The following is a 221,991-nucleotide window of genomic DNA, read 5'->3' as shown; positions in this document are numbered from 1 at the left end:
GTCAATCAAAAAGATTCAGCAAATAAAACAAGAGTGGGAAGTGGCAGAAAAAAGAAAAATAACTAAGTGCTACTGATAAAAGCTTGTATCATAGAAATGTGTGAACTGGAATGCTTAGTTCTTGTTGCAGTTTGTCAGATGCTAGGTGAGTAGCCAAAAGGTTAGAGTGCTTCCAGCAGCAAATCAGGAGAAATATGGAAGGGTAGATGAGTGGGAAAATACTGTTTATAGGGGCGCCTGGGTGGCTCAGTGGGTTAAGCCGCTGCCTTCGGCTCAGGTCATGATCTCAGGGTCCTGGGATCGAGTCCCGCATCGGGCTCTCTGCTCAGCGGGGAGCCTGCTTCCTCCTCTCTCTCTCTCTGCCTGCCTCTCTGCCTACTTGTGATCTCTCTCTGTCAAATAAATAAATAAAATCTTAAAAAAAAAATACTGTTTATAAATAGGTAACATAAACAGAATGTTTATTGGTGGTGTTTTGCATAATTTTTTAAATTTGATGTTTTTCAAATTATAATAGATGCCTGTTATAGCAAGTGAAACAATGCAATGCAAAGATGTATTAAAGGCAAAGCCTCCCCCCATTCTACCTGTCTGAGGTAATCAATAGTGTGTACACCTTTGTAAAAAACATATGCAGGTGGGGCGCGAGTCCTGCGTCGGGCTCTCTGCTAGGCAGGGAGCCTACTCCTTCTTCTCTCTACTTGTGATCTCTGTCAAATAAATAACATTTAAAAAAAAAAAACCATATGCATACTCATACAGATTCTGTATGTCTGTTTACACATACATTTTCCTCCCCCAAATTAATTAATATGTAGAAGGGTGTCTCTGGAATTGAGGGGCTAGTGTCTTTCTTTCTTTTTTTTTAAACTCCACTTGTACTTACTCCTTTCTTCCATTTTTTTCATGTTCTCTGACCACACACATGGAGGAGAAGAAGGCACTGAGTTCTTTACAAAAACAGCATCACTTCTTACACTTATGCATTTTTTTCTTCTCCACTCAATATCTTGTATGGAGCTGCCTTTTTTTTTTTTTTTTTTTAAAGTGAACTCTGCTCCCATTGTGAGGCTTTGACTCACAGCCCCAACATCAAGAGTCCCACGCTCTACCAACTGAGCCAACTAGGTGCACCCTGTATAAACAGCCTTCTGTTAACTGATATAGATGTAATTAACTTATTTATCACTTTGTATTCCTTGCCCTTTTTTAAAAAATTGGTTTTTTTCCTCGTTCTAATTTGTCAGAGTTTCGTGTGATAGACCTTAACTCATTACAAGCTTTTTTTAACTGTTTTTGTCCATTGACTTTTATTAATGGTATCTTTTTTTTTTTTTAAAGATTTTATTTATTTTTCAGAGAGAAAGAGAGGGAGAGAGAGCGAGCACAGGCAGAGTGGCAGGCAGAGGCAGAGGGAGAAGCAGGCTCCCCGCCAAGCAAGGAGCCGGATGTGGGACTCGATCCCAGGACGCTGGGATCATGACCTGAGCCGAAGGCAGCCGCTTAACCAACTGAGCCACTCAGGCGTCCCTATTAATGGTATCTTTGGCCCTACATAAAAGACTTTTATTTTTAAGGTTTTATTTATTTATTTAAAAGATTTTATTGGGGCGCCTGGGTGGTTCAGTGGGTTAAAGCCTCTGCCTTTGGCCCAGGTCATGATCCCAGGGTTCTGGGATTGAGCCCCACATCCGGCACTCTGCTCAGCAGGGAGCCTTCTTCCAACCCCCTACCCCCCCCCCCCACCTCGGCCTGCCTCTCTGCCTACTTGTGATCTCTGTCAAATAAATAAATAAAAATCTTTTTAAAAAAAGATTTTATTTTATTTATGACGGAGAGAGATAGCAAGAGAGGGAGCACAAGCACAGGGGAGCTGGAGAGGGAGAAGTAGGCTCCCAGTTGAGCAGGGAGCCTGATGCAGGGCGATCCCAGGACCCTGGGATCATGACCTGAGCCTAAGGCAGACGCTTAATGACTGACCCACCAGGCACCCCAGATTTTATTATCAGAGAGAGCACAAGTGAGAGAGAGAGAGAGCACACACAAGCAAGGAGAGCAGCAGGCAGAGGAAGAAGCAGGCTCTCCACTGAGCTAGGAGCCCGATGTGGACTGGATCCCAGGACCCTTGGCATCATGACCTGAGCCAAAGGCTAACGTTTAACTGACTGAGCCACCCAGGCATTACCATAGAAGACTTTTATGCAGTCAAATTGTTTATCTTTCCTTTAAAAGTATCTTGATGGAGTCATTCATTCTTCACATTTTTATGTAAATGTTTTTCTTTTATAGTGCTTTCATTTTCTGTCTTGGTTTAGGTATCTCCTCCATTCCTTGACTGTAGATCTAATCTCCCAAATGTTCTAAAATTTTTAATGTTTTGACAATTACATTTAAATCCTAAATGTATCTGGTATTAAGTTTTGTATATGATATGAAGTCGGGGTCCAAATATTTAAAAACACCTGTTCTTTTATTTTTTAAGTAATCTTTATGCTTAACGTGGGGCAAATTTACAATCCCAAGATCAAGAGTCACCTGGTCTACCAACTGAAACAGCCAGGCATCCCAACACTTGTAGCTTTTAATTTTAGGATTAGACATTACTTATTTTGTAAAAATCCAAATACATAACCCAAATCAGCAACTCTGAGAAGTATGTACCTGGCAGTTCTAAGTGAACTCAAGGATGAAACTGTGGAATTAGTAGCCCTGCTACAATGACTGATGTGTGTATAATGTGTATGATGGGAGTACTGAGCAAAGGAGGCAGTGTGACAGCTGCTAAACAGTGGAGCTCCATAAACCAGCAAAATTCATGGAAAAAAGGTATGTTCTCAGAATATAAGCAAAACCAAACTATAGGGAGTAAGGTAGCATGCTTTTTTGCAAATAATCATTCCTGATTAATCTATTAGAACTCATCATAGCGGTTGTATCAGTGTACTAGGGTTGCTATAACAAAATACCACAGACTGGGTGGCACAAACAACAGAAATTTATTTTCTCACAATTCCGGGGGCTATAAGTGTGAGATCAAGGTGTCAACAGAGCTGGTTTCTTCTGAGGCATTCCCATTGGCTTGTTGCAGATAGCTGTTGTCTCCCTATATCTTCGCTCCGTCTTCCTTCTGTGTGTGTTTGTGTGTGTGTCTGTGTCCTAATTTCTTCTTTTTAAGGACACCACTCATTGGATTAAGGCCAACCCATGACCTTATTTTAACTTAATTACATCGTTAAAGACTATCTACAAATACAGTCACATTCTGAAGTACAGGGGTGGGGGTTAGGACTTCAACATATGAATGCAGGAAGGCAGACTGCAGTGGAGACACAATTCAGCTTGTAAGGGGGATTAATAATGCAGTGAATATGATTTTATTTTGAAAAAGCTTTGACAAGATTTTTACACTGAAGACTCTATTTAAATAAGTAACTAAGGAATTGTGATTACCAGTTTGTTAAATTAACGAAGAAATGAACAGATCGATACAAGGTAAAGAAATTCAGAGGTAAGAAACAATGAGTAGAATTATAAAGACACTTTTCTAGAAGACTATACGGATTGGTGTTAAGACAAATCTTACATATTTAGAAAAGACAGAAGGGAGTACAACATAAAATATCCATACTGATAGCTATATCTGACTTCCTCTAGATAATGAAAAAACAGAGTTAAGAGGTGATATCAGGTGGTATATGAAAGTATTTTTAAGTGGATTTCATGTGGATAAGTACAACCTATTATATTTATAGGTCAGTGATTTTAAATGGGGGTGGAGGATAGCAGGAAAGAATGCCTTCCAGAGATAAGCATATCAAAACTGGGGGGTGAAGACAGTGCTTTTTCAAATTATACTTTCTGAAACTTCGATTTTGTCACCCCCTCCACTCTACATTGATAATCACTACTACAATGATCCACTGATTAAAAATGTCCACATATGATAAATGATTCAAATTACACTTATATGATTATGGTCCCAAAGCTACCTAATATTACCTAAGAAAGGGACCCTAGAAACATGTCAACCATGTCCAAAAGACCTTCACCCAATATGCTGGTTGTGACCAGAGAGGCTATATAATGGTAGGTGACCTGAACATTAACACTGGACCAGACACAAAGCATCATAAAATCATCTACAACTTCCCTTTGAAAAAGCATCACAGAACTCTGAAGCCCAACCCCCTTCAATCAAGAACCAGTGATTATAACCTCCTCATTTTATATATAGGAAACTAAGATCCAGAGAAGTTCAAAACTGTTTAAAGACTCTGAGATAGTTATTGGTGGATCTAAGCACAAGTCTAATACTCTTAACGAGTTCAGAAACCATTAATTCCTAGTTCTAGTGTTCAGGGTTTTTATCCAATATGCAGTTGTGGTCACTACAACTTTTACAAAAAAAATGTAAGAAAGCTAAAATAGTATCTAAAGAGAAACAAATGAGATAAAAGGATTAATGTTACATTTTATTATTCATTTAGAAACAGAAAAAAAGAAAATAAAGGTAGCAAAGATGGAACCAAGAATGTGGCTAGCACACAAAATATACAACATGAAGTCCTAAACATTTGCTGGAAGTGGACTACAAATTAGGCTTTAAGTGGCCTAGCAGTGATATGAAGAGAAAAATACAGTCTGTTGAATATTTAGTGTCTTTAAGGTAAAACCAAATAGCAATTTAGGAAAAGCACAGCTGGGTCCAGAGGAAATTTCTCCCATGCATACTTAAATTGAACATTATGAATTATAATGAACAACCTTTATAGTATATCCACAGCAGTTAAATTTCATAGGGATTTTCCTAGATTGCTAAAGTACAATCCAGAGAAAGCAATTTTGCAGAGGCCATAAAATGCCAGCTTTGTACAGGGAAAATCTGGCTTAATCCAAGGAACAGAATTAATAAACACATGTATACAGGGTGTTCCAGACTCTTTTCGGTCTGTAAAGAGAGATCAGATATAACTGAAGAATAATGAAAATGAAGACTTTGAAGGCCTCCTGGCTGCATCAGTCAGAAGAGCGTGTGATTTGTGATCTCAGGGTTGGAAGTTTGAACCCCCCATTGGGTGTAGAAATTACTTATATACATAAATAAAAAAAAATTTTAATGGTTTTGAGAAGTTTAAGAAAAATGAAAAGAAGTCAGTAAACGCCAGAAATACATACAAATTTAAGGTCCAGATGATTTACCTTTTCCTTTAGGAAAAGGTTCTCAAAATACATCTAACCTTAAATCTGAAGGTTGACGTCATGCCTGTTAATCCCTTGGTTTGTTCATCAGAATGTGAATCCTAGGTTATCTAAGAAAATGATCAGTTTAAGAATCTTGTCTTTTGAAGAGGTTTTGTCTTGGAAAAAAAAATTCAATAGCTATCCCAATCAGCTCTAGAAGACATTTAACCCACATTTGTTTCAGTTCCTATTCCTCACATTAGGCTATTAAATTCACTTCTGAATTTTTTAAAAATTAGATTTGTTACAGACAGGCTTTGAGCCCCCAGGTTTTATGTTTTAACTGCATATTTAGGGGTTAAAATGCCAGCTTATGGGGCACCTGGGTGGCTCAGTGGGTTAAAGCCTCTGCCTTTGGCTCAGGTTGCCATCCTAGGGTTCTGGGATGGAGCCCCACATCGGGCTCTCTGCTCAGCGGGGAGCCTGCCTACCCCTCCCCCCCACCCCTACCCCTCACGCCTGCCTCTGCCTACTTGTCATCTCTGGCAAATAAATATTTTTTTTTAAATGCCAGCTTATGAGACCTTTGAAAAACATTCATACTGCTTCCAACAAGTCTATAAATAGCACCTTAAGGTCCCATGAAGTGTTAATATTGCTCAAGAAAGGAAATATGGTAGGGGTGCCTGAGTGGCTTGGTTGGTTAAGCATCCAACTCCTTATTTTAGCTCAGATCATGAATTCAGGGTCGAGAGACTGAGCCCCATGTCAGGCTCTGTGCTGGGCATGGAGCCTGCTTAAGATTCTGTCTCCTTGGGGTGCCTGGGTGGTTCAGTGGATTAAGCCTCTGCCTTCAGCTCAGGTCATGATCTCAGGGTTCTGGGATAGAGCCCTGCATCAGGCTCCCTGCTCAGCAGGGAGCCTGCTTCCCCCATCTCTCTGCCTACTTCTGATCTCTCTCTCTGTCAAATACATAAATAAAATCTTAAAAAAAAAAAAAAAAAAGATTCTGTCTCCTTGTGCCCCTCCCCTCTCTACTAAATAATGAAAGGAAATATGGCAGAGGGAAGGAACAGGAAAAGTAGAATAAGCCTCTGGCTGAAAGCTTCAGGGTATGAGCATTGAAGAAATGAAGCAAAGGAAAAGGTCGACACTCTGATACGAGATGTTGAATTGAGAGGTGGGTTGTATTAGAGGGTGGGAGGGGTCAGGAATTGTGGCTGCCAATAACAGCATGCTCAAAATTTGAAGTCTGGTCCAACAAGTATAATAGAATGGTAAGAGGCTACAGATTGAAAACAAACCAGATCATCAAAGTGGTCATAATGATATGGCAGTGGAAGAAATCCTCAGGTTCCCAGATAGGCTCAAATCTACAGTAGAGGGGCTCAAGCAAGGCTGGGATAGACCAGGTAGGACTCCAGGTTACAGTCAAAATCCTTGAAAATCATGGACTCCGATGGACTGGGCTGAGTAGCTTGCGCCTTCATGACAAAGTTCGCTGGCTGCTTCTGTAGGAGCTCTGGGTCAAAGGCCACACCCCGAAAGAAAGGGTGGACCTGGAAGTGATGCAAGTAACGCAGACGCTGGAGGGGATTCTGGCATAAGAGCTGAAGGCAAATAGAGCATGAAGGGTGAGGAACTGGGATGGGAAGGGGGCTAAACAGAAAAGCTGGAAAAGGAGAAGTTCATCAAGCTGTGGAGGGCAGGAAGAAGAATCCTAAAGAAGATTTGAAAGAGACAGAAACAGGCTGATTTCCGGGCAAAGGTAGGAAGAAAGGCACTGTATTGGTAAGAGAGTAGCACTGGCTCGCTCTCTCAGAAGTGACCTGTTATGGATGGGGAGGATAGATGAAGGATGAAAAACTCAGAACTGGAATTTAAAGTGCAGGTTAGAAGGCGAATGGTGAGGTGGTACTTTGATGAAGTTGGAGCACATGCCCACCCTGGCCAGATTATTAGAGGAAAGGGGAAGTATCACTTCAGTGATAGGGATAGAAGGAAAATAGTGTTCACCCTTACCTCATGGAGCAGGAGTGAGAGCCCCTGGTTAAGAGAAGCTGGGATCTCAGAACCATAGTGGGTCACACTTGCCAGCATGGCCACATGATCTCTCTCTGCAGCCACTGGGAACTGAGTTGGGCAGGGCGGGGGTGGGGGGGTGGGGAGCACAGTATCATTGGTTGGTGAGGAGTGAGGCAAGATTTCCTAAGGTCTTTTTCCCATTACAGGGCAAAGCTCCTCTCTTTGCTCAAAATCCCTACCATTCTCTCACCTTCCCAGTTGCCAGAGAGAAAAGCAAGACACCCAGGGACCACCAATCAGCAGCGTGGTTGTAAGGCCCTCCACTCAGGACCTCTGGTGCTAGATTTGAAAGACAGTTGTCATTGACATCAATCAGCTAGACTCCTGCCAACGCTTACCCCACCGGCTTTAGCCCCTCTCTCACCCATGTACTGAAGAGTGCCACAGATAGTATAGGCTTGGGTTCCCTGGGGCAGGCGGCGGGACAGACCAAAGTCTGTCAGTTTCAGATGGCCTATGAAAGATAAGGCAACAGCACCACTCTGGTCCTCCCCTCATCAGCCACGACTTATTCCCAAACTGAGGGTCCTCTCAATCTGGGGCTAGGAAAAGAAAAGGACTTACCTCGTTCATCCAGAAGGATATTCTCCATCTGAAAAATCACAGGTGAGAAGTTATTAGTCATCCTCTTCCTTTTTCTTTCTTTTTATCCTCTTCCTTTCAACCCTCTTCTAACACGTATAGGTCCCAGCTGAGAAAAAGGCCCTATTCAGTATTCAGGCCTATACATTGATGGCCCTTGCCCAAATCCTTAGCACTCCTGAAGGCCCCAAGGTCAGCTCTTCTCAGCTCCCTCCCCCGCTGCCTTCTTAGATCTGCTGGAACTTCTGAGGCCCCACTTCAGACAAAGAAAAAAGCACTTAACTCTACCTTCACATCCCGATGGATGATGCCCAAATCATGGAGATAGCCTGCAGATGACAGCAAGTTTGGGGTGTGGTAAAGCTCTCCTGTAGTTCCCATCCCATTCCTATCCCTGTTCTTTGACCTCCAGAGTTAATATCAGATCTCTTCTCTGTCCCTCCCTCTCAATTCTTCCCTCATTTCCATTACCATTCTTGTTTCACTTACACAGCACCAGAACCAGTTCAGCAGCAAAGAGGCGGATGGAAGCCTCAGCAAAGCAGCCAACAGAGGACCACAGGGAGTACAGATCTGTACTGCAGTAGCTGCACACTGCAAAGTACCAGAAGTCTAGGCAATGTTTGGGGTTACTGTGCATGGGCTCAAGGCATTTTAGGCCTCTTGCCCAAACGGATGCCACCTGTTGTTCCCTCTCTTGGGAGAGAAAAGTGCTCTGAGAAGGGAAACAGAGCAAAGGGAGAACAGGCCAAAGGAATAGGTACTCTCAGGTGGGGAGTACAATAAAAGGGTTCTTGGGAATGAGAGGCCCATCACTCACTAATGAAGAGGTGCCGTTTTCCCTGCCAGCTGTCCCCCAAACAGTGTACAAAAGGATGGTTGATCTGTCGCTAGGAATGAAGAAAAAGGAAGTTAGGGAGGTAGAATGTCACTGAGAATCAAGGCAGCCAAGAAGTCAGGATTTATCTAGTTCTGCAGAAAAGGAGCTGCTGCCCCACCTCTCAGTTCAGGTGAACTAAGTTTCCTGCCTGGTAATTCCAAAACCAGCATGATACTGAGGAACACATTATGACATGCTGAAGAGATTTCCATGGAAGGGTCTAGAATTAATTGCTGATAACTATTTTTCCCAGGATCTACTTTGGTTGAAGCAGAGGGAGTGGGCAGAACCAGGAAGAGCAGGACAATTGGGACAGGAAAGGTACTTTGTCCACCTGTGGTTTACTTCTTCCTAGGATCCATTCCTGGGCTCTGTGCATACCTGGATACTAACCTCCTCTTTGCACTGCCTCAGGATGTCCCTCTGTAGGACCTTTACCTTGGGCACCACCTATAAAAGGAGAGGAGTGGTGACTCCAACAGGTTGTTTATGCCTACCAAACCTTTCTGAAACCAAGATTGGAGGCAGGGACTAGAGAATGATGTGGAAGAGTATCTAGGTCCCTACCTTCACTGCAAATACTGCTTTCTGGCCACAGTCTAGCACCTTGAGGACTGTTCCGAAGGAGCCTTTAGCCACAAGGCCTAAAATCTGTACAGAGAAATGGAGAATAGCACAATTGAAACTCTGGCCATCTTAGATGTCTCCCCAAGACTGAAACCCCTTCCAGGGACTGACCTACCTTCAGCTGGTGATGCCCCCTGAGGGGCCTAATGGGAAATTCCGGCAGAAAAAGGTTGACGAACTGAGGTACTGGCCACTCAGACAGAGGCTTCTCTGTTAGCAACCGGGCCGGTTCCAAGGACTCCTGGTGTAGGTATTGATGCCCCCGTAGTCCCCACAGCTCTTCCACACCTGACCTGGTAGTCCCCACACCTGACCAGAGGCTCTTCCAGCCTCGGACCCAGGGACCCCGGATGCTGTCACCCTGCTGAGAACCAAGGGAGCCACTCTAAACCTCTGCCCTTGAGGCATTACAAGTTCTTCCCATCTTAGAAGACATACCCTCAAATCACAACCTTAGGGATCCATTTTTGAGCACCAGGCAAAATTGTCATTGCCATTACCATTGCTTTGGGCCAAGGCCTAAATTTCCTGGACATGATTTAAATCCTCTAGGAAACTAGTATTTGGATATTTTTCCCCTTGAGGCATCAAGAGATTCAGCCTGTGGCTGACTAGCCTGCTAGTCCCCCTCCACAGTGGGCATCACTAACATTCTCCTCAGTTCCCTCCTAATTCAGTTCCCGGGCCTTAAGCCCATGCCCCCTTTACCTCCCCCTAAACAGGCTACCAGAGCCCCACAGCCTACCTTATGAGAAGTAGCCACCGGGGCATGTTGCCCCTGCCGACAGCTCACTGTTCCCATCCAAAGCCTCTGCCTCCTCTCCTCCTGCTAAATCTGCTGTCCTAGTTACATAAGCAACCCCTGCCCCTGATGCTACATTACACATGAGCCCCGCCTCTTCTCTGCTATTCATGACTGGAGATGCAAGTTGATGCAGCCAAACCCCACTCTTATCCCCAAATTCTATCCACCCCCAACCCCGGTTATGAATAGGCTGAGCCAGCACTAAAATGTGTAGGGACCTATTAGAAGGCCAGTGTCAAAGCAGAGCTGGGACGTATCTGTGATACAGTCTCACAGAGGAGAGAAGAGGTCATCCCCATTAAAGTGGTAGCTAGAGGATATGTCTTAGGTTGATGGGGAGGAAGAGACACAGGTTGAAACCCATGCATTTAACACACCAAAAAGAAAAAAAATCAAATTCAAAATATATATTTTTTTCTCTTTAAGTCGTTTTCTTACCATTCTCCAGGGTATACCCCAAGGGGACACATGGCCAGCCCTGGCATCTATTGCCATCTTCCCAAGTGAACTTGGCACAGATTGAGAAGGGGCTGATCTCCCCCCAGAACCCTAATACCTCTCATACAAGGCAGTGGAATGAGGAACAGGAGATCGACTCCTCCCCTCAACTTTCTAACACAGAGGGAGAGCAATTACACTTAGAAATATATATGTATATATTTATATATAGGTCTATAAAAATTTATCACACTTGATCAGAACTGTCCCTCCCACCCTTTCAGTTGGCCCCAGTGGAACCAGATCCTAGTCCTGGGCCCATTCCCTGGGTCATACTCTCTTGATGCCTCTCTGGCCCTTGGCTTGCTGATCAGTGTGAGGTAGAACTCAGCGTTATTATCCACTGTATTCTGCAGGGAAAAGGCCAGCTGCTGTAAGAGCAGTGCCTCTCTCCACAGTACCCTGTGGGCTCCTGACCTCCCACAAATCCTGATGGGTAAAGGGAAGCACCTCCCACCCCACAAGTCCCTGGGGCCCAAGCCAGAGTCAGATCCTGTACTGCAGCCACTCTTGGATGCTGGATCACTTGCGCCTCCCAAAGATGGACTTCTTGCCAGGGTTCTTGTTGCCCACACTTAAACCGATGAGGAGCCGGGCTTTCTCCTCCTCTTCCTGCTGTTGCATGTTGAGGTCTGATTTAGTTTCTAGCTTTCCCCGGACCTCAGACCCTGTTGCAGGCTTCAGCCTTAGCTTCTCTTTGATTACCTGATAGGTTAGAGAGGAGTAAAAAGGAAGGTAAATATTAGGGGTACAAGCAGAATAAATCAATGTGAACAAGTCAATAAAGATTTATTAAGCTTACATGAAGGCACAGCGGGGCAATTCAAATTATAAAATAATCTCTGCTTTTAAGAAGCTTACAGTCTAATTAGAACCCACTCTGAACCTCAAGTTGTGTCAGCCCTCAGTTTCCTAAAAATCAACTGTTAAGATATACAAAATACTCAGTAACCATCTAATTTAATCATCTGACCAAAGTCACAGAGTTGGTAGGGATAGAAGTTGCTCACTTCATTCAGCTGCCCATCCCCAAAGGCTGCTTGTCCTACATATGTCCTACAATGAAATGCACCTGAGCACAGGATCTGTTTGCCAGCCCCTGCTAACCAAACCTCCACAAACTCTGCCAGCATACCTGGGCAACCAGGGCTTTGCGGCTGTCCCGCTTGACAGCCATGGCAAAGTCAAGCCATGTCCAGGTGTTGTTGTGGTACTCCAGACAGGGCAGCACCAGGTTAAGGTCACCCCAATCCACACTGTTCTTCTCACCCTGCAAGAGAAGGTGAGGGAGGGGACAGAGAAAAGAAGAATCAAAAGACATATCAGCTGCCCTTTTTAGTTCAAGCCATACCTGAGTCCGAGCCCAGTGTTTTCCTACAGCAGCAGTTTAGCTACTGATTTCCCTTTACCTCATCCTGTAATGGTACTGACTCCCACAGACCAGCTTCACAAACTAGACGGTGGTGCCTAACTTTACTCTCTGATCTTATCTGGTTCCATTCCCACCCTGTTCTAGAAAGTACTGGGGAGAAGCAGACCTTGTAGCTGACGCACAGAGGAACCTGTGGAATCTTTATGTAGATGAACGAGTTGTTCATGGCAGCTCGCTCTTTCATCTTGTCAATATCATCCACAGGGTGCTAGGAAAGGCAGGAAAGGAATGTGAGTCCCTGAAACCATCGGAAGAAACTTAGGACCCCAAACATCTCCATCTCCTTTCATCCCTGGAAAAGAATGAAGAAATCCCTAGTGGGGCCAAACAGAGAACCCCAGGACTTTCCCATCTCTCCATCATTAGGGGCATGTATGGTACCTCAGGTACTTTCCGAAATGACCTCCTGACGCCAGAACTCCGATTTAAGCCTTGTGCCACACCCTTCCCAGCGCCCAGTGGTGCCGCATCATCTGTTGCAATCAGCTGCCGAGGCTTCACCACTGGTATCCCTACGAGAAAGCAAGCAAACCAGCTGCTATCCTCTTTCTGAAGCTTTAGCTATCTCTGGGGCCACTACCCCAGTCTTCTGGAGCTCCACCATAAAAGTTCTCACCAGTAGTCACCAGTTTGGACTTATCTTCTTCATCTCCAACCTCATCATCTTCCACACTTCGGCCAGGAAAGAAAAAGCCCATTATTCTATGGAAGAACTGGTGTGTCAGCTGGATGGTGAGAGGCACCACATTTACCTAAAGAGGAAAAAGGCTGAAGAAGCAATTAAGCTCAGACATCATCCCTCAGTTTTACCTACCCCTAATGTAGCACAGTAACACACAGATAGCTTTTGAGTGCCCTTTGTTTCTGTATCCCCAAAGGACTGTATACTAACCTCAAAATGTTCCTTAACAGAAATACCCCCAACAGGGGGCCGGACTTTGCTGAAGAGGCGAAGGGCCAGCTGTCGCCCAGACTGGCAGGAGCTCTGGGGCCGCAGGACTACCTACAGGATAATGAGTAACAAATCAATCCACAAGTCTGTTCAAACTACGAGAAAAAGCAATGGTCTTGCTAAGCTGGGCAAGCTTTCAACCTCTCAGATCACCACACTACCTCCCACCCTGGATTTATGTGAAAGGGCCCTTACACATACCCTGTGTTAGGGAGCACCTGGGTGGCTCAGTTAAGCATCTGACTCTTGATTTCCACTCAGGTCATGATCTCAGGGTCATGAGATCTAGCCCTGTGTCGGGCTCTGCACTGAGCACAAAGTCTGTATGGGATTCTCTCTTTTTCCTCTCCCTCTGCCCCTCTTCTCTCTCTCTTTCAAATAAATAAAATCTTACAAATGCCCTTTGTTAGGAAGCATGAGAATGGGGGAGGAATGGGGAAATAAGACTTGCCTTATAGATCGCATTGGGGAGGAGGTTGTTCATAGTGAACCAGCCCAACTCCAGAAGATGTTCTGCTGTGTCATCAGACTTATTCACCTATAAAAAGATTTCCCACCACCCCCCCGACCCAATATACTATAATTAGCCTTTCTCAGGAGCTTGCCAGAGAATGGCTACATATCCTATTTTTAGGTTCTCCAAATGTCTAATCCCAACCTTTGGCATCCCTTTCAATTTCATACAATCAATTCACCCTTACATCCAGTGTTTCTCATGGGCACTACTGGCGAGGGCACTGTTGGCAAGGACGCTAAGTGCCAATAGCACTTCCCAGTCACTGTGATATTTTAAAAATGGTCTTACATATTTCCAAACTCCCAGGGGGAAAAGGGTGTGGAATAATGAATCATGTTCTCTCCTCCATGCCATTAGTTACTTATTGCTGGAGAGCTGAATGTCCATATAGATTTAACAATGCTATTCCAAGCTGGACTTGGAAAATGACTTCCCTCTGGGCCATATTTCTAGGGATACTCTTATTCAGTGAAAGAAGCATTTGATGAAGCTCATCTATATCTGTGTAATTTCGAAGTACAAACAATTGTGTCTGAGGAGAACTATGCTCATGTCTCTACCATCAGTAACATCATCAGTAATCATATAATAATTAGCCTGTGTCTCTTTCTATAAGACTCCTGAGACAGGTCAATGCCTCTCAACACAGTTTGCCTTTGTATAGTTGATACCTTGCTGTAGAGGAACCGCTGCAGCTCCAGTTCAGCAATTCCTAGCTGTCCGTCTTCCTCTGTCAAGCGCCATCGTGCCTGAGCAAAGTAGAACTCAGTGCGACGGACAACACTCACATCTTCTTGTTGCTTTCGCAACTCCATCTTATTGGCCTGTTGCAACTGGAAGTCCTTAAAACACCTGCAGATGGACAGGAGGGCCAGAGCCAATAAGGGTAACAGCATTTGGGTTAGGGTGGGGTGGAATGTTCTAGAATGATGCAGGAGGTAAACCCAGAGATGGACCTATTTTGGAACAGGTACTCCCTAAATTTTTTCCACTGGATTCACTGCTCCTCACACCTGGAGCCTGGGAGCTAAAGCCCATCTTTAAGTTCCACAGCTGCTGCTGCTTTTTTTTTGTTTTTTTAAGTAATCTCTACATCCAATCTGGGGCTTAAACTCATGATCCCGACATCAAGAGTCGCATGCTCTACTGACTGAGCCAGCCAGGCATCCCCCGCAGCTAATAAAATATTCTCTGCCCAGGGATGTCTGGGTGGCTCAGTCGGTTGAGCCACTGCCTTCAGCTCAGGTCATGATCCCAGGGTCCTGCGATCGAGTCCCACATTGGGTTCCTCACTTGGCGGGGAGCCTGCTTCTCTCTCCGCCTCTGCCTGCTACTCTACTTGCTTGTGTGCACACTCACTCTCTCTCTCTGACAAATAAATAAATAAATAAATAAATAAATAAAATCTTTAAAAAAAAAAAAGTCTATGCCCACTCATAAACCCCTATGATTGTATCTGCAATTGTGCTCCTTACTGATCAACTTCAAGACATTTTATTGTCAGTTCATCTGCACATAGCAAGGCCACAAAAGTGATCTTTCCAAACCATTTGGTTTTCTTCTTTCCTAAGAGGTACTCTAATGAAGAGTCAAAGGAGGGGGTCTCTTATTCTCAGTCTTTTGGCCAAGTCCAGCCAGGTTCATTCAGGAAGTACCCAAATCTATATCAGCCTTCAATGATGTGCACGAGACCCAAAGACTATCATTAACATGGGCAAGGAAGGGGCACTTGGGTGGCTCAGTGGGTTGAGGCCTCTGCCTTTGGCTCGGGTCATGATCTCAGGGTCCTGGGATCAAGCCACGTGTTGGGCTCTCTGCTTGGCAGGGAGCCTGCTTCCCCCCTCTCTCTGCCTGCCTCTCTGCCTGCTTGTGATTTCTGTCTCTCAAATAAATAAATAAAATCTTTAAAAAAAAAGAAAAAAAACATGGGCAAGGAAGAGAGATCAACCCTAGCTGGGGCACCGGAAAGAGGCAGAGAAAGAATGCTGTGGCACCTGATGAGGATATTAAGTTCTTCGCTTTCCAGCTGTAGACTGGCCTTCTCCTGGTTTAGCTGTAACTGAAGCTTTTGGTTCAGGTCAAGCAGGTTCTCATTCTTGCTGTCATCCTGCAAAGACTAGGGATCCAGGGCAGGAGAAACTGAGAGGAGATCTCCCTTGTCCTAGAAGAACACCCTCTCCTTAGACTGCCCCGGTAACTACCTTCATGATAGAATATATCTGCTTTTCCAGCTGCCGTATCTGTGCCACATGCTGCCGCACAGCCTCCTGCAAATGTAGTATGCTACTGCGCTGTTCCTCAGGATTGCTAGAGATCTCGAGCTGAAACCTGACCCGCTGCTTCTTCTCACTATGTTCCTGAAGCAGTGGAAAAGGAAATGAATAAGATTTCTTAACAGTTGTCTTGCAGTAAAGTGAAACAGAAAAAGTGACAAGGAATATGGATCTCTTCTAGAAAGCTTACCTGTATCTGTCAGCGTTAGTAGCAAGTGTAAGGGGCAGGCCCATGCAGAAGTAGTAAAGATTTCACAGTAAGCCAGTCCCACAGGGTAGGAATGGAGGTGATAGTGGGGACTAGTTATTGATTTCAGAGGTATCAAAGTGACTGAGTAGAGAACTGACCAAGAAACAATCAAGTAAACAAGCTCTACAGTCTCCGGACCCAAGACCCTTCCTGGGTAAGTGAAATTTCAACGGCTACTACTGATTAACAGAGGATGTACCAATCACAAGGCCCTTTTTCAGTCTGAATCATGGCTTTTCTTACTGGACCCCAAATAAAGCACAAGGTCTATGGGTTCCTATGAGGCTAACTGGCATTCTATAAAGGCTCATGCTCACCTTCCGCTTAGGTTCTACGTGGAGCAGCAGGTTGTTGACAATGTCCAGGATCATGGCATACTGAGCCGGGTTGGTGGAGATTTCCAGCTCATGATGAATAAGGGTAAAGGTATCCACAGCCCCTACGTAATTATTAGCAGCTAAGTAAGAAACTCAACGTTCTCTCTAAATACCTACCCCATCTTTAAACCCATACTTGAAACCTCTCCTGTTAACCCCATAGAAACAGCTTAGTGAGATGCTCATGGGTAGAAATATGTTTGCTTATTTTGGAATCAAACAATTCCCATTCATCCCAGTTCCCTCCAAGAGCACACTTCAGCCTCTTACAGCAGACCTTACATAATGCAGAACAAAGTAATGTCCAGTGCACAGTGGGACTTCTAATAACACTACTGACTCAGAACCATGAAGGAAGCAACTACTTTCACAAGTATCCTAGTCCCCTTCTAAAAGTCTTTCAAGCCCTGAATACCTTCCTGTTTCTTTAGGAGATCTTCCTTTTCCTGGTTCTCATGGACCTCAGGTGGTTTAATCTGAGTTGCCAGCTCAGGATCAATGTCATGGCTGTAACTGATATAGTACATTCGGCAGCTACAGCGTGAAATGATCCGCTGGACTTGCTGGGCTTGTTGCGCTTCAGCTGGCTGGTTCCAATCTGGGAAGAGGTGGGAAAGAGATAAAAGACATTCTCAAAAAAGGTACTGTAAGAGCTAGGAGTAATGTCTCTGGCTACGTGTGATATCTAGGGAATTCTATAGACACTTGCTTTCAACCTAGCCTAACACAAAATGGTCCTACCCCAGCATATGTTAATCTTGAGAGTATGTATGAAAATGCGCCTCTCTTCCTAACCACATGATGGGGAATAAGAGAGAGCTGACCTGTGGTGGTGGTAACCATGCCTCCTACTGCCTGCCCGCTCTCCATCAGCTCCTGCACAGAATCCAGACTACGCTGCCGGTGCTCCTCGATATTCTTTACCTGAAGACAGAGATACAGGTATATTTAACTCCTGGCCAACTGGGTCACAGACCTCTAAGATGCAAGAAGTTATACTTACTATTCAGACTTCCACTGCCTAGAATAGCCTAAGGATCTCCCATGGTATAAGACATACGTGACTTCCTCCTGGCCCAAACCACTCAAATTCCCCAAAGCCAAATGATTTACATGCACATTTGCCAAACCTGCAGGCCTGAGGCCAGAAAAGCAAGCTAGGTTAAAATTAAATCCTGTCCTACCTCACACCCATTAGGATAGCGACTATCAAAAAAAAAAAAAAAAAAAAGAGAGAGAGAGAGAGAGAATATACCAAATGCTGGCAAGGGTGTGCTGAAATTGGATTCCTTGTGCACTGCTGGGGATGTGTCAAATGGTATAATGGTACTGTGGCAAATACTACATCAAGCACAATTCCTCAAAAAGTTAAGAACAGAATTACTATATGATCCAGCAATTCTACTTCTGGATATATACACGAAAGAACTGAAAGCAGGGTCTTGAAGAGATTTGTATATGTTCATATGGCATTATTCACAATAGCTAAAATACGGAAGAAACCCAAATATCCATTGGTAGAAGAATGGATAAGCAATATGTGGTGTATACACACACACACACACACACACACACACAACACACACACACACAGTGGAATTCAGTCTTAAAAAGGAAGATGCTGGGGCACCTGGGTGCTCAGTTGGTTAAGTGTCCGACACTTGATTTTGGCTCAGGTCATAATCTCAGGATTGTGAGATCAAGCCCCACACTGGGCTCTGCATTGTGCACAGAGCCTGCTTAAGATTCTCTGTCCTTCCCCCTACCTGCCTCTCTCTCTCTGTTTCCCACTTCCTTTCTCCCTCTCTTAAAAAAAAAAAAAAGGAAGACGCTACAACACATATAAACCTTGAAGAGATTCTAGAAAGTGAAATTAAGTCAGTTACAACAAAAAGTCAAGTGCTATATGATTTCATTTATATGAGATACTTAAGAATAGTCAAAACTAGGGGTGCCTGGGTAGCTCAGTGGGTTAAAGCTTCTGGCTTCGGCTCAGGTCATGGTCCCAGGGTCCTGGGATTGAGCCCCACATGGGGCTCTCTGCTCGGCGGGGAGTCTGCTTCCCTTCCTTTCTCTCTGCCTGCCTCTCTGCTTACTTGTGATCTCTGTCCGTGAAATGAACAAATAAAATCTTAAAAAAAAAAAAAAGAATATTCAAAACTAGGGGCGCCTCGGTGGCTCAGTGGGTTAAGCCTGTCTTCAGCTCAGGTCATGATCCCAGGGTCCTGGAATTGAGCCCTGCATCTGGCTCTCTGCTCAGCAGGGAGCCTGATTCCCCCTCTGTCTCTGCCTGCCTCTCTGCCTACTTGTGATCACTGTCTGTCAAATAAATAAATAAAAACTTAAAAAAAAAAAAAAAAAAGAAGAGTCAAAACTAGATGCTTAGGTGGCTCAGTCATTAAGTGTCTGCCTTCAGCTCGGGTCATGATCCCAGCGAACAGGGATCAAGGACCCCTGAGCAGGGAGCCTGCTTCTCCCTCTTCCACTCCCCCTGCTGGTGTTCCCTCTCTCACTGTCTATATCAAATAAAATCTTAAAAAAACAAAACCAAAAATGAATAGTCAAAATTATAGAGACAGAAAGTACAATAGTGATTGTTTTTTTTGTTTTTTTGTTTTTTTTAAAGATTTTATTCATTTTTTCAGAGACAGAGGGAGAGAGCGCGAGCGAGCACAGGCAGACAGAGAGGCAGGCAGAGGCAGAGGGAGAAGCAGGCTCCCTGCCGAGCAAGGAGCCCGATGTGGGACTCGATCCCAGGACCCTGGGATCATGACCTGAGCCGAAGGCAGCTGCTTAACCAACTGAGCCACCCAGGCGTCCCACAATAGTGATTGTTAAGGACTGAAAAGGGGGAGGTGGGGAGTTTTTGTTTAATGGGTACAATTTCAGTTTTACAAGATGAGGAGTCATGGAGATGGATAGTAGTGATGGTTGAATAACATCATGAATATATTTAATACCACCAAACTTTACACTTAAAAATGGTTAAAACAATAAATTTTGTATGTATTTTACCAAGATTAAGAAAACAGGAAAAAATTCAAATCATGTTAAGCACAACAAATTTGATCAAAACCAATGACTTTCCCACCCACTTTGATATTCATGTGTTTGTATTCTTGCTGTTTTCTGTCTTCAGATGATCACTCTGACACTTGCTATGGGGTAAGAGGAATGAATTCTTTTTTTTTTTTTTTAAGATTTTATTTATTTATTTGACGGACAGAGATCACAAGTAAGCAGAGAAGTAGGCAGGCAGAGAGAGAGGAGGAGGAAGCAGGCTCTCTGCTGAGCTAAGTCTCTGCTAAGCTTAAGTCAAAATGAGTAACAGAATGAGTGATATGGATAGACCATAAGCAAATCTGCCAAGCCACAAAAAATTCATATAGGAAAGGCAAGATGAAAGTCCTCTGCCAACTCCGTAAAGGACACCATAAGCAAAACAAACAGGCAACCTACTGAATGGAAGAAGATATTTGCAAATGATACATAAGGAACTCCTACAACTCAACACCAAAAAAACATTAATCCAATTTAAAAATGGGCAGAGGACCTGAGTAGATGTTTTTCCAAAAAAGACATACAGATGTCTAACAGAAACACGGAAAGATGTTCAATATCACTGATCATCAGGGTAATGCAAATCAAAACCACTTCACACCAAAATAGCTAATATCAGGGTTTCTGGGTGGATCAGTCGGTTCAACGATCGACTCTTGGTTTCAGCTCAGGTCATGATTTCAGGGCTTCAGCTTGGCACTCAGCATGGAGTCTGCTCCAGATTCTCTCTCCCTCTCTCTCTCTCCCTCTGTCCCCTCCCCCTAAACACCCATGCACAACAAGCACACTTTTTCCCTCTCTCAAATAAATAAATTTTTTTTTAAAAAAGATAAAAAAAAAAAAGATTTTATTTATTTATTTGAGAGAGATCACAAGGAGGCAGAGAAGCAGGCAGAGAAAGAGGAGGAAGCAGGCTCCCCGCCAAGCAGAAAGCCCAGGACCCTGGGATCATGACCTGAGCCTAAGGCAGAGGCCTTAACCAACCCACTGAGCCACCCAGGCGCCCCAAATAAATAAAATCTAAAAAAAAAAAAAACCCATCCACAAAGTCCCTCCCATCTAAGCCAAATACACATTCTATTCTAATGCTAATACCATAGCCTGACAGGGAATAAAGGGTTCACAAGCAAAAGAAGGCATGCCTGAAAGCAGCAGAGGCCCAGAAAATGCTAGAGAGATCTTACATAGCTCATCTTGCCCACGTCTGCCTGAGTAGTTAGAATCTTCTGTGCCTACCTCCTGCGACTACTGGTAAAGAGCACGGTTTGTTTGAACCACAGCTGTAATATGATACATTACATGACCTCTCATATTATCAACAACCTGACCCTTCCTTGGCTTGACATCTGATTAAATGATTATCTTGTATGTAATTACATCTGAGGTTGCTAGATTTGAGCCCGAAGATTGTTGGAGTAAGAAGCACCAGGCAGGGAAGAGGGATTAGCTTTTTCCCCATTGAGTATAATGGCAAATGAAGTTACCACACTGGTGCTTAACAGATGCAGCTGGATGCATAAGCCGTTTGGGTGTACCATGCCCAGCACAACGTGACCACTTCACACCTGTGCAAGAATACTGGGTAGGTGGGGCGCCTGGGTGGCTCAGTTGGTTGGACGACTGCCTTCAGCTCAGGTCATGATCCTGGAGTCCCAGGATCGAGTCCCACATCGGGCTCCCAGCAACATGGGGAGTCTGCTTCTCCCTCTGACCTTCTCGCTCATGCTCTCTCTCACTGTCTTTCTCTCAAATAAATAAATAAAATCTTTAAAAAAAAAAAAAAAGAATACTGGCTAGGTACATCTTACCTTACAAACTAAGATCTCTCAATAATTCTGATATTATATACTAGAAATTATAATGCAAATTGTTTTACTAAGCTGAAAAGAAAACCTACAGCCTAGTCCCTGCCAACTGTTCATAATTTCACCATCTAAGAAAACATTACCTTGACACATACACCACCCCGACCTAACAACTTTTTAAAAATGATAGGATTATTTTCCCTCTAAATGAAAGCTTTGTTTTTCAAAGCACTGTCTCACTGATCCTTTCAATAATCTTGTGAGAATGAAGTATTAACTCAATTGTATAAATAACAATGACTCGCTCAAGGGCTGATGGCTACTATAATAGCAAAGGTGGCATTAGAATTCACACAACCTGACTACTAGACAAGCAATCTTTCTATTCAATCTTACTACTTTGCTGAAACAACCAATCAACCATCTTCATAAGAGAAATAAGAGAAAGGGCAGATAGAGAACTTATCTCAAGTTCTCAAACTTACTGCCTATTTTCTTGGCTGCCCACTGGTTTTGTGCTTTATTAGAAGGGGTCAGCAATCTTCTCAAAAGTAAAAAAGTTCTTGGGGTGCCTAGGTGGCTCAGAGGGTTAAGCCTCTGCCTTCAGCTCAGGTCATGGTCTCAGGGTCCTGGGATTGAGCCCCACATCAGGCTCTCTGTTCAGCAGGGAGCATGCTTTCCCTCCCTGCCTGCCTCTCTACCTACTTGTGATCTCTCTGTCAAATAAATAAATAAAATCTTAAAAAAAAAAGAGAGAAGTAAAAAAGTTCCAATCTACTTCATTCTGGTGCTAGGAAATGAGAATTTCCTTTGCAATGAAAAAGAATAGCAAGAGATTAAAAAAAAAAAAAGCACTATGTGCTCACAGACCATAAAATCAGAGACTACCTACAATTCCTACATTCAAGGTGTTACCAGCTTCATTATTCTACTAAGCTGGAGCAATAGGTACTAGCAGGAATCTTGCAAACAGTCTTCTGGAAGGAGCCAAATATGGAAAAGTGGGACTATAATGGGCCTTCCCAGTGCCACTAACTAACCTCTAACCAGAGCTGTCGGCCATCCTGCTCAGTGGGGCTGCTTTCAGTGGTGGCGAAGTACTGCATGCCATCCAGTAAGCAAGTCCAGGACGTCTTTTGCTTCAACGTGTCCCCATACCAGGCTGGATGATGTTGGCACTGCAGCAGCTGAGCTTTGGCAGCTGATACAATGACACAGCCTTCTGTCTCCGCTCCACGAAGAACCATCTATACCACAGACAGAAGCAGAATTACAGCACAAGGGCCACCAGGGAAGGTGAGAAGGTTAATGAAAGGATTGCACCTATGACTACAGCTGGGCCTAATCCTGGCTTACTGAGTGAATGCTATGGTTTTAGACATGAAAGTTGGATTATCCTCGATACCTGCTGGAAGGAATATTTTTTTGGAACTCTGTCTGCCCGTTCTTATTTGGTGGTGGGAGAAGATGAACGCATACTATGTTCTAGCCCAAGGCTGAGGTGCTCTGGTAAAGACAAGTTACCTGGCAGTTAACCAGCTCAATAAGGCAGTTTCGGTTATATATGTCATCCGTCTGGCAGGCAGCAATGCCACACAACTGGTCACTCACACCTGACTCCTCTTCTGTGAACACTACAAACCTATCTGTCTCTTCAATCAGCTTCTGCAACATGTAGGCACCTGCAGGGAAACAGCAAGTGTGAAAAAGTCATAATCTCAAAGGATAGGGCCCAAATGATCTTCCTTCAATTTCTCTACAACACATTCTCCTATCTGCAACTTATCCACTCCACCTCTTCATCCTTGAGGGCAAAATAAGGGTTGTCATTTCATTTTCCCTTCAATTTAACAAAAGTAATAGATTCCCAAAAGAAACTTAGAAATACTATGTAAGTGGCAGCATTTTTTCTCCTAGGTATATCAAACTCTGAATTATTCTAGGATCTTTTTTTTCTCATTTTGTTACTTGTATTTTTTACTTCGTATTATCTTAAACGTTTTTTGACCACTCCTTTCCCCATGAAACCACTCCCTTGCCATTAGTGCCACTGTGTTCTCATACTTCTACTGCTTCCTCTGATTATGCCTCTAAATCCTTTTCTCCCAAGTTTTAGAAAATAACTATCTCCTAAGGTCCATCCTTGGCATGTTCCCCTCTTCCTCTTTTCTTCTAATGAGTTTGTCTAACAGTGTGTTATGGTTAATAGCAGCCTCCAGAATCAGACTAGTCTGCCTATATTTAAGATCCTATCTCTGCCAGTTTCTTGATTGTGACCTTTGGCAGCTTGCTTTAACCTGGGCCTCAGTTTCCATGTCTGTAAAATAAGAGTAAGTGTCTCATAAGGTTGTTGAGGGAATTTAATGCAACAACATATAGAAGTATTTTGCAGAGTACCTGCCACACAGTAGGTAACTATTATTACCTCCTTGGCCTTACCTCTTAGCTCATGCTGAAACTCCCAAAATCGTCATCTCTAGTACTAAGCTTTTAGATCTCATCTCCAGCTGTTAGACATTACCTAGATGTGTTCCTTGCATTGCACATTTCATAGACACATTAACATTTCTATCTATCTCCCCATCTCCATTCTCATTGCCTCTACTATTACATGTTTTGAGATGCCACAATAGTTTCCTTATTGGTCCCTCCACCTCCAGTTTTCCCCGAGTCCTTCTCCACAGCACCCCAAGATTTATCTTCCTAAAAATTAAGTCTAATGATGACACATCCCTATTCAAAAGCCTTCAGTAGTTCACCACTGTCTGCTAAGGACCAAAAACTCCTTAGCCTTGTATGGAAGACTTTTGATGGTCTACGTACAGCCTTCCTTTCCGGGATCTTCCCTCACCCATCTTAGCTACTCTCTATGACAACTGAAACAGACTCTTTGCTCTCCTTTGAACGTATTGAGCTTTACCAATTCTACTCCTATCAGGATACGCCCTCTGCCTTGAATGCCCTTTCTCCCCATTTCCACAAGTTCAAACTATAATAAGGCTTCGAAGTCCAGCTTAAATATTATTTCATCAATAAATCTTTCCCTGATTGCACTCCCTTCTTCACTCTAGTCAAGAACTCCCATATACTTTCACTTCTCACTTGTGACATGATCACTTTTCACCTTGTTCTAAACTCACCATGAACTTGCATTCCTCTGTACTTATTCCTTCTCCCTAAAATGCCCTCTCCTTTCTCCTTGCCTGTTGAACTCTTACTCATCTTTCTTTTTTTTTTTAAAGAGTTTATTTATTTATTTGACAGATCACAAGTAGGCAGAGAGGCAGACAGGCGTCGGAAGTAGGCTCTCTGCTGAGCAGGGAGCCCGACGCAGAGCTCAATCCCAGGACCCTGGGATCATGACCTGAGCTGAAGGCAGAGGCTTTAACCCACTGAGCCACCCAGGGGCCCCTCTTACTCATCTTTTAAGACCCATCTCAACGATCTTTTCTGGGAAGCCTTTCTAGACTTCCCAATGCTGATTTAAATACTTTCTCCTTGTACATTCTTACAAAGCATTTTCATAATGAAATAATAATTTACATGCCTACCTACTAGTTTCTGAGCTTTCCCTCACCTTTATATCGCTAATGTCTAGGGTTATGTCTGGTGCATTATAAATCGTCTATAAGCTAAAAAGAATCTATGAATGAATGAGTGGTTGAGTGAATGAACAAATAATCTTAGTTAGCTCATCCAGAGATGATAAACTACTTGCTGTAGCAAGTAGAAGGTCTTTCATTTTATATTTCTCATGAACCCATCACAGTGCTTTGTGCCTGTTAAGTATTCAGTATTTGCTGACTGAACAAATTAATTCATCAAACCACAAAACAATTCTTTAATCCTTTCTTTCCCTTACTCATACTGTTTTGACCCATCACTCCTTCATGATCCTCTTCTCTTGGTCACAGAATCACAACCTTTAAATGCCCTTATATCATTGCTATGTAAGACTAAGGTAGACTGGGTCACCTCCAGAGCTGTCGGATGAGCGTCTGCCTTCAGCTCAGGTCATGATTCCAGGGTCCCGGGACTGAGTCCCGCTTCAGGCTCCCTGCCCAGCAGGGAACATACTTCTCCCTCCCCCTTTGCCCCTCCCCTCAGCTACTGCACTTCTCTCTGTCAAATAAATAAATAAAATCTTTAAAAAAAAAAGAGAGAGGGGTGCCTGGATGGCTCAGTGGGTTAAAGCCTCTGCCTTCGGCTCAGGTCATGATCCCAGGGTCCTGGGATCAAGCCCCGAGTTGGGCTCTCTGCTCAGCAGGGAGCCTGCTTCCCCCTCTCTCTGCCTGCCTCTCTCCCACTCGTGATCTCTGTCTGTTAAATAAATAAATAAATCTTAAAAAAAAAAAGAGAGAGAGAGAGAGAGGGACTAAGGCGGCCTAATATGGAGAATCAATAGTTTTCATCTCTACACCTAGATGGAACCATCCACAATTTAGTCCTTCCCAATTCCTGTCCAATCCCATGGACATATTCTAACCCTAACCCAATGAAGTCTCATCTGCCCCAGCTTACCTCCTGATGACCCCTTCTCAGGCTGTCCACTAAAGCTGGGAGTGTTGACGGGAGGTGGGGCTGGGGCACTGGTCAGAACACTCTGCTTTGGCTTTTTAGCTGGCATCTGGGGTTCAATCTTTAACCCCTTCAGGGCCTCAGTAGAGAGGTTACGTTTGAGTACTGCCGCCTTTTTATAGCCATCATATAAACCAAAGGCAATGTCCCGATTTGTGGTTGTCCACGAAGCCCGTAAATCTACCAAGTGCAGCTGGTGTGTGTGAAAGGCAGGATCCCCAACCCGAGTAGAGAGCTCCTAAGAAACAAGAACCACAAGATAGCACGGAAATTCCCACAATTTCTCCCGTACCACAGATATAGAGATAAGAAAACAAACTTGTTGAATAAGCAATCTATTTGGGTGCCTGGCTCAGTTGGTTAAGCATCTGCTTTCGGCTCAGGTCATGAGCCCAAGGTCCTGGGATCAAGTCCCACGTCAGGGGTCGGGGAGGCCCTGCTTGGTGGAAGTCTACCTCTCCCTCTGCTCCTCTCCCTACTCATGCTCTCACTCATTCTCTCTCATATAAATAAATAAAATCTTTAACAAAAAAAAATTTCTCTCTCTCTCTTTCTGCCCCCCACCACCTAAAAAAAAAAAAAACAAATCTGTTCTAGGAGAGATAAAACAACCCTAGAAAAAGAAAAACTAAATGGTCTTAATGTGTGCATTAGACTACACTCAGACTATATCCACTATATTTATATGGTTCAGAAAATGTCAACATATAGTCACCTAACTGTCTCAGTTGGTAGAGCATGTGACTCTTGATCTCAGGGTTGTGAATTCAAGCCCCAGCTTGGGCATGGAGCCTACTTAATTAAAAACGAGAATAAAAAAAATTTCAACATAAAATCTTTCCTTAATTAGGGGGCAAAAAATCCCACCAAATAAGGTCCTAGGAAAAAAGTTTTACTGTTTCCTGAAGGGCAAGAGACTATCTTTAGAAGGAGAGGGAGAAAAGGAATTTTCAAAAAGAGGGACACTGATACAGTTGATAGTGAATTCATTATGTAATAATGATATATATGCTTGGAATGTAGTTAGAAACATTACCTGGACCTTTGCCTGAAACCCACTGCCATGGACTGAATTGTTGCCCTAACCAAACTTCATATGTTGAGACCATAATCCCCAGTATGATAATATTTGGAGATGTGGCCTTTAGGAGGTAATTAGATTTAAATGTCATGAGGGTAGGGCTTTATGATGGGATCAGTGAGCCCTTATAAGAAGAGACACCAGGGACACCCGGGTGGCTCAGTTGGTTAAGCAGCTGCCTTTAGCTCAGGTCATGATCCCAGCGTCCTGGGATCGAGTCCCACATCAGGCTCCTTGCTTTGCAGGGAAACTGCTTCTCCCTCTGCCTCTGCCTGCCACTTTGTCTGCCTGTGCTCGCTCTCACTCCAAATCTAAAAAAAAGAGACACCAAAGAGGATGCTCCCTTTCTCTTTTCCTGCCTTGTGAGAACACAGCAAAGGCAACTGTCTACAAGCCAGGAAAGAGCCCTCACCAGAATCTGACTATGCTTGGCACCCTGATCTTAGACCTCTAGCCCCCAAAACTGTGAGAAATATATTTTTGTTGCTTAAGCCACACAGTCTTTGGTATTTTGTTATGGCCGCCCAAACAAACCAAGACACATACTGATACAAATAAGGTTGTAAAGAGACTGAGTCAAGCGGTACCTCTTCAGCTGTGCGATTGCTGTGCCGCTGGTAGGTGAGGGAGGACAGGCTCAGTAGGTGGGTCTTTGTCACCAAAGGATCAAGGCAGTGATCAGCATTCTCTTCAGTGGGCGAAGCCATCAGGTGAACAGTCACCTGACTTAGGTCACTAACCATCTGGGTCACACTCCAGTCAGAGATGAGGCGCCGCATCACTGTGCCCGCTGAGACAAGGAGCCATACAGAGCCCATGCAGACCGACAGAGAAGGCAGCGTGGGACAGAAAGCAGGAAGAGGAACGAGAAGGGCGAAGAGGGCAAGGACTACGAGAAAGGAAGGCAGTCTTTGAACCTACCTTGAGGTATAAGCCGCTGAGTTCCCCTAGTGAAGACATGGCCCTGACTGCACTCAATCTGGATGCCCCGTTGCTGGGCAAATGAGGCCCAATAATGCACCTGACAAGCAGAGAGCATAATGCTGAACAAAGAATGGTATCCGAGAGATGATGAAGATAAGGAAAAATGAGAAAACTAGGGAAGGGGAACAGAACTGAAGATATCAGAGCCTGACCTGCAGCTGGGGAAAAAGCGCAGTATAGGAAAGCTGCTTGTAGTGCTGGCCAAGTTTCTTCTTGCTTGGTTTCAGGTTATTGAAGAGCTTTCCCCGACAGATAGGCCTTGTGACACTAGTCCAAGTTGCCCAAAAGTTTTGCATCCAGCGCAGGGTACTACTATATAACAGAATCCTGGGCTGGGATATTGCTGTAAAAGACAAGATAGATATCTCCTACCTGTGATTAAAACAGAGATGAACCTAAATCCATCCCTAGCTTCAGCTTTTAGAAGTTTAAAAACCCAAGTAGCTTTCAGCCCCAAATCAATATCCCCAATACCCTTTCCTTTTAAAGATCTAAGCTTTGGGGGCGCCTGGGTGGCACAGATGGTTAGGCCTCTGCCTTCAGCTCAAGTCATGATCTCCAAGTCCTGGGATAGAGCCCCACATCTGAATCCCTGCTCAGTGGGGAGTCTGCTTCTCCCTCTCTCTCTACTTGTACTCTCTCTCTCCCAAATAAATAAAATCTTAAAAAAAAAAAAAAATATCTAAGCTTTGTCTCCACAACCCTTTCTCAAAAAAAGGTCCTAATCCAAATCCTCCCTTGCTTTCCCTATCCCCGCCCCAAAGGGTCAAGTCCTTTGTGTTTAAGCCCATCCTCCCAACTCTTCCTCCCACTGCCCCAGACCCAAGCCTCACTCCCACTGTGCCGGGTCAGATCCATCTTGATGGAGAGATTGAGGTTCTCGGAGCGGAATGCCCGGTAGGAGTCATGGAGTTGGCCCAAGGGCACCTCAGGCAGAAACTCTGGGGCCCGCAGAGTGACACTGTGGTGATCATGGGGGTTCCCATGGCATAGCCACTGCAGGTCCAGTGTCATGCAGAGGTCAGGCAGGTGAAGGAAGCAGCAGTCATCATACCTGTCTCACAACAGAGTCCCAGCTCTCAGTGCCCTGATCACTTGGAACTCCCTGGCTCTTCCCCTCTCCCACCAACCTGAATCCCTCGCCCTGTTGAGGCCCCACCCATCACTCCACTCACTTAGAAGCTGTTCTCACGTTGACATCCAAGTCACCCTTGAACACAAATTGACCAGGTTTCCAATGAAAAGACAGGTGGTTCCACTCCCAGTGCATATTTTCTGTTGTGTTGTATGGGTCCTGTAACCACCCCCAACAACTTGGTGAGATCTGGATAAGAGTATCTCCCAATCTCCCAAATAAGTATCGTTGGGTCTCCCCCCACCATGTGCTATACAAGCCCAAATCATAGCATCCTAGTAAGAAAACAACTCCGGAAGCCCTCACCTCAGTAGCCAGTTGGTGCAGATTTGCCTGTTCAATGTCCATGTGCCAGTCCCCATGGAACAGAAGACGGCTCTTGTCCCACCAGGGCAAGGGTGGGCTGGGGTCAGCTGAGGGCTTGGTCAAGAGGTCTACAGACTGGCTAATCAGTGTCCAGGCTGGATCCCAGCACGGGCCCCATACCACTGTGTACTGAAAGATTTCCGCTGGGATAGAGGAGCAAAGGGTACAGCTTATTAAGCTACTTCTTTCTTCACTCCAGAGGGCCTCAGCTCATCTCCCATCCCAGCCATCACAACATCCCTCAGCCACACCAACTGCCCTCCTCTACTCACAGTGGAAGTCGTGGTAGAACTTGAGTGGGGGCATGTTCCTCTCTACTGCCACATTACCCCATGGAAGCCCCAAGTGCAAGATTTGACGCCGCCGGGAGCAAGGCTGACCACTCTGCTCGGTGCCCACAAGTCGACCCATCAGCCGCCAGTCACGTATCTCAAACAGGTACCGGGGATAATCTCTTATCCGAACTGTTATTACAGGGAGGATATACGCTGGCTATTCAGAGGACTGTCTCAACATTCTTGAGCATTTTCTCCCCTGCCACTACTTTTACCCATCTATTTAACAAGGTCAACTGAGAGAACAAGAGCTGGCAATTGGCAGGAAAGCTGGAAAACAGCGTGCAGACACGAGCAGATGGTGAGTAGAATAACACCGAGATCCAAGAGGCACACTAACCCTGAAGATGACTGTGTTAGTTGTCCTTCGTGTTAGCCAAGCAGTTTCAGGGTGAAATTCAGGAACCAAGAAATGAAGAGGAGCCCACCCATCCCACTCCACCCATCCAAAAACCACCACAGTTCCCAATATAACTGAGTTCCTCTTCAGTCACTCAGAGCTTTCTGGAGCTCTGAGGGCGAACACTACACTCTATTTACAAATGAAGAAGTGTTACTTACCCAAGAATGTCTTAACACTGCACTTGAGCATACGACACCACTGAATGACAAGATCTATCCCCTCAGCAGGGAAAGGGCTGCCTGGATCAAGCTCTTGAACTTGCTCTATCACACGCTCAGGCCCATGGAAGGAGGCATCTGCCAGAGCTACCAGCTCTAGACCTGACAGGCTCCAAGTGAGCAGAGCCCGGCGCATAGGTGTGTTGCCATAGAGACGACGGGAGCGCTGAATGTAGATTTCAATGTTTTTATGTTCCAAAGAGGCGTAGAGCTCCTCAATTTTACGGGCTGGCAGTAACTCCCCATGTTGCTTCCGAAGGGCAGCCACCTTGGCATCCAGCAACTGCAGCCTTTTGGCGCTCTCCTTACTTTCATCCTTCATTAGTTCATAGTTATCACGAAGTTTCACCTCAAAAACGTCATCCAGGAAAACCCATGAGAAGTGATGAACCTTCAAGAGTAGATCAGGTGGGAGTGGGGCAGGGCTTGGAGAAGCCGGAGCATGAGTTCCTCCATGCAGCCCCTTCAGCCATTTCTGTACACCCACAGCCTCATCCAGAGTTCGAGAGAAATCATACTGATAAGGAAACTCCACTGAGACTGAGCCCAGGGAGAGAAGCCACACACGGTTCCGGAGGGTCTGCAGCACGGGGAAAGGATTCCGGTGGAGGATCATCTCTTCCAGTTCAGGCAGCAGCTGTACCTCCACCTCCTTGAAGTTGAAGATGCTATTGCCATCAAAGCCAGCAGCTAGCTCTGGGCAGTAAGCCTGCAGCGAACCCCCATGCCGGCTCAGCGACACACTCTCCGCAGCCAGGGTAATGAACTTGTCCTCAGCTACAAAAGCTGTCAGCTTAGCTGTGCTCACCTCTAGTGTCAGGTTTAGTAGCCGCTTTGGGGGAGACGGCTCAGGGAGGAGGCCTTCTGGTTCAGATGCAGTCTCTGGGATCTCTAGTGTAAGGAGTGGCACAGACTCAGGAAACAGAGTGGCTCTCAGCAGGTCTCGGCAATGCAGGGTAGCCAGGACATGCTGGTATAGGTACATGTGATCTGGAGGGCTCCAAAGTAAGGTAAGCCCTGTACCACACTGAACCTTCAGGGAGCAAGAGAAAAGGATCTGTCAATTACAAGATCCCAAAATATAAGAGATGGCTGAGATTATTATTATACATGCACACATGGGTCCAGAACCATCTCCACTCAGGACCATTTCTTGAGCAACTGCATCAATTACACCCTTGCCTTGTTCTCCTTAGCATGAATATATGGAGCTAACAGTTCTTACTTGCACACTCTTGAGTTCCCAACTGGATTCTAGACTGTTGATTCTTCAGTAACTACCACAGAATATGCAGTATATATAGCACATACTTAATAAGTCATTTGACTTTTTGTTTCTGTGAGTTATCTTTCTATAATAGCCATACTCTATATAATAACCATATTTTTAAAGATTTTATTTATTTATTTGACAGAGATCACAAGTAGGCGGGGGGGGGGGGGGGGGGAGGCAGGTTCCCTGCCAAGCAGAGACCCTGATGCAGGGCTCGATCCCAGGACCCTGAGATCATGACCTGAGCTGAAGGCAGAGGCTCAACCCACTGAGCCACCCAGGCACCCCAGTAATAACCATTTTAATAATCACTTTGAAAGTTTTTTTTTAATGTTTAAATTTTTTAATAAACATATAATGTATTATTAGTCTAATAATAATGTATTATCAGACCTGTAGCCCCAGGGGTATAGGTCTGTGAATCGCCAGGTTTACACACTTCACAGCACTCACCATAGCTCATAGCCTCCCCAATGTCCATACACTTTGAAAGTTTCATGCAGGGCACCTGGGTACCTCAGTCAGTTAAGCATCTGCTTTTGGCTCGGGTCATGATCCCAGAGTCCTGGGATTGAATCCCACACTGAACTCCCTGCCCAGCAGGGAGTCTACTTCTCCCTCTGCCCCTCACCCCGTTCGTGCTCTCTGTCCCACTCTTTACCTTAAGTAAGTAAATAAAATCTTTGAAAAAAAAAAAAGGGGTGCCTGGGTGGCTCAGTGGGTTAAAGCCTCTGCTTTCGGCTCAGGTCATGATCCCGGGGGTCCTGGGGTCGAGCCCCACATCAGGCTCTCTGCTCAGCGGGGAGCCTGCTTCCTCCTCTCTCTACCTACCTCTCCGCCTACTTCTGATCTGTCAAATAAATAAATAAAATCTTTAAAAAAAAAAAGAAAAAAAAAAAGGGAAAAAAACTGTTTCATGCAATGATTGCATCTTGACTTAATTTTTTTTTTTTTTTTTAAAGATTTTATTTATTGGGGCACCGGGATGGCTCAGTGGGTTAAAGCCTCTGCCTTTGGCTCAGGTCATGATCCCAGGGTCCTGGGATCGAGCCCCGCATCGGGCTCTCTGTGCAGCAGGGAGCCTGCTTCCTCCTCTCTTTCTGCCTGCCTCTCTGCCTACTTGTGATCTCCGCCTGTCAAATAAATAAACAAAATCTTTAAAAAAAATTTAAAAAATTTAAAAATTAAAAAAAAATTTTTTTTAAAGATTTGGGGCGCCTGGGTGGCTCGGTGGGTTGGGCCGCTGCCTTCGGCTCGGGTCATGATCTCGGGGTCCTGGGATCGAGTCCCGCGTCGGGCTCTCTGCTCAGTGGGGAGCCTGCTTCCTCCTCTCTCTCTATCTGCCTGCCTGTCTGCCTACTTGTGATCTCTGTCTGTCAAATTAAATAAATAAAATCTTAAAAAAAAAAAAAAGATTAAAAAAAAAAAAGATTTTATTTATTGGGGTGCCTGGTGGCTCAGTGGGTTAAGCCTCTGCCTTCAGCTCAGGTCATGGTCCCAGGGTCCTGGGATCCAGCCCTGCATTGGACTCTCTGCTCAGCAGGGAGCCTGCTTCCCCCTCTCTCTCTCTGCCTGCCTCTCTGCCCACTTGTAATCTCTGTCAAATAAATAAATAAAATTAAAAAAAAAAAAAAGATTTTATTTATTCATTTTAGGGGGAGAGGGTATGTGTGCGAATGGGGAGGGGCAGAGGGAGAGGGAGAAAGTATCTGAAGATTTCACACTGAGCACAGAGCCTGACATGGGGCTCGACCTCACAACCACGAGATCACAACCTGAGCAGAATCCAAGAATCAGACACTCAACCAACAGAGCCATCCAGGTGCCACTTAATTTAATTCTTAAAAAATATAAAAAAGACTGACCACACAAGTCAATATAGCAAATGACTTATATGTGAAAGTATGCTTCAAAGAAAGGAGTCCTTGTAAGTTTGAAAAACTTAGTCCATTCTGAATAGTTAAGCAGAGAAAATTTAAATTCCAGAACAGAAAAATGCCTTTGAATTCCAGCCTTGAAAAGGCAACTTCTTCCAAAGGAAGCTGAAGTCTGACAGTTGGAAAGATACCCCCACTCCCTTCCTAAGAGGGTTCCATATTCACCTGATACCCTGAGGAGAAAGATCTTGGAAAGCCTCTTAGAACTTGCCACTGCCTCCATCTTCCGATCCCTTTCGACCTTTTATTTTTTAGAAAACTCTATTTTTAGGTAATCTCTAAACCCAACATGGGGTTCGAACTTACAACCCCAACATCAAGAGTCATACGCTCCACCCACTGAGCCAGCCAGGTGCCCCTCCCTTCCAGCCTTTTAATAAGCTGAGGGCTTCAGTGAAATAACACATCATGATCTTTAAAAAAACAAAACAAAAAAACAAAAACAAAGCAAAAAAAACCTCTTATTTTTCAGAGATATGCACTGAAATATTACAGTTGAAATTATATGTCCTGGTATATTATATTATATTATATTATACATTATATTATATATTATATTAATTATATGTCCTGGTATATTATTTTGACGCTTCAAAATAATCCAGGAGCGGGCGGCAGGGTGACTGGTGGGTACAGAGCTGAAACAAGTTGGTCCTAAGTGGTAATTACTGAAGCTGGGTATGGATACATACAAGTTCATATATTCTCTCTAGTTCTGTGTGTATTTTATGTTCCATAATAAAGAGTTAAAAATGTACAGAACAAGCCAGGACAAAAAGGATAATGCAAGATGTCATATTTCTCACAGATGAATTTCACAACAGACTCAAAAGACTGGGAAGGGCGCCTGCGTGGCACAGTGGGTTAAGCCTCTGCCTTCGGCTCAGGTCATGGTCTCAGGGTCCTGGGATTGAGACCCACATCAGGCTCTCTGTTCAAAGGGGAACCTGCTTCCCCCTCTTCTCTCTGCCTGCCTCTCTGCCTATTTGTGATCTCTGTCAAATAAATAAATAAAATATTTTTAAAAAAAAAGAAAAAAGACTGGGAAATGCTCTTCAGCCTAGAGAAAAACCAACCTGACTCCACCTCCCCAGAGAAGCATTACCTCCAGAGAGCGGATGCTGCTGTGATAGGTGATGGAGAGCATGGAGAGGCTGAGCACAGGAGTGGGGATGTCAGGAGCCTTGCAGCAGGGCTGCATCTTCTCTGTGACTGACTTCACCAGGGCCAGCACAAGTCCCTGGACACCTACAGTGGAGGTTTCAGCGCTTCCCAGGACGGTCAGCGTGTCTAGTCGGATCTCTGAAGCACCTAACATCCAGAAACCACGTTAGCATTGGTTCACAGCTCTCGAATGGCAACTTCAGCCTTCACTCTCCTTTCTTACTCATTCTCTTCATTCTAGTTTTCTTTATTCCCTATACCTCCCTAAGTTCATTCCTCATATTTTAGGGCAATTTTTCCTCTCCTATCTTGCTCTACCTAAATCTGGTAGCAAAGCCAAAGAAGCTCCCTAACTCCTACAAAGTGCCCAGAGATGTATTACTCTCTAGAACCAAACACATAAGGAAATAAAAAACTACACAAGTCTCAATTTCTTGATCAACTATCAAAGCTTTTTTTTAAAAATAAATCTGTCTTAATACTTAATACCTTCTATCAGCTTGTAAGAAGTAAAAAGAAACCCAAGTTATGTAAGACCTTCCAGCATCTCATGCCTTTAATTTAGAAAAAGTCCAAATAATCACCTTCATTAAATGAGAAGGAGCAGACTGAACCGGTATAATCTGCTTAGGTTACAAACTACCCAGTTAACTATAGACTCCCTGTCCCACTTACCAACCAGGGCAGAAAGGGTGAACAAGTTCATGTCCTCCACCTTCAAGTCCACCTTCCACAATAATGACACAGATTCCCCAAATGAAGATTCTCTAGAGGCAGCTGACTTCCCAGATTGTGTGTCCATCAAGGATAAAATGCGAGAGAGACACTGGGAACAGGTATCTGATGCTTCTACCTGCAGTCCACGGATGGTACAATCAAGAAACAGGGTATCTGACTGGGTGCTAGACAGGCCCAAAGGCTGGTTATAGCTACCCTAGAAAAGAAGAGAGAGCGAGCCCCATGAGGAGCATACAGAACACACAGTTCTATAACACCCTGATGACTCATCTTCTGCCAAAAAGGTGCTCCATGCTCTAAAGCATGGCAGGGAAAGGAAACTGTATGGGCCGCTGTTCACCAAAGTACCCCACCTACCTGTAGTGTGAAGGAGTCCAGGACAAGTGCCTCACCCCAAACATGCATATTGGGTGGGTGGGGTGCCCGCTGAATGTGGGAGTCACTGCCCACCCGCCAGCAGAGATGGTCCACAGTTAACACACCCCGCTGATGGATACTCTGTGGCCTCAGGTGCTGGTAATCTGAACAAAGAAGGTAGGAGAGAGTTCTATGGAGCCACTGTAGCCATCAATTAGGCCTAGCTTCACGAATGGACCGATTCTTGTTCCTTTTCTATCCCAGAGTCTTACCTAGAGAGATGGAATTGAATCCCAAGGCAAAGGGTGGTGTATCACCAAGCTGAACGGAAATGTTGACATTGGAGATGGAGGTGCTAAAGATGATGGGAGCCAGGATTTGGGGGAAGGTTCTGCATAGAGACAAGACAAGATTGTTTGATAAACAAAGAACTGGAGCTTCCTATTATGGAACAGATAACTGAAACTCTCAAAAGTCAGGGTGAGTTTTGTTGTGATTCTCAGGATGGAATGCAACTAGAAAATAAAAGACCAAACTCCTAAATTTGTTATTCCTAATGGCAAACTGTGGGGATGCAAGAAAGATTATTAGGCTGAACCATATGAGACTGCCATTTCAGAGAACAAATATAACTGTAAATATAAACATCAGTATATCACATGATTCAACCTAATACAACCAAGGAGCACTGCTTCCTAGCCATCTTTTTTTTAATTTATTTTTTTATTTTATTTATTAATTTATTTTAATTTATTATTTATTTGTTTATTTATTTTATTATTTTTTAAATTAAATTTACTTTATTTTTATTTTTTAAAGATTTTATTTATTTGACAGAGAAAGATCACAAGTAGGCAGAGAGGCAGGCAGAGAGAGAGAGAGAGAAGCAGGCTCCCCACTAAGCAAAGAGCCCGATATGGGGCTCAATCCCAGGACCCTGAGATTATGACCCGAGCCGAACGCAGAGGCTTAACCCACTGAGCCACCCAGGCGCCCCTATCTTTCTTTTTTTTTTTTTTTAAGATTTTGTTTATTTATTTGACAGAGACCACAAGTAGTCAGAGAGGCAGGCGGGGGTTGGGGGGAGGAAGCAGGCTCCCTGCTGAGCAGAAAGCCTGATGTGGGGCTCAATCCAGGACCCTGAGATCATGACCTGAGTCAAAGGCAGAGGCTTAAACCACTGAGCCACCCAGGTACCCCAAGTCATCTTATTTTTAAAGATTTTATTTATTTGTCGGAAAAGGAGAGAGAGATGGCGCGTGCACAAGCAGGCAGAGCAGCAGGCAGAGGGAGAAGCAAGTTCCCCACTGAGCAGGGAGCCCGATGTAGAACTTGATCGAAGGACTCTGAGATTATGAGCAGATTATGAGCAAAAGGCACTTAACCAACTGAGCCACCCAGGTGGCCCCTGCTTCCAGGCCATTAACCTTAAGTTCTCTATACAACACAATGCAGAGAGAGATGACACTGCTGACAGGATGTACCACCTTATAATCTAAAGCAGACAAACTGAAAAAAAAATAAAAATAAAAATAAAGCAGACAAACTGTGGATCATTTAAATTCAGTACAATTGTTTATTTTATATAACACGGCACTGTGCTGGGCACTGAAGAAATAAAAACAAAAAGGACTTCATCCTACTGTCAAAGAATCTAGTTTAATGGGGAAAATATATAAAATAGAAGTGCTATTGGGGCACCTGGGTGGCTCAGTAAGTTAGGCATCCAACTCTTGATTTCAGCCCAGGTCTTGGTTTCAGGGTGGTGGAATCAAGCCCCTCCCTCTTCTTCTGCCCCTCCCCCCACAGCTCCCATGCTTGCTCTCTCTCTCAAAAAAAATAAAAATAAATAAAATAGAAATGGTATTGAACTCATCAAAATACATATTTAACACAATATACCACTTTAGATCAAAAGAACCTGAAAATCCACCTGATAAGATGGTGGCTAAAAAAAGATTACACCTACCTTTTCTTTCTTTGCTTAAAAACAGATGAACTAGACTCTTGGGTCTCCAGGGCCAGCATGTGCAGCCAGTGAGAGAATTCCTGGTGCCGGTAATGAATAATACAAGTATTCAAAACCAGGGAGGCTGAGAGGTCAATCGTGGTCACCTGGAAATAACACCAGAACTATTGGCTTGGGTTTTATCTCAGTAGCTCACAAGGTAATGATACAGGGAGAGAGCACAGAAAGGAAGGATTCTTGGTCCCACAGTCATCACACCTGCACATTAGCCTTGAGGGAGCTGAGACAGACGATGCGCTGGCGACTCTGGGACAGCAACAAACCATCTGTGAGGGCAAAGAGCGATCAGAGAAGAACAGTGGGAAAACAAAAGGCAAAACTAGGAAACAGAGACAGACAAGCAGATGAATAGACTATCACCAAAACTCGTGAGTTGGGGTTATTTTCTCTCAGTATATTCCCTCCTCCCCATCCCCAGCTACATTGATATTAAATTAAGAAGGCCAACTGGGGCAAGGGGAAAGAGAGGGTCTAGTCCTTTGGGTATTGACGGCCCCCCCACCAGGAACCTTTCAGTATGAGTTCAGTGCTCATCTGTGCCATATCAGAGTTTGCTGTGAAGCTTCGAAGAGGCAGCTGATCCTCATCACGGTGGTACAGGAAATGCAGCAGCTTCAGCGTCCAATTCAGGTGCCTAGAGCAGAGCCAGACTTTGACTCAAAAATACATGGAATGTCATTCTTACTCCCTTTCCCCCCACAGACAAGCTCAGTGCAGTGGAGCTACTAGGCAGGTTACTGAGACCCCAGCATAGAGCTCGAACCATCTCTCTCCACACTGTGTCAGCAGAGATCTCACCTCTTTTGACTATTCATGGACAGCACCACACTTGTGATCTCCATTTTCACCTTGACCTGATCTGGCAGCTGCTGGAGGAGGTACAGGCCAGGCAGACCTGGCTCAGCCAAGTTCTCTGTCACTTCTGAAAACATGAATGAATAACACAAGAGCCATCAATCCTGGGGCACCTGGGTGGCTCAGTGGGTTAAAGCCTCTGCCTTCGGCTCAGGTCATGATCCCAGGGTCCTGGATCAAGCCCTGCATCAGGCTCTCTGCTCTGCGGGGAGCCTGCTTCCTCTCTCTTTCTGCCTGCCTCTCTGCCTGCTTGTGATCTCTGTCTGTCAAATAAATAAATAAAATCTTAAAAAAAAAAAAAAAAAGAGAGAGAGAGAGAGAGACTATGGACTCTGAAAAACAATCTGAGGGTTTTGAAGGGGCCGGGGGGTGGGAGGTCGGGGTACCAGGTGGTGGGTATTATAGAGGGCACGGATTGCATGGAGCACTGGGTGTGGTGCAAAAAACAATGAATACTGTTACGCTGAAAAAAATAAATAAATGAATAACAAAAAAAGGTAATAAAACAACCCTCAATTAAAAAAAAAAAGAATATGGACTTTGGGACAAAATAACTTATACTGCATTTTTACTACTGACTAGCTCTATGACCTCAGTCAAGTCACCTATTTGGTCTTCTTGCTTCAGTTTCCTCATTTGTGAAATGCTGAGAATTTAGAGAGACAATACAAAAAACTCATACTACAAGTCTAATTTTTATAATTACCCACTAAATGTTAGTTCTTTCACCCACAAGTAAATGCCCTATCTTCTTTAGCTATCCTCAGTGTCAAAAGTCATGCTGAATAACAAAGCACACCTAATGAGTAGTGAGACCACTGTTTTTACATAATTCCAGAATAATAAGAGAAGAGCACACCCAAGAAGCTAACTGACCAGGGCTTTACCTGAACAAGGAACAGATGTGGGTGCCAGGCTTGGGCCCTGGCGTAGCAGCTGACTATGAAAAAGGCCCTCATGCAGTTCAGCATGGAGTGTCCACATATCCACAGTGATCGCCTTCAGTTGCCGACTGCTGATGCCCACCTCTAGACACAGCTTTAGGGCCAGTGAGAGCTCCGCTAGGCAGGTGTCCTCCTGTAGGGAGGATAAGCTGCTAAGGTGTTAAGATGTAGGGAATCAGGGAGTTTTGGGTCAAAATGCAGTGGTCTAGAACACCACCTTGAGAGAACTCCCCATAAGAACACAGAACCTAGAATGTAAGCTCCTTCATATCCCACGCCCAGAAGGAAACAAGGCATCTAAACGACCATGGCATACTCACCAACTGGCCACTCTTAAGAACTTTGCTGTTGATCTGATTTAGGCTCACCTCACATTTCAGCCTGGGAAAGGAAAAAAATTAAGAGCACTCGGCCCCTTTCTCACCACTTAACTTCAGTCAAGCTTTACTGGCTAAACGGAACAAGGCAAAGAAAAATGCCTAACCTTAACCTCTCCTCAAATTGTTATAGAATGAGAACTTGACACCTTTATAAAACCCAGACATCCAGCCATGTGGACACTGTAAGGCAAGAATGGGACTACCAGATCTTCTTTCACCCACTGGTTACCTTTTCCCATCACTATCCAAAAGAAAGCTGCTTCCTCTGATCTGAATGTGCCACAAAGACTCAGAAGTAGCCACCTTGAGAACCATGATGTTTATAGACTCTACATGAATGGAGAAGAGCTAGAAAGAAGCAGCAAAGAATAATCATTAGTACCAAGGCACTGCCTTTCCTTTCCAGTAGAGAAAGAATAAGAGGCAGCTCTTGGTATTATATTCCCAAAATAGCAGAAAAATTCACCCATCACTCTACAGCCAGCTATCCCTACTACAGTCCAAGAAACTGGGAAAAGAATCTCACCTGACAGAAGACCTTCAGTAAGGATGGACTGAAGGACAGTTCCTTTTGATGCACCCCAGTGCTCTGGGAAAATGGGGCAAATAGGCCAGAAACCTTCTGTAGGTCCGTTCTGATACGCACTTCTCCAAAGCACAATGCCACATAGCGTCTGCCCAGAAGAGAGATCCCACTGCCATCAGGTCCAGCCCTTTATGGCAGTCTTCTCCCCTCCCCAATATTCACTCTCCAATCCTCCCTAAAAATGCAGCTCAAATCATGGAGAATAGCCTCATAGCAGTTATCAATATCTGTCTCACAAAATAATAGCCTCCAGGCTAACCAGGAGACATCAGCAAAACCCCAGCCCCCTCCTTGGGCTGTGAGGCCCCTGTAGAATGTCAGTCTGCAAACTCCAATCCCAAAATATTCCCCAAGGGAAGAGAGAGGATATAGGGTACTCACGGCATATCATGGCTAAGGAGTTTGCTGGAAATCCACAGGCTATCAATTTCCTAAAACAGTGTGGAAAACAGCTTTGTACACTAGCTGCTAGTTAAGCCATGAGCAGCTTGACAGCCAGGAAATTTTCTAAGAAGAGGAGGAAGTCCTATAGCCCTTCCACTAAATATTCTCCACTCCATTTCCACCAACTTCTCTCCTCAGCACTATATCCTGCTCCTCACAATGACACTGGTTGAACTTGCTCAGTATTTCTCTTTTATGGACATGTTACTATTTCTCCTCTTAAATTAGAACAGTAAGTGCTTATTTCCTGTTATCTTTTCTCTGTTCTCAGTTCTGTATCTTTCTTATTGTACCCTGAACACTCTGTGCCTTATAAGCATTTTTAACTCAACAACTTGCATCAATCCCAGTGCTTCCAAACTCTAAAATCATCTTGGCAAAGAAGTGACAAGGCTGGGCTAACTAGGAAAGCTACCCAGGATTTTAGAGAAAAAAAAAAAAAAAAGAAATAGTTAAAATTTAGCTGAATCCACCCCACACACACCCAGGGAGTTCCCCAAGACTCACCACTGTTTGCTGGTGTTGCTGAAACTTAAGGCTGACATTCTGGATCCAAAAAAAGGAGCCAATCTTTAGTTCCGCCTGCAGCTTCCGCTGACACCACTTGGTGGCCAACCGGACCACAAACCACCTGCAGAAAAATCCCTGTGAGTTCCCAGGACCATCTTCCAATTTTGGCTTCCCTCACCCCTTCCTGGTCCTAGAAGGCCTTGCAAAAAGGTCATGTACTAAAGCTGGATCTTCTGGGCAACTCTCCGGTCTCTGTACTTTGTCAGGTACACTCGGCCGCAAAGATCAAAACCCTAGCCCTGGAGTGTCCCCTCCATCCAAATGAAATCAGACAAACTACAGTCCACCTCCTAAATTGGGGACAAAGAAAGCAATCTTTCCAATCCTTAGGAACCCCAGATGAAGGAGGAAGAAGCCCGACGGGGAGTCGAAATACAGGCAGCCGTGTCAGATGTGTCATCACACACTACCCCCACGGGGTCTCTGTCTCCGCCCCCCAGACAGGTGTCAGCGAGAAGGCACCGTGGGGTCACACCCGGCCGGCTCAAATGCCGCTCTTCCCTGGGCAGCCAGACCTGTTCCGTCTCCTAGGGCGAGGCTGCAGGTGCCCTCTGCGCTCGGTGACGGGGACACTCAGGGGCAAATGGAGGCCACCAGGCCGGGCCCCCTTCTCCCCCCCGCTCCCGACACACACACACACACACACACACACACCTATTCGGTACACACACACACACACACACACACACACACCCCTATTCAGTTCCCAGCCTCAGCATCCCCTCAGGCCTCGCCCGGTCCCTCAGTGTCCCCTACTCCCAGTTTCTCGGTGCCAGCTCGGGCCGCACGCCCCCGCTCAAGCCCGCCGCGCGCGCCCTCCGCGGCTCCCCTCAGGCCCTCCCCCTCCGCCGCCAGCGCAGCTTCTCCTCCAGCCCGCTTCCCCTCCCCGCCCGGCCCCGCGCGCCTTTCCAGCGCGTGCCCCCTCCTCAGTCTCTCTTCCTTCCCCAGCCTCCACCCGCTGTAGCCGGGATCCTCTCACCGGCCTAAGAAGAGGGCGCTGAGGGCAACCAACAGCAAGGCCAACAGCGCGGAGAAGAACAGGGGCATTCCGGCCCCTGCCCGGCCTGGCTCCGGCCCCCGCCCTGCCGGGGCCCCCCCCACGCCGGCTCCGCTCTGCGCCGCCGCGGGCCGACCAGCCGCACGCGCAGGAAAAGCGCTGGACTGGGAAGCGTTGGCGCGCGTGCACCCCGCCCCCCACAGCCCGCCAGCCAGCCAGCCAGCTGTCTCCCTGCCCCACTCCTCCCCGCGCCAGCAAGCCGGCAGGGCCGACAGGCTGCCTGCGCGAAGTACGGGCGTGGCTCCAAAGGAGCCAGGGCGCACGAAGGGGTAGGGGGCGGACCTCGCGCCGACTGACACTCATGCCCCGCCCCTGACCCACCCTTCCGCACCCGGAAATGGGGAGCCTGAGGCTTGCAGGAGACCCGAGTCTGAGCCCGTCCCCGGCTGGCAACAGACCGGGCTGTCTCATTTTCATGGCAGACTTCCACTTTCAAAGCACTTTCCCAGGGTGGTTAGAGTCCGCTTTACCACTTCGGGTCCGAACTGAGGGTACGGCGGAAGTTAGGCCCCTAGGTCACACGGAGTAGCTGTCCTATCTTACTCAAGAGCCTTATCTGAGAATCACTGAGGAAACCAAGAACTAAAAGACAACAGTCGAAATTCATTCCAGCCACAGAGGAATGAGTTGTTCATTCATGTTACTGATTGAATACTGTTCTAGTCAGTAGGTACTGACCTACTGTGTGAGAAACGCAATTTTCTGGACCCTTCACTGGACAAGTTTTCAGTCTCTACTGTGTAAAGCACAATTTGGGCACTGAGCTGAGGGGATATGACAGAAATAGAGAATATTGTTCTTACTGCTCAACAAATAGTTTATTTTGGAGGCAAACATATTTGCAAGAAATAGATAATTCAGGATCAACTTTATTTTGCCTGTGTCAGTCTCTGTGAAATGAGGAAACTGGACAAAGATCCCTTCAAACTCTGATACAGTGATGCTAATACAATACAAGCTAAAATAAGTTCTGAGGATTTCAACATTACTTCATATCCCTTTACTCTTACATCCCAATCTCCATAAATGTCCTTCAAGATTTTACTTGGAAACTCCTTTCCACTCCTTCAGAAAAGGACCATTTCAATTTTCACATTGGGTTACCCACAGTTTTTACCCCTTCAACTGGTTTCCTTATCTAGTCCTCTTGTCAGTCATTTCACATCCCCCCAAAGACTCCACCATTTGTTTCAAATTCACACTTATCTCTCAAGCATTATAATCTGCAGCCTCTTAGCAAGGTAGGTTCTGTCTGTGAACCCTCAGGGAAGGCCCAGCTACTCAGTGAAAACTCTGTTCAATCCAAGTTGGGAGTACCTTGCAACATACCTCTCTATTCATTTTCATCTTGTCCAATATGTTCCCTTTACCCAGCTGATTCCTATCCCTTCCTTTCTACTTTCTCCCCAGACTATTTCCAGCCTACTCCCAGTATCACAATAACCTGAAATGTTGATTTTATCGTTTGTCTACTTCTGGAAATCTCAAATGATCAATGCAACTGAAGTGGGAAGAGGGGAGAGACTGGAGATGAAGCTCAACTAGTTCACGGTCTCGATGTACTGAAACAAGTCCTTGTGAAAGAGACCAAGCCTCTTAATGTCATGGGCTAAACCTGGCATAGACCCATTATGCCCAAATGTTTAACCTTAAGTCCGTAAAGGAAAGGACGGGGGAACAATTGTTTCTAAAAATAAAAGGCCTGCTAGTCACTGAAATTCCAGCAGAGAGAAGACACCTCTGTTCACCACTACCATGCTCAAAAGACCTAGGAGCAAACTTTCTGGAACTGACCAGCAGACAGAAAGGAAGAAATAGGGTAAGCATAGGACAAAAGTATTCTAACCCCTCTTTCAGAAAAAGCTATCCCTACATTTATCCATAAAAGAGCAATTATTATCCAAGAGTGAATATAACTATACTGTAGAGAAAGAATGTGAGCCAGACACAGTTGGATTCCTATCCTTATTTACTAGCTTTAAGTTACTTACTCAAGGACAATTTAAGCACTTTAGTAAGTAAGGCAGTTATTCAGCCTTCATGTTCTGCATTGGTAATACCGTAATACTTACACTAGATGTATGAAGATTAAAGGAGGTAAGAGCTATCATACAGTATCTAGTATTTAGCAGACAGTGAATATTAGTTTTTTTTTTTTTTTCCTCAACTGCAGTTAACACATCCAGAGTAAAACATTTCACTATTTTTTAAGCTGAATTCCTTGAGGGTCTTCAGCCATAATTAAAAATCTAGTAAAAGAGGTGCTAGGAGAAAAGTGAAAATAGAGAAAAAGTTTGGATGCAAGTAAGGCTCTTAAAAGGGCCCACACCAAAGGCTCCCAGCATCTCTAGAGTGATAGCAGTGACATGTGTCAGACTCAAGGATCAATCAGATTATGAAACAGCACACCTAATAAAGGACAACACTGGTGACTAATAATGAAATTCTTTATCATTTTGGAGAAAGAAAGTAGGAGAAAAGTCACACATCAATAATCCATGATCCCAAGATTCTGATGAGTAAAAATTTCCCAACTAGGAGGGGTATCTCCCTCAGTTTCTGTTTTATCGATATTAATAAAAATATCTACTCCTTCACCAGCAAGTCCTGTACTCAAAAAGAACTGACCCAGAGTCTGGGAGAACAACAAATTCAAGTGTGAAGGGTTGAAGCTTCCAAACACAGCCACTGTTTTCTGTCATGCATCTTCATCTCAGTGGTGACATGGCCAAGGCCCAGGGAACCTGGGGCAGGGATCCCCGGGTGGAGCAGCAACAGAAGTCATGAACACTCTGTGGAGACACTGGCTCACAGCTTCCAGACTCATAGCTCTGCATGATGAGCTTCTGCCTTTAACAACTCACTGGGTTTCATGAAGATGCCTTCCATGGCTTTCCAGTAGTTGTTCTGGCTTGGCTGGGCCATGCCATGTACCTCCTTTTGCCCACTAATGGGTCGGCCATATTGTTCTCCTGTGACAGACAGCAGAACTTCAGTGGAAGAATGCTTGAACCGCACCTCACCATCCCTCACCCAGTAGGGCCCGTTACAGAGCACCGTCCAGTCATCTAGATAATCGCCTTCACCTTCCTCACCAAAAGCACTCACTTCCTGAAAGACATAAATGGTAGCAACATTAGCATAACTGACACATAGGCTTAGAAGGGAAAAAGAAGCAATGCAAAGAAAAATAAGGCTACTGAAAAGTAAAAAATAAAAGGCTTTCCAGTGCTATTTAAAAATAAACTGTGGGGGGGCGCCTGGGTGGCTCAGTGGGTTAAGCCGCTGCCTTCGGCTCAGGTCATGATCTCAGGGTCCTGGGATCGAGTCCCGCATCGGGCTCTCTGCTCAGCAGGGAGCCTGCTTCCTCCTCTCTCTCTGCCTGCCTCTCTGCCTACTTGTGTTCTCTGTCAAATAAATAAATAAAATCTTTAAAAAAAAAAAAACTGTGGGAGGGGCACCTGCGTGTCTCAGTCATTAAGCTGCTGCCTTCCGCTCAGGTCACGATCCCAGCGTCCTGGGATCAAGCCCTGCATTGGGCTCCCTGCTCAGTGGGGGATCTGCTTCTCCCTCTCCAGCTCCCCCTACTTGTGTTCCCTCTCTCCGCTCTCTCTCTGTCAAATAAATAAATTAATTAAATAAATCTTAAAAAAAAAAAACACCCACGGGGAAAAGTTTTTTAATAAAACTTTCAAAAATAAATGGTGAAAAAAGATTTAAAAAAAGATAAAAAGACACAAAGGACATGAAATCAGTTGCCCTAGGATTATGTTCCAAACACTTACTTTGCAAGTAATCCTGTATTTGCCTTACCCTTGTTATTTGACTTTAAATATTCCTGCCTCATTCCCTTAACTACATTTTAAGTGACATGGTGAGCCACAAAAATAGAAAGCGGGGGATGGGCTCTCGAGACTGGCAGACCTTGAATCTCCACTCCATTCCATTCCTTCCTGTGCAACTCCTTCATTTCCTCCTCTAAAAACTCATGGCAGTATCACCTTACAAAATAATTGTGAGAACTAAATAAAATAAATAACAGAGTTCCTTTCTCTTCTACTCCCACTCCCCTTAAGAACAAATACTCACAGAGTTTCCATTGCAATAAAAAATTAATGGGACACCAGGATGGCTCAGTTGATTTAACTGTCTGCCTTTGGCTCAGGTCATGATCCCAGGGTCCTGGGATCAATTTCTGTGTCAGGCTCCTTGCTCAGTGGGAAGTCTGCTTCTCCTTCTCCCTCTGCCTGCCACTGACCCTGCTGGTGTTCTCACTCTGACAGATAAATTGAAAAAAAAAAACTTAAAAAAAAAAAGGTAGAGGGGACCTGGGTGACTCAGTGGGTTAAAGCCTCTGCCTTCAGCTCAGGTCATGATCCCAGAATCCTAGGATCGAGCACCGCATTGGGCTCTCTGCTTGGCGGGGAGCCTGCTTCCCTTCCTCTCTCTCTGCCTGCCTCTCTGCCTACTTGTGATCTCTGTCTGCCAAATAAATAAATAAATAAATCTTTTTTTTTTCTTTTTTAAGATTTTATTTATTTATTTGACAGAGAGAGATCACAAGTAGGCAGGGAGGCAGGCATAGAGAGAGAGGAAGGGAAGCAGGCTCCCTGCCGAGCAGAGAGCCCGATGCGGGACTCGATCCCAGGACCCTGAGATCATGACCCGAGCCGAAGGCAGTGGCCTAACCCACTGAGCCACCCAGGTGCCCCCTTTTTTTTTTTTTTAAAGGGTAGAAAGTCATTTAAAAAAAGTTACTGATTATTTCAGAAATATATAAATTCATCCTAAGCTATACAATTTCAGATGATTAAACCAGTCATTTGGAAATAGTCTGTAAGACAAAAGGCAAAAGGAAATGTACATAATTAACAATTCTACTATACTTATATTTTTTAAGATTTTATTTATTTGTCAGAGAGAGAAAGTACACACAAGCAGGCAGAGGCAGGCAGAGAGAGGAGGAAGCAGGCTCCCTGCTGAGCAGAGAGCCCGATGTGGGACTCGATCCCAAGACCCCAGGATCATGACCTGAGCCGATGGCAGCGGCTTAACCAACTGAGCCACCCAGGCATCCGTATTTTTTTTTTTTTTTTAAGATTTTATTTACTTGTCAGAGAGAGAGAATGAGCGCACAAGCAGGCAGAGTGGCAGGCGGAGGTGGAGAGAGAAGCAGGCCAAGCAAGGAGCCCCATGTGGAACTTGATCCCAGGACCCCGGGATCATGACCTGAGCCGAAGGCAGCGGCTTAAACAACTTAGCCACCCAGGCGTCCCTACTTGTATTGTTGTGAGTGCAACTTTTTGTTGATCATCTGTTTGTTTGTTGCTATGGACTTTTTTTTTTTTAAGTAGGCTCTATGCCCAGCATGGAGCCTAACAGGGGACTGAACTCATGACCCTGAGATCAAGGCCTGAGCTGAGATCAAGAGTCAGACAACTGGGGCACCTGAATGGCTATTGGTTAAGCGTCTGACTTGGTGGGCACCTGGGTAGTCAGTTAAGCATCTGCCTTCGGCTCAGGCCATGATCCCAGGGTCCTGTGACTGACCCCCATGGCAGGCTCCTTGCTCAGCAGGGAGCCTCCTTCTCCCTCTCCCTCTGCAGGTTGCTCCTCCTACTTGTGCACTCTGTCAAATAAATAAATAAAATATTTTTTAAAAAGCGTCTGGTTTCGGCTTGGGTCTTGATCTTGGGATGCTGGTATCAAACCCTGCATCAGGCTCCACGCTCAGCAGGGAGTCTGCTTCTCTCTCTTCCTCTGCCCCACAGCATGCTGTCTCTCTCTCTCAAATAAATTTCTTAAAAGGGGGGGGGGCACCTGGGTGTCTCAGTGGGTTAAGATCTCTCTGTCAAATAAATAAATATATAAAATCTTAAAAAAAAAAAAACACCCACAAAGTCATTTAACCAACCAAGCCACCCAGGCACCCCACAATTCTACCATATTTGTATATGGAACTGAACAAGTAAATGGATGACAGTGGTGGGAACCAGGTATCTGTGTGGAAATTTACAAATAAGTAAAGGGAGGAGAATAGTATGGTCTAAATGGTAATGGATTTATAGTTGGAGACATCAATAGGAACTCACATTTAACATAATCAAGATATATTTTTACATAAAAATATTTATAGATAGGCCTACATATATACACGTTTCTTTGTTCTGTCAGGTGAGAAGGCCTAAAAGAGACAATACCCCAGTAGCAACAAGCTCACGTAAGGGCTAAGATCATGGTTTCTAATATCATTCTTCAATAAAAGGAAACAGAACTCCTTGGAGAAATAGCTGATTCTAGGACTAGGGCAAGAAATATACAAGATGGGGCACCTGGGTGGCTCAGTTGTTAAGCGTCTGCCTTCAGCTCAGGTCATGATGCCAGGGTCCTGGGATCAAGACCCACATTGCTCCTTGCTCAGCCAGGAGCCTCCTTCTCTCTCTGCCTGCCACTCCCCCTGCTTGTGTCCTCTCTACCTGACAAATAAATAAATATCTTACCAAAAAAAAAAAAAAAGAAAGAAATATACAAGACGAGTCTAGGGTATCTTCAAGTACCAAAAAGAAAAGGAAAGGTTAAAACACACACATACACAAAAATGGGAGTATGTCAAATGGACATAGGAGACAAGTAAAAAAGTTCCCAATGGCCAATGTTGAAACAATCTGAGCAACAAAATAAAGGCAGTGGTATGTGATTATAACTCAAAGTATAAAATATTCATGAGTCCATACTGATACAAATGATTGCATATATAAGTACAGAAGAGACAATATACCCATGCAGAAGAATTCCAAGTAACTTTTTTATCTACTTTATCTAAAGGAAGGGGAGCATAACTCCCCATTCCTTAAGTATGGGCTGTGCATAGTGACATCCTTCCAAAAGTACAATACAGAAAGGAGTGGGGTGGAGAGATGAAAAGAATAACTTTTAAGGAGAAACATCACAAACACTATTTCAACAGTCATAAATCATGTAGATAGTGTGTACCTGTGACACGATGTGATAAAAATGGCACTTTACCCCTGTGGCCATCCTCCTAAAAATCTTTCTAAGCCTGATCTAACCATAACAAAAAGACCAGACAAATCCCAATAGAAGAGCACCTTATCGTATACTTGACCAGCATTCCTCAAAACTGTCAAGGTAATCAAAAACAAGAATTTGGAAAAAAAAAAAAAAAAGAAGAAGAAAACAAAAACAAAGAACAAAAAACCAAGAATTTGAAAAACTGCCACACCTCAGAGGAGCCTGAGGAGACATGACAACTAAATGTAATGGGTATCCTGGATGGGCAACTGGAACAGAAAAAGTATAGTACTTAACACTAAAGGTATCAAAATAAACTAGGACTTTAGTTGATAACAATGTATCTTTAACTGCTTTATAAACTATAGGAAATTTACCATACTAATATAAGATGCTAACAGGAAAAACTATAGTTTGAACTCATTAATGAGTTCATATCTCCCAAAAGCTCAAGGCTTTAAAAAAAATGGCACATGGGCGCCTGGGTGGCTCAGTGGGTTAAGCCGCTGCCTTCGGCTCAGGTCATGATCTCAGGGTCCTGGGATCGAGTCCCGCATCGGGTTCTCTGCTCCGCGGGGAGCCTGCTTCCTCCTCTCTCTCTCTCTGCCTGCCTCTCTGCCTACTTGTGATCTCTCTGTGTCAAATGAATAAATAAAATCTTTAAAAAAAAAAAAAAATGGCACAATACCAGGGTGTCTGGCTGGCTCATGTGGAGCATGCAACTCTTGATCTTGGGGCAGTGAGTTCAAGACCCACACTGGGCACAGAGCTTACTTTAAAAAATAGTTAAAAAATAGGGGTGCCTGGGTGGCTCAGTGGGTTAAAGCCTCTGCCTTCGGCTCAGGTCATGATCTCAGAGTCCTGGGATCAAGCCCCGCGTCAGGCTCTCTGCTCGGCGGGGAGCCTGCTTCCCCCCTCCTCTCTCTCTGCCTGCCTCTCTGCCTACTTGTGATCTATAGCTGTCAAAAAAATAAATAAAATCTTTAAAATAAATAAATAAATAAATAAATAAAAATTAAGGGCCCCTGGGTGGCTCAGTAGGTTAAGCCTCTGCCTTACAGCTCAGGTCATGGTCTCAGGGTTCTGGGATCAAGGCCCACATCAGGCTCTCTGCTCAGAAGGGAGACTGCTTCCTCCTCTCTCTCTGCCTACTTGTGATCTCTCTCTGTCAGATAAATAAATAAAATCTTTTTTTAAAAAATAAATAAAAATTAAAATTAAAAAGTGGCATAATACTTAATCCATTTTCCTAATGTGATTGGTTAGCTGAACTCATTTAAAATAATTTTTATTCAAACTTTGGAAACAGTTGTTTTTTTTTTATGTGAATATAGTTGACACACAATTGTTTTATCAGTTTCAGGTGTACAACATAGTCATTCAAGAAGTCTATACATTATGCTACACTCACCATAAGCGTGTAGCTACCACTGGTCACCATACAATGCTTTTACAGTATCACAGATTATATTCTCTATGCTGTACCTTTTATCCCTATGATATCCCTTCCAGTCATTCCGTAACTGGAAGCCTGTTATCTTCCACTCCCTTTACCCATTCTGCCCATCTCTGCACCCCCTTCCTCTCTGACAACCATCAGTTTGTTCTCCACATTTATAGGTCTGATTCTGCTTTTTGTTTGTTCATTTGTTTTCTGAGATTCCACATATAAAAGAAATCACATGGTATTTGTCTTTCTCCTATTTATTTTATTTAGCCTAATACCCTTTAGGTCCATCCATATTGTTACAAATGACAAGATCTCATTTTTTTTAATGGCTGAGTAATATTCTACTGTGTATATACGTATATACCGTATCTTCATCACCCATGCATCCACTGACGTATGCTTGGTTTGCTTCCGTATCTCAGGTTTTGTAAATAATGCTACAATAAACATAGGGGCGCACATTTCTTTCCAAATCAGTGTTTTCATTTTCTTTAGTTAAACATACAATAACAGAATTACTGAATTATATGACATTTCTATTTTTAATTTTTTTAGGAACCTCCATACTGTTTTCTAAAGTGGCTACACCAATCTATTTTTTCTTTTTTTAAGATTTTATTTATTTATTTGACAGAGAGAGAGCACAAGTAGACAGAGAGACAGGCAGAGAGAGAGAGAGGAAAGCAGGCTCTCCACTCAGCAGAGAGCCCGATGCGGGACTCGATCCCAGGACCCTGAGATCATGACCTGAGCCGAAGGCAGCAGCTTAACCCACTGAGCCACCCAGGCGCCCCAGTGGCTACACCAATCTAAATTCCCACCAACAGTGTATAAGGGTTCCATTTTCTCCACATCCTCACTAATACTTGTTATTTCTTGTTTTTTGATTATACCCATTCTGTCAGGTATAAGGTGATACCTTACTATGGTTTTAATTCGCATTTCCCTGATGGTAAATGACGTTGAGCTCTTTTCATGTGTCAACACTGGGTTTCTTTGCTGCAGAATTTATCAAGATGACTTATGATATGCCATTATATACCTATTCTGTTCTTTTCTCATTTCTTGATTTCATCTAGATGTAAAGTCTCTATTTTGACCAGAAATAATTTCCTTCATACTTATGAGACAAAGCCAATTCTCCATGCCTGCACAAAAAAGAACACCTACTCCCAGGAAAGAAAGGGCTAAGGACCAAGATATTAGACAATGCAACAAATGCACAGGGCACCAGTGATCCACAGGATGCCACCTCACCTGGTTTCCAGAAAGAGGTGAGGTGAAGTGGTGACTATGGAGGTTTCGGCCAGTGTTGACATGTGTTAGCCGGATGGGTTGGCCACATTTGATGGGGGTTCCCCTCTCACACACTGTAGCAGTCTTCCCCCGTATCCTCCAGTAACTATTGCTGTCGTCCACAGAGGTTACACCTGTCACTGACTGCTGCCCACTACCTGTAGTCCAAAAAGAAAAAGAGAGAGAAAATGCGTTCAACCTAATCCCTCTTTCCTAAGGCCAATAATGAGCCCTGTATTATAAAATAGGTTTGGAAGAGTGGAGAGGAAACCCTATGCTTGTTATTTCTTTGTCTATAATATTTAAAAAATACATGAGAAATACTAAATATATTTATACAGTATTATTGTTTGATAAATTATACTTATATGTAAAATATAAGAAAACTCTAACAATTTGCATCAAAGGGCACTATTTAGTGAATGAACTTATGTTCATTTTTGAAACACAAGTATGATGTACCTATATACAATAACCTGAATAGCCCCTAGTATATGTCACATGATTGAAACATGTTTAATATTTTTAAATGTTTACTATGTATTACAATCAAAACTTTTGTCACATTTCACAATAAAAAGGAGACCAGATTTTGCTGTGAACTTTAAGCAATCACTGCAGCTCCCCAGTGCCCTGTGAGTGATCAATCAAGGTGTTATAAAAGTAATCATAAGTCCCCTAAATCTGGTTAATACTGCCTAACGAGATAAAATTCTGGTTAAAAGGTACCAGACTAAACACACACCTGCAGGCTTAAAAAGAAAAAAGAAAATATATAAATAATAATTGCTAGCCAGCTATGTGTACTGAGCGCTTTCTAAATGTCAGATACCAATCCAAACCCTTTGCCTGAATATTCTTATTTGATACATGCATATACCCTAAGGTAAATTTTATTATCATCCCCAATATACACTGGAGTCTCAGAAAGGCTGAATAGTACACCCCAGGCCACACAGCACCAAGACACAGTGTTGGGGTTTGAACTTAGATGGCCCAACTCTAGAACTCACTCTTTTTTTTTTTTTTTTAAAGATTTTATTTATTTGACAGAGAGATCACAAGTAGGCAGAGAGGCAGGCAGATAGAGATGGGGAAGCAGGCTCCCTGCCAAGCAGAGAACCCAACATGGGGCTCGATCCCAGGACCCTGAGATCAAGACCTGAGCTGAAGGCAGAGGCTTAATTAACCCTCTGAGCCACCCAGGTGCCCCTAGAACTCACTTTTAACCACTCTACCATATGGTCTCCCAAGAAACTTTATTTTGTCAAGTTACATCAGAGACCACAATCTCACATAAATTCCCAGAATATTCTCTTTCCTATGCCTATTCCTGTTATCAGGCCTTTCTCCCACATTCTGATTTAGTAGAGCCAAACTAGGAATCTAGATTAAATTAAAAAGTGGGGAGCTGGACACATAGCAAGTGTTCACTGAATGGCTGCTAGGATTATAAAACATCCCAACAATGACAACTCAGTCCTTTCCTAGTCTAACTAGTCAGATACATTTTGAGAATCATGAACCACAGACTAGCCCCCACCCTCTCTTAACTGATAGCATCATCATTTAATATAGAAATCTAGCAATCATCTTAGATGCATCTCACATCTCACTAACTGAACTTTTTTCTCTCTCTCTCTCTCTCTCTTTTTTTTTTTTTTGGTTAGTTCTGGTTTTCCTGTAACTTGGTGACTGGCTCACTATTTTATCTCCTGTATCTAGATCACTATTAGGGATGTAATAACAGTTTATTATAGCTATACTGAATGAATGAACCCACAAATAATTACTAAATTATAAATGAACCCAAACCAAGCATTTTTAATATCCTATGTTAAAAAGCCCTCTTAACGATTTCCTCTCCAATTCCAATTAGTGCTTTAAATTCTTTACAAGAAGGGTAAAGTTTGAATAAAAAGAGGCCAAAGGAAAATGGTTGAAGAGCAAGTGTAAGATGCAAAACAGCTAGAACAGAAAGATACAGTCAAAAAGTGAGGTCTTGGAATTCAAGACTTCAGAGATACAGCACTTACTGTAATTTTCTACATGTTTGTCTCTCCCGCACTGAATAGTGCCAGCCTGGAGTAGCTGGACAGATTTGGTTCGAACCCCGTCTCTGTCATTCACTAGCTGCAAGGCTCTGAGCATGCGACTTATCTGAGTTTGTTTCCTCATCTGTAAAATGAGGATAACAATCGTCTCTACCTCGTAGGAATGTTGTAAGTCCAAAAAGGTGTTATGTGTAATACGCCCGATACGCAGCTCACCGGACAGAAGATGATATTTTGTCCAGTTCTCCGATTCTCCGCTTCTAGACCTCAGGAACCTCCCCCGGAATCCCCTAACCTTCCCAGACCACACCCCTCAAATTTTCTCTTGGCCCCGCCCCCTCCAGAGCCTACCAGCCCCTCCCAACCCACCTAAACCGGGTGGCAGTACCTGACCCATAGCGCACGTCGTGTGAGTGCAGTCTCACGTTGTGGCGCGTATTGAGTAGCTTCACCACCGAGCCGCATGTAACGACAGCCAGATTGGACGCTCCCACAGCACTCCACAAACCCCCCAACAACAGCAGCGACACCACAACCATCCTAGCTGAAGCGCAGAGCCCCTAATCTTCGAAGAAAATTCGGCCCCTCCCCGGAACCGGAAGCTGCCGGCGGAACCACAGAGAGGAGGAAATGAGAAAGACCTAATTTACTCTTTATGGTTCCTTTGGCTAGAGCGGCCCGAGGAAGCCGTGCGTCCGGACGCTTCCGATCCCCAAGTTCTGTTCCCAAGTTTCTGTGACACTTACCTTCCTGAGCCGTTTCGGCCAGTTTTCGCGCCCTACTAAACGAAGCCCCGAGAGCCAGGTGGGAGAAGAGTGAAAGAAATGATCCGCCCACTCCCGGTGACAGGGAGCCGGACGTGACGTAGCACGTTGACGCAGCAGCGGCGGCGGTGGCGGCGGCGGAGGGGCCGTGCGGTGGGTCCGTACTATCTTTTCCCAGTCTCGGTTCGACGACTCCATTTTCCTCGGTGGGGGCTTAGCGCACCGGAGTAGCAGCGGGCTTCAGGCAGGTAAAGTTCGAGCTGGAAAGCGTGTTCCTCGAAAGGGTCAGGTGAGGAACAAGGCTCCTAGGGCCTGGTCCCGTAAGGGAAGAGTTACTGGGGAGCGGTATGCGGGAAGAAGGGGGCCCCCCCGGCCTTCCCTACTCTACGAGGGAAAAGGGGAAGAAAACCGGAGTAGTTTCCTAGAGTCTCAGAGCTTTTCCCAGCCCTATGCTACCCGGAGCCCGTGAATTGTATCAACAGGCTTCCTGGGATTCCGTGCTTCTCTCGAGAGCTTGTGAAAATTGGGCCACGCCAAAGGATTTGGGAATGGAAGGGACTTGGGGCATCTGAGTCAGGATCAGGTGATCGAATTTTTTGTTCTGGCGATGTTAAACCTACGGATCTTTCAGGAGTTAGGCCATTGGGCTAGAGGGCGATGCTAAACACCTTCTTTTTCCGTATTGTAGAAAATAAAATTAGAACTTTTTATAGATGGTTGCAACCATCAACCGCCTACTGCAAATATCCGAATGGGCTACTGAGTCAAAACTTGATTTTCTTCCAGTTTCTGCCTTTCTCTCCAGGCAGTCCCTTGAACCAGCTGGAGCAGTTCGTTTCTCTTGGTTGTTTCAAGAAGTGATACTTATTATTATTATTATTTTTTTAAGAGGAGGCTAAGCTCTCTGAAAATGCATCCGTGGAAATTCACTGTAATATCAGAAGTAGCAAGGGAGTATTGAGTTAACACCGCTATTAATGAGCATGGAGAATGTAAACAGTTTTGAATTTGATTAATTCCTTCTAGGGGGAAAAAAAGACTTAACTTGCAGTGTTTATTTGGAAGGTACCGATTCTAAAGTCTTCAGTATATTGATTTCAAAAGTATGATTGCTCCTTCATCACCTGATTTTAGAGCCCCTTTCCATCACTTGAGTCCCTTCAGCCAATACAAATACATTCTTCTTTAGTTGGCTTGTATGGCTACTAAATTAGATTAGCATAGTTACTCCCTAAAAGGTTTAAACCTTATTAAGAGATTATTCACGTCTAGAAGTGGTGCAGTCTAGAGAGGCTGTCAGGTTTCACAGTCAGTAGACCTTCATAAGAATGGAAGCCCATGTAATATACTGGAAACCGTCTTTGGAGGCAAGTAAATTTGCCCGTGCTCGTATGTTCTTGGTCTCAATAAATGGCATTGTGGTCAGGATTTTTTGTAAAATCCTTAGATTCTTCCTCTCCATTATTCTCTGGTAAAATCAATCACCCAATCCTACCTCTCCATAAAAATCTCTTCCCAGGGCTCCTGGGTGGCTCAGTGGGTTAAAGCCTCTGCCTTCGGCTCAGGTCATGATCCCAGGGTCCTGGGGTCGAGCCCCACATTGGGCTTTCTGCTGAGCAGGGAGCCTGCTTCCTCCTCTCTCTGCCTGCTTCTCTGCCTACTTGTGATCTCAGTCTGTCAAATAAGTAATAAATAAAATCTTAAAAAAAAAATCTCTCCCCATCACATACAAATTACGTTCTGGAATCCCCCTCATCCCCCTCCAGCTATCATCCTTATTTTTTTAATTCTCTCATAGCCAGATTTCTATCTGTGTCAACTTTCTTGAATTTTATTCATTTTTCTGGCTCTACTAGTCTGGTTTCTCTTCTGACCATTTGGTTGAAGGTCTCTGGTTGAGGTTACTAATGATTTCTTTATTGCCAAATCTCATGGATACTTTGTTTTTACTTTCCTCAATCCCTGGAATATGCAACACAGTTTACTTCTGTCTTGACACTCAGTCTTCTCTTGGGGTGGGGGTGGCTCAGCCTGTTAAGCGTCTGCTTTTGGTTCAGGTCATGATCCCACAGTCCTAAGATAGAGCCACCGTCAGGCTTCCTGGTCAGTGGTGTGTCTTGCTTCTCTCTCTCTCCCTTCCATTGCTTGTGCTTGCTCACTCTCAAATAAATGAAATCTTTTTTAAAAAACAAGAAACTCTTCTCTTGGTTTCATTGACACTTAACTCCTGGATCATCTCCATTTTTCTGGCTGCTCCTTCTCAGTGTCCTTTGCTAGCCACTTTTGCTCTCTGCCTGGTGTGTAAATGTTGAATTTCCTTCAGAGTTTAATCTTGGGCTCTCTGCATACGTCCTTTAGATGATCCAGTCTCACGGCTTAAATTACCATCTGAAAAGTGGCAACTGTTCAAAAGTTCAGCTCTTTAGTCCTACCTCCTCTGTGTTCCAGAGTCATATACAGAATGCCTATTTAATAGTTCCATTTGGATGTTTCTTAGACATCCCAAACCTAACATAATAAAAAGAACATTTTAGTTTTCCCATAATTCCAAACGTGATCTCCCCTGTTTCACTAAGAAGTACTCTCATCGACATGGTAACTGAAGCCAGACCTCTGAGAATCATCTTGGATTCTCTTCCCTTACTACCCTCCTACCCAAGGCTTTTGGTAAGTCCTGTCATTTCTTCCAAAATATATTTCAAATCTGTCTTCTGTTCTCATCTCTGCTTCTACCACCCTATTCCAAACCACCATCATCTTTTGCCTGGGCTCCAAGAAGAGTATCCTCAGTTTTCCCTGTTTCAATCCAGGTCTCCCTGCTTAAAGCACCCCAGTGGTTTTCCATGGCTTTCAGAGCCCTACTTGAGCAGGCCCCTCCTCCTTCTCCCATTCTACTGCCTTCATCATTCTCTAGTCACACTGGCCTTAGGACATTGCCTACCATATGCCAAGTTCTTGCCTACCTTTTCTACCAGGAACCTCTTCTACCTATTGTTGACATCTCAGGCTAAACTCACTCTCTCAGAGATGAGAGTATTTACTTCCTTTCTGGTACTTAGAGCAATGTTTATTTTGTTTCTTTTCTATACCAGAATATAGCTATCCTAGGAACAAGGACTCTTTTTTTTTTTTTTTTTTTAATATACCTGACATGTAGTAGGCACTCCTCAAATAAATCTTTGTTGAATTAGCAAGTACACTAAGTCAATTCAGTTTAAGTCCGTTCGGTTTAAAACCCTACAGGGGTTTTCCCAGCACCTTTTAGAGTCCACAGTCTTTAACTTACTCTATCAAGATTCTTATGACTTCACTCCAACTCATTATGAACCCTGCTCCCTCTCTAGTCAAACTGGCCCTCATTGGCCCTGCCACTGGCCTTGGGCCTTGTGCTGGAAATACTCTCCTCCAATACCACCACCACTCGTATGACCACCAGAGAAGCCAGCTCCTCCCCTTAGCTAATTCCTCCACAGTTTTACAGTCTTTATTCAAAGTCACTTTCTCAAAACCAGATTGGAATCCACTCTTATGGGCTCCCATGGTACCTTGGTCACCAGTTCTTTCAGTTATCCCTGTACTCCTAGATCATGGGTCAACAAATTAAAGCTCCTTGGCCAAATTAAGCAACTCCCATTCATTTACATATCATCAGTGTAAGATTTTGTGCTGCAGTGGCAGATCTGGCCCTCTGTGGTTAGGAATATGTTCCCCAGTGTGTGTGGCACAAGACTCAGTAACTTACTCCCACCCTCTCTTGCAGGGATTCTGATTCTGGTTACATATTTCAGTTGTTTCTGCTCCTCTTTTGTCCTTATTCTGCAAGTAAATGTGGAAAGAGAAGAGATTACTTGTATTTTTAAATTACTTATGCTAGTCATCATTAACAAATAATGCTTTCTATGCTCTGTTATTGAAAAGATCCTAAGAGGGGCACTTAGGTGGCTCAGTCGTTAAGCATCTACCTTTAGCTCAGGTCATGATGTCAGGGTCCTGGGATCAAGCCCCTCATTGGGCTCCCCGGTCAGGGAGGAGTCGGCTTCTCCCTCTCCCCCAGACTCTCCCTTCTGGCTTGTGCTTTCTCTCACTCAAATAAATAAATAAAACCCTTAAAAAAAAAAAAAAAAAGAAAAGTTCATAATATTATTTCCTATAAACGTGGTGTGCACATTAAAGTGATGATAGGTAGAGTTAATGTTTTCTGTTTTTTGTGTGTGTGCGGTTTTGTTTTGTTTCGTTTTGTTTTAATTTTACTTATTTATTTGGTAGTCAGAGAAGGAGGCAGAGAGAGAGGAAGGGAAGCAGGCTCCCTGTTGAGCAGAGAGCCCGATGTGGGGCTCAATCCCAGGACCCTGGGATCATGACCTGAGCCGAAGGCAGAGGCTTAACCCACTGGGCCACCCAGACCCGTTTTGTTTTGTTTTTTTAAGTAATCTCTGCACCCAACATGGGCTTGAATTTACAACCCTGAGATCAGTGCATGCTCTACTGACTGAGCCAGCCAGAAACCTCTTACTTTTTCTTTATTTTAACATCTTGATTTGGTTTGATTAGGATTTTTCTTCAAGAGTTCTGAATTTAAAAGAACTTTTCTTAAGTGGATTCTGAATACTTCATTTACTAAACTTCCAGGTTTTTGAATTCCAAATTGGATAGTCCCTTGTGAACACTTCTGAAATAGTCCTGGGCTTTTGTTCAATTTAAAATACCGAACGTTTTAGAGTTGAAACTCCATAGCAGACTTGTGGAGCTGTTCCCCATACCACTAGGCCCTTTTAGGCCTAAACCTTTGCTCATGTTGCTTTTTCCAGATTATCCTCTTAACTCCTCTCAACTCAGGCATCAGCTTTTCTGAGGCATTCTCTGACATCTCTCTCTCTTCATATCACTTCCATAGTCCTGGTATATAACTATAATACAATGTTCATTATGCTTTGTCATAAGTGCATGTACAAATTTTTTGACATAGATTGAATTCAACCAAGGTAAAAAAGCATATTTTACTCATTTATATATACCCAAGTCCCAGCACAGAGCTTAATCCTGTGTCTGTGTGTGTCTGTGTACACACACATGTGTATGTATGTATTTAAAAATAAATGTTCACTGAAGCTGGCAGAGGGAATTAACAGCCATCTTTTTTGCTCTGGTCTCCTTTAAATTGCCTCCTACATCATCTTGTTGAAAAGGAGGGACTGCCGAGGGCCTCCCTGTGGCAATCTGATCCCAGCTCCATTCCTCTTCCAGAGAATGTCATGGTAACGGCCAGCCTCTCCCTTTGAGCCACATCTTGTACTGCAGCTGTGCTTCTGCCTGGAGAAACTTCTCTTTGCTACCCCATGCCCTTTCTAGACCTATTTCAGTAGCAGATTTAACTTAACCGTCTGAATGTGGGGAAAATTCAAGAGCCTAAGTTCTAAATAAAAAATCTGAATTCTGCTGGGCTCATCTCAGATCTCATACGTTAATAGTAATCATACGCTAATAATGAGTGTTTTTGTTCGAGAATAGTTGCTGCTTGCCAACCTCAGCCTGCAGTGCTGCGGCACCCTCCACACATTTAGCTCCTGCGAGTTGCAGCAAGTCAGGCTTGCTTCTGGTACACCTCTTTAACTGAAAGTCTTGGCACTGAGCTAGACTGGAAGCATTCCCCCCACTAGAGCACAGCATGTACTTTATTGCTAACCTAGGGAATGGGTGGAAAGCTGCGCGTAGCACAGAGCACCAGCTGCCCCCCAGAGGGAAAAAGCTGTTGTTTTTGTCAGGTAGGCTGTCTGTTTCTCTCTGGTGAGTAGACAGAAGGGCATCTGGTCTGCAGGAGCTGGGATTTAATATGAAGATGTTGAGGCCTTTTAAGACTGAATTTGTGGGTCTGATAGCCTAATTAAAGCAAGCCATGTGGGGGGGGGGTACTGTACCCAAATCTATTTTTAATGGCTTAGTTCAGGGCTGGGGGCAGGGGCTTGATGTGAGGATTCAAATTAGAGCACCAGATTTAATTAGCAGTTTTACATACTCACTTTCTACAGTACTCAAAGTAAACTACCTTAAGGACATAGGTCTTGGGGGAAAAAAGAATATTGGTCTAAGCACAAGACTTGTATCACCACCCTGTGGGTGTATAGCTGTATAGCATAGCAACTCTCAAATGTGTTGATCTTAGGACCCTTTTATAATCTGAAAAATAATTTCAGATTGCAAAGACATCGTGTTTATGTGAGTTGTATCTGTTGATATTTATGAGATTTTTGTATTTTGATGTTTATGAGATAAGAAATTACAATTGGGTATATTAATTCATTTTGAAATAACAATAAAGTATCGCCAAAAAAGTAATTATTTTACAGTATATGGGTATATTAAATTAACGTATTATGTGCACCTTAAACTTATACAGTGTTTTATGCCTATTATATGTTAATAATATAACTGGGGAAAAAATAAGCTCACTACATTTTAACATAAATGATACTTTTATTAAAAAACAATTATAATCTTCAAAACAAAAGTAGTGAGAAGAGTGACATTGTTTTAAAGACTTTATTTATTTGAGAGAGAGAACATGTACACGGTGTGGGGAATGAGGGGAGCAGAGGAAGAGGGACAGGCAGACTCCACCCAGTGCAGGGCTCCATCCCATACTCTAAGATCACCACCTGAGCTGAATCCAAGAGTCGGATGCTTACCTGACTGAGCCACCCAGGTGCCCCCCCCAATCTTTTTAATGTCTCCCTTCATAGAATACAGCTGGGTTTCATATCTGCTTCTGCATTCAGTGTTGTGATACTATTTGTCATATTACCTCTGGAAAACTCCACTGTACACTCATGAGAGAAGGGAGGAGATGGTTTCCTGACCACACTTGAACTAGGCCTGCTGACATACTAGAAACAGCTGTGCAGCTGTGACTTCGGAGTCTGACACAATTTAACTCAGATCTCAGCTCTTACTGAGATATTTGTAGCAACTTGAACAAGTGACTTCCTCTGTGAATCTTTCATCTCCTTTGTTGAATGGAGAGAGTGCACTCTAACTCCTAGGACAGTGTAGGGGTTAATAGATGTCCTTAAGTGTCTGGGACTTGGTAGGTGTGTGATTACTGTTCCTCTGGGCACTCTTGTTTTTTCAATTGCTTAAAGGAAAAGCCTATATTAGTTTGCTTGAGTTTTGTATGAGTGTTGTGGGTTGGGTGGTTTCTAATTCTCTTCCTGTGCCTGCTTTCTGCATGTAATGCATAAAATTGTTCCGTGGTCCTTATTTGTTTTCATATCTCTCTCCCTCTACCAGAAATAATCCTGCTTCTCCTCAAATCCCCAGGTCTGAGCAGAACGTATGTACACGTCTACGTACACGGCAGGCATTCAGTAAAGCTTGAATGGCATCTGAAACCTCAGCCTGAAATTGAACATAAGACCATGTCATTGCCCCTCCCTTTCCACCAGAACTCGGTACCTTCAGTTTTGTTTCTTTGAGTTCAGTCAATCTTAAATTAATTGCTTGTGATATCACTTGATATCAGTAAGGGTAATTTCCAGAAAAATTAGAGCCATAGCACCTAAGGCTCTTTCTAGAGCTCAGACCATTTCAGGTAACTTAGCCAACCTCCTATTTTCTCCCATCCCACTGCCATCTTTACCTGGAAATGTGGCAACAATATGAAAACACAAGTAATTTATTTAACAGATATTTAGCTGTTCCTATTTTGTGCAGAGCACTAGAAGGATATAAGTTACTTGGTACAGAATCACAAAGTGCCTTCTGATGCCTCTCGTTTGGCCATTTATGTTTTCATAGTTTTTAGTACTCCTTCATTTAGATATGGTCTTTAATATCCTGAAGCTTGTGATCTTAGGTGTGGAGAATGGGCACATACACGATGGACCATAATTCAGGACAAGGTGAGGAATGATGCTGAGTTTATCAGCAGCCAGCTTCAGGATTCCAGAATAGGATCTTGATATTATGATGTGTGTGATGTGTGCTGTGTTTTAAGTTTTATTTTTTTTTTAAGATTTTATTTATTTATTTGACAGAGATCAGAAGTAGGCAGCGAGGCAGGTGGTGGGGCGGGGGGGGGGGGGAGGCTCCTTGCTGAGCAGAGACCCCCCCCAGGATCATGACCCGAGCCGAAGGCAGGGGCTTTAACCCACTGAACCACCAAGGTGCCCCTGGTTTTTTTAAAGTCCTACAAGATACGGGGCACCTGGGTAGCATGGTCGTTTAAGCGTCCTACTCTTGGTTTTGGCTCAGGCCCTGATCTCAGGGTCGTGAGACTCAGCTATGCATTGGGCTCCATGTTCAGTGCAGAGTCCGCTTGAGATTCTCCTCCCTCTCTCTCTTTCTCAAATAAATAAATCTAATAAAGTCCTACAAGGCCCAGGTAACTCCATGTTATGGTTCTGCCATTTCCAGGCTCTGGGTGAGTCTGAAAGCGGGGAGGTAGAAGACAGAGTTGGGACTGGTTGGTACAAAATTACAGAATGCTAAGAAAAATTGGGCCCAAGATTCAAATTCAGACTCAGTTAACATTGATTGAAACCATAAATTTGGTTCTTTCCCCTGTGTCATCTAATAGTCTCAACTGCTCTACAAGGTAGGTAGTGCTATTCCTGTTTTTCAGAAGTAGTTGATAATCCAGACAAATTTCAGTAATTCGCTTAGTTTATATATCTGGTAGATGACGGGACCAGGTTTTGATCTGTACTCTTAAGCTCAGCAATCTTTGCATTTAACTATGTTGCCTTTATTTTGTAAGCTGTGGAGGTGACTTTCAAAATGTTTTTTGGCTAGGGAAGTAAATGGTAAAAATAGAGTTATGGTTCTCATGTTTTTAAAGAGACCCCCCTTCTCCATTCACATACTCCCAATCAGTAGTCACACACATGGCTCAAGTTCATGAAATGTCATTTAATCTGTGGAAAAGAATTGTCCTTTTCACTCTGTCAGCAGCCAAATGTAGTATAAATGAAGTATTTGTCATTTAGATGGCACTTGCTTAAGAAATACCCAAATTTCTTATGAGCAAGTCATATAATCTCGCTGCTACCATATCCCTACCTATATAACCACTCCTACACTAATTTCTTTCCTCATTCACCCATTCCTGCCCCCAAATGATAAGTGAGATAAAATTCTTTGTTATACAGTTGACCCTTGAAGAACGTGGGAGTTAGGGGCACTGGCCTCCCCGACCATTAAAAATCTGCATATAACTTTTGACTCCCCGAAAACTTTACCAATAGCCTACTGTGGACTGAGATAACATAACATGATAACCTAAATAGTCAATGAATACATTTTGGACGTCATATGTATTATATACCTATATATATATTACTATATATGCTTAAAGTGAACTAGAGAAAAGAAAATGTTAAGAAAAGCACATTGAGGGGCGCCTGGGTGGCTCAGTGGGTTAAGCCTTTGTCTTCGGTTCAGGTCATGATCTCAGGGTCCTGGGATCGAGCCCCGCGTTGGGCTCTCTGCTCAGCAGGGAGCCTGCTTCCCTCTCTTTCTCTCTGCCTGTCTCTCTGCCTACTTGTGATCACTCTCTCTCTCTGTCAAATAAATAAATAAAATCTTAAAGAAAAAAAAATCACATGGAGGAGAAAATGCATTTACAGTAGTCTGTATTTATTGAAAAAAAATCTGTAAGTGGATCCATGCAGCTTAAACTCCTGCTGTTCAAGAGTCAACTATGTATGAAGAAGTCCAGGGTAATCAGTTATCTTCTTTTTTTAATCAATCATCTTTTTAAAGGAACATCTGAGAGTGGTAACAATGGGAGGGGTGGAAAATGGATGCGATGGAGCCATCTGATTCTTACTGTCTCCTCCCTCGGTGGGAATGATGGAGGAGGCAGAGTTGTGGCATGTGACTAAACGGCTATTGGTGGAAAGGCTTAAGGGTACTCTGTAAAGTCATGTGTCTCATTTTTAAATTTTTTTATCCCCATCTTCCTTTCTTCCCTAGTCATCTTTGGGCAGGCCGTGAGAAGCTGCAGCCATGTCTGATTTTGTGGAAAGCGAGGCTGAGGAGTCGGAGGAAGAGTACAATGATGAAGGCGAAGTGGTGCCCCGAGTCACCAAGAAATTTGTGGAAGAGGAGGATGACGGTGAGGAGGCCCCAGCCTCAAGCTTCTCCCCACTATTGCTAAGCTTTGGATAGTTGGAATCTTGCTGATGAGAGGCTCAGGCTGAGCACAGAAGTTATCACACATGAGGTACCAGCTTGAGAATTTTCAGTAATTTATAGAAAATACTTAGTGAGCATCTGTCTGCTGTATGCCAGGCACTGTGCCTAGAACTAGAAATATAAAGACCCTGCTGTCTTGGAGTTTACATTAGTGGGTGGGGACAGACAGTAAACCAACGAATAAATATATATGTAATGTTTTCCTCTTTTAGAGACCTAGCAGTGTTGGTATTTTTGTGCCCAGTTTCCTATTTCTCTGGCCAAACGCAACCATTAGGATCCTCAGCAGAGTAGAACCATGAAATGGTTTTAAAGACAGAAAGGTAAATGTAAGTTTTATCAAAAGAATTAGGGATAAAAGAAGTAATATAGCTGCCAAATTTATAAACTAAGAGGAAAACAAAGATTATTGGCGGCTCTAAATCTAGTGTGAATTTTGAAGAGCCCAGCTAATTAGGAAGATCATCTTTGCGTAAATACAGATGGTGAACATAGAAAGGAGATCATCCTTTTCCAGATACTGCTGCTATATGTCACTGGCCATGTTTTACATCTTTAAATGAGGCTGAAAAGTTAGCATGGCACCCATATCATTAGCTTTAGAGCAGAGAGAATCACAGTCCAGCAGGTGGCCCCGCCCCACTCCAGCCCATTACCCAAACTCCATACCTCAAACATGCATGTTTTCCAGATGAGGAGGAGGAGGAGGAGAACCTAGATGATCAGGATGAGCAAGGCAATCTGAAAGGCTTTATCAATGATGATGACGATGAAGATGAAGGGGAGGAGGATGAGGGTAGTGACTCTGGTGATTCAGAAGATGATGTTGGCCACAAGAAGAGAAAACGCAGTGAGTAGTCTCTCCTCAGTCAAGCGAGGCTGGGGTGGAAGTTGCAGTGGAGAAGGGGACCTCTCTGTCGCCATGGGTAACACTTTGTTTTCTCCAGCATCTTTTGATGACCGCCTGGAGGATGATGATTTTGACCTCATTGAGGAGAATTTGGGTGTCAAAGTCAAAAGAGGAGTAAGTCTCACTCTTTATCTCTGTCCCTGGGGAATGAAGGAAAGAAAAATCCTTGAAATTCCGTGATTTCAGGGGGGATGAGGCACTCCAGAATGCTTTGGGAAGCATTAGGGAAGAGAAAGTTGCTCCGAGTCCTTGTGCCGTGGAGACCAGCTTTGCATCCCCGAACTGGATGCCTGTTGGAGACAGGCTTGTCAGAGTTTCAGGGGTGGGCTTGGTGCTCAAAGAGCATCACTTAACATGTTCTTTGCCATCTCCCCTGGTCAGCGCAACCATGGTGGGAAAATGGGAGTGAGACTAGAAAGCAAGCATCCTTAATGCCCGTCCCCTCAGACCCTGATGAGAAAGGTTTTCCCACCCCTAGCAAAAATACCGACGTGTCAAAAAAATGTCAGATGATGAGGATGATGACGAGGAGGAATATGGCAAAGAAGAACATGAAAAAGAGGCAATTGCGGAGGAAATCTTCCAGGATGGGGAAGGGGAAGAAGGGCAGGAAGCCGTGGAGGCCCCCATGGCTCCTCCAGAGGAGGAGGAGGAAGATGATGAAGAATCAGGTATGTGGCATCAGGCAGGGAAGCCTGGGATTGCCTAGCTCCTACAAGCAGGGTGGGAAACCATCCTGTAACTAAAGGCCCCCAGCATCTGACAGAAAGAAGTTCATTTTTAGGAGTCTCTCTACTCTTCTCCCTGGCCACTCACGTGATAGGAAATAAAGCCATTCAGTCCTAGCTCATGCCCTGCCTCTGAGCACTAATCCCTTCCTTCCCTGCCCAGACATTGATGACTTCATTGTGGATGATGATGGACAGCCTCTGAAAAAACCTAAGTGGCGGAAAAAGCTTCCCGGATACACAGATGCGTGAGTGGGGTCTGCTACAGGGTGGCGATAAGGGCATCTGAGTAGACGCAGTCAGGAAGGAGGAGGTCAGATGTTTCTGCCAAAAATGGAACATCCCAGCTCTGAACCGTTTTTGCTTCCCTGCCTCAGATAAGCTTTCCTGGTCAGGAATGTCAGACTGCTCCTAGAAGCCCTGAGAGCTCTCTGCATTGTGGGGCCATTGTGGGCTCAGGGCGGAGTCACCTGTGTGTACGCCTCCGTCCAGCCTCCCTCTGCACCTGCGGCTTTATGTTTACTCATCTGTATATCAGCCTTCTAAGTATAATTTTGTTGACAAAAGCTTTTGCTCTGAGGGAATACTGTGTTGCCTTAGCAGAAGATGGCCCTGCTGAGCAGAATATGGACCTGTGTTGTTGTGCCCTATTGCTCTTTGATCCCTGACATGGGCACATTACCAGCCATGGGCTTTTTATCTTCCATATATAATAATTTTCCCAGAAATATCCCCCAATTAAGCCTTTATTCCACAGTAAATACGCTTTTTTAATTTACCTTTTTCTTAATCTTTGTTTCCTTTGGGGCAAGTAAAGGATCTATGCATGGGGTGCATCTCTCTCCTCTCACCAGAACCTGGCCCAGCAGCCTCTTGCTGTCACCCACAGGGCCCTGCAGGAAGCCCAGGAGATTTTTGGTGTGGACTTTGACTATGACGAGTTTGAGAAATACAATGAGTACGATGAAGAACTGGAGGAAGAGTATGAGTACGAGGATGATGAGGCTGAGGGTGAGATCCGCGTGCGCCCCAAGAAGACCACCAAGAAACGTGTGAGCCGCAGGAGCATCTTCGAGATGTACGAGCCCAGCGAACTAGAAAGCAGCCACCTCACAGATCAGGACAATGAAATCCGGGCCACAGACCTGCCTGAGAGGTTCCAGGTAAGAAAGCACCAGCTTGGGGCGCCTGGGTGGCTCAGTGGGTTAAAGCCTCTGCCTTCGGCTCAGGTCATGATCTCAGGGTCCTGGGATCAAGCCCCGCATCGGGCTCTCTGCTCAGCAGGGATTCTGCTTCCTCCTCTCTCTGCCTGCCTCTCTGCCTACTTTTGATCTCTGTCAAATAAATAAATAAAATCTTTAAAAAAAAAAGAAAGGACCAGCTTTGCACACTTGCGTGGCTTAAGTTGTTTAGTCTCTGCCTTCAGCTCAGATCATGATCCCAGAATCTTGGGATCCTGTCCCGCCTCAGGCTCCCTGCTCGGTGGGAAGCCTACTTCTCCCTCTCCCACTCCCCCTGCTTGTGTTCCCTTGCTGTCTCTCTCCCTCTCTCTCTCTGTTGAATAAATAATAAAATCTTTTAAAAAAGAAAGCAAGCAAGCACCAGCTTCTGTCCTTCTGCCAGTCTGTCATCACCTGCCTTGTGCCTCCTTCCTCCAAAAGTTGTAGCAGAGAAACAGTCTAGCAACAATCTGATACTGGATGGTATGTTGGAAATTGGCTTTGAACCCCATCTGACCAGGGGGTGCAGGGAGTCCAGCTCTTAGAGAAGGCGCTTGTGCTTCTGGTTCTTAAAATGGCACGCTTCCTTTAGCAGATACACAAGGCGTTTACTTCGTGCCAGGACAACCCTCTTCCAGGGTGCCGGAAATGTTTGTCTGTGGAGCTAACGTTTCTGTCCTGGAGTGGTATATGTGTTTCCCACAGGAATACAGGATAAAATCGGCCTCACTGTTGTCTTCTCCCCCACAGCTCCGCTCCATCCCAGTTAAGGGGGCTGAAGATGATGAACTAGAAGAAGAAGCTGACTGGATATACAGGAATGCCTTTGCCACACCAACCATTTCTCTGCAGGTATCCAAAAAAAAGATCCTTAGGTTTGACATGAACTGGGGGCCACTTTATCAAGGTGAAGATCTGCTCCAGACATCTGTGTGCTTAGTACAGGATAGTATGAGTGTGTGTTATGCGTATGAGAGATTTTTCTAGATTTCATCTGATAAGGTTATCCTTTGACATGAAGCAGTTTCACACATGGTAAGACAAAACAAATGAAAGCATTGTTGATGTTTCTGTTTTCTTCTGGCCCTAGGAAAGCTGTGATTACCTAGACCGAGGGCAGCCAAGCAGCAGCTTCAGTCGAAAAGGACCCAGCACAATTCAGAAGATTAAAGAAGCCCTAGGCTTCATGCGAAACCAACACTTTGAGGTAGCGGCTCAAGCTCTCTGACGGCCCACTGGTTAGAAATTGAGCTGTGGGGGTGCCTGGGTGGCTCAGTTGAGTGTCTAGCTCTTGATTTTGGCTCAGGTCCTGATCTTGGGATCTTAGGATTGAGCTCCACATCAGGCTCTGTGTTGGGCATGGAACCTGCTTTAGATTGTCTCCATGCCCCTCTGCCCACCCGGCACCCCACCCCACCCTGCTGTGCACATGCTTGTGTGCGCACTCTCAAAAAAAAAAAAAAAAAAAGGGGGGGCGCCTGGGTGGCTCAGTGGGTTAAAGCCTCTGCCTTCGGCTCAGGTCATGATCCCAGGGTCCTGGGATCGAGCCCCACATCGGGCTCTCTGCTCTGTGGGGAGCCTGCTTCCCCCTATCTGCCTGCCTCTCTGCCTACTTGTGATCTCTCTCTCCATCAAATAAATAAATAAAATGTTTAAAAAAGGGGGGGGGCGCCTGGGTGGCTCAGTTGTTAAGATCTGCCTTCGGCTCAGGTTGTGTGGGATCAAGCCCCGCATCAGGCTCCCTGCTTAGCGGGGAGCTTGCGTCTTCCTCTCCCACTCCCCCTGCTTGTGTTCCCTCTCTTGCTGTATCTCTCTGTCAAATAAATAAATAAAAATCTTTAAAAAAAGGAAGAAATTCACCTAGGGATTGAGGGAAAAGGGAGCTACCTGTCAGATGGGAACCCCCTTCTCCTGTCCTCAGATGTGGTCCCTTGGCTCAAGAGTGTGAGAACCAAAGGAGACTCTGGTGGTGATCAGGAAAATGATGTTACCTGTCTCCAACATCATTTTCCCCTGCTGGGGAGAGCAGAGGCCCTTGATGAGCCAGTGAGGGAGGTCAAACTTCTGACTGAAATTTTCTAGCCCTATTTACCCCTCTGTCAAATGAGCTCCTTACAGATCTTTCCACTCTGGTTGACTGCAGTCTCCATACTACTCTAGGTGCCTTTTATTGCTTTCTACCGTAAAGAATATGTGGAGCCTGAGTTGCATATCAATGACCTATGGAGGGTGTGGCAGTGGGATGAAAAGGTAAGATGGATCTATGGCCCCTAAGAGGCTGAGGTATGGATTGGGAACCACTACTGCCAGAACCTGAGCTGCTTATACATACCAGGTGGCAGCCCAAACCTCCCCAGCCTATCAAGCTCTCCCTCCAGGGGCTCCGGGTAAGAAACAGTCAGCCTCAGGTCTCCGAAGCCAAACACCAGCACTTACTCCTGCCCTCTCTCGTCCTAGTGGACCCAACTAAGGATCCGCAAAGAGAACCTAACACGGCTGTTTGAGAAGATGCAGGCTTACCAGTATGAGCAGATTTCCGCTGACCCTGACAAACCCCTTGCTGATGGCATCCGGGCTCTGGATACCACCGACATGGAGAGGTGATGTGTGCAGGGTTTATTCCATTCAGGGAGACCACAGGCAGGTGCCCAGGGAGCAGTGTAAGCTACTAAGTCCTCAGCGCAGGGTCCGTCCTTTAAAAATCTGATTTGGGGGCACCTGGGTGGCTCAGTGGGTTAAGCCGCTGCCTTCGGCTCAGGTCATGATCTCAGAGTCCTGGGATCGAGTCCCGCATCGGGCTCTCTGCTCAGCAGAGAGCCTGCTTCCCTCTCTCTCTCTCTGCCTGCCTCTCCATCTACTTGTGATTTCTGTCAAATAAATAAATAAAAATCTTTAAAAAAAAAAAATTTAAAAAATTTAAAAAAAAATAAAAAAAAATAAAAATCTGATTTGTCACCACATCAGAAGTGATTTTTCTGGCAGGCAAATTCATCTTAGTGATCTATGTTGGTTCTAAAAGGTTAAAAGGATAATACAGTCACGTTTGCTGATCAGAGAATTCCTTGCATGTAAAGTTATATGGGAAACCAAATTACAACCAGAAAGGAGTTTGAACAGCTTGCAGTCAGTGTGGCGTGTGGGAGGGGAGCAGATGACTTTAGTGGCCAGTGTCTTGAAGCTGGAGGGTAGGGGGGGCAGACTTCTCAAGGACTCTGAACTTTGCTAGAGACATGATACTTCACAGCTTCATCTCCATTTGTAACAACTGCCAACCATCCCTTCTTGTCCTTTTGGCTAAGATCAAGTGTTGTAACAACCGCCAACCACCATTCGATGTATTGCTTCTCTAAGATATCTTGGTTGCAAGTAAGTCATGGTCTGGTGGTGGTGTATAGTTCTAATAATTGAAGAGTACAGGCACCCATCCCAGTTGGGATCTTGCCTCCATGGGAACTGGACCTCTTGCAGCAGTACTGACTGGGTTTATACTTTTACTCAGTGACAATTAAGGTCTTGTGTCCCTTTCCTCCAGGCTTAAGGATGTGCAGTCAATGGATGAACTGAAAGATGTCTACAACCATTTCTTGCTTTATTATGGCCGTGATATCCCCAAGATGCAGAATGCCGCCAAGGCCAGCCGCAAGAAGCTGAAGCGTGTACGGGAAGAGGGAGATGAGGAAGGCGAGTGCTGGAAAAGAAAACCCAGGCGGCTTAATGGCCACACCGTCCCCTGGGACGGCCCGGGCTGAGTGCCCTTTGGGGCTTCTCTCTACATGTGTCAGATCCTCGGGAGTGACTGGAAACTGGAACACTAACACACGGTTTCTTCCCAGGTGAGGGTGAAGAGGCAGAAGATGAGGAGCAGAGGGGCCCAGAGCTCAAGCAGGCCTCCCGCCGAGACATGTACACCATCTGCCAGAGTGCTGGGCTAGGTAAAAGCCAGCTGCTTTGTGTCCTGGGTCTTGTAGCCATGAGCAAGGGAAGTTTCCTGGTAGTTACTGGTGGGCAGGAAGAGGACTTAACAGACATCTGAGCAAATCACCAGTCCAGTTCTGACCACAGGCCCCCAGCACCCACACCCACTTCACAGTAATGGTCCGGCCTTTCCCGAACTTTCTGAAGGAATGGGAAGTGCATACAGTCAGAGGGGCAGGGTCCTTCCTATCTTTCAGATGTTCTTTTACTATAAATTCTACCTTAGTTCTGAGTGCAAGAGTCAGAGAAAATTCCTGTTTCATAACAGCTTGTCAGGTGTTTAAAGGCCATTTTACTATTCCTTGTAAAATTCCTGGTCCTGCTTTTTTGTGACCCTCTTAAAGTCTAGTGCCCAGAGTTGCTACTCTGGACCCAGAGCAAAGAGATTTGTCAGCCTAGCTATTGTTTTACCCTTCACCCTCCTGTATGCTTTAGATGGTCTGGCCAAAAAGTTCGGGCTTACTCCTGAGCAGTTCGGGGAAAACCTCCGGGACAGCTACCAGCGGCATGAGACAGAGCAGTTCCCTGCAGAGCCTTTGGAGTTGGCCAAGGATTACGTTTGCAGGTAGGCATGCAACAAGTAGCTGGCAGGAGGAAGGGCCTGAGGGCCAGACACTGTCATCCTGCAGCTGCCACGTTTTCCCCACAGCCAGTTCCCTACGCCAGAAGCTGTGCTAGAAGGTGCCCGCTACATGGTAGCCCTGCAGATTGCCCGAGAGCCCCTCGTCCGACAGGTGCTGAGGCAGACCTTCCAGGAGAGAGCCAAACTCAATATAACCCCCACCAAGAAAGGTAGAAAGGTGAGCTGGGTGCAGGGTTTTGATCTGACACGCAGCCCAGCTCTGTGTTCGACTGAACTGAGTTTCTTGCTTTCGTGCGCAGCTGAGCCATCTGCTCAAGCCAGCCTGTCAGTAGGCTGATGATTCCTCTTGGTGTCTACAGGATGTGGATGAGGCCCACTACGCTTATTCCTTCAAGTACTTAAAGAACAAGCCTGTTAAGGAACTGAGAGATGACCAGTTCCTCAAGATATGCTTGGCTGAAGACGAGGGGCTGCTCACCATTGACATCAGCATAGACATGAAGGGGGTAGAAGGGTAAGCAGAGCCCTGGGGGAGGGGGCTCATTGGGGGAGGGCTTGATGAGGGAGGGGTTCCCTCAGGAATGTGAACTGCAGTTTCAGAGTTGAGCGAGTCATTGTCCCTGGCTCACTCAACGTTTATGGACACTGGAGTATCCCCTTTCCTTCCTCCCCAACACTGCCGTGTTGTCTCTCCTCAGCTACGGCAATGACCAGACATATTTCGAAGAGATCAAACAGTTTTACTACCGAGATGAGTTCAGCCACCAGGTGCAGGAGTGGAACCGGCAGCGTACCATGGCCATCGAACGGGCTTTGCAGCAGTTCCTCTATGTACAGATGGCCAAAGAGCTCAAGAACAAGTTGCTGGCAGAAGCCAAAGAATATGTCATAAAGGTGAAGACAGAAACTCGGCGGTCCTTTGTCCTGTGATTTCTCCAAACTAGAGCTGAGAATTCAGGAACCCCTTAACAGTAGTCTTCTAGCTAATAGAGAAACACTGGGGGCAGGGGGAGGTAATCACGGGGAGCACATACAAGGCCAGGGGTCACTCCAAGACCTCCCCATTTGAAGAGCCTCTTGACTCGCCACCCCCAATCCAAACATTCTTTGTTTTTATTACTGTTCTCCGTATACTCCCCTGTGTCCAGAAGCAACGTATGCCTTCGCACCATAAGCCTGTGAAGGATTAGAAGTATGTGCGCATATCAGTACAACCTTTGCACATGCGCACCCACATCTGTGTCCTTCGCACACTCTGTGAGCCTCTCGGCCATAGTGTCTGGTGTGTCTCCTCAGGCCTGTAGTCGGAAACTCTACAACTGGTTGAGGGTCGCACCCTACCGGCCAGATCAGCAGGTAGAGGAAGATGATGACTTTATGGATGAGAACCAAGGGAAGGGCATCCGCGTTCTAGGCATCGCTTTCTCCTCTGCCAGGTGACTGCCCGTTCGTGCCTGCCCAGCCTCACCCCTTCCCTATCTTCTTAATCCCATTCTTCTCTAGCTGTATTCTTTTATTTCTGACTGTTGCACTGTTCTTTCCTGGTCTGGTTGGCAGAGATCACCCTGTGTTCTGCGCTTTGGTCAACGGCGAAGGAGAAGTGACAGACTTCCTTCGGCTGCCCCATTTTACCAAACGGCGAACTGCATGGAGAGAGGAGGAACGAGAAAAGAAGGCAAGTGGCTGGGATGGGGTAACCAAGTGTACATTTTAAGTGCATTTACAATTCCATGGGGATGTGTGTTCATGGTCTATATAACGTCTATGCAAGACCCTGATTACCTCTACCGGTTTGCTAAACCCTGGAGTCTTGGGAGAAGCCTCACTTCCATAAGCAGTAGATGGCACTCAAGTCCTGATGCAGAATTTACTTCTGGCTGGAGGCCAAGTCCTCGGCCTTGTGTGCTTCTGGGAGCTGCCATTATGGCTTCTGTTCTTACCAGCATCTGGGTCATCCTGTTCCAGGAGCTGAAAGCCAGTGAGGCATTAAGCCAACCTTTTCCCAGCTTTAGCCTTTCAGTGTCTTTTTTCCAAGGAAAGGGGAATTCGAATTCATCTCACGTATATGTTTCTGATTTTTTTTTTAACCTAACGGTATCTTTTCATTTTGCCGAGAGCGCTACATTCTAAAATAATTTTTAACAACCTTTTTTTTTATTATTATTTATTTGAGAGAGCAAGAGAAAATAGAGCATGAGTATGGGGAAGAGGGAGGGAGAGCCTAGTTCTCGAGCAGGAGCCCATCGTGGGGCTCAATCCTAGGATCCTGGGATCATGACCTGAGCATAAGGCAGACGCTTAACCGACTGACCCACCCAGGTGCCCCATTAACAGCCTTTTTTTTTTTTAATTTATTTATTTGACAGACAGCAATCACAAGTAGGCAGAGAGGCAGGCAGAGAGAGAGAGAGGAGGAAGCAGGCTTCCCGCTGAGCAGGGAACCTGATGCAGGGCTCGATCTTAGGACCCAGGGATCATGACCTGAGCCGAAGGCAGGGGTTTTAACCCACTGAGCCACCCAGGCACCCCTAACAACCTTTTTTTTTTTAAAGAAAACAGTGAAATGAGTTTAGAATAATCCTGCCAACCAAACAGTGGTTTATGTTAGTAAAAACCAAGTATGTTTGGATCAGTCAGGGGAGCATGGGACTTTTGCTCTCAGGGTTGTGAGTTGAAGCCCCATGTTGAGTGTAGAGGTTACTAAAAAGGAAGAAAAGGAAGACAAATGTGTTTGATCACAACCAAGTATGAGCCAGAGGTATAGTAATTTTAGGAAACATTAATGCATATATGATATTGAATCCAGAGACCTTAGTCTCCTTGATTTGTGTTCCACTTAGACAGTCTAACTTGGAGCTTACTGTTCTTTGGTCTTATGAGGTCTTGGTATTACTTAGGGAGGGAAAGCTGTTAAAAATCTCCCGATCTTCGGAGCCATTTAGTTCTAATTTTATTTCAATCCAGGCTCAAGATATTGAAACCCTAAAGAAATTTCTTCTGAACAAAAAACCTCATGTGGTTACAGTCGCAGGAGAAAACAGGTAGGGGCACCAGGGGATCAGACTAGACCTCACTTAAATTCACTCGTCCTTTCTTATCGAATCTGGCATATGCCTCTGTAGACCATTGGTAAATTTCCCATCCCCAAGGAGTATCTCTTTGTCTTCAGAGTTCTTTCCTTCCCCAACCTGCCCCCATCCCAGCCCTGAGTCTGTCCGTCCTTGATAAACTATTCAGAAAGAGCCCTGACCTAACACCCCTCCTCCCTCCAGGGACGCCCAGATGTTGATTGAAGATGTGAAGCGCATTGTGCATGAACTGGACCAGGGCCAACAGCTGTCCTCTATTGGGGTGGAGCTGGTTGATAATGAGTTGGCCATTCTCTATATGAACAGCAAGAAATCAGAGGTAATGCTGGAGCCCCGTTCTTGGGAGCTGCACACGTAAGAGCTGTGAATCCCAGGGAAATTTAATAGGGAAACGAAAGTGATCAAGGGCACAGGACTGCGCTTACTCAATTACCCTTGTGGGGGTGCTTCATTTCACCAGTAATGGCTCAGATAGGGAGCACTGCAGATAAAATTGGCCCCTGAGGGGACAAGAAAGTGACTTGAGGCCAGAACACTTTGTGATTCCTTTTGCTGTTGAGAGCTGAGAGAACTTAATCGTCCTGCTGGTCCTCATTTGACTCTAGGCAGAGTTCCGGGATTACCCTCCAGTGCTGAGACAGGCTGTCTCCCTGGCCCGGCGCATCCAGGACCCTCTGATTGAATTTGCCCAGGTGTGCAGCTCTGATGAAGACATCCTGTGTCTCAAGTTTCATCCCTTGCAGGTGAGTAGGGTTTGACAGGCAAGCCTGAGCAGGCAAAATGGTACAAGAACCTTACCCCTGCCTGTTCTGTGTTTGCAGGAGCACGTGGTGAAAGAGGAGCTGCTCAACGCCTTGTACTGTGAATTTATCAACCGAGTCAATGAGGTTGGGGTCGATGTCAACCGTGCCATCGCCCACCCATACAGCCAGGCCTTAATCCAATATGTCTGTGGCCTGGGACCTCGAAAAGGGACACATCTCCTCAAGGTAGGATGGGGTTGAATTAGAAAATAAGAAAAGTTCCCATTTCATTGAGCCTTCACACTCTGCCAGCATGATTTGACAAAAGACCAAAGTCAGAGGAGTCAAGGGATTTGTCCAGAGTCATCCAGCTAGTGAGAGTCCAAGTCAGACTTGAGACCACAGCTATGCTCTTCACTACTATACTGTGGGAAAGATAGCCATAAACCAAGATTTAAAACAGATGGAAGAAAGTGAGAAGAGTATCCAGCCTCTGGATAGTGGTTCATTCCAGTGGGAAAAAAAGGGATTTCATTCGGAGGCTAAAGAGGGTGGTATGCAGGGAGCTTTAGAAATTTTGGTAATATTTTTTTTTTTTTCTTAAGATGAGTGGTGGGCACTTGGATATATGTTTTATCATTAACTTTTTTTTTTTTTAAGATTTTATTTATTTATTTGTCATAGAGAGAGAAGCGAGAGCAAGCACAGGCAGACAGAGTGGCAGGCAGAGGCAGAGGAAGAAGCAGGCTCCCTGCCAAGCAAGGAGCCCGATGTGGGACTCGATCCCAGGATGCCGGGATCATGACTTGAGCCTAAGGCAGCCGCTCAACCAACTGAGCCACCCAGGCATCCCTATCATTAACTTTTTTAAATTATTACTAATTTTGATAAGTGATCTCTATGCCCAGTGTGGGACTCGAATTCACAACCTCGAGATCAGGAATTGCATGCTCTTCCAACTGAGCCAGCCAGGCACCCCATTTTATCATTAACTTTTAAGCTATATATTAGTTATGTATTATTTTTGGCAGGTGTGACATCATTTACTAAAATAATTTCTTTTAAATGGACAGTATGGCATAGTGCTCAGATACTGAGGGATAGGGACGGAGTTCCCATCATGGAGGGTTTCCCAGAAACCTGAAAGGAGGCGGGGAGGGTGGGGCCTGCCTGCTGCTCTGGCTCATTCCACATCTCTCCCCTAGATCCTGAAGCAAAACAACACCAGGCTTGAGAGCCGGACCCAGCTGGTCACCATGTGCCACATGGGTCCCAAAGTCTTCATGAATTGTGCTGGCTTCCTCAAGATCGACACGGCCTCCCTGGGGGACAGGTGATACCCTCTGCCTGGGTGGGCCAGGAGGAATTCCCTTGGGCTTTGCTTTGGGGATTCAGGGAACTAGGGCTGTCAAAGGGCCCGAGGTATTTGAATTAAGAAATATTTTAAAGCAAAGGTGAGGAAGCTTTATTAAGTCAAGAGCCTCTGACCTATGGAAAAGATCGGTTCAATTATGTGAAGCTTTTTTTGTGTGAGAAAAACATAAAAAGAACCAACTTATTTTATAAATTAAGGACAGGAAACACAATACTTTGTTCAGTAAACACAACATGTTCTGTTATGATCTGCCATGGCTAGATGAGGGTGGGAATAGCAGGGGCAATGGAAAAGGAGTGTGGGGGTATGATGAAATAAGGAAGGGGGAGAGAGATTCTGTATGTTTTGAGATGATGTTATTGAGAGAAAGTTCTATTCACTTGGACTTTGGACTTCACTATTGACCTCTTCCTCTCCAGAAGTTATCAACTCAGTCTTTGGAGGATCTTTTCCACGGGCACATAGCTCCTCATTCAGTAATGGAAATCAGTGGGGAAATAGGCTTCAAGTTCTAAAACTTCATTTTCCACCCAGCTTTGCTGTAACACTCCACGAATAACATAGGTCCATGTGAGTGCACGGGCAAGACCAGCCTGGGAAGGCTTTATGGGGGAAAATAGCTGCCAGCAAATTGTCAGAAGTCTTTTTCCCCCTTCTTGTTTTATCTTGTTATAACACTTATTTAAGTTCATGATATAAAATTCAATGTATAGCAGTATTATGCAGAAAGTGGAAGTCCCCCATAATCCCACCCCCCAGAGATAACTACCATAACAATTTGGTGTATACTACAACGTTCCTAAATTTTATTTTTGCTATGCATTTACTAACTACCCATTTACTACAAAAATGGGATCATATGGTTCATAGTGTTTTGCAGTGCATTTTTCACGTATCAGTATATCGTGGCCATCTTTCCATGTCAGCACACATAGATCTACCTCATTATTTTTAATGGCTGTATAGTATTCCATTGTATGGAGGTACCCTAATTTATTTAACCAGTTCCCCATTGGTGGACATTTGGGTTGTTACTAGAAGCTTCTCGTTCTATATCCTGGCTCCTTTTCTGCCTTTCCTTCAGCACTGACTCATACATTGAAGTTCTTGATGGTTCCCGAGTCCACCCTGAGACCTATGAGTGGGCCAGGAAGATGGCAGTGGACGCTCTGGAATATGATGAATCAGCTGAGGACGCCAACCCTGCAGGAGCCCTCGAAGAGATATTGGAAAACCCAGAGCGACTCAAGGACCTGGACCTAGATGCCTTTGCAGAAGAACTGGAGAGGCAGGTGGGTGACAGCATAGAGGCCCGGTGCAGAAATCATTCCAAGTCCCCTGGTTGGGAGGAGACTCAGGCAGCAAGTCCCCAGGAAACCCCTTGATACTATGGACATGGGAGACTCCATCCTCTCTTCACCTTACCCTAGCAGGCTCTACCGGGATTTTCAAGGAAGTGTTCAGTCTGCTTATTAAGGAGCAAGGAAGTCTCAGACTCCTATAGCCATTATCAGTGGTTCGGGGCAGTTGTCAAGTTTCCTTCTAGGCCTTCGCGCCTCCTCTCCAATAGCACAGCTTTGCATGTGTCTGTTTCACACATTGGGGTTCTCTGAAGCGTTTTAGAGAAAACTTGAAAACTTCTTGTCATAAGTGTTAAAAGAGAACAAGAGAAGAGAAGCCCTTACAGAGGCCAGCTGGCCTATTCCTTTCTTTGAAAGCCCCTGTGGCTCCAGTTAGGGAATGGTTGCAAGGTTCTTCCTGATGGGCTTCTTCCACAGGGCTATGGTGACAAACACATCACCTTGTATGACATCCGGGCGGAGCTGAGCTGCCGGTATAAGGACCTCCGGACAGCCTACCGCTCTCCCAACACAGAGGAAATCTTCAATATGTTAACCAAAGAAACACCAGAGACCTTCTACATTGGTAAATTCTGGGCCTGGTTTTCAGCTGGAGAAGGATGTATAAGGGTGGGGGATGTGTTCACTGTGTACATTCAAACCAAGCCATGATTCCTACAGAATGAGGCAGGTCTGCAGGGAGAAAAGACCAGGGGGGCCTGTAAGAAGATTATAACTAGGGGCACCTGGGTGACTCAGTGGGTTAAAGCCTCTGCCTTTGGCTCAGGTCATGATCCTAGGGTCCTGGGATCGAGCCCCACATTGGGCTCTCTGCTTGCTCAGCGGAGAGCCTGCTTCCCCCTCTCTCTCTGCCTGCCTCTCTGCCTACTTGTGATCTCTGTCAAATAATTATAAATAAAATCTTAAAAAATAATAAGAAGATTATAAAGCCCTGGGCTTGGGGCGCCTGGGTGGCTCAGTGGGTTAAAGCCTCTGCCTTCGGCTCAGGTCATGATCCCAGGGTCCTGGGATCAAGCCCCGCATCGGGCTCTCTACTCAGCGGGGAGCCTGCTTCCTCCTCTCTCTCTGCCTGCCTCTCTGCCTCCTTGTGATTTCTGTCTGTCAAATAAATAAATAAATATTTTTTTTTAATAAAATAAAATAAAGCCTTGGGCTAGAAGTCAAAACTGAGTCCAGGGTCAAACTGTGCCTTTAACCTGCTACTGCAGGATCTTGAGGGAGTCACTCGTGGGGGCTTCATGTTACCTCATCAACAAATCAGGGGAGGATTTCCCTTCTCAAGGATGTGAGGGAAATCTGTGGAAATGCTGTAAGACCGAATTCTATCACTACATGTCAGTGGGAAGGAATCACCCCTCCAGTTCTTTTAGCCTGTTCCCCATTCTCTTCTTCCCTTCCCTGTCCACCTCGCCCTTTCTGCAGGAAAGCTTATCATCTGCAATGTCACCGGCATTGCCCACAGGCGTCCCCAGGGTGAGAGCTATGACCAGGCAATCCGCAACGATGAGACAGGGCTCTGGCAGTGTCCCTTCTGTCAGCAAGACAATTTCCCCGAACTCAGTGAGGTACGTGCTGCCATGCTAGCGTGGTCACTGGACGTCTTGATTGAATGTTCTCTGTGCCCTAGGGAGGAGTTGAGAATTGGGGTGTTTTACGTGGTGCTTTTACCAAATACACAAGAGGGGGAAGAGGGCTAGAACACATACATGTCTAACGTGAAGTCCCTAGGTATGCAGGTCAGAAATCTGTATGCTTCCTGCATACAGGAAGCTCAGCCTGCTCAGCCTTTAACCCGAGTTTTCTGTTCTCTGGGGATCTAACTAACTCAACCAGATTGAAGATACGAAGATGAGCATTTCTTACAGGGGAGGCACAGTGTCCCCATACATGCTAATTAGAAGGTATCTCTGGGCTCTTTTAAATTTTCCCGTTTTCCACACACATTTTAATTTGTTGTACTTTCTTCTAAACATTATCTCCCTTTCTGATGGTCAGAAGTTAACTAAAGGCATCCTGAACGTTTTTTCTGAGTCTTCAGATGTTATCAGGCAGTCTATGAAAGAGTTGATTTCTGAACTTGACCTAATAAAAGAAGCTGTGGGATTTGCCTGGGTTTTAAGAAAGCCAAGGGGCACCTGGGTCACTGAAATGGGTGGTTCTGTGGAGACGGACATGTATATTTCTTGTGTCGGAACAAGGTGGGAGAAGGGACTTCAGTTGTGGCTAGAGGGACGTACACATTTCGATTAACATGAAGGATTGCTCTGATGGCTGGTGGTGCCAGTCACTGAGATCACTTATGAGTCAAGGAACATTAGGGATGTTCAGAATCTGTGTTGGTGGGTGGCTGAGTCATTGTGTTTTCAGACCACTTTGCCAGGTATTACGGCAGATAAATTGCAGTGCCCGGCAGCTCTTTTTTGAACATGTGATCTCCAGAATCTTAATGACCAAGTTCCTCTCCTGATGTACTTTTCAGGTCTGGAACCACTTTGACAGCGGTTCGTGCCCTGGCCAGGCCATTGGTGTCAAAACACGGCTAGACAATGGTGTCACCGGCTTCATCCCCACCAAATTCCTCAGTGACAAAGTGGTAAAGCGGCCAGAGGAGCGAGTGAAGGTAGATAAACGACCAGGCTAAGGCATCTAGTAGGGCTTTCAGCCACCCAAACTGGGTGATCCGGAACTTTGGGCTGTGCCCCCCAGAAGTGAAGCTCTGTTCCCACTGGCTGCCGGTAGGGAGAGGCCATCAGGACGATTTGTAACTAGTTGAAAGAAGCCAGGGTGAGAAGCATGTGAATGAGAAGCAGCTTTTGTTCACTGTCTTTGTGAGATCTCACTGGGTTGCCAGCCCTTCAGAGAGGGCTCTCTCTTCCTGTGTGGGAAGCTGTGCTTGAGTCTGCAGGCAGGAAGCAGGGCCCAGCGTTCCCTGCTGTGAAACAGAAAGGCTACGCTCTCTTTCTGTTCTAGTATTCTCTTGCCAGCTGCCATTTATTATGCACCCACTAGATACCAGCACTTGACATTTACATACGTTGTCTTTAATCTCATGTGAGGGGGAAGGAAAATAGGACCTTTCTGGGGTGAGAAATTGGAGTGTCTTTTCCAGGATCACCCAGTTAGTTGGTGACACGGCTGGTACCAGATCTGCCAAATTCTCTGGTTCTGAGTGTCACAAACACCCAAGAAGTGTGGAGATAGGGAGGTTGGGGAAAGATCTTCCTGAAAAATGGAAGCTCGGGAGATTTTCAAAAGGAGAGCCCTGCCGTGTGATTGGCTTGTGCTGCTGTTTAGAAAGACACAAGTCAGGGAAAGAACAGAAAGCTCTTACTTTGCCTCCCCTCCAGAAAGGGCAGCCAGGCTTTGATGGCACCCTGGGAGCAGTAATTAAGTAACTTTATGGGAGAAGGGACTAGCCAGGGGCAGGGTAGTCACAGTAAGCCCTAGTTGCTTTTCCTGCCTAGAGCGATAGGCATCTGTGCAGGACATGGCCTGTAGTCTGTAGACCAGACTCAGCACTGAACTCCTGATCAGTTGTTTGCTAGCCGGCTCGCTTTGGGCAAGTCACTCTCCCATCCTTCTTCCTGGACTGTGGTTTTCTCACATGTAAAATGGGGCATCGGGCTAGATCATCTTTGTCCCTTCCAGCTCAAATGTTCTGTGGATCTAGGTGGGAATGACTGTTCACTGCCGCATCATGAAGATTGACATTGAGAAGTTCAGCGCCGACCTTACCTGCCGAACCTCAGACCTCATGGACAGGAACAACGAATGGAAACTGCCCAAAGACACCTACTATGACTTTGACGCCGAAGCAGCAGACCACAAGCAGGAGGAGGATATGAAACGGAAGCAGCAGCGGACCAGTGAGTGTGGCCACCACCACACCTGTACAGCCCAAGTCTTGGCAGCCCTCCCTCTTCAGGATGCACTTGCTGATGGCTGTTCCCTGGTGGGAGTGAGTGCTCAGCTCTGAGGTCTGAGGCCCATAGACCTCAAGGTGGCAGGGCTGGAAGCCAGGGTCTTCTGGGGTCACACATTCTTTGCTAGCACTGTGACATTTAAAGGCTCGTTCTCTGAGCACCTCAGGAACCCAGGTGCACACATCCTTCACATCAGAGAATTCAGGTCCGGAGAGGGTGAAAGAGTCTCAGAATTTGACAGCGGGTCAGAAATGAAGCCACGATTTGTCCTGTTGTTGTGGGCTCCCAGTCCTCTTCACCTGATCTGTACTTCTTTTCCTGTCCTCCTCAGCATACATCAAGCGAGTGATCGCACACCCATCTTTCCATAATATAAACTTCAAGCAAGCAGAAAAGATGATGGAGACCATGGACCAGGGTGATGTGATCATCCGCCCGAGTAGCAAGGGTGAAAATCACCTGACCGTGACCTGGAAGGTCAGCGACGGCATCTACCAACACGTGGATGTCCGGGAAGAAGGCAAGGAAAATGCCTTCAGCCTGGGAGCCACCCTGTGGATCAATAGTGAGGTGAGAGCTGGCTGCCACACACTTCCCATCCCCTCTCCTGCTTCCAGAAACAAGGCATTTCTGGCTACTTTGAGCTGACGTTAGTGACTTATATGCGTTATGTGTATTTTAGCTACACAGAGTGACAGAACAGGAGGTTGATTGTGAGATGAGTCATTTGATAACAATTTTTGTGTATTTCGTTTCCTTTTCTGTGTCCTCTAAATTTTAAAATAGACTACCCGGAGAGCACCAGCAGAGGAAGAGGAGAAAATACACACACAGAAACATATAATTGTGTACACACCCGCACACACAAGTACACATGTGTTTCTCTTTTTTGGTTTCAGTAGAGAAAAATTGTATGAAGCTCCCTGTTGTTCCCAAGCAGCAGGGGAGAATCAGGGTTACGGTTTAAAAAATTTTGTGCCTGTAAGCTGATCAATCTGGGCACAACTCAAATAGCTGGGTAAAAGGAGGGGACTTTCCAGCATAGTGAGGCCACAGCAGGCTGGGAAGGCCACGTCCTCCCTTGGGTTCCTCAGTTGAAGGGCCAGGAGTCCCAGCTCACCGTGACACGTGGGGCCTTTCCCGTTTCCCCACAGGAATTTGAAGACTTGGATGAGATTGTTGCTCGCTATGTCCAGCCCATGGCATCCTTTGCCCGCGACCTCCTGAACCACAAGTATTATCAGGACTGCAGTGGTGGTGACCGTAAGGTGAGCCCAGGGCTCTTCAAGGCATGACCTCTCCCAGTCACTTCAAGATGTCTAGTTTCCTTTCAGTGCAGGGGATGTGTGCCTCGTGTGTGCACCAGACACCGTGTGCCGAGCGTGCTGCTATCCCAACCTCTCCCCCTCATTCTACCCCCAGAAATTAGAGGAGCTGCTCATCAAAACTAAGAAGGAGAAGCCCACCTTCATCCCTTATTTCATCTGTGCCTGCAAGGAACTGCCCGGCAAGTTCCTCCTGGGATACCAGCCCCGGGGTAAACCCAGGTGAGCACTGGTGCCAAGAAGGTACTGCCACCAGGGTCTGCAGAAAGGCCAGCAGGGGAGTTAGAGACCTCTGGATTGGTCCTCTCTCTGGTTCTGCTTGACTGTCTTTTCCCTCTTACCTGTTTAGACCAGCAGTGGAAGTTGGAGTTGGGGAAAGAGGGTGATGATTTAGAGGTAAAAGAGCAAAGATTTGGTAAGAAAGATACCTTCCTTAACTCTGTAAGAGAAAGTTTCCTTCACCTGTTCTCTCCCCTACGGAGTGATGGAAATTACCAGCCTCTCTCCACCTGACTGACAAAGATGGGGGCCAGGACATGGGTCTCTCCTTTTTCTTTCCTGCTTTGCCCTGGCCAGGGTGGTCATCTCATGGTGGCTCACGGTTGCTGTAGTGTGCTAGATGACTTCAGCCTGCATTGCAGGGGTGGGTCAGAAGAGCTTCTCTTTCTCCCACTGACCCCCCTCTGCTCCCTTCCGTGTGTGACTAAGCTGACCTTCCTACGTATTCCTTTGGGTCCCTCTGGAGCTCACGCTGAATCAAAGTCCCTTTTGGGGTTGGGGGGGAGGGCTCTGCTTTCTTTTTGTCTGTTACCCAGACTAATCATTCTACCATCCTTCTCTATGCCCCCATCCTCTCTTCGCCCCTTGGCCAAGGCCAGTGCGTGCATTTCTGCTTTTGTCCTTCTACTGCCTGCACATGCTAGACAGTGTAGACTATAGGTGAGGGCTCAGTGGCTTGGTGACAAGAAGCTCTAGACTCCAGACCCTACACCGTCTTGGGCACATATGGAATACTGCTGTTGTTTCTGGGAAGCCATTTCTGATTCACCATCATGCTTCCAGAGGATGGCAGCCAGAGCTCTTGGCTGGACACCTCCCATGAGGAACGGTTGAACAAAGGAGGGAGCTTTAAACAAGGGAGTAGAAGCACCGTGAAAACCTTCCATGGGAAGGTGTGCAGATTCCTTCTGTCGCCAAACTAAGAACACTTGTTTGTCATCACATTTAGGAAGCAGAGTTCAACTTCGGTATAAATAAGGACATGGTGGTAGTTGTCTTTATCTGTTGGTCATTGACAGTTATCCTTAATTGAACAGAGCTCTCTTTCAGGCATTGTGCTGAGTGCATCTCATGCCTTGTCTCATTTATTCCCCACACTCAGTTGTAAAGGTTTAAGTGTTGTTACTCTCATTTTCAAATGAAGCTGAGATTTGGGGTTAGTAACTTCATATAAGGTCATCTAGGCATCGAGTGACCGAGGCAAAGCTAGAGCTAGAACTGGTCTGAGCCCAGAGCCCATCCTCCTGCACTCCTACCACTGCCAAGTGTTGAGTAAGGTCAGACTCCCCACCTGAACAGGGGTGCTTCCAGATTCCAGTTCTCAGGGAATTGTTTTTGCTGCCCTGGGAAGCCCCTCTGGCCCTGACACCGGGACCTCAGTCATACCCTCATTTGCAGGTGCTGCCATCATCCTACAGCCCAGGGTGGTGGCCCAGCCCACAGCAGGCCTTCCTCTGGTAGTCTGTACCTAGCATACTAGGGGCTGCTGATGCCTGGCCTTGACCTGCTTACCTCCTCAGAGTGTGGCCTCCTTTGATGGAGTCGGTGCTCTTTCATCTCTCCTTTCCCCCCAGCACCTAGTTTGGCTCTTTCAAGTGGTAGAGATCTTCTCTGGGTGCTCGCTCAGGGCTGACCCCAAGTGGTGTCTGACATGTGTTTCCTTCCAAAATCCCAGGATAGAATATGTAACAGTGACTCCCGAAGGATTCCGGTACCGGGGCCAAATCTTCCCTACTGTGAATGGACTTTTCAGATGGTTTAAGGATCACTACCAGGATCCTGTACCGGGTGAGTTCTGCACTGAGCTCTGTAGTGTGCTTAGAGGGACAGGTAGGCCCTGAATCAGAATGCTCACTTGCCCCCTGCGGAAGGGACAAGGCCTGAGCTGTCACCACAACTGTCTCATGCCTGCTTCAGCCTCCTGGCATCAAGGATGTCCTCCATCTACTTTGCCAGTGCAGCTTCTCTTCTCTCTACCCACCTCAGACCTCCTCCAGCCCTCTATGTTGTGAAACCAGAAATAGGTTCCTGGAGGGACATAACTAACTTCGGCCATTTCCTGTAGGCATCACCCCCAGTAGCAGCAGCAGGACCCGGACACCTGCTTCTATCAATGCCACCCCAGCCAACATCAACCTTGCAGGTAAGGAGCTTAACCCTGGGACTAGGACCTGGAGGGATGGGACCAGAAGGACTTTGACTGATAACGTGCCCATCTCCCACCTCTGTGTGCTTACAGATCTGACGCGAGCTGTGAATGCCTTGCCCCAGAACATGACCTCCCAGATGTTCAGTGCCATTGCAGCCGTGACAGGCCAAGGACAGAACCCTAATGCCACCCCAGCCCAGTGGGCCTCCAGCCAGTATGGCTATGGCGGCAGTGGAGGGGGCAGCAGCGCTTACCATGTACGTGGCTTGGGGACAAGGCTCCCTGCAGGGGGTGGAGAAGACAGAAAGGGGACGTCATCCGTTCCCGTGTCTATAGACTGGCCTCTGGCAGTGACCACCATGGGGGGCTTCATACATACAGATGGGGTCAGCACAGCCTTAGGAACTGTCTCCAACCCACAGTCCTTTTCCTTGGGCCCACTTGAGGGTAAAGGGAGTGAGGTCTGATTTTTCCACAGTCCTTTGGGATCTTTGGAACTCTTAGGCAGCCAGGAGTGGTGGGCCCCATTGCGCCTGGTGCCATCTGCTGCTTGGGACTACACACTGCCCAAGAGATGGTTGGTTAGCTGGAAAGCTCTTGGCCAAGCCCCAGCTTTCAGTTTGTCAGAAGTTCATAGCAAGGCCAAATAGGCCCCAGTCTCATCGCCATTTAATGGTTCTCCTTTGTCCAGGTATTCCCAACGCCAGCCCAGCAGCCAGTGGCCACACCACTAATGACCCCCAGCTACTCCTACACAACCCCCAGCCAGCCCATCACCACACCACAGTACCACCAGCTCCAGGCCAGCACCACCCCACAGTCTGCCCAGGCCCAGCCCCAGCCTTCTTCCAGCTCTCGGCAACGGCAGCAGCAGCCAAAGTAAGTGTGTGGTCGGTGGCATGGAGCAGGATCCTGGGGCGGGCATCGTCAAGAGGCCAGCAGGCCCGGCATAGGCAGGTACCTTGGGCCTTGTGAGAGCTGTGACCCAGGTGATAGCCCGGGATGACGCTGGGAGCAGACAGAAGAGGGTGATGTGGCAGCTGGCCATGGCTACTGCCAAAAATAGGTGGTCCATTTCTATAAGAATGGAAAAGGGAAGGCTTTCTTCTAGTGATCTCCGGGAGAGTCCTGATCTCAGATGCCCCTTTTTCCCGCTCCCAGGTCCAACAGCCATGCCGCCATCGACTGGGGGAAGATGGCAGAGCAGTGGCTACAGGAGAAGGAAGCCGAGAGGCGGAAACAGAAGCAGCGGCTGACACCTCGACCCTCTCCCAGCCCCATGATCGAAAGCACCCCCATGTCCATTGCCGGCGATGCCACCCCGCTCCTGGATGAGATGGATCGGTAGGGGGTCTGCCCCTAGGACTCTGGTTACCTCTGAGGCTGGGAGAGGCCCAGCTGCCCACTGCCTCACTCCCTGCCCCTCCTTTACTGTCCATAAAGTGGCGTGAATTGACATTCTCATTGGTGGTCAGCCTGGATGGGTGACAAGCTGGATGGCCTCACGAATTTGAGCTCAGTGCACGCTAGGCAGCAGTGCCCCACTCCAGGCCCTCACTGACCACCTGTCCCGGGACCAGGCTGGGAGGGGAGTGTGGTGGGGAGGAAGAAGAGGAAGACGAGAATGAGAGTGGAACAGTTTTGTATTCTACTCCCTACAAGCCATTTTGAGCTTCTGCCCTCATCTGACTCTGGGCTGTGACCCTGGGGCACCAAGCTCAGCACATGAGTCTCCCCCAGCTCTCGCAGGGAGAGGAATGCTATTTATTCAGTTTGGGGCAGGAGGGAGAGGAGGAAAAGTATTTCTGACCGTGATGCCGACAGCCTGGGTGGCTAGCAGAGCAGAATTGCAGGGAATGTGGGGGAGCAGTGCTAACCTGCCCCGCCCCCGCCTGGCCGCCTTCACCCACCTGCTGCTGTCTCCGCTTCCTGCCTGTCATTTGAATAAACAGTGTTTCTACAGAGCACTTGGCAAAGTCTCTCTCTCCAACATTCCGGCGCTTGAAGGATGGCTTTCAGAGCAGTGTGTGGAGCTCTGGGGGCTCCCCGTAACTCCTCCAAGGCCATCAGAGAGACTGACTCAGAACAGCAAGCAGCATCTGTATCTGACTACCTGGGATCACATCCCTGCGCCGCTTCCCCAACCCTGGGCCTGTGCCATCTTCTCTGTAAAGTGGAGTGATTGCTACCTGCCTTGTCAGGGCAGCTACCAGCACTGAGAGGATGTGTGAGTGCTCAGCCCAGGGCCTCGGACCTTGTGGCCCTAGGACCCAGTAGCTGCTGTTACTACACTGGCAGGCAGCCACTCCATCTACTGGGTCCACAAGCCACCTCTGGCATAGTGAAGAAGGGCCGAGAGTAAGTTTCAGTTTCTCGAGCCCCTCTACCTCCTCCCTCTACACTCTTTTTGCCAGCTGGGCCTCGGTCTGTGATAGTACAGTACCTCTACACAGACACGTCAGCCGAGGATGGGCCCCGTGCTTGTCTGCTCCCACACCCGCCCTGGAAAAGGGAGTGCCGGCCTGTTGCAGGGGAGGCCAGTCCCCCTCTTACCAGCTTGGTCCAACCAGCGTCTGGCCCTTGCCCTTTCCCCCAACCCCACTGCCTCTTTGTGTTCTAGACTCCTGGTATTCCATGTTTCTTAAGAAGGGCCTTGTCTCACAGCTTTGCAAGTTGGTGCTGAGAAAGTGAGCCTTTACCCCCTCCTTTTCCTCTGCTTGGGGCTCAGCAGAGAACTCAGAAAAGGTCATTACTGCCCAAACTTAATGAGTCTCCCATCTCGACTTTATCCCATCGTTCAAGATCTCTTTGGCTGTTGGCAAGAGCTGGGAGGGAAAGGCTGGTCTTCTGCCAGGAACTCAGTTCCATACCCTTCAGCACAAAGGTCTGGAAGGGCCTAGCAGGAGCAGGGACACACCAGCCTGGAAGATGATGTTCCCTTTGGTGCCACCAGCACGTGTCTTCCTAAGGGCCACTTAGAGGAGGGAAAGGCCAGGCACAGTGGCACAGAGTGGATTAAAAGGTTCAGTTTATTAGGGGTATCGCTGCAGATAGCACTGCCTGTCCGCCGAGCAGATTTCACACAGACCGATCTCCCAGGAGATGGGCAGCCTTCTTCCCACCCCACCCTGATGTGCTCCTCTCCTGCCCCGAGCCTACAATGTTACAGATAAACAGGCTGCATGGCCTCCCACCTACGTTCCCACGGATTCCCTCCTGAAAGACACATTACCCTTCAAATACCCCTGCAGCCCCCCCTTAGCTCCAGCTACGCGCAGAGCCCCCCTCCTTGCCCCGACCGGGGATGGGTTGGAGGGAGAGAGAACAGCCGCAGGGGATCAGCTACAGGCTTGATCGCATTTATTCTTCACACTGGACGCCCTGGCCTCAACTGAGATTGGGGTTGGATCCTGGGGGAGATTTCCTCTTGACCTTCTTGACTGGTGAGGTCTTCGCCCCAGCTTTCTTAGTCTGGACCGTGTTCTTTTCTCTCTTCCTGGGTGAGGAAGACTCCACGATATCGTCACTGGAGGGCTCCTCCCGCCGGGGGTCATTGTAACTGTCCTCACTCTCCAGGTCTTCCCGGCTGTCTGGGCTGGACTCTGACATCCTGGTCAGCTCTCTGGGGCTTATTGATCGGTTCAAGTCCGGAGGTGAAGATTCCGATTTAACCGGGCTTTTCTTCTTCATCAACTTGCCCTTCTTGACTTTTTTCTTCGGCTTTGGCTTCTCATCCAGCTCCTCTTCCTTGTCTTTCTCCTTTTCTTTTTTCTTCTTTACCTTCTTGATCACCTTGTTGCCCTGGGACTTCCCTGTGGGGCTCTCGGAGCGCCAGATAGTGATGGGAGCTGCCGAGTCCGGGGTAGTTGTGACAGTGCCCAGGCCTGTGTCAGCGGGGGCGGTGGTGGCAGGCCCCACCTGGGTGGGAATGGGAGGCTTGCTTTCTTCCTCCTCCTCCTCCTCCTCCTCTTCATTCAAGTCATCTGCCACATAGTCATGGTGGATGGGATGGTGGATCACTGCCACAGAGACAGGCCTATAGCTTTTGCACCTGGGAGGGAAGGGGACAGGAGGAGAGAAGATTGACAGAGAGTGGGGGGCCCATGCCCCTTCGTGCCGCCCGTCAGCCTGCCGGCACTCACCAGCCATACCAGAACCGCTCCACACACTCCTCCTCTGGGATGAGCTCAAAGCAAGGGGACTGGATGATGTTGAAACATGTTGGACCCTCATCTCGGGAGCAGGTTGGGCCCACATCTCGGGAGTTGTCGCTATTTGTCTTCTCTGAGCAGTCCTTCAGCCTGCCACACAGAGGACTCAGCCTGGCTCCCATGCCTCTGTGACTCCCCCGGGGACCCAGAGCCAGAAGCCTGAGGGACAGCTGGCTTCTTCCCGGCTCAGCCCAGACTGCCGAAAGACCTCCTCCCTGTGGCTCCAGAGCGGAGCCAGGTTTACAAAGCTGCGGTGAGGCTAGCCGGTGCTGGGTCAAAGCTGAGGGGCAAACCACAGGGCAATGGTGGGCCTAGCTGCACCCAGGAGTCTCCCCTGGGCTGGGGGTCTCCCAAGGAGGAGGACCCTTACCTAGACTCGCAGTCGCAGTGGCTGATGGAGTGCAGGTGCAGGTTGTGGTGGCCATAGTCCGAGGGGAAGGGGTGGATGACATGCCCAGTGCACTGTTTGTGTTTCCAGCAGCACCTGTCCAGGTCTTTGAATTCACCTGAGGGGGTGGTGGGGTCTGGGTCACACAGGGGTGGTGACAGCAGCACACCCCCACTGCCTCCCCTCGGACCCTGCCAAAGGCTCCAGTCCACCAATGGCTCTCCCTCAAGCCGCTAGCTAAAAGGTGAGCCTATGAAGTGACTCCACGTGCCCAAGGTCTCATGTACCAGGACAGAGACAACAAGGCACCTTCTTGCAGGTCCCCCCTTGAACTCCAGCTCCTCCCACGCGTGCAGGAAGATGTGAGCTGGCCCTGATGAGTTCCCGCCTGGTACGGGGTGCTATGGCTAGCTTACTCCCCTCCCCCCAGACAGGCCAGGAGGACTGAGCCTTTATCTAGCCTCTGTGAAGGTGGAACTGGGACAGGACCTCTCACTGGCCACCCCTAGGGAGGTAACCCAGGCTGGGGGTGTGTCAGTCCAAGTGGCCTTAAAAGTACTTGAGAGATGAGGGGACAGCAGCTTGGTATGAGCTTTGTCTCATTTTCCTCCTCCCTTTCCTTCTCTCCCCCAGGCTGTGAGGGCCCCAGGTCCCACACATACCCCTGACCCACTTGGAGGCTTTCTTTTTTGCTTCTCCCATGACCCCTTTCTACCCCGGGAATAAGGCACGTGAGGCTGGACCTCAGGTCACCAACACCTCTACCTTCTTCAGCACTGCTGAACTGGGAGCAAGGGGCAGCAGAGTGGCATATCAGACAGGCCTGAGTCCAAGTCTCGGCTCTGTCACTAGCTGGGCATCCCAGAGCACGTGACTTCTCTGAGACTTCGTTTCCTTATCCGTAAAATGGGGATGGCAGTAATATGTATTTTGCAGGATTGTCGAGAGGACTCAGTTCATATATGTCAAAGAAATCCATGCCCCATAAGATGCACGGCTGAAGACAGGAGTAATTGTGGACTTGGGGAATGGGGTATGGGCCCTCCCAGCCTGGCAGGAGTAGGGGGTGTGTGGGGGGAACTCGTTCAGGACCAAACACTTCTCTCCCTCCTGCCTGCCACCGGCGTCTGTTCTCTCAAGTGAGATGGATGGGGAACCCCGGGGCCCAGAGATTCCCTGGACCCACCTTCAGAGGAGAAGGTAGATGCATCAGTGCTAGAAGGCACACCAGCCAGCAGATGTCCTCTCTCCCAGCCCGGTAACCTGTTTACATCTGAGAGAGCACAGAGTGGCAGCAGCTGCAGCCCCCTCCCCACGCCCTTCATGCCTCAGCCATTCCCTGACAAGCTCCACCTGCCCCCGGGGGGATGTGGAAATTTCAAAAAAACCCAACAGTGCCTGTTCTCAAGGTGAGGAGAGGGACACAGACGGTGAACAGTTCAAGGCAGCTGCATGACACAGACCCTGATGGGAAGGGAGGTGGTGGGAAGAAGGCCTGTGGAAGCAGAGAACAAGAGCGCCAGTGTTGCGGGGCTCTTGAGAGAGACTTCCTGGAAGAAGCATGGCAGGAGTGGAGTCCCGAGTAATGAACAGGAATGAGCCAGAGCCGAGGTAAGGAGGGACAATTCCAGGAATTCCCAGGGTGTAAGGAGACTGGTCAGACAGTCCCTCCCTGGGTTGAGACCCCACCACCATCAACGACCACAGGATTGCCTTCCTGCAATGAGCTTTCCCCTTTGGGGCATCAGAGCTGAGTCCTGTCCCTTGAGCTGATTGCCAGGTCCTGGTCATCTCCTTCTATTTTCCACAGCTTAGTAAAGTACTCAAAATGTATGGAAGGAATGAATAAATGAAAATTCTAGCACCTTCTGGAGCTTCCCACCCTGGTGCTGTTCCTCTGAGCTCATCGCACCAGCATTACCCCAGGCCCCTCCCACCCACATGCTCTCTCCTCCAATTTGGGGAAGTATCCCTCCGCTGTCCTCCTGCCCAAAGCTCCTGGATTCTAGGTCCCAGCCAGAAATGTTTACCCCCTCCCTCTTCACTGTTGTGGTTTTTCTTCTACAGGCAATGAATATCTTTAAACAAAACACTCTATAAACCCTGTTTCTCCCTCTAAACAAAACACTCTACAAACCCCGTTCCTCCCTCTAACACTGCATATCCTTTTCAATCCGTATCATTCACTCCTTCCTCTAACAGACATACTAGCTTCAGGAGGCACCTGTGAGGGAGGCCCAGTCCCTATCTTCAGTGAGCTCAGAGTCCACCTCTCTTCCATGTCAGCCACGTACAACATGGCAGCTACTGGACCCTTCTTTCAAAAGAGCCCAGGCAGCGATTTCCTTTTTATTTTTTTTTTTTTAAGACTTTAATTATTTTTTTTTAAGTAATCTCTATGTCCAAAGTGGGGCTCAAACTCACAAGCCCAAGACTGAATCCCATGCTCTACCAACTGAGCCAGCCAGGCGCTCCCCCGCCAACAATCTCCTAATAATTTAACCCAGTGGCCTTCTTTTTGTCTCATGTCACCCAGCACTCTTGGCCATTCAATCTCTTTTCTCCTGCAAACTGTTCTGCTGACTCCCATGACAGACCTCTCTCCTCTCACCTGCCTTCCTTCTCTGACTAGCTGTTTCATTCTTTCCTGACTTCTTTGCAGTTTCCTTTTCCTCTGCTGTCCCCCTAAAATTGGAGAAGACCAGGATTCTGTGTTTGGCCTCCTTCTCAAAGACTCTACAGCCTTCTCTTGGATAATGTCATCTACTTACATGGTTTCAACATCCACCAAAAAAAAAAAAAAAAGACATAAATCAGGGTCTCCAATCCAGACAGCTTTCCTGAGCACGTAGTTAATATCCTCTTGGACTTCCCCAATACATCTTAGACCAGTATGTCCCATACAAGCCTTTCATCTTCTCCTTACCCCCAATAAACTGTCTCCTCTTATCTCTTCCATTTCAGAGAGGAACAGACACCCCATCTAGAAATCTAGGGATTGTTCTTTCTTTTACCTCTACATCAACTTGATGACCAAGTCTTGCCATGCCTACGTGTCCCCCACATCTGCCTCTATCTTGGTTCAGACTTCCATTATCCCTAAGACCGCTGCAGGAGCCTCCTGGCTGGCCTCCTTGCCTTCTGTTTCACTACTCCCATTCAGTCTTCACAGTGCAGTCAAACTGAATTTTCTAGAATACCAACTCAAACACCATGTTCCTCCTGTTCAATAGCCATCCATTGCCTTCAGGATGAAGTGAAACTCCTTATCATGACATAACTGACCCCCCCCCCCAGGACCCAGGTCCTGGTTCCTTCCTCAGTTATAAGTTTCTCCCACCCATTCATCCTTCCTCCCACCACTCCCTTCTACATTCCTTCTCTCCTGCCTCTCCCTCCCCAGAAATACCTGTTCATTTGGAAAGGACAATGCTATTCACCCAAGTAGAATTGGTCACACATGTCTTGTGCCCCTTTACCCTGCCATGGCATTTCATGTACTTACTCTATGGCAGCATGAGACAAGACCCATATTTGATCTGCCTCTGTATCTGCAAGTCCTGGGACATGAAAAGTGCCCAGCAAATGTTGGTGGACTGAATGACTACATGAGTAGAATAAAATTAATCCCCTATTGGAACCACAAAGAAACTACAGCATTGGAAATTCTGCCCAGGGTTCAAAGCTGGGGATTTTTCTAGAGAAAGAGAATCGACCCAGGATGAGCATCTCCCCAACATTAGGCACTGTACTGGGCTTTTAAAATATGCCTTTGATTCAAAATCCTCACCACAATCCATTCTATCAATGTGGACTCAGAGACTCAGGATAAAAAACCTGTCTAAAGACACAAGTTAATAGATGGTAGGGGTAGGAGTTAACCTAATCTTCTTGGCCTTGTATGACCTGGGCTCCTTCAGCCCTGTCTACATGGGGTTCCTATCCAAAGCCCACCCTGCTAGCTGTCACTTCCCTACGGCACCTGCTTTTCAGCTCCGACACAGCCAATTCTTCATCCTCTGGTTTGACTCAGTCCTGACTTCACCACCTCCCAGATCCAGCCTGAAGCCCAAGGGTGAGGATTCAAACTCTGCTTTATCTGACTCCAATGTTCTTGCTTTCTCCAGAGTCATGGTGAAGGCGGCTTGTAGACAGAGTCCACCAAGAAGCCCTAACAGTCATAACTCTGTTTGCCAAGGGGTGGGGTTTAGTAACTCTCCTCAGATACGAGGAAGGCAACCTGCTCTCTAGTTTCACAGACAGGAGAGCTCCTACTGGAGCAGCAGTCCAGCGCTCCGTCAGCAGAAGTAACTGTGGCAGGCACAGAGCGAACTTCATAATGAAATGAGGAGAGTGATAGCTTGAAAGGAAGAGGGTAGCTTGTGGTCTTTTTCTTGGGAGGGGCATTCAACCAGGCGCGGGGGCCTAACTCAAAACTCACAGGTAAGGCTCATTGATACAGAATCCTCCCAGTCCTGAAGGCCGAGGAGCTCCCCCCGCCCTTGTGGCGCAGGTGTCAGGGTTCCAGGTCGGACACCCAAGCACTGAATGGGGGAGGAAGGGAGGGGAAAGGGAGAAAGGAGGGGAAGCAGGAAGAAGGAGGGAGCTAGACAGTGCTGTGTGCACGCATCTCCGGGGAAATGCCCCTCTGGCCCCGCCCACATCTGGTGGTGATTGTGATGTCACGCGAGGAACCTCCAGACTCCTTCCTCCCCTCAGACTAAATGGAACCCCTCATCCCAGCCTGGCGACTGGGTGGGTGCTGGAGCAGGTGCTCCAGCCAGGATCCGCATTTCTTAGGCGGCATCCGGGCCTCCGGAGGCAGCACCGCAACGCCTTCCATCCCTACAAACTAGGGGTTGGGTTGGTAGCTCTGGCTCCTGCCGGACTCTCCAGGGCCTCAGGACCCCAGTCCTCAATCATTGGTCCACGGCTCGGCGTGAGCCCGCCCCCAGGCCCTAACTCCGCCCCAGCCCAGCCCCTGGCCCCGCCTCCTTCGCCAGCTCTTCCCAGTTCTAAACCCTCCTTGGTGCCACGCCCCCAGGCTGAAACCCACCCCCAAACTCCTGCCCCGCCCCTCTTTACCAGTGCTGCTCTCATCCCAGATGCTGGCATTGTCCTCAGTCTTTTCCTTAGTCCACCTTTCAATCCTCAGTGTCGTCCTGACCCACATCGCTCTCAGCCCAGTTCTCGTCTCTATAAGACTCTTCCTCGCAGAAGTCCAATCCTGAACCTCAGCTTGGTCGAGCCAGCCGTAAACCCCAATCTCAGGTTCGCCCCAATCCAGCCTTAACTCCGCCTCATGCTTGCCCAATCCCCCCCTCTACCCTCCCCTGGCTCTGTGTTGTCTTAGCCCAAATCTAAGCTTCAGCCGCGCTCTTCATCCGGGGCCTTGCAGCTCCTTCCAAGACCCTCTTTGTCCCACCTTTTAGCCTTCGTACCACCTCTTTCTCTCAGGCCTAAACCTTAGCTCGGCCGCTCAGGCCCAGCCCTCAATCCCATCCCTAGTTCCTCTCCAGATCTACTCCCAGCTCTTAGTCCTACCCCCAGACCTTAGCCCCGCCCCACCCCCCCACCCCCGTTCTTAGCCCCGCCCCAGGCATTCTCTCAACCTCAAGCTTCCGCCGCAATCCAGCCCCTCCCAAGCGGTCGGAATCCAGCCGCGCGCGGCCCTGGAGCCCCGCCCGCCTCCCCGCAGCCAACCCGCCTTCTCCTGGCTCCTTCTCGCTCTGGAGTAAGGCTGTTTTCGGCTCGCTCGCGTTCGTTCTTTTTTTTTTTTTCTTCTTCTTCTTCTTTTTTTCTTTTGCGTTTTCTCTTTCTTCCCTCACGCTCCTCCACAGGAGCACAAGGCCCAGTTCTAAAGATGAGGACTTGCTGTCGGCTCCCAAACCCTCGTGGCGCCCATCCTCAGGGCCCCCTCCCCACCGCGTTCCCTCCTGCACCCGCGCCCCCCCGCAACAGTTCCCGGAGACAACACTGCCCAATAAAGATGTCAACATAGAGCCAAGATCTCAGGTTATTCTTACCCCAAACAGTTATTAAAATAATTAAGTATTTCGAGGGGCGCCTTGGTGGCTCAGTCGTTAAGCATCTGCCTTCGGCTCGGGTCATGATCCCAGGTCATGATCCCAGGGATGGAGCCCCGCCTTCCGGCTTCCTGCACTACCGGAAGCCCCCTTCTCCCTCTCCCATTCCCCCTGCTTGTATTCCCTCTCTCAAATAAGTAAAAGCTTTTTTTTTTTTTTTAAGATTTTATTTATTTGACAGAGAAATCATAAGTAGGCAGAGAGGCAGGCAGAGATAGAGAGGGAAGCAGGCTCCCTGCTGAACAGAGAGCCCCATAAGGGGCTCGATCGCAGGACGGAGCCACCCAGGCGCCCCTAAGTAAAATCTTCTAAAAAAGTAATAAGGGGGTGCCTGGGTGGCTCAGTGGGTTAAGCTGCTGCCTTCAGCTCAGGTCATGATCTCAGGGTCCTGGGATCGAGTCCCGCATGGGGCTCTCTGCTCAGCAGGGAGCCTGCTTCCCTCTCTCTCTCTCTGCTTGCCTCTCCATCTACTTGTGATTTCTGTCAAATAAATAAATAAAATCTTTAAAAAAAAAAGTAATAAGGTTTTTGAGCTCTTCCTATGTATGGTAGTGCTTTAATCTTACTTCACTTTGGCAACCGCATGTGTCTCCATAGGCTTGCTGTGAGGGGAAGCAGGGCCGGCTGCATTCATAGTAACCTACTACACACACCCCTGACACCCTTAGATACAGCATATACATGGCACAGGCATCGATCACACCCGTTGCCTACATAAAAAATCTACTCCTCACACATGGACTGATGCAATATGCACACAGGCACATGCTCCTCACAGGTATCACCCAGAAAACCGAACCATACCCCTGATCCCCACCCCAACCACCACCCCTGCAGCACAAACATTCCACAACAGCTCTGCGCACGTGCATGCGCGCGCGCACACACACACACACACACACTCTGAGTTACAGGCTCTGTACAAGAGGAGGAGTGAAGCGCACAGTCCTGTGAGGGAAGAGATATGGAAAAAACAATCCCAGAGAGTGTGAAAGTGTTAGAGCCGTACCACCCACACTCCACACCTTATTCCGCTCCAATTCTCTTGGCACCAGGCTCTTAAGCTAGGATATGCCTCAACAGATGGAAAAAGGGGAGAGGATGGTGTTTAAACTGTTTTCTCCAGTCATCCAGGGTCTCTCCTGCTGCTGCCGCTCTATCTGCGTGATCCCAGCCTTCACCTTCCTCCAAACCCAGGAATCTGAGCAGATAGGGTCACTAGCCAGACTCCCCTTTCCACCTTAGCTCTTGACAGCTCGAGGAAGAGAGCTGAAGAAGGGAGAACCCAGTGGGGAGGAGTATGCAGAAAAGCCAAACCTTTCAGGACAGAGTAGCTGGGTGAGAATGGTACCAAGCATGGAATGGACAGAGCACTCGCTGACTAGGAGCCCAGATCTGTGTTCTAATCTTGGCCCTCCATGGCCTCTCAGGATGACACTGAGGCTACATGTGTCCCACCACTGTTGGGCCAAATGTCTGAGATACTCCCAGCCCATCTGACTCTGGGTCAGATGTCAACAGAGAGCAGGTTCCTCGCCACTCTTCCCTCCAATTAGTTATAGTAGATGAGGTTTTTAAGCTCTTGCCATGTATGTTGGTGCTTTACCTTATTTCATCCATGAAACCTCATCAGTATTTTTTTTTAAAGATTTTATTTATTTATTTCACAGACAGAGGTCACAAGTAGGCAGAGAGGCAGGCAGAAAGAGAGGAAGGGAAGCAGGATCGCCGCCGAGCAGAGCACCCGATGTGGAGCTCGATCCCAGGACCCTGGGATCATGACCCGAGCCGAAGGCAGAGGCTCTACCCAATGAGCCACCCAGCACCCTCCTCATCAGTATTATTAGCCTGAGGAAACAGGCACAGAGGATAAGTGATTTGCTCGGGAGTCTGAGAGCTCTTTCCTTTGGTTCCTTAGCCCCAACTGTATCCTTCTACTTGGTGCCTATTCACAAATTTTTACCATTGGATAACTGTTTTCTTTTTTTTTTATCCCCTTCCTGCCTTCCCTTTAAGAAATACTTCTCTTTGGAGTGCCTGGGTGGCTCAGTTGGTTGAGCATCCGACTCTTGATATTAGCTCAGGTCATGATCTCAGGGTTCCAGAATAGAGCCCCAGCTGGGCTCCCTGCTCAGTGAGGAGTCTGCTTCTCCCTCTCCCTCTGTCCCTCTAACTGCTTGTTAGTTCTCCCTCTGTCCCTCTAACTGCTTGTTAGTGTGTACTCACTCTCCCTCTCTAAATTAAATGGATAAATCTTAGGGACACCTGGGTGGCTCAGTTGGTTAAGCAGCTGCCTTCGGCTCAGGTCATGATCCCAGCATCCTGGGATCGAGTCCCACATCGGGCTCCTTGCTCAGCAGGGAGCCTGCTTCTCCCTCTGCCTCTGCCTGCCATTCTGTCTACCTCTGCTCGCTCTGCCCCCCCCCCGATAAATAAATAAAATCTTTAAAAAATAAATAAATAAATGGATAAATCTTAAAAAAATAAATAAATAGGGGCACCTGTGTGGTTCAGTTGATTAAGCCTTCAGCTCAGGTCATGATCCCTGGGTCCTGGGATCAAGCCTGGCCTCCAGCTCCCTGCTCAGCAGGAAGCCTGCTCAAGGAACCTGCTTCTCTCTTTCCCTCTGCCCATCCTCCCCCCCCAACTCGCGTTCTCTCTCACTCGCTCTGCGTTCTCTCTCAAATGGAGTAAATAATCCTAAAAAAAAAAAAGAAGAGAAAAAAGAAAAATAAATAAATAAATAAATACTCTGAGAACACAGTGAGAAGTGATTGAAGATGACAGTGAGAACTCAGATGAAGGACCTCCTGACTCAGAGCATGTCTTTTTTTTTTTGAAAAGGAAACAAAGTATGCTGTTTTTCTCTCTCCTTTTTTTTTTCTTTCTTATTTTAAGTAAGCTCTAGGCCTAACATGGAACGTGGAGTTTGAACTCACGACCCTGAGATCAACAGTCACAGGCTCTACCAAGTAAGCCGGCCAGGTGCCCCTATGCTGTTTGTTTGTTTTAATCAGGTTTTAAAATATAAAAAGACACTACTCATAAATTTATGCTTATATCACTAATAATGTTAGCTAGATATTAGCACATCTTTTTCTTTTTAAGATTTTATTTATTTATTTGCCAGAGGGAGAGAGTGAGAGAGCAAGCAAGCACAAGCAGGGGGAGCAACAGGCAGAGGGAGAAGCAGGCTTCCCACCAACTAAGGTGGCCGGAAGTGGTACTCGATCCCAGGACCCTGGGAATCACGACCTGAGCTGAAGGCAGACGCTGAACCAACTGAGCCACCCAGGCATTCCTACATAGCACATCTTCTGAGTAAGAGACAAACCCACACTGCCCTGGGCCTCTGGTCAACCCAAAGAGCATCCAAAACTCAATCACTTTTTACTGTGTTCCCCTCGGTGAAGTATTTTTTTAAAGAGAAGGCGAGAAGGGAGTGAAAGAAATAAAACAATTATCCAGTGGTAGAAATTTAGGAATAAACACCAAGTAGGGGGACACAGAGATGAGGAACCAAAGAAAAGCGCTCTCAAAGCCAACCACTGCGAGTGGGACAGCCAGAATCCAGCAGGAAGCTTGAGTCCCAGGATAGCCATCCAGTCCTGCCCGTTCCACATCCCTCATCCCCAACAAAGGACTCCAGTCCCCAAACTGCTAAAAACAGAGATTTTAATGCATAAGGCACAGTGTGAGGCTGGGATCATTAAGCATCCTCCTACTCCAAAGGATCCAGCAGGCTAAGCAAAAGCAGCAGGGATTACCTCCCCACTGCTGGGCACCCTGGAGAGCCCCCGGAAGAGGAGGACATCTAGTCTTTGGCATGGTGCCCAGGGCAGGGAGCAACTAGCATGGTCCCTGTTACCCCTCCATGGGTACTGCCATCAAGAGGCAGCTCTTTGGTCTGGAAAAACAATCAGTGCAAATGTCCAGGGTTGAGCTCTAGGGGAGTCAGGGTGGCACAGTGCCCCAGGGCTGGGCAGGTGCTGGACAGTCCCCTTACCGCTCATGGGCAACACGTTGGTTTCTTCTTGCTGGCAGTTAGGTAGAGGTTGCTGTCATCACTGTGGATGCCTTCAAGAAGGGCGGGAAATATATGAAGCGGGGATCAGAGGTCCCCCACGCTCTCTGACACCTCCCAGCCAGGCAGGCAGGCACTCACGGACAACATCCCCAATGCGCCGGGCCCCTGATTTCTCTAGCTCAGCCAGCACGTTGGCCTCAAAGGTCAGCGCTGCCACACGGAAGAAGAATTCCCGGACATTTTCACCTGACACATGGAGCAGATGGGCATTCAAAGGCCATTCCAGGGCTTGGGTCCCTGGGTACGGCTCAAGGGACAGGAGGGAGAGGCCAGGTAGACAGGAGCACCACAGCAGAAGACCCAAAGCCTCTGACTCACCAGTGAGAGATGAGACCGCCCAGTACTCAGCCTTCATCTCTTGGGCCACCTTGAGTGCGTCTTTCTCCATCAGCACATACTGAGCGGGAGTCTAAGTGAAGGTCGGAGTCAGATGGCAAGGGGGTCCCCTCCCCGAGTTGGTAGCCGCCCCTTCCCCAGGACACACTCACACTCAAGTCCTTCTTGGAACCCACAAGGAAGAGCAGCACACTGGACGGGTCGTTCTCCTTGAGGGCATCAGCTAGCCACTGTCTGCCACAGAGGATAGACAACCAAGGACGGGTGAGCTGGAAAGGCTCCTCCTGCTGACACTCACAGGCTCACCACCTTCTCTCTGGTCCTTGATGCATTCTTCTCCTTCCCTACTAATGCCCCTGACCACCCCTCTTTTCTGTGCCCTCTCTTCCCGAGGCCCCCAGTATAGTTCCACATCCCCACATACTTGGTATGTTCCAAGGAGGCCACATCATTCAGGTTGAAGACAATGATGATGGCTGGAAAAGTGGCAAAAACAACAGACATTACTAGCTCATTTCCCCAACCACTCAGCCCTAGCTTAGACACCAGGACCCCCCACCTGCCCCACTTCTCCGAGACCCTTACCTTGAGCTCCTCGGTAATAGGTTGATGCAATGCACTTGAACCTCTCCTGTCCAGCAGTATCCCAGCTGGGAGGAAGGAGGGGGGTACAACACAGGTATATGGGAAGGGGGCGTGAGATGGGGTTCAGGGGCTGAGGGAAAGAATGGCTGGAATGTATAGAGGTAGCACTCACAGCTGCAGACTGAAGGGGATGCCCAACACCTCAAATCGTTCCATCTCAAAGTCCACTCCAATGGTGGCCTTGTAATTCTTATCAAAAGTGTCTTTGCAGAACCTGAGGGAGCATGGGACGCTCTGGCCCTGAGCCCAGCCCATGTGGCTAGGTCTGGCCGAACCCTGCCCAGCCCAGCCCAATCCAGATCAACGAGAGCACCTTCTTACCTGTTGATGAGACAAGTCTTCCCCACTGACAGGTCCCCCACCACAATGACTTTGGAGATCTTAAATCTGCAGGGCACAAAACCCCTTTTGTGTCCTCCTCCAGCAGGAGGAGTGAGCACTAACTCTTCCAACCTAGGGTGTCTCAATGTTCCCTACTAAGTGCATAAAGGTAGCTGCACCAAGGCTGAGGTTACCATGGGCAGGAGGCCTCCCAGGCGGCTTGCCTGGACACATACGCTTGCAGAAGAGTGTTTTGTGCTTCAGCATCAGAAAGCCATGAATGTGAATCCCAGTTCTTCCATTGACCAGCTGTGTGACTTGGGACAAGTTACTTAGCTTCCCCGAGCCTCAGTTTCAACACTTGTTAGGTGGAGATTTAGTATATATTCTATAGGGTTGTTGTGAAGGTTATAATGAGATTAATGTCCTATATTCTGAGATAAATGTCCTATATATCCTCCCCTTCATTCCCCCACATACATTTTAACATCTCTGAAATCAGGATACATCTTTTTTCTTAAGTGCCCCCCCTTTTTAAAGATTTTATTGGGGTGTCTGGGTGCCTCAGTCGTTAAGCCTCTGCCTTTGGCCCAGGTCATGATACCAGGGCCCTGGGATCCAGCACGGCATCAGGCTCCCTGCTTGGGGTGAGCCTGCTTTTCTCTCTCCTTCTGCCTGCAGCTCCCCCGCTGTGCTCTGTCTATATATATCAAATAAACAAATAAAGATTTTACTTATTTATTTGACACAGAGAAAGAGAGAGAGAGCAGGGGTTCGATGTGGGGCTCAATCCCAGGACCCCGGGATCATAACCTGAACCAAAGGCTGTCACTTAACCCACTGTACCATCCAGGCACCCCATGAAATCAGATTATGTTAGGTAAAACAAATAGGTAAAATAAAAAACGGATGGTGTTCTTCATTTAATAAAAGATAATTATAGTAACCAACACACTGCCTGGCACACAGTAAATGCTCAATTACTGACCCGCCCACAAATTTTATCAGGATTACCTTCTTTTACCCATAATGGGACACATCCCTACAGGCACAGCCCTCTGTCCTGGGGCTCAAATGTATGGTATGTGGGAAGCTGACCTGGGAACCACCCTCTCCTGTTGGACACCTTCTTTGTGTGAAGAAGTGAAGAGCCACCTCTCTACCCCACCCCATTTTATAGGATTCATCACATCCTTGCTGGGAAGAAAAGGGAGAACACATTGGTATAAAAAAGGGGGAATTACCATACAGCTGGTAGAGGCTGAAATGGAGCCCCCCCCCCGGGAGGAGGGGGGGTGCTTGTGTACCCTAGCTTTGACTGAGACTTCCTTTCTTTGTTAAGGATGTCTAACTCACCCCACGGTGCCTGTCCGGTGCTCCTGGCAGGCGCAGATGACGCGGGGGTGGAAGTCTTTGCGCACGTGCAAAGCGGCCTCCTTCCTCAGGCACTGAGAGGGTTAGAAGAGAACGGGACTCACCCACTCCTGGCCCATGTCCCGCAGCCAAGCTGCCCTGGGCGGGGGTAGGGGACCACCCAGAAGCAGCAGACCTCGCTGGGCCGCAGGGCTGGGCCCAGGCCTCTAACTGAACTGGTGCCGCCTCCTCCCCGCCCACACCCCATCGCAGCCAGAAGCCCGACGTGGCCCTGCCGCCTACCTGGGGCAGCTCCGCCAGGACGCGGTCCCTCCGCACCGGAGCCAGAATGTTCATCTCGCCTGCGACTTTGCGGGGAGCCCCGAGAAGGCGCGGGGACCTGATCCGCCCCAGCGACCCGGGCCCGTGGAGACCCGACAATCACCCGCGACCGGGGTGTCCCGACTATAACTCTGGGCCACGGGGAGCCTACGGGAGCCCGCGGCCTCGGGGACGCTACGACCACGGCGGGCCACGGGGATGAGACGATCATCCGGGGCCGGGGCGAACCCACAATCACCCGGGCCCGGGGCGTCCCGACGACGACTCGGGGGCGGGGTGACTCCGCCGCCGCCAAATGGGGGCGGGAAGTCCCGTCGGGGGGGGGCCGGGCCCGCGTAGACCCCACAATAACTCGGGGCCGGATGGTTCCTACAATGACTCGGGGCCGCGATGACCCGACGACACCTCGGGGTTGAGGCTGCCCTACCATAACAGCTGCCAGGGGGCGCGAAGCAGCCCCGCCGCACGGGGTCAGTGTGGGCAGGGATGGCGCTGCAAGGCCTGCGGACTGCTGGAGGAGGGGGCCGGGGCCCAGTCCGCCGCAGGACCCAGCGTCCCACTCCGCTCTCCCTCCGCTAGCGCTGTAACATGATCCCCGGAAATTCCTGGAGAAGGGCCGCCCCCTGCCCCTCTCCCGGCAGCTCCCGGCCTTGCAGCCTGTCCCAGCCTCCCCCTCCTCTCCTCTCCTCTCCTCTCCTCTCCACCGCGCTGCCCCAGCTCTGGGTACCCTGCCAGACCGCTCAAGGGCATCAGGACCGCCTCCAACCAGGCTGGAACCCGCCCAGATCGAAGTCCCCCAGGTCGCTCTCCGCTGCGCCTCTGGGCCGGGCTCCGGCTCCAAGGGGACCCTTACCAGGTCAAATTGGTGACGGAGAATCGGTGATTGCTACGCAGTATCTGGCTGGGCCAAGAACGGCGGGGAGGGGAAAGGAGGAGAGAAGGGGCCCAAGGAGAGGCGGCGCTTCCCTCAACTCCAGGCCCAGGACGTGACTCATAAGAGTCTGCCCCCGCTCGCCTTTCTGCCCGGGATAGGGGTGGGGTGGGGGGAAGCAGACAGGGATTCCAGGGTCGGAATGGGATGCACACCGAAGAAAGAGACGTCCAAATTCTGGGGTGTTTTCCTTCAAGTCTCCCGTGTAGACTGAGGGGTGGGAGGCCAAAGACCAACCTGCCTCCCTCGTCTAAAGAAGGGTTAAGTGGACATGAAACTTCGCCCTTTGGGTAGGTCGCCGCATTGGTACCCGTGTTCTGTCTGATCCCATTGGAATCAAGGACAATTTTTCCATTTCGCAGTTCTGCAGGGTAGAGGAGGAGTGTAGTATACAATGATTCTCACCGTCAAAGGGGAGATCTGGTTCTAAAGAGGGAAGGAGGAAAACAGGGCAGGGTGGAGGTGGGACAGAAACAGACCCGCAGAGAAGCAACCCTAAGCTTTATTAAAACTTGTTCTGTGTCGGGAACTGAATCTGAGGATGCAGATATGACTGGAGCAGGGAAAGGAAGACTAATTAAAGGGAGTAGACTGAATGAAATTCGCAAGAACTAGGGAGCCCTAGAGAAATCTGTACCCCGGGTGTTTGGAATATTGGTAGTTTCAAGTGCGGTCAAACACACGAAATCTGTCACAGGTAAAGAAGAGTAGAATTTGTTAGAGGGACTTGGGCCAGACAGATTCTTAAAGTTCTTTTTGAGAGAGAGAGAGCGCGCGCGCGCAAGCGGGGCGAGAGGCAGAAGGAGAGGGAAAAGCAGGCTTCCCGCTGAGGAGGTAGCCGGATGCTGGGCTCTCTCCAAGGACCCGGAGATTATGATCTGACCGGAAAACAGCCGCTTAACTGACTGAGCCACCTAGGCGCCCCTGGCCCACACAATTTCTGCTCCAACATTCTAGAACTTTGCTTCACCCTACCCGAGTCAACCTAATTATACACCGTCCTGTTTTCAGTGTTACTATCTCCTGGACCTACAGTACTCTTTCCTCAAGATGGGAAAGCGCTCAGGATCAGACAATGGCTACACCATCCATATCCAACAGCCGCAACAAATAAACACGTGTCTACAAAATAACTACAACCCCCAAGAAGCTTTACACTGTTTTGAGGGAAGAGGTGGCGCATGCTTAATCACTCTCCCGAGGAAATTAAATTTAACTACCATTCCCAGAGGGCGCCGCGCTACAGATTATCCAATCAGCTTTAAGTAAAAAGCATCGCGAGTCTTCGGTGAGACTCTGCTCTATAAGCCCCTGGAAACGAGCGTTGGAAATCCCTTTTACGAAGATGGCGCCGAAAGCTAAGAAGGAAGGTTTGTGCTGGAGCTGGGGGGTGACTGCGGGTAGCTGGCGTGAGAGCCCCTCAGAGTGAACGGACCGGGAGGACAATGGCTGAGCTAAGCCTTGCGGTGTCTGCTCCGGAGCCGCTTCTGGGATTCTGGCACGCTGCGGTGCGCGTGGGCCCAGCCGCATGGGCTGAGCTTCTGTAAGGAGGTTGGGGAGGCAAGCCCGGCCGGCACCACCTCTCGGGGCTGCCGGACTGTTGGCTTTGGGGAACAACACGCATCCACAGGACGGAGCTCCACGTCTCCAGACCTGTAAAGAATTAAGTCCTCAACTTAGTTTCCTCTTTTTTTTTTTTTCTTCCGCGTTAGAGCTATATAGGTAGGTAAAACCACTAACACCTATCTTGTCAGATATCAACCTTTCGATCATTGCTAGTTCCCTTTTTTCTTCGTCGTATTTCTGGAATTACTCTTAAGTTCGCCCCAGTATCGTGCATATGATGGAAAAATTGTAACCTGAGACTTGTGATGTCTTCAAAGGAACCACTGATGCACGTGTGGCCTGGAGCGCCCGCTAGGGCTTTTGAGTACGGAAGTGACTGGTTTCTGAATCCTGTGCCCTCGTTTTCCTTCTTTCTCTCAGCCCCTGCCCCTCCCAAAGCCGAAGCCAAAGCAAAGGCTTTGAAAGCCAAGAAAGCGGTGCTGAAAGGCGTCCACAGTCACAAAAAAAAGAAGATCCGCACATCACCTACGTTCCGACGACCCAAGACTCTGCGTCTCCGAAGGCAACCTAAATACCCTCGAAAGAGCGCCCCCAGGAGAAACAAGTCAGTACTGCCCTTTCCCTTGGAAAGATGATGGGTAGCTGTTTGTAATTTGGAAATTTACCAAACCTACAGCACAGCTTCGGGAATACATGTTAGTAGGTAGTGTGTGTCTCTAAGGGGAGTGTGAAGAGATTGTTAATGCCTGATTTAAGAACAAGATGAGACGTTTTTACAGTATTGACGGGAACAGTTTAAAACAGCTCAGTGATTATTAAGGTTAATTGTTGCTTTATATATGGTCAGCGTTTTAAATTCTGCTTTCTTTGAGTATACAGTGGGACTTTGATTTTTTATTTTTTTGAGTTACAGGTTTAGTTGTTCATTGCACCTATTCCTGTAGGGAATAACCCTTGAGGGTGACAGTGTGGGGTGATTCTAGGTTGATAAGGACACTGTTAAAAAATCTGTATTGGAAAGAGAAGACCTGCAACAGGTCTTCTCATTTACTCTTAAGTCTTTACACTCAAAAGACGGGGAAATGGGCAGAAAGGTTTAAGGTCTTGAGTGTATTGGTGCCACACTACTAATGATAAAACTGAGCTTAGGGGGCCACAGATTGGAACAGTAGTAATAACTCACCTCCCAGTGCTGCTTTTTTTTCTTTCTTTACTTTTCTTTTCTTTTCTTTTTCTTTCTTTTTTTTTTTTTTTTAAGAGTTTTGTTTATTTGACAGAGATCACAAGTGGGCAGAAAGACAGGCAGAAAGAGAGGGGGAGGCAGGCTCCCGGCCGAGGAGAGAGCCCGAGGCGGGGCTCGATCCCAGGACCCCGAGATCACGACCCAAGCCGAAGGCAGAGGCCCAACCCACGGAGCCACCTAGGCGCCCCTTCTTTTCTTTTTTTAAAAGATTTTATTCATTCATTTGACAGAGATCACAAGTAGGCAGACAGGCAGGCAGCCGGGGGGGAGCAGACTCCCCGCTGAGCAGAGAGCCTGACACGGGGCTTGATAGATCCCAGGACCCTGAGACCACGACCTGAGCCAGAGGCAGAGGTTTAATCCACTGAGCCACCCAGGTGCCCCTTGCCTGGGAGGGGGCGTCTAGATGGCTCAGTGGGTTAAAGCCTCTGCGTTCGGCTCAGGTCATGATCCCAGGGTCCTGGGATCGAGCCCCACGTCAGGCTCTCTGCTCAGTGGGGAGCCGGGCTCCTTCTCTCTCTCTGCCTACTTGTGATCTCTATCTGTCAAATAAATAAATTTAAAAAAAAAACCTTAAAAAAATGTTGAAGTCAAAGAATGAAGGGGGTTTGGAACTCAGAGATGATTCTTAGAGTGAAGGATGACAGTCCTTCAAGTGGGGGCACCCTTTGCCCAGTTGGTTCAACTCCGGTCATGATCTCCAGAGACCTAGGATCAAGCCCCACATCAGTCTCCCTGCTTCTCCCTCTGCCCCTCACCTTGCTCTTGTGTGCGTTCTCTCTAACAAAAAAGTTTTTTAAAGTCTTTGAAGGGGAAGAAAGTGCACAAGTTTCTGCCCCCAGGTCCCTAAGTTTCAGGGTGCAGATGATGACACTGTTTAGCGACCAAAGTCTGACAGAAATGATTGCTACTTCATGGTCTGATGCACCTGGGTTCTTCTGGGGTTGGGCTCTAAAAGAGGGCCTATCCTTCCCTTTGACCCAGGCCAGCTGACACCATTTTGCTTCTTCCCAAGGCTTGACCACTATGCCATCATCAAGTTCCCCCTGACTACTGAGTCAGCCATGAAGAAAATAGAAGACAACAACACACTTGTGTTCATTGTGGATGTCAAGGCCAACAAGCACCAGATCAAACAGGCTGTGAAGAAGCTCTATGACATTGATGTAGCCAAGGTCAACACCTTAATCAGGTGAGTAGGATTTCAGGAGCCAGGAAACGTGCATGGAGTCAGAAGTAGGTTTCACAGCTTGCAAGCCTTAAGAAATGAGCATCTTCTGCTGTAATTCTAGTCTTTTGTATCTAATATGGGCTTTTGAGGACACATTAGCTCTCCTGCCTCTAGGACTTAATGTATAGTGTTGGTGTTTTCTTGATCCCTACACTTCTAGACAGAGGCAGGCCCTAGAGTAAGATGCAATTTATGTCAGTCTTAGTCTTAAGATGTTCTGTGATATTCCCCCAGAAAGGGGAAGTGGGTTCATTTGTGGTTTGGTGGCATCCCTAGCCTGTGCAAATGATGGAAAAGTCACCATTTGGGAAAGAATGACATGAACAAAGGAACCACTGATATGCTAGAAAGACTAGGGGGGAAAGGGAGGGCTTAGGGGCAGTGATGGTGGGAGGAATTAAGACTTCCTTTATCCTAGGCCTGATGGAGAGAAGAAGGCATATGTTCGGCTGGCCCCTGACTATGATGCTTTGGATGTTGCCAACAAAGTAAGCTACCTGTGCTATCAACTCACCCATCACCTGGGTCCAAGTGAGGTGTCTGTTAGTGACCAAAACCTGACTTTGGCTGCTTAACTCACTGTACTCCTATCCTGAATGGGCCCTACCCTCACCTCATTTTGGTTTTTAACCGTGACATTCTAGCTTAATCTTCACATTTCAACTCCCAGTAACAAAGCTTCTCTTTTGTTTTTCAGATTGGGATCATCTAAACTGAGTCCAGCTGGCTAAATCTAAATACAGTTTTTTCATGATACATGTTTGTCTGTTGATTTGTTGGCTGGGCTTTGGGGAGGCCATACTGGGGTTACACACACTTAATTAACAGGGCAAGACTTTGGTCTACTTACCCTGTTGGAACACTCTGCCTTAGTACCTCACCACACTTGTTAATCCTGGCAGTGGGAGCTCAGGTATTTGTGACCCAGATTGGGTTTTGGACAATGAAAATTTGTTGTCTTAACCCCGTGATGATGGCAAACAAGAATCTCTCCTTTTGTCTGGAAGGGGCTTTGTAGGAAACCGGTATAAGAATTCTCATTAGCATCCATTTCAGGGCAGTGTGGACTGGCTGGCTTCTACAGCACCTGTCCCTGCACCCAACTACCATGTCCAACCGGTCTGTCTGCTTCCCTCACCCCTTGCCCAAGAAAGGACAAGGACTTCAGAGGAGTGCTTTCATTAGCATTTTCAATAGTAGGTGCAGAGCCTGTCCTCAGAGGATGCCCCAGACTTGGGGCTAATTCTCTTATATGGTGAGGCTGTTCTTGGCTGTGTTTGCTCTTCTTGCCACAAGTTGCAGTCCTCTCACTCTGTCAAAAACTTGTCTTTGTGTTGCTGGCTGGGGACACGTCCAGGGCAGAAGTCTGAGCGGAGGAGGCGGGAAAAGTAGATGAGGATCATGATGTCCAGCATGAGCAGGTTACCCAGCAGAAAGGTGCCCAGAGTCCTCTGGCCCAAATAACGCAGGAAGAAGTGGGTGAGGTAGGCCTGAGGGGCCAGGCGGAAGAGAAAGTACATGACCAAGTTGACATACTTGTTGACCCGGTACAGGAGGAGGTGCTGGGCATTGTTGATCTTCATCATCATGCGGATGGTGAGGAATATGTTGCTGACCTCCACCAGCAATGTTAGGACACCCCCACCAACAAAACTGTTCCAGAAGATGCCTGCAAAGAAGGCACCCAGGGCCTAGAATGCAAGGGAGATAATGTGTTAGGGGACCCAAATACCATGGCTTTCCTGAAAGTTGGTGGGCATATCAAGGCTACCAGATTAATGGTTGGGAAATCCATTCTTACTGACTTCATCCTGGGTTATAGTCCATGGTAGATTCAACATGATTAAATCTTGATCCCTGCCCACAGATTCTGGCTCTGAGTAGGGTTTCTAATTTGTTAAAGGTGGTAATAGGTAAGACCATGGATTACTGGCCTCAAAAGTGAATTCAAGGGCACGGATACTGCCAGCCTTCAGTGTCCTGACATTGGTTGGAGATGAGGTTAAGAAAGATGGTCTTTACCTCCCAGGTTCAGAAAAGGCTGAGACCAGGTTGCAAGCACCAGGCCTACACCCCAACCCTTGCCTCTCATTTACCATAACGTGATGAACGAGGTATTCCCAAGAAGCTCGTGTCTGACGACTAATCACGATGTCCACCGTGTCGTGGATGAAATACCCTAGCGGGTCATATGGAAAAAAGTCATAAAAGGAACTGAACAAAAAGCTCCCTGTCCCCACCCCTACTTAGTATTTTCTGGGCAAGACCTACCTGCAGAGAAACAAGCGAGCAGATAGCCAGAAAGCGACCATGCCGTCTCAATCTCCACCAGCATCTCGGGGGTCTGCCATAGACTGGGAGGGAAGAAGGCAGGCTCTCAACATCTCCGCATCCCCAAGGACCCTCTACTCCCCCATTACCCCTCCCAGTCCCCGAGGGATCCGGGCTCGCGCTATTGGCTTTGTGGGAAGTGGAGAGGCTTGGCTGAAACCCAGGTGTCTCCCGGTTCCCAGATGAGCTTTCCCCCTCCCCTGGGACCTCTGCCGCTCCTAGTTGGAGAGCTTTCTGAAGAGGGAATCAGGTGAGACTGCACGGCCTGAGCCTGCCAGAGGGTGATGCGGAGAGTAACGTGGGATCCCCCAACCACCCACCCTCACTCCCCCAGTCCTTCACTCACCACAGCACTGCCCAGACCCCGGACACAATGGAGTGGGCGAAGGAGACCAGCAGGTTGTGCCAGCGCCAGGTGCGCAGGGGGTCGGCGCGCACGTGCTCCGGCAGGGGCAGGCGGCTGAGCGCGCGCCGGAGGGCCCGGAAGGTCAGCGTGGCGCCCAGGAGCAGCGGCAGGGCGGGGTGCAGCAGTGGGGGCATGCTGGCCCTCCCTGCAGTCAGTCTGTCTGCCCCCTACGCTGCCTCGTCCGACTGCTCCGCGAACCGGGCTCCTCTCCGGCCAGTGCAAGCCAGCCGCCAGCCTCGCACAGTTTTCGCGGAGCCCTCTAGGCCCCTAGCTCCTCCAGTCCCCTCCCCGCCGGCCTCTGCCCCCGCCCCCAGCCTCCCCCGCCCCCGCCCCGCCCCCGCCCCGCCCCGCCCCGGCCGCCTGCCCCCGCCCCTCCGGCGCCGCCGCGGCACCGAGGGCCAGAGCCCCATTTCCCGGGGGCCTCGGGGCCCCGCCTCGCTTCCGCGGACTTCGGGCGAAAAAGGGGCTGTCCTGGGGGGCGGCGACGCCGCGGCACCCCTCGCTGGCGCCTCCCGACGGCCGACAGAGTCCCGCCTCGGTTGCTTGGCCTCATTAACCTGCGTCCCCACTTTTCCCGGGGCTACCGGCTCCCCCGCCTCGGCGGGTACTGAGAGAACTCTCTCTCCGCCCTCAACTCCTTTCTGGGCAGAGCGGGGCGGGGCCCGTCACACACCCGCGTCCTTTAAGCCCTGGTCCTGGGGAGGGGTCCGAGCCGAGCCTCGATAATGGTCTCCGCCTATATTGTTATTTTCACCGGATCTTTAGCTTCTTTGGGCCAGAGACGGACATGTTTATCAGCATCTGTGGCGCCCCGCATCGACTCAGTGTCTAGGAGGGGTCGACTAATCCATCACCCTTCTTCCCAGCCCGCTCTTGGGTTCCTGAGGTCCAGCGGCTGTCACAGTCCTCCCTTAGACAATCCCGGCTCTTCTCCTGGCTCCGTGGAGGCTGGCACGAGGAAGACCGGGCTGCCGGGGTGACCCTTATTCTTCAGGACAGTGGGCTGGAGCAGTTGCAGCTCGTGGTCACGAGGTGTCAGCCTATCCCTACCTTGGCGCGGGATCCCCTTCCCGCCTCCAGGCAAGCGAGGTGCAAACAGAGGAAAGGCTGAAAACGAGTGCTGGGGGAGGGGGTGGTAAGTAGGAAGGGACGGGGGGTTGGGAAGAGATTCTGCGAGCGGGAGGGAAAGCTAGAAGCCTTAGGCGCCGGAGACCCAGGGACCAAGAGGTTTGGGTGTTTGCTCTGCCTCCCTTGCTGGCTCCAATGTTACATATTAACGCCTCTGGGTCAACCACAGCCCGACTGGTTTCTAGGTGAGGGCACGAGTGTCCCGGGTTGTGCGGCTTTTCCCCTCTGCACTTCCCTTTGCTCCCAGGACAGCTTTGTTTATCAGCCAACAGCAGCCTGAGCCAGCCACACCGAGGGCCCCTCGTAGGGCCCCTCTCGTGGTCTTTCCAGGTGGACAGGTTTGAGTCTCTTTTGAGGGGTGGGGCGGGACAGAACATAAACACTCCTTTCCTCACATTCCTCACTCACTCAGAAACAGGGACGCTGACTCTTAGCTAATCACCATCCTCTTGCTCCTTAGCTTTTATGGAGCTCGAACAGAGCAGGAGGCACAGGGAGACAACAGGAATTATACTCACTTCCGGCCAAGACCTTAGACAATCATACTAACCAGCCCCTTACGTTTAGGCAGAAGCCTTGATCCCACACCGGTCAAACAGCTCTCCCTCCTCTCTCTGATGCTTTCACATAGTGGTCTACATCCCTCCCATCTTCCCCACAAAGCGATTCTCCTTACAGTTGAGCCTCGAAGGCGGATTACCGGCGGCAAAGTTGCGGGGGAGGGAGGGGTGTGATGAGAGTGCTGACGCGGGCGATGCTCACTTGTTGGGACAGCCTGGAGTCTCCTTCTCCCTAGGTGTATCAGTGTGCAAGGCTCGGGGTTTCCCCGGTCCCTCCCTAGGCAAACACGAAACTAACCCTGATCCCTGCCCCACAAACCGAGAATGCTGACGCTCTTCGTAGTTTTGGTAGTTTATCATTTGCGTGCCAATGAGAATCCGCTCTCTCCTGAAATAGTGTCACTAGTGAGCAAAGAGGTGGGCTGAGATGGGCGCCCGGGTGACTCGGTTAAGCGTCTGCCTTCCACTCAGGACACGATCTCAGGGTCCTGTGATGGAGCCCCGCGTGGGGCTCCCCGCTCAGCGGGAAATGTGCTTTTCCCTCTACCTCTGCCTTCCTCTGCCCGCTCCTGCTCTCCCTGTCTCAAATAAATACAATCTTAAAGAAAAAGAAGTGGGTTAGGGAGATTGGTCCTCGCTTTCCATCCTCACTGGTTGTGAAGAGCAGCCCTCGGGTCTAAAGCTTTGTGAGGGCCAGATGCGAACACGTGTGTAGGGAATGGCTTGTACCGTCCTAGCTGCCAAGCGCGCCAAGAAATGCCATAAAACCCCATTTCTGGGATTCTGAAAAAGGAACTGTGGGAGTGAGCTGCAAGGACGTGCAAACGGCACTAGACAAATGCAAAGCCGAAACTCACACCGATTTCCCTTGCTCCGCCCCGCAATTATCTTACAGTGTCGGGGGTGCGGCCACAGGGTGGGCGGGTCCGCGCACGCGCCGCGTCTGGGTGGGGGGTGGGTTCCGGAAATGTGACTCTGAGAAACGAGATGGAGAAGTACGAGCGGATCCGAGTGGTGGGGAGAGGTGCCTTCGGGTGAGCCAGGGATCTGGGAAAGGAATTGGTCGGGGAGAGGGAAAATGAACCCCAACTCTGACGGCGAATTCGCTGCCCGGTTAGCCCCGCCCCGAGGCGTGAGCGCCCGCTTGGAAAGCCCCGCCCAGGCTTCCGGTCCCGGTCCTAGTTGGGAGACTCCGCCTCTAACGAGGTCACGCCCCCCACCTCCCCTCGAGCCCCGGCGGGCAAGCCTCTGCGCCGCTGCAGAGTTCTGTTCTTTGATACCTGACTCAGCCATTCAACAAATATTGAGCGCTTAGCTATACCCATCAGGCTCTCGGCGCCGAGTGTACAGTAAAGTCCAAAATAGGCGTGTTTTTTTTTCCCTCTCGGGGCTTGTAGACTGTAGTAAAATAATACAATAAACAAGATCCTAAAGCAATTGTTAACAAGCTGCGAACGTGGCATACACCACGACTACTTATTTGGGGTGGTGAAGGAAAATTTCTCTCTTTTTTTTTTTTTTTTTTTTTTAAAGATTTTATTTATTTATTTGACAGACAGAGATCACGAGTAGGCAGAGAGGCAGGCAGAGAGAGAGAGAGAGGAGGAAGCAGGCTCCCTGCTGAGCAGAGAGCCCGATGCGGGACTCGATCCGAGGACCCTGAGATCATGACCTGAGCCGAAGGCAGCGGCTTAACCCACTGAGCCACCCAGGCACCCGGAAAATTTCTCTTTGAGAGGTGAATTGTAAAGCCAAGACTTGAGGGATGAAAACCAGTAATCCGAAGGTGAAGGCAGAGCTTTTCAGGCAGAGGAAGCAGCATATCCTCACGCGGGAAGGACTTCAGAGTATTCAAGGAACTGAGAAAGACTGGTGAAGTTGGAATGTAGTGGGCAAAGTAAAGGATGGTATATATATATATAGAGAGAGAGAGAATGGTATAAAATGTGATTGTCACAGAGGACAGCTGATGGCCTAATAGGCAGAGGTAAAGAGGTTGGGGTTATTCGAAGTGTAAAAGGGAAGGGGTTTAAGCAGAATGAATGGTCTTGATATGATTTGCATTTTTATTTTTTTTTATTTGTTTTAAAGATTTTATTTATTTGAGAGAGAGTGTGTGTGTGAGATAGAGAGAGAGAAGCAGGGGGCAGGGGAAGAGGGAGAGGGAGAAGCAGACTCCCTGCTGAGCAGGGAGCCCGATATGGCGCTCATTCCAGGGTCCTGGGATCATGACCTGAGCAGAAGGCAGCTGCTTAACCCACTGCGCCACCCAGGTGCCCCTGATTTGCATTTTTAAAATGTCATTCTGGCTGCAAGTCAGAAATGGATGAGTTCATATTATTTTAGAAGTGGAAACAGGAAAGATTTTGGTGTGATTTTCAGGTGTCTTTTTTTTTTTAATTCCTTTTTTTTTTTTAAGATTTTATTTATTTGACAGAGAGAGAGAGAGATCACAAGTAGGCAGAGAGGCAGGCAGAAAAAGAGGGAAGCAGGCTCCCTGCTGAGCAGAGAGCCTGATGCAGAGCTGGATCCCAGGACCCTGAGATCATGACCTGAGCCCAAGGCAGAGGCTTCACCCTTTGAGCCACCCAGGAACCCCCTTTTTTTTTTAAGATTTTTATTTATGGGGGCGCCTGGGTGGGTCAGTGGGTTAAGTCTCTGCCTTCGGCTCAGGTCATGATCTCAGGGTCTTAGGAGCCAGCCCTGCATCTCTCTCTCTGCTCAGTGGGGAGCCTGCTTCCCTGTCTTTATCTCTGCCTACCTCTCTCTTGTGATCTCTGTCTGTTAAATAAATAAATAAAATCTTAAAAAAAAAAAAGATTTTATTTGACAGAGATACTTCAAGAGAGGTAACACAAGCAGGGGGAGTGGGAGAGGGAGAAGCTTCCCACGGAGCAGGGAGACTGAGGCAGGACAGGATCCCAAGACTCTGGGATCACGACTGAGCAGAGTATTAACTACTGAACCACCCAGACACCCCCAGGTGTCTGACTTGAATGGTTTTATCAGTTACTGAGATGGAAGAGGCTGAGGAAGAAAAGGTTTGGGGGCAGAAATCAAAAGTTTTATTTTGAATTTGTTAAAATTTAAGATGCAGGATGCATGGGTGGCTCAGGATGCATAAGTGTCTGCCTTCACCTCAGGTTATGATCCCAGGGTCCTGGGCTCAAGTGCTGCATCAGGTGCCTTGCTCACTGGGGGGAGCCTGCTTCTCCCTCTGCCTGCCACTCCCCCTCCTTGTACTGGTCACTCCTGCATGCTCTGTCTCTCTGACAAATAAAATCTTTTAGGGGCACCTGGGTGGCTCAGTGGGTTAAGCCGCTGCCTTCAGCTCAGGTCATGATCTCGGGGTCCCGGGATCAAGTCCCGCATCAGGCTCTCTGCTCAGCAGGGAGCCTGCTTCCTCCTCTCTCTCTCTGCCTGCCTCTCTGCCTACTTGTGATCTCTCTCTGTCAAATAAATAAATAAGTTCTTTAAAAAAAATTAAATAAAATCTTAAAAAAAATTAGAATGTTTGCAAGTCACTCTGGTAGAAATGCAAAGCAGGTAGTTGGATTTGTTAGTCTGGGGCTCAGAGGAGAGGTTTGAGATGGAAATATAAATTTGATACTCTTAAATGATCCTCTTATAGTCCATTCATTCAGCAGATACTTATTGACCCCCTACTGTGTGCTAAATGCTGGGTTGTGCTCTGGGGATATAGTTGTGAAGGAGACTAGGAACACTGCTTTTATGGCCACTGACCAGAGTTGGAAGAAAATAATAGTATGAACAGCTTCCACTCATGCTCTCAACAACCCAGGGAAATTGATTCTGGTTTCCAGATGAAAATGTCATATAATCCCAAACCAGGTAAGTAATACAAGGAGGAGCCAGGATTTGAACCCAGGCAGTTAACTCTGAAGTCTGTGCGCACTAAGGATGATCAAGACTAACTTCACTGTGCCTGTGCTGAAACCAAGCCTCAGGTTAAATGACTTGCCCCAGGTCCACACACAGCGTTTGTGGCCAGTTATCCCTGTTCTTGAACTTGTCCTATGCATTTTAGATGACCTCTTAGTCTCCATGCCTGTTTCCCCTCTCCTAAGGAGCATCCAGCGACCAGGTCTGCCCTGCCTGACGTGTGGCTGGAAGCTCAGCTGGGACCCACCCCTGTGCTCTGTGTCCCCAGGATTGTGCACCTGTGCCTGCGCAAGGCTGACCAGAAGCTGGTGATCATTAAGCAGATCCCAGTGGAGCAAATGACCAAAGAAGAGCGGCAGGCAGCCCAAAATGAGTGCCAGGTCCTCAAGCTGCTCAACCACCCCAATGTCATCGAGTACTATGAGAACTTCCTGGAGGACAAGGCACTCATGATTGCCATGGAGTATGCACCAGGTGGGCCAGCCTCCTCACACTGGCCTGGCTCCAAGGGCCCCTCTCTTCTGGGACAAGCAGACCCAGATCAGCCAGCTTCCATCCTCAGACTGGGTTTGATGGCAGTTCACAGGTATAGGGTTGTGACACCAGGTGTGCAAGGCTGGCAGACCCTTGCCCTGTCTGCGCTGTTGGTTTCTTTCTTTTTTTTTTTTTTCCGCTGTTGATTTCTTAACAGGAGAGTGCCAGGCACGGGAAAAGACTAGACCTTAGCTAGTTCCTTCCTGCTTCAGGTGGCACGCTGGCCGAGTTTATCCAGAAGCGCTGTAATTCCCTGCTGGAGGAAGAGACCATCCTACACTTCTTTGTGCAGATCCTGCTCGCACTGCACCACGTGCACACCCATCTCATCCTGCACCGGGACCTCAAGACTCAAAACATCCTTCTGGACAAACACCGCATGGTTGTCAAGATTGGGGACTTCGGCATCTCCAAGATCCTTAGTAGCAAGAGCAAGGCCTACACGGTGCCTGGGCACAGAGGGGACTTCATGGGTGCTGGAGGGGTTTTGAGGACCAAGGCTCACTCTGCGTCCCAACCCCCTCCCTTCCCAAGACCTTGGCCCCCTGCCCCCCCGCCCCGGGCTGGTTGGTCCTGCAGGAGGAAGCAGTCTCCAGTGGGCCTTGGACAGAGCCTTCCCTCCCCTAAGCTGTAATAAGATCTGCTTCCCTCTTGCAGGTGGTGGGCACCCCGTGCTACATCTCCCCTGAACTGTGTGAGGGCAAGCCTTACAACCAGAAGAGTGACATCTGGGCCCTGGGCTGTGTCCTCTATGAACTGGCCAGCCTCAAGAGGGCCTTTGAAGCTGCGGTGAGTTATACCCCCAGAGAGACAAGTGAGAAGTATCTATGTCTATCTCCCTGCCCTAGAAGTCCTTGGCTCCAGCCACTTCTGTGTTCCTTCCCTTGTGGTGGAGTTGTTTCCCTCCTCAGACTGGGAAATTACCCCATGGCTGGGCTGTGGCTTCCCTCAGGCTTGGGTCCCCCGTTAAACTGAGGACTCCTGAGAGCAGGGCTCTCCCACCAGATTAGAGACTCCCCCCAACCCCCGCTGCTTCCACCAAGGGCAAGACCTGACCTGAGTTCTCCCAACCAACCACCTAGGGTTTCTGAGGACATAGCTGCAGCTCCCCTATCAGGTGTTCCTATCCCTGGGAGTCCCCTCGTCAGACTGCAGGTTCGCGGTGCAAGGCTTTGACCCTCCGGTTAGACCTGGAGGCAGGAGGTGCTGCCACCCAAGAGCCTGGGACAGGCTCTGGCCAACCTTACCCTTGGTGCTTCCACAGAACCTGCCAGCACTGGTCCTGAAGATCATGAGTGGCACCTTTGCACCAATCTCTGACCGGTACAGCCCTGAGCTGCGCCAGCTTGTCCTCAGTCTGCTCAGCCTGGAGCCCTCACAGCGTCCACCGCTCAGCCACATTATGGCGCAGCCCCTCTGCATCCGCGCCCTCCTCAACCTTCACACTGATCTGGGCAGTGTCCGCATGAGGAGGCCTGTGTGGGGAGTGGGGCGGGGGGGGGGGGCTGTAGCTCTGGGAAGCGGGTGTGTGTGTGTGTGTGTGTGTGTGTGTGTGAAAGAGAGAGAGAGACACCCAGTGAGAGCAGCACAATAAGCCTGGGCAGGTCCTCCGTTCTTGCATGTGTGGTGTGTTGGGGGGTGGGGGGTGGGGGGTGGGAGGGCAGGTGCCAGGAACGGTCCGTGTCCTGAAGCCCCCATTTGACCCACAGGGCAGAGAAGTCCCTGGTCCCTGGGCCACCCATGGCCCCGGGCTGCAGCCCAGGAAGCAGGACCACCGGCTCCCGCTGCAGGGGTAAGTCAGAGCCGACCTCCGGTGCCTCCCCGATGCCAAGCCATTCCCACCAGTTTAATAGACCTGACATGGTGTCCCGCAGGCATACCCCGGGGACCCCCCCGGCCGGCCATTCCGCCACCACTGTCGTCCGTGTACACGTGGGGTGGCGGGCTGAGCACCCCGCTGCGGCTGCCGATGCTCAACACAGAAGTGGTCCAGGTGGCGGCCGGACGCACGCAGAAGGCGGGTGTCACGCGCTCTGGGCGCCTTATCTTGTGGGAGGTGAGCAGGCTGTTGGGTGGGGGGAGCCTGGGGTCCAGTGAGGGGGGGTAAGTCCTGAGGGGCCACTCAGGCCCCACCCATGCCATCCACAGGCCCCGCCCCTAGGCGCGGGAGGGGGCGCCCTCTTGCCTGGGGCCGTGGAGCAGCGGCAGCCCCAGTTCGTCTCCCGTTTCCTGGAGGGCCAGTCGGGCGTGACTATCAAGCATGTGGCCTGTGGGGACCTCTTCACAGCCTGCCTGACCGGTGAGTCCAGCAGGGGACTATCCTGGGGCATTCCACAGATTCTGAGAAGGCCCCCCCAGAGCAGCTCCCCTCACTGGTTGTCATTTGCGCACTCATTAATGCTCTACTAGGTATCTTGCATCAGGTGCTTTATTATTATTATTATTATTTAGATTTTATTTATTTATTTGACAGAGATCACAAGTAGGCAGAGAGGCAGGCAGAGAAAGAGAGGAGGAAGCAAGCTCCCCTGCTGAGCAGAGAGCCTGATGTGGGGCTCTATCCCAGGACCCTAGGATCATGACCTATGCCGAAGGCAGAGGCTTTAACCCACTGAGCCACCCAGGTGCCCCGCTTTATTATTTTTTTAAGGTGTATTTGTTATTTTGAGAGAGAGAGGTGCTTTACTTACACAGTCTCCTTTACCCTTCACAACAGGCCTGGCGAGGTAGTTACTGTAGATTATCTTCATTTGAGGGAGGCTGAGTGATAGACTTGGAAAGCTCAGATCTACAGCTCAGAGGCTGTCTCTTGTCCAAACTCAACCAAAGAGATACCCTGCCTGTCCTTTTCTACCTTCTGCCCCATTCTTCCAGCCTTTGCTTCCAACTTCTTTCTCTTCCAACCCATGGACTGGCCTCTCTGGAAAAACAGCCCAACCTCTCTCCCTTCTTTTTCCTCACCACCCCTCTCTGCAGACCGAGGTATCATCATGACCTTTGGCAGTGGCAGCAATGGGTGTCTAGGCCATGGCAGCCTCAATGACCTCAGCCAGGTGGGTGCTGCAGGTACTTGGGGGAGGAGGAAGTGGGGTGGTGGCAAGGAGTGCACATCTGACAGCTGACACCCGAGTTGGGGGCCGGGAATCCCCAGCAGCCACCGGTCCCTCTAGCTCCTGGGCTGCACCTGTTCTGAGCAACACCAGGGGAAGTACAGAAAGACCAGGCTTCCCCAGTGGTGGCAGTGCATGTGTGTGTGTGCATGTGTGTATGTGTGTGTGTGTGTGTGTTAAAGACACAGCTGTCTGGTGAGAATTTGCAGCCTCCAACTTCTTCATCCCTCCATGGGATGCTGAGGCCAGGCAGCAGTCCAGGCCCCTTGCCTACTATCTCTTTCTTCCTCTCTCTCTCTCTCTCTAGCCCACCATTGTGGAGGCCCTGCTGGGCTATGAGATGGTGCAGGTGGCCTGTGGAGCGTCCCACGTGCTGGCCCTGTCCACTGAGCGAGAACTCTTTGCCTGGGGCCGCGGAGACGGTGGTAAGCTTTCCTCCCTGTTCAAGCTTCTAGGTTCCATCTCACAGCACCCTGACTGGGACTTGAAGAGGACTTCATACCCACCTCCCAACCCTGGCCTCTTCTCCCTCTTTTCTCTTAAGCCGATTCCATTCATTTCTTCATTCACCAAAACTTTACTGCCCATCTAGTACAAGCCCCTCCTGTGCTGGGTGCAGAGACAAGATGAGGAGGAATACCTTCCTTCAGGGTAGTGAGAGATCTCTTTCATCCGGCGGCCCTCTCTGGGTCAGATGTCATGCTGGGCATTGGAAACTAGAGAGGACTTACATGGAGTTTCTGTCCTCCTGGCCTAGTGTGGGGAGGGATGACATCTCCCTACAATAAAGGACAGACAACATCAGGGCTCCCCACAAGGTCCAGAGATGTGGGAACTCAAGGAATGACACGGGACATCCCTGGAGGAGACAGAGTTAGCATCTGAACAGGGCATTAAGGGGGAGTAGGATTTTGACCACAGGGCTTAGCTATTTCTGGCAGAGGGCACAGCCTTAACTCACGCCGCTACCGCCTCTCCATGGCTGGTCCGCATCCTGGCATCACCAACACTAAAATCCAAACTAGCCCCATCCTTGTTTCTCCTTGTAGGCCGGCTGGGACTGGGTACCAGGGAGTCCCACAGCTGCCCCCAGCAGGTGTCCATGCCCCCAGGACAGGAAGCCCAGCGGGTTATATGTGGCATTGACTCTTCCATGATCCTCACTGTCCCAGGCCGAGCCCTGGCCTGTGGGAGTAACAGGTAAATGGGTCCAGTGGGATGACTAGACTGCCCTCCCCCTCCCTGGCTGCTAATGCTCTGTCCGTCATTGCCTACCTTCCACCCAGGGTCCAAGCTGAGGGTGGGGCTGAGCACACTGCTGGGTTCAACCCAGGGTGGGAACTGTCCTCTGGGAACCAGCCCTAGCACACATTGGTGGGGTCAGGAGGGTCTGTGCAAACCACCAGTCGGACTTGGCTTCTGGTTTTACCTTCAGGTTCAACAAGTTGGGCCTGGACCCCCTCTCCCTGGGGGAGGAGACTGCCCCCCACCAGCAGGTAGAGGAGGCCCTGAGCTTCATACCACTAGGCTCTGCACCCCTCAACCAGGAGCCCCTGCTCAGTGTGGACCTGGGCACTGCTCACTCAGCTGCCGTGACTGGTGAGTAGGACCCAGGCCCAGGAGGCCATGGGTGGACTCCCCCGTCTCCTCAGGATCTCAGCTGAGACAGCCCCTATCCTCTCCTCTTTCCTCCCCTACAGCCTCTGGTGACTGCTACACTTTTGGCAGCAATCAGCACGGGCAGTTGGGTACCCATGCCCGCCGGGTCAGCAGGGCACCTTGTCAAGTCCAAGGCCTGCAGAACATCAAGATAGCAATGGTGGCCTGCGGGGATGCCTTCACTGTAGCCATTGGGACAGGTGATTGATCCGTGGGCACTGTGGGGCAGATGGGGTGCTGGCAGGCCCGTGGGCAGTGGGGATGGGGGTGGTATCCCACTCAGGGCTGTTGAACCTCCTCTTGGGGCTAGATGGAGGGAGGGTAGCTGCTTACTAAGCTGTGTCCTCCTCTTCCGGTCCTTGGGATTCTCTTTGGCAGAAGGTGAAGTGTACTCTTGGGGGAAAGGGGCCCGAGGTCGACTAGGAAGACGGGATGAGGATGCTGGACTCCCTCGGCCAGTGCAGCTGCAGGAGACACATCCCTACACAGTGACATCTGTGTCCTGTTGCCATGGAAACACTCTCCTGGCTGTCCGTCGTGAGTTGTTACCTTTTCCTGCCTCACCTCCACAAAGTTTAATCCAGTGGTGGGGGCCCTGCCCACCCTCCTATCCCCCCATGGTCACAGCCCAAAGCACTAAGAGCATGTTAAGCCTCCAGATAAATGAAAGCAGAAGCTGTTGGGTAAGACAGCTGCCTGCCTGGCGAAGGCAAGGGAGTCTATTTCTTGGGCCTCACTTTAAGGACTATTCCCAGTGCTTCCCAGGGCCCAAAGGCATTCTTTCTGCTACCCCCAGTCCAGTTTAGTTTGAACCTCTGTTTCTGGCCGGTCAAGGTCCAGAGTCCAGGGCACAGTGTGTGTGGGAGTGGGAGAGAAGGTGGGTATCCCTTGCTGGAGGCACTGCCCTCTGGGTGTCTGCAGGGGTTTCTCATTTGTACCTCCAGCGGTTACAGATGAGCCCATCCCACCGTGAGGCATCTAGATACACTGCTGGACCACCCCAATATTGCTGCTCATCGGAACATGCTTGAAAACTCCAGACACTTGCAGAGGACTGTCCCCACCAGCACTGGAGTGTCCTCAGTGCCGGAGAAGAACCAGCGGAACAGCCACTCTCCTTTGGCCCTGGATCCGGAAACCCCAACCACCCCATTCCCCCAACATCTTTTTTCTCTTCCCACCCCTTTTAAGTTGGTATCCCCAGGGTCCAGCCTGGCTAGGGTCGGAAACCAGACCCAACCTTCCCAAGCAGGGTGGTCTCCAGCGTCTTGGCAGGAAAAAGCTGGAGGCAGCTGTGGCTCCACCCAGACCCTGCCCTTTACCCCCAGCATAATTAGAGAATAAGTCGCTGGTGCCCCCTGGGAGAGCAGCTCAGTGCTTTGGAGCAGGGCAAGCCCCGTCCTGCCTGGACTGGCCATTCTGGCTGCCTGGCTTCTGCATTGCTCGGAGATCTGGAGGCACAGAACTTCTGAGTGGACTGGGAGTGTATCTGCAAGGGCACCAAAGTGTCCACTGCAGAATGGGGTCCCTGCCGAAGGTTGCCCCTCCACCCACGCCATTCCCCCAAAGCAGGTTGGGAGAAAGAGTAACTGGCTGGGCCAGACCAGTTTTCCAGATGACTGGGAAATAGCGCCAATAAAAACATCAACTGCCTGCCCCGAATGTGATCTCTTCGGGTATGGGGGTGGAGACCCGACACCCCAGGGCTGGGCAAGGCCGAGGTCCAGGGAGGAATGTGGGCGCAGCCTGAGGCTGGGGCCGAGGTTCCTCTGGCCCAGCGCCCAGCTAGGCTTCCCTGCGCCAGCCGAGCTCCCCAGATCTGGTTGCCAGGCTTCGGCTGCCTAGCACCTGCAAGCTGGAGTCCCGGGCCCCGGGGCGACACGTGGCCCCCCGAGACCGAGGTGTTGACGCCGGAGAAGCGAACCTTTGTGGTGCGGCCCAGCGTGACCGCCGGGGCCCTGCGCCCCATCCAGCGTCAAGAGACCCCCCAGCCCCGGGGAGAAGCGGAGCAGCCACGACCGCTCTTCCGAAAGGGAGAGAGGAGGAGCCCGCGCTCGGCGGAGGGCGCCTGGCGGGCGGTCCTCCGATCCCGAAGTCGCTAGCCCGCGAGGTGGGTGGGAGCCGGGTGCGGAGGGCGCTAGGACCCCGCGGGCGCGGCTCCACCCCCTCTTCCGGCGGGCGGGCTCGCGGGCTCGGGGGCTGGGCGCAGGCCGCGGCCGCCAGTCGGCGCCGCCCGGAGCCGGGAGCGCGGCCGGAGCGAGGCGCGGGCTGTGGGGCCGCCCCGTGCCCGGCCCCGCTCGCCCGTGCCCGCTGCCCACCCGCCATGCCCGGGTTCGACTACAAGTTCCTTGAGAAGCCCAAGCGGCGGCTGCTGTGCCCACTGTGCGGGAAGCCCATGCGCGAGCCGGTGCAGGTTTCTACCTGCGGCCACCGCTTCTGCGACACCTGCCTGCAGGAGTTCCTCAGGTGCGGGCCGGGGGTGGGGAGCGGGGAACGGCCGTGGCCGTGGCGAGGGGGGACGGAGCGTGGGGAGGGGCCCAGGCGGGAGGCACGCCGGGCCTTTGTCTGCGCCGCGGCTCTCTGACCTCAGGGGCGCCCACCGTGACGTCACGGGGCGGCGGTGACGTCAGGCCCCGAGGGAGGACCCCACGCAGTAATGCGAAGGTTTCTGGGGCCCTTCGGAAGCATTCCGTGCCTGCCGGCGGGGTAGAGGTGGGAGAAAACGCCCTTCCTGACCCGTGGCAGGCCCTCCCCCTCACCTGAAAGCTGGAGCGGCCGCATCCTTGAACTTTGAATCCGCAGGGGAAGAGGAGGACAGAACCCTCGGTCCCGCACAGGGCCTTAAGCCTCTCGGGTTTCCGCCCATCTAACCTCCTGAGCTAAGAGCAATCCGAGAGCGGCAGCTATTGTTCTCCCATTTCACAGATGGTGAAACAAGAGATTCAAAGAAAGGCTGCGACTTGCCCACGGTCACACAGTTCCTTAAAGGTTTAAGTGGGATTAAGCCCGGGCTGCTTTTGGTCGCACAATAGAGGGAGAACTGTGACGCTACAGATCGCCCCTGAAGCCGTGGAACCGTTCGGGTGTCCCTCCTCGTCCCTGGGGATCTTGAGTACCGAGGGTGGTCTGTAAATCGTGAGGGAGGGCCGTGCATCCTGGGTGTAACTGAACTAGGGATCCAGGTGGCCCCTTGGCTCTGGGGCGTCTGTTGAGTTCTGGGCGCTCTGCCGTGTCGGGAATCTAAACTCCTTTGCTGGGAACTGTTCAGGCCCGGGTGTGGGGAGGCGAGATGAGGGAGCCCCCACTCCTGGGGAAAGTCGTGCCCCGGGAGCACAGGGGACAGCTGGGTCAGCCACTGCCGCCTGTCTGCTGAGGCGAGTTAGGGGCGCAGACAGCATTTCTGGGGTTCCTGCCTTCAGTGCACCCCGCTCCCTCTCTTAGCCCTCCGCAGCCCCTCGCTGGCGGAAATCTCAGCAGGCCCTTTGTTTTCAGTTCCCCCCAGTCTGGGCCGGCTCCTGCCCTCACATATGCTCCTGCGAGAGCTGCGGTGCTGCCTGCCCCCCTCCTCCTTTTCCTTCACCCTCCTCCCACCTCCCTGCAGTGTACACACATACTCCCCTACAGACACACAGTCCCATTGTCTTCTGCGGTGCCCTTCCCCGGCCCTCTGGTTTCCAGATGAGGCCAGCTTAGCCCCTGCCTCCACCCCCAGCCAACCCACCCTTACAGCCTCCGAGGGAGCAGGGGAGGGGGCTGTCAGGCCATTTCCCTCCACCACCTCCTCTGCCCCTTTCTCCAGCTTCTGCCCCTCCCCCTCCCGGAAATCCCCTCTTCCTCTCCCACAGCCCCCTCCCCCCATCCTGTTTTCTCCCCTGGGCCTGGGCCTCCACTGCACAGCCTGGAGCTGTCTGGGCCCCTCTCCTTCCCCTTCCCCAGCTCTTGAGCTGTGCAGCTGAGGCCCCCGAAGGACAGAAGTGGTTGAACAGGCTCTGTCCCTCACCACCACCCCCTACCCTACCAGGGTGTCCATAACCCTGGCGGAACCTTTGTCCTGGCTGGGCCCCAAGCTGCTGCTAATCTGCCTGAAGACTGGGGACTTGCCTCAGTCCCCTCCCTGTCTCCCAGACCACTAAATCAGCACATTCCTGAAGCAGCCCAACAGACCCTTCCCCCTATTGCCCACCCCTCTTTCCCCATTCCTGCCTGGGCTATTGCTCAGGTTGGTCCAGGAGCGCTGGCTGCCTTGTGGGCATGGGTGCACCTCTTCAGTACCTGGACATGTATTGTTCTTGGCATTGGTGGCATAACCAGTGGTGGTGATGGGGTCGGGGGAGGTGGGTGCTAGAGATCTTTAAAGCACCCGGGGCCTGAACTCCCCAGGTCCTACAGAGTAGCATCATGGACAGGCTGCCATGTGGCTTCCTCTTCCGCCTTGGTTTCTTGGTTTCTGCCTCCCACCTGCTTGACTCAGATCTGACGGGAATGCCATGCCTGAGGGCCTTGGGTCCTACTGGGTGAGCCTGTGCCCTGCCTAGGCCACGCCAGATGTGTGTGACTGGCCCTAGCCAGGGTCAGCAAGGTCATGTTGGTGGAAGCAGGTGTGCCAGCAGGTTTCTTGGTGCTGACCTCCCGGTGGGGATTAGTGCAAGGTGAAGTAGTGAAAGGAAGCTTTCAGAGGTTGCCTTTAGGTGACCAGAGTCTTGGCCGAGCTTGCCTGGAGGTTTTTTTTGCCCCAGCCCCTTGTGTGTGTACAGCGTAGTAGAACCTGTCTGAACTGTCCGAAGATGTCCAGGTGCTGCTTTACTTTGGGTCTCAGTTCTTCCATCTGCAAAATGGGGGGCACGCAGCCCCTTCCCATAGGCAGCTGGTTAGGACTGGTTAGGAGTGTAAACATTGCCTGAGGGTGAGACTCTCCTCTTTGCTTTAGAAGACACACCCTCACTGGAGGAGGAAAGGGACCTTTCCAGAAGGTCCAGAAACTGACCTTTGCCCTGGGTTCTGGGACAAGAATCCTAAGGGGGGCTGGGGTGCCCTGCCACTTAATTTCAGCCCATCGCTGCCCACCTCCCCACCTCCCCCTTCCCCGCATCGGTACCCCCAGCCAGTGAAAACTAACGGGTGGAGGGCAGGTGTCCTGTTGCTTTTCCAGTCCAGCTGCCCTCCTGGGTGAGGGGGGGAGGGATACCAGCTGCCACCTGTTGGCCAAATGCTCTCAGAGGCAGCTGTCTGCCTCCAGTGGGCCCAGAACCCCTCTCCTCAGGACAAGAGCTGGGATCTGGGGTCTTGGCTGAGAGGTCTGATGAGGGAGGGAGGGTACCCTGGTTGAGGGGGTGGGGCCTGGGTTCTTCCTTCCCGGAGCTGGAGCCTGACCCTATCCCCTCCCCCTTCACAGTGAAGGCGTCTTCAAATGCCCTGAGGACCAGCTTCCTTTGGACTATGCCAAGGTGAGCCTACAGTGCCAGGCGGGGGCCCAGGTTACAGGGTTTTGCCCTTGGTGGAGGTTGGAGCTGTTGGCAGCCAGTTGGCTCAGGGCCAGTGTCAACCCAGTACTGTGGAATCTTGTGCCCCCATGAAGGTGGCCTCTTCCCCTCCCACCAGGCCAGTTTGCAAATGAGGCCAGTGTTTGCCCTGGAGGGCAGGCACAATGCCCAGCCTGTGGGGGTGCACAGAGCCGCTCTGTGCCCGAAGGGAGTGCTCCCCTCCCCTTTGGGTGGCAAGCCAGACCCGTGGCTGACGGCCAGGACCCCTCTACCAGGAGGAAGGAAGCAGAGGATGTGGGGGCTGCCTGGAACTGAGCAGGCCGATTGGTTGCCCCTCTGGAGGGAGTGTCATGTACAGGCACGCTGGGGACCCTGGTGTCCAGCTTTGGAGCAGACACCACCTGTGCCTTTTATCGCTGGGCACAGAGGGGACTATAGATCAAGAGAGCGTGTTCCTGAAGCTCAGGTAGAGCTAGCCTGGCTGGGGTAGGGTGGGGTGGTGGTGACTGGGGACTGGAGCAGCCTCTGACCCTGGCCGGTTCCTCCCCATCCACCCAGATCTACCCAGACCCCGAGCTGGAGGTGCAGGTGTTGGGCCTGGCCATCCGCTGTATCCACAGTGAGGAGGGCTGCCGCTGGAGTGGGCCGCTGCGGCACCTGCAGGTGAGTCCCCGGCGGGGAGGGAGGGATGAGTCCTTTCCCGGCGGGCGCTCACCGTCTCCTTTCCCACCAGAGCCACCTGAATGCATGCAGCTTCAACGTCATCCCCTGCCCCAACCGCTGCCCCACGAAGCTGAGCCGCCGGGACCTGCCTGCCCATTTGCAGCACGACTGCCCCAAGCGGCGCCTCAAGTGCGAGTTCTGTGGCTGCGACTTCAGTGGGGAGGCCTTTGAGGTAAGCAGGGGCGGGGGGCCTAGCTGAGGGGTGTAGTTGAGCCGGGCACCCTTAACTTGGCCCCCCGGGGCATCTCCGCAGAGCCACGAAGGCGTGTGCCCTCAGGAGAGCGTGTACTGTGAGAACAAGTGCGGTGCCCGTATGATGCGGCGTCTGCTGGCCCAGCACGCTGCCTCCGAGTGCCCCAAGCGCACCCAGCCTTGCACCTACTGCACCAAGGAGTTTGTCTTCGACACTATCCAGGTGACGCCCTTTCTAGGTGGCAGGTGTGAGGGGTGGGAGCGGGGAGTCAGGCTGCTGACCTCTATCCTTCTCCTTCTGCGGCCCTAGAGCCACCAGTACCAGTGTCCGCGCTTGCCCGTGCCCTGCCCCAACCAGTGCGGCGTGGGCTCGGTGGCACGGGAGGACCTGCCTGGCCACCTGAAGGAGAGTTGCAGCACGGCGCTGGTGCTGTGTCCGTTCAAGGACTCCGGTTGCAAGCACAGGGTGAGCTATTCCCCACCACCACCACCACCACCCCTCGGCTTTCCTGCCAGCCCCCTTCTTGGCCCTCCATGGCCCCTGCTGTGCTGCTCGGAAGACTTTGGTCCTTCCCTGTGCCAGCCACTGCCGGGCTCCTAAGTGTCCTCTGTCATTCCCGTTTAGAGTTGGGGCCCTGTCCCCGGCCCCCTCTCTCTCCAGGGCCAGTGCCTACTAAGAACTGTCCTCCCTTCCTACCCCTTCTGCACCACCCCCCTGCGGCCCTGGGCTTTGCCCACAGTGCCCTAAGTTGGCGATGGCCCGACACGTGGAGGAGAGCGTGAAGCCGCACCTTGCCATGATGTGCGCCCTGGTGAGCCGGCAGCGGCAGGAGCTGCAGGAACTGCGGCGGGAGCTGGAGGAGCTGTCAGTGGGCAGTGACGGCGTGCTCATCTGGAAGATCGGCAGCTACGGACGGCGGCTTCAGGAAGCCAAAGCTAAGCCCAACCTCGAGTGCTTCAGCCCAGCCTTCTACACGCACAAGTATGGCTACAAGCTGCAGGTGTCTGCGTTCCTCAATGGCAATGGCAGCGGTGAGGGCACACACCTCTCGCTCTACATCCGCGTGCTGCCAGGTGCCTTTGACAATCTTCTCGAGTGGCCGTTTGCCCGCCGTGTCACCTTCTCCCTGCTGGATCAGAGTGACCCTGGGCTGGCCAAGCCACAGCACGTCACTGAGACCTTTCACCCCGACCCAAACTGGAAGAATTTCCAAAAACCGGGCACTTGGCGGGGCTCCCTGGATGAGAGCTCTCTGGGCTTTGGTTATCCCAAGTTCATCTCCCACCAGGATATCCGTAAGCGAAACTATGTGCGGGATGACGCCGTGTTCATCCGTGCCTCTGTTGAATTGCCCCGAAAGATCCTCAGCTGAGTACAGACGGGGCTCCCCGAGAAAGGGAGGGGGGATTGTGACCTCAGTCAGGAACTGGCTGAACCCAGAGAGGGGGCCGGACCCCCTTTCAGCCTCTTCTGCTGCCTAGGTTCTATTCCCTTGCTCCCCCTCCCGCCTTCCATTCCACCCTCAGGTGCCTCCTATTGGTGCTTCAGCCCTGGCCCCTGGAGGGGAGCCAGTCTTGGGGTCATCAAGGGCTTGGAAACAAGAGATCCCAGGGTCTTTCTCCTCTCCTGGGCAGGGAAGAAAGACATGCCTTGGTGCCGGTCACACTCTACCCGGGACTGAGGTGCCTGCTGGTGCTATGTCCCAAGAGCCATAGTCAGGGGGTGGGAGGTGGGAGAGGGAGGGGTAGTTAAAAGAATCTGTCTTGAGATCTGATTTCTCTTCCCCTTTCCCCAGCTGTGCCTCCCCTGGTTATTTATTACTTAGTGCTAGGGGGGCACGGCAGGGGAGCCCTGGTTTTTAATAAATCCTGAATTGTATTTATTAACTTGGTTCCAGCCTGACTTATCTGGGATGGTCAGGGCCCTGGAAGGCTGGCCCGACTGTGAAGGCACCGAGCCAAAGTCGGGCTGCTGCTCGCCTCTCTGCCCTGTTGGGTCGCCCTCTGGTGGACGACAGGAGAGCTGCATCGGGCTTTAGGAAAGCAGTTGCCTGCCGCTGCCCGTCTGGTGGGTAAATGGGGGAAGTGCAGGCTCTGGACTTTTTTTTTTTCTTGCTTTCTTCCTTTCTTTCTTTCTTTTTTTTTTTTTTAAGACTGGAGTCCCTGATCCATAACTCCACCAGACTAGTGTTTCTGCCCTAGATAGGTCTTTCTTGGTCTAATGACAGTAGCTATCATGTGGCAGACACTGCGAAGCGCTTTACATGCATGGCTTTAATACAGTAGGCAAATGAAGTCGCCTTTATCACCATCGTAAAAGAAGCCATCTCAGCCAGCTGTAGTGAAGACTTGGTAAGACTGCTTGTTTCCAGCACTAAGAATGTGCTGGACAGAATGGTCATCCAGTTCCAAAGCCCATCCCATACCCAGGGCCTAAGCAGAGCCAAGGGTCTTTTGGTTTTCTCATCCGTATTTGTTTACTCTCCATACAGGCCTCAGTGAGTGCGATTATCCACATCTGGCTGATGAAATAGGCACAGAGGCGTGAACTGACTCTCATTGCTCTTTCAGCTGGTTTGGGACAGGGCCTGGATTCTGTTTGAAGCTCTAGCAATCCCTGGTAGAATATCTCCCTCCAGTTTTGGCAGTAGGGTTGGTTTGGATCCTTCCTGTGCTTGCTTTTTGCCAAGTTGCTCAGCTACATGGGGCATCGTTAGTCTTATGGTAAGACAGGAGTACTCCTGTTCCCCTAGACTTGTAAACTGTACGATTCATCAGCATCGAGTCCCTTACTCTACTGTCTTGGCCCCGGGAAGAGGACCGGTGTGTGGCAGCTATTACCTAGTAGGGGAAGGTTCAAGGCTGGAGTTTTTGCCTTCACTCTCCCACATACAGGCCTGGGTGAAGAGAGCCCTTGTTAGGTGACAGGACGGTCTGAAATGCCAGCCTGGGGAACGAGCCACCAGCTTACCCTTCAAAGGGCCAAATTCAATGACCTAGGAGGAGATGGGGTCCTGCCTGCCTTGCTGAGAAAGGAAAGACCACCTCTTCCCCAAATAAATCATCTCCGTACAGTGACATCTGGAAGCTGGGAGGGAAAAGCATGGGCTCTAGCATCGGCTCTGTGGCTCCTCCCTTAGGTAGGAAGTGGAACCTCCCATCCAGCCTCGGTCTTCCCTTGGGCTCCCTCTGCTGGCAGCGCTGCCGTTGCGCATTCATAGGGGAAGGTTGAAGGGAGCCTTCTAGAGTTGTGTAACAGTGGGTGTCACAGTCAGCGCCAGACCCCAGATCTCCTCATCCCAGTGCAGTCGCAGGCAGGGAGAATTGCTTTGTGAAACTCCGGCCAGGTTATGCACCAGAAAGTAAGCTGGACTCTGCAAGCACCTGCCCAAAGAGGCCAGACATAACTGGGCTCCCCTTGGTCCACTCTAGCAGTGTGACTTCAGGCTCACTGCAAATATGTGACCCAAGTAGAAGGCGGCCGGCTTTCACAGGGATGTCATGGAGTAAAGGAGGCAAAGCGCCTTCTCTGAAGGGCACCACAGAGACTGGCATGCTCAGAAAGGGACCAGACTTGCACAACTCCATCAGTATTCCTAGAGGCCGCTTCCCGTGTTACAGATTACTGCACCTATTACCTCCACCAGTCAGAGGCCCTAAGAACTTCCAAAGTGTTGGAGGTAGGGGTGCCTGGATGGCTTGGTGGGTTAAGATTTCTGCCTTTGGTTCAGGCCATGATCCCAGGTCTCTGGGATCGAGCCTCACCTTGGGCTCCCTGCTCAGTAGGAGTCGGCTTCTCCCTCCCTTTCTCAAATAAAATCTTTTAAAACAAAAAACAAAGGAGGGCAGGGGGAGGGGTTTAGTCTTCAGTTGGCTCATGAGCAAACCAGATCCCTTTTTCAATGGTCCTCTAAGTACAAGTGACTGCACACTCAGCCGGCAGGGCAGGACAGAGCTGCAAACCACCTCGACCAGGGGGAGGCCTGGCACTGGCTGTGGGCCACCTCCTCAGGCTTCTGAGGGATAGACACTATATGGCTCCCCTCAAAAATGAGAACTGGCTTCCCTTCTGGAAGTCAGACATGTCAGAAACCATTGCAAGAAAAATGACCTCAAACATTCACAGCATTCAACGAATAGGACAAGATCAGAAGGTGAGTTTTTCCTTTTTACTGGTTTATAATAATCTTAAAAACCCCATCACACCCATAAACCACCACAGGTGAGAAGATGAGGGAGATGGAGAATGAGTGCTACAGTATGTGGACAGCGTAGGGAATCAGGTATTCCCTAGGGGCAGTGTGGGATGGAGGCAGGGAGCGTGGATAGGAGGCCCTGGCTTGGACCCTTATTGCTGGTTGGGGTTGGCTGGCAGAGGGGGAGGGGGCTCAGGGTGAACTAGGAAACATCTCACACCAAAGGAAAGGGTAGTTGGGGGGGGGTCACAGTACATTTTCCATGCAGACCAGGGGTGGGAGTGAGAGTTCAGAGAGTTGCACCCCTACACAGGAAGAGATGTGAGGGTTTGAGGTTTGATTTAAAGCCCCCAAATTGGTGTCTGGTCCAATTTCCTAAGATGGCAGCTCACCTTTTGGGGAAGAGGCATTGGAAAAAATTACAGCAAAAATACCTGGTTTGGAGATCAAGCAAGGGTAAGGGGAGACAGTGGTGTTCTTTAAATGTAATTCCGAAAAGCAAGAACCAGAAGGGGGCCCTGGGTGAGACAGTGGCCAACGCCTTGGGGGGCTGGCCCTGAACCAGAAGCTGCAGGCACCGCCCCCCACCCCCACAACACAAGGGCTCAGGGACAGGGAGGTACCAGTGTTCACAGACGGCAGGGAAATCAGAATAATAAATTAGGACTTCATGTTGCTATCATTTGGCATAACACAATCAGGCATTTTTTTTCTTTTTTTTCTTTTTAAATATAAGGCAACTTGCCAACACATAATTTAAAAACTGGTCTTCAGTCACATTGCTTCAGATCACTAGAGAATTTCTGGCTAAAGAACAGTGGATAGTATAGTAAACAAAACCCCAAATCTTAAATAACATCATCAGCTCACATTCCCCAGAGACAGGAAAGGTAAGGGCTTATTTGGTTAAAACAAAACAAAACAAAACAAAACAAAAAAAGAGCCCAACTACGTATCTTTAACAAAAAGGTGCAAGAAATTACGAAACATTCTAAATTTGAAGTTATAGAAAAGTCTTAAATTTCTAGCCAACTATTTGCCACTTGGGGATGAGACACGCTGAGCATGGGGTGAAGGATGGGCATGTGAAGGGCGGGCAAGGGCAGGAGGGGCTGTTTCCCACAGAGGTCCGCCTCCAGCTGTTAGAACCATGCTCATTTGGTAAAGGAAGAATTCAAAGAGCTTAAGGCTTTGTGTTTTGTTTTTTTTTTCTTTCTTTCTTTCTTCACTAAACTGAGGGGCTGCAAAAGGAGGTGAGGGTGAATGTACCTGTGGGGCCGCTCACACGCTACTCAAACCCACACTACATTCACACAGAAACAGGACATTTAAAACTTACAGTGTAGAGCAATATTCTTAGCCAGTGTAAAGAGAACCAAATGCATTGTAACTTTTTTTTTGGGGGGGGGGGATGTTTTTAATTCTGAACTCCAATGTGATCACCCTTTACCTACTTAGTTCCTCAACATCCTGTTTTGTTTTGCTTGGTTTCTGGAGGGGCATGGGGGATGGGAGCAACAGGTGATTAAGGAGAAAAGACAGTGAGAAAGGGATTTTGGCTGCACTGAATGGTCACTACCACCTTACTACCTTTCTCTAGCACTGGAAAGGGGGGTGTGGTCAGGAACTAAGATACCAGCACAAAGATCTTCCCATGCCTCAAGGCTAATAAGGCGGCCAAGTGCCTCCAGGGTGCCCTTGAGGAGTGTAGCAAGGACAAGTGCAGTGGCTCTGGAATCAACACAGGTGTACAACGAAGCCCTGAGGAATGGAGAGGGGTGAGAGGAGGTGAAGACTGGGTCAGTTTTGACTGAAGATCTTTGGGTGAATAAGGAATTAGCTTCCAGAGCACTTGGGAAGTCTGGCTTCTTAGTCCCAAAGACAGAGACAGACAGGGAGTGGCCAAGCTGAAGGGGCTGCACACCACAGCCACCTCCCCCAGGCCCCTTCCCCTTCCCACACCTCAGTCCTAAGGAAAACAGGCAGAGGTGCAAGAAAGGATAGGAGGTGCCTGGTAGGAAATGGCCAAGGCAAGGGATGAGAGGCAAGCAGAGAGAAAAGCCTGGAGCTGGGGTCAGGTCCTCACATAAACCCAGAAGTTGCTAGGGGTGGTGGAGGGGAGGATGAGGGCACAGGGGATCCCCTGCTGTCCTCAATTAGAGCCCACCAAATTCCCTTTCTTAGACATCTAAGAATGATCACACTGGAGCAGCGAAATTTTGAAACTATCCAATTACTCAAAAGTCTACACCTAGGAGGGTGCTGTAGGATGTGTAGTTTGTGGAGGGCACCAGGGCTCCCTATCTATACCCAGGGTGCTGAAGATGAAGATTTCGACTATCTGCGGGATCAGGGGCTCGGGTGCCAGGGGCTCGGTGGGCCTTGCTCAGCATGGCCAGGCTCTGTTCTCGAAAGCAGGCCTGTTGGAAATCCCCGCTTAGGTAATCCACCGTTTGCATCAAGCTGTTCTGGCTTGCCACCGGCCCACCCCCGGTCCCTGCTCGGTAGTGGGCCCCAGCAGCAGCCGTCCCACAGTCGAGGGGTGCACCCGTGGGCTGCCCACCATGGAACGGCATGGCGAGGTCCTGAGACCCCGAGCTGTCGCTATTGGGGGTGGGCAGAATGTTGTTCCACAGGGGCTGGAAGTAGTGACCATTTGGGTAGGCCAGTGGGGCTGCCAGGCCGTTGACGGGTGGGGATGGGGTTGGCTTCTCCAGGGCTGGCTTCAGATGGAAGGACTGTGCCAGGCAGAGTTCCTGCGGGTAGGCAGGGGCCTTGCCCACAAAGCCAGGCCCTGCCAACTCGCGTCCTGCTGCATGCTTGCCTGTCAGGCCAGGGGCCGGCGTCCCACCAGCCTCACTGCACATCTGCTGTAGGTGGGCCAGCTGGTGCTGGTTCCAGGCGACTGGCTTGAGGTCGCTAGGGTAGCCAGTGGGGGCTCGAGAGACGCCCGTGGGCAGGTTGACAGGGCCTGCGGCAGGCAGCGCGGCCGAGGCCGCATGGGTGTGCTCCATGGGATTGACCACACATGAAGGCATTGGCGTGGGGACGCTGTGGGTGGACACCCGGGTGCTTGCATTGATGAGCAGACTGCGACTAATGGGGCTGGGGTTGGCGATCTGGCCCTCACACACTGAGGTAGTGCTGATGCCCGCCCTCGTCTGGCAAAACTGGTTGATCTGGTGCACGATGCTGCTCAGGTCCGGGGGCTGGCTGTGCTGCAGGGTGGCCGCCATTGAAAGGGGGATAGTTGAGGTAGACACGGTCACATTCGGGGGGGCATCTGAGTCTGGCATCTTCCGACCTCCATGCAGCAAGGGATTGGGGGGGTGCTGGAGACCCTGGTGAGACAGGGCAGGAGGGTGGACCAGGCCCTGGGTCTGGGCCATGGGCTGAGGGTGGCCCAGGCCCTGAGGCTGCTGGAGGCTCTGAGGGTGGGACAGCGCCTGGGCTGGCGGGATACCCTGAGGGTGCTGCAGCGTCTGGGGAGGGGCATGGGCCAGGGTCTGTGCGTGCTGCAGGGCCTGCTGGCGGGCCAGAGCCTGGGCCTGGGGGTGGGCTAAAGTGCTGGGTGCCACAGTAGCATAGGGCGCCACTGGGGGGTTCATGATGGCCTCAGGGAGCAATCGGGCTCGGGTGCCGTCAAAGTCCTTGAGTATGCTTTTGGCTGGCACTTTGACAATGGCAAGCAGGCCTGCCTTGGTGGCGGCCTGAGTCGGGTAGGGGCTGTAGCGCTGGGCTGATGTGTCGAGGCCGTTCACAGTACGACGAACGTGTTTCCGCTGGGGAACCTTCACACTGTTGGGGAAGATTTTTATAGTCAGTGGGTTGTTTGCGACCTTCTTAGCATACGCGTCCAATTCGGCTGGGGTAGGATAGTGAGCAGCTCTCATTTTCTGTGTAGTGTCCCCTAGAGAGAGAGAAGGGTAAGGAGAGCAAAGAAGGAGAGGGAGCTCATCAGTGCCAAGCCAACCAGCCCTTCTAGATTCCCCTTCTGAGGGTGCAGGGTAGAGCAGGGGATAAGGAAGTCGTCCCTGGTCTTCTCTTCATCTTAGACCCAGTCTCACCGAGCCCCACAGGCACAAGCACTGCTAACATTTAGTCACTACTTATAACTGTAACTGGTCAGGCCTTGTGCTAAGTGACAGGCTTTCTCAATGAATCCTCGCTCCAGCTTTAGAAGGCAGCTACTATTAGGATTCTCATTTATAAATGAGGCCACCAAAGATCAGAACAGCAGAGCAACTTTTAAAGTCTCGGATTTTGGAGAGCCAGAACCTGGCCAATTGTCATGAAGGTTACTGATGGTTGTTCCCCTACATGGAACTCTAAGTTCCTACCAGCTTACACTGGCCTTGGGGGTGAAGGTTCTGCACGGAGCTGCATGTCAGAGCCCTCTGTGGCCACTCAGTCCTTTCCCCAAGACACCGTCGTAAAGAGGGCGCCCGCAGTGACGCCTCTTCAGGCTGCGGTGGTCTGGGAGGCAGCAGCTTTCCCTTGTGCCCCGGCAGCTGGGGCGCCATACCCACTGGGTGGGCACCCTGGCACAGCAAACAGGATGCTTTTTTCCTCAGGAGCAGAGGAATACGCTTGCCAGCATCCCTCCCCTAGCCTTATGTCACAAGTTCAGTTTTGTTTACAGCTCACTCTCTGCCTGATTGGGTGAGGATCAAAAGCCTTTATTTATTTCCTTGTGTGTGTGTGAGGGGGTGACAATAATGACAGGGCAGCAGGGAGGGAGCTGAGAAGAAAGGATTCAGAGAATCTTTAAGTCCCCCGAGCCAAAAATAGTCTGTATTCCACCCTTGTCAGCTGTCACTTTCCAAAATGAAAGAGGAAAAACCTGCCTTCCTTTGGAGGCTGCGGAAATACCCACTCAATGTGCCTCATTAACGTTAACAGTCTCTTTGTTCCCATCTCCAGCGGCCACCCATCGGGGGCTCCAGCGGATGTCAGACTTCCAGTCAAAAAGGAAAAGGTTCTGAGAACAAGGGCCCCGTAAGGATGCCAGGGTCCAGCAAAAGGTCTCAGCCCTCTACTCCCTCTCTGAGGTAGGGTCTCTCCTAAGTGTACATAGAAGGTGCTTAATAAAGGTTTGCTGAGCGAGTAAGCCCACAGACTGCCCAAGCAGAAGGAAGGGGCTTGGCGGGGAGCCTTGGCTCAGCTGGCGAACGCCCACCCTATTTCCTCCCCTTACAGGAGGCAGCCAAGACAGAGCAAGGACTAAGCTGACTGAATGCGCAGCTTGTGGCCTCAGCTGCCTTGGCCCTAGGAGACCCCATTCAGTCACATCACTGGGCATCAACTGAAAGGGAAGTGGCTCAAGGAGTGGGCTAGAGGGAAGAGGGCACAGCTGCCTTCCTTTGGTGGCATTGCTGGTTAGCCTGGCAGCAACTGCTTAGAAAATGCTGCTTTTAGAGGCAAGAAAAGAGAGCTCAAGTCCATAAGGCGCAGAGAGATTTAGTCCCACGCTCATCAAGGTAGAACTGAGCACAAGAGTACAGAAAGAGCTGTGCTCTCAGGGGCACAGTGCCACGATATAGTAGGCACTCCCACATGTTTGAGGTCTGCTTTATTAACCGCATACAGAATGGATGCTCTATCCATAAACAAAATGTTTGTAAGATGACTGACTTGGAGAGAGTCTTAAAAGAATGAATGTAAAAGAGATAGCTGAGTCCAGAAAGGAGAGGGAGGCCGAGGCCCAGAAACCTTCTCGAAGTAACACTAGCTGGGGAGCAGAATCAGAGCCCCGAGAGGAGAGTCTGAGTTCTGCTGCTTCTTACAAGCCACTGACCCTCAGGGGGCTTCGGTTTCCATAAAGTGGGGCCATTTTCTGACCCTTGCTACATTCTCCTAGATAAGAAAATTCCAGAAAATCTGGGATTACTCAAGACACCAGAATTCCATTAGAAACTGACCAGATCAGCCACTGTACTTAGGTGCTGACTGGTCAAAACCACGTGACTCTCCTAGCCCCGTGCCTGACCCAGAGCAGATGTGCAGAAGACTCAGTAAGTATCAGCAGTATAGGTTCTATTCTGACGGAACGACTTGGGCTCAGCTGAGGGCCAGCAGTCTAAAGCTGCCGGGGTTTAGTTCAGACAGGTAATACAGGTTGGCTCCTGGGCTTTCCTCCATGTTGGTGGGCTTCCCTTCTTGAGGGCCAGGGAAGAGAGAGTGGTACAGGGGCTTGCTGACTGATAAAAGTTCCTATGTTCCAAGTTAGTACCAAGTTTCAGAGTGTTTTTTTTTTTCCCCTAGCAGAGGCAGAAGGCAGCTTGGCTTGATTCAGGAGTATGGAATGGGACACGGATACCGATTAGTTCTCTTTGTCCTGCTTCTGCTGATGTTGACAGTGGTGATGAGGACAGTCAAATAAAGGAATCAGAATCACAAGAAGGGGGAAGGGTGGACACAGGCTGTAGTTATCTTTGTTAAGGACTCTCCAGGATGAGAGGAGTATACTGGATAAAAAAGAGGCTACATTCTTGGAATCTAGCACCATCCATCTCATGTACCAGACTTAAGTTCAGCCCTTGAAAGAAAAAAAACCCAAGTTTTCTCAACACTTTATCTCAGTCCCATGCAGTCATCCCAGAAGCTTGCTTTCTTCTCTAACATCTTCCCCTAAGTGTACAGCTGACACAGATACCACAGCTTTGTAAGCAACTTATTTTAATTTTTTTTAAAAAGCTATGTGCCCAACGTGACACTCAAACTCACAACCCTGAGATCAAGAGTTGTATGCTCCACAGACTGGGCCAACCAGGCTTCCCTGTAAAGCAACTTATTTAAATATGTGATACTAAGGGTGTTATTAATTGGGACATAAGGCAGTGCACAGGACAGGGAATCTGTGCTTAGAATCTAGATTCAAATACTGGCTTTATTATCTACTATTCAGGGTCTCAGTTATTCTTCATTTATAAACAAGGATGATACCTGCTGTCATACCTCACAGAATTTTTTTTAAAGAATTTCATTTTACTTTGGAGTGAGAGAACGAGCGAATGTGAGCACACACGTGTGCTCAAGTGGGGAGAGGGGGATAAGGAGAGGGGAGTCCCAAGAAGACTCCATGCTGAGTGCAGAGCCTGGTGTGAGCTTTGATCTCACGACCCTGAGATCATGACCTAAGCCAAAACCAAGTCTGACATTCAATCAACTGAGCTACCCAGAGGTACCCCTGTACCTCACAGAATTACTAGGATCAAGAGATTCAGTGAATAGGAAAAAGCTCTGTGAATAGGAACCATGACTATCAAAAGTTATTCAAGGATAGCACGTTTGGTTGAGTTTGTACAGATAGAAAAAGTAACCTGATGGAGAAAGCCCACACAGGACTTGAGTCTGGGACTCAAATGTAGCAGAAAGCAGTGTTGTCTATTCCAGGCACTGCAAGAGGTGGGGGCAGGTGGTGAAGGCCGATATCTCCCTGAATCCCAGCTTTCCACAGGGGCCTCCCTGTTTATCGTTCCATTTTGAAGGTCAGAAGACACAAGTACCATATGCAGCCGGAAATTCTATCAATAGATGGAGAGGCACAGGCAGTGTTTCAAACACTGGGTTTGGAGTCTGACCCAAGAGGGAGTTCTAGGGCGCCTGGGTGGCTCAGTGGGTTAAGCCTCTGCCTTCGGCTCAGGTCATGATCTCAGGGTCCTGGGATCAAGTCCCGCATCAGCTCTCTGCTCAGCAGGGAGCCTGCTTCCTCCTCTCTCTCTCTGCCTGCCTCTCTGCCTACTTGTGATCTCTCTCTGTCAAATAAATAAATAAAATCTTTAAAAAAAAAAAAAAGAGGGAGTTCTAATGTAGTCACTCAACATTAATGTGACACTGGCGAGAGGTACTCTAGGTCTCCTCCTCAAAAGAACAATGAGTTTCTCATATGGGATTATTGAGGAGCGAATAAGAATATGCATAAGTACACTCAAAATCGTGCCTGGCACATAGTAAGCAATCAACAAATATTAGCTAATATTTCTGAGATTTCTACAGCTTATCCAGTTTCTGGGCCAATTCACCATTTCCAGTCCCTTCCACTAGGGGGCAGACACGCATAGAAAAGTAGTAAAACTGGGTAATTTGAGGTTGGTATCAAACCCTGATACTCTTTAACGAAGGAGGTCAGAGCTGTTGACTAAAACATGATTTGAGGGGGGCCTAGGTATCTCAGTCAGTTAAGTGTCTGCCTTCGGCTCAGGTCATGATCCCAGGGTCCTGGGATCAAGCCCCACATCCGGCTCCCACTCAGTCAGGAGCCTGTTTCTCCCCTTCCCTCTACTGCTGCCCTTGCTTGTGTTTTCCTGCTCTCTGTCAAATAAATAAATAAAATCTAAACGAATTAATGAATGAATGACCTTTGGTCATTTCAGCCACTCACCTAGACATATTTACTGAGCCACCACGATATACCTGACGGTGAGCTGGGGAAGAGCAGAGGCTTGCAGTTAATGGGGGGGGGGGGGTAAGTTCAAAAACACATTTTCTAAGGAACTGGGAAAAGATGGGTCAGAGAAAATTTTTCTAAATAAAGTTCTCAAACAGCTGAGAACTCGCAAAACAAGTTAACATCATGGAATATACAATCTAGAAAAAGCTCTAGGAGGGTATCCAGCTAACCCAAACTGTGGTCCTCTATCAAGCCCAGGACCCACCAAGGCCAAGGCGTTCCTTAATCCAGACTGCCCCAAGGCAAATGCCACATCTAGGGTGGGAAATGCATTACATCCTCTTACAAAGAAAGGGGAGAGGAGGAAATGCTGGTGTTAGAAGGGATCAATCCTGTGATTCTGTACCCATAGTGGGGTAAGCCTGGGGAAAGTGATTAGCCAGGTGACTTCGAGTGCTGGCCAAGATACCACATACCCCACACCTCCAGACCCCTGCTACATCTCTCCTGCCTGAGCTCTTACAATATAAAGCACAATAATCAATAAACATCTGTATTCTATCCCTGCCCCACCAGACACTGAATTTTGTGTTTCTAACAACTCGTAAAACCCTCCCGAGGATGAGGGGCAGAGAAAGGGTGAAAAGCAGAGTCACAAAACTGGTTAAGCTCTCTACAACTGAGAGGTCCTCTGAGAAGGACCCTGGTGCTGGTTCCCAAAGGAGAGTTTATGCTCCATCTCACCTTCAGTGTTCCATGTTAACAGCTGTAAGTGACATGGCAGAATATCTTTTCATATACATTTTGGGAGAGGTGAGAAGAAAGCACATAAGCTTAAAACACCATCAGGTTTTCTTCTCTGCAAAGGCTTAGATATAATTAAGGACAGCAACCAAGTGAGACAAAGGGATTCTAAAACACTATTCTCCTCAAACAGACAGACAAGCCGGAGACCAGGGAAGGTTATCTCAATTCTTGAACAGAATTTGAAAACAGTGGTTAGCAGAGGCTACCTTTCTTTTGGACAGAAAAGGAGTGGAAATCCAAAGTCAGCACCCAAGATAAAGCTACATGCTTGATACCCCATCTCTGGGTAAAGCTGTTTGAGTATATGAAGGAACCTAGAAGAAAGTCAGTGAGCTGCTCTGTCATGCTTCCAAGTATACTTCCTTCTCCAGATGTGTCCCTGGAACCCCAGAACCAGTCAAAATGCAGTTAGCATGCACATTTCAGTGGCCAAGGAGCATGTACAACTCTATCACCTGACAATCATCATTTATTAAGAGAAAGACTAAGGGAAAAGCTGGTACAGCATAATATAGCTTGCCTATGGAGTCAGGCAGCTGCAGAAGGAAAACTTAACTTTCAGCTTTGTCATTCCACAAGCTGGATTCACTGGGCAAATTCCAGAACTAGCCAGGCTCTGAGCCTTACTCTCCTTCAAAGAAAGGAAGTCAAGAGGCTAGAGCATTTTTTTTTTTTTAAGATATCTATTTCTTTGAGAGAGAGACAGCAAGAGAGGGAACACAAGTAGGGGAAGTGGGAGAGGGAGAAGCAGACTCCCCGTTGAGCAGGGAGCCTGATGGGGGGCTTGATCCCAGGACTCTGGGATCATGACCTGGGCCAAAGGCAGATGCTTAACGACTGAGCCACCCAGGCACCCCCCTTTTTAACTTCTGAAGATGATCTCATACAGCAGGTGGAAGCAAACTATAGCCTGTGGGCCAAAATACAACTGCTTTGTTTGTGTAAAAAGTTTTAGAAGAACACAGCCACACTCATTCGTTTACATGATGTCTATAGCTACCTTTACCCTACGACAGCACCTCTGAGTACATCCAAGAGGGACCATATGGCCCACAAAACCTAAAATACTTGTTATCTGGCCCTTCACAGAAGAAATTTGCCAGCCCCTGTCATAAAGGATTTGGGTAAGGTGCTGAAGCGCCTTTTATATTAAAGGGTTAGCCTAGATGCCTCAATGATTTCCCCTTTTGCTCTGAAAAAAAAAAGGTCTATCCCAAATATAGAGCAATATTTATACCTGAAGACACTGTACATGGTAATGAGCTAGGAACAGAATCTTTTCCTTGCACATCGTTGTAGTGCAGGGAAAGAAGCCGGGAATCTGGGGCTCCTGGCTGGCTCAGTCAAGAGCATGTGACTCTTGACCTCGGGGTTGGGAGTTCAAGGCCCAGATTGGGCGAAGAACTTACTTTAAAAGAAAAGAAAAGAAGGAAAGGAAGGAAGGAAGAAAAGAAAGAAAAGAGGAAAAAAGACAGGATTCTAATAGTTCTCAAAAGTTCAATCTTGTGGGCAAGTTTATTAGCAAGAATATACCCAGAGAGGGGCGCCTGGGTGGCTCAGTGGGTTAAGCCGCTGCCTTCGGCTCAGGTTGTGATCTCAGAGTCCTGGGATCGAGTCCCGCATCGGGCTCTCTGCTCAGCAGGGAGCCTGCTTCCCTCTCTCTCTCTCTGCCAGCCTCTCTGCCTACCTGTGATCTCTGTCTGTCAAATAAAATAAAATAAAATCTTTAAAAAAAAAAAAAAAAAAAAAGAATATACCCAGAGAGACTGATAAAACTAGCTCCCTGTCCCTTCTGGAGGTGAAAGCTTCTTGACTTGTGAACTGAGGTCACTGGTTCAGCAGAAAGCAAAGCCAAAGGGAATGGTAGAGAATGCTCAGAGAGTCCAAAACAACAGAAAAGGGTAAAGAGTATGTTTCAGAGATACAGTAAATAATCAAGAGTGTGAGTTTTCATTCAATTCCTCATGGGGGTTCAAACTGAAACACCTTTCTGAAGGGGGACATATATATCCTGTAAAACTCTGCATAGCTTTGTTGCTCAACAGATAGCTACAGCAACAACAACAGATAGCTACAGATGACACACACTGAGGAATTCTAGTATTTAAGAGGATCTCTCTGATCAAAGAAGCGTCCACACTGCTAACAAGTTTGGCTGCTGCCTTCCTGCTGTCTTTGTTGAAGAGTATCTTGGAGGTACCAAAGTTCACGGTCAACATACCCCTGATGTGCCTCTGTTATTATCCAAATGTAGAGACAAAATAAGGGCCACATCCTTCTCTGGGATCCAGATTACTTACATTTCTGAAGTCCAGTGTTCATCTGCGTGTGAGAAAGAAGCGGAAAGGACAGGTCACCTGGCCCTGGCAGACAGGCTAGCATGGCAGACTGGCATCAACACAACATGGGGCAGTCACTCACACTGCAATGAACGAAAAAACAAGATCATAGAATACAAGGCAACTCACTCAAGGAAGATACCAGGCCCACCTTTAGATAGATAAGCAATTTAATTAGCAGCATGTTGGCTGAAAATACATCTATGTTTTTATCTGCAGCAACAATTTGCTCTCAACTATTACTATGGCTAAAACAATGTTTCAGTCAGCATGGACGCACTGGGGGGGGGGGATAAAAACTGGAAATACCTATCTACACAAATGACTGGAAAATACGGTGCGTCTATCAAGTCTTTAATGTTCACCAGCTGTGGATGCACTTCTGGCATGCACATTTCCTACAGAGAGCCTCTCCCTACTACTTTTGGGCAGGCCCACGGGACTGCCAGAGACATGGCATGCCAGCTCTCATCTGTGCCCCAGCTAAGGCAGGACCAGAAAGGCTAGGGCAGATTCTAACTGAGGTGAACGGAAAAATTATTTCTCCCTGAAAATAGAACAGGGTTCCTGAAGAGAGCTGGCCTTCATAGGTCCCGGCTCAGTCTATTTACAGAACTGACCAGGGCAGGGGCAGTCAGACATTTCTAGAAGCAGTACAGTATATGAGCTGCAAAGGCACCCAAAGTCCAACTTGCAATGGCAGTAATCTGAGCTCACTTTTAGAAGAAGGGGCAAAGCTCCCTAGGAGATACAACTGAGCACTGTTAAAGCAAATTCTGTTTTTAAGTTTCTGGGGATTTACCTTTCCTGTTGCCTATCACACAATTAGACCCCTCTGGCCCCTAGGGGTGAAAAAAAAATTGCATTGTTCCCAGAATAAATCAAGGTGATTATAGGCTGCCAGCAGCCCTCTCTAGGCCAGTAATCCTGACATTATGTCAAGATGGCACAGTTTCCTCAGTAATGTCTACCAACAAGACCTGCCCAATAAAGCCGACCAGATGTGGCCTCTGTAGGGAATAAGCTCCCTGTGTACCAAAGACCAGGCTCTTCTCAAACAAGTATAATGTACTAAAATAAAATACACGGAACTCCTTTTCCTTGCTGCAAAACCCAGGAATCCAGGTGGCACGTTAAGGCTTTAATCCCAACAAAAGAGGAGTGGGGAAAGAGCTCAAGTGTTAAACAAACACCACAAATCCTCTTTCTTCCTCTTTGAGGGCCCTCTCAGGTATGTAAAACTACCTTGTCACCATGAGCATCAGAGAGCTCTAGCTTGCAAGGCAGGTAGCTGAAAAGACACTTTGTAAAAAGAGGCTGCTCAAACTGTCTAAGATAGCAACTGCAGAAAGAAAATGCCTCAATGAGAATCGAGCTGCCTCAGAGTTCTGGCACAGATTCCGCCTTTTCAGGTCTCCGGTGGGCGGGATAACAGAATGTACACAGGGCACCGATTGCAGTGCCTCAAGAAATAAAAAGGCTTCTGTTGGGGTCAAATAACTGAAGTACTGCTTACAATTCCTTCCCTTGTGAAGGCTGTTCTTTATTTAATAACCTCTCCCCTATGGCCCTAATATAGGAGAGGGCAAAATCCAAGGAAAAGAAGGGAATTAGCAAATACTGGAGCCTAAGATTGTGAAATGGCTGTATGAGAGGCATTAGTGAGGTTTTCTTAATTAGGTCTCCCAACCTTTCTTGGAGATAGGTAATAATTCCACTTGCCATAGCATCATCTCTAGCCTGGATTACTACAATAGCCTTCTAAATGGTTTCTCTGTTCCTCCCTCGTCCCTATCACCCAGTCTGCTTTTTACACAGCAGCCAGAGTAATTTACTTTTTTAATTAGAAATCATATCAACTCAAAAATCTCCAATGAGGGCGCCTGGGTGGCTCAGTGGGTTAAGCCGCTGCCTTCGGCTCAGGTCATGATCTCAGGGTCCTGGGATCGAGCCCCGCATCGGGCTCTCTGCTCAGCAGGGAGCCTGCTTCCCTCTCTCTCTCTGCCTGCCTCTCCATCTACTTGTGATTTCTCTCTGTCAAATAAATAAATAAAATCTTAAAAAAAAAAAAAAAATCTCCAATGATCACCATCTCACTCTGAATACAAAATCCTAACAGGTCCACAAGGCCTACCACAATCTGTTATTACTACTTCTCTGACCTCATCTTCTAACCCCACCTCTTGCTGACTCTACTTTCAGCCACAATGGTCTCCTTGCAGCCCCTCCAACGAGCCAAGTACATTTCGCTTCCCCGCTTGTACTTCATCCAGATGGTGGAGATGCTGTGATATGGAGGTTCAGATAACACACTCACTAGAGGCTGTCTTGCAGACCAAGTACCCCTGTACTTCTGAGAAGGCACCAAACTATGCAAGTTCACAGGAATCTCTGATAGACCTATTAAATCTTGATGCCTACAACCAGAAAGAGATGAGTGTGGGGGGCTGTGGATCGTCCAAGTTGACCATAACATACTGCCCCTCAAAACCACAACTCTGGATTTCAACAGAAGAGACAATTAAACCAGCTAACTGTGGCAAAGACACAATAATGGATTTATTAATAGCAAACAAAGGAGTAAAAATAATAGATGAATTCTGTCAAGACGCCAGAAAGTCAGGGCACCTGGCTGGCTCAGTCAGTGGAGCATGAAGCTCTTGATCTCAGGGCTGTGTTCAGGCCCCATGCTGGGTGTAGAGCTTACTTAAAAATAAAGAGGAAAAGGACTGCAGAAAGTTAGCTTTTAGTCTGGACAGGAGGGGGTGAATGAGGAAGAAAGATACCACAGCTTGGGGCCCTCCATGATGATGTCCCCAACAAGAAGCACCCAGCAAGTTTGGAAAACTCCTCGTCAAGGTTGCTAAGAGTACAGCCTCCATTTTGTGACCCTTTCTTTAAAGACTTCAGGGATCTGCCAACCTTTCCAAAAGACTGCCCTCTGTATTTAAGGAAGACTTCAAGCCCCTTGACCAGTTTCAACTTTAGTTAAGAATTAGATTCTGCTAGAGCAGAGAAGGCAGGGAATATGGCAAGGTCACAAGGGTTGTGATGAAACAGGAAGGAAGCAACTTCCTTCCAGGACCCATTCTAGCAGCAGGGATACACAATATAAAGTACTCCTCTGGAGGCCTGGTAGCAGAGCACAGGCCTTTATTTAAAAACTTCAAACCAGGGGTTCCTGGGGGGCTCAGCTGGTTAAACATCTGCCTTCTGCTCGGGTCATGATCCCAAGGTCCTGGGGCTTGATCAAGCCCCACATCAGGCTCCCTGCTCAGCGGGGTGCCTGCTTCTCCCTCTCCCTTTGCCATTTCCCCACTTGTGCTCTCTGGCTCTGTCAATAAACAAATAAAATAAAACAAAAATAAAAACTTCAAACCAGGGGCACCCGGGTGGCTCAGTAGTTAAAGCATCCAATTCTTGATTTTGGCTCAGGTCATGATCTCAGGATCCTGGGATCCAGCCCCGTGTTGCACTCAACGCTTAGTGGGGGAGTCTGCTGGGGATTTTCTCTCTCTCTCCCTCTGGCCCTCCCTCCACTCACACTCTCGCAGTCTCTCTCTAAAAATAAATAAATGAATCTTAAAAAAAAAAAAAAAACCCCACGTGCCTGGGTGGCTCAGTCATTAAGCATTTGCCTTCGGATCAGGACATGATCCTAAGGTCCAAGGATCAAGCTCGGCATGGGGCTCACTGCTGGGCAGGAGGCCTGCTTCTCCCACTCCCTCTGCCTGTATTCCCTCTCTAGCTGTGTCTCTGTCAAATAAATACATAAAATCTTAAAAAAAAAAAAAAAAAGGACAAAAAAAAAAATTCAAACCACCCACACATTCTGATTATCACCTAACTTTTTCTAAAAAGCAAATTTCAATATAATTTTAGTTGTTACTTCCAGAAGCACAAGTAGGGACAGAAATCAACACTAGCACTACCTTCTCAAGGGACCTCAAGATTCCAGGCTTGACTTCCAAACAGAATTAAGTAGTAATCCAGAGCTCAGCCCAAGTGAGCTCTCAGGCCAGCTTTCCTGCTGCTAGTTGGTATGCTCCCTAAGCAGGGGGACTGTAATATCCCAGTAAACCCAGAACGAAGGTGTTCAAACTCTCCTGGGGCATTAGCACCAGTGTGAGCATTTACCAGACGACCTCTAATTAAGGAACAAAACCCTTGTGCCCACTGGGAAAATTCAAAAATACTTCCATCTGCTCCCCCTATCCCTACCCTCTACCATCCCTGTCAGAAGACTGCCAGAGGTTATATTAGAGTTGTGATGTCACACACAGTTTTCCTGAATGGCGTCTGATAAAGAAAGGACTATCTCTACCTTGGGAGTATCTCTGTGGCGGTTAGAAAACCTCAGTCATTGTTTGTGCTGCTTGTCCCTGCTCATTCCTAAGACCACTGAAAAGTAGAGAAGAGAGAGGAGAGGAGATGGAGTGCTGGGAAAAGGATTTATTTTTGCTCAGGGCTCTGGGGCAAGGTGAAGTGGTCTAGAGCCATCACTTCCATTCCAGTTTCACCACCCACAATCTACTGCCTCCCACTACACTTCTTTGCCATTTTCTCTCCCACTTTCCCTTCTCTGACTGCAACCCCCCACCTTCAAAAAGAACACCCCCTCAAAAAAGAGGTTAACTAGCCAACTTTCTGATTCATGCTGTGGTTCAAAAATTTTAGTTTGTTACTTGTGGTCTTTAATTAAAAGCTGAAATTGACACCAGCGCCATCTCTGCGATTATAGGGTACAGAAACATTATGCTCCTCATTTGCCTTCAGTTTATAAAATACAACAACAGTGAAAATCCTGCGGACATGCATCTTAAGAGAATAAGATTACTACCACAAAACTGCATTAATTTAAGAGTCTTCAGTATCTGTGATTAAAGCTTTCTCATCTGTGAGTTAAAGGCTTATTTAAAAAGACTATTTTTTGATAACAGGGAATTTTTTTTTTTTTTTTTAAGGCAGAGAGGCAGGCAGAGAGAGAGGAGGAAGAAGGCTCCCCACTGAGCAGAGAACCCAATGCGGGGCTCGATCCCAGGACCCTGAGATCATGACCTGAGCCGAAGGCAGAGGCTTTAACCCACTGAGCCACCCAGGCGCCCCAATAACAGGGAAAAATTTTTATCCTACTACTTGCTCCCCATTCCTTTCTTTACTTGTGGGGTCCAAGAAATTAGGTTAAAAGCTAAGGGAAACACCAAAATATTGCTCTGGGGAAAATAAACAGGACGAAAGACAGTAAAAATTACGTGTTTATCCAATCAGACTCTGCAAAGTCAGTCACCTGCATGGTCTGTTACAATAAAATCATCTATTCAATGGGTAATTCTGTCAGTCCAGGTTTCACTGTAAACTTCCAATTAAATCAAACTTTTCACTAATTACCCAACCTGAATAAAGTTCAGCCACTGCTCAAAGGCATCTTTCTTTTCCATCTTTAACCTATAAGGGGAGCTAAAAGTCACTTGGAATTGTGACCCCACAATTCTAGGGAGGCAGGGAAGAGAACAAATGTTCACTCCAGGCTTACTAGTTTTTTTTAAGATTTTATTTGTTTGAGACAGAGAGAGAGCGAGCAGGACGGGGAGGGGTGAAGGGAAAGAGAGAAGCAGACTCCCTTGGTCAGCAGGGAGCCTGATGTGGGGCTCAATCCCAGGACCCTGGGATCATGACCTGACCCAAAGGCAGACACTTAACCAACTGAGCCACCCAGGGCCCCTACATTTTTTTCAAGTAATCTCAATGACCAACGTGGGGCTCAATCTCATGACCCGAGACCAAGAGTGGCATGCTCCACAGGCTGAGTCAGCTAGGTGCCCAGGGCTTACTTTTTTTTTTTTTTTTTTTTTTTAAATTTTTTTTTTTTTTATTAAAGATTTTATTTATTTTTCAGAGACAGAGGGAGAGAGCGCGAGCGAGCACAGGCAGACAGAGAGGCAGGCAGAGGCAGAGGGAGAAGCAGGCTCCCTGCCGAGCAAGGAGCCCGATGTGGGACTCGATCCCAGGACCCTGAGATCATGACCTGAGCTGAAGGCAGCTGCTTAACCAACTGAGCCACCCAGGCGTCCCAGGGCTTACTTTTTTGAAAGCCCAGAACCACCCCTACTGCAAACCATGCCTACTCTGGGTTTGGAAACATTACTTCTCTCCTAAATGCCCTTCAGAACCTATGACAACAGGTACTCTTTCTGTCCGGTCCCACCTCACCCTAATGCCTAGCACTCTCTCTTCTTCAGCTAGGATGCTCCTTCCTGGATCCTGTAATTATTTAACTCATCTATGACCCAGTGCTTTCTCTTGAATGTGTTACTCTGGTACCAGGAAGTATGCTCCCCAGACATTTTAACTTTTCAACCTGAGTGTGACTGAGTGTCCCTAGACCAGAGCCTGTCTTTTATTTTATTCTTCTAAGTTACAGATTCAGGAATAAGATTATCACAAAATAGACACTGAATAAGTATCAATGGCTCACATTCCTGAAGAAAATAGCATATACTTTAATCTCAGGATCCGGAAATTATCTGAATTTACATCCTTGAGACACGGATAACAGAAGCATCAGCAAGTGCTTGTGCTTGTGCTTGTGCGTGGGGCAGGTACCTTCGCCCTGTGAGAGCACCAAGGAGATAAAAAAATGCTTGGGCAGCTCTCTCCGGCTCTGGCTGCTGTAGTGAGAGGAGCTGCCGCCAGGTCCACCCACCAGCAATGAATGTTCTTGCACAACTACTCCAGCTTCCTGATCAAAAGGAACAAGAAGACATACAGCACAGAACCCAGTAACTTGAAGGCTTACGACTTCTTCCACTACCGATTCACTGCAAGGCTGTGAGTATGGAGCTGGCAGCCAATGGCAAAGGTTAGCAGTGGACAGGAAGCCGAGATCCAGCCGGCGAAAACCTTCCATCTCCTACAAGGGACCACCACGAACAAGAATGCCCCTCCGCCTGCAGCACCAGGCACATGATCCACAAGAACAAGTACTGCCCAGACCTGTGCATGGTTGCCATTCAACAGATCCAGTGCTATCCCATGCAGCCAGAAGCCTGTGATGGTGAAGAGGAATCAGCCCGCCCCTACCAAGAGCTCCTGAGCACCTGCCCCCCACCTCCAAAGCAATAAAGATGACACACAGACACAGACACACACACAGACACACAGACACACAGACACACAGACACACACACCAGGGTACCTGGGTGGCTCAGTTGGTTAAGCACCTGAATTTGGCTCTGGTCATGACCCCAGGGTCCTGGGACTGATCACCCTGTGAGGCTCAGGAGGGAGTCGGCTTCGCCCTCTCCCCCAGTCCCAACCCACTCGTGCTCTCTCTCTCACAAATAAATACAATCTTTCTTAAAAAAAAAAAGGAGGGGCGCCTGGATGGCTCTGTGGGTTAAAGCCTCTAACTTAGGCTCAGGTCATGATCCCAGAGTCCTGGGATCGAGCCCCACATCGGGCTCTCTGCTCAGCAGGGAGCCTGCTTCCCTTCCTCTCCCTCTGCCTGCTTGTGATCTCTTTCAAATAAATAAATAAATAAATGAATAAATAAATAAATAAGAAAGCCCCAGGTACTACTTTTTATTTACACTGTATTGGAAGGTACCATTTGATATCTGTACTTTAATCTCCATTAAGTAGAAATCAGTTTTCCTAAAAATGTGAAAATGCAGGCTGTGTTCTTTGTAGGCAGCTAAATCAGAACCTGCGATTTTTCATCATGGTATGGAATAAGGCCTGAGTTTCCAAAGGCCTATCAGGACTGGATCTCTGTAACTTAAGATGAACCATCTTAGAAACAAAGACTGACCTGTGCATTTAACCCCATTCATAACTGCAAGCAGAGCTGTCAGACTGGGTAGAATTTTGCTCACAAGTACCTGGACTATGCCCAGCAGGACAAGAAGAAAAAGAAACCAGAAGAAATTGCTTCCTTGTAGTAAGACACAAATACTGGATCATTACCTTTCACAATTTTCTGTGGAAACTTGTTCTGAATCAGAAAGTTTTAAATTATTACTCAGACTGGGCGCCTGGGTGGCTCAGTGGGTTAAGCTGCTGCCTTCAGCTCAGGTCATGATCCCAGGGTCTTGGGATCGAGTCCCGCATCGGGCTCTCTGCTCAGCAGGGAGCCTGCTTCCATCTCTCTGTCTCTCTCTCTCTACCTGCCTCTCCATCTACTTGTGATCTCTCTCTATCAAATAAATAAATAAAATCTTTAAAAAATAAAAAAATAAATAAATAAATTATTACTCAGATAAAATATAAATCAACAAATGTTACAATTTGTGGCAATTTTTAATCTTCAAAACCCTGAGTCCCACAGAAGTCCAGGAAAAACTCCGCAGTGACAGGCAAGTACTTATCTCACACCCACATGGGGGAAATGGAGGCAACAGACCAAAACTATTTTTTAAAAGGGGAATCTGTTAAAAAGATATCAAAGTTGGGTACAATTTTAAGTCTGAGGGTGTCTAAAAAGACCTTTAATAGGCCCTGAACACAAAACAAGGCAGACCACAGATGGTATTCATTCTGATAAAAATAGAAAAGGCAGTTCCCCAGTTAGCTTGTGTAAACTTATATAGCCCACAGCTACAACACAGAAAAAGAATTTTAAGAATTTAGCAGGCTGTTAAACAATTCTGGCAAGCATATGTTTAGAGAACAGCTAAACAAGTTGCTTATTCATGCCCTTTCTCCTCCCCTCAACTGCACAAGGTACAACAGAGGCCCAATTTCTTTAGTGACTCCCTTGCATCAGAAACACCTCACCAGACAGTAGGCCCTCTAACCCAGTCTAGAGTCTGACTTTGAAGTCTGAAGGGTGACAGAAATTGAAGAGGTTTAAGGGCAGTCACGTAGCTGCCCCCATTCTGGGTATACATTTCCAGGGTGTTATTCTGAAGTAAGCTGAGGTAAAAGCGTTAGGACCATGTGTGCTTATGTTTTCTTGACCCTGGTACAGATGTGTCTTTCTTTTCTGAGTCTAATGTGTCTCATGAAAGTTCACTGCTGCATTTAAAAATTTCAAAAGACTGGGGCGCCTGGGTGGCTCAGTGGGCTAAGCCACTGCCTTCGGCTCAGGTCATGATCTCAGAGTCCTGGGATCGAGTCCCGCATCGGGCTCTCTGCTCAGCAGGGAGCCTGCTTCCCTCTCTCTCTCTCTCTCTCTACCTGCCTCTCCATCTACTTGTGATTTCTGTCAAATAAATAAAAAAAATCTTTAAAAAAAAAAATTTCAAAAGACTATTTACAGATCAGTATTTTTGCCATGCAATAAGTAACACTGATTTGCACTGGATAAGACGGTAGTTTATCAAAACTGTAGAGAATAGCTTAAATGAAATTTTGAACAAGCGTTGAAGAGCTATGAATGGAAGGAGTGAAAAAGGATTCACAGCAACATCTGAATCCATGTAAGGGGAGTGAAGACATGGCTCCCACCAAAGTTGTATGGAGAAATATAAGCAACTACTATATGTATGAAGAAATAGTGCAACTATCTAATAATTAAAGAAATATAAATTAAGTGGAATGAGATTTTATTTTTTCCTTAAAAAATGACAAACATTTTTGAAAAAAATCTAAAACATATAGAGTCAGGGATATAGCGAAGAATCACTGAAGTAGGATTTTTATTTTTTTAAATTAGCATCTAATATATTATTTGTTTCAGGGGTACAGGTCTGTGATTCATCAGTCTTACATAGAGCTCACCACAACACATACCCTCCCCAATGTCCATCACCCAGCCACTCCCTCTCTCAACCTCCTCCCCGCCATCAACCTTCAGTTTGTTTCCTAAGATTGAGTCTAAAGTGAGATGTTTAAATTAATACATTCTTTCTGGAAATAAGCACAAACAGTTTTTGGTTTTTGTTTTTTTAAAGATCTTATTTGAGAGAGAGAGAGAGAAAAGGGAGGAAGGGCAGAATATTAGAGAATCTTTTTTTTTTTTTCTTTAAGATTTATTTGACAGACAGAGATCACAAGTAGGCAGAGATGCAGGCAGAGGGAGAGGAGAAGCAGGCTCTCCATGGAGCAAAAAGCCCAATGTGGGGGCTTGATCCTAGGACCCTGAGATCATGACCTGAGTTGAAGGCATAGACTTTACCCCACTGAGTCACCCAGGTACCCCAGTGATAGAGGATCTTAAGCAGACTCTGATGCAGGACTTGATCCCACAACTCTGTGATCAAGACCTGAAACCAAGATGTTCAACCAACTGTGCCACCCAGGAGCCCCTGCGTGGACAGTTTTTTAAATACTCATATTTTTCAACATAGTTATTGCACTTCTAAAATCTAATTTAAGGAACAATCAATGAGAGATGCAAACAAAGATTTATATATGACTCTCTTCATTCACTTCAGTGTTGTTCAAAGTTGTATAGAAACTAGAAACAATCTAAATGTCCCAAAGCAAGGAAACAGTTATATAAATTATGGGATATTCATCTAATAAAGTTAGCGTGAGCCTCTCAATTTTTTTTTTAAGATTTTATTTATTTAATTGACAGAGATCAGAAGTAGGCAGAAAGGCAGGCAGAGAAGGTTGTGGGGGGGGGGAAGCAGGCTCCCTGCTGAGCAGAGAGCCCGATGCGGGGCTTGAACCCAGGACCCTGAGATCATGCCCTCAGCCAAAGGCAGAGGTTTTAACCCACTGAGCAATCCAGGCGCCCCAAGCCTCTCAATTTTTAATTGTTAAAGAGCAGCTAAAAATGAAGGAAAATGTTTATGATATAAATGCTAGGTGAGAAACGTATATACAATAGACAGATATGGTATAAGTTGTAAAATTTATTTTATACACACACACACACAAATTATAAAGCCATTTGTATTTGACCATTATATACTATACCATTATACACAATAATGCACAAAGTGCATTATAGTACTTCATAGCACTTTGTGGGGATAAATGCTCATTCCTGGCCCATATTCTTTTTTTTTTTTTTTTTTTTTTTTAAAGATTTTATTCATCCATCAGAGAGAGAGACGGGGAGAGAGCGAGCACAGGCAGACAGAATGGCAGGCAGAGGCAGAGGGAGAAGCAGGCTCCCTGCCGAGCAAGGAGCCCGATGTGGGACTCGATCCCAGGACGCTGGGATCATGACCTGAGCCGAAGGCAGCTGCTTAACCAACTGAGCCACCCAGGCGTCCCCCATATTCTTTTTTTAAAAAATATTTTGTTTGTCAGAGAGAGAGCACAAAAAGGGGGAGCGGCAGGCAGAGGGAGAAGCAGATTCCCTGCTAAGCAAAGAGCCCGATGTGGGACTTGATGTGATCCCAAGACCCTGGGATAATGACCTGAGCCAAAGGCAGATGCTTAACTGACTGAGCCACCCAGTCATCCCTAGGATAAGATCCTAATTAGCTTTCACTTCCTGAATGTAAAGTCAAGAGAGGCAGTTAAGTAACTTAGGAAGAAAGTGAGTGGCAAAGGCAAGCCATTTTCTGGTTAAGTTTTTATAAGTGTAAAATTCACATGCAGATAAATGTCAACCACCATTCAAATCACCTCCAAGAAACCTGGATTAACAAAGTGGCACTATGGCGCCTGGGTAGCTCAGTGGGTTAGGCCGCTGCCTTCCGCTCGGGTCATGATCCCAGGATCCTGGGACTGAGTCCCACATCAGGCTCCCTGCTCAGCAGAAGTCTGCTTCTCCCTCTCCCTCTGCCTGCTTCTGCATTCTCTCTCTCTGTCAAATAAATAAATAAAATCCTTAAAATATAATAATAATAAATGTTGGCTATTATCACTTTCCTAATCTATTAAAATTCAGATCACTTTTTGCCAACTGAACCAAACCATCACCTCACATTTTATAGTTCTTTATATGCAGAAGCATGTTCATACAAATGATTTCACTTGAAATTTAGAACAATCTCTTAATTGAGATGAAACAAGTATCATTCCTCTTCTATAAATTAGGAAACCCAGGCTCAGAAAGATTTAAATTACCTGTCCAGTGATATGCAGCTGCAACAGTGGACCTCATATTAAATTGTCTTAACTCCTAGACTTGTGGCTCATTCCATTAGACAAGTATTTTCTAATCTGCAGACTGTGACCAGCCTTTTAAAAAAAAGTGAGCAAAAAAATTCACAAAGTCAGAATGCTTATTGTTTAATGATTCTGACTTCAAATATCTCGTTTATATATTTTTCAGTGGGATGCAGTCCCTATTGTGGGCTTAGACAAAAATGTTTGAAAAACTGCACTATACCATAGCTGGCCCTCAATCAATATTTATTGACCATCTATCACAGCCCTCTTCTTACACTATTACATACAACAAAAACATACAATTCTAAGCCATGGTTTTGTTTTTTAAGTGTGAATGTTATTACTGACTTTCCTATGGATCTGGGGACTTGCCTGTCCCAGATCAGTACTCTGCACTGGAACTTTATTATCCTTTGGCTAGCCTGACACTTTCTAATCAGCCCTCCGTGAAAATTCTTTCAAGCTGACCTATAAAGCCAGTAACTATAACCAAGGTAAGAATGCACTGGGAAAGTATCTACATAAAGACAAAAGCAAACTTCATGTTCGAGTTGTCAAACTTTTTTTCAGGCAAAAATTGTATCAATTTACACTGCGGAAACTACATCTAAGGATGTTAAATAATGAATGAACACCATTCCTCATTCTCAAACAATCCTGGGGCAGAAAACTCTACCACATATCTCCTCAGGCTCTTCCCTGAACTCTAACTCTGAACCTATTCTCAATTCATACCTTTTCTAAGTTAGTTGCCATTTGGACACTTGTACTATGACAGCTTTTGGAAGCTGAGCATCATAGAGCTCAGGTCTCTGACAGAAAACATCCCTGTCAGGTCTCTGACAGAAAACATCCCTCTGCTCTCTCAGTTTTAAATTTGGGCCAGGGTGGAGGGAGGGTGGGCTCATACTTTCCCATGCCTCACATTTACTATATCCACCCTGTATTCATTTGGTCTATTACTTTCTCAGAACTTGTTCTCTGAACACAATGCCTTGAGTTTATGTGCCTTATATATCTAGTGAAGTTTCAGAAAGGCTAACAAATTCCCTGCAGATGGGGAATGAAGCTTTACTTTTAGTTAACACACTGCCCTCTCTATCCTCTAGTCTGCTGCCATCCAAGGTTAGTTTGGCAGTAGGCAGATTTTAAGGTAAGAGGACAAGGCATAACTGCTATTTTAATATATTCTGTTTACTGAGCCCCTCCTTTTTCCTCTGCCAGTGGAAGCAGAGGACCATGAGGAATCCTGATGTGTAACAATTTGGGGTGAGGGCTTCTGTAGCCTTAGCAACATTCCAAGATCTGACTTTGCCATTTCACTGAGATCACTATAACCTGAAGTTTTATGGCTCATACCCCACATACCTGAGGAATTACCAGGATTCTGAAGCTACAGGGTCTCTGAAAGTGCGATAGGCCTCCAGCCTCAAAACCACCGAGGAACTGAAAGCCCACTGAGGAAGAGGAGCACCCCCTCCCTCTACGTCCTACAAATTGTTGCAACTAGCTAATGAAATTTGGAATACTGGTTCAATCTATAGAAAGAAGAGAGAACAGACAGTCCCTACTAGAAGAGTACTTTTATAGCTAGAGTAAACATCCACTAAAATAAAATTCTGAACCGAGCTTCAGGAGGCATCCTCATTTCAGGAATTACTTTGTAAACAAAACAAAAACTAAAGAAGTAGTCCTTTAAACCTCTCAAAGATTCAAAGTACCCAACTCACTCACTGACCAGAATTCTTTTGCTCCTTCCTACAGCCCTGAAAAATTCCATAATCATTCTGCACTGTTGTTGTTTTTTAAAGATTTTTTAATTTATTTGTCAGAGAGAGAGAGAGAGAGAGAGAGAAAGAGAGCCCAAACAGGGGGAGCGGCAGGCAGAGAGAGAAACAGGCTCCCCACTGAGCAAGGAGCCCAATGCGGGACTCATCCTGGGACCTGGGGATCCAGATCTGAGCTGAAGGCAGATGATTAACCAACTGAACCACCCAGGCGCCCCACAGCACGGTTTTTTTTTTTTTCTTTAATCAGTGTATGACTAGTTCTAACTGGTCAACCGTGTGTCTTATACCACATAGTAAACCCCACCCAAACAAAGAATTTAACTCAAGATTACCTTAGCACCAAATCAATCAGAAAAAGAATATATAAATACATGTTTTATCCTACAGATGTCCAAATGATGTGCTTTCCTTTACCTCAAAGACACCTCAAAGAAATGACTAACACTACCCAAATTAACATATTCTGGACAGCAGTCAACAACAAAAGTTCATAACTCTTCTATTCCCAGTACACTGCCTCCTTCACCCAGCATGCCCATTCCCTGTCCTAATTTCTCCTCTGTAAACTACTCTCTCCAGGGCCTCCCTCACCAACTAAGCATCCTTACCAGCCTTCACCCAGCTCCCTGTTAAATCACTTCAACTAGACTGGAAATAAAAGGTACCCAAGCAGAGTGAGGATGGCAGCCACAAAGTGGTGGGGGGCTTGTTATGGGAAGCCAGAAACCAACCGCTATGAGAGCATCCCCGGAGGGAAGCAATGATGACTCCACCATCCAAGAGCAATGAGCCCCACTAAAGTCCAAAGAGATCTTGATTTCTGGATACCTGATTTCCAAAGTCATCTACTAACAGGAACAAAAGCTCTATGGAGAAATAGCTGAGGCAGAGAAATGAGTCTGGAACATCTTATTGTGCAGGAAAGGAAGGAAGTGTTTAAAGACTAATGGTGACATGTCAAAGAACAGAGAAGCTATGAAATACTCAAATGGTGGGACGCCTGGGTGGCTCAGTTGGTTAAGCAGCTGCCTTCGGCTCTGGTCATGATCCCAGCATCCTGGGATCGAGTCCCACATCGGGCTCCTTGCTCAGCAGGGAGCCTGCTTCTCCCTCTGCCTCTGCCTGCCATTCTGTCTGCCTGTGCTCGCTCTCTCCCCCTCTCTCTCTCTGATAAGTAAATAAAATTAAAAAAAAAAAAAAAAAAGAAATACTCAAATGGTGACAGAAACCCCTAAAAGAGAAGTTTGCACAGTAGGAACTGGAAAGAACAATAAACTTCATGAGTAAAGGAGGTATGTCCTAGTAACAGAAGAATTAAAACCTTCTGCTTTCTACTACTATTCATTAAGATGTTAGTTTGGGTAGTATCTTTACGACTAAATATATAGGTATATAATTTTTTTCCTGATATACTGACAAATTCAGGGATAATCTGAACAACAAAAAAACAGGGGCGCTGGGTGGCTCAGTCAGATAATACACCAACCCTTCATTTTGGTCCGGGTCATGATCTCAGGGTTGCGGGATCAAGCCCCACATCAGGCTCCGCGCTCATTGTGGAGTCAGCTTGTCCCCCTCCCTCTGCTCCTCCCTCTGTTCATGTTCTCTCAAATAAATAAATAAAATCCTTAAAAAACAACAACAGGGATACCTGGGTGGCTCAGTGGGTTAAAGCCTCTGTTTTCAGCTCAGGTCATGATCCCAGCGTCATGGGACTGAGCCCCGCATCGGGATCTCTGCTCAGCAGGGAGCCTGCTTCTTCCTCTCTCTGCCTACTTGTGACCTCTGTCAAATAAATAAACTCTAAAACAACAACAACAACCAAAAAAAAACTAAAAAAAAAAAAAAACAAAACCAACAACAAGCAAATGATGATAACAGATTAGGCTACTGAATAAAATAAAAAATCCATAATTATAAAGAAGTTGAATCACAGGGCATCTGGGTGGCTCAATCGATTAAGCATTTGCCTTCAGCTCAGGTTATGATCCCAGAATCCTGGGATCCAGCCCCGATTCAGGATCCCAGGGCTCTGTGGGGAGCCTGCTTCTTCCCCCCTACCTCCTCTGCTTGTGCTCTCTCTTGCTATGTCTCTCTCTAAAATAATTTTTAAACAATCTTTAAGTGTTATATACCTGAAAAAATCTACTAGTGTTATATACCTGAAACTACTGTAATTTTGTGTGTCAACTATACTCAAATTAGAAAAAATTTTTTAATAGAAAATCATGAGTCCATACTAATGTAAATATATAAATAAACTGAAAAGATGGAGAGGAACAAGATATTTGCATAGTCTCAAAGTATCTCCCTCCAGGGGGCATCTGGCTGACTCAGCTGGCAGAGCATGGGATTCTTGATCTCAAGGTCATGAGATCAAGCCTTTATTTAAATAAATAAGTAAGTGTAATGTTGATTCTGAACTGGATCCTTGCGCACGTTGGGCATGGAGCCTACTTTAAAAAAAAAAAAAAAAGAAAAAGGTATTTCCTTCTAAAATGCTTACTAATTAATAAGGGAAAAAGAGTAACTTTACACTAGAAATGCCTAGCAGGCACCACCTTAATCAAGTCATTGAACATTACCAGAAATAGGGCACAAAAAATTCTGCACTTCTTAAAATTATGAAGAACATAGCATCAATATTGCAATATTCCTGCTGAAGATATATAACCTCAATTAAACAAGAGGAACCACCAGACAAATCTAAATTGAGGGACTTTATACAAAATAACTCTCAGTAGCATTAAGGTCATGAAAGTCAAAAGCCTGAAGAACTGTTCCAGATTGAAGGAGATCAAGAACATGTAACAAATAAATGCAATGTGTGGGGCGCCTGGTTGGCTAAACTGGTAGAGCACATGACTACAGAACTCCAGAACTTGGTGCTTTCTGAATTCAAGTCCCATGCTGGGGGTAGAGTTTATTTAAATAAACAAACAACAACAAATAAACCCACTTTAAATAAAATTGTAATGTTGATTCTGAATTGGATCCTTGCTGCAATGAAAGACATTACTGGTACAACTAGTAACATCTGACAGGAGTCTGAGAATTATATGACAGCAATATATCAATGTTAGCTTCCTGATTTTGATGGTTAAATTGTGATAATGCTGGTGAGTGTCCTTGTTTATAGAAGATAAACACTAAAGTATTCTGAGATGAAGAAGCAATCAGGTCAAACGACTTAAGGAAGAAAAATATCCTTTGTATTGTACTTGCAACTTTTCTGTAATTTTGAGCTTGTTTCCAGGCATTTTATTTTATTTTTATTTATTTCTTTAAGATTTCTTATTTATTTATTTGACACAGAGAGAAAGATCACAAGTAGGCAGAGGCAGGCAGAGAGGGGGAACCAGGCTCCCTGCTGAGCAGAGAGCCCAATGCAAGACTCGATCCCAGGACCCTGCGATCATGATCTGAGCCGAAGGCAGAGGCTTAACCCACTGAGCCACCCAGGCGCCCCTTTATTTTATTTTTAAAGTTACTTGAGAGAGAGAGAGAGAGAGAACACAAGCAGTGGGGAAGTCCAAGGGGAGAGGGAGAAGCAGGTTCCCCGCTGAGCAAGGAGCCCGATGTGGGGCTCAATCCCAGGACCCTGGGACCATAACCTGAGCCGAAGGCAGCCCCTTAATCAACTGAGCCACTCAAATGCCACTGACATTTTATTTGAAAAACAAAAGAAGGTGCCTGGGTGGCTCAGTGGGTTAAAGCCTCTGCTTTCAGCTCAGGTCATGATCCCTCTACTTTCACTTCCAAAAATTAACAAAAATAAAAAAATAAAAGAGGCAGCAGCACTGAAGTCTGCAAAGGGCACAGGGGCTGGAGATTACAAAGAAGAGTTGGAGAGAATGGTCTGTTAGTAACCATACTGTTTTATCTTAATGCAGGTAACTTACCTCTACATTGGTAAGTACTGACATTTGGGGTTCTTGCCATCTGGAATAGGTTTCCCGTAACTTTCTGCCTCATCAACTTCCAATTTCTTTTCAACACTTACCTGAATAATATTTTCTCCAGTGCCTATCCTTCAAATTCTCTCCCAACCTCCACTCTGTTCTGGCAATGCTTCCACTGTGTGGCGTTCAACGCAACTCTTACTTAAAGATAGAGAATTCAACTTTTGGAAAGGTTCCAAAAGAAATGTCTATTCTGAAATGGCCCTATTAATAACCCTCCTTTTTCAGGCCTGACATTCACTAGCATTTCCATCAAGTTCATGTGTTTTGCAAGGCCTTTCCTTCTAAGCACACATCCTGAACCTCATCAAAAGTGCCATGAAAACCCCTTTACTCTAAAGGAAATCCTTATTGTATCTTACAGAGTGGGGAAGAGTATCAAAACTCTTTTCTCCCACTACATAAAAAGTTTCAAATGACATTATAAACTTTATCTCCAGACTTCCTGAAAAGTACCCACTATAACTAGCTTCTCCACTTTCACACCAACAGCAGCTGGCAGGCAGAGAGTCTCGGTTATTCTATAGCAGAAAGGTTTTCAGTAACAATCAATGAAGAGCTTTGAAGTTGTGTAAGGATGATGTTTATCACTCACCCTTTCCTCTTCTTTCTTTTTAGTGTGATCAGGGAAGCTTTGGGGAAGAAATAACTGTATTATGGCCTTTCTCCAAGCAGCCATGAACTTTTTTCCTTTACTTCACACAAACACTAAGAAAAGCAAGCTCTTAAAATGCATTGCCATTCTCCCTGGCCACTTTCAACAAAAAAAATTTTTTTTTTAAGATTTTATTTATTTATTTGACAGAGATCACAAGTAGGCAGAGAGGCAGGCAGAGAGAGGAGGGAAGCAGGCTCCCCGATGAGCAGAGAGCCTGATGTGGGGCTCGATCACAAGACCCTGGGATCATGTTCTGAGCTGAAGGCAGAGGCTTAACCCACTGAGCCAGCCAGGCGCCCCTCAACAAATTTTTTATGCAGCCACATCCATGAAGTATCTAAGGAGACCAGTGAGCCCCTGGGAAGAAACCCTAGCAACAAAGGACATTAGGGTGAGCAAGGACATCCGAGATGAAAGAAACAGCAAATCACCTGAATATCTAGGAACAGTCCCAGTTTGGAATTAACTTTAGTTTTCTGCATGTTAAGGAGATAAGACTTTGCTCATAAGACCACTTACTTTTCAGGGTTACCATCAAACAATAATGAAGGGAAAGTCTAAAAAAAATAGCAAAGAGACTTTGTCATCTTCAGAGAAAAACAAACTATTCCTTCTGTCTCTCTCTCTCTCTCCACCTGGCAAGGATGTTTCCAAAGGTATTATGCAACTTTCTATTAGAAACAGCTAAAATTAAAAAAATTTTTTAAGGAGGCACCTTTTGAGCTCACTGAGTAGACATCAAGAGCAAAGCTCATGCTCCCAAATAAAAAAAAAATTAGGGACAAGAAATTATCACTGAAGTTAAATGGTGGCAGACATGTCCAAGGAATATTGCAAGGGTTCAATTCCTTTATGAATCTTATGACAGATGAATGTATGGAGATGGCAACTCGTGAGCAACAGAATATCGGAATGGTGGTAATAGAACGAAATAACACCATAATGTTAGAAAAGCCTTAGAAAGAGCATAAACAACGGTGTTCAGGGCGCCTGGGTGGCTCAGTCAGTTGAGTGGCTGCCTTCACTTGAGTCACGATCCCAGGGTCCTGGGATCTAGTCCTGCATTGGGTTCCTTGCACAGCAGGGAGCCTGCTTCTCCCTCCCCATGCTTGTGCTCCATCAAGTAAATAAATAAAATCTTCAAAAAACACTGGGCGCCTGGATGGCTCAGTGGGTTAAAGTCTCTGCCTCTGGCTCAGGTCATGATCCCAGGGTCTTGGGATCCAGCTAAGCATGGGGCTCTCTGCTCAGCAGGGAGCCTGCTTTCCTCTCTCTCTCTGCCTGCCTCTCTGCCTACTTGTGATCTCTGTCAAATAAATAAATAAAATCTTAAAAAAAAAAAAGTTAATAAAAACAAAACAAAAAACTACAGGTATGTTCACCAGAAGAAATAAATTGCTTCCACATGTGCCCTCTCCTTAGCACCTCTTTTATTACAGTACAAAAATCAGGTCATGCGCATTTTCATATTGGACTATTTTGTTAAATAAACTTTTGTAATAGTCAAAAAACCTCTATTAAAATAACATACCAAAATTCCTGTATGGTAACAAAATGTATCCTTAGTGTGCCGATTTTAAAAGTGGCTCAAAACAGGTGTGCCTGGGGGTGCCTGAGCGGCTTAGTTGACTGGGCCTCTGCCTTCGGCTCAAGTCATGATCTCGGGGTCCTGGAATAGAGCCTCACATCAGGCTCTCTGCTCAGTGGAGAGCCTGCTTCCCCCTCTCTCTCTGCGTCTCTTCCTGCTTGTTGTGATCTCTCTCTCTCTGTCAAATAAATAAATAACTCTTAAAACAAAACAAACAAACAAAAAAACCAGGGGTGCTGAGTAGCACAGGTGGTTAAGCATCTGATTTCGGCTCAGGTCATGCATGATCTCACAGTCCTGGGACTGAGCCCCATGTCGGGCTCCCCACTCAGTGAGGAATCTGCTTAGCCCTCTGTCCCTCCCCGTCTTCAAGTTTCCTCTCTCTCTCTCAAATAAATAATAAATAAATAAATAAGTGCCCCAAATAGGGGTACCTAGGTGGTTCAGTCAGTTAAGCAGGTGATCTTAATTTCAGCTAAGGCCACGATCTTAAGGAGGTTGCAGGACTGACCCATGTCAGGCTCCACACTTAGCATAGGGTCTGCTGGAGATTCTCACTCTCTCTCTCTCTGCCCCTCCCCCGACTTGTGCTCACCTCTTTCTCTAATAAATGAATCTTTAGGGGCACCTGGGTGCCTCAGTGGGTTGAAGCCTCTGCCTTCAGCTCGGGTCACGATCCCAGGGTCCTGGAATAGAGCCCTGCATCGCAGAGAGCCTGCTTCTCCCCCTCCCCTCTTTCTGCCTGCCTCTCTGACTACTTGTGATCTCTGTCAAATAAATAAATAAAATCTTTAAATAAATAAATATTTTTATAAAAGTGCCCCAAGCAAAGTTTACTTTTGCACTTCAAAGAATTTCATATGCAACCAGAAGACTAGACTGCACCTTGCCAAACTATTACAATCTTAACAATAAGCACATATAGCTGTGAATGACATTCAATTCCATCTCTGTCTATTCTCTAAGCAGCAATGAACTCAAGGGTATGATTTCAGAATATAAGAAGCCATTAAGGCTGCTTTTAATAGATTCTTCTAAAATATGATCCTATACAGCTCTTCCAAAGAAGGACAATACATTTTAATTGTGAGATGAATTTTTACAATGCTTTGATCTCCCGTCTAAAAGAGGTCTGGAAAAAGAAATAGCTACAGTGGAGGGAGGGAGTAAAATGTGTCATTCTAGTTATTAAAATCCATCAAGTTCATACTTCAGCCTTGGGATAACTGCAGCCAAAAAACTGACTTGCAAGTAATTATCACCACTATCTGCAATAAAAGTTAATTGGACATAATTGAACTAACACCCTAATCGGAGGGAAGCTGCAACTGGCACACAGCCCACTCCTCCTGCTTCTTCAATCTGCAAATGAAACTGCTAATGATAATTTGTGGACAAACAAGAAATTGGTCTCATGGTTTCCCCACTGCAAATCACTCAGCAATTCCAGCTAATGCCCAGCATGTTGAGCCAGGAGAAAAATCATAAACCAGTGCTTCCTTTGATAAAGATGAGTTTTAACAATAACCAAGTCCATTTAGGCTGAGAGTTGCTGAGAATTGGTACATTTCCCCTAACTACCCTAAGTAAGGCATATGGCCTGATCTACTAGACCCTAGTACTATGTCTTAGATGTGCCCTTTGACACTAACATGTAATACTAAGAAGAAATGTTATACAAGGCCAGGAGCTACTATTATGCTAATAATCTGTCTCTTTTACAGGAATCCTGTGTAATCTCATATTTTAGACAGGCGAATGGCATTGTTGTTCTGTCCCAACAGCAAAGACTAAATCACTTTTGAATAGACTTTGGAGCTGATAGATTCCTGCTGCTTAACTCTTTTGCCTTCAATTCTGGATAAGAGCTGCAACCTTTCCCCTGAAATTTAGTACCAGACTCTCTGTTTTTCAATTGTGTCACAGTCCAAGGGACTAAGACTCCCCTTAGAGTATTGTGGAGCCTTAGGAAACCATTCTTTTTTTTTTTTTTTTTAAAGATCACAGGTAGGCAGAGAAATAGGCAGAGGAGGGGGGGAAGCAGGCTCCCTGCTGAGCAGAGAGCCTGATGCAGGGCTCCATCCCAGGACTCTGAGATCATGACCCAAGCTGAAGGTAGAGGCTTAACCCAATGAGCTACTCAGGTGCCCCAACCATTCTGTTTTATAAAAAGGGGGAAATTGTGGTCTTTTTTTTTTTTTTAAATCAACAGTGACTTATAAAGTGGGATGACCCTGCTGAGGTGACAGAAAATAAGAGAAAAGCAGGCACAAAGTGCTCATCTCTGCTAATTTTTTTCTCTGCTTCTTCTTCTTCTTTTTTTTTTTTTTAAAGATTTTATTTATTTATTTGACAGAGAGAGATCACAAGTAGGCAGAGAGGCAGGCAGAGAGAGAGAGGAGGAAGCAGGCTCCCTGCCGAGCAGAAAGCCCGATGCGGGACTCAATCCCAGGACCCTGAGATCATGACCTGAGCTGAAGGCAGCGACTTAACCCACTGAGCCACCCAGGCGCCCCTCTCTGTGCCCCTACTCTGCTTATTTTTCTTATTTTATTTGGGCTCTATTCTAGCAAGGAGATGACTAGAAATTTTTTTTTTTTTTAAGATTTTATTTATTTATTTGACAGGCAGAGACCACAAGCAGGCGGAGAGGCAGGCAGAGAGAGAGGAGGAAGCAGGCTCCCTGCTGAGCAGAGAGCCCGATGCAGGACTCGATCCCAGGACCCTGGGATCATGACCTGAGCAGAAGGCAGAGAGGCTTTAACCCACTGAGCCACCCAGGTGCCCCGAGGTGACTAGAAATTAATGCAATCAGAACCTTTTGCAAAGCAGTAGCTGGACAACCTGTTCATTTGGTACATTTTTCATTAAAAGTTATTTTGGAAGGTTGGGAGTTCACTTTCTGCAGTCATTCCATTTCTGATGGAAATACAGGAAAGTCTAGGAATAACTCAGCCAAGATGCAATAAACAGAGAGGGATCTAGAAACTGTAATATGAATAGTAAATGGAAAAAGAGAACATTTAGTACGAACATCCTTCACTCATTCAATCCCTGAGCAAATGTGATGCAGTAGGCACTGTGGTAATACTATGTATTAGGAATACAAATATGGTAGACAAAATCCCTGGTAAGAAACATGATTACTGTGGTGAAAGTATCACAGTATAGGGGCGCCTGGGTGCCTCAGTGGGTTAAATCCTCTGCCTTCGGCTCAGGTCATGATCCCAGAGACCTGGAACTGAGGCCCGTATCAGGCTCCCAGCTCAGCAGGGAGCCTGCTTCTCCTTCTGCCTCTACGGCTCCCCCTAATTGTGCTCTCTCACTCTCTCTAACAAATAAATAAATAAAATCTTTTAAAAAAAATGTGGGTGAAACTGTTTGAAAATCAAAATAACGAAACAAATACTTCCAAGGAACAGTGAGAAAGAAGGGAGAACAATAACATGGGTCATTGAAAGACAAGCAAGAATTTGCTGGATTGAGAAGGGTAAGCTACTCTAGGCAGAGAAAACTAACATAATGAAAGGCATGCACAACTATGCCAGAAAACTAACATAACTAAATGCATCTTTGGGAAACCACAAATGGTATGGTATAAAGAAGTGGGTGTTAGATGTATATGCCAAACTTGGATATGAGCCTGATGTGCCAAGTTATGAAGAGCCTTGTATTTCATACTAGAGGGACAGAACACCAGATTAAGAATAAAGGTGGGGGGGGTGCCTGGGTGGCTCAGTGGGTTAAGCCACTGCCTTCGGCTCAGGTCATGATCTCAGGGTCCTGGGATCAAGTCCTGCATCGGGCTCTCTGCTCAGCCTGCTTCCTCCTCTCTCTCTCTCTGTCTGCCTCTCTGCCTACTTGTGATCTCTCTCTGTCAAATAAATAAATAAAATCTTAAAAAAAAAAAAAGAATAAAGGTGGGTTGCACAGTTAAGCAGCCAGACTCCTGGTTTTGGCTCAGGTCATGATCTCAGGGTCCTAGGACTGAGCCCTGTGTTGGGCTCCACATGCAGCATGGAGTCTGCTTGAGGTTCTCTCTCATCCCTCTACCTATCATACTGTCACTCTCTCTCAAAAAAAAAAAAAATAATAATAATAATAAAATCTTTAAAAAAGAAAAAAAAGAATAAAGCTGGGTTGGAGTCACAGCTCAATATTCTTTTTCTTTAAAATTTTATTTATTTGACGGGGGTGGGGCGGAGAGTGAGCACAAGCAGGGGGAGTGGCAAGCAGAGGAAGAGGGAGAAACAGGCTCCACGGTGAGCAAGGAGCCCAATGTGGGGCTCGAAGCTAGAACCCTGGATGACCTGGGCTGAAGGTAGTCACTTAACTGACTGAGCCACCCAGGCGCCCCCATGGCTCAATATTCTTAACATTAAATCAGTATAATAGTCCCAACATCTTACAGAATAACTGTGATGATTAAATAAGATTATATTCATAAAGTGCTTAGTGCAGTGTCTATGCTCAACAATGGTAACTGTAACTCTTATTAGCTAATGTCAGACTTTATCCTGAAGCCATGGGGAGACAGGGACAGGTTTCAAGGAGACTAACATGATCAGATGTCTATTTTAAATCAATCTGCCGGGGCGCCTGGGTGGCTCAGTGGGTTAAGCCGCTGCCTTCGGCTCGGGTCATGATCTCAGGGTCCTGGGATCGAGTCCCGCGTCGGGCTCTCTGCTCGGCGGGGAGCCTGCTTCCCTCTCTCTCTCTGCCTGCCTCTCCGTCTACTTGTGATTTCTCTCTGTCAAATAAATAAAATCTTTAAAAAAAAAAAAAAATCAATCTGCCGAAAATGTGAAAGACAAACAGGAAATGACAGAAATCAGTTAAGCAGCTATAGTGATTGCAAGGCAAGATGATCTTAAACAAGGGTGCCATAAGAGGGCCATCACACAAAAGAGGGAGTAGATTTATTTCTGAGTTCAAAAACAGGTTAGCAAAGTCTGAAGAAAGGCAATTTTAGATGAACATAAACAACAATGAGCTTATTTAATTCAATAGTGGCACAGTACTAGAAATGCTGAAGCAAAAGTCATTACTACTCCTTAAGAATGATGAAAAAGAGGGGCTCCTGGGTGGTTCACTCGGTTAAGCATCCAACCCCCTTGATTTCAGCTCAGGTCTTGATCTCAGGGTCATAAAAAAAAAAAAAATGATGGAAAATTTATTTTCAGGAGCTAAGAATCTGAACTAGATGATCGATCATTAAACCAACTTCCAGATTCCATGACTCTAAATCACTAACAAAGGTGATTTCATATGGTCATTAATGACTGCTTCCTTTATAGAAAAGTTCATAATTTTTGAAGTGCTTTCACATGAATGTTCTCACTTGATTTTCTCAAATGCCCTATGAGATAGTTTGTGCAAGGATCATTATCCCATTTTCAGAGATAAAGAAACTAGGAAAAGCTCTTGGGGACCCTGGGTGGCTCACTGGGCTGGGCATCTGCCTTTGGCTCGGGTCATGAGCTCGATCCTGGGATCGAGCCCCAAGTTGGGCTCTCCGGCTCTCTGCTGGGGCTGGGGTGGGCCTGCTTTCCCCTCCCCCTCTGCCTACTTGTGATCTCTGTCAAATAAATAAATAGAATCTAGAAAGGAAGGAAGGAAGGAAGGAAGGAAGGAAGGAAGGAAGGAAGGAAAAGAAAAGAAAAGAAAGAAAAGAAAGAAAAGAAAAGAAAAGAAAAGAAAAGAAAAGAAAAGAAAAGAAAAGAAAAGAAAAGAAAAGAAGGAAGGAAGGAAAGAAGGAAAAGCTCTTAAGTGCATTGACTACAACCAGGTTTTCTGATCCCTGGGCTCTCTCTTTTCATTCTCACCACTGCCTCCAACATAGTGCCACAGCTGAGAAATCAATTCTGAGAAACCATCCTTCTTTGGTCACCTGTTCCAGCATTTATTTCAAAATTGGGAAATTCTTCTGCATGTCTTATATTCATTGTTCAGGAGCTTCAGACTATTCCTTTGTCCTCTTCAAGATGAGTAAGAGCTATCTTTATATAATGCTCCTTCATATTTGCATAATATAAAATATCTGTCATTTCCCTAATCTGGGCTAATTAACCCTAATTCCTTGAGGTTTTTTTTTTTCCACGTATTCTTTCCCTTAAGCTAATCAAGAAATGTGATCCCTAATTTAGTATTAACTCCAATAAGACAATAATCTCTTCCCATATACTCCAAATTCTAATCCCCAGGTATCTTTTAAAGAGTACTTCTCCAATTAATTCATACCAGTATTTACTGAGCACCAACTATGTAACAAGACATTGCTCCAGGAGTGAGGAGTTTGGCAAAGAACAAAACAAACAAAAACTTGTGCTTCCATTTTTACACAAGGTACAGTGGGAGGGTCAGATAAATTTAATGAGCAAATTAAGTTCCACAGACTCTTAGAAGATGATAAACGCTAGGCAAAGAAAGACAAAGCAGTGTTAGAAGATGAGCATACTGGATGGGATAGTGATTTTAAATAGCATGGCTAGAGGGGTCCTCACTGAGAAACTGTAGTTCTCCATGGCTTATCTGCTAGTTTCAGTGCAAAACAGAAATATAGCTTTTAATTTCATAACAGATTTTTTAAAAGATATTATTTATTTGCCAGAGAGAGAACAAGTGAGTGTGTGCATGCGCACAAGCGGAGGAGTGGCAGAGAGAGGGAGAAGCAGGCTCCTTACCAAGCAGGGAGCCAGATGCGGGACTCGATCCCAGGACCCTGGGATCATGACCTGAGACGAAGGCAGATGCTTACCTGGCTGAGCCACCCAAGTGTCCCAATTTAACAGATTTTTTTTAAAGCAATTAAACTATAATCAATATAGTTGTCCCCTCCTTTCAAGCTTAACTCTTAGACTTGCACTTCTAATAAAAAGCAACTTATCAACTTGTTTAGAAGAGTGGAATCTTATTTCTGTAACATGGAAATACTCTTCACACAATAATGCAACGAACTAATATAAGTCTGCTCCTTCGCACATGGGCACACACAACTCTGACTTTGATAAAAACTACCATTTCCCTGGTTGAGCAATGGTACTTTCTTAACTAGTTGTGGGAAGCTGAGAGATGAGCAGATATGGACAGACGGGGGGATGCAGGCAGTTGGTGGAAACAATTTGAGAGAGTTACAGAATTGGTGTGCAGGCTTAAGTGGCATCAGCGTCTCACTTCCAAGTGCACTTGGAACAATCTCCCTAAAACATACTATGAATGATAAGAATGATAGATTTCAGTTGGGACATTTGTTTAGCTTGGAGAAGAGGCAAAAATTAAAATATGGCCCGCTGAAAAAGCAACTTGTTCCAATTTAATTTTGCCATGGACTATGGAAATAGGTGAAGGGCTTTTCTTAAAAAGAAAGGTTTGGGGGCACCTGGGTGCCTCAGTGGGTTAAGCCTCTGCCTTCAGCTCAGGTCATGATCTCAGGGTCCTGAGATCGAGCCCTGCATTGGGCTCTCTGCTCAGCGGGGAGCCTGCTTCCCCCTCTCTCTGTCTGCCTACCTCTCTGCCTATTTATGATCTCTCTCTGTCCAATAAATAAATCTTAAAAAAAAAAAAAGAAAGGTTCGTTTTGTCTCTCTGCAGAAATGTCCTATCACACTATACACTCCAACTGCACCATAACTTCACAGGGATTGAATGAAACCTAAGTACCAAAATCTTTTGTAAAGCACCTTAGTGAATGCACAGTAATATCTAGCAGGACAGTTTAAAACCAAGATATGGATTCTTCATTAATGCACTGGTCCCACTTTCTGCTGAATGAAAAAGGTTCTGGGAGAATAAGATAAGCAAAAGCCAAACCAGTACCTTCACAGCTACAAAATTAATGTCTTCACAATGGTTTATCCACTTCCAGCTGAATAGCTAGGTAATACAGACAGTCCATTTAGGAACTCAGGAAATGTGTCTTTTCCATTGATATACTGTGACCTGGGATGAGCGGTCTTTAACCTCTCACAGACTTGATAGTCCTTTAAAAATAGATTAAGTTCTATCCTTTACACATGAAGCGGTAAGGGAGCTGCCAATGGAAAAAAATACTTTAGCTTTTGGAACAAAAGAAGAAACTTAAGTTATGACTAACAACATTTATGCTTCTTCTCTGAAGCAACAGGGATAGTGTCAAAATCCCTTCAATTTTCCAAGTGGGATAAAATCTGATTTTTCACTCAGATCAGCAATTGATCTTCAAAACCACTTTGCTGAGTGCAAAGAATTAGCGGTTGGTCATGGAAACCTTGCCTTTTAAATCTGCTGTAATATTCAGCTGATCCTCCACTGAAAGAAACAGAAACAAGCAAACATTTTCCCATCAGACAGCACTTAAAGAAATCCTCAGCTTCGAAAATTGTTAACATATAGCACTACTTTAATCACAATCTGACATCGGACTCCTAAATGGATGTCATTTTGGCCAACAGTTCTCATCATTACAGTATACACAGTCCAGTGTTAAGAGGATGGGTTTGCTTTGGTAACACTTCTTTGGTTTGGTTATCTACAACTTGTCCACATATAATGAATCACTGGACAATACCATGGTGCCAGAAGATGCTAACAAAGAAGACATGCTAGTACCAAAAGCTAGTTTACTATGATCTACTAGGAAAATCTCAATTTTCCAAAGGATGTCAGTGTAATTAGATAACAAGGGTCAAAGTCTTACAATCTCAAGGATACTAAACTGAGCTAAACTTTTCTAGGTCCAATAATGAGCTATATACTTTTGCTGTATATATACTTTTGTTTTGTGTATATACTATATACCTTTGTTGATCAAAAAACTAAGTTTAATTCAAGCTTGTGGATATTTACTTACTGGTCTCCTGAATGACCAGAGAAAGAAAACAAATCTCTAATCAGTTTGTTCAGCTCGTAAATCCCAGTTAAAAAGCAGAGGAAGTTATTTAAGCTATTGCTAGGAGTATCTTTGGATTTTACCTATCTCTACTTTGCCTGTTTGCCCTTCTGCATGAATAATCGATAACTATATTCTCTGATCAGGAATGAATCCTGAACTAGAGTTCTGCCCATGTGTTACAAAGATGCCTCTGCCCTTTTCAGCTAGGCTGAAATGTAACAAACTCAGTCCATGATTGAATTTAATCTAATATGCCTAATGCTCCCTCCCTGAGATCCAATGGCAACAAATATCATACCAAATATCACCAAACTGGAAAATTTCAAGTCACTTCAAATAAGGATCCTGAGGGGTGCCTGGGTTAAGCCTCTGCCTTCAGCTCAGGTCATGATCTCAGGGTCCTGGGATCGAGCACCCCATCAGGCTCTCTACTCTGCAGGGAGTCTGCTTCTCCTTCTCTCTCTGCCCGCCTGCTTATGATCTCTGTCAAAATCTTTAAAAATAAATAAATAAATACATAAATAAGGATCCTGGAAGGAGTTCTTGGAGAAAAGAATTAAAAATTCAGGGCACCTCATGGCTCAGTCAGTGAGCATGTATGTGACACCTAATCTCGGGGTGGTAAATTCAAGCCCTAACTTGGGCACAGAGTTTCCCTTAAAAAATATATAAATATATTAGAAATTCAAAGGGAAGGATTCAGAGACCTTGGCTCCAGATCTGGATCTGGCTTCACTACTAAATCACTAAGTTATTTAGACATTCTCAGGACATCATTTTTCCTACTTCAGAGAAATGCTGAAAACAGTGACACTGCTTATTTCATTCACTGAATGAAACTAATCTAAAAGTAAAAATGTTTGTGTCAATACTGGAAATGACTTTTGGGTTGAAGAAACTCTTTTCTTAAACTTTTGTGAATCGTTATATAATGCTACCCTACAACTCCACATTTAATTTCAAAGTATTGTAGTAAAAATAAAAAAATGTAGTAATGTAATAAAATAATGTAAAAAAATAATGTAAAAATGTAATGTAGTAAAAATACATACAATATGTACTAAAGAAGTTAAAGAATTTTTTTAAACCAGATACAGGCTTTCTCCATTTTCTTCTATTACCACATGTATTTACAGCTAATAAAACCTCCCAGTAAGTAAAATTCTAAGATCTGGCCAAACAAGAGGACTGTCCAGTATTCACGGAATGCTAACATATAGATCAAAGCTGGGGGAATGGGCAAAGGCCTGGATTCTAAAAAGATGAGCAACTTGAATGGTTTAAAAAAAAAAAAAAAAAAAGGGTTATAACCTCTGGGGGGTGCCTGGATGGCTCAGTCGGTTAAGCATCTGCCTTCAGCTAGGGTCATGACTGGGGTCCCGGAATGGAGCCCCATGTCAGGCTCCCTGCTCAGTGAGGAGTTTATTTCAACATCTCCCTGTGCCCCCTCGTAGCTAGTGCATGTGCTCTCGCTCTCTCAAATAATTAAAAGTCTTTTTTAAAAAAAATTTTTAAAAAAGCACCCCTGCTTTGAATAGCTTTAACAACCCCATAATAACTGCAGTATCAAACAGAGTCAGGGTAATTAATTCAGTGGACTTTTCCCCTTCCACTGCCAGCTTGAACAGCTCTGAGGATAATCTCCACTCTCCCAGGGCTCAGTTGGAAGATTCATTATTTATGCCCTCAATTGTTTACTCTGTCCTATTTTCCATCCATCCAGGCCCAAGGGCAGTGTTATCACTGGCCTATTTCCAAAATGAATGTGTTAGTTCACTGCCTTACTAGTAACAAAACCAAAGATAATCAAATACAGTGGTATCCTACAACTAAAGAGCCAATCCTACTCACCACTTAATCCTGAAGAAAGACAATGCTGACCCACCGTTACCAAAAGTTAAATTCTCTTAGATGGATGAAGTGAGATACGTAAGTCATTCTGGTGTGTGTGTGTGTGTGTGTCCCACCAAGCAACATATATGCAAATGCAACAGAATTCTTAAAGGGCAGTATCATTAGAAAGGCAGCTCTGGCCCTCACCAAGAGCAGACCTGTACTATTGAGGATTAAACTGATTGAGATGCATTTTGCCTAGCAACCATTCATTAGGAAGAGTTCAGTAACTCACCAGCAATCAATTCCACATCTTTATCTGAGCAGATAACAGACTCAACCAAGTCCTTTCCCCTCCAGATTCAGACTCACAGCAAACTTCCTCAAAAGACTGAGCTTCCAAGAGTCAACCCCTGGGGGAGGGGGTTGGATTTAAGCACACACAAAATATTGTCTCAGACACCTGACTGACAAAATCGAATAGCTTAAAACTATCACCAACCCCATCTCCATATGAATGCATTCATTGTCTCTAAATAAGTCCCTCACAGAGCAGCATTCCCAGTTGTTTGTCTCTACTATTTCCCCATCTTGAGCAAGCTTTTCCCGATTCCAAACCTTACAACACTCAAGGTGATTATTATGAGAATCAACACCAAGGGTCCAATCTTTTCCTTCACCTTCTCAAGGGGATCATTTTATACCTCTGATGTGAATGGGGGATTGGGTTTGAGTCCTCCCTTTAGAGAGAACACAGGGCCCTTTTTCTTAACACGTTCTAAGCTCTGACTCACAGAAATAATCAGGATGGATAAAAACAGATTGCTAAAGAAAATTAAATCAGCTACTTTAACTTCAGCAGCACCATGTCCCCTCAACCTAAGAGATTACGGGAAGTCATGGCTTCATATATAATTGTTTCCTTGCAGAGGACCAAATTTGAGGAGTTCCATCCCCCTTTAAATGATATTTGGAAATCAGTGTAGATACTTCTATACATAGCCTTTTCTCCTGGGGAACATTCTTTGGGGAAATCACTGTACCATGCAAAATATTGATTACACAAATCAGGCAAGAAAATAGATATATAAAAAAATAATGTAAACAAAGTTTAATATAACTTTACAAAACTGTATTAATTGCTTACTCATGGGTAGACAAAAAAAACCACCAAGGATACCAAACAGGACATCAACTTATTTTTTAGTAGAAGCAAGCTGAAGTGATACATGCTTTAAATGGCCTCTAAATATTTTTTGTTGTTGTTACTTTCTCAGCTTGCTATAGCTTAGACATTAAAGTGTGTTTTGTTTTATACAGCAGCTAGCTGTCAAGGCTCCAATCAGTGATTTTTTAACAGTTTATTCTCAGTAACAAGTTAGGTAAGAAAACATCTAGGGGATCCTTTTAGCCTTTCAATTTAAACAAGATTATGGAGTCGTAAGGGATAAATGGGTAATAAACAACACATCTCAAATCCAACAAAGGTTTACTGTGAATCTACTTTTTTGCACAATTCTTTTTTTTTCCCCCAAGTAATCTCTATACCCTATGTGGGGCTTGAACCCCCGAGGTCAAGGGTCACATATTCTACCAACTGAGGCAGCTAGGTGCCCACTTTTTTGTACAGTTCTGTAGTAAAGCTATCTGAAATTTAAAAAATAGAGTTCTGATCCCCAGTAAGTTTCCACAACTGAGATGGTTTCCTATCTCACTACCCCTCTTCTTTGTAACACCTGCTTTTACCAAAAACTGCCTTTTATTAGAGATCCACTATATCACTGCAAAGGAAAAACACTGATCAGTTAAAACTGTAAGAGAGCTCCAGCATATAATTTCTGTCTTCAAAATTGAATTCCAGTTAGAACAAACCGTGGAAACTGAACCTGAATTGTAAGAATGAACTCAATCATTTCAATTAATATTTACCAAAGTGCTGCCAAAAATTGATATTTATCCCGTCTGGTGTTCTAGCTCTTTGCTAATCAACATTAAGATGTATCTGGTCCAAACACCTTTGGTGAAAACACCCAGTGAAATTAAGCAAGTTTATCAAGAACACTGCCACTCACCACAGAAAGACAGACAGACAGACAGACACAGACACACAGACACACACACACCCTGTTTCTAACATCATAAAATTTGGGTTCTCTATCTTCAACTGATAACTTTCCTCTCAAATTAAAAACTTATAAAGAGGTTCCTAATTTTGGCAGAAGCTCTGTGTCCTTCAGAAAGAAGGGATCCTTAAGTTTTAGAAGCAAAAGAACGCAAAAGAGGTAAACATAATTTGTAATGATTCAGCCACCCAATTCAATAAAGTTTGGGTCAGAGAAAATAAACTAATCAAACAAAATTCACCTGGATTTTTTTTTTTTTCACCTGGATTTTTTAAAAAGTTTGGTTCTGGTTTTTCATGACAAACTAACCTCTCTGAGAACCTATGGATATGAGAAATAAACCTATGGAAAGATAAACAAGACTTTTAGGTTTCAGTAACAGTAAGGTAAGTTTGCTCACTCTAGTTAGGTTCCTCCAATAGAGCTGAATACTAAACAAAGCCGGTGGTAACAAGGTTCTCAGGAAAAGACTTAAGCAGAGTTAATCTCCAACAACTATCAGGATTTCCTTCAACCACCATTTGACAGGGGCTGCTCCCTCTTTCCACTAGTACCTCCTTCCTTTTCAGATTGTTTTTGCTGATTAAGGCAGTCCCAAGTACGAAAATGGTGAAGACAGCCTTAATGGACATAGATGTAGTACAGTTCCAAAAAACTACTCCTAGCCTTTTTTTTTTTCTTTTTTTTTTCCCCCTCCCGCGGTTTACTGCATCAGATGCCACACAAGAAAAGGCTCCTCTTTCCCTCTCTGTACATTTTACTACATATGAGACCGACATCGAAATAGGAGTAAAAAAAGAGAGAGAGAGAGAGAGATAAGAGTCCTGAATCTCCTTACCCTGCTGCAGGGGTGAGATGATGGCAGGCAAAGAAGAATGAAGGGTAGAATCAGAAAATAAAAATAAACTGATGGGATGAAGAGCTCTTACTTCCCCTTCCATTTCCCCTTTTCTCACAAGGTTAAGTCCGCTGAAGTCGGTGTTGCATTAGAAAAAGCACACACACACACACCTTGAGCCCTGGAAGGGAGGTGAGGTTCGCTCCGCAGCGCTTGGTGGGGCTCCGGGCTCCGCCCCACCCGCCTGGGGCAGCTCAACCCTCCTCGCCCCGCCCGGGCAGGAGGGAGGAGAAGGGGCTTAGAGCTGTCTTGGCAGGGGGAGGGGGAGGCGGCTGCTCCGAGTGCCAGGCTCTTAGAGCACAGCACTCCGTGGTGCGCCGACACCCCCTCCCCCAGCCGGCTGCCGCTTGCTCCCCTATGCTGCCGGAAGCCAGCCCCGCCCCCTCAACTCCATCCCAGCCCTCCGCAAACCCCCTCCCGTCCGCACAGCCAATGGCAAGCCAGGGAGCCAGGAGAGCGACCCACCAAGCAGCCAACTGGGGAGGCCCACTGGGAGGTCAGCCGCCAGGGATAGGCCAGCTACCCGCGGCCCCGGCCCCTGCGCGTCTCCTCTTTGTTAGAGCTGCCCCCATCTCCCCTGGCTACCACCTCAAAGCCAGGAGCCAAGCATGCCACAGCTGGGCCAGGTGATGCAGTGCTCCTTCGACAGCTCCCCTGCCCACTCTCTCTGCCTGGGTGCTAGCAGTGACCCTCATCCAGGTGATACATCCGAGAGTGCCTCAGACTTCCACAGCAATAGCCACCAGATGACACCCGACAGTAAGAAGAAGCTCTTGGGGCCTTTCTGCCTCGCCCTTCTTTTCTCAGACTTATCAACTTTAGACCTGGATAGATAGAGGTTTGCACATTTAGATCAGCTGCACACAACAATCCACCCTATCTGAAACTCCTGCTTCCTGTGATGCAGAAATTAAGAAGGGAGGGGGCATGTATGCGAAGGTATGTATTTGGAAGTTGTGGAGGCAGAAGGAATACATCAAATAATCTGCAAAAACACAGACGCCCAAAAACACTCAGTTGGCTCCAACCCAGTTCAGATACAAAACATCTACATCCAGTTAAATCCAAGCTAACCACTCCTTTAGGCGGTTTCAGTACAATCAGGAAGCAAAGATCTAAGTCTTGTTTAAACCATATACCAAATATTGGGGGGGGGACCTCTTAGCAACAGTCAGGTGGCTAGATAACTGGCAGGTTACATCAACACTTCAATCAGTAACGCCAACGTTAGGGGCATAACACTGCTGGGATGGAACATATCAAAGACTGTAGAATATTTTCTTGGGGGTACTGGTAGAACAGTGCATGGGGCTCATTTAAGTAAAATACAATGGGGATCAGAGAAGGCAAGCTATTGCCTATATTGTTATTCTTGTCCACAGAGTTCTTGAAACAAATGTTAAGTATCTACATCACACTCTACAATCCCCCTTAGCTCCCCCCCAAGTAGTACTATAATTTTTAAAAGACAACAAAATACTTGCAATTTAAGTACCCCTTTCTTATGTGGAGCTCAAGGCATTTCGTATCTAGAACCCCAGTCTTCTCATAAGAAAAGGAGCTGTATGGCATGCTCCCTTTAAAGACAGCTCTTGTTCTTTTTTTCTTTTTTTAAAGATTTTTATTTGTCTGAGAAAGAGAGGGAGTACATATGCAGGGGGTGGGGGAGCAGAGGAGGAGGAGAAGGACAAGCAGGCTCCACTCACGCAGGGCTCAATCCCAGGATACCCACTCACGACCCTAGCCTGAAGGCAGATGATTAACTGCTTAACTGACTGAGCCACCCAGGCAGGTGCCCAGAAACTAAAACTAAAACTTAAATGATTCCAAGATCATGCATCCGCCAATTAATTTGCCAAGACATCAAAAACAAAGAAACAGGGCACCTGGGTGGCTCAGTTGGTTAAGCAATTGCTTTCAGCTCAGGTCATGATCCCAGAGTTCCGGGACTGACCCACATTGGGCTCCTAGCTCCATGGGGAGTCTGCTTCTCTCTCTGACCTTCCCTCTCATGCTATCTCTCGTTCTCTCTCTCAAATAAAGAAAATATTTTATTTAAAAAAAAAAAATACCAATCTCACCACTATTAACACAAATGTTCTTGACAAGAGGATAATCCAGATAAAATTTCTAATAACCTCTTCTAAAATATAAACTAGGAACTCTTAGGAAGTTTCAAATACCTTAACTAAATTAAAATGTCAAATTCACCCTGCAAAGTATCTATATATTATATTCCACGGAGGAATTACAACAGTTTAATAAAAGATCACTGAGGAGGGGAGGCTGGGTGGCTCAGTGGGTTAAAGCCTCTGCCTTTGGTCACGTCATGATCCCAGGGTCCTGGGATAGAGCCCTGCATCATCGGGCTTTCTGCTCAGAGGGGAGCCTGCTTCCCCCTCTCTCTCTCTGCCTGTCTCTCCGCCAACTTGTGATCTCTGTCAAATAAATGGATGGAATCTTAAAACAAACAAATAAACAAACAAACAAACAAAAAACACTGGGGAAACCCGAAAGACTTCCTCCTAAAAAAGAATTCAAGTCCAATTTCTTTTCATGTTCCTCAAATGTACTCTTTCTATCTTATTACCATTACCCTAACAGAGACCCTTAACATGTCTGTGGGGTAACTGTAACTTCTTTCTAGTTTCCCTCATTCTGCATACCACTGCTTTCAACCTTTTGTTCTTTTTTTTTTTTTTTAAGATTTTATTTATTGGGGCTCCTGGGTGGCTCAAGTCATAATCTCAGGGTCCTGGGATCAAGCCCCACATCAGGCTCTCTGCTCAGCAGGGAGCCTGCTTCCCTCTCTCTGCCTGCCTGCCTCTCTGCCTACTTGTGATCTGTCAAATAAGTAAGTAAGGGGCGCCTGGGTGGCTCAGTGGGTTAAGCCGCTGCCTTCGGCTCAGGTCATGATCTCAGGGTCCTGGGATCGAGTCCCGCATTGGGCTCTCTGCTCAGCGGGGAGCCTGCTTCCTCCTCTCTCTCTCTCTGCCTGCCTCTCTGCCTACTTGTGATCTCTCTCTGTCAAATAAATAAATAAAATCTTTTAAAAAAAAATAAGTAAGTAAATAAATCTTAAAAAAAAAAAAAGATAAAGATTTTATTTATTTATTTGACAGACAGCGAACACAAGCAGGTGGAGAGGCAGGCAGAGAGAGAGAGAGGTGGGGAAGCAGGCTCCTTTCTGAGCAGAGAGCCCAATTCGGGGCTCCATCCCAGAACCCTGGGATCATGACCCGAGCCGAAGGCAGAGGTTCCAACCCACTGAGCCACCCAGGTGCCCCAACCATTTGCTCTTCTTAAGAACTACAGAAACAGGAGCACCTGGGTGATTCAGTCATTTGAGTGTCTGTCTGCCTTCAGCTTGGGTCATGGGCCTACATCAGGCTCCTTGCTTAGCCGGGGTCTGTTCTCCCTCTCCCTCTGTGCTCGCTCTCTCTCTCTCAAGTAAATAAATTTTAGAAGATAAAAATAAAAAAAAACTACAGAAACAGTTAAATTTATTGTACATTTAGTGGATGCAAGGTCCTACGTCAAGAACTACATATTTAGGGGTGCCTGGGTGGCTCAGTGGTTTAAGCCGCTGCCTTCGGCTCAGGTCATGATCTCAGGGTTCTGGGATTGGGTCCCGCATCGGGCTCTCTGCTCAGCAGGGAGCCTGCTTCCCTCTCTCTCTCTCTCTGCCTGCCCCACATCTACTTGTGATTTCTCTCTGTCAAATAAATAAATAAAATCTTAAAAAAAAAAAAAAAAAAAAAAAGAACTACATATTTAGGTGCCTGGGTGGTTCTGTTGTTAAGCGTCTGCCTTCTGTTCAGGTCATGATCCCAGGGTCCTGGGATGGAGCCCAAGCATTGGGCTTCCTGCTCAGAAGGAAGCCTGCTTCTTCCTCTCCCACTCCCCCTGCTCTCTGCATTCCCTCTCTCTCACTGTGTCAAATAAATAAGTAAAATCTTTAAAAAAAAAAAAAAAACTATAAAAGAACTATATATTTATATTTATTATTTTGTCATAATAAACCTATGAAATAGACATTTCCCCCATTTTTACAGATGAAGAAACTCAGGTCCAGAGAGGTTGAAGGATCTTCTCTAGGTAATAGCTGGTAAATGGGAAAGTCAATATTAGAATTTGAGTCTTCTTGGCTCCAAATCTAATACTCCTATCCACTAAGCTATCTGTGGCTCTCTCTCTTGCACCTATGTCATTGAGCCAAGTTTCCATTCTATGGTTGTTATATGTTCCATAATCTAGCATTAGCCCACATTACCAACTTACTTCCTACCTTTCCTTGGCATGTTTTCCCCATACCAGACAAACGAATCTGCTTGCCCACTGTGTATCATGTTCATCCATTTCTACTTCCATGCCATAACTTACGCTGTTACAGTCATGCGAGTTAAATCCTACCCATTATTCAAGACACAGGTCAAATTCCACCTCCTCTGTAGAGCCTTCTTTGATGCTGTCAGCAATAACTCCTTTTCTGAATCAATACTACACAATTTAATACTCATTCTGTTGTCTGATATGTGATTTGTCTTCCTAATTTAACCCACTGAGCCACCCAGGCACCCCTGTCTTCCTAATTTAGATTGTTAACTCTGAACTTGTATATTTGTCTTTGTATCTTCTCTATTCCCCATTATGCACAATAAGGCACACAGAGTAAAGTCCTCAATATATATTTAGATCAGTAAACTTTATACCAAGAATGATCCAAACCACCTCAATGATCCAAGTTCTCATAATAGCCACTAAAGTTGAAATAATTCTCTTCATTAATTTTCATGATACAAAATCAAATTGTAACTCTGCCACTACTAAATACTTATCCACTCTGTGCTTCAAAAGTTTTTTTTTTTTTTAATATTTTATTTATTTATTTGAGAGAGAGACAGTGAGAGAGAGCATATGCGAGGAGAAGGTCAGAGAGAGAAGCAGACTCCCCATGGAGCTGGGAGCCCGATGCGGGACTCGATCTCGGGACTCCGGGATCATGACCTGAGCCGAGGGCAGTCGTCCAACCAACTGAGCCACCCAGGCGTCCCAATGTGCTTCAAAAGTTTTATGGAAAAATTGATAGGAGGGGCTTCAAGAGAGCTGGTTGTGTTTCTTTATCTGGGAACTAGTTAATAGGTATCAATTTGTGAAAATTCACACAGCCATACACTTATGTGCACTTTTCTATGCTATATATTTTGTCTCAATAAAAAGTTTTAAAATATAAAGTTTAATAATGCATTATAAAATAATCACATCTATTTTTAAGCATATATGAGTATTATATGTGTCTGCAGGTCTAAGAAAATAGCTAGAAGTATATACACCAATCTATCAACAGTAGTTACCACTGAGAGGATAAGAGGGCTAAGGGGGAACAAAGGAGAGAAGTTTTTAAATATTTGTTTTACTGGATCTTTCACAAAGTAAAGAATATGTATTAATTTTGTAATTTTAGATTAGTTGAGAAGTGGAATTAAGAGATTATCTTTTCTAGTTTTTAAACTTTTTATGTTGAATGCAACTAACTTTTATAATCAATAGAAGATATTAAAATAGAAAACAAGCACACTGCCTTTCAGAAGAAGGAAAAGATCAATGAGCTAGACTGAAAACTAGTTCAGGTAACATCCAACCAGTCTGATCACATTTCAATATTTCTTGAGTACTCTGGCAAATTTCCCAAATGACATTTGTAACATACAAAACAACAAAAAAGTGCCTTTGACACTTACTTAGTCCAATCAAAATAAAGTTTTCAGTAGAACTGAATAACAAAAACAAAACTGTAACAGTGATCTATCCCCAGCAGAAGCTGAAAGTACTAAAAGGGCATTTTCCCCATAACGACCTGCTATGTGACATTTTATAGAATTCAAATACCCATAAGATACAGCACAGACTTTGATTTAAAAAAACAAGAAACAGGGGCGCCTGGGTGGCTCAGTGTTGGTTAAGCCTCTGCCTTCCGCTCAGGTCATGATTCCAGGGTCCTGGGATGGAACCCACCATCAGGCTCTTTGCTCAGCGGGGAGCCTGCTTCCCCTCCTCCCCACCTCTCTCTGCCTGCCTCTCTGCCTACTTGTGATCTCCGTCTGTCAAATAAATAAATAAAATCTTTAAAAAATAAAAAAAAAGAAAAAAGAAAAGAAAGGCAATGCTTTCAATGTAGCAAAGTATTAAGTTTGTAGGGCGTTTTTTTAGCTGGCTGCACTTTCTCTTTCAGACACTAGAGGGAAAATGTAAAATCCATTCACTGTATCTCTGAAAATTCAATTTAGGGGCGCCTGGGTGGCTCAGTGGCTTAAGCCGCTGCCTTCGGCTCAGGTCATGATCTCAGGGTCCTGGGATCGAGTCCCGCATCGGGCTCTCTGCTCAGCAGGGAGCCTGCTTCCTCCTCTCTCTCTCTGCCTGCCTCCCTGCCTACTTGTGATCTCTCTCTGTCAAATAAATAAATAAATCTTTAAAAAAAAAAAAAAGAAAGAAAATTCAATTTATTCATTAATTCACTCACATCATCATATGTTACTGTATTCCTATATACCAAGAACTCTGTTAGACCCAGAGACAAAAACAAGTGAATATGCTACACTCCTGGTCTTTAACTCTAAGGAGGGGAAACACATCAGTTTAAAAAAAAAAGGAAACTAAACAAAGAATGTATGCAAGAACCAAACCCAACTTTCACAAGACTATGGGTCTGAGGCAGGAAAGAAGGGGAAGCATTTCTGGCAGAGGGAGAAAAAAGCATATATCCATATGATAACTCACACTAGACAAGCGTGCTTATCTGAACTTAGTTTCTTCTATTTATTTTTCCCCACCTTAATCCAAATGGAAATAACCTATACCTATAAGGTATCTTTAAACTATTATCTATAGAAAGTAGAGGCATGAGATGTTAACAAATGTGGAAGACTTGCTAAAATACTGAATTGACTAGATTTCAAAATCTATTATACACCGTTGTTAAAGAATTTTTATAAGTTTATTTAAGTAAGCTCTACAGTCACCCAGGGGCTTGAACTCATGACCCCAAGATCAAGAGTCTCCTGCTCTTCCGACTGAGCCAGCCAGGTGCTCCCTATTACAGTCTTAAAAACATGAAGGAAACAGGTACAAGTGGAGTTAAGACTGCTTACATGATAATAAAAACTCTTGTTTGCAATCATGATAAATTATATTATACATCCCTGAAGTGTGTCAAGGGTAAAAAAAAGAAGTTCCTAAATGTACTCTGTCTTATACAAATTAAGCTTTCCAAGTTAGGAAATAAGAATACTCTGACAATTAGCTTTCACTGATGCCTTTGTCAAGAGACATCCTGATCAAGCAAATCATTTCCACACCTAAATAATTCAAGCCTACGTAGGAAAGGCTAAGACTTAAACTCAAGTCACCATAAGAGCCATGGAAACATTTGTGTGGTCTATTTTCCCCTAATCCTAAAATGACTGTTGCATCTTTTGCTATGGTCTGGGATATCTAGATTGTGTGGGTTGGATTGGGGAGTTGGAGACAAGGAACAAGTTGTTAATTTCTCATACTGAGGGTAAATTTCTCATACTCATGGGATAGCACATGGTAGAAAAAGTAAAAGCCAACATCCTGAAAAAGTTTCACACACATACACAAAATGAGGCAGCAAACTTGTGAATCAAGAATGATTTGGCATCTTTAAATGCAGAGCCGATTCTCTTCTAGTGCCAAAGGCAATGGCTTCTCCCGTAGATGAAATGGCACAGTTCCTGAAAAAGCCCTGGACGCTGTTTCCCCACAATCCTATAATCTGTCAGAAGACAGAAAACAAAAAGGCGGCTTTGCCAGCCAGAAAAAGCAAATTATAACCAACACAGAGCCAACACTTTACTTCAGACAGAAGGAGCTTTTCTATGCATCTCTGGAAGGAGAGAGACAAAAGAAGCTTACTACTGCTCAAATAACCAAGGCAAACATTTTAACCAAATACCATCTTGGATAAGCATTTGATGCAATAGCCTACTTTCTCACTTCTTATTCATAGCCTTCAAGAATAATTTGCAACACTTCCAAAAAAGAGTTGGTGGCCACAAAACACAAAGAACATTTACAAGTCAGTAAGAAAAAGGCAACCAAAGGGGAAATCTTCAAAAGGCATTAACTGGTAGTCACAGAAGTAATAGTAAGGTCAAATAAAATATATATATTTCAAATTGTTAGAAAGCAGTGGAAAGTGTCTTCTCTATACAGTCCTAAAGGTATTTTCCCATGACAGTACTGCCATCTGCAAGCTCCAAAGAAACTTGGCTGCTCAGAATGAAAAAACAAAAAACAAAAGATAATGGTACCTAAAATCATCACACTGTACATTCTAAATATCTTACAATTTTGTTCATCAGTTATAACTCAGATAAGCCAGGGCAGGGGAAATAAGGGTGCTTAGCATAAGTAATACATTGCTAAAAATATTTAGAACAGAAGCTTTGTGAAACACCTACTCTGGAGGCAACTACTAAAGAGAATGGATACAGGTAAACTGCAAATCAAATCCAAAGGCACTAAAATAAGAATATAAGATGAACCTCTACTTGTGAACATAAAATAGCCGAAGCCAATCCCCAAGTCTACCATGAACAAGGGAGATAATGGAAGCAAATAAAAGAAAATCTAAATACAACCACAAAGGTAAAGCTTACTCAACTGCCCTGCTGTGGAAACAGGCCATTCTGGGACCCCTTTTCCAGTCACCAAATGCAAAAGAAAAGCAAACAATGCCTGGATGCAACAAAAGTCTTCCTATCAAAGAGGAAAAGAAAGCTAAGCCTTTTACTTGTCCTTGATACAAAGAGGGAATGGGAGTGCCTGGAGGGCTCAGTCGGTAGAGCACGTGACTCTTGATCTCAGGGTTATGAGTCTGAGCCTCACGTTGGGTGTAGAAATTACTTAAAAATAAAAATCTTAAAAAGAAAAAAGAGGGAATGAATTGTGGGAAAACTCAAATACCAGAAAAAGATTCAATTGCAACCTATGTAAAGCTAAGAATTTCACATCACTTTGTTCTAAAATTATCAATACACAGGTCGCTACTGAAAAAACAATACACAAAATCCCAACTGAGCTGTCAGCAGGGTAAAGTTCTAAACATGTCAGCAGATTACTGCTTAACCATTTCAGTTTTCCCCTATCAGTTTCAGACATAAAAGAACCACATCCCAAGTTTGCTCTATTGTTAATGCCACTTTAGAGACCAAGAAAAATTTAGTTCATCAGATTCAAATTTCAAGCATTTGCTAAGTACATTATAGGTAATGATGCCACAGATTCTATATTTAGCCTCGGGGTGTGGAACAAGGAGTGCTAGCTTTGCCTGAAATGGCGCCATGTCCCTCCTCCAAGCCTAACTGCTGCCATCACCTAAGCCTTCATGGAGGTGGCTATATGATGTTGCCTAAAATAAATTAAAATGCATTTTCAATGCTTTTTTTGGTGAGTGATTCCACTAATCAGCTATGATGCTTTAAATATAGATAATTGCCCCTACCAGTCATTTAAACATTCAACATTATAAATGCCATAGGGCGGCATTCATACCCTCACTTGAACCAAAAAGCCAAGAATGGTAAAAAAATAAAAGCAACTTGTGAGAAGAATCCTCTGAAGTGATATTATAATAAATCCTTTAGAAATATTCTTTGAGGGGCGCCTAGGTGGTTTAGTCCATTAAGCAACTGCCTTCAGCTCAGGTCATGATCTCGGTCTGGGTCCTGGGATTGAGTTCTGCATTGAGGGGTCCTGCTTTTCTCTCTGCCTCTGTCACTCCCCCTGCTTGTGCTGTCTCTCATATGAATAAATAAATTTTTTTTTAAAAAAAAGGAAAAGAAAAAGAAATATTCTTTGACTAAAATTTGTTTCATTGTGATTCCATAATTGTTACATTCCAGAAATCAGGGTAGCATATCTTCTCCCAAATCCAGAGCTATTTTTTCTTTAAATAGTATTTATAAAAATGTATCACCTTTCTCAAAATGAACTTATAAGGCCTCTAACAGACAGCATGTTGCTAATTTTCACAACATCCCAATAAAGAACTATTACTTAGCATTTATATCACACTTCAACTTGCAAAAGTGTTTTACAATTATTTTCATTAGTAGTCATGCCTCATAACCACGCATGAGCTAAACTGGTCCTGTTATCCTCATCTGACAGCTGAGAAAACTGATGTATTTGTAAGGCCAAGGTCAAGCCAGTCCTTTCTCAAACCAGGAACCTAACCCTTAAAAACAGTCTCATTCACTCAACCAGTGTATCTGTATTGCTCATAACCCTAGTTTCAATAGGTTCTTAGAGAATAGAAATCCATCAAAACGGTGGTACAAAAACATTAAGTTATTACAGCAGTTCAACAAAAACATACAACTCAAATACAAATAGGTAAGGACTTAGTAACAATGACAGGAAATTTTCAGAAACTGGTTTCTAAAATCTTTGTCTTCATTTGAAAACAAAAAAGGATCAAATGCTTCTTCATCTTATTTTTCTCCTCAATCTACTACAAGCAGACTTCTAACTCCATCATTCCAATGAGTGGTTCTACTCAAGGTCAACAATAACCTATAGGTTACTAAAACCCATGAGTACTTCTCTGTTCTCCTCTGAGACAACAATCAATAGTGACCCATTCCATCCTTGAAACATATTCTTTACTTGGCTTCTGTAACAGCACTGGTTTTCCTCCTACCTCACTGGCTGCTCCTTCTCTGTCAGACCCCTCTTATCTAGCCAAAATCCATTCTTAGGTGACCTCCTGATTGAATTTTAGGACTTCAAATTCTGTATACGTGTTGATGATTTACAAGTCTATGATTCCAGGCCAGATTTCTCCAAGGAATGCCAGGCTTTTCTAGTTAACCATCTTATAGCTCCAGCTGGTTGTCTAACAAGCATCTCAAATTTGACATGACCAAAACAAAATTCTTTTTTTTTTTTTTAATCAGAAAATTTCTAATGCTAAGTAGCTTTAAAAAAAAAAAAAGATTTATTTATTTTACAGAGAGAAAGAGAGAGCACAAACAGAAGGGGCAGAGAGAAAGGGAGATAAAAATTCAAGCAGACACTGTACCAAATAGGGAGCCCAACATGGGGCTCAATCTCACAACCCTGAGATCATGACCTGAGCTGAAGAGTCTAACACAATCAACTGTGCCACCCAGCCACCATGACCAAAACAAAATTCTTTGCTTTTTTAAGATTTTATTTATTTGGGGTGCCTGGGTGGCTCAGTGGGTTATTCCTCTGCCTTTGACTTGGGTCATGATCTCAGGGTCCTGGGATAAAGCCCTGCAGGGGGCTCTCTGCTCAGCAGGGAGCCTGCTTCCTCCAACTCCCACCACCTGCCTCTCTGCCTACTTATGATCTCTCTCTGTCAAATCAATAAATAAAATCTTTTAAAAATTTATTTTATTTATTTATTTATTTGGGGGAGAGAGAGAGAGAGAGAGCATGAGCAGGGTGAGGGGCAGAGGGAGAAACAGACCCCCTCACTGAGCAGGGAGCCCAATGCAGGGCTCCATCCCAGGACCCCGGGATCATGACCTGAACTGAAAGCAGTCACTTAACCAACTGAGCCACCCAGGTGCCGCTCAAAACAAAATTCTTAACAAATATGTTCTGCCGAAGTCCTACCCATCTCAATAAATATCATCACCATTCACCTACCTAATTGCTCCAGCCAATAAGGCAGAAGTTAGGCATGATTCTTCTCTTTGCCTCACTCCCCCTATCTGGGCCCCACCCCTGAGCAAGCCCTGTCCACTTCATTTCCAAAAGAAACTCCAAATCTGTCTACTTCTCTATAGGTATTCTACCTACCATCCCTCTGGTCCAAGTCACCATCAACTTCAACACCATCGACTCTGAATTCATACAAGTATTGTAACTAGTCTCCCTGTCTCCCCCTACAATCCTGGATCCCCCTACAATCAATCCATTTCCACACAGTAACCAGAACATTCGTTCTAATTACATATGAACTTACATTGTATCCCCACCTAAACCTCCAAAAAACACATTATCCTAGCTTTCAAATCTCTGTGTCATCTGGTCTCTGTCTTCTTCTGGCATCACTCTCCCTCTCATTCACCATATTCAAGCCATATTAGCCTTACTTCTATTCCTCTAAGATACAGGGTTCATTCCTCTTTGGCTTTGCATTAGAGTATCTGATCTGGTCATCTCTGAATCCTCCTCGATCTTAATTGCCACACTCTCCAGAGAAGTATTCCCTAGTCTCCAAATCTGAAGTAGCTCCTCATTCATTCTCTAATACATCACTCTAGTTTTTAATTCTCTGCATAATATTTACTACTAAATGGGTTCTTTTTTAAAAGATTTTATTTATTTACTTGAGAGACAGCAAGCTAGAGAGAGAACACAAGTGGGAGGGGAGGAGAATAGGGAGAGGAAGAAGCAGACTCCCTACTGAGCAGGGAGGCTGATGGGCTGGATCCTAGGACCCCGGCATCATGACCCAAGCTGAAGGCAGATGCTTAACCCACTGAGCCACCCAGGTACCCCTCATTAAATGGCTTTTAAAAAATTGTTTGATGGGGCGCCTGGGTGGCTCAGTGGGTTAAGCTGCTGCCTTCGGCTCAGGTGGCTCAGTGGGTTAAGCCGCTGCCTTCGGCTCAGGTCATGATCTCAGAGTCCTGGGATCGAGTCCCGCATCGGGCTCTCTGCTCGGCAGGGAGCCTGCTTCCCTCTCTCTCTCTCTCTGCCTGCCTCTCCATCTACTTGTGATTTCTCTCTGTCAAATAAATAAATAAAATCTTAAAAAAAAAAAAATTGTTTGATGGGGCACCTGGGTGGCTCAGTGGGTTAAGCCTCTGCCTTCAGCTCAGGTCATGATCTCAGGGTCCTGGGATCAAGCCCCACATCGGGCTCTCTGCTCAGCAAGGAGCCTCCTTTCCTCTCCCTGCCTGTCTCTGCCTACTTATGATCTCTCTCTCTCTCTCAAATAAATAAATAAAATCTTTTTTTTTTTTTAAAGATTTTATTTATTTGACAGATAGAGATCAGAAGTACGCAGAGAGAGAGAGAGGAGGAAGCAGGCTCTCCGCGGAGCGGACAGCCCGATGCGGGGCTTGATCCCAGGACCCTGGGATCATGACCCGAGCCGAAGGCAGAGGCTTTAACCCACTGAGCCACCCAGGCGCCCCTAATAAATAAAATCTTAAAAAAAAAAAAAAAAAGGTGTTTGTTGTCTGTTTACCACCCCCCCCCACCCCCGGAAAACAAGCTCCATAAGAGGAGGGACTTTGTCTATCTTGATAACCAGTGTATTACTAGTGCTCTACACATACTAGAAACTCAATAAATTTGGCAGGCTTAGTTACCCCTACCCACAAAGAGCTCACAAACCAGTGGAAAAAACAAAAAACATTTCATAATAATGCAATGCTAGCAGGATAATGAAACCTCATGGTAGCCCAACAGCAGGAGTGATTTATTCTGCCTTGGGAACTAGAAGACTTCACAGAAGAAATGAGGTATGAGCTAAATCCTAACGATTAATTAGGAGATTCACCAGCTTATGGGTTATGTTTGTCTGTTTTGGAAAAAACATCCATGGAGGGAAAGAAAATAGCCTGAGCAAAAATATAATGAGGAAAGGAGGAAGGAAGATGGAATCAATCATTTGCTATATATTAGGCACTCTGGATAATGAAGGGTCCTAAAGGGAAAGGACATAAGTAATCTTACAATTTAGGAAGATCACTCTTGTGGCAGTGTGGTGGATCAGCTGAAGGGGTGATAAGACTTGAGTCATGCAGACCCGTTAGGAGGTTACTGCAGCTGTCCAAGGAGAAATAAAAATGGTCCAATCCAAGACTATGGATAGCTGGAAAGGAAAGGCAGATTAAGGAGATCTTTGAGGTTAAAATCAGATCTAGGAATCAAGCAGATACAAGTGATAAGGGAGAAGAAAGAACCGAGGTCAATTGTCTGATATAGGCAACTAACTGTATGGCTATTAATAAGCAGGGAATATAGAAGGTTTAGATTTTGTAGGAAAAATAATGAAGTCCAAGGTGCCTATAAGATGTTTGGGTGGATTTTGTAAATACAGGTCTGGATCCCAGGAGAGAGAGATTTGAGGGTGGCTCAGAGGGTTAAGCTTCTGCCTTTGCCTTGGGTCATGATCCCAGGGTCCTGGGATCATGAGTCGAACTCTGCTCAGCGGGGAGCCTGCTTCCCCCACCCTTCTCTATCTGCTTCTCTGCCTACATGAGATATCTGTCAAATAAATAAATAAAATCTTTTTTTTTTTTAAGATTTTATTTATTTATTTGACAGAGAGAGATCACGAATAGGCAGAGAGACAGGCAGAGAGAGAGAAGGAAGCAGGCTCTCCACAGAGCAGAGAGCCCGATGTGGGGCTCGATCCCAGGACCCTGGGATCATGACCTGAGCCGAAGGCACAGGCTTTAACCCACTGAGCCACCCAGGCGCCCCTAAATAAATAAAATCTTAAAAAAAAATAAGAGATTTGGATGCTGTCTGTGTATAGTGAATTACGTTACCTTAAAAAATGAAAGTAGAAGAAAAAGGTGGCTGGGGCGCCTGGGTGTCTCAGTGGTTAAGCCTCTGCCTTCGGCTCAGGTCATGATCTCAGGGTCCTGGGATCGAGCCCCACATTGGGCTCTCTGCTCAGCAGGGAGCCTGCTTCCCTTCCTCTCTCTCTCTGCCTGCCTCTCTGCCTACTTGTGATCTCTGTCTGTCAAATAAATAAATAAAATCTTTAAAAAAAGAAAAAAGAAAAAGGTGGCTAAGAACAGGATTCTCAGAAACATTAACATGTAGAGACTGGATTGAAGAAAAGGAGACTATGAGACTATGAGGGAGACTAAAGAGGAATAGGAAGAGAAAAACCAAGTGTGGACAATATCCAGTTTAAAGAAGCAGAAAGATGGGGTGCCTGGGTAGTTCAGTCGTTAAGCATCCAACTCTTAATTCTGGCTCAGGTCATGATCTCAGGTTTGTAAGATGAAGCAGGGCATGAAGACTGCTTAGAATTCTCTCTCCCTCTCTTCTGCCCTTCCCTCTCTAAAAAATAGTAATTTTTAAAAAGCAGAGAGGCAAAGTAATTAATTAGTTAATTAATTAATTTAATAAATAAAATAAAAGAAGCAGAGGCTCCTGGGTGGCTCAGTCATTAAGTGTCTGCCTTTAGCTCAGGTCATGATTCTGGGGTCCTGGGATCGAGCCCCACATCCCGCTCACTGCTCGGTAGGGAGCCTACTTCTCCCTCTCCCACTGCACCTCTGTTTCCTCTCTCACTGTGTGTGTGTGTGTGTGTGTGTGTGTGTGTGTGTCAAATAAATAAATAATCTTTTTTTTTTTTTTAAGATTTTATTTATTTATTTGACAGAGAGAAATCACAAGTAGATGGAGAGGCAGGCAGAGAGAGAGAGAGAGAGAGAGGGAAGCAGGCTCCCTGCCGAGCAGAGAGCCCGATGCGGGACTCGATCCCAGGACCCTGAGATCATGACCTGAGCCAAAGGCAGAGGCTTAACCCACTGAGCCACCCAGGCACCCAATAAATAATCTTTTTAAAAAATAAAATAGAGGCACCTGGGTGCTCACTTATTAAGCATCTGCCTTCAGCTCAGGTCATGATCCTGGGGTCCTGGGATCAAACCCCACATCCGGCTCCCTGCTCAGTAGGAAGCCTGCTTCTCCCTCTCCCATTCCCCCTGCTTGGGTTCCCTCTCTTGCTGTGTGTGTCTCTCTGTCAAATATATAAATAAAATCTTTAAAAATAATAATAATAAAAAATAAAAGATGCAGAGAGGCAAAACAAAGGACTGAAAAGCATCATCTGGATTTGACAATTAGGTCACCGAGCAGAGCAATTTCAGTGGAATGGCGGGGACAAAATCAAATTATGTGCTTGAGGAATAAATAGGCTGTGAGAAAGTGAAAAGAGCAGGAGGAAAACTACTTTTACGAACAAAAGAGAAACTGAGCAGTAACTGGGGGGTAGGGTGAGGACAAAGTATTGGGGGAAAGAAATAAATACAGACCGGTGCCTGGGTGGCTCAGTCAGTTAATGTCTGCCTTTGGCTCGGGTCCTGATCCCAAGGGCTCCTTGCTCAGCAGGAAGTCTGCTTCTCCCTTTACCCTTCCCCCTTGCTCACAATCTCTCTCTCTCTTTCTCTCTCAAATAAATAAAATCCTAAAAAAAGAGAAAGAAATACAGGCATAAATTCTGAAGATTCAGATGAAAGAGAAACAGTGATACAACAGGGTCACAGAGGAAGTAACAACATGGCGAAGAAAGGAAAGGACTACATGAATATAGTCAAGTCTGTAGGTGTGGAAGAAAGTAGTAAAGGTAACTTTCACTTGATAGACTTTGAGAGAAAGGTAGGGGAGAGACTAACATTAAGGGACTAGATAACAATTTACTAAGGGCAGGCAGATATTTAGGTGAGACACAGGAGCCTAACTAATCACCCAACAACCTCCTGCTAAGAGAAATGATCTTACTTTATCTAAGTAACAGTCCTTACTTAGAAATTTGAGATGTGGCGGAAAATCAGGTAGTTGTGGAAAAAAAGAGCAGAGACATAATCCAGAAACACTAGCAAATAGTTCAGATTGCTCCTCACAAGAAAGCAGTAGCAGAGAGAAGAGGATGGATGACCAAGCGGAGGGGGAAATACTGTTAATCAATATTGGGCCTGGTCCAGCTTCCCAAAAATCACAGCCAATTTTCTCAATGTCTTACCAAATCTGAAAATCTACACTCACCTAGAAGCTATAACTCTTAACTTCCAAGAATTTGAAGGACGTGTCCTCCCACAATATTCTGAATGTCTAAGCTTCAGTTCATTAAGCAATCCCTGGGAGAACAGAGAGAGCTTGGCTACACTTCGCATGATATTCATATATCCCCCAATTAACTTGTGAAATATCTTCCTATACTTTTTTATGCATTGAAGAATATATCTTTAGGTGACACAGCAGTGTCCCAAGATAGGAAGAGAGTGGGGAAGGAAAGCTAGCAGCATCATGCTTGAGGATAAGCAAACTTAACAAACTGAAATGGCAAAATACTCTTGAAGTCTTAAGAATCAGAGCACATGGGGCGCCTGGGTGGCTCAGTGGGTTAAGCCTCTGCCTTCGGCTCAGGTCATGATCCCAGGGTCCTGGGATGGAGCCCCACATCGGGCTCTCTGCTCTGCAGGAAGCCTGCTTTCTCCTCTCTCTCTGCCTGCCTCTCTGCCTACTTGTGATCTCTGTCAGATAAATAAAGAAAAAATCTTAAAAAAAAAAAAAAAGAATCAGAGTACACAACTGAATTTCAAAGTAAATGAAGTGGGGGTGGGGTGGAGGGAGGGTCAGGGTGGCTGGGGGATGGACATTAGGAACAGTATGTGCTATGATGAGTACAGTGAATTGTGTATCACTGATGATTTCACAAACCTGTACCCCTGAAACAAATAATACATTAAGATTTTTTTTTTTAATTTATTTTATCAGAGAGAGAGGGCGAGAGAGCAAGCACAGGCAGAGAGAGAGGCAGGCAGAGGCAGAGGGAGAAGCAGGCTCCCTGCCGAGCAAGGATCCCAGGACGCTGGGATCATGACCTGAGCCAAGGCAGCTGCTTAACCAACTGAGCCACCCAGGCGTCCCACAAATAATAAATTAAATGTTAGGTTGTTTTTTTTAAAAGTAAATAATAAATTCTACAGGATCTAAAATTGCCACTCAGAAGGTGCCTGGGTGGCCCAGTGGGTTAAAGCCTCTGCCTTCGGCTCAAGTCATGATCCTAGGGTCCTGGGATCGAGCCCCACATTGAGCTCTCTGCTCAGCAGGGAGCCTGCTTCCTCCTCTCTCTGCCTGCCTCTCTGCCTACCTGTGATCTCTGTCAAATAAATAAAATCTTTTTAAAAATAAAAAATAAATAAAATTGCCACTCAGAGACTTTTACTATGCATTTTTTTTTTTAAGTAGGCTCCACACTCAGTGTAGGGTTCAAACTCACAATCCCTAGATCAAGAGTCTTATGCTCTGCTGACTGAGCCAGCCAGGCACCCCCACACTATGTATCTTTTAAGTTACTTAAAATATATTCAAGAAAGAAATAAAATTAAGTTAAAATTTATATTTAGGAAATTACATTTCTGGAATTTTTTCAAGTCTCCCTCTGCCACCCCCAAGCTTTTTTTTTAATTTTACACAGTAAAATTCATTTTTTAGTGTTCAGTTCTAAAAGTTCTCATAAACCTACAGTTGTGTAATCACAATCAAGATACAGAACAGTTCCATCACCCCCAAAAATCTCCTCATGATATCTCTTTGTAGTAACACATTCCCTACCCTTAGCCCAAGAAAATCACTGATCTGTTCTTCACTGTCCCTACAGTGTTTTCTGGAATGTCATATAGTGAGGAGCCTTTTGAGTTTGGCTTCTTTCACTTACCATAATGCATATGACATTCACTCCTGTTACTGCATATATAAATAGTTCCTTTTTATTGCTAAGTAGTATTCTACTGTGTGAATATATCACAATTGGTTTATCCATACTGAAGCTGAAGGATATTCAGGTTGTTTCTAGTTTTCAGTTGAGTAGTAATAAATATTCACACAGAGGTTTTTATGTCATAGCTTGTCATTCCACTTGGGTAAATACTTAGGTCATATGTTAAGTGTGCAAGTTTTACTGAGTAAGAAACTACCACAGCGTTTGCCAAAGTTCTCGTTGTTCCACATCCCTGCCAGCCCATAATCTGGTCAGTTTTCGGTTGGTCTCCTGGCATATCTCCTTATGATTTTAACTTGCTATCTCTAATGAATGAGATAATGACAGAGATGCTGAGCATTCTCACTCACTTACCTGCCTTTGATCTATCTTCTCCAGGGGCATGTTGGTGGGTCAGCAGTTAAGTATCTGACTCTTGATTTCGGCTCAGGTCATGATCTCAGGGTCATGGGATCAAGCCCTGCATCGGGCTCCACACTGCTGAGTGTGGAGCCTGCTTAAGGTTCTTGCTCTCTCCCTCTGCACCCCTCCATTAGCTCACTCTCTCAAAAGAAAAGAACAACAACAAACTGTCCCCTCCAGTAAAGTCATTCAAATCTTTTTCTTTTAAAGATTTATTTATTGGGGTGCCTGGGTAGCTTAGTCAGTTAAGCATCTGCTTTCAGCTCAGGTCATGATCCCAGGGTCCTAGGACTGAGACTCACATCAGGCTCCTTGCTCCTTGGGGAGCCTGCTTCTCCCTCTCCCTCTGCCTGCCACTCCCCCTGTTTGTGCTCTGTCAAATAAGTAAATAAAATCTTTTAAAATATTTATTTATTTGAGAGAGAGAAAGAGAGCGAGCGAGAGAGCACAGGAAAGAGCAGAGGATCTCCAGCAGACTCCTCACTCAGTGCAGAACCCAACGTGGGGCTCAATCTCAAGGCCCTGAGATCATAACCTTAGCTGAAGTCGAGTCAGATGCTTAATCACGGAAATACAAATCAAAACCACCAGGAGATACCACCTTACACAAGTTAGAATGGCAAAAATTAACAAGACAGGAAGCAACAAATGTTGGAGAGGTTATGGAGAAAGGGGAACCCTCTTACACTATTGGTGGAAATGCAAGCTGTACAGCCACTCTGGAAAACAGTATGGACGGTCCTCAAGATGTTAAAAATAGAGCTACCCTATGTCCCACCACTTGCACTACTAGGTTGTTTATACCAGAGATACAGATGTAGTGAAAAGAAGGGCACCTGCACCCCAATGTTCACAGCAGCAATGTCCACAATAGCCAAACTGTGGAAGGAGATGTCCTTCAAGAGAAGAATGGATAAAGTAGATGTGGTTCATTTAAACAATGGAATATTACTCAGCCATCAGAAAGGATGAATACCCACCATTTGCATCGACATGGATGGAACTGGAAGGCATTATGCTTCCAGTTCCATCAAGCAGAGAAAGACAATTATCACATGGTTTCATTCATATGTAGAACATAAGGAATAGCGTGGAGAACCACAGAGGAAGGGAGGGAAAACTGAATGAGAAGAAATCAGACAGGGAGACAAACCATGAGAGACTCTGGACTCCAGGAAATAAACTGAGGTTTACAGGGGGCGGGGGGATGGGTAACCAGGTGATGGGTATGACAAGGGCACATGTTACCATGAGCCCTGGGTGTTATATGCAACTAATGAATCATTAAACACTACCTCAAAACTTAATGATGTACTTACTATATGTTGGCTAACTGAACAAAATTTAAAAATTTAAAAAAAAAAAAGGAGCCTTAACTGACTGAGCCACCTAGGCGACCCTATTCAAATCTTTCACCCATTTTTTTATGGTGCTGTTTGCTTCTTGATGAGCTTTGAGCTCTTTATACATTCTAGATATAGGTCTATACATTCCTGATATATGACCTGCAAATACTTTCTCCCAGTCTGTGTCTTGTTTTTATTATTTTACTTATTTTTTTTTTTTAAAGTAAGCTTCAGGGGCGCCTGGGTGGCTCAGTGGGTTAAAGCCTCTGCCTTCAGCTCAGGTCATGATCCCAGGGTCCTGGGATCGAGCCCCGCATGGGGCTCTCTGCTCAGCAGGGAGCCTGCTTCCTACTCTCTCTCTGCCTGCCTCTCTGCCTCCTTGTGATCTCTGTCTGTCAAATAAATTAATAAATAAAATCTTTAAAAAAATAAAAATAAAAAAATAAAAGTAAGCTTCATGTCCAACGTGAGGCTCAAACGCATGACCCCGAGATCAAGAATCACATTTTTTTTTTTAAGATTTATTTATTTATTTGACAGACTGTGAGAGAGGGAACACAAGCAAGCGTAGTCTGAGAGGGAGAAGGAGGCTTCCCGCTGAGTGGGGAGCCCAAAGCAGGGCCTGATCCCAGGGCCCTGGGATCATGACCACAGCCAAAGGTAGACGCTTACCAGCTGAGCCACCCAGGTGCCCCCTCCCCCCCTTTTTTTTTAAATTTAAAGATATCTAGTTGTTCCAACAACTAACTGTTGAGAAAAACTCTATCTTTTTTCCTTTGATTTACCTTTGCACCTCTGTCAGAGATCAAATGGCTATATTTAATAGTGTGGGTCTATTTCCAGACTTTCTATTTTGTTCATTGATCTGTCAAACTATCCCTTCACCAATATCACATGTCTTGCTTATTGTACTTCTTTAGTAAGTCTTGAAATCAGGCATTATGAATCTTCCAACTTTGTTGTCCTTTTTCAAAACCGTATTAGTTATCTTGGCTTCTCTGCCTTACTATTATAAATTTACAATCAGCTGTCAAAGACTTTTCTAAACCTTCCACAAGTGTTTATTTTTAGGTGGAAATAAGCTGCCTAGGATTACTTTAACAAAGATGATGGTGGTATTGTTCAGGTTAGAAATCTTATGTTTATTTATTTAAAATCTTTAAAAGATTGTATTTATTTATTTGACAGAGAGAGAGGCTACAAGTAGGCAGAGCGGTAGGCAGAGGGAGAGGGACAAGCAGGCTCTCCACTGAGCAGAGAGCCCGATGCAGGGCTCGATCCCAGGACACAGGACACTGAAGGCAGACGCTTAACCAACTGAGCCACTCAGGCACCCCATATGTTTATTTTTCAAGGTTCTGATTTTTACTTGCACAGCTGCTCCTAAGTTGTGCAGAAAAAAAATATATAGGAGAGGCTGGCCGGCTGAGTCCATGAAGCAAGCATATGTCTCTTGATTTTGGGGTTGTGAGTTTGAGCCCCATGTTGGGTGTAGAGATGACTTAAGATAAAACCTTAAAAATATATATATCTTTAGAGTAAATAAACAGGGGCACCCAGGTGGCTCAGTTGTTAAGCGTCTGCCTTCTGCTCAGGTCATGATCCCATGGTCCTTGGATAAAGACACGTTTCTCCCTCTCCCACTCCCCTGCTTGCGTTCCCTCTCTTGCTGTGTTCCTTTAAATAAATAAATAAAACCTTAAAAAAAATGAAGCAAATAACTAGGAAATAAATAAATGAATAAGTGAATAAGTATGGGCACCTGGGTAGCTCAAGTGTTTGCCTTTGGCTCAGGTCATGATCCCAGGGTCCTGGGATCAAGCCCCGCTTCAGGATCCCTGCTTGACTGAAAACCCTCTCCCACTCCTTTACCTGTGTTCCCTCTCTCTCTGTGTCCCTCTCTGTCAAATAAATAAGATCTTAAGGGACGCCTGGGTGGCTCAGTTGATTAAGCGGCTGCCTTCGGCTCAGGTCATGATCCCAGCGTCCTGGGATCGAGTCCCACATCGGGCTCCTTGCTTGGCGGGGAGCCTGCTTCTCCCTCTGCCTCTGCCTGCCACTCTGTCTGCCTGTGCTTGCTCGCTCTCTCTCCCTCTCTCTCTCTCTGACAAATAAATAAATAAAATCTTTAAAAAAAAAAAAGCAAAACCCTTTAAAAAAATAAAGAAAAATACTTTGTATAAAGATATGTACTAATATATGGTACGGGGAGGTGGGGTGGGGCGCCTGGGTGATTCAGTCAGTTGAGCATTGGCCTTCAGCTCAAGTGGTGATCTCTAGGTCCTAGGATCAAGCCCCACTCCCAGCTCAGTGGAGTCGGCTTCTGTCCCTCCCCAAACTCCTCTGTTCTCGCGCGTGCGCATGCTCTCTCTCTCTCAAATAAATAAAATCTTCAAGTATATTGTACATGGTACAATAAAGCTGAAAACCTAATTTTCCTAAAAGACATGCTATTTATTTCAAATAGTGAAAATAAAAATGTTGGGCCGCCTGGGTGGCTCAGTTGGTTAAGCGGCTGCCTTCGGCTCAGGTCATGATCTCAGGGCCCTGGGATGGAGCCCTGCATTGGGCTCTCTGCTCAGCTGAGAACCTGCTTCTCTCTCTCCCTCTGCCTGCCGCTCTACTTATTTGTACTCTCTCTGTCAAATAAATAAATAAAATCTTTAAAAATAAATAAATAATATAATATAATATAAAAATGTTAAACTTGTGTTTTTTTCTTATTTTCCTCTTTTTTTTATGAGAGATTTTATTCATTTATTTGACAGAGAGAAAGCGAGAGAGCACAAGCGGGAGGAGTAGCAGAGGGAGAGGGAGAAACAGCTCCCTGCTGAGCAGGGAGCCTGATGCGGGGCTGTATCCCAGTACCCCAGGATCATGACCTGAGCCAAAGGCAGACTCTTAACTGACTGAACCACCCAGGCACCCCTCTTGCGTTGTTTTTTTTTTTTTTTTTCCAAAGCTTTTACTTATTTGGGAGAGTAAGTGTGCACACATGCACACAAGCAGAGGGACAGGCAGAGGGAAAGAGAGAGAATCCTCAAGCAGATACCAGGCTGAGTACAGACCCCAACACAGGGCTCAATCCCAGGACCCTAAGATTATATGACCCGAGCCAAAGTCAGAGACGCTTAACCAACTAAGCCACCAAGACACCCCAAACTTCTTGTGTTTTACAAGCAATGGTCCCTCTGCTGTCAGTAACCTTACCTCATTCCTCATCTAATTCCTAAGTCATCCTTATCTTGCACATTCCTCCATCTACAAGGCTTTCCTGATTCCCCAAATACAGGTTAAAGGTTAACATGTTTCCACTGCACCCTGAGGTCCTCTAACATCACTCTTAATACATTGTATTCTGTAACTGACAGTTAACTTTGTTTCTCCCATCAGGACATAAACCCTGGATGGGCAGGAGTTAACTACACTAGTTACTTCTTAGTTCATAGCACAGAGCGGGCAATGCATAAATGTTTGTTTTGAATGATCTTTTGTTTTGAAAGACAGCAAGAAAGGAATAAAGCTGAAAATAGGATACCTTACTTTGCAGAAATACTGTAAAAGTTGCAGAAATACTGTAAAAGGAGTAATAGCAGCTTTTAAAAAGATCTTCAATAAATACATGAATAAATGGAGGGCAGACAGATTAAAAGCTAAACAGAAGACATAAGAAAACCATAATGTATGGACTTTATTTGACCACAGTTTTAAAAACCAGTTGAAAATTTATTGGTATAAAGGGGGAAATGTGAAAACTGGAAAATTGATCATATTAAGAAATGCTTGTTAGGGGAGCCTACCTGGCTCAATCGGTAGAGCGTGCAACTCTTGATCTCGGGGTTCTACATTTGAGCCCCACATTGTGTGTACAGATTACTTAAAATCCTAGAGTGCCTGGATGGCTCATTTGGTTAAGTGTCCAACTCTTGGTTTCAGCTCAGGTCATATCAGGGTCCCAGGATCAAGCCCCGAGATGGGCTCTGGGCTCCGCAGGGAATCAACTAGAAATTATCTCCCTTTCCCTTTTCCTCTGCTCCCCATACCCCTCAGGAGTGCAGACACATGCTCGCTCTCTCTCTCTCTCTCCTAAAATAAATAAACAAAATCCTATAAATAAATAAATAAATAAATAATAAAAATCTTTTAAAAAATGCTTGTTGGGGCACCTGGGTGGCCCAGCCGGTTAAATATCTGTCTTCCGATCAGGTAATTATCCTGGGATCCTGGAATTGACCTTGGGGGTGGGGGGATCCTGGGCTCTGCCTGTGTCAGGCACCTTGCTCAGAAGGGAGCCTGTTTCTCCCTCTCCCCCTGTTGTACTCTCTTGTCTCTGTCAAATAAATAAATAAAACCTTTTAAAAAAATTTTTAAATGTTTGTTAATTTTTCTATGGGATTTTTCTTTTAGTCCTGATCTTTTAGAGATATATACAGAAATATTTGTTAATTTATGAATCTACAATTTGTTTAAAAATACCCAGGGTGGGGCGCCTGGGTGGCTCAGTGGGTTTAAAGCCTCTGCCTTCGGCTCGGGTCATGATCCCAGGGTCCTGGGATCGAGCCCCGCATCAGGCTCTCTGCTCGGCAGGGAGCCTGCTTCCTCCTCTCTCTCTGCCTGCCTCTCTGCCTCCTTGTGATCTCTGTCTGTCAAATAAATAAAATCTTTAAAAAAAAAAAAAATACCCAGGGTGGGTTAGTGGGTAGAAGAAACATAGATAACACAAGACTGGCAATAGTTGACAATTACTGTAGCAGAATGATACGGATTCATGACATCGACATCTACTCTTGCATTTTTTTTTTAAGATTTTATTTATTTATTTGACAGAGAGAGACACAGAGAGAGAGGGAACACAAGCAGGGGGAGTGGGAGAGGGAGAAGCAGACTTCCTGCTGAGCAGGGAGCCTGATGCGGGGCTGGATCCCAGTACCATGGGATCATGACCTGAGCTGAAGGCAAACACTCAACAACTGAGCCACCGAGGCACCCTTACCCTTGTATTTATTTGAAAATCTCCATACTAAAGAGGTTAAAAAAAAAAAAAGCCTATCTAGAGAATTAATTTTCTCTTTAACCTTAAATCCCCAAAGAAAGGGAGAAAAAGAGATATATGGGGAGTTAAGCCTTGAATCAAGTTGAGACCCTAGGGATGTCTGCAATTTCCAGCATTTGATTCTTCTGTCAAAGCCAGACATCCTGCTTAATGTCAATATTAAAAATGTTTAGCTAAAAATCAACCAACAACTTTAGATACTCTGCATATTTCTTGCTTTCATAAAACATGTTTCTACTTTTATTTCAAAATCATGAATTACAAAAAAAGCATCTAAATCATACCAAACTGTCCTTCCAGACAGCAACAACAGCATGTGTATCTTTCACTTACCATCAGGTATATGTATTTCAGTGTTTTCAGTTCTTATATAACTGGTGAAAAAGCTATGGGGTAGCAGACAACTAGACAGTTAGCTGGCTTGAATTCCTAATCACAACTCTGAACTAACCTGGCACTAGTTCAAAACTGTCCTGTGAACTTCAAACCAAATCTGCTGAGGGTCTAGTTCATAAAAACCATCTAGTTTCTAATCACAGGCATTCAGTGGAATAGATTCTTTTTTCCTCCACATTTATAACAGAACTGATGTTAGAAAAGGCGGTTTTCTGAGAACCTGGCTTGCTCAGTTGGTAGAACATGTAACTCTTGATCTCAGGATCCTCAAGCTCCACACTGGGTGTGGAGGCTACTTAAAAAAAAGTGGGGGGGGGGGCGGCTGGGTGGCTCAGTTGGTTAAACATCTGCCTTCAGCTCAAGTCATGATCTCAGGGTCCTGCGATCCAGCCCCAGATCGATCCAGCCCCAGACTGAGGTCCACATCGGGCTCCCTGCTCAGCTGGGAGCCTGATTTTCCCTCTCCCTCTGCCTGCAGCTCCACCTGCTTGTGCTCTCTATCAAATAAATAAGTAAAATAAAATAGAAAGAAAGAAAAAAAAAGCAAAGAAAAGAAGGAAGAGGGAGGGGAGGAGGGAAGAAGTAGGTAAGTGGGGGAAAGGGAAGGAAAGGAAAGAAAGAAAAAGAAAATTTCACTGGAGAACCTGGCTGGCTCAGTTGGTAAAGTAGGCAACTCGATCTCGAGATCATGAGTTCAAGCCCCATGCTGGATGGGTACAGAAATTACATAAATGAATTTTAAAAAGGTTTTTTAAAAAAATGGGAAAATGGGGCACCTGGGTGACTCAGTTGGTTAAGCATCTGCCTTAGGCTCAGGTCATGATGCGAGAACGTGGGAACAAGCCCTGTGTCGGGCTCCCTACTCAATAGGGAACCTGTTCTTCCCTCTCCCTCTGTCTCTCCTCTTTGCTCAAACAAGCATGCGTGAGTTCTCTCTCTCTCTCTCTCAAATAAACAGATAAAAAACAGATAAATCTTTTATTATTCTATAAATAGGTAATATCTTTTTCTAAACTTTCTTTAAAGATTTTATTTGTTTGAGAGAGAGCACAAGCAGAGGGGCAGTGGGAGAGGGAGAAGCAGACTCCCCGATGAGCAGAGAGCCCAAAGTGGGGCTTAATCCCAGAACTCTGAGATCATGACATGAGCCGAAGGCAGACACTTGACTGAGCCACTCAGGCTCCCCAAATCTTTTTTTTTTTTTTTTAAGAAAACTAAGAGGGGCGCCTGGGTGGCTCAGTGGGTTAAAGCCTCTGCCTTCAGCTCAGGTCATGATCCCAGGGCCCTAGGATCAAGCCCCGCATCGGGCTCTCTGCTCAGCAGGGAGCCTGCTTCCTCCTCTCTCTCTGCCTGCCTCTCTGCCTACTTGTGATCTCTGTCAAATAAATAAATAAACTCTTTAAATAAATAAATAAATAAATAAGCTCTTAAATAAATAAAAGGAAAACTAAGGAAAAGTATTACCACTGTATAAATTACTACTATAGAGAAGATACTTAGTACCACATTCCCATAAAGCCAATACCTCCAGATGATGTGAATGAACATATAAAGCAACTGGAACACAGATGCACAGAGTAATCACACTGACTTTAACTCTTACTTATACTCTAATGATTTCTAGATCTGTATCTCCACTTTAAACTTTTCTACTAAACTCAAGACCTAAATACCCAGAACCCTATTGGTCATTTGCTCCTGGATTTTCCTGACACCTCAAATCTAATATAACAAAATCAAACTCATTTTTCCTCGAATGTAACACTGTCTCACCCCTGTATTCCCCACCTTGGTCAACGACATTACCATCCACTTAGTTGCCCAAGCAAGCAATTTCAAATCCATCTTTCACAACTCCTTCTCCCTTACACACTCCCCTATATAAAGTCAGTAAGATCCTCCCCGTCAGTTTCCTAAAAAGCTCTTTAACCTGCCTAGAGTTCCACCATTACTACTTTAATTGAGATCTTCAGTATCTCTAAAGTGATCATCACACCGGTCTCATAACCAACTAGTCTCCCTGCAACCAATTTCACCCTTGAAAATCTAACTACCACACTGCCAACAGTGTTAATTTTCTTAAACAGTGATCTGAACATGTTCCTTACCTGACTTAAAACTCTCCCATGATTCCCTAGTATCTACAAAATAAAATTCAGACCCCTCACCAAGGCCATCCACACAACTGGGCTCCAACTCACCTTCCACCTCAATTCATTCCATTCCTTCCTCATGCCCCATTATCTAGCCACATTAAACCACTGGCTCACAGGTCCATACTCATATACCTCTGTGCCCTTGTGCAAGTTGTTCTCTGTATTTGAAACACTATCATCTCTAATCCTTTTTTGTTGAAGCAACCAAACTGTATTCATCCTTTAAAACCCAACTGACTCTGAGGCGCCAGGGTGGCTCGGTCCACGGAGCATCCGACTTTTGGTTTCAGCTCAGGCATGATCTCAGGGTCATGAGATGGTACCCCACACAGGGCTCCCAGCTCAGCACCGAGTCTGCTTGAGAGTCTCTCTCCCTCTCCCTCTGCCCCTTCCCCACTGCACACTCTCTCTCTCTAAAATATATTAAAAAAATAAAAAGTTTTGGGGCACCTGGGTGGCTCAATGGGTTAAAGCCTCTGCCTTCGGCTTGGGTCATGATCCCAGGGTCCTGGGATTGAGCTCCAAACTGGGCTCTCTGCTCCGCAGGGAGCCTACTCCTCCCCCCTCTCTCTCTGCCTGCCTCTCTGCCTACTTGTGATCTCTGTCAAATAAATAAATAAAAATCTTTAAAAAAAAATTTTTTTTTTAAATAAACACATTAGGGATGCCTGGGTGGCTCAGTGGGTTAAGCCTCTGCCTTCGACTTGGGTCATAATCTCAGGGTCCTGGGATTGAGCCCTGCATCGGGCTCTCTGCAGTGGGGGGTCTGATCCCCCCACCACCTATCTCTCCGCCTACTTGTGATCTCTGTCAAATAAATAAATAATACCTCTAAAAAAAATAAATAAGTGGTGCCTGGGTGGCTCAGTGGATTAAGCCTCTGCCTTCAGCTCGGGTCATGATCTCAGGGACCTGGGATCGAGCCCCGCATCAGGCTCTCTGCTCGGCAAGGAGCCTGTTTCCCACTCTCTCTCTGCCTGCCTCTTTGCCTGCTTGTGATCTCTCTGTCAAATAAATAAATAAAATCTTTAAAAATAAATAAACACATTAATTAAGATCTTTCAAATAAAATGTGCACTCTAGAGTCACCTGGCTAGCTCAGTTGGTAGAGCATGCCACTCTTGATCTTGGGGTCATGAGTTCAAGCCCCACGATTAGCAATGATGATCATGGAGCCTTTAAAAAGTAAAATACACTCCTGGGCACCTGGGTGGTTCAGTTGGTTAAGCAACCGCCTTTGGCTCAGGTTATGATCCTGGAGTCCCAAAACAGAGTCCCACATCGAGCTCCCTGCTCTTCAGGGAGTCTGCTTCTTCCTCTGACCCTTCCCCTCATGCGCTCTTCTCTCTCTCTCAAATAAATGAAATCTTTAAAAAATAAAATAAAATGCACTCCTTACAAACAAGGATTGTTATTCATATTTTAATTCCAGTGCCTAGCACAATGCCTAACATACAGTATGCACTTCATCTGCTGAATTCGATTGCTGAAAGGATCAACTCCAACATTTTTTAATGAGACCAGGGACTAAAAAGTTTAAGACATTCAAACCTAGTTTTGGTTTACTGGTGAAAAGAAAAGACATCACACAAGCTTATGCTTATGCTATTTCTAGTGTTTCATATCTTCCCCTACTAGTTTCAGGTTTAGTTGCCAGAAAATTAGTAATTTAGTCTCTTAAAACACTCCTTAAATGATCTATATTTTCCCATGAAACAGTACAATACAATGCTATACTAAACCACCATTTTATAATTAAACCTCAAATCCAGTAACTTATTACCCGCCCTGTGTTAAAAACATTTTTAGGGGCGCCTGGGTAACTCAGTCCATTAAATGTATACTCGTGGTCTCAGCTCAGGTCTTGATCTCAGGGTCTTCACAGGGCTCCACACTGAGCATGGAGCCTACTTAAAAAATAAATAAGTTAAGGGCGCCTGGGTGGCTCAGTGGGCTAAAGCCTCTGCCTTCGGCTCAGGTCATGATCTCAGGGTCCTGGGATCAAGCCCCACATCAGGCTCTCTGCTCAGCAGGGAGCCTGCTTCCCTTCCTCTATCTCTGCCTGCCTCTCTGCTTACATGTGATCTCTGGCTGTCTAACAAATAAATTTAAAATAAATAAAGAAATGAATGAATTTTTAAGGGCATTTGGCTCTAGCTGGCTCAGTTAGAACGGCATGTGATTCCTGATCTTGGGGTAATGAGTTTGAACCCCACACTGAGTACAGAGATTAAATAACTGAAACTTTAAAAAATAAATAAATAAAATAAAAATAAATGCATTTCTATGGGGCACCTGGGTGGCTGAGTCAGTTAAGCATCTGCCTTTGGGCTCAGGTAAATATCCTGGAGTCCTGGGATGGAGCCCTGCATTAGGCTCCCTGCTCAGCAGGAAACCTGCTTCTCCCTCTCCCACTTCCCCTGCTTGTGTTCCCTCTCTCACTGTCTCTTGCTCTCTGTCAAATAAATAAATAAAATCTTTAGAAAAAATTTAATAAATGCATTTCTTTTTTTTTTTTATTTGATAGACAGAGATCACAAGTAGGCAGAGAGGCAGGCAGAGAGAGAGAGAGGAGGAAGCAGGCTTCCCGCTGAGCAGAGAGCCCAATGTGGGCTCAATCCCAGGACCCTGGGATCATGACCTGAGCCGAAGGCAGACGCTTTAACCCACTGAGCCACCCAGGTGCCTCAATAAATGCATTTCTTAAAAGATTTTATTTAATTATTTGAGAAAAAGCTAGAGAGCACAAGCAGGGGGAGGGGCAGTGTAAGAAGCAGACGCCCCACTGAGCAAGGGTGCCCAACTTGGGGCTCAGTCCCAGCATCCTGAGATCACAACCTGAGTCAAAGGCAGAGGCTTAACTGACTGAGCCAACCAGGCACCCCTAAATGCATTTTTAATAAAGATAATTTAGCATTTTTCCTCTTGGGTTGTATTTCCTGTCACTCCCCCTGCTTGTGCTCTCTAGCTCTAAAAGGGACATAATCAAGACCTTGAAAGGCACTGAAAAGACAGAAATAGATATTAAACACTTCTCTGCTGAGAAAGCATTCAACCTCTCACCATGAGTACAGTGACTTCACACTTATCCCCACTCTGGTCAGCTGTGAAGCTTCAACTCTCCCCCTGGCCACTTTGCTTCTCACACTACTCTCACTTCCCACTTTATTATATTAATATCATCTTTTTAGAGTTGCTATTATATTTTAGGAGTTGAAATCCAAGAATTAGGCTCATGTCTCTTCTGAAAATGTTCCAAGCTTCCTGTCCTGCTCTGCGACATTATACGATGTTACTCTGCCAAAATCTTAGCTCATTTCCTCCTCCTTCTTGTCCTGATATGGTGGTACACATCAATACTGCCTTCACCCTTCCCATTTTCAGACGTCACTGTCTGCTTAGAATGTCCTATCTTCCTTGTCCATCTGTGAGGGTATATCACACAGATTATGCAAAGGGCCTTTAATGACAATACCTGCACGCAGCCTTCCATTAACTCTTACAAGTTGCACTTCCCTCCAGTAGAGAACTTACTGTATTTCATCAATTCTAAGACATACTTTCCTTCCCACATTTCTCTGAAAACAGGATATACCTTACAAGTGATAGCATGTCAGTCTCATTAGCAGCATTTTTTCTTTCTTGTTAAAGTAATTATGAGCCTTACAATCACTGGCCCCACAGATTTGATTAAATAAGGTATTACATTCTATAATAATTACTTTATATACTTCTGTTTCCTCTGCTAAACTGTGAACTGGAAGGGCAGGGACTACATTATAAATATCTCTGACCAGCACAGATCTTGGCACAAAAAGAGCGTGCATCTGACAACACTAGCTGGATAGTATTTATTTAGCATTTACTAAGTATTAAGTACTATCCTAAATGTTTTACATGTACTAACACATTTAACCCTCATAACAACCTGTGCAGTAAGTATGGTTATTATAGATGAAGAAACTGAGGTAAAGAAATATAGGTAAGCTCATTCAAAGACAAAGCTGCAGAAGATTTGAACTCAAGTTTGCTGATTATGATTTATATTGGAGGTTATCATTTTTCCATTCAGCAAATTTTTTTTAAAGATTTTATTTATTTATTTGACAGACAGAGATCACAAGCAGGCAGAGAGAGAGGAAGCAGGCTCCCTGTGGAGCAGAGAGCCCGATGCGGGGCTCGATCCCAGGACCCTGGGATCACGACCTGAGCCTAAGGCAGAGGCCCTAACCCACTGAGCCACCCAGGCGCCCCAAAGCAAATATTTTTTTAAAGATTTATTTGAGGGGCGCCTGGGTGGCTCAGTTGTTAAGTCTCTGCCTTTGCCTTGGGTCATGATCCCAGGGTTCTGGGATTGAGCCCCACGTCAGGCTCCCCGCCCAGGTAGGAAGCCTACTTCTCCCTCTCCCACTCCCCCCACCCCGCTTGTATTCCCTCTCTCGCCATCTCTCTCTGTCAAATAAATAAGTAAAAATTAAAAAAAAAAAAAAAAAGGTTTAATTGAGTGAATGAGAGACAGAGCACAGCCAAGAAAGCCAAGGGAGGGACAGAGGAAAAGGAAAAGAATCACAAGCAGACTCCCCACTGAGTACTGGGGGAGGAGGGGCAGCTCAATCTCACAATCCTGAGATCGTGACCTGAGCAGAAATCAAAAGTCAGACGCTTAACTGACCGAGCCATCCAGGTGCTCCGCCCCACCATTTGGCAAATATTTAATAAGCAATTACTCTGGGGCAACTATGCACTCTGCCAAACACTGGTAAGCAAACCTGGTCCTCAGAAGGTTACAATGAATCATATAAACATTCTTGAATCCTTCACCCTCCAAACATCAGAACCCACCACAAATTCACTAAATTAATCTGCTTTCCTCTTTACTTTTCCTTGTTAACATCTTCCCATACAGCCCTCCTTTAAAGTCTTTAGCGCTCTATCAAGAGCCAAACAACTGACAAAAAAAGAACAAAAAAACCTTTGTGCTCAATTATCAGCAGCTGTGAAAATATCACAAAAGACACTTCAGTTAAGGAATGGGTGGCAAAATCAAAAGGGCCATAAAGGAACAAAGATTCTGTTCACAAGCAAATATTCAAAGTAAAAGAAAGGTAAAAACACCATAATTTTGTTTTTAAATAGACCGTTTTAAAAACTTTTCCCCTGGGGCACCTGGGTGGCTCAGTGGTTAAGCCTCTGCCTTCGGCTCTGGTCATGATCTCAGGGTCTTGGGATCGAGCCCCGCAGCAGGCTCTCTGCTCAGCGGGGAGCCTGCTTCCCCCTCTCTCTCTCTCTGCCTGCCTCTCTGACTACTACTTGTGATCTCTGTAAAATAAATAAAGAAAATCTTAAAAAAAAAAAAAAAAAAACCTTTTCCCCTGGGGCACCTGGGTGGCTCAGTTGGTTAAGGGTCCCGTGCTTGATCTAGAGTCGTGAGTTCAAGCCATGAGCTGGGCTCGACGCTAGGTGTGGAGCCTACTAAGTAAACAGATAGATAGTTTTCCCCAGACGCATGAGATGCTTTTTTAAGTATTATTAATTTGGAGGTGCCTGGGTGGTTCAGTCGTTAAGCATTTGTCTTTGGCTCAGGTCATGATCCCCGGGTCCTGGGATTAAGCCCTATGTTGGGCTCCCATCTCTTCAGGAAGCCTGCTTCTCCCCCTCCCACTCTCCCTGCTTGTGTTCCCTCTCTATTTTTTTATTTTTAAGAGTTGTTTGTTTGTTTGTTTTGGTTAAAGATTTTATTTATTTGACACAGAGATCACTAAGTAGGCAGAGAGGCAGGCAGAGAGAGGAGGAAGCAGGCTCCCTGACAAGCAGAGAGCCCGATGCGGGGCTCGATCCCAGGATCCTGGGATCATGACCTGAGCCAAAGGCAGAGGCTTTAACCCACTGAGCCACCCAGGCGCCCCTTGTGTTCCCTCTCTTGCTCTCTCTCTCTCTCTGTGTCAAATAATAATATCTTTTTTTTTTAAGATTATTTATTTATTTATTTGACAGAGATCACAAGCAGGCACAGAGGTAGGCAGAGAGGGGGGGGGAAGCAGGCTCCCCACCGAGCAGAAAGCCCAATGTGGGGCTCAATCCCAGCACCCTGGGACCATGACCCGAGCCGAAGGCAGAGGCTTTAATCCACTGAGCCACCCAGGTGCCCCTAAAGTCCTTTTTTTCAAGATTTTATTTATTTATTTGACAGAGAGATCGAAAGTAGGCAGAGAGGCAGGCCGATAGAGGGGGGAAGCAGGCTCCCTGCTGAGCAGAGAGCCTAATGTGGGTGTCTATCCCAAGACCAAGAGAAGAAGGCAGAAGGCAGAGGCTTAACCCACTAAGCCACCCAGGCACCCCAAATAAATAAAATCTTTTTAAAAAAGTATTACTTTTATCAGGATAGAGGCGCCTGGGTGGCTCAATTGGTTAAGTACCTGCCTTTGGCTCAAGCCATGATCCCAGGGTCTTGGGATCAAGCTCCACTGAGCAGGGAGCCTGCTTCTTCCTCTCTTCCCTGCTACTGCTCTCTCTACCTCTAATAAATAAATAAAATTTTAAAAAATTTTTATCAGAATAAAAATGAGGTAGTAACCATTAATTCCTTTTATTTTAGCACTTGCTACCTCAGAGATTCATGGGAGGCTCTTATGTCTCCACTTTGTTTTATTGTTGTTAGAATATTTTATTTTTATTTTTATTTTTTAACTCTTTAAAAAATCTTTTTTAAGTTGTTGTTTTTTTTTTTTTTTTTTTTTTTATTTGACAGAGAGAGATCACAAGTAGGCAGAGAGGCAGGCAGAGAGAGAGAGGAGGAAGCAGGCTCCCTGCTGAGCAGAGAGCCCGATGCGGGACTCGATCCCAGGACCCTGAGATCACGACCTGAGCTGAAGGCAGCGGCTTAACCCACTGAGCCACCCAGGCGCCCTAAAAAATCTTTTTTAAAAGTGGGAGAAGCAGCCTACCTGGCAAGCAGAAGCCTGATGTGGGGCTTGATCCCAGGACCCTGGGATCATGACCTGAGCTGAAGACAGATGCTTAACAACTGAGCCACCAGGCGCTCCTATTTTATTTTTTTTCCTTTTTTTTTTTTTTTAAAGATTTTATTTATTTATTTGACCAAGAGAGATGACAAGCAGGCAGAGGCAGGCAGAAAGAGAGGAGGAAGCAGGCTCCCCGCTGAGCAGAGAGCCTGATGCGGGGCTCGATCCCAGGACCCTGAGATCATGACCCGAGCCAAAGGCAGCGGCTTAACCCACTGAGCCACCCAGGCGCTCCTTTTTTTTCCTATTTTTTTTTAAAGATTCATTTATTTTGGGACACCTGGGTGGCTCAGCCAGTTAAGCATCTGCCTTTGGCTTGGGTCCTGGGATCGAGCTCCACATCATGCTCCCTGCTCAGTAGGGAGCCTGCTTCCCCCTCTCCCTCTGCTGCTCTCTCTGCTTGTGGTCTCTCACTCCCTCTGTCAAATAAATGAATGAAATATTCCAAAAAATTAAAAAAAAAACCAACAAGGATTTACATATTTATTTGAGAGACAGCATGCAAGCACAAGCAAGAGGGGCAGAGGGAGAGAAAGAGAAAGCATCCCAAGCAAACTCACCGCTGACCACAGTGCAGGGTTTGATATTAGGACCCTGAGATCATGACCTGAGCTGCAACCAAGAGTCAGACCCTTAATGGACTGTGCCACCCAGACAACCCTTTACATCCCCACTTTAGACAGACTGATCAAACAACAGTTAATCAAAGCTCTGACCATGCCTTTTCTCTTCCCCAGGGGAAGCCTCTCCGTTTGGTCACAGTCATCTACTACATAAAAATAACCACAAATAGGAAAAAGAAGAGAGAGAAGGACAGGAAATTCTCATCACAGCTGAACAAACCTCTATCATTTTAACATAACACAGACAGCATTATGGACTTGTCTGAACCAATGGAAATTTCCAGTAGAGGGAAAAATACATTACCAAAATTAAAAATAAATGCCCAATTATTAAAATAAAATAAGACAGCTAGGCCAGCTCTAACATTTTATACCTCTACTTCATCTTCGTGTGTAAGTCAAAACAGAAGAAATTTGTACTCTGTAAATGACCTATGACAAGAGTAACAAGTGCTTTTTTTTTTTTAAATTACCCTCTAAAACAAAAACAAACAAAAAATAATCGGTGTTATGGATACTTATTGGAAGAACCAAAGAACTAGAGCAAAAAATTAAAAATAATATATACTGTGCATTTCCAGGAAAGAGAGGTAAAACACGTTCTACCAGAAGGAGAAGTTAAAGACAATTAGGGTTCATTTCCCCCATTCCTATAAAATAATTCACTGTTCTTATCTGTGAATCTTCAAGGATCTAGTACAGCCACTCCCTACCTTTGCTCAGACGAAAGACAAATCACTAATTTCCAAAAGGCCTCGCCATTTCAAGCTTTCAATCAATCTTCATAGCCAGAAAAGCTGAAGCATCAGCTTCTGTCTCCTTCTGTCCTTTTGAAAAAAGTTTCACCTCTTCCAAAAGCTGTGGCCAAAAAGCCATTTTCTCTCTCTAGAAGCACAAGGTTTAATGCTGTCCTCTGCTTTGTCTACCCTAAATAACAACAAGAAAAACAACAAAGCCTCAGGAGTGCTCCTTCAGCCTCTCAGAAAAGAACCAGCCACCTCCTGGGCTCTAGCACAGCTGCCTCTGTCTTTCTCAGAGAGACACTCCACCCTGAAGGTTCCACAGGCAGGATAACAAAAAGTGGGAGCTGAAAAGCTGCTATATGCGTATCTGATCTCCAGAATAGAGACTGGGACCTAGGGCAGCCAGAAACTCCCTTGCAAAAGAAAACTTTTTCACAATTTAAAAATAACAAATTGTATTTGCACATCCCTCATTGTACAGCCCTCCCAGCTTGTGTCAAACTAGTTTTCTCCACTCTTAATAAAGCACATTGGTACCAGCTGTGTTACAAGTCAAGCGACGTGAGTGAGTTATGTTCTGAAAGCATTTAACAGATTGGCCCTCCATTCTCTATTTCCTTCCTCTTGAGTAGGAGCTACACACCATTTGTAAAAATGCCCAAGAGTATGGTATTTTTCCTACACAAGTCTGATGGCTAATTAGTCACATCACAAACTGGTATTTTTTGCACATGATCTACCGAGCCTACGTAGAACGGACATATGTGCCTACTGGGGTTTTACAAACAATATGCTTCGCCTTGACAAAGAAATCAATCATTCTACTAATGACGGTAAGGTAATATTGCTGGTGATACAGTACCATCGGCATAGCACCTACAATTTACAGTTTTCATACACAATCTCAATCACATACAAGATCCTTGAAATAGCCCACTGAACCACTGCATCTTTCAGAGGTTCAGAAAGGTTAAGTGGGACCTGCCCAAGGTTATCTATCAGCTTTATCAATGGTGGACGTGGTTTCGAACCTGTCAGACTCTAAGCCCCTAGCTTTTTTCTCTAGATCCCTCCCAGCTTTAAACGGAGGGCTCCTGACTCCCATCCTCCACCCAGAAAAGCCCATGACTCCGGACGACCGGCCCTTGCCTGCCTGGATCAGAGTTAGCTTCTTCAGCTCCGGCAGGGCTTTCATCCTCCACCACCCTCCCCCCGCGACCATTCTCTGAAAGAAGCGGAAAGGGAGAGGCGACCGAAAGCTCCTGGGGGAAGGGACGATGACAAACGGGGAAGCGCGGGACACTGCCCCTGCCGTGGGCTCCTTCACTCTGCAGCACTCACCTCCTTCCCTCCGCCAAGCTGTCCAGCCCTGGCGCGGGCGATCCGACCACCTATGCCCCAAATTCTCCCATCATCACCTCAAACTGTCCCTCCCCCACGCCCCTTCGCCTCCGACAGGCAGAGCCCACCCCCCTGCCAAGTCGAGGTATCCTTCCACCAGGCCACCCCTCTTCTCTCCCGCCGCCCACCCCTCTTCCACCATTACTCACTGTCGGTGACTGGGCCCGGCCCTCATGGCTGCTCCGTTGCCGCCCGCCGCCGCCACCGCTGCTCCACGCCCGGCCCCTCAGTAGCCGCCGCCGCCGTCGGGACTCGCCGGGAGCCGCTCATGCGCCTGCGCAGCCTGGAGTACCGGGGCCCTCTACCGACGCCCGCGCTTGCGCAGCCCGCGCCGAGGCGTCTTCTTCAGTGCCTGATGTCCTGGAACCCTGGGTTTCAGGTGGACATGGCTGCTGCCCTCGAGGACTGGTTAGGCTTACAGGCTGTGGCGGCTGACCCCAGGTCCAAGGCCTCTGGATTACCTTGCCTAGGTTACTAACGCTTGGACCGCGATGCTCGTAAGGAACCATAAACATAATGACACTTTTAAGATTCTAGATGATCCTACTTACACTTAAAGGCCTGAATGCAGGTGCTCTGAGGTGACTGATAATGAACTTGGGATTTCTTTCAAGAAGACGATCACATCTAGAATACACTGGGGCTAATGGTGTAAGAGGCAGCTTTTACATCCCTGAATATACTACGGGCCAGGAGGTGCTCAGAAGCCCCAAGGATCTTGGCAAGGCGGTGACCGCACTAAAACTTCTTTGGGACACTGCTAAATTCAGTCTGTTTATCAAGCGCATACTGTTTATTGGACAAAAATGTTCTAGGCATCTCCTATGTGCCATCAAGGGACCTGAAGGCTAATAGTCCCCTACTTTCCAGCTCTCACTATGAAGCCTGGCCCTTGTGTAAATGTTTAAACAAAAACTAGACCTTTATCCCATGGAAACCCAACCATCAGCTCCTAGACCACTGTGCTGCCTTGGCATAGCCAAACAACAGACTAGGCTTAATTGATTCTTGGAAATTCACTACATACTTGACAGCGGAGGGCAGTGCACTGCAGTAGAAAGGAAGAGGAGACACAGGAATAAACTCTCTCCTTATAACCATGACCCCCATCCCATCTCCAGCCCAGTCTTCCCTCTACAGTTCAGAGTTTGGAAATCTCAGAACCAAGATATAATGTAAGGCAAAAGAAGATCAAAGAAGAGAAGGGGAAGGCGGGGGAGCAGTTCCATTCTTTCTGTGAAAGGTGTTAAATTCTTTGTACTTTTGGGGAAAGCAAAAGCTACTCCTAATGCCAGGATCTGATATGAATGTTTAAACTTTTAAGATTAAGGAAATTTTTTCCTCATTTTGGAAAGAAGCAAGAATAGGCCCAACAGTAAAGTTTGAGAATGCTAAAAATGGAGTGTCACTAGTATTTTTTATTACAGATTATTAATTAAAAATGCATATAGGGGCGCCTGGGTGGTGCAGTCAGTTAAACGTGTGACTCTTGGCTTTGGCTAGATGGTGATCTCAGGATCGAGAGATCAAGACCCTCATGAGGCTCCACACTCAGCATGGAGTCTGACTGAGATTCTTTCTCTCTCTCTCTCCCTCTGTCCCTCCTGCTCATTCTCCTCCCTCTCTCTAAAATAAATAAGTCTTTTTAAAAATATATATAATGGAATTCTCAAGTCACTAAGAAATTAAGGCACCTAGGAACTGAAGGATTTTTTACTTATCAGATGCATGTGACTTTTACATACATAGCTATATGTTGCTGTGGGAAAACACTGTACAGATAGCATAATTCAGTTCCCAGAAAAGCAAATCTACACAAAAGTGCTTGCCTCATATATGAAGTGTCTCCCAATCTCTTGACATACATAGAGTAAGATGCAACTGCTGACAGAGTAGGGTGGTGGGGCCCAGGACCAATCCCATAAGCTAGCTCCTGACTTGGAAGAGTTGTCTTTACTTGCAAAAGTATTACCCTTTGGAACGAGAACACATTTGGCACCATGGGGAAATCTAAGAGCCAGAGGGAGGAAGAATTAATATTGATACTATGTGCAGATGAATGGATGTGTTGAAAAAAAAACAAAAAAAAAAGCCAAAGCTGACCCCGAAGTTTCCAGGAACTGTATTTTCCTAATTCTACCACCACATGAAGTCCTCTGTTGGAATCTACGTGATGATGACATATCTATTTTGTTTAGTTTTGTTTATTTATTTATTAAAGGAATCTCTATATCCAGTGTAGGGCCTGAACTCACGACCCCAAGATCAAGAGTTGCACATTCTTCCAACTGAGCCAGCCAGGTGCCCCAACAGCATAAATGAACCATACGGGTCTCCTGAACCATTTCCCTACTTGAATTTCTTTATTTATATGGATTTATTTATTAAGCTCATTTACTTATTTATTTTTAAGTAATCTCTATAGAGCTCCTGAGTGGCTCAGTCGTTAAGTGTCTGCCTTCGGCTCAGGTCACAATCCTAGGGTTCTAGGATCAAGCCCCACATTGGGCTCCCTGCTCAGTGGGAAGCCTGCTTCTCCCTCTCCTACACCCCCTGCTTGTTTTCCCTCTCTCACTGTGTCTCTGTCAAATAAATAAATAAATAAAATCTTAAAAAACTCTACACTCTATGTGGGGCTCAAACTCATAATCAAGAGTCCAGCCAGCCAGGCTCCCCAAACTACTTGAATTTCTTACCAAGGGCAGAACCGCAGACTTTTTTTTTCCTGCCAAGTATCGACACACTATATCAGATGATAATCATTCAGAGAACCACCCCTACTCCATTTTCAGACCCTGTGATTTGGATGAGGTCACTCTGGGCATAGAGCACATTTACATAACCCAGACCTAAGTCATTCAGCGCATAACATTCTCTAAGCTACAATCATTGTTTCAGGAATGGGCATGTAACCCCGTCAGAGCCAAAATGCACATGGAGAACGTTCCTTCAGGGGAAATCTGTTGCTCTTTCCAACTAAAACCAGATGTGAGAACAAGATGCTGCAGCCATGTTGACACCACAAAGGTATGCCAATCTATCTATAGAAAGATATAATTTATTCACTCACTGAACAAAAATTTAATGAGTACCCATGATGTGTTAGACACTGTTGTAGGTGTTGGAGATACAACAGTGAGTAGTAATATGTATTGTCCTTGACCCCATAGAACTTACAGTCTAGTAGGGGACATCTAATAACAACAACAAACACTTGAATAACATTTATTATGTGTCAAGCACTGTTCTAAGTCCTTTATACATATCAGTTCTTTTCATCATCACATCCCTATCTCTATTTTATAGATAAGGAAATTGAAGGAGAGAGAACTAACTTGCCCTGGTCACACAGTAAATAATGGAACCGAAAATCAAACCCAGGATGTCTGGCTCAATAATTTTTTAAAAAAATATTTTATCTGGGGTGCCTGGGTGGCTCAGTGGGTTGGGCCACTGCCTTTGGCTCGGGTCATGATCTCAGGGTCCTGGAATCGAGCCCCGCATCGGGCTCTCTGCTCGGCGGGGAGCCTGCTTCCTCCTCTCTTCTCTGCCTGCCTCTCTGCCTGCTTGTCATCTCTCTCTGTCAGATAAATAAATAAAATGTTAAAAGACAAATAAATAAATAAATAATATTTTATTTATTTATTTGACAGAGAGAGAGAGAAAGATCACAAGCAGAGAGGGGCGGGGGGGGGGGAAAGCAGGCTCCCTGCTAAGCAGAGAGCCCCATGAGGGGCTTGATCCTAGGACCCTGAGATCATGACCTGAGCCGAAAGCAGAGGCTTAACCCACTGAGCCACCCAGGCGCCCCTTAATAATATATTTTTTTAAGATTTTATTTATTTATTTGACAAAGAGAGAGAGATCACAAGCAGGCAGAGAGAGGGGGAAGCAGGCTCCCCGCTGAGCAGAGAGCCAATGCGGGGCTCGATCCCAGGACCCTGAGATCATGACCCCAGCTGAAGGCAGAGGCTTAACCCTCTGAACCACCTAGGTGCCCCTGACTCAATAATCTTTGTGCTCAATCAAGATATTATAAACTGTCTTATCATAGGAGGGGAAGAAAAAAATAAGCATCCTCAGAGAGAATTTAATCAGTCATGGAAGGAACAACCAAAGGAGACACCTGGAAGTGGGAAAGAATGCCAGGCAGTTGGGAGACTGAAAAAAATTCAGTTAAGCTGAAAAAGAGGAATGACAAGAGTTGCGACTAGTGGAGGCGTGTGGCTGACTCAGTCCAAAGAGTCCCACGTTGTATGTAGAGACTACTAAAAATAAATAAACTTTTTAAAGAAGCAAAACAAAGAGAGAGGAATCTAGCAAAGTAAGCCGGAGCCACATTACTTTACACTTTTTTCTGAGGACAGTGAAGCAAGGGAGGGACTTGTTCAGATTGGGGCCATGAGGGGTTGGTAAGACTGTGAAGACTCTTGGCGATGCTCCTATAGCATTTCAGGCATACAAGAAAATCATTGCAGGTAGTGATAAATGCTGTGAGAAAAGGACATTTAAGCTGAGACCTGAATAGGAAACAGAAGCCAAATCTAGAACATAGGAGGCAGGAGCAGCAGATATAAAGGCCTTGGGGCAGAAATTAGCTTGACATATTCAAGAAATGATGGGAAGAGGGATGGCTCTCCCTCGCTCTCAAACAAATAAATAAAATCTTTTTTTTTTTTAAGGTTTTATTTACTTATTTGACAGAGGCACACACAGAGAGAGTGCACAAGTAGGGAGAGCAACAGGAAGATGGGGAGGGAGAAGCATGCTCCCCACTGAGCAGGGAGACCTATGCAGGACTCAATCCTAGGAACCTGGAACCTCGACCAGAGAAAAGACAGCCGCTTAACGACTGAGCCACCCAGGCGCT

General features: G+C 46.5%; 9 protein-coding genes, 1 long non-coding RNA gene and 3 other non-coding genes across 45 annotated transcripts; 7 read left to right on the top strand and 6 right to left on the bottom strand.

The window, feature by feature from the left end:
* Positions 1 to 6,159: 6,159 nt before the first annotated feature.
* KIAA0100 (KIAA0100 ortholog) lies at positions 6,160 to 42,960 on the bottom strand. Of its 16 annotated transcripts, none has more exons than XM_032320962.1 (49): positions 42,685 to 42,960; positions 41,639 to 41,762; positions 41,069 to 41,118; positions 40,628 to 40,775; positions 40,331 to 40,449; positions 40,042 to 40,102; positions 39,665 to 39,854; positions 38,721 to 38,844; positions 38,432 to 38,556; positions 38,121 to 38,188; positions 37,863 to 38,008; positions 36,166 to 36,284; positions 35,894 to 36,057; positions 35,474 to 35,732; positions 34,740 to 34,945; positions 30,365 to 31,457; positions 29,741 to 29,932; positions 29,409 to 29,611; positions 29,143 to 29,261; positions 28,801 to 29,021; positions 28,120 to 28,310; positions 27,905 to 28,004; positions 27,571 to 27,773; positions 25,846 to 26,140; positions 22,849 to 23,006; positions 22,365 to 22,571; positions 17,284 to 17,383; positions 16,875 to 17,057; positions 16,400 to 16,521; positions 15,761 to 15,916; positions 15,554 to 15,675; positions 14,231 to 14,411; positions 13,494 to 13,580; positions 12,983 to 13,093; positions 12,707 to 12,842; positions 12,472 to 12,602; positions 12,197 to 12,298; positions 11,794 to 11,928; positions 9,471 to 9,719; positions 9,296 to 9,379; positions 9,110 to 9,178; positions 8,669 to 8,738; positions 8,338 to 8,442; positions 8,137 to 8,177; positions 7,831 to 7,858; positions 7,631 to 7,720; positions 7,457 to 7,545; positions 7,204 to 7,314; positions 6,168 to 6,791 (listed from the first exon to the last, which is right to left on the bottom strand). In XM_032320962.1, the coding sequence occupies exons 3-49, from the start codon at positions 41,071 to 41,073 to the stop codon at positions 6,570 to 6,572; spliced, it is 7,440 nt and encodes a 2,479-aa protein (XP_032176853.1). In that variant the 5' UTR covers positions 41,074 to 41,118; positions 41,639 to 41,762; positions 42,685 to 42,960; the 3' UTR covers positions 6,168 to 6,569. The 16 variants fall into 16 exon arrangements, with proteins under 16 accessions (XP_032176871.1, XP_032176870.1, XP_032176869.1 ...); XM_032320965.1 differs by having other exon boundaries at positions 9,122 to 9,178; XM_032320968.1 differs by having other exon boundaries at positions 42,681 to 42,845.
* A 1,960-nt stretch (positions 42,961 to 44,920) lies between these two features.
* On the bottom strand, positions 44,921 to 55,206 carry SDF2 (stromal cell derived factor 2). Of its 3 annotated transcripts, none has more exons than XM_032321002.1 (4): positions 54,979 to 55,206; positions 52,498 to 52,694; positions 45,839 to 45,869; positions 44,921 to 45,730 (listed from the first exon to the last, which is right to left on the bottom strand). In XM_032321002.1, the coding sequence occupies exons 1-4, from the start codon at positions 55,127 to 55,129 to the stop codon at positions 45,582 to 45,584; spliced, it is 528 nt and encodes a 175-aa protein (XP_032176893.1). In that variant the 5' UTR covers positions 55,130 to 55,206; the 3' UTR covers positions 44,921 to 45,581. The 3 variants fall into 3 exon arrangements, with proteins under 3 accessions (XP_032176893.1, XP_032176892.1, XP_032176891.1); XM_032321001.1 differs by adding an exon at positions 54,573 to 54,714 and having other exon boundaries at positions 44,921 to 45,869; positions 54,979 to 55,087; XM_032321000.1 differs by having other exon boundaries at positions 44,921 to 45,869.
* Positions 55,207 to 55,276: 70 nt separating this feature from the next.
* Positions 55,277 to 89,169, top strand: SUPT6H (SPT6 homolog, histone chaperone and transcription elongation factor). Of its 6 annotated transcripts, none has more exons than XM_032320984.1 (38): positions 55,277 to 55,602; positions 62,669 to 62,799; positions 65,324 to 65,465; positions 66,237 to 66,395; positions 66,493 to 66,569; positions 66,934 to 67,126; positions 67,347 to 67,431; positions 68,073 to 68,346; positions 69,154 to 69,255; positions 69,494 to 69,610; positions 70,564 to 70,653; positions 70,861 to 71,003; positions 71,936 to 72,084; positions 72,237 to 72,335; positions 72,814 to 72,943; positions 73,028 to 73,178; positions 73,321 to 73,475; positions 73,660 to 73,855; positions 74,258 to 74,397; positions 74,519 to 74,636; positions 75,926 to 76,002; positions 76,234 to 76,369; positions 76,656 to 76,793; positions 76,872 to 77,039; positions 77,999 to 78,126; positions 79,253 to 79,460; positions 79,947 to 80,094; positions 80,952 to 81,094; positions 82,009 to 82,149; positions 83,200 to 83,395; positions 83,784 to 84,022; positions 84,607 to 84,720; positions 84,875 to 84,999; positions 86,732 to 86,844; positions 87,122 to 87,199; positions 87,296 to 87,462; positions 87,897 to 88,084; positions 88,367 to 89,169. In XM_032320984.1, the coding sequence occupies exons 3-38, from the start codon at positions 65,357 to 65,359 to the stop codon at positions 88,551 to 88,553; spliced, it is 5,181 nt and encodes a 1,726-aa protein (XP_032176875.1). In that variant the 5' UTR covers positions 55,277 to 55,602; positions 62,669 to 62,799; positions 65,324 to 65,356; the 3' UTR covers positions 88,554 to 89,169. The 6 variants fall into 6 exon arrangements, with proteins under 6 accessions (XP_032176875.1, XP_032176874.1, XP_032176876.1 ...); XM_032320983.1 differs by having other exon boundaries at positions 55,277 to 55,643; XM_032320985.1 differs by lacking the exon at positions 62,669 to 62,799 and having other exon boundaries at positions 55,277 to 55,598.
* Positions 89,170 to 90,216: 1,047 nt separating this feature from the next.
* PROCA1 (protein interacting with cyclin A1) lies at positions 90,217 to 97,391 on the bottom strand. Of its 4 annotated transcripts, none has more exons than XM_032320992.1 (5): positions 96,890 to 97,388; positions 92,991 to 93,077; positions 91,787 to 91,922; positions 91,348 to 91,506; positions 90,217 to 91,256 (listed from the first exon to the last, which is right to left on the bottom strand). In XM_032320992.1, exons 1-5 carry the CDS (start codon positions 96,975 to 96,977, stop codon positions 90,593 to 90,595), a joined length of 1,134 nt encoding a protein of 377 aa, XP_032176883.1. In that variant the 5' UTR covers positions 96,978 to 97,388; the 3' UTR covers positions 90,217 to 90,592. The 4 variants fall into 4 exon arrangements, with proteins under 4 accessions (XP_032176883.1, XP_032176882.1, XP_032176885.1 ...); XM_032320991.1 differs by lacking the exon at positions 96,890 to 97,388 and adding an exon at positions 96,246 to 96,804; XM_032320994.1 differs by lacking the exon at positions 92,991 to 93,077 and having other exon boundaries at positions 96,890 to 97,391.
* Positions 97,392 to 101,548: 4,157 nt separating this feature from the next.
* Positions 101,549 to 105,934, bottom strand: RAB34 (RAB34, member RAS oncogene family). Of its 3 annotated transcripts, XM_032320996.1 has the most exons (12): positions 105,828 to 105,934; positions 104,936 to 105,148; positions 104,636 to 104,727; positions 103,280 to 103,345; positions 103,071 to 103,172; positions 102,899 to 102,963; positions 102,738 to 102,789; positions 102,466 to 102,547; positions 102,296 to 102,386; positions 102,056 to 102,163; positions 101,897 to 101,967; positions 101,549 to 101,797 (listed from the first exon to the last, which is right to left on the bottom strand). In XM_032320996.1, the coding sequence occupies exons 2-11, from the start codon at positions 104,987 to 104,989 to the stop codon at positions 101,900 to 101,902; spliced, it is 780 nt and encodes a 259-aa protein (XP_032176887.1). In that variant the 5' UTR covers positions 104,990 to 105,148; positions 105,828 to 105,934; the 3' UTR covers positions 101,549 to 101,797; positions 101,897 to 101,899. The 3 variants fall into 3 exon arrangements, with proteins under 3 accessions (XP_032176887.1, XP_032176886.1, XP_032176888.1); XM_032320995.1 differs by having other exon boundaries at positions 101,549 to 101,967; XM_032320997.1 differs by lacking the exon at positions 103,280 to 103,345 and having other exon boundaries at positions 101,549 to 101,967.
* Positions 105,935 to 106,180: 246 nt separating this feature from the next.
* LOC116577576 lies at positions 106,181 to 109,803 on the top strand. Its single transcript, XR_004280539.1, has 3 exons — positions 106,181 to 106,195; positions 106,917 to 108,075; positions 109,730 to 109,803. It is a non-coding gene; the product is annotated as an uncharacterized LOC116577576 (long non-coding RNA).
* On the top strand, positions 107,740 to 107,803 carry LOC116578594. The gene has a single exon (XR_004280962.1). It is a non-coding gene; the product is annotated as a small nucleolar RNA SNORD42 (small nucleolar RNA).
* On the top strand, positions 109,572 to 109,643 carry LOC116578598. Its single transcript, XR_004280965.1, has one exon. It is a non-coding gene; the product is annotated as a small nucleolar RNA Z17 (small nucleolar RNA).
* Positions 109,804 to 110,224: 421 nt separating the features above from the next.
* LOC116578595 lies at positions 110,225 to 110,289 on the top strand. The gene has a single exon (XR_004280963.1). It is a non-coding gene; the product is annotated as a small nucleolar RNA SNORD42 (small nucleolar RNA).
* Positions 110,290 to 111,111: 822 nt separating this feature from the next.
* On the bottom strand, positions 111,112 to 114,881 carry TLCD1 (TLC domain containing 1). 2 transcript variants are annotated; one of them, XM_032320999.1, is made up of 5 exons: positions 112,623 to 114,880; positions 112,217 to 112,299; positions 112,042 to 112,124; positions 111,482 to 111,636; positions 111,112 to 111,311 (listed from the first exon to the last, which is right to left on the bottom strand). In XM_032320999.1, exons 1-5 carry the CDS (start codon positions 112,814 to 112,816, stop codon positions 111,194 to 111,196), a joined length of 633 nt encoding a protein of 210 aa, XP_032176890.1. In that variant the 5' UTR covers positions 112,817 to 114,880; the 3' UTR covers positions 111,112 to 111,193. The 2 variants fall into 2 exon arrangements, with proteins under 2 accessions (XP_032176890.1, XP_032176889.1); XM_032320998.1 differs by having other exon boundaries at positions 111,112 to 111,636; positions 112,623 to 114,881.
* Positions 114,882 to 115,302: 421 nt separating this feature from the next.
* NEK8 (NIMA related kinase 8) lies at positions 115,303 to 125,229 on the top strand. Of its 2 annotated transcripts, XM_032320987.1 has the most exons (15): positions 115,303 to 115,404; positions 118,542 to 118,747; positions 119,020 to 119,252; positions 119,465 to 119,596; positions 120,072 to 120,280; positions 120,517 to 120,599; positions 120,682 to 120,863; positions 120,956 to 121,106; positions 121,784 to 121,860; positions 122,225 to 122,342; positions 122,967 to 123,117; positions 123,353 to 123,516; positions 123,618 to 123,776; positions 123,955 to 124,113; positions 124,521 to 125,229. In XM_032320987.1, the coding sequence occupies exons 1-15, from the start codon at positions 115,358 to 115,360 to the stop codon at positions 124,547 to 124,549; spliced, it is 2,100 nt and encodes a 699-aa protein (XP_032176878.1). In that variant the 5' UTR covers positions 115,303 to 115,357; the 3' UTR covers positions 124,550 to 125,229. The 2 variants fall into 2 exon arrangements, with proteins under 2 accessions (XP_032176878.1, XP_032176879.1); XM_032320988.1 differs by lacking the exon at positions 115,303 to 115,404 and having other exon boundaries at positions 118,654 to 118,747; positions 119,100 to 119,252.
* Positions 125,230 to 125,774: 545 nt separating this feature from the next.
* Positions 125,775 to 131,858, top strand: TRAF4 (TNF receptor associated factor 4). The gene is made up of 7 exons (XM_032320989.1): positions 125,775 to 126,042; positions 128,969 to 129,020; positions 129,615 to 129,719; positions 129,790 to 129,951; positions 130,033 to 130,194; positions 130,282 to 130,437; positions 130,712 to 131,858. Exons 1-7 carry the CDS (start codon positions 125,900 to 125,902, stop codon positions 131,342 to 131,344), a joined length of 1,413 nt encoding a protein of 470 aa, XP_032176880.1. The 5' UTR covers positions 125,775 to 125,899; the 3' UTR covers positions 131,345 to 131,858.
* Positions 131,859 to 134,125: 2,267 nt separating this feature from the next.
* Positions 134,126 to 217,421, bottom strand: FAM222B (family with sequence similarity 222 member B). Of its 4 annotated transcripts, none has more exons than XM_032320325.1 (3): positions 217,271 to 217,421; positions 145,667 to 145,788; positions 134,126 to 138,077 (listed from the first exon to the last, which is right to left on the bottom strand). In XM_032320325.1, exons 2-3 carry the CDS (start codon positions 145,746 to 145,748, stop codon positions 136,468 to 136,470), a joined length of 1,692 nt encoding a protein of 563 aa, XP_032176216.1. In that variant the 5' UTR covers positions 145,749 to 145,788; positions 217,271 to 217,421; the 3' UTR covers positions 134,126 to 136,467. The 4 variants fall into 4 exon arrangements, with proteins under 4 accessions (XP_032176216.1, XP_032176217.1, XP_032176219.1 ...); XM_032320326.1 differs by lacking the exon at positions 217,271 to 217,421 and adding an exon at positions 179,555 to 181,058; XM_032320328.1 differs by lacking the exon at positions 217,271 to 217,421 and adding an exon at positions 142,551 to 142,593 and having other exon boundaries at positions 145,667 to 145,743.
* Between the last annotated feature and the right edge of the window lie 4,570 nt (positions 217,422 to 221,991).

Source organism: Mustela erminea, chromosome 18 (genome assembly GCF_009829155.1).
Source record: "Mustela erminea isolate mMusErm1 chromosome 18, mMusErm1.Pri, whole genome shotgun sequence".
Classification (NCBI taxonomy): domain Eukaryota; kingdom Metazoa; phylum Chordata; class Mammalia; order Carnivora; family Mustelidae; genus Mustela; species Mustela erminea.
The sequence above is the reverse complement of the archived record's forward strand: the minus strand, read 5'-3'. Positions and strand labels throughout refer to the sequence as shown.

Bases quoted from the DNA above. Each gene is read 5' to 3' on its own strand.
- FAM222B (XM_032320325.1), bottom strand. From the start codon at position 145,748: ATGCTAGCCTGTCTGCCAGGGCCAGGTGACCTGTCCTTTCCGCTTCTT. The intron at 138,078-145,666 runs GTAAGTAATCTG...CTCTCTCTCTAG, and splicing joins GAACACTGGACTTCAGAAAT to GGGACACTACACAGAAAATG.
- TRAF4 (XM_032320989.1), top strand. From the start codon at position 125,900: ATGCCCGGGTTCGACTACAAGTTCCTTGAGAAGCCCAAGCGGCGGCTG. The intron at 126,043-128,968 runs GTGCGGGCCGGG...CCCCCTTCACAG, and splicing joins TGCCTGCAGGAGTTCCTCAG to TGAAGGCGTCTTCAAATGCC. The intron at 129,952-130,032 runs GTAAGCAGGGGC...GCATCTCCGCAG, and splicing joins TCAGTGGGGAGGCCTTTGAG to AGCCACGAAGGCGTGTGCCC.
- RAB34 (XM_032320995.1), bottom strand. From the start codon at position 104,989: ATGAACATTCTGGCTCCGGTGCGGAGGGACCGCGTCCTGGCGGAGCTG. The intron at 102,548-102,737 runs GTATGTGGGGAT...CCTCTGTGGCAG, and splicing joins GCCTCCTTGGAACATACCAA to ACAGTGGCTAGCTGATGCCC. The intron at 102,387-102,465 runs GTGAGTGTGTCC...ACCTTCACTTAG, and splicing joins GTTCCAAGAAGGACTTGAGT to ACTCCCGCTCAGTATGTGCT.
- SUPT6H (XM_032320985.1), top strand. From the start codon at position 65,357: ATGTCTGATTTTGTGGAAAGCGAGGCTGAGGAGTCGGAGGAAGAGTAC. The intron at 70,654-70,860 runs GTAAGATGGATC...CTCTCGTCCTAG, and splicing joins TGTGGCAGTGGGATGAAAAG to TGGACCCAACTAAGGATCCG. The intron at 72,944-73,027 runs GTAGGCATGCAA...TTTTCCCCACAG, and splicing joins GCCAAGGATTACGTTTGCAG to CCAGTTCCCTACGCCAGAAG.
- TLCD1 (XM_032320998.1), bottom strand. From the start codon at position 112,816: ATGCCCCCACTGCTGCACCCCGCCCTGCCGCTGCTCCTGGGCGCCACG. The intron at 112,300-112,622 runs GTGAGTGAAGGA...CTTCCCTCCCAG, and splicing joins GGGGTCTGGGCAGTGCTGTG to TCTATGGCAGACCCCCGAGA. The intron at 112,125-112,216 runs GTAGGTCTTGCC...ATGACCCGCTAG, and splicing joins GCTCGCTTGTTTCTCTGCAG to GGTATTTCATCCACGACACG.
- SDF2 (XM_032321000.1), bottom strand. From the start codon at position 55,129: ATGGTTGTGGTGTCGCTGCTGTTGTTGGGGGGTTTGTGGAGTGCTGTG. The intron at 52,695-54,978 runs GTACTGCCACCC...TTTGGACTACAG, and splicing joins CGACGTGCGCTATGGGTCAG to GTAGTGGGCAGCAGTCAGTG. The intron at 45,870-52,497 runs GTGAGGTGGCAT...TATGTCTTTCAG, and splicing joins CACCTCTTTCTGGAAACCAG to GAAGTGAGTGCTTTTGGTGA.
- PROCA1 (XM_032320991.1), bottom strand. From the start codon at position 96,468: ATGTGGGCGGGGCCAGAGGGGCATTTCCCCGGAGATGCGTGCACACAG. The intron at 91,923-92,990 runs GTGGGTCCAGGG...CCACCCCCTCAG, and splicing joins ATCTACCTTCTCCTCTGAAG to GTGAATTCAAAGACCTGGAC. The intron at 91,257-91,347 runs GTGAGTGCCGGC...CTTCCCTCCCAG, and splicing joins GAGCGGTTCTGGTATGGCTG to GTGCAAAAGCTATAGGCCTG.
- KIAA0100 (XM_032320968.1), bottom strand. From the start codon at position 42,748: ATGCCCCTGTTCTTCTCCGCGCTGTTGGCCTTGCTGTTGGTTGCCCTC. The intron at 28,005-28,119 runs GTCAGGCTCTGA...TCTGCTTGTCAG, and splicing joins CGCTTTTTCCCCAGCTGCAG to GTGCATTATTGGGCCTCATT. The intron at 8,178-8,337 runs GTAAGTGAAACA...TGTCATCTGCAG, and splicing joins TGAACTGGTTCTGGTGCTGT to GCTATCTCCATGATTTGGGC.
- NEK8 (XM_032320987.1), top strand. From the start codon at position 115,358: ATGGAGAAGTACGAGCGGATCCGAGTGGTGGGGAGAGGTGCCTTCGG. The intron at 119,597-120,071 runs GTGAGTTATACC...GTGCTTCCACAG, and splicing joins AGAGGGCCTTTGAAGCTGCG to AACCTGCCAGCACTGGTCCT. The intron at 120,600-120,681 runs GTAAGTCAGAGC...GGTGTCCCGCAG, and splicing joins CACCGGCTCCCGCTGCAGGG to GCATACCCCGGGGACCCCCC.